This window comes from Watersipora subatra, chromosome 5 (assembly GCF_963576615.1).
Source record: "Watersipora subatra chromosome 5, tzWatSuba1.1, whole genome shotgun sequence".
NCBI classification, from domain to species: domain Eukaryota; kingdom Metazoa; phylum Bryozoa; class Gymnolaemata; order Cheilostomatida; family Watersiporidae; genus Watersipora; species Watersipora subatra.
The window spans coordinates 17,941,920-18,203,347 of NC_088712.1; the positions used below are offsets into that span (position 1 = coordinate 17,941,920).

At 34.7% G+C, this 261,428-nt stretch overlaps 10 protein-coding genes and 3 non-coding genes across 14 annotated transcripts; 6 read left to right on the forward strand and 7 right to left on the reverse strand.

Annotated features, from left to right (window-relative positions):
- The first annotated feature begins 3,942 nt into the window (after window positions 1-3,942).
- Window positions 3,943-36,592, forward strand: LOC137397011 (sec1 family domain-containing protein 1-like). The gene is made up of 20 exons (XM_068083291.1): window positions 3,943-4,090; window positions 4,834-4,993; window positions 7,254-7,344; window positions 8,426-8,548; window positions 9,912-9,999; window positions 12,245-12,334; window positions 13,141-13,252; window positions 15,621-15,753; window positions 18,447-18,572; window positions 19,057-19,161; window positions 20,242-20,318; window positions 23,038-23,179; window positions 26,174-26,278; window positions 27,733-27,812; window positions 28,156-28,218; window positions 28,453-28,528; window positions 30,692-30,798; window positions 32,814-32,910; window positions 35,885-35,947; window positions 36,082-36,592. The coding sequence occupies exons 1-20, from the start codon at window positions 4,060-4,062 to the stop codon at window positions 36,109-36,111; spliced, it is 1,899 nt and encodes a 632-aa protein (XP_067939392.1). The 5' UTR covers window positions 3,943-4,059; the 3' UTR covers window positions 36,112-36,592.
- On the reverse strand, window positions 23,884-23,955 carry Trnae-cuc (transfer RNA glutamic acid (anticodon CUC)). The gene has a single exon. It is a non-coding gene; the product is annotated as a tRNA-Glu (tRNA).
- On the forward strand, window positions 29,333-29,405 carry Trnar-acg (transfer RNA arginine (anticodon ACG)). Its single transcript has one exon. It is a non-coding gene; the product is annotated as a tRNA-Arg (tRNA).
- An 8,382-nt stretch (window positions 36,593-44,974) lies between the features above and the next one.
- On the forward strand, window positions 44,975-59,152 carry LOC137397156 (uncharacterized). Its single transcript, XM_068083446.1, has 7 exons — window positions 44,975-45,084; window positions 47,438-47,577; window positions 50,074-50,221; window positions 54,204-54,419; window positions 55,799-55,882; window positions 57,460-57,625; window positions 58,953-59,152. The coding sequence occupies exons 2-7, from the start codon at window positions 47,456-47,458 to the stop codon at window positions 59,150-59,152; spliced, it is 936 nt and encodes a 311-aa protein (XP_067939547.1). The 5' UTR covers window positions 44,975-45,084; window positions 47,438-47,455.
- A 454-nt stretch (window positions 59,153-59,606) lies between these two features.
- On the reverse strand, window positions 59,607-60,743 carry LOC137397157 (mucin-17-like). Its single transcript, XM_068083447.1, has one exon. The coding sequence runs from the start codon at window positions 60,741-60,743 to the stop codon at window positions 59,607-59,609; it is 1,137 nt and encodes a 378-aa protein (XP_067939548.1).
- Window positions 60,744-60,800: 57 nt separating this feature from the next.
- LOC137397158 (uncharacterized) lies at window positions 60,801-63,763 on the forward strand. The gene is made up of 5 exons (XM_068083448.1): window positions 60,801-60,806; window positions 60,969-61,128; window positions 61,683-61,856; window positions 63,242-63,503; window positions 63,562-63,763. Exons 1-4 carry the CDS (start codon window positions 60,801-60,803, stop codon window positions 63,358-63,360), a joined length of 459 nt encoding a protein of 152 aa, XP_067939549.1. The 3' UTR covers window positions 63,361-63,503; window positions 63,562-63,763.
- Window positions 63,764-64,985: 1,222 nt separating this feature from the next.
- On the reverse strand, window positions 64,986-95,797 carry LOC137396758 (beta-1,3-galactosyltransferase 4-like). The gene is made up of 11 exons (XM_068083067.1): window positions 95,744-95,797; window positions 85,030-85,223; window positions 83,615-83,766; window positions 80,753-80,836; window positions 76,595-76,767; window positions 73,364-73,494; window positions 71,160-71,253; window positions 69,723-69,909; window positions 68,301-68,396; window positions 66,104-66,245; window positions 64,986-65,640 (listed from the first exon to the last, which is right to left on the reverse strand). The coding sequence occupies exons 2-11, from the start codon at window positions 85,206-85,208 to the stop codon at window positions 65,505-65,507; spliced, it is 1,374 nt and encodes a 457-aa protein (XP_067939168.1). The 5' UTR covers window positions 85,209-85,223; window positions 95,744-95,797; the 3' UTR covers window positions 64,986-65,504.
- Trnae-cuc (transfer RNA glutamic acid (anticodon CUC)) lies at window positions 70,209-70,280 on the reverse strand. Its single transcript has one exon. It is a non-coding gene; the product is annotated as a tRNA-Glu (tRNA).
- A 3,187-nt stretch (window positions 95,798-98,984) lies between the features above and the next one.
- On the reverse strand, window positions 98,985-125,688 carry LOC137396126 (fibrillin-1-like). The gene is made up of 11 exons (XM_068082284.1): window positions 125,555-125,688; window positions 122,391-122,555; window positions 121,545-121,667; window positions 118,534-118,683; window positions 116,687-116,815; window positions 114,692-114,826; window positions 111,053-111,184; window positions 108,176-108,298; window positions 105,418-105,543; window positions 104,058-104,245; window positions 98,985-99,246 (listed from the first exon to the last, which is right to left on the reverse strand). Exons 1-11 carry the CDS (start codon window positions 125,652-125,654, stop codon window positions 99,130-99,132), a joined length of 1,488 nt encoding a protein of 495 aa, XP_067938385.1. The 5' UTR covers window positions 125,655-125,688; the 3' UTR covers window positions 98,985-99,129.
- A 90-nt stretch (window positions 125,689-125,778) lies between these two features.
- Window positions 125,779-150,780, reverse strand: LOC137396127 (EGF-containing fibulin-like extracellular matrix protein 2). 2 transcript variants are annotated; one of them, XM_068082286.1, is made up of 7 exons: window positions 150,667-150,780; window positions 149,914-150,078; window positions 142,986-143,108; window positions 141,404-141,553; window positions 140,915-141,040; window positions 136,491-136,666; window positions 125,779-125,800 (listed from the first exon to the last, which is right to left on the reverse strand). In XM_068082286.1, exons 1-7 carry the CDS (start codon window positions 150,770-150,772, stop codon window positions 125,795-125,797), a joined length of 852 nt encoding a protein of 283 aa, XP_067938387.1. In that variant the 5' UTR covers window positions 150,773-150,780; the 3' UTR covers window positions 125,779-125,794. The 2 variants fall into 2 exon arrangements, with proteins under 2 accessions (XP_067938387.1, XP_067938386.1); XM_068082285.1 differs by lacking the exon at window positions 125,779-125,800 and adding an exon at window positions 131,876-132,264.
- A 6,234-nt stretch (window positions 150,781-157,014) lies between these two features.
- On the reverse strand, window positions 157,015-195,651 carry LOC137396847 (cytosol aminopeptidase-like). Its single transcript, XM_068083157.1, has 11 exons — window positions 195,532-195,651; window positions 191,007-191,250; window positions 188,937-189,037; window positions 186,965-187,155; window positions 185,145-185,238; window positions 172,521-172,659; window positions 167,969-168,142; window positions 167,015-167,070; window positions 164,849-165,020; window positions 162,554-162,664; window positions 157,015-157,262 (listed from the first exon to the last, which is right to left on the reverse strand). The coding sequence occupies exons 1-11, from the start codon at window positions 195,580-195,582 to the stop codon at window positions 157,063-157,065; spliced, it is 1,533 nt and encodes a 510-aa protein (XP_067939258.1). The 5' UTR covers window positions 195,583-195,651; the 3' UTR covers window positions 157,015-157,062.
- Window positions 195,652-195,724: 73 nt separating this feature from the next.
- On the forward strand, window positions 195,725-255,348 carry LOC137396167 (ubiquitin carboxyl-terminal hydrolase 8-like). Its single transcript, XM_068082318.1, has 23 exons — window positions 195,725-195,808; window positions 209,015-209,148; window positions 211,324-211,433; window positions 214,703-214,823; window positions 217,855-218,012; window positions 222,309-222,477; window positions 226,023-226,200; window positions 228,713-228,845; window positions 232,996-233,372; window positions 233,554-233,651; window positions 235,096-235,279; window positions 235,527-236,244; window positions 236,823-236,945; window positions 241,829-242,009; window positions 243,628-243,755; window positions 243,943-244,066; window positions 244,261-244,366; window positions 248,905-249,135; window positions 252,339-252,583; window positions 253,876-253,996; window positions 254,110-254,140; window positions 254,432-254,523; window positions 254,693-255,348. Exons 2-23 carry the CDS (start codon window positions 209,051-209,053, stop codon window positions 254,744-254,746), a joined length of 3,780 nt encoding a protein of 1,259 aa, XP_067938419.1. The 5' UTR covers window positions 195,725-195,808; window positions 209,015-209,050; the 3' UTR covers window positions 254,747-255,348.
- Window positions 201,776-202,838, forward strand: LOC137397159 (tigger transposable element-derived protein 6-like). The gene is made up of 3 exons (XM_068083449.1): window positions 201,776-201,916; window positions 202,114-202,387; window positions 202,525-202,838. The coding sequence occupies exons 1-3, from the start codon at window positions 201,776-201,778 to the stop codon at window positions 202,836-202,838; spliced, it is 729 nt and encodes a 242-aa protein (XP_067939550.1).
- Window positions 255,349-261,428: the final 6,080 nt, after the last annotated feature.

Here is a 261,428-nt window from a genome sequence, read left to right on the forward strand (position 1 = left end):
ATACAAAACTCTTGGCTACGTTCCAAAGTTTCTGAATAATTATGCTAATCCGAAAAGAATTTGCAACTCATAAGGTTTGAACTCCCAATATTCTGCTTAACAGACTAGTTCTCTAAACAGTCACCTTCTAAATAGCATCATCTAAATCAGCATAATTACACAAATAGACATTCTTTGTGCTTTATGCCAGAAAAAGCTTACTGACAAACAATAACTAATCATAGTATAAATGAACTTTGAAAAAGGTAATTTCTATGGCACAATCTCTGACAGCAAACTAGTTGTAAATCACGGGCTTATGAACCATATTTCAGGAGAAGACAACCTGTAAAAGCAAACTTACCCAAATACCTAAAGTGTGCTGCTTTTTTAAATAACTGGGTTAGTTGACTTGATTAATGTGACTCAATAGGAAACAAATTATGGGGTGTATGGTTCAAACCCTGATAACCGTTTTTTTTGCATTTAGGTATTTCTTTATCTTTTAAGTTGAAAAAGGTTGATAAAACATCAATAAACAAACATAGTTGAAAAGCCTAACAGTTTCAGTTGAATTCCAGTATGATGGATTAGCTGCACAAAATGTAACAACAAATGAATGATTTTATTGAGGTAATCTTGGATTCACTGACAAAAAATTATTATTTTTAAAATTGTTTAAATTTAGTTATCCATTAAATTTATTTTTAAATTTAAATTGTGAGTCAGGCAATAACCAGGATTTCTTTTATTTCTAATCAGATAACCAGCAGGTAGGTGCTTAAGAGAATGGATTTCAGGAGCCAGATAGAGTTTTAAAACCAAATATGTTTTGCAAAAGGCACGGCATATATGCATGTAAAGTTTAAATGAAATTGGCCAAAAATTGTGAAACCGAATAGCTTATATGCAAACTGACACGCACACACGCACACACGCACAAGCATGCACGCACACACACATGCACGCACACAGACGCACACAAGCACGCACACACAAACATGCACGCACCACACGGACATGAAAACACAAAGTGAAATTTATTAATATCTATATATGAATTTATTTCTACAAGTGTATTTTTATTTCGATCAAACTCCCACGAAACTAACTTGAAAAATTGAATTTTGAATATGTGATGTGTAATTCAGCCGGCATACACAAGCATAAACTTTACTAAGGAGATGGTGGAACTGTGCTTTTGGGCAAAACTACTCTGATAAATTGAGTAGTTCTAAACTTGCACTCACTGAAAGATAAAAAGTATTTCATTTTAAACTTCATTATGCAACTTGCCTGGTCGTAAGTAGGGTCAGTAAGTAGGGTCAGCAAAGTTTGCACTGCCAGTTTTCTATGCAAGACTTTTTGCTTTTCTCTTTGTGCTTATTCTATGCTTGGTGACCTCTCTGCGGATTAGCTAAAGTTCTGCCTGCTCATTGGCTGTACCATATCAGCGCTGCCACCAGTCTATCCCTTTGATCAGATTTTTTAAAAGGACAGAAGAAATTCTACTTCGGTGTAGTAAACTTAAAAATCAAGCGAGATATTCTAAGGAGCAAACGTTATGAAAAGAGTGGTGGCCCTGAAAAAAGCTGTGAGAAGAATAACTCCGAAGAATTGGCCTATTTGGATGCTACCGGTCCCAAGGATGTCAGGCTTATCGAGGCACTTCGCACACTCCACACAGAAAAGCATAATAGACTGATCAAAGGAAAAGGTGACTTAGGCGATATATATATATATATATATATATATATATATATATATATATATATATATATATATATATATATATATATATATATATATATAGAGAAAGGACTTCTGGGACAGTAGTTGACCTAAAAAAGATAACAGATGCCAAGTCTTACGATTTTTACGCAATGAACATTCTTTTATAATTTATTTCTTAATGTTCGCTCGTTTGAAGAATTTTCTTATGTTCATGATTACGTGTCAGAATAATCTAGTTTCTGTTCCAATTAAGTAGTAGTTATTTAAGTTACTTATATAATATTGTTTCCGGTAATATTCATACTGTTTCTCGAGATAAGATTTGGTAATTAGCCCTTTTCATTATCAAAATATGTCTTCTGTTTTGTTACGATTACTATTCCCTATCCAGTATATGTAGAATTTTCTGGGCTTCATGTTAGTGTTTAGATTGTTACACTGCAATGGCTCGTTGTCTAGAAATAGTTTTTTATTGTTTTGAATGTGAATATTCTTAGAAACTCGGCAGTCAGCAAAATGATATGATTGGTCGGTTTGAACGATAACCGTCAATCTCAAGGCCACTCGCTTATGTAATATAAATACTGCCACAAATTTTTAGGCAGCTTAGCTTGTGTTTAGCTCTTGAAATAGACAGTTAATATTATTGTTATAAGAAAACTGTTTTATTTCTTGGAGAAATATTAATTCTAAGCATTACTACAGACTAGCAGTAAGCTCGGAAAAAAATTATAACAAGCAATTGGATAACTAAAGAGTTAATGTTCTTAAAAGAGTTGTGTTCTCTCCTGTTGGGTTCAGCAGGTTGAAGCGTTGGTTTCAGTGCACTCTGTTGATTTCAGCAGAGCACAAGTGAGTTGGATTCAGCTCCCTCCTGTTGGTTTCAGCAGGTTGTACTGTCAGAACTCAGAAGCGTTGGGTTCAGCGCACTCTGTTGATTTCAGCAGAACACAAGTGAGTTGGGTTCAGCTCCCTCCTGTTGATTTCAGCAGGTTGTACTGTCAGAAGCGTTGGGTTCAGCGCACTCTTTTGGGTTCAGCAGAACACAAGTGAGATGGTTTCAGCTCCCTCTTGTTGGTTTCAGCCCCAGGGTTGATACTCTCCCAAAAGGCTCATCAGGCTCAGCCCAAAATCAAATTTTACACGGGGTTTTCAGACCATGGGGCACTGTCAGTGAATTGCTTCTTTAGGGGGGAAGGGGTTTCCACAGCCAAGCCAGTGAAAAGGCCCGTGAAAATTACTTTTATAGCTTCTGAATCATATTGGATGTTTAGCGGGGTATAGAACCTGGGTGCCCCTAGGGAACTCCCAGTGTTTAGGGGGTGTATTTCAAATTGACCAACCAGGTGATTGGGGGTACAATATCCAAGTCTGGGCCTAGCCAGGTGGATGTTTCTTCAATGATATACAGCTGTATATCATAAGGGGGGCTGTATATCATTGGTTTCTTTCCGAGTATCAGCCCTTGGGTGCTCAGCAGGTTGCACCGTTGGCAGCTTTGGTTACAGCGCAGTGACTAGAAATAACGGTTGTCATCACCCACCTTTTACGAGTTTTCTTCATCACGAAGAAAATGATTGTTTAAATGGATTTGCAGACTAATCAAAGTGAAAACACAACAATATTTCAACTCTATCAGCGGATGTAAATAACACATTTAATTCGTTTTAGTATTAATTTGTGAGTCATCTCTACCAATGATAACAAATTCAAAGACAAAACACATAATATTATTCTGTCATTCATTCCATTAAGTTCCAGTCAAACGAGAGTTAGCTACCCAAAACTGACGAACTAATATTAATGAAAGAACAACTCTAAAATTGCTTCAACCCGCAAAAAGAAGCGATCTTGCCCCCGATCTGCTAGCCCACGTCGCCCTTTCTCCCTCACTTTTCCGTTTTCGAGCGAAAACGTCAGCGAGTTACTAACAATACAAGACACAAAAAACCTCCCTCGGTTCGGCTTGACTCTTTGCTTGGTTTGATTTGTCTGCAGCAAACGATCAGTTTTGACCGATAAACGCAGTTTTTGTATAGCGTATGGTACTAATAGCAATATCGGTGTCTATGAAAAAAATTGTTAGACTGTGCTCTCAAATTTGTTTTACTAAACCATATTTATTTTTATATATCAGCTCCTATATTAATCAGTTTGTTCAGTGCTAATCTGTATCGAATGAAACGCTAAAGCTAGTATCTCGTAGCATTAAAATTGATGCGCCACTTTGACAACTCATGAACAAGTTTTTTTCTCATAATTACATCTAATATGTATTTGCTGTACAAAATTCGGTTGTAGTCTGTTAAATTATTTTTGTTATTATTGGTATTTATAAATTGGAATATGAGTACTAGTGTGCGCCAAAGACAGACAGGTGAGACCTTGTTCCGAGCTAACAGGAAACCAACTTTAGCATAACATGAATGTCACAGAGTCAGAATTCGTAGTCATACATACCTGCCAACTCTCACGCAATCACCCCAAAGAAAAACTGAAAATGCGTGAGATTTTTGCCCCAATTTCCATAATTTTATATATACTATCATCGATACATCAATTGCCCCAAAACCAAATCTCACGCATTGCCCCACTCTTGGGTTGGCAAGTCTGTAGTCATATGATTATTTCCTAACACAATACCTAGTTTTACTAGACCGTTTTGTATTAGCTCATGTAAGTTGTGAATTTATACTGTATATCCCTGTTTAGACCTATCACTCTATGTCCCGAATCTATTGTTTTTGTTCCTTGCCAGTCATTCGGCGGGTGTAGCCTTCTCCTTTTTTGGATGATTAGTGGTAGTATACCTATTTTCAGTCTAGCCTAAGTTTTTAATCCAGACTGTTGTTAAATTTTCTAATTATTCTAGCCGACTGAAAGTATCATTGAGTTGTTAATCTCATTGGCATATAGCGTTAATTGAATTAAATCTCGGGTAAGGAGTAATAATGGTCAGTCATAACTGACGGTATTTGACAAGTATTAATATCTTACCACACTGATGCAACTAGCTAAAGTATTGAATTATTGCTTACAGATGACTTTTTCTTGCTTTTCTTTCACTCAATATGACCGGATATCATTTATGGTTTTGTTTAATCTTTATTGAATTTTCAGCTGCGATTAAACGCATGCTCAACTTCAATCAGCCACTGGGCAAATCAAGCAATGCAGAGCCTGAATGGAAAGTTTTGGTGTATGATCATTGTGGACAAGACATAATATCCCCATTATTCAGCGTTAAGGAACTGAGAGATGCTGGCATTACTCTTCACCAGTAAGTATTAACAGAATCCTCTCATTTTGGACAATTCTTGTTTTTTTTTTTGTAATAAGTTTTAAGTTATTTTTAAAATAAATATTTTAATTTCTGTGTTTTACACACATATTATGGTAACGAGTTGAAATCTCGTGAGATGAAATCTTTTTTTCAACCTTCAGCATGGCTTCGGACAGACGAACGAACACAGCTCTTATTATAGTAAGATGATGGCATTGTTGGTGCGACAAGGAAAAACTTAGCATTGGACTCATTCAACAAAAAGCTTTTTTAAGGATCAGAAATTTCATCAACTTAAACAATCTAGAGCTTAATTTAACATTTTAAGTTTAATTTAAATTTAATACTAACAATTTAAAGAACAATTTAAAATCGTTTCTCACGTTTGCCGATTATCAGTAGCACAGGTCAATAACAAACACCAATTATTGTTATAGGTAAGTAGCCAACTCTTTATTTGAGTCTTTATTGTAGTCTCTCTATTTGGCTAACTGAAAGAACTTAATGGTACAAGAACAACATATTACACAATATTTTATTTAGTCTACGAGTTTAGAACTAGAGTTGCCCCGATTTTAATATCGGAATCGGTATCGGTGCCGATATGGGTGTTAAGTATCTGAATCGGTATCGGCCGATCTTTTCTTAAAAAGTCGGAAACCAGATACTTTTTACAGATCAACTATTTAGCAGAAAACCGTATTTTAATCTGCTACACTAATAAAAAATCATCAGCTGCAAGTTCCTTATTTTTACCTAATGAATTTCGGGCCTGCCACACAATCTATTTCATGTCTATAGCCTAATAAACATCCACACAGCTGAGGAATCTTTTGGCTTTAGTCAGTACGTAATCACAAAGTGCGGTATTTCCCAATTACAGCGATATGATTTATTGCAGCCAATCACGAACAAGAGAAGCCTAATGAGAAACAAGAATGCGGTGTAATGTTTCTATTTACTAGCATTACGAAAGTAATTGGAGCAGTCGATGCATAAAGTTATCTATCTCTCTCTTGATCCTGCGATATGATGTATCGTTTGTATCACATAAAATAACCTCAGTGGTTTATCGGTATTTAGCCTGTCCTCCATCATCTGTGGCAAATGAGTGCTTCAGTACCACTGGCTACATTGATAGTGATAGAAGATAAAGACGTCTCACTGAGAAAATTGAATCACTAACGGTAATTAAAAGAAACATTTATTTGCTCTAAACTTGTACAGGTGCAGCAGTTTGTTCAGCAATTGAAGAGAGACTTCATTATCACAGAGAAAGCTGTACCACTAACATTAATTACCATTAATAATAACAGATTTTAAGAAACATTTTGAGACTGTTTTGTTATTAGATGCATGGTATATCAGTATGTGCATATATATACATGTATATCTTTTTCCATAAATACAAACAAATAAATGCATCAATGTTTATATGTTCTTTACATTATACAATGTATTTATATTTGCATAATAAAATTAACAATTATCCATGCAACACAAAAGATCTGAATTGGTATTTGAATCGGATTATTTTTCAATAGGAATCGGTATATCAAGTCGGTATCTGAATTGGCTGGTGAGATTAGAATCGGGGCATCTCTATTTAGAACTGTATAGAACTGCATTTAAGACGGGTTCATGTCTGTCTTGTATACAAATTTTACTACAAACTAATTATGAATTCATTCTTTTCACGCCAATTCATTTGGAAATTTATTGCTAAAGATGTTAGGTTGACCGCATGCTACTCTTTTTCATTGTGAGTAATATAATAATATGATATATAATAGTAATGTAATAATACACAAATAGTAATATGATATCACCATTTGTGTGTTTCATGGATACGACTTGAAATAGCTAATAGAAATGTATATGGTGTGATCATATCTGTACAGATTGTTATCTTCAATGATTAAACATATTACGTCCATAATTTAGCCTACATAATCATTAAAAAGCATAATTTTTCAGTTGTTTGGTTTAAAAATATTTGAAATCAGGACAAACTGATGATTAATTTAAAATATAATTTGTGGTTATTGACTAAATTTAGAACGGGTAACAATGTTGTGACTGAGAATTTTAATTTTCCAACAAGACGGTTCAGATTATTTCGTACAAATAAATTGATGGTGCATTCATGATCATTACTCATTGGATCTGCTGAAATTACTGCATATGCATAATTTCCATATGTGTATGTAGACACCTTCAATAGTTGCACCTTAAGGAAAACTTACCGTTTTTTTAGAAAGCTTCTCTCAAATCGGGAATCCATACCAGATGTTCCAGCTATTTATTTTGTTTTACCAACAGAAGAAAATGTTAAACGCCTATCAAAGGTTTGTTGCTTCTATCTTCAAAGTGACAGATTATCATAGTTCACTAGTGATTTGCATTTTTAGTTTTATGTTATATGTACAAAACACTTGCTGGAGAGTATTGAATATCTTACCTATAGAGCCAGGTCACAGCATTCTTTCATCCATACTAGCGCTGGTGTGCCGTGAAAGATAGTCAGGCGTAATAATTATACACACAATTATTCTGACATGCCGGAATGCGGCTGATTGGTGTAGGCTTTTAAGCGTCGGTATATCACACAAAATGTTGTGAGTTCGAATCTCATACGGTGCAATATTTTTTCAACCTCAGCTTTGAATAGACTGACAATGCTCTTATTATAGTAAAGATTGTGGAGAAACTGTGAAGAGACTGTAAAAAGCTAAGATTCCTTTGGACATAGACAAGCTAGGATAGCCTCAGTTTGAAGCGCGAGGTTGTTAGGGTGTAAGCGATGTGTAATCTGTCTCTTGTCTTGAGCTTGTCTCATGTTTAAAAAAAAACACGAAAACCGTGTTTTTTATATATAAAAGAATGCATAATTTCTGATTGTAATTTTCACTTCATGCTTGTTAGGAAATGAGTCTCTGCAGTAAGGCATTGATCAATAAATTAAAAAAAATTTGATGGCATTTTCACAACCATAAAATGAATTTTTCAACCCTATTAGTAATGCACTTTCTGACTTCCGTGATGGTAAGTTGGAAGTATGTATATGTATGTTTATAAGTTATGTTAGGATGCTGCAAAGTAAATTTGAAGCATTTAAAATAAGTAATATATTTTATATCCATTTAAAACTGGTGTCATATGCTATAAGCTGTGAATTTGCTTTGGTGATACGGTGCATTCTTTGCAACAAGAAGGTTAACTGATAATCCGGAATTCGACTCCAGGGTAAGGTAACTCTTGAGATATCATCCATTTCATCATTAAAGTCACTGACTTCAAGGTCACCCTTCCATCTCATTCTTAGCCACAGCAAGCTCTATGTGTCGCTCTGCACTTTAGAACAAAACTAGTAAAGGCTGGTTGATATTAACACATATGTGATACAGTACTGTATGCTACCTACTGTAGGATTTAAAGGACCAGCTCTACCAGTCCTACTGTTTCAACTTCATCACAGCCATCAATAGGTCTCTGCTTGAGGACTTGGCACAGGCAGCCATCGCTGCTCAGGCTGTCACTCAAGTCCATAAGGTGTGTTGAATCTCTATATTATTGTCCTTGTACGTAGTATGAACAGACAACTCCATGTATTAGCTACGCGATGTGTCTGTGCTTTGAGGCCTGCAGTTATTTGGTCAGCAAGACACCAAAAGCTAATGTACTCATTTACATGCGCTATCAAGCCTCTGCAGACGGAGTCTTATTTTGGTGTGTTAAATATGTACTTGCACAAAATTTTAGCTGGTTTTATAAGTATCGGTAATTTTCTATCATTTGCGATTGTCTTTTTTGTTTTTGTCTGTGTCTCTTTTGTAAATACAGTCTTATTCTGTATTATGGAAACATAGTGGGTATAAATAACTAAATTAATCGGCGTGAATCAGCAATGATAAAAAATTCCAATTTTTTTACTGATTCGGCCTGATTGATTGTTGATTCAGTTGGTAGCTTGAAATAGCCTCAAATAGCCTTTAAAGGTCAAAAGGTTAAAGATGAACTTGCACAAAATTGTAGTAAATTTTAGTAGATTTTATCAGAAAGTATCGGTAATTTTTCTATCATTTGTGATTGTTGTTGATGTTTGAAATGGTCTGACTGCCAGGATGTTTAGGTATTAAAATCGACAAAACTTGGTCGCAGTTAAAACGATCAGAAAAAAAATATGTGCATGATGACATCACCAGTTGCTATCGTTAGGATAGTTGATATCGGCTATTGCGTTCAAGTTGCAGCGTTACGCTTCTCTATTTTCTTAGTCTCTATCAATGTCATACTCGCTCATTCGCTTGAGTGGAGTGTTTTAGCCAATATCAAGTTTTGTTGATTTTAATCTTGAAACATCCTGGCAGTAAGATCATCTCAAACATTAAAAACTCACAATTAATAGAAAAATACCGATAATTTCTTAAAATATCTGCTAAAATTTAGTGCAGGTTTTTTTTAAACATGATATTCGCATGTTGGAGAAGAATGCTAAGAATGTACAGTAGGCGTTCCTATAGCATAAATAATTCATTCTGAGAATGTATATATTAAAGGCTACTATATTATTATACTATACAATACAATATCATTATATAGTAAAATTCGTGTGATTAGCCTACTCTGTTCCAAGATCTTCCCAAACTCCCCCCTTTAAATCTTCAAAATGAAATGAACAAATGACAAACCTTTTATTTTAATGGCTGTACAGTAACTGTGGTATCATTGGTTTGTATTGACCACTTTTCTCTTTTTTTTACATTCGGGTGCATGATTGCAGCACTTTTACGTTAAAGGGAGTGAACACCTTCATCAATTCTTTTTGCATTGCCTTGTTTCTATAAGGAGTACTTCTGTTATATTCAGAATTTCTGCTGTGTTTGGGTAGACATAATTGTGCTATACGCTGCAGGTGTTTGACCAGTACCTCAACTTTGTTAGTCTGGAGGAAGATATGTTCACCTTGAGACCAGCTGATACAGAATATTCTAGTTACTATGGTATGAATTTGGGATCTATTGCTTTTTAGCATGCAAATTAGTGCATATAATAGATAGAGTAAACAGTATCTTCAAGGACGGGCTGGCTAGTGTTTGTTTGCCTTGCTCTGTAGTCTTCGAACCTCAGACACAATGACATGTTCCACTGTCAAAGTCTGACTGTAATACGAAAATAGGATGTCTTCACTGCAGTCAGGAAAGCTTTTAGCTGAAGTTCTTTGGATCTAACTTGTCAAATATTAGGCAGCGCTAGGTTAGATCAATAGAAATCAAGCAACAAGCTTGTAGAAGCAAAGTCTTGATTTTCTTTTGTATAATATTTAAAATAGTTCTATTTTTATTGATTTACTCTTTATGATAACGTCGAAAAAGAGAAATAATTAAATAGAGTGCGTTGCGCTGGCTATAACATTAACCAATCACAGTGAAGCATCAAAATGGCTGACTATGGTGTCAACCAACCATAGTAATACCTCATAAATATTAAGTACTGTGTTAACCGATAACACTGTGGCATCAATGCACTGACTATAGCATTAGCCAATCACAGTCAAGTATCAAAATAATGGGCTATCATAATACTTAACAGCACCACGCTAATATTTTATGATCAAAGTACAGTGAGACCTCAGTTCTCGAACGTGATTCGTTCCAGAAGGTTGTTCGAAAACCAAGCTGTTCAAGTTCCGAAACAATTATTCCCATTAGAGTTAATGTATGTCAGTTTTAATTCGTTCCAAGCGAAGATAACAACTTCGGTAAGGTATTTTTTTAACATTTTACATCATAAACTGTACTGTATACTAAATACTGTAAATAAAAATGGGTAGATATAGATCGTGTTTATTTTCAATAAAAGATTTTCTATCTATGATGATGAAAACAGAAAACAAAAAGTAAACATTTCGTATGTTTTGCTCTTAAAAGATCGAAAACATTCTACGTTAAAATACAATACAAAAATTGCAGAAATTTATAACGAAACAGCGAAAAATACAACAGATCAGTTACATCAAAAATCGTGTGAAAAAGAAAATATAAACAGCAATGGCACCTTTACTTCACATCTTTGAAGGGGAATCCTACTCCAAAACAATTTAGGGTAACTCGACTGGAGGAGGTGTTTCTATAGAAAATTTCTTCGGTAAAAGAGGTGTCATCCCAGATGGTTCCTTCCTTTTTGTAAAGAATTTATGAAGCGTTACGTGCTTCTCACTTTGTTAACGAATGTTTCCATGCTGTTTCTGGAGCAGTTCTGAACGTTCAATTCTAATGCGCATGCTCCGGTTTAATCGAGAACCGAATTTATGTTCGAGATCCGAGACGAACAAATCTCAATTTTTTGATCGAGAACCGAAGCGTTTCACTGTGGTTCTTTGTTAAAACTCGGTCTGATAATTCAACGTATATCGTACTTTTTGGACTATAAACCGCACCCCTATATAACCCTACCCCTATCTGCTTTATTTTCAAAAAAATGATAATAAAACAATACATAGGCTGCACCTTTTTATAGGCTTCAAAACTCAGGACGGTGCTTTTTAATGCGGCAGCAACTTCGCTGTTTAAAACGGAACAGTGCCAAACGGCACGATTTCGTATTAACCGACGCTTTTTAACCTAGTAGTGCTTAACGGAACACTACCGTTAGGCATTGTTTTGTATTTTCTTTCACCGCTAGGGCGCACTAACTGGAGAATCCGGTTAATGCGCCCTAGCGGTTAAAGAAAAAGCCACAGAATAGCTGCACCCTTATATAAGCCGCATGGCTCAAATCATCAGAAAAAAGTAGCGGCTAATAGTCAGAAAAGTACAGTATTTAAAATGGTTTAGCGAAAATGCCGAGGCCGATTGCATTAATGTCGATTCATCCAAAGGAAGAGTGTAAAATATAGGGGACATTAGCATCTCTTAACCCATAAAAATTTTAAATTTATCGTTTCAAAAATCTGACAAACTAGTCGAAAAGCACATTATCTATTTGAGCATCACTTCTAATAAAACGCCACTATAGAACAAGGGTCGAAAAATAGTGTGCCCTGACATTCAAATAGAGATTTTACGGTTAGCTTTCACTTCTGAATCACTTATGATCTTAGATGATTAAACTTTTGTATGTTTTAAAAGTTTGGCCGTATTCTGTTTTATCTTTGATTTGAGTTTTGAGTAAAAGTTTATATAATTTATTTACAGGTTTTTATGATTTTCATTATGTTTCACAGTACCTTATTCTATTTCTCTTTAGAAATTAACAGATCCGATATGAAAGACACAGACATGGAGAAAACCGTCAACACTATTGTAGAAGGACTTTTCTCCTATTTTGTCACACTGGGTATGTCTATGGCTTGTCTTGAATATCGCTATTGCGGCTCTCGCTGTATTTTCTGGGTGAGAAATATCACGACATGAAGTGGGAGAGAAGTTTGAACACGTGATTGAGTTGTCATGGGATTGAATTAAAAATTGAGGGTTTAAAGACGATCTTGAATTGATGATCTTGCACCAAAATGCTTGACATAATAACCATTTTTATGTTAAAAAAATCCATAATGTCTGATATGGTTGTTAGCTTTTTGAAGAGCTGTCTAACTGGTCGAGCACAGAGGTTTCACTGCACAATACTATCGCCTTTTTTGTCGTCAGTATAATATTTAAGTTCTTTAAACCATGTCACGTACATCCTTTATTGTATTTACTAGGTAAATTAGACACGCTGATGGCGGTTTTGTACTCAAAATAAAGATTGGTCCACTAACTTTCAGAGTAATGAAGGCTTTTTTACAGCGATTTAATATCCGTCTCGAAAACAACACGATCGGCATAAGCTCTGCCCATAAATATGTGACGTAACTTAGCTTTTTAGGAACGGAAGTTAGGGATGTTTAGTCCGATTTAGAATGATAGAGATGGCTGTCTTAAAACCCTTTATTATCTAAATTCAGCCTTTAAAGTAATTTCAGTCGTTTCTGAAAGGTAGGTAAGCTATTTAACATTGCAACATTTAAGCAACTGCCAACAGAACTTGGCAGTTGCTGCCAAGTTCTGTTGTAATCATGTCAAGAAAATCTCTCATGTTTGTGATGTGGATAGCGCATTGAGGAGGCTGTCTCTTATTGTTGAAACGGTTTTATTCACAAGGGTCTGTCCCGATCATCAGATGTCCAAGAGGAAATGCTGCCGAAATGGTGGCTGAACGGCTTGATAAAAAACTGAGAGAAAATGTGAGAGACCCACGTAATTCCCTTTTCAAGTGAGTTCCTAACAGTTTACAAGGCAGTACATGTGGATGGCCAGTGTCATCAGTTCTTTTGCGTATAAAATAGGGTGGGCAGATGTAGCGTAGTGGTCTAGAGAGCCTTACTTGGGTATAACAGGCTGAGGTTCAATTCCTTACAAGGTCAGCAATGCCAGCAAGATAGGTGTCGTTTCTCTTTCTCTAATTTCTGTTGGTCTTATTTAATAATAAGCTTTTAAAAAGTGCATAGAATTTTAATTTATCTTTTGCAGGCGCGTGCAAACAAATGTTAGGCTACTATAGGCGGTAGATATTACATATTTTTACTTATTTTTTATGTTTACTTTCTTGGCATATCCCTTTTCATTTAGCCTTTTTATCTACTATAGGACTTTATCTATAATGCATAAGTACAGCAGATATTTATATAACAGATAATATAATATTATTTGTATTTATATATAAATAATTTATATTATTTATATTTATGTATATTATATACAGTGAAACATGGATAACTCGCCCACGGATAGCTCGAACACATGGTTAATTCGAACGGTTTCTTTGGTCCGTTCCCACGTAATGATAAATTGCTATAGATAACTCGAACTCAACACTGTTAACTCGAACTGTTTTTTCCCAACGGCTACCGAAACGGTTGTTATCGCTTTAGGAAATCACTTTATTCCAAGCCATAGAGGTAAACCTCAACTTTTCGTAACTCATAAGCGACTCATAACTCGTAACGACTTTTCTAAAGGTTTGGTGAAATTTGATTTATACCAAACATCCGCTTATATTAGCGATATTATATTAGCGATCGCCCTTCGGAAGCAAGGTAAAGTGAGGTAATCTTTGCATAAACTTCAAGAAAAATCGGCAAAATTGATTGTGGGTAAAATGCTCAAAAGAAAAAATGTCTTTTCTTTTGAGCATTTCAACAACGATCAAGTTTTGCCAATGTCAATCTAAAAAACGTCCTGGCAATAACATCACCTCAAACAACAAACCAATCTCAAGTGATAAAAAATCTCTATACTTTTTGATAAAAACGTTTTAAACTCTACATTAGAAGCATTTAATTTGAAACAAGCCATTTGTGCTTTTGATTTATATTATAGTTTGTATATGTACATGTATCTACTAATAAATAAGTAAATACATGGACTTGTGACAGTGCTCTGATAACTTGAACGCTCTGATAATTCAAACACTTTCGCTCAGTCCCATGAAGTTCGAGTTATCCATGTTTGACTGTATATTATAATTATATATATAATATAAATGTTATACAATTATATATACTAGAAATTCTCCTGTCATACAGCCCATGACCAAAGTGATAATCATGATAATCAAATGTTCTCGTCATAAAGGGGCATTGTAGTTCGACCCTAGCTTGTACATAAAATGTAAAGAAATTTGGCTAATGTTCTAGATAATTTAATGAAACCTCCGGCACTTGGATAATGCCATAGACTGGTGAAATGTGCACGGTTTTCTCGTGAAATGCGCACGGCTTTATGGTTAAACTATTTGTCGCACGGCTTTATGGGCGTTTTGTTGGCCGGTCTTAATTTTGATTAAAAAGGCTTGTCAGGTTTTAATGGCGCTTTTAGGTCAAATTAATCTTTCTAGTTATGTATAATCTGATCAGATAGGTAAGTTTTAGGCTATTGTCGACACTTCAAAGACTTGGTAACATATTTAATAGGTTTATAGGTGTTTTGTATCATTATTATACTTAAACGACTCGACAGAAAAATGGTTAAATTTTTTGATGGGATTTCGGTACAAAGGTTTGGATATGGCTGTTGGTGGATACTTTTCGGGAGTTGTGTGCACATGTGCATTTATCATAAAGCTCCCAAACACTCCCTTCGCTCGAGTTTTGTCGTGGGATAAATATATATATATATACATGTAATATATAATTATAAATAATACATATCCTTTATATCTATTATATATATATTTATGTATATTATATATATTGTATAATATACATAAATATACTCTGACTGATCTCATCCAGCTCGGTAAAAAGTGTTCAACAAAGATACAAGCAGTGGCAGAAAACAAACGATACTTACTTATTTTAAATAGCTTAGTTTTGTCAAATGATTGGAGATGGGGACGGGTCTGTGGATGCAACATGACTATTTTTCTAAAATTGAATGGAGGTTGGCGAATCGTATTTTCAAAAACATTTTTGTGATCGTTTGGAGATTTCACTTTTTTTTGTTAAAATAAGTATTATTTTTGAACTCTTTCATTGTTGATCTAGTAACACTGCGAGTCAGAATTTGACACATATGGGTTAGCAAAGGTGGAGTTAGTCACACAAAGCTGTAGACTATGTGAATTTATTATATGGTTGCAGTACATTGGATAGCAGTCAGCCACTCTTGGTTGGTCTTCAGAGACCTCTCCTCGTGCTACTTGACCGCAATATGGATCTAGCCACTCCCCTTCACCATACCTGGACTTACCAGGCATTGGCGCATGACGTACTGGTAAGTGTCGCCTTTCTTTTTTTAGTCTCATATCTGCTAGCTTGAAGGGTGCTTCTATTAGGTATTTGGGTAAGTTTGCTCTTACATGTTGTCTTCTGAAATCTGATTCATAAAAAAGTTTTTCGAATTTTATGTTATTAGTAACTGAATGCCCAACATTGCACGAGTATTAAAAAACAGCTTGTAAACATTGGCAGGTAATGCAGTTACCATTAGCGAATTTGAGCAAGCTAGTATCCGTATTGCAAAGCTTACTAATAAGAGCCGAGAGAACAAGCTTTAGTGACATTGGCGTAACGCAAAGTGCTATGCAAATTTTAAAACAGTGACTCATAATGCCCAATGAATCCATTGCATCTTGCATAGCTCAATAGGTTAGGTTATTGCCAGGTGAAAGGGAGATTTCGAGATCAATCGCTATAGTTGGACAGACCGAATGACAGACAGACGGCAAACTTTGAGATTTATATATAATGATTGACCATTGTCTGTGCGTCTGTTAGATTTTCTGTCATAAAGTAATAAGTATTTGCACAAATATTCTGCTGTGCCTGAAGGTGCCGATTAGCGCAGCAACTTTATTTTCTGCCCGCTCAGCTCAATGTCAAGAGTTCGAGCCCCATGCAAAGCAATTTTTTTCTCCCTTGTCCTCCCTAGACATTGCTGAGCCTAGACTTATCTTCGTATGTCTCTTAGGTAAATAACAAAAATTATCTCTTCATTTTAGAAGAACTCTTGACAAATGCATATACAAACCGGTATTAGTCCAGAGTCCCTTGAGTTTCTTCCCAAAATGAACAGCTAAAAATTTATACGAACTTCAATCAATTCATCTTTGATTGAGTTTTTTTTAAAGAGTTTTGACTTTAAAAGCAGCGATGCCAAATTACTGGGTATAAACCGGCCGCATGAAAAATCCATCAAGTGACTTATCCTTGTTTCCTATGGATAGTCTGTGGTATTTTGTATATAAAAGTGTTAACGCTCACTCCAGCCGATATACAGATCTAGTTAAAGTTTCATCTCACCTCACTATCAATGTTGGCGATGCTTTGGCATGTGTCATGCCAAAATGAACATCTAGGTCTACATTGTTAGAGACGAGACCGATGCATTTGTGATTGGCAGAATTAATTGATTACAACGAAAATAATCTCGATTTTACATATTTGTTACGCGAGCTAGTGTCATCTAAGTTTGTCTCTCAAATGCTGATGGCAACTTTTCACACAAACAATCTATATATTACTCAAAGTTGATAATTCTGATTGTCCAGCTATAGCTATTAAAATCTTGGAATAAAGAATCTGTGTCACAGAAGATTCGATCTCGGAACCTCCCATTCACCCGTCTGACACCTTACTAATTAGACCACGCGAGCTTGATAGATTTGCTAGACAATCTATGCCGCTATATGGAAGCAAATACGCTACTGCTTTCCGTCACAACGCAAAGGGATGGCGTAACGTCATGAGAAGCGGTAGCTCTTATTAGTAAGTTTACTAAAATTATTCATTGGCAATGTGCCAGGCTAATAGCAAGTGGCAGGCAACTCTCATTACCTCACATGGTTTATAAGCCGGTTTTCAATATTCGGGCAACGTCTGGCATCCAGCTAGTATTTCTATAATGACAAAGCTATTCTCACTTATAACAGATATGTAAAGGCTGCTAGTATGAGATGGTGTGTCTTTAAATAATCAACTGTATTCATCGTCAGTTTTATAATTCGATTCGTTTGAATAACCTAAAGCATTTTTCTACTTGCTGTTTCCACTGATAGTGTGCTACGGTTTATTGAGCAAAAATAAAACAATGCAAATAGTCGCACAAATGTTGCTGCTAGTACAAGTTGACGATGACCCGTATTAGATTATAACTATGCTGGCAATACTTCAATAATGTTAATGGAAATTCCAGCAAGGGAATCATGTGACTGATTTTTAACCAATGAGAGATGCTTAAAAGACAATCACATGATTTACTTTACAGACAATCATGTGACAATATCATTCATGAAAAAGTTTCAACCTGAACTGTTGTATTTTATGCGCCTCTGTTTCCTGTTTTTCTTAGTATAGATCACTTTTGTTAGAGATAAAGTTCTATTCCAAGATATTCATACGAAAAACCTGACATCATTTTTTATCTAGGCCAACTACCATAAACATGCCCCACAGAGTACTGCACAGAATGGCAGGATGTTAAGCAAGAACATCACACAACTGAGACAAATTCTTATTGGTCAATCTGTTTTTCAACGCTATACATTTTTTAAGCACGTCAAGATGTATAACCATAGAAAGCATCTATACTTTACGTTGGCTCTGCATTTTTGTTGGCGTTTGTGTCGTTGAAGAGATCGACAAGTTGTCAGCATTATTTCACCTTTCAATGAAACATGGCTTAATTTGTATGAATGTTGTTCTTGAATGTTGAATGTTTCATAAACTGAGGATATCTTCTTATCCAAAACGTAAGCACCATAAAAAATGTATGGGAGATGAGTGAAAAAGATATCCTCAGACCAGGAATCCAACCTCAGGCTCTGCAGTGAGAGTGCCAGCTCCTAACCACTAGACCACCTAGGACTACATTGATGGGATGACATTAATTAGATAGTAAAGCAAATAGAGCCAAATAGACCAATTGAAAAACTATTCTAGATATATTCTAATAATGATCTATTGCAGACACTGAAGTTGAACAACATAGAGGTAGAAGAAGGTGCACAGGCATCAACGCCTGGTGCTGGTGCTATTCCAAAACGTAAGAAAAAGTCATTTGATCTCAACAGTGCTACAGACAAGTTGTGGCAGGTGAGTTGTTTCCTATTGGTGTTAAGGATAACGGTTTTTAAATGTTATTTTTAGTGAGAGTTTTCATCTCTTTAGATAAGTGGGTACCGGTAAAGTGTTTAGTGAGCAAATAGTTGGAACATGTCACTTCAAGCAAGACTTGATAGTATGAATGACAGTCTGTCGCAGGTGTTTTAAGCTTTGGCAGTTGACCGACAGTAAAACGATATGTTATTTCAAATGACAGGCTGAGAAGTTTAAATGAGTGGCTGACAAGCTTTTGCAGGTGGTTGATTCTAATCAATTTTTATGAGCTCAAATGATTTTACAGCATACTGTAGCTAGGGCTATCGTAAAATAAACAAAAGGTTTATAAAACGCATGATTTAGAATCCATTATCTTTAGAGCCCTTTTTGCCCGTATTTCTGTTCAGCCTTTTAATTTATGAAATGATTATCTTCTGTAATACTCTGTTAGCGCAACACAAAAGCTCTATTCTGGCAGATTCACAGAGGGAGTCCATTTCCTACAGTTGCAGAGGCAATACAGGAGAATCTCGATGACTACAGGTCGAAGGAAGGAGAGGTGACCCGACTGAAGAATGCCATGGTGCGTCTGCTTATCTACCTTTTATACACATGACGTCTGCTGCAACTTCTTCAACGTCATTCTTCTAAGCTCATGCGGTCTTACGACAATTATTTTTCATGGTAGCTTTGTCAGGAATGAAAGCTGGTTCAAATCCAGTTTCGGAGAGGCATAGCCTGTATTGTGATATTTAATGCGGATATTACTGGATGTCTTACGCTGTGATTATCACAAGGATCATCTTGATAAAATCCTTGGCCAAGCACCTGTCATGTCTTAGTAGTTGTGTAGCGATGATAGCTTGCTTTACCTAATATTGCTTTTGTCGCGTGGTTTTCTTGGAGACGACCCAGATTGACATAATTTACTAAGCATGCGTCTAACAAAAACACTTCTTTGGAGCTTACCTGGATTGAGCCATTTTATGGGTTGATCTTTGAACGGGTGGACCATGAGTGGGCTGCTCCTTGTAAAAAAGATGGATGTCACCTCAATTTTCTCATTTTTATTTTAATCACAGTTTAAAGACTGAATTTCTGGTTGTCAAAAGAAATACGAAAAATAATTGAACTAAATTATTTTTATTTATTATTTTATTAGTGGCTTGCTTACTTAGTAAGTTTTCTTTGTATATCTGTGATTGATCACAGTCTCTTTTCTCATCTTTAATTGAAATTGAAAGTTTTCAAAACTCTGATCCGACTGCAGGCAGTGGAAAATAGTACAGGAATTTGATAAGTATCATAATAAACTGTTCATACTGTTGAGGTAGACAACTACTTATAGATTGAGAATTTAATCTTTGTTAAAACTGTGTGGGATCCCTCAAAGATTGAATATGCTGTCTGTGTACCTTACTACAAGTACACATTGAGTGTTTGTTTGAAAACATTGTTGGACAAACAATGACTCATACAAATCTTGGCCAGACATGTCCAGTGGCTAGGGAACCTTGACAACTGAAATCTTGCGTTTTTTGATTTATTTTTGTCAGCTTTTCTTGGGAATTGAACCCCAATTTGTAATCTGTGGGTCAGGCATTTTAGACCTCTAGGCCATGGCTGGTGGTGGCTAATCATGGTCTTCTTTTGATGTTTTTAGGGTCTGGAGGGAGGTGATGACGACGCAGCCATTTCCTTGCTGTCAGACAACACAGCAAAATTAACTTCCGCTATGAGGTGGGTGCCCTAACCTTGTCTGGTATTTGTATGGCCATGGTTTTGCCGACCAACTTTCACCATTTCTAATAAGGTTATCGCAGTTTGGTGCTGATGTCTTGAATCGTTTGACAAGTAGATAAACCGATATGATGGCATGGTGTACTGATGGAATGAGCTTTTCAAATATTCTGATGGCTGTATGCAACTATATGTCAGAATTGTTCCCTCGGCGATTATTCGTTGCCCATGTTCATCTTAATTGATTGCGGCACCATCAAGGCATCGTCCATCACGAGTACGTCAGGAAAGATTTCAGCTGTCAAACATTCCCAGTAGTTTGTCATGCCTGTTATCTCAGTGCAATGTGTTACTTCAGCGATGGTGATTGGCCGTCATGGATTGTTCCATAGAGTTATCTCCCCCTAGAGTGTTATCTCAGTGCAATGTGTTACTTCAGCGATGGTGATTGGCCGTCATGGATTGTTCCATAGAGTTATCTCCCCCTAGAGTGTTATCTCAGTGCAATGTGTGACTTCAGCGATGGTGATTGGCCGTCATGGATTGTTCCATAGAGTTATCTCCCCCTAGAGTGTTATCTCAGTGCAATGTGTTACTTCAGCGATGGTGATTGGCCGTCATGGATTGCTCAACCAATATTTTTTTTCATGACAGTTTCTGCGGGGCTAGTATTTCGTTGTTTCTGCTGACCACTTTGTACTGACTTACGGCGATATAGCGTGAACCAGTTTTAAGGGTTCACTTTGCAGTTTGGTTTTTGAAAGATGATGGATTTCTGCCATCATTATTCCTAGTACTGCCGCAGTTATAGTGAAATGGGCTGAATAGACTTTGGAGTTGTTCACTCGTTCATGTTTGCTTGTATGTAATTGGTAGAGAGCTTTATTTGATCCTAGCAGTAAGTCTGCCAATGCCTGGAATTTCTTTCATTTTTAATAAGATAGACGGCAGGTTTAAGAGGCTGGTTTTTAGGAACCAGATGGACTATCGGGACCAAATATTTTTAGCGACTTAGGGGAAAGGCACAGTGTGTGCGTGCGTGTGTGTGTGCGCGCGTGAAGTTAAGATAATATTGGCCAAAAAAAGTGTAAATACATAGCCTTTAAGTGGACTAACAGACAGACACAATGACATTGTGGGATTTACTAATATATAATATATTAATATTATGTATTAATACAGATTATTTACCTCTAGTTAGTGCCGATTGTCATGAAAATATTATGAGCGACCGCATTGGAACTTTTTTCTGTAAAGAATATATTTACAATTCTATTTATTTATAATTTAAATTTACAGGAGGAAGGCTGTTTTGCTGGTAGGTCTTTCTATTCATTTTTTTTCGAGTCACTCAAGCAGTAAATGTGTTTCTAAGTTTTGGTCTGAAAACGATTTTGTAAGATCATTAAATTTTGAAGATCCAGATTCAAGATAACAAAATAGTTAATCATCATTTTAAATGCTGTTCTGTGTCATAAAGCTGGCCTGGATCATGTGACCTTCTGTTAACAAACAAACTAAGGCTATTGTAGATAGTGTTGAAGATAGATATCAGGAGAAAGTAACTCTCTAGTAATTATAGTTATACAGTAACACCTCGCTACTTCCTGGTTTATCTTTCACAGCTTCAGCACTTCATTGGACAAAAATGTTCATTAAAAATTAATGGCGATGAGTAAAAATACAACATAAAAAATACATAATTCTTAATATTAATACATTTGGTAATACATAATACATGAATCTTTATCATACTCTGGCCCAGGGGGAGCTCTCAGCGAGCATCATTGTGCGAACAGCCTCTGCGGTTAACTATTTTCCTGTCAGGTTTTATGACGTGTAAAATTGCGAACTGGTTGTGACACATTCATCATGCCTTTTAAATACTACCGAGTCCCAAAATCATCTAATGAACCTGAGGAAAAGAGAAAAATGCTTACGATCAATGAACAAGGATTTTATTAGATATGGGAGTGCTAGTTCCTGTTTTGGGAAGTTGCATTTACCGCAGGGAGTGCTGGTTTGGATTAACTGCGAAAAATGAGGCATTACCGTATCAGCAACAGCTGCATATTACCCTAGGACACTTATATTTCGCTAGTATTTAGTTTCGTGAGTAGCATACAGAGTAAAATTTTGCTGCAACTTAATTTCGCAGATCTGATGAGTGCGAAAATATAGTGATGTGAAAATAAATGCAGTGGAACAGACATAATTAGATTCTTCAGGTTCAGTTCACCGGTAAGAAATTTTTTTTCAATTTCGGACTAGTTTGTAATTGTGAACCGCAGGTAGAATTGTGTGGCCGAGATCGATAATGCAATTTGATCGCTTGATGCCATTTGTTTCTTGGACTATCAATGAACAAAGCTATTTAATTTAGCTCGTTCACTATGATAGTTTAGTTTCGCACATGAAATTTTCGTGAGAGGATGATTCCGCAAAAACGCGAAAGTTAGATGAGGCGAATACATAAGTGTCCTAGGATACTAAACAATCATTAAAATTTGCTTTCCCATTGATTGTAATCATTACAAGACAGAAGTAGACATTCTCTGAAATAATATATCCAACAGTTGGATTGTATATCACACCCTGAGCATCGCACTTACTGAACAGTAAAATATCAGCACCCTGGAATGAAATGGTCATCACGTGGACATCTATTTGGATGTTCGTTGTGTTTTGCCCACCGCATTGACCTCTTCTCTGCTCATAGTTCTTTGCCAGAGCTGCTGCAGAAGAAGAGGTTCTTGGATATGCATACAACTATAGCCACTGCTCTCCTCGACTCTATCAAGGCCAGGAAACTTGATCTCTACTTTGAGACAGAAGAGAAGCTTATGTCTCGGAGCAATTTGGTAAGTAGCAGACATCATTGTCAATAACCATTGAGCTCTATTTATACTGTTATGTAGATAGGAGGATAGCTATATTTGTAATCAAACAAACGATTATTTTTTGGACCGTTTAAGTTTCATTTTTTGTTGTTTTGGGTCTCCTGTGACACGTTTCCTCTTATAATTTAATTTCATTTTAAATTATAAATTTAATCATTAGGTGTTGGCATTCCCAAATAGTCTTGCTTGTTATGATGAACTCCACCTTTTTATTTGCTTGATTTAAACAAAAATGCTTTAATCTTAATATGACTTTGTTTTTCAGGCTAATGATTAGCAATGATACAGAAATTTGATCTGAATTTTTTAGATACAGAAAAAAACAGTGCAACTGTTATGCGCATAGACTAAGCATGCTTTACTAGTAAACTTTTTGAAGTTGTTGGGTCTCATCAATCTTAGTGAAAGTCAAACTATTGGATATTGCACTTCCCTTACTGTCCCAGGAAGAATATAAATTCGCCAAATATTACATTAAGCTCATTGTTTTCTACAGTAGAACAACTTGATGCATACAAAGTTTTTTTTAGCAGCATGATACAAATCTTTTCCAACATCATTTATACCTATTGTACATGAATGTTTGGAACAATCAATCCTTGTTCATTTGAAGTTTGCCAACCAAAACTCGTAGTTTTTATAAATAAAACGGTTGTAAAAGTCTTTTCCCAGACGGGGAATCGAACCCCGGCCACGGCGGTGAGAGCGCCGGATCCTAACCACTAGACCACCTGGGAATGCATGAACTGCTAGCAAGCTCGATTAAACTCGTTGCTTGCTCCAATGCTGCTACATGAATAATTAACACGAACAATTACAGGATCTATTGAACGAGATGGCTTTCAAAGCTACAATGTTCATCATGAGCATGTGTAAGCATGTGCAGTTTTCAAGTCGAAGGTTAAATAAATTGCTGTTTGTCCAATACAGATATGTTCATAGTTCTAATGTTTAGGTAATGTTATGAGAATATTCACTCCCAAATACGACAATGAAAGTATGATGCTGATCTCACAATGAATCAACTTTGTATCTAAAAATTTGACTTGATTAAGTTGATCTGTTTGATAATTGCTTTCTATGTCAAAACGCATGTATGCTGGAGTTCCGATTCTTGTTATAATATGCTGTATTTTATTTGGTTTGCTTAACGGCTGAAAAATAATGAGAAATATTTAAGGTAAATTACATACAACAATAGAAAACATGTATTATACAAGTTTATTTAATAACCTGAACCCTGAGAAACTAGAAATACTGAAATTGTAAAAACCTAAAATATACTAATTACAGTGAAACATGGATAACTCGCCCTCGGATATAGCGAACACATGGTTAACTCGACTGGATTTGCTTGGTCCGTTCCCACGCAATGATAAATGGCTCTATATAACTCGAATTCAACACTGTTATAACGAACTGTTTTTTGCCCAACGGCTACCGAAACTGTTGCTATCGCTTTAGAAAATCACTTATTCCTAGCCATAGAGGTAAACCTCAACTTTTCGTAATTCATAAGCGTCGTTATTACCTCCATCGGCAAAATATTTTTGTCAACGACTGTTCTAAAGGTTTGGTGAAATTTGATTTATGCTATACGATGAATAGAACGGGCTAGCCGGGTCACAGGCGCAAAGATTTTCGCCACGCACATACAAAACAAAAACAGCATGTTGTTTTTGTTTTGTATTTGCGTGGCGAAAATCCTTGAGTGCGTGACCCGGCTAGCCCGTGATGAATAGTTTTCCGTGTTGAATTAACGTCGGAATGTTGAATGTTTTAAACGTCTTAAGAATTGTGGTAGTCAAACGTATACGTAGTCTTAGCTAAAAAAAACTATTCATCGTTTGACCTAAACACAAAATACGTGTGTACATTCAATAAGTATCCATTCAAAAAGCGTGAGTGATATACAATGTACCGTAAAACCTCGTAAAACTTTTAATTGAACTGCCTCGGAGTGTTGCTCTTAACGAATCCCAGGTAAAGTAAGGTAATCTTTCCATAAACTTCAAGAAAGATCGGCAAAATTGATCGTGGGTAAAACGCTCAAAAGAAAAAGATGTCTTTTCCTTTGAGCATTTCAGCAACGATCAAGTTTTGCCAATGTCAATCTAAAAAACGTCCTGGCAATAACATCACCTCAAACAACAAACCAATCTCAAGTGATAGAAAAATCTCTATACTTTTTGATAAAATCGTTTTAAACTTTACATTAGAAGCATTTAACTTGAAACAAGCCATTTGTGCTTTTGATTTATATTATAGTTTGTATATGTTCATGTATCTACTAATAAATAAGTAAATACATGGACTTGTGACAGTGCTCTGATAACTTGAACACTCTGATAATTCGAACACTTTTGCTCGGTCCCTTGAAGTTTGAGTTATCCGAGTTTCACTGTATATGCAAAAATTTAATTACAGCACACATAATAGAATATTTTTTAGAATAATTTTGCACACCACTGTACAGCAATTGTACATGTATGTAAATGATAATCATTAAAAAAAGGTTTTTATTGATATTTTACATCAGAGACATGCGAATAAAAGTTTTTTACAAATAGTTGCTAGAGTAAGTTATAGAAATATGAGGTGTAACTTACTCTAACTTACATTAGGTATAGTTTAAACTAAATTTATTTTTCATTTTTAACTAATTGTTTACTTTTAAAGTACAAAACTGTCATCTTTTGGCATATTTTGGATTTTTTAAGTTGTGAATTGCAAAACAATGCGGAGTAAAACATCTTATTAAAGCCTATGTTGTGTGTCACAAAATTTGTATGTAGCAGAGATCGTAAATCAAGGTTTGGTTATTTGCGATATTACCAGAGGAAGACGACTCTGAATTATTTTCATCTACATAGAATTCCATCTAATAATGGAGACTGGCTGCTGTAAAGAGTCAGTCCATTAGACACCTGCTCTTAGTGTCATCTGTCATTGTAGGAGACGTCTTTGCTGGAAATACTCAATGACCCTGAGGCTGGAACGTCTGAGGATAAGCTAAGACTTATTATAATTGCTATGATATGTGACGCTGCAATGTCGGAGGTATGTGTGTTACCTCATAGTGCGGGAGATGTGTTACCTTGCAATGTCGGAGGTATGTGTGTTACCTCATAGTGCAGGAGGTGTGTTACTTTGCAATGTCAGAGGTTTGTGTGTTACTTCATAGTGCAGGAAGTGTGTTACCTTGCAATGTCGGAGGTATATGTATTGCCTCATAGTGCGGGAAGTGTGTTACCTTGCAATGTCGGAGGTATGTGTGTTACCTCATAGTGGGGGAAGTGTGTTACCGTGCAATGTCAGAGGTTTGTGTGTTACTTCATAGTGCAGGAAGTGTGTTACCTTGCAATGTCGGAAGTATGTGTGTTACCTCATAGTGCGGGAGGTGTGTTACCTTGTAATGTCGGAGGTATGTGTGTTACCTCATAGTGCGGGAGGTGTGTTACCTTGCAATGTCGGAGGTATGTGTGTTACGTCATAGTGTCTGAGGTGTATTACCATGCAATGTGAGTGGCGTTACAATGCAGTCTCGGAGTTATGTTATCTATCATCGAGTGCTGGATATGTGTTACCAGACAATGTCAATAGTATTACCATGCAGTCTCGAAGGTACGTTATCTAGCGCATAATGTGGGAAGTGTATAACTATACAATGCCAGTTGTATTATTATTCAGTTTCAGCAGTATGTTACCTACCAGGTAATGTTGGAACTGTTACCATGTAGCATCAGAAGTATATTTTCTGCCATGCAATGGTAGAAACGTTTTGCCATGCAAATTTGGTGTTGCCAACTTATCAAGCCTCATTGGAAATGAGTTGTTATGTAAGGTTGTTCACCGCTATGCACTCTTGGAAGCACATATGTTGCTATTGGAATTACATACGTTGCTATTGGAAGTACATATGTTATTACTGGAAGTACATATGTTGCTATTGGAAGTACATATGCTGCTATTGGAAGTACATATGTTGCTCTTGGAAGTACATATGTTGCTATTGGAAGTACATATGTTATTACTGGAAGTACATATGTTGCTATTGGAAGTACATATGTTGCTATTGGAAGTACATATGTTACTATTGGAAGTACATATATTGCTATGCAGTTTCATAGGTATTCTGGCTATAGTATAATTTTCAAGCATGTTATCTCACACTCAAGTTTAAGTATTTTGTCACACAATTGCAATTTATATTAAATATGAATAAATTTATATTTTATGTACCAAACCTGTTTGCCCTATTGTGTGATGTAGATAGGTATATTTAGCCATTTCAAAGCCTGAGTACCTTCAAAACTGTTCCTTTGTTTGAATATGACAATTGAAGGTTTCGAATGGTTAGCTCACTTAAGCTGTAATAAGCTCACTGCCTCCAGAACATGGCTGCCCGTGTCAGCACCGTCAGCAGCTTGCTCGACGTGACTAGTGTTGCTATAGTAATTGTTTGTTTCATCAACTGTCCTATTGTGGATGCATTTATGGATTTTTGTTCATAGAGTGAGATGGATCAGTATGGAGAGGTATTGGGAAATTCAGGAGTTGATTTAGATGCTATCAAATATATTAGGAGGTGGAGGTATGTGAATTTGTCTTCTCTCTAGTTTATAGTGCTAAGTGTGTGTGTACTTTTAATTTATTATCTTAGAGAATTTTGATGTAAAAATTTTAACTAGTAGCAACTATTTTATCCGCTTACATAATGACTGTCGGTGTCTTTTGTTTGTTTGGTATGTTTAATTTCATAGAGTTATTCATTTCTACTACGGAATAGTTGGAGCTGTTTATTTTCTGCATCTATCCTGTGCATAGAATTATCTTTTTTTATCTGATCCATGCAATTTTCCATGTGTTAGATTTCTAGCTCATTTTCCCCAAAGCTTTATTCTCTTTTAGAACTAAAATGATTTACATTCTTGTAGAACGTACACCAACCTCCCAACCTCCTCGGTACACTCGAGTGGTGGAGGTACCAAAACAGTCAGGTTGGTCTCACCTACTACTTTATAACTAGTAACTAATATGAATCATGAACTACTCACTTTTTAACCAATCAGATTAGACCATTAGATATTAACCAATCAAATTAAGTGAGGCTAGTTACTGCCTGTTAGCTGCTGAGATTTTTTACTGTTTGAATTATTCACACATTCGCAAGCTTAAACTGTGAAACACCAACTATTCAGCTGTGTTCCCTTGAATACTGTTTGTATTTTCAGCATGTTCTCTAAACTCATGTCCCAAGCATCATCATTTGCCATGGAGGGTGTGAAGAACCTAGTTGTGAAAAAACATGTAAGTTACATACATTCTCGCACTCTAATAGCTAGTGTGTTTGGTTGTGAGTCAGGAACCTCTAGTTTTAATACCTGACCCTGTTATTGCTTCTTCTAGTCGAGTGTCTTTAACCACCATGTAAACACATACCCTAGTAGTCTAGTGTACCGTGAGAGATTGTCAGGTGTAACTAACTGCCCCATTATTCAGAAATGCCAGATGGTGCGGGTGATAAAGTGTCAGCCCATCAAGTTAAATGTTGCAAGTGCAAATCTTAATGAAAGAAATCTTTTTTCTTAATCTTAGACTTTAGCTTCTGACAGACCTGGCACTTATTATAATAGTAAAGGTTGTAGCTAGAAGAATCACTGTTATTTAGAAATAGCAGGGCTAAGTTCACTGGCTTTATACAAATCAATTATGTTTTGCCCTACCGTCATTCCTGTTATGAACCCATTTGACAAACAATCACATCTAGCTTGTTTTACCAATTTGGGTCCATCTCCAGTTCAGTCAGAAGTTCATATAAGGTCTCTCTTTCCCTTAGTAGATGCATTTATACCTGCATTTATACCTGCATTTATACCTGCATTTATACCTGCATTTATACCTGTCATCTGTTGCTAATACTTGACTCATTCACGGCCATATTTTATTATAGACATGGCAAACTGAGGCTTTTTTCAATGATGACAGTTTTGTTTGAACCATAAAACATTTGCATGAAAAATATCTCTAAACTATTGCTAAATTTATAGAGCAATGTTTCTGCAGTATTGGATGTAAGGGAATGATATAGCTATTGTACATCGTAGCCATGGAGGCCTCGTGGCCCAATGGATAAGGCGCCTGACTACGAATCAGGAGATTCCAGGTTCGAGTCCTGGCGGGGTCAAATATTTTTCGCAATTCCAAATCTTGCTACGTTAGTCCTTGCTTCTTAGTAGCAGGAGCCGAGCACGATATTGTAAACACAAATGCTTTGGACCCGCCAAACGATTTTAATTCGTTCCGGTGTTGGCATCGTAAGGCGAAAATGCCGTATAGAGGGGTATAGAAACCCATAGTATATATCTAATGCAAACAACCCTGGTAAAAATCATCAAAATTTTATATATGTACTGTACATATTAAAAACTAGCAACAAAATAGTATATTAACTGATAGGTAGCTATAGTTACCTTCCGTAACTTTACTAAACTATAGTTACCTACCGTAGGTAACTATACTTAACTATAATTACCTACGGTAGGTAACTATAGTTATCTACCGTAGGTAACTATAGTTATCTACGGTAGATAACTATAGTTACATACCGTAGGTAACTATACTTAATTATAGTTATCTACGGTAGGTAACTATAGTTATCTACGGTAGGTAACTATAGCTACCTACCGTAACTCTAATGTATTTAGTGGTTATGATTCTTACTTCTTTCTTTAATGTCATTATCAATCTTAGGACCTGTGGCTAGCGAATTAAAGTTGGATATGTAGTTATATACGAACAATGAATTAAATTTTATAGTAAATATTATACTAAACGCTAAATATACGATAAGTTTTCACTTTCGCTTACTTTTCAGTAATTTTCGTTTCATTCCGCTATACAAAGAATGCTGAACTAAGAGAGAGCAAGCATTGTATCTCTTTCACGCGCTGTGAGAGGATTTTGGCGAATAGCATTTTATCATCTTTGTTATTCCGACATATTCAGCACACCGACTGCCAAATTTGAATTTCGAGAGACATTTTGTTGATGGCGTATGGCGAAAAAATGCTATAATGAGGGGATGAAAAAACATCGTGTTTTACATCATAAGGCGAGTAAACCATAAAACGGGGACATCGTAACCTGGGTGTGCACTGTGTAATATTAATTTATTATAATTTTTACCCTTTTGTTTATCAACATAGTAGCTTTCCATGTAGCTTGTTGGTCTTCAAGACATGGGGCAAGGAATATCAAGTTCTGCTTGCTATAACACACTAGTGAGCAGGAAAATCGTATCCAGTAGAAAACTGATCTAAAAAAGTGTTAAAAAAGCTGATATTTTCGTTGTCTTGATTGGGGAGTTGTCTTCTGTCAGTGTTATAATGATCATTTTTGTGTGTTTTCTACTCTCCAGAGACATCCTATGGTTTCTATGCCTACTCTACTCTTTCACCTTATTACTTGTAGAAACTGCCAGCTACCCGTATAGTTGATGCTCTCATGGAGCAGAAGTCCTCACAGGAAGTTGAGAGTTATCGGTACTTTGACCCAAAACTCATGCGTCACTCTGAGAGGTGAGCCCACTTTTCACTGATTCTATTTCTTCATTTTTAAGTTCTAGTAAAGTGTAAAGTTCTAGTTATAGACCACTCGATGCCAGTTGAATGGCATCGAGTGGTCTATAAGAATCGGTCGAGTTGAGGCCTATTGATGTAACATATCGCAAGAGGAGACCCATACAGACATCTAGTGAGCTTCAAGGAAGGCTTTGTACGCACTATTCTTTCTTTGAAGAGGTTTAGTTATATTTCCTGGCAGTCAGAGACCTGTAGCCTACTTTTAGTAACACTCCGTATCACAGATACAATAGGATCACAGTCTAATTACTTGAGGCGCAGGTTACTGTACATTCTGAGCTGCAAGTCATGGTTTTTTGTTCATAATTTGGCCGGGAGTCTGCTTTACACTCCAGAGTGACGTATACGTATGTGTGAAATTATTGGAGCTGGTAAAAAGCACAGGTTTCTACTTACTGAAATGAAGCAAACAAAAACATCAATTGCTTGCCAAAACCAATATGGCCGATTCTTCCACCTCAAGTGTCAATTCAGTGTAGTTGAAAAGCAACGCCGTGAATGGAGATTTTATTGGATTCTAGCTACAGCTTCGTATTATGTTATTTATTCTTTAGTTATTGGAATAACTCTTAATGCCAGTAACGCTATCCGTTGTGTCTTGTACCGTAAGCATGCCGTTCAGCCTATCGTTGTCTCTATTGTATTCTAAATCGTTTGTCGTTTAATTTTTAAATTACCTGGCAGTTCTTGGCGTTGGAATCCATCAAATAAATTTTCCCAAAAATGCGACTTGTACTCAAGAGTGACTTATAGTCCGGAAAATACAGTATTTATTGCAGCCACAGCAGCCTCAGCTCTGTCCAACAGTTTCTTTTTCAATTAAAATTTTGTCAAATTAAAATTAATTTAACAAATTTTAAATTTAATAAAGTTTAAATTATTAAATTCTATTAAAATTTAGTTACATTAATTCAATAGAGGTGACTGTGTCAGCAGTTACAACATTCATGAATGCAAACTAAATATGTCTTTATAAATGAAAATATCCTGATGCCCCTGCAAGACATATGGTACGATGCCCCTGCAACGATACAGATATCTGTGCAACCAGCTGTTCATAGTGCTGAGGGCAGATAAATCCTTATTAACTGCTAAATACTTTGAGGAGCTCGTAACCCAGACATTAATCTTAGTGAAATCACATCTGTTTCTGTGTACATTATGGATCCAATGGCATCATCTGACTGCTACTCGTTGGAGTTGCGATTACCTTAACCTGGTTCACTTGATTTGATTATGATGGTGACATTTGTAGGCAGTTAAAATCCAAGAGCTTTTGTAGAATAGAATAGTCATATTGTTAGAGATAGGTAGATCGGATTGGTTAACTGATTCCTAACTCACCTCTGGATTGGCTAATTTCTTCTGAGCTTTCTTCTGAAATGGTTAATTCCTTCTGAACTTGCCTGTGGATTGGTTAATTCTTTCTGATCTTGCCTTTGGATTGGTTAATTCCCTCTGAACGTGCCTCTGGATTGCTTAGTTGCTTCTGACCACCCCTTTGTGTTAAACATTTGTGCCAAGCAAAAAATGATGAGTTTTTAGTTTTCTAATTCTTGTGTGGCAAAATCTCCAAATGAGTCACAAATGGGTGAGCTATTACATTATTACCCATCATGCATCAGGTGATATGTGAAGACTTGCTTTAGTGAGCGAACGCAGCAACTAATTTAAATATCTGTTTCAACCTTATCAGCGATCTTATTGGTCCACTCATCTGTTTAGTCACTGAGATGTGTCTTTCTATTGGTGCTATTACGAAGTAAAACCATTGCTTTGTCCAATCAAATAACTAGCTCGGCAAAACATGGAAAGTGTGTGAAATATTGCATCAAGCTAGTACAAAACTTGTTCCCATATCCATACCATATAGACACTGAAATTCTATGCAATCTCTACTCTATCTCGGCTTGTTATACACAAGCACACTCTTGTGTGTATTTCTTTTTTAGTGTTCCACGCAACAAAGCCCCAGCTACAGAAGCAGTTGTGTTTTTGGTAGGGGGAGGCAACTACATAGAATATCAGAATCTTCAAGACTACGCAAAGGCAAGCAATAACTAGGGGTAGTCACAGCTAGAGCGATTCAATTCTATTCATTGGCTGTGTTGTTCTAGTTCAGCTATGGCCAAATGGCGGATCTAGATCCGGATCTGGATCTTTTTAGTTTTTTTGTGGATCTTTCAAGTTGTCTGTTAAAAAAGATGGTTTAAGTATTTTTTTAAAATTTGGTTTTAAAAAGATTATTATAAACTTTTCTTAGAATTTCTTTGTAAATTCATTGTATTCAGCAATGAATTTTGTGAAAAATATCATGAAACATGACTAATAAATACCCATCTTCATGAACATAAAGAGTCGCTGCAAATAGCAGTAAACCACGTTTTGATAGTATATGTATTGTGAATTCAAAGTCTTCTCATCATTTTCTCACTGATATCAGACATATTTATTACATCACGTTCATTCACCGATTTTTAGTAAAATTAAATATATAAAAAGTTTTTTAAAATTGTATTTTACGCCTTGTTTTAGGATGTACACAAATAATTGCATGTTTATGTATAGTAAAAAAGAAAAATGCACATCTACAGCTTGTTGTGGATCTTTAATGTGTGTTGTGGATCTTTAATGTGTCAGATTTGGCTGTAACGGATCATGGCCAAAATCATTTGGCCATCCCTGTTCTAGTTAGTCATGTGTTGAGTGGACAGTAAAATCGTTTTGTCCTAAGATCACTTGGCCCATAGAGGTCATTTTGTCCTAAGATCACCTGGCCCATAGAGATCGTTTTGTTCAAAGATCATATGGTCCTTGGAGATCGTTTTGTCCTAAAATCACCTGGCCCTTAGAAATCATTTTGTCCTAAAATATTTTTGTCCTAAGATAGTCATATCCTAAAATAATCTTGTAATAAAATCATTTTGTCATAAGATTGTCTTGTCCTATGACAATGTGACCTTAATACATTCTAGCTTCAATACAATCTTGGCTCCAGTACATCTTATGCTAAAATAGGTCAGCTTCGTCCTATGATAATCTCGCCCTAAAATAAGCTAGTTATAAGGTAATTTAGACCTTCAGTACTTGTAATGTGAATACAAAAAATGAAAGTTTAAGTTCTTTCCTCTTCAGTGTGACTCATCGTACTTGTTCCATTGTTGATTACCCTAGGACACTTATGTATTCGCGGCATCTAACTTTCGCGTTTTCGCGGCAACAGCCTCTCGCGAAAATTTCATGAGCGAAACTAAACTATCATAACGAACGAGCGAAAACGCGAAAATAAATGGCTTTCTTCATTGATATTCACAATAAAATCGTCATATTAGAAATGCAGGCAATTTTCGTGTGTGGTTGGCTCATTGGGCAAGTTTTGCTAAACTCATTATAGCTAATACACCGACTGAGCAGCTTGGCAAAACAAATTAAGATAATAAGTTTTTTTTTGGAAAAGCCTAGACAAATGAAGAAAATGATGATATTAGTTTAGTCATTGAATTTCTAACTGATGAGGATGACAGTCTGGTAGGGAAAGTAATAAAATTGAATAATAATTATTGTGGTGATGAATTTTATTACCAACCAAAAGCAATAACAACCCAGGGCCACCGCGGCACCGCGTGCTATAAATACTTGAATTCTAATATTGGTACAACATCAGTCACTGCGGCAGGGACCTAGACGTCATTGATAGTCCAGGAGACAAACTGCAGCAAGCGATCAAATTGCATTATTGATCTCGCCTACACATTTCTACCTGCGGTTAACAAATACAAACTACCGTACTTTTCGGACGATTAGTTGCTACTTTTTTCTGATGATTTGAGCTATGCGGCTTATAGGTAGGCCTACAAGGGTGCGGCTAATCACTGTGGCTTATTCTGTGGCTTTTTCTTTCACCGCTAGGGCGCACTAACGGGAATCTCCAATTAGTGCACTTCTAGCTGTGAAAGAAAATGCGAAACAATGCCTCACGGTACTGTCCCGTTAGGCACTAAGTTAAAAAGCGTCGGATAATACGAAACTGTGCCGTTCTGCACTGTTCCGTTTTAAATGGCAAAGTTGCTGCCACGTTAAAAAAGCACAGTCCTTAGTTCTGCGGCCTATAGTAAGGTGCGGCTTATGTATTGTTTTATTATCGTTTTTGGAAAATAAAGCACATGCAGCTTATATAGAGGTGCGGTTTATAGTCCAAACAGTACGGTAGTCCCAAATTGAAAAATATGTCGTACCAGTGAACTGGACCTGAGGAATCTAATGTTTGTTCCACTGCATTTATTTTCACATCGCTATATTTTCGCACTCATTAGAGCTGTGAAATTGAGTTCCAGCGAAACTTTACTCTGTATGCTACTCACGAAACTAAATACTAGCGAAATATAAGTGTCCTAGGGTAGATTAACTTTTATATCATGTGGAGTTGTCTCCTTTTTTGTTGATCTCTTGTACAGGAAACTTAACTCATTTTATCCCTACTCAGTTGTTAAGAGAAACCTGTAGAGTAAAAATATCTTTCTGAGCATGTCTCCACCTACAAGCAGAACTTTGCAAGCATTGTCTTTAACAGGAACATAGAGTTCATTGTCATTTTTTTAACTTTAATATTCTTACAACCCACCTGACCTTATACTAATCTCTAAAATGCTTGCGATGCTCTTTAATTGCTATTTTAGTATTTAGCTTACAGAAAGTACTGAATTGTCAAGAGTTATGAATTAATGACGTTTAGCATATTTTCTATTGTGTGGTAGGAAGAGGTCTTAGCCGACCCATGAATTTGTTTATCACTTTCTTTGATGTTACAATAGTTAGCTATAATATTCATGAAGCATATTTTAAATGCAATGCATTGGAGCGAATTTCAGCTGTTCCATCTGAATTATTGTACAATTTTAAAGTTTACCAGCATTATTTTTGTTATTGTTATTAATTGTATACGTTATCCAGCCCCATGGACTGTAGGTAAATTTAGCTACAGTCACTAAATAATGTTACTCTCACTTGCGGCACTGATTTGCAGGGCACTAAGAAACTAACCTATGGATGTAGTCAACTGCTGAACGCTAAAGAGTTTGTGGCGCAGGTAAGTTACTCAAGGAATGACCTTTGTGAATAGGTCGTTGCCTCATACAAAAACCTTCCTATTTACACATTTTTATGTATCATTTTATGTCATTTTTTTAAATATAATATTGCATAGTCCTTATGCATTTTTAGTTGACAAGGCTTGGACAGGAAATACGGTGATAGATGATTCCATATTTGATCTATTTATACATCCAGTTGAAGGAGCAGTCGTCATTTGCTAACGATCGCATGACAAACGATTTTTATTGGCTGATCCGAGATCCGTGCTACTCTGCATCACATGGTGTCTTTGTATTCCAAAACATTTTAATGATATCCTATGGCATGCTGCAGAATTATGGATGTACATTAAATAATTTTTCTGTTACATTATCAATGGGTTATATATTTCACGACTTTGAATTTTTCTACTTTTCTGGGTAATAAGATTAAAACCAACTGAAGATCATTGTTGCTGTTATAATAGAATGTACGCGTAGGTTTTCTTCCATCCAATAGGGTAGATGTAGATCAGTACAGTCAAACCACTATGTACAATGGTAACACATTTTAAGGTCTGCTTTGTATGCCAAAACGTTCGTTCGTATTTTGCAGAAAGTGTTCATATAACAATACACTGTAATTTGTTTAATTGGTTCCAGAGCTAACAAATTTTTTGATCACTTCCTAACAAATTTTTACTATAATAAGCGCTGTGTCCATTCATCTATTCAAAGTCAGGCTAACGGGTTAGGAAAATAATTTACCACATCCAAGAGTTGAACTCAGGCTCCAAGCTTTGCAGCCTAACGCCTTAGCAACTTCTCCACTGAACCACCCTGCAGCATCATATGATAATTGTACACATAACGATTAATGATTACGCATGATGAGGATGATTGCGCACTGCGCATGTAACTGTCAAAGCAACAGACAATACATAGACCGATAAAATGAAGCTTTAATTTAAAATGCTAAATTTAATGCTACAAAAGCTAAGGGAATAAGTAGCATATATTGAGATTTGATATGTATATTTTTATGCCAAATAACATATCTTATTTAGTTTTATGATTATTATTTTTAGTTGAGTATTCATCAACTATGGTACATTTACTTACAAACTACATACAAACTTTTATGTTAGAAATAACTTAGTTTTTATTGCCAAATATTTGTTGCAATTACATGTCGTGTGTGGGAAACTTTACATGTGATGTGGTAATAAGTTAAGACTTGACTGTAGTTATAAGTAGAGATGTGGCTGTATTGTAAATAAAGGTTTGACTGTACTTGTATGTAGAGGTTTAACTGTACTTGTAGTTAGAGGTTTGACTGTACTTGTATGTAGAGGTTTAACTGTACATTACTTGTAAGTGAAGGTTTGAATGTACTTGTATGTAGAGGTTTGACTGTACTTGTATGTAGAGGTTTAACTGTACTTGTATGTAGCGGTTTGAATGTACTTGTATGTAGAGGTTTGACTGTACTTGTATGTAGAGGTTTAACTTTACTTGTATGTAGCGGTTTGAATGTACTTGTATGTAGAGGTTTGACTGTACTTGTATGTAGAGGTTTGACTGTACTTGTAAGCAGAAATTTGACTGTACTTGTAAGCAGATATTTGACTGTACTTGTAAGCAGATATTTGACTGTACTTGTAAGCAGAGATTTGACTGCACTTGTAAGCAGAGATTTGACTGTACTTGTATGTAGAAGTTTAACTGTACAGTACCTGTAAGTGAAGGTTTGACTGTACTTGTAGGTAGGGATTGACTGTACTTGTAAGCAGAGATTTGACTGTACTTGTATGTAGAGGTTTAACTGTATTTGTAAGCAGAGATTTGACTGTACTTGTATGTAGAATTATGACTGTATTTCAAGGAATCTCACATAACTTGCGCGTGCTGTGACCCAGGTTTTAGCGACACATAAAAATTTCAGGCTTCCGACAGAATACTTGCAGTTTACAAAATGTCGCAAGTTGATTTCATAACTACCTAACAGTAACTAATTAGGATACATGGTGCTTTATAACAGAAAACTGAGTAATATCTAGTAATACACATATGCTGAGTATCTGAGTATCTGAGAATGGTTTTGCTGAATGAGTACATGGGTTTTCCATTGTAAACCAAAGTACAATTGACCTCCTACTACTATGAACTACTATGAAATTTGCATCGAGCACCACTCAACGTATGACATCAAGCAGGCTACTATTAATAGACACAAGAAGAAGGTTTCTTGTATGGACGAGGAATATGATTATTATGCGTACGTAAGTTATCTCTGTTTACAATATTACCTACCGCTCTCCTACAAGATTATTGTGTACTAGTTGAATGCTCGGACTTGCACGAGCAACAAAAAACAGTTGGCACAGAAATTTTATTTTGTATCCACATATACAACACTTACCGCATACCTTAGATAAAAGTATTTATTTATTTCTGTGAAAGGTGAAATGAAAATATTTGTTTGTTTCTGTGTGCTTTTTTAAAGTTTGTTAAAACTATGCTATATGTACATATATGTATAGCCTATTTGGAAAGTATAAGCTGGTTTATTTTCAGTAGTTTAGGCATGCTAGGTGAAGCGTGCACATTTTAACCAATCACCATTAAAGTTTAGCCAGTGTAATAAATATGTATGTACTTGATTGTTCCATAGTATGGCAAGAAGGTCGTTTGGGCTGCAGGGATGTGTTAAGCCTTCAGCAAATTGCTCTACAAAAAACAAGTACCGAATATGGTAACACACACACACACACACATATATATATATATATATATATATATATATATATATATATATATGTATATAAATTTGGTAAGTCAAATTTTAATAAATTTCTTACCAAATTTATAGTAAGCTCTACTTTAGTATCGAGCACTTTATGCTGACTTTTAGCCTATACTTTATTGTATATATGTATATATATATATCATCGAAGAGGGTAAAATTTTATGAGCGCTTAAGTTTAATATTTGAATATACGTAGCTTTGAAAACTACCAACCGGAATGCTGCTGCAGTTTTTGAATTACCGCATAACAGCCCAATGAAACCAATCTGGTCATGGAGATGTCGCATGGCAGTGACCACGATTAATGACCTCACTACGTCAGTTCAGTAAAAGTGCTAAAAATTTCCTAACGTCTCATTGTTCAATAAATCAATTTTAGCATTTGCACGTTTTCACAGTTAATTAAAATTGTGTTAATAAGTATTACTATAAAAATTTTATTTAAATTTAGTAATATTTTGTATATATATTCTTTCTATATAAGAATTTGTATGTAAAGGTTTTACTGTAAAGGTTTTACTGTAGTTCAAATATTTACGCCTTTACATTTTCTTTTGGTTTAGAATGCTGAATATTCGTACATCAACCCAATCGATGAAATCTCTAGTGAGTCTAAGATAGTACTAGTTATGACACTAGTAGTACTGCTGACTCTGTCTTGCTGCTGCTTCTGTTGCTGTCGATTTCTCTCCGCATTCTGCCTTGATGCTCTCAGACGCCGTAAGAGGGCCTGTCTAGCCACAATAGATGAACTATGTGGAGATCGAGATCCAAGTAAGGTTTTTTAGATTTGGGGGATAACTACAAGCTGAAATAAAAGTATGTGTACATTCCACCAAGGGAGATAAATACAAACTGTTATAAAATATGTGTACATCGTACCAGGAGGAATCATTACAAACAAATATGAAAATGTGAGTATAATCAGTCAGGAGAGGTAAATACAAATAAGAATGCTAATACTTGTACAATCTACGAAGGGAGATAAATTAAAACAAAAATGAAAATACCATATGCACAATCCATGAGGAGGAAGAAATAAAAACAAAAATGAAAATATTTGTGTTATCCCATCAACACATTTAACTTGACATCCTCTAGCTTCCTGGCTTGCTCTGACTATTTGACAAGGTTTTTAGTTACTTTGCAATATACACCTGAGTATTGTGACAAATACTGGCATCGTTGTGAAAACTTGTTAGCCTATTGATATGAATGATTCAATTTCTAGGACAAACTATTATTGAACTAAAACATTAATAAGCTGTTTTTCTGTAGCTTGAACAATTATGGGTCATCTACTTTAGCACTTACTCAGTATAAAATAAAATATAGGCTCTCAGGCTATCCCTCCCTATTTAAATGGAGATAGTATGCTCAACCACAAAGTCTTTGTAGAGTTATTTTCCAAATGTTATTTTGATTGGAATTCTCTAACCACAAGGAACAGCCAGCTTGATCTAAATGAGGAACTTTATTTTGTGTTTTAGAGCGTTATGTTGCTCAGAATTTTACACAATTGACTGACGTATATCTCAAAGTGGCCAAATCATACAATTTAAATAAAATAACCTAATAAAACATTTTAGTAGTCGGACAACTAATATTTGCAACCATAAATATAATAAACCCATAATATAAAACCATAGATATATAAATAGATATATTAGATAGAAATGATAAACATAATAAATAAGGGTTTGTTATATCTATGTTCGCAACATATAAATATAAAAACAAATACATCAGTTTTGTTCGATTTATTTCTTTCAAGGTCAGTAACTTGATATTATCAAACAATTAAAGAAGCAAACTAATCAACAAGCAAGCGGACAAACAAGCGAATGAGCAACAAGCAAATGAACCGACAAGCAAATGAACGAACAAGCAATTGAACAAGCAAGCAAATGAATGAACAAGCAAATGAGCAACATGCAAATGCGTGAACAAGCAAATGAACAAACGAACAAGCACATGGATGAACATGCAAATGAGTGAACAAGCAAATGAATGAACAAGCAAATGGATGAACATGCAAATGAGTGAACAAGCAAATGGATGAACAAGCAAATGGATGAACATGCAAATGAGTGAACAAGCAAATGGATAAACAAGCAAATGAGCAAGCAAGAAAATGGATAAACAAGCAAATGACCAAACGAACAAGCACATGGATGAACATGCAGATGAGTGAACAAGCAAATGGATGAACATGCAAATGAGTGAACAAGCAAATGGATAAACAAGCAAATGAGCAAGCAAGAAAATGGATAAACAAGCAAATGACCAAACGAACAAGCACATGGATGAACATGCAGATGAGTGAACAAGCAAATGGATGAACAAGCAAATGGATAAACATGCAAATGAGTGAACAAGCAAATGAATGAACAAGCACATGGATGAACATGCAGATGAGTAAACAAGCAAATGGATAAACAAGCAAATGCATGAACAAGCACATGGATGAACATGCAGATGAGTAAACAAGCAAATGGATAAACAAGCAAATGAGCAAGCAAGAAAATGGATAAACAAGCAAATGACCAAACGAACAAGCACATGAATGAACATGCAGATGAGTGAACAAGCAAATGGATGAACAAGCAAATGGATGAACAAGCAAATGAGTGAACAAGCAAATGAGTGAACAAGTAAATGTATGAACATGCAAATGAACGAACGAACAAGCAAATGGATGAGCAAGCAAATGCATGAACAAGCAAATAGATGAACATGCAAATGAGTGAACAAGCAAATGAATGAACAAGCACATGGATGAACATGCAGATGAGTAAACAAGCAAATGGATAAACAAGCAAATGAGCAAGCAAGAAAATGGATAAACAAGCAAATGACCAAACGAACAAGCACATGGATGAACATGCAGATGAGTGAACAAGCAAATGGATGAACAAGCAAATGGATGAACAAGCAAATGAGTGAACAAGCAAATGAGTGAACAAGCAAATGTATGAACATGCAAATGAACGAACGAACAAGCAAATGAATGAGCAAGCAAATGGATGAGCAAGCAAATGCATGAACAAGCAAATGAACGAACAAGCACTACTGTTTACTCGTTTTTTTTTTCTACTTTGAAGGCTCGCAAAAGTTACTAAGTTAAAAATTATGCAAGAAAATAAAAAGCTCTCTAAAATCTCTGAGATGAGAGTACATGTTGTACCATTGTTTAAAGGAGTCATCTCCCTTGATATTAACGCTGCTGTCATGTTAACTAATATCCTATGATTTTTAGAATTTAGAACAATAATATACATAGCTGAAACAGCTAGAGTGGACCCTATACCTACCTATGCAGAGTACCTAATACTCAGGAAGGATCTCATGCAAGAACCAGAGTTTGAAGACTTATACAAAACTGTCTGATTTATCAATTCAAATCATTACATACAATATACAGTTATCAATTTAAATTTTTTTTAAAAGGTTCTTTCCAATTCTAATTTTAGGTTTAAAACTTACTATAGTTTTAAATCAAAACTTGACCTATTTGCCTTTAACCAAAATAGTAATTTAAATTATATAAATATATACATATTTTGGAACAATATATATCGAAATATAACTAAAATTGGACTACATTTTTAGATATGTAAATACTAAAAAAGAATTAATAGAAAGGGCCTATTAATAGTAATATTGCATGTCTTTACACATTTTATTTCTTCTTAGAAATAAAGCATTTTATTTTTAGCAAAAAAATTTGTATATTTTTTGAATAAACAACACAATCTTTTTAATTATACCCACTTATGCTAAAAATGCAGACTTTATTTCTTTGGTACCATCAGCTTTTGTGAATATAAGTTTACGCAAACTTGGACAAGAGAAGACAACTCTGTAGCAAGTAAACTTTGATGATCTTGAAAGTACTTTTGTTTATTCACACCGCCTTGTTTTAAAAAACTTGTTAATTTAAAGCTTATATTTTGGTTTTCATTGAGCGGGTGCTGTAACGTTCAGTGCAGCTATTTGATGTAAGTTTGGCTGTACTTGCAGTTGGAAATATCTTAACATATAGACATGGTGTAGCAAGCACTATGATGAACAGAAAGTACAGAGAGCTGCATAAAATTGGTTTTATACAAGTTTATTATTTAACTTGTATATGTAATTGCTTTGCATTTTGACATCAATAGCCAAGTAAAAGCTTCAACTATGAGCACAAGGTATGTACAGCTAACATTATAAACTGGTTTTAACACAACTGAGTAGTGTATACACAACTGAGTAGTGTATACACTACAGCAAATCAAAAGCTCCAACAGCAAATAAAGCTTCCATAAATAAAAAAGTTGTTGTTATAAAGCTCATGTGGCTAATCATCCGATTCATTTTTAAAAGTTGACTTGCAACAAAGCTCACATTACAATTATGTGGTATCAAAAGATTCACCATGTCTTACTCTGTTGTGTTGTAGGTGCAAAATATGTGGAAATGTGATTACAAGCTCTTAAAAGCTAAAAAATGAAGAGTTAATCGCAGGCATCACGAAAACGGCCGTAGGTTGGAATCCCTTTCCAAAACGGCTCAAATGGAATATAGTTGAGCATGATGTGCTTCTGTTTACACTTTCATGCAACCTCATTCGTCGAAATATCTTTACAAATAAATTAAGTAGTTGATTTACTTGTACAGTTATGACTGATCAGTCACCAAAATATTGTCAATAACAACTGAACTAAGATAACTTCAACTAAGCAGTGATACTGAGGCAGCAAACAGCAAACATATATATATATATATATATAATTTTCAGTGTTTGTTTGTCTGTCTGTTTTCTGCGTGTCGAGTTATAGCGATCAGATTATAGGAACAAAAAGTCCACTTCTCACTAAAATTGAGCTCAAAACCTCCAGTTCTGCAAACAGATGTACTATTCCTTATACTAAGCGTCCAACTTGCCATATATCATACTTATTACACCTGCCAATCTTTAATGCTGATTGGTTAAAAGCGCATGCTTCATACTTCAGCTAGTACGCTTGAAGATCGTGACACAATCCTTTTTCCTAACGCTGGCTTTGGAGAGATGGAAATGGCTCTTTTAACAGTAAATTTAAATTTAAGTTACCCAAATGCATTGGGTAAAGAAATTTAGCCAATTAAAAAAGATTTTTTATGCAACACCTTTTTATTGCCCGTGCGTTCGTGCGTTTTTGCAATGTCGAGCATTCACCTAGTTATGCATAAATCTAGCTATAAACACTAAGGTTATTCAATACCTAAAATATTGGTAATAATCATGGAGTTGTAGACACGCAGAAGACAAACATAGAGCTATTCAAATGTTACTTCCAGCAAAGATTAAACTGTTTTGTAACAAAAATCGTGAAGCAATGATTTGTTGCATATGGTTCTAATCTAGTAGAAAAACAATATATTAAATCACAGGAACAAAGTAAAAGTGCAAATACCTAAAAACAAACATTTAATTTAATAATCTTTACTATAATAAGAGCCATGTTTGTCCATTTAAAACCATGATTGAAAAAGATGCTTTCACCAGGATTTGAACTCACAACTTGGAGCCTGGTAGATTAACCCTCTACCACCTGCACTAAGTGACCACCTTATCATGATTCAGAATCATGCAGTTAATCATTACACCTGATGATTTTTCTCAGAGCTCCAGACTGTCAGTGTACTAGTAACAGTAAAACGAGGCAGCATGTCATCGAGTCTTGACTCTCTTGCAACTCCAAATTTAGGCCTACATATGATAAGACTCAGAAAGCTATCAGATTAGTAAAGGTACAGCTGACACCTTTACGAAAAACAAGGTGACATAACGGCAATTGCTTCTTTTTTAACAAAGCAGCTAATCAGTTTAACATGATTTGATTACGGAAACACAAATGCGCATTTTGTCATAACTTGCATGTTCACTTAAAGTCATTGTTTGGGGCTCAAATTCTTTGGGCTCTTAACACCCCTCCTTGATCTCACTCTAGTGCGTAGATTTGTGCTCAGTCAATTTAATTAACTGAATGCCCAAACGTTGTCACGCACAATGAACAATTCAACCTGCGTAGCTGCGCTACTCAAACAAGCCGATAGGGCAGATTTTTTAAACAAAGACAGTTGTAAAGAAAGTCGGTTTGTGTGTTTAGGGGGGAACTTATTGTTGTAATTATTAAGCTATCAACGTCATGATATTCATTAAAATTCAATGAATTTTGTTCAGTCAAAGTCCTGGTTACTATGATAGGCGTGAGGACCGTTAAAGCTAGCAGTTATTTAGATAAGCCATGTACGCTTTGAAGTAGCGGACCGCTTTTAAAGACCTCATAAACGGGTAACGGATTAAAGGTCTATCAGGTGAGTAACCCACTCGCTAAATATTGGTTCACATTATCTAAAGTTGGAATAGGAGGCAGCGCACTATTTCTAACATGCATACAGATGTGACAAATAGCTGCTCAACACTTCTGGGTAAGTCACCCCAAATATACGAAGGGGTGACTTACCCTTGTAACAATTACCTTTGAAAACTGGTAAGATACCAGTGTTCTTCAATCCAGAGCCTCCAACAGCAGCCTCTAAAGGTGAACATCTCTGGATGTTAGGAAAAAAAGATTGCATAGCAAAGGATTTGAACTCGTGCATTCAGTTTAGTTGCTAAGTACACTTCGCTACATTGAGGAACAATTGTTCCTTTAGTTATTATGCCAAATGATATCTCACGGTGCACCAGACTGCCAAGTATCAAAGACCAGTGCGCCATTTGCCATTTGCGATTTGCCAGGGGAAAAGTTATATTCTTCATTTTTTTTCTAAAGTGCCTATTCATTAACTTCTTTTTAATACTATTCTAGACATTCTTATCAATCTAAACCAATTTAAATTTCTATCATTCTCCTCCTCACTATTACTCTGAAATATACTTACCTCTGTCCATAAACACAGGACATAGACACAGGAGTTAATATGTGGATTATGATGATGAAATCGAGGGCGTTTATGGACAGAGGTAATTATATTTCAGAGTAATAGTGAGTAGGAGAATAATAGAAATTTAAATTGGTTCAGATTGATGAGAATGTCTAGAAAAGAATTAGAATGAATAAAATAAAAATGAGGAAATGAATGAATAAGCACTTCAGAAGGAAAACAAAGAATATAACTTATTCACTGGCAAACGGCAAATGGCGCACCGGTCTTTGATAGCCAAGGTACTAGTATCTACAGCAGAGGTTGCAGAAAGTCTAGCAGCCTCTTGCTATAGTCAATGGTCAATTATGTAAAACATTCCTAGGGTTTTGTATTTAGAGATGAGATATTAGAAGGTTATGATGTGGTAGGCCAATTGCAGAGGCTGCCGCAGCCTGGTTTACTCATCTCCTGCATAGAATTGCTGTCGCCGTCTGTTAAAAGTGCGAAGGTTTAGTAGCGCACTCATGCTTTACATGGGAAAAACTTGAAATGCTGGGCATGTTCAACAATGAGAATATGATACAAAACACCTTAGACTTATTACTTCTAGAAAATAAAACTATTAGGACAGAGACCGAAATATTTCATTTATACCCTTTAAAATTTTAGCCTTGCCAAAATAGATTGGATACAAAAAAATAACTCCCAACTTATTTGTTGCAATGCTTAAGTTAGTAAAGAAATTAAATTTTTACATAAAATGTATAAAGAAGTTAAATGAAAGTTGATTAGCCTGTTTGTCAAATTTAATTTTAATAATTGATGAGCCTATTTTCTACCGTTGTCATGAAAATCTGATATACATGTAAAACCAGAACCAATGTTTATTTGCTCTCAAATAAAAACTGATTTTTTGATGTATGGTTAAAATATTGTAGTTGTTAGCCCTTTCCGTTAGCAAAACCAGACAACATCACACTGGCCTTGATATTTTCAGATCTAAAGTGCAACTATAATTTGTCTTTAAAACTCTATGTAATGTATATCATCTAAGTTATAGCATAATACTCTACCTATGATTATTAGTATGTATATCATCTAAGTTATAGTATGATACTCTACCTATGATTACTAGTATGTATATCCTCTAAGTTATAGTATGATACTCTACCTATGATTACTGGTATGCATATCATCTAAGGTATAACATAATACTCTACCTATGATTACTGGTATGTATATCATCTAAGTTATAGTATGATACTCTACCTATGATTACTGGTATGTATATCATCTAAGTTATAGTATGATACTCTACCTATGATTACTGGTATGTATAACATCTAAGGTATAACATAATACTCTACCTATGATTACTAGTATGTATATCATCTAAGTTATAACATGATACTCTACCTATAAACACTAGTATGTATATTATCTAAGGTATAGTATGGTACTCTACCTATGATTACCAGCATGTACATGTATATCATCTAAGCTATAGTATGATACTTTACCTATGATTACTAGTATGTATATCATCTAAGCTCGAGTATGATACTCTACCTATGATTACTAGTTCGTATATCCCCTAAGCTATAGTATTTATGTTTTCAGGTGTGCATATAATAAAGTCAATAACAAATAAACTATGTTAGCTATCACTACTACAAGCCAATATAGCGCATAGTTTAGTTGATGAACAAATACAGAGAGTATCATTGAGCTTAAATTGTATTAGAAATGACTATGTATAGAGTTTAGTAGAAATCCAATTAGCTTTGTATGATTACAGTTCTAGCCTACCACTAAAATGCAGCAGGGGCCTCAGGCAGCTGTCATCAATCACAAAGGCAGAGCTTTACAAAAACCTAAGCTAAGCCTTGCAGCACGAGTGGCTAATAACAGCCAAAAAAAGATTGACACTTTAAACAGGTGAGTGACATTTTAAACAAGTTGGTGAAGGACACTTTAAACAAGTGAGGGAGGGAGGGACACTTTAAGCAGGTGAGTAAGGTGCACTTTAAACAGCTGAGTTAGTGACTCTTCAAGCAGGTGAGTGAAAAACACTATAAACAGATGAGGGACACTTTCAACAGATGAGTGACGAACACTTTAAACATGTGAGTGAGTGACAGTTTAAACAGGTGAGTGAAAAATATTTTAGACAGGTGAGTGAATGACAAGTTAACCAGGTAAATAAAAGAAACTTTATCACAGGTGAGTGAATGATGCCTTATTTGCAACAGTTTACATAAACATCGTATAGTGATTTTTGATAGTTTATAACTGGCCTTAAGTGCACTGCACTGTATACCCAGCATACATGCAAAAGAATGTGTAATGTGTATCACAAAATAGGATCTATATATAGCACAACTCACCATACACATGGTGCAGTATACAAAGCCAATAGTGCTGTTTACAATGCATATAGTAGGCCAAGTTGTGCATATGACATTACAGACATAGATATAGCACATAATGAAACATACAATGCATATAAATTATTGGAAAATGAAAATACTATTTACTTTATTTAATTTGTGTTATAGAATGCTGTAGCATTTTAATGGCTTTCAAATTTTAACTGCCAACATATTGTAGTGTTTGTACAAAAGAAAATAACTTTCTTTCTGACTGCGCACTGTTCCAGAAGCTGTAGGGGTATGTCAGTTCAGTTGGATTTACCCATTGATCAGGTATACTTGATGCTTGTTTCCTTGGATACCTATCCTGTGCTATTTATCACGTTTCCTGTTGAAATTGCTTCGTTCTCACCAAATTTTGGAGACAGAGGTTCTCTGTGTACAGCATTATTATGAAAACCACACAATGTGTAGATTCTTCACTACACTTTAAAATATAATACTTTTCCAAAATTCCTTGAATGCTATTTGTATTCTCAGAATCGCTAAAATTTCAAGTGTTACATAATATAACAACATAAAAATCCAACTTTGATAAAATAAAATGTATATCATAATACTTGTATATAAATATACTAGCGGAATGTCTGATGTTGCACGGGTATTAAAAATCAGTTTATAAACAATGAGAGGTAATGTAGTTGCTTGCCACTTGCTATTAGTCTGGCACATTGCCAATGGCTAAATTGAGTAAGCTTACTAATAAGAGCTAACTACTTGCTCTCATGATTGAGCATGCATAAGATTATGCTAGTTACCGCTCTCCATGACGTTGTGCCATCACGTTGCGCCGTAACAGAGAGCAGTAGCTCTTTGCACCCATATAAAGGCATATATCGCCTAAGAATTTATCAAGCACATGTGGTTTAATTGGTAAGGCATTGGACAGGCCAACGGCAGGATGGGAGATCAACTTTTAATACCTATAGCTGGACATACACAGACACACAGACACACAAACCTTGAGAAATATATATATAGTAGCTGTACAAGCCCGGGTAATAAAAATTCCTTTGGACAGAAAATGGATTTGTATTTGACATATAACAACATTTGCCATTCTAACTTTCAAACTGTATATCATGAGAAAAGTGTTTTGTGTTATTGAAATAAATTACCAGGTAAAATAAAAACAATTGTAAAGGTTGTCAAACTTTGTCAAACAACTTTTAAACTTCATATCATGAGGAAAATGTTTTGTGCAGGTCAAATAAATTAAAAAAGTAAAACAACTATAAAAAGGCTTAGATGTAAATGTGAAATAATTAGCAAGTAATAGCTAACTTAAGTCGGTTTTGCTACGATTACAATAAAAGATGATTTGGTAATGATACAATTAATACAAACTTAGAAAACAAAATAAAAACCCTGAATATGTTACTGGTATATTAATAATAACAATTCTTCCATAGAAGTGTGTCTCTATAAAAAAGGTAACCTCTTGATACCGGTACAAATGTAAAAATGATATATCATGTTGACTTTTTCTGGCTAAAAAAAAGAGATAATTTCAAGGCTCTTCCTACAGAAACAACATAATTATCTGCGTAAAAAAATTAGCTTTGACTCCAGATATAGTAATTTAACCCTACAAAAATATTTCTTAACAGGGGCATCGTAACGCGTGGCCGTATTGATAAAATAATCAGCGTGTGCTATAGCCGGAATGACACACAGATCCACATACTTTGAGAAATATATATATATACATATAGATACAGTCCATCTGACTATAATTATTTTACAATCTCCCGTGTCTGAAATAGTAGAGTAATTAATATAACATGGAAGACAAATCCAAAATATTCAAATACAATATATAAAACCTTGAAAAAAATTAATACCACAAAAATATTGCAGCATTAAAGATAAACTTATTTTGAAACCAGTGGGTGACATTTTTTATTTGTTCTATTTTATGTTTGCACTGTACTATCTGATACTATCCAAAGAGTCTTCAGATATTTATGGTACATTTTGGAATTGCCCTCTCTCTCTCCAGGATTGATGATGTGAGCCTGAAGACAGTGCACAGGTTTTTTGAGCTGGAAATGTGCGTGCGTGAGGCAGGACACAAGAAAACCAGTTATCTCCTGAAGAAACAGATATCCACCTATCAACGATTTTTGAGTGACTCCAAGGCAAGGCAGGTGAGGGCAGGTTATTGCTGATCTTGTATTTGACAGTGACCAAAATCAAAATAGCCCAATATTTAACAACTATGTTTTTGACTATAATCTTAATTAGGAATATAAAGATTGTGGTAACACAGGCTATTTTTAAAATTTTTACTATTCTGCAGCAGATTTTAAAAGATGGTTTCTTTTTATTACAAATACAAACAGTTTTTATGTTCAATTATTATTTAATTTCAAATGTTTAATCGGTTTTATATTGAAACTAGTAGAATAGCAGTCTCGAAAAATCTGTACAGTCCCTGTAAATCAGTACATACATAATTAGTTCATTGAGCAGTTCATAGTTCATGTACATGTACATTTACACTCACATCTACATCTACATGTAGTTTGAAGGTTATAGTTGTTTGACAAAGTTTAAAAACCTCTATATTTGTTTTATGTTTTCTCTTAATTTATTTAAATTGCTCAAAACAATTTTCTCATGATATGTAGTTTGAAAGTTAGAACGATAACTGTTGTTATAATTATGTTAAATAAAAATAAATTTTATGTGCAAAGACTTTTATTACCTAGGCAACGCCTGTCATTTAGCTAGTACACACACACACGCACGCGCACACGCACGCACGCACACACATGCACGCACACACGCGCGCACGCGCACACACACGCACACACACACGCACACACACGCACACACACACACGCACGCATGCATGCACGCACGCACACACACGCACACACACACGCACTCACACACACACATATATATATATATGTGTATATATATGTGTATATATATACATATATATATACATACATATATATATGTGTATATATATGTGTATATATATACATATATATATACATACATATATATATGTGTATATATATGTGTATATATATACATATATATATACATACATATATATATGTGTATATATATGTGTATATATATACATATATATATACATACATATATGTGTATATATATGTGTATATATATACATACATATATATATATATACATATATATATATGTATATATGTACATATATATATGTACAGTATATATAAAGTAGGTATATATATATGTATATATACATATATATATGTACAGTATATATAAAGTAGATATATATATTGTACATAAATATATACATATATATACATATATATAATATATATATATTTATATATATAGTGTGTATATATATGTATATATATACATATATACACTATATATACAGTCATTTGCAAAAGTTTAAGACCACTCTTGTAATTATCATTAAATCACACATTGTTGGTATTTTTTTACATTGCTTTATTTCCTGCTAATTGATTGATAATAATAATATTTTCTCAACTTTAAACATGTTACTAACAGAATATCAGTCTGTTTTATCTATTCCAGGTCAATATTTTGGTGTGACCACTGTGGTTTTTGATGACAGCCTCTAGACGCCTTGTCATACTATCAAGGCGCAGCAATACTGACGGCCGATTTCCTCCATGTAACCTTCATGGCTTCTTTCATGGCTTCCAGACTTCCTGGCTGCTTTGCTGCTATTTTATTCTTCAATATCATCTCCAAGTTTTCTATGGTGTTGATGTCAGGGCTGTTTCCTGGCCAGTCAAGTACTTTGACTTGGTTTTGTTTCTAAAACTCTGTCACTATCTTTGATCGATGGCATGGTGCACCATCATGCACGAAAAGTGTACAATAATGATTACCCACGTGCAAGACCAATTTATCCTCAAGGAGTTTCCTGTATTTTTTCCATTCATGGTAGTGTTTTTCTCTAGGAAGTACAGACCTGCAGTTCCGATCACAGTCATTGCACCCCCTACCATCTGACTTGGGGGTGCTTCATTGTCATGACAGTGTACCGATCATCATAGCGCTTGCCTGTAGGCTGCCTCACATGCTGCTTTTGGGAGTTGAACTGTAGCAATGTTGATTCATCTGAGAACAGAACCTTGGACCAATCATCTGCAGTCCAACTTTTGTACTTATTGGCAAGGTCCGGTCGCTTCTTCTTCATGGCTGGTGTCAACTTCGGTTTGGTGGCAGGTTTCCTCGATGAATGTTGGAAGTCCTTGCATAGTCTCCTTGATATGGTGCTTCTGAAGACTCTTGCACCTGTTGTTTTCAAAGCAGACTTAATTTTTATCAATGAGCTGCTTGGTGAGCGCACCACAATTCTCTTCACCATGCTCTCTGTTCCCCCAGTTGTTATTCAGGGTCGACTGCTCTGCTGTCTGCCCTTAAATGAAGCAGTCGCTTGACGTCTTGTGATGGCCTGGTGTACAGCTGTCTTGCTGCAGTGAAATCTTTCTGCTAGCTGTCACTCAGAGTACCCTTCTCCCTTCAAAACCACTATTTGAGGTTTTTTGGTTGGTGAGAGTGATGCTTTTTTGCCCATTTTTGTGTTGAAATTCCAAGCTAAAATTATCCGGGTGTTTGATCGCTCTGGGTAGTGTCATGCAACTGAGTAGTGTATGAGTTGTGCAAGACGTCATGTTATGACTCAAAGTCATCCCTAATCAGACCACAAATGTGCTTTGATGGTTTGAAAGCAGCATTTAGGCTGAAAAATATCATAGTATGAAAGCAATAATTGATAAGCCCAAAAAACTGTATGTAACTGGAAGTGGTCCTAAACTTTTGCAAATGACTGTATATATATGTACAGTATATATAAAGCAGATATATATATATACAGTGAAACTCGGATAACTCAAACTTCAAGGGACCGAGCAAAAGTGTTCGAATTATCAGAGTGTTCAAGTTATCAGAGCACTGTCACAAGTCCATGTATTTACTTATTTATTAGTAGATACATGAACATATACAAACTATAATATAAATCAAAAGCACAAATGGCTTGTTTCAAATTAAATGCTTTTAATGTAAAGTTTAAAACGTTTTTATCAAAAAGTATAGAGATTTTTCTATCACTTGAGATTGGTTTGTTGTTTGAGGTGATGTTATTGCCAGGACGTTTTTTAGATTGACATTGGCAAAACTTGATTGTTGCTGAAATGCTCAAAAGAAAAGACATCTTTTTCTTTTGAGCGTTTTACCCACGATCAATTTTGCCGATTTTTCTTGAAGTTTATGCAAAGATTAACTTACTTTACCTGGCATTCGTTAAGAGCAACACTCCGAGGCAGTTCAATTAAAAGTTTTACGAGGTTTTACGGTACATTGTATATCACTAACGTTTTTTGAATGGATACTTATTGAATGTACACACGTATTCTGTGTTTAGGTCAAACGATGAATAGTTTTTTTTAGCTAAGACAACGTATACGTTTAATTACCACAATTTTCAAAACGTTTTAAACATTCAACATTCCGACGTTGATTCAACACGGAATCCACGTCGGAAAACTATTCATCACGGGCTAGCCGGGTCACGCACTCAAGGATTTTCGCCACACAAATACAAAACAAAAACAACATGCTGTTTTTGTTTTGTATGTGCGTGGCGAAAATCCTTGCGCGCGTGACCCGGCTAGCCCGTGCTATTCATCGTGTAACAGTATAAATCAAATTTCACCAAACCTTTAGAGCAGTCGTTGACAAAAAATATTTTGCCGATGGAGGTAGTAACGACGCTTATGAATTACGAAAAGTTGAGGTTTACCTCTATGGCTTGGAATAAAGTGATTTTCTAAAGCGATAGCAACCGTTTCAGTAGCCGTTGGGCAAAAATATAGTTCGAATTAACAGTGTTGAGTTCGAGTTATATAGAGCCATTTATCATTGCGTGGGAACGGACCAAGCAAATCCAGTCGAGTTAACCATGTGTTCGCTATATCCGAGGGCGAGTTATCCATGTTTCACTGTATATATATATATATATATATATATATATATATATATATATATACTGTACATAAATATATATATATACATTCTACCTATCCACCCTTAATCATCTGAAACTGGTTTGTTCAAAATAAGAAATGGTGTTTGCTTTAGAGAACAGCGAAAATGACATTCATGACAGCACCTCCAGCATCACCAGTAAAACGGGAATCAGAAGATACAGCTTTGGTTCCAGAACCGCCACCGCGCCCCAAATATGGGGTATATCTTAACTGTGACCCCGAGGCTATAGGTTCTGTGAGACGTAAAACCAAAACTATACAGGCCAGCTCTCTCAGCAAATCTCTAATAGACCTTCACAAACTAAGAGTAGGTGATCATATCATATTTAAAACCTAGTTTTAATTTTACCAATAGGAATGGTTTATTTTAGTAAGTCTTTTATGGCTTGTTTTGTCAAACTGTTACCGTCCAGTTAGTTTTTAGCCCGCATTTGACGCAAGATTATGAAGGCCTTGAATGTGTAAAGTTAGGATGCTCAAAATAAGCTAAAAGCATTAATAATTATGTCACTAAATGCACAGTTTTGTTAAATTTATATTGATGAACCTTTCCTATAAAATAACGGTTTTGTATTTTTGTAAAACTGTTGGCATTTGCTGCTGTTTATAAATATTGTAATGTCGAAAGTGAGTATAAATATATTTGTTTTGTGACATTGTAAGGTATTTATTTTACAAACATTGATAGTATTGTTGTCTCGATTAGCCAAGCTATTGTGCACATGGACATGCACAAGCTATTGTGCAGCCTTCGTCAAAAAACTTTTATGATGTATTTTTTTGCAATTGTCTTGACTAAAAAAATAAAATATGATTTAAAACAAAACAAAATAAAATTTTTATAACCAGTGTTTTCAAAAGTTGAGAAATTTGTCTAAACCCAAGGTATATTTGTACTTGAATTCCGCCCTTGTCAGGTTTCAGACCTGACATTTAAAAATCTGGTTAAAGCTTTTAGATTATACTAGGTGAATGCCCGGGTAATTAAAGTATTTGAGAAGTATATATATAGTTGTATAGCTCCAGTAACTAACTTAAAGTTTATACCATGCATCTGTAAGCTGTAACAAAAAACAAATTGTCATGTTAAAAAAATAAATCTATAGTGAAAAGCTTATTTTGACAAAAAATATTTAAAACATGGACAAAAGTGATTATTGTGCATTTAAATAAATTGCAAGCAAAAATCTATTATGTAAAACTAAGTGTATATTATGTATAAACTTCATTTAATACAATTTAACCAATTTCAAAGGTTTCAGCTTAGACACTTTATAATATTGAGCTACTGTTACAAAAAAGTGTCTGCATATTTTAATTTTATTTTTAACATTTCAAAGTGGTAATAATAACAATTTCATTTAATCTTTTCATTAAATTTATGCAAAGTTTCCAACGTCTTCAATAAGACCACCACCCTCCTAGGTAAAAGCTGGTCAACTAGATCACACAAGTATGACAACTCCCAAATTATTTTTGGTCTCCAACGCTTAATTTAGCTGTGAAATTTGATATGGTTTCCAGTTTTGCAAAACAAGTTATGCAAGTAGCACAGCTTTATGCATAAGAATGTAGCCTGTGATTTATAAACTATGAACATATCACTTGTGGTTAATGCATTTAGGATAATAATGTAGCCTGTGATTTATGAACTATGAGCTTATCACTTGTGGTTAATACATTTAGGATAAGCACATTTCGGAGTACAAGCAGGCTGTAGAAGAATTGGAAAAGCTCAAAACAAAAGTTGGTCTACCATTTATCTTTGATGTAAGTTGTTCTCTATGACCAGTTATGTAGAGAATTTTTAGTAGATATAAATAGGCTTACAGGATATAAATAGATATAAATATGTTGAACTGATAAGCCGACCCACCACTGCTTTCCAAATTTGTTGCTAGAATCTGCTGCTAAATTGAAACACATTTCACTAAATATTTTGTGGTTCATTCAACAATTGTAAATAATGATTTAATAATCTCTTTACAACAATTTAAACTTAAATTGACCTTTACTTGACTAATAGCATAATTTTTATTTTAATAGAAGATACATACTTTCAGCTGTCTGAAGCCATGACTTGCGAAAAAGAAAATTGTATCATTTGAGATTTGAACTCACAACACTCAGTTTAGTAGACCGATACAGTCAAGCAACTGCACTAATCAGCCTCATTTGGCTTTTCATAATACTTAATTGTGCACATACTTATTCTGTGTGGTTTATCGAAACACCTGAAGATCTCTCACTACACACTATACTGCAAGGGTACTAGTATTATAAAGTAATTGTCATTGCAAAGGCCTGTATGTACTGTTAGTTTCAAATGGTAATCAAGAGCAAACAACTCCTAGACTGTAGCTATTCTAAAAAGTTATTGTTTAATAAAAGTAACTATTTAAAATGTTTCCAAAAAAGTGTTAAGAAGCTTTTAAGTAAAAAAGTGTAAATATTTCTCAGAGTTGAAGTAGAACATTAACTTTGCAGTAACCATAGTTACATAGTTGTCTGGTATGAACACCTGTGAATTTTCATGGTTGGACCACCCATAGCCAGCATTATAACATTTTATACCATTGTCTTAATTTCATTATTACTAGTGACATGCTGCCAGCTTGAAATAAATAATTTCAATGTTAACTTAACTGTTAACTCTATCTGTTGACTGTTAACTGTTAACTTGGCATGCTAACTTTGCTTAATTTAAAAGAGAATACTTTTTGAAAAACTATTTTTTTAATTAGGGCAAGTGCAGAGGGTGGCTAAAGCCCCATGCGGTTCAATTCATTTATAGAAAAAATATTTATTATTAGGTTGATGTGTGCCTTAGTTGCATACCTCACACCTCTATAGAACCTTAGCCATAACCACTAAACATTTGCCGAAAAACAAGTTACGGCGGTGTTGGCTACCTACCCAAAGCTCTTAAGCTTCTGGTTGTTGAAGAATTTAAACTTATTTATTTACAGCTATCATCTACCTGTTTAGTTTGCCATGGCAAATTATCAATTTTCTGTAGTTTATAAAATATTTCTGTATGAAACAATTGTTTGAACAGTGCGTCAGATAAAAAAATGCAAACATTTTTCGATTATTGAATTTTGCTTACAAACACAAGCATGGCAAGTTTTCAAGGTTTTTTTTAAATATGTAGGCTGCATGAAGTCTTTCTTTGGCAGCACTCAAATGTACTACCAAGACATCTGCTGACCAGACAACTTAAGTTCAAACTTAGTTGCGGGCTGTGTTGAAAAGGAAAATGCTTTCAGTTCATAAAAATTGTAAAGTTTGTTTCGTACCTGTATATTCATGTACCTGTATGTATCTGTATATTCATGTATATTCAGGTATCATGTCGGAGTTACACTCCCGGCAGTGCAGGGATAACTCCTTACTCTCCGATTATTGCGAGTCTCAGAAACAAAATTAAATACTCAGAAAATGAACTCTCCAAACTGCAAAAGCGACTTCATGAGATTTCAAACCGCAAGAACCCAAGAGCTAAAACAGCCGGTAAGAGCGGTACGAATACAGAGCAGCTTTAGTATGGATCTAGGGCTATACAAAAGGGTTCATTGAGAATTAGCTACATTGAGCCAGCAAGTAGATATCAGTTTAAAAAAGCTAAGGACTAGATGTATTTATCACATAGAAAAGAAATTTATATTTTCTGTGAGATGGTGGCTTCAGCTACCCACGATAGCCTAACATGTCTTTGTGTATAAATGTTTTGTCATACCTCAAATACCTGTGTTTTGCTCTCTCTGTGATAACTCCCATACTTTCTTTAATTTAGTTCAATATACCTTCTATTAATACTCTATCTGCTCTTTAAGTGATACTCTACATAGTCTGTGCCAGTTATCCTCTATAGTACTGAGTACATACTACTAGAGGGTTTATATACTACACGCATCGTACTAGCACAGGGTTTGTAGGCTATTATTAAAGAGCAGATAGAGTATGAGTAGAGAGTACTCTGATCAAAGCTAAAGAGAGTATGAGGATTTATCATAAAGTAAATAAAACACAGGTGTATGAGGTACAGCAAAAATATTTATACACAACGATATGTAAGGCTATCATGGGTAGCTGAAGCCACCATCTTACAGGAAAGACAACTCTCTTTTCTCATTGACAAAGACATCTAGTCTTTAGTTCTCCTAAAATAATATCTAATTGTTGGTTACATGTAGCAAAACTTAAATAACCTCTACCAATGAGATGTTCATACCACATTTTTAAAGCCTTTCACTGTCTGTCTTCTTGAGAGTTTCCTTCTCTTGTTAAATTAATAGACCTTAACTGGAAGAAGCTGTGGTTGTACTAATTATTAATTGATATTCTCAATGAGAAAACAGCCAGTAATTATTGAGTAAAGTTTGTTTACATGTCAACACTGTCGTATAGCTTTACGAGCTGCAAGCTCTCGTCTGTTAAGGAGATGCAAAGAGATTATGTGGCTACAATCGCAGAGCTTGTGCGCCGAAGGGTTCATTCAAATCTTCTTTATGTACTTAATATTTCAAATAACAACTGCAGACTATAAACTGCCGGATAAAGCTATTATTTTAATTGCAAATTGTAGCATCTTGTGCTTTTTGAAAATAACAAAAGTGTGCTCATTGCTAAATGAGAATTAGCCACTAAGATATGAGGGAAGCAAATCAATTTTGAGGAAATACCAAAAGGTTAAATTGAGCGGCATTCTATTAAAAATGTATAAAACCCCTGGGTGATGATTCTTATATTTTTTGTCAAACTTGGAGAGCTTTTTACTGATTAACAACAGCACTTTGAGCAAAAGAATTGGCGATGCAAATTCTGTTTGTTGTTTCAGCTCCTACACCATCAACAGCCGAACAAGAAACGCCTGGAAAGAAAGACAAAGAACTAACATTCAAACTATTTTGTGATAAGAAAGTAAATGACTTGCAGCTTGGAGAGAAAGAATTAAGTAGCCTGACATCCCGACCAATCACGACGGATGCTCCTCTGGTAACGGTCACAGCTGTAGCAACTGTTTGCTATATCTGGTAACAGTCACTGTTGTAGCAACTGTTTGCTATATCTGTTAACAGTCACGGCTGTAGCAACTGTTTGCTATATCTAGAGTAAACTTCTCAGTTGAATAGGCTAAGCACATAAGACTTAAAAAAGAGCAAGATTTGAAAGTGAACATCCTGAATGGGATACAAATCTTTACTATAATAAGAGTAGTGTCTGTTTGTCCATCTGTCCAGAGCAATGCTTAAAGCATTTTGGAAAAAGAATTGCATTGCGCAGGAGTTGAACTCAAGTATGATGTTTGGTTGACCGACGCACTAAACACTGAGGCATTCAGCCACCTTCCCATATGCTCAAATAATTATGCATATACTTAGTCTCTCACGACACAAGAGCTGCAAGACTGCTAGTGAAAATAATATTAATGCAAAACTAAGGCATTAAGCTTCAATTTGATGTAAATTTTGTCTTCGTAGACCTACTCAGATCAGAGATATAATAGTGCAAATGAGATCCCTTTTTTGGGGCGTTCAGATTGAAGAAAAAGTTTGCCTATGACATCTATAGTTGCAAAAAGATTGCCAGAGTAGAGACGTACAGCATTGCAATTTGAATGTGATATTGGTAGAGACAGGTAGAGACAGGCAGAGACAGGTAGAGACAAGTAGAGACATGGTAGAATGGTAGAGACAGGCAGAGACAGGTAGAGACAAGGTAGAATGGTAGAGACAGGCAGAGACAGGTAGAGACATGGTAGAATGGTAGAGACAGGCAGAGACAGGTAGAGACATGGTAGAATAGTAGAGACAGGCAGAGACAGGTAGAGACATGGTAGAATGGTAGAGACAGGCAGAGACAGGTAGAGACATGGTAGAATGGTAGAGACAGGTAGAGACAGGTAGAGACAGGCAGAGACAGGTAGAGACAAGTAGAGACAGGTAGAGACAAGTAGAGACAGGTAGAGACAGGTAGAGACAGGTAGAGACAGGTAGAGACAGGCAGAGACAGGTAGAGACAAGTAGAGACAGGTAGAGACAAGTAGAGACAGGTAGAGACAGGTAGAGACAGGTAGAGACAGGTAGAGACAGGTAGAGACAGGTAGAGACAGGTAGAGACAGGTAGAGACAGGTAGAGACAGGTAGAGACAGGTAGAGACAGGTAGAGACAAGTAGAGACAGGTAGAGGCAGGTAGAGACAAGTAGAGACAGGTAGAGACAGGTAGAGACAGGTAGAGACAGGTAGAGACAAGTAGAGACAGGTAGAGACAAGTAGAGACAGGCAGAGACAGGTAGAGACAGGTAGAGACAGGTAGAGACAAGTAGAGACAGGTAGAGACAAGTAGAGACAGGTAGAGACAGGTAGAGACAGGTAGAGACAGGTAGAGACAGGTAGAGACAGGTAGAGACAGGTAGAGACAGGTAGAGACAGGTAGAGACAGGTAGAGACAAGTAGAGACAGGTAGAGACAGGTAGAGACAGGTAGAGACAGGTAGAGACAGGTAGAGACAGGTAGAGACAAGTAGAGACAGGTAGAGACAAGTAGAGACAGGTAGAGACAGGTAGAGACAGGTAGAGACAGGTAGAGACAGGCAGCCTGTGCAACTAATGGCGTTATGTTGGCACATATTTCTCTTCTGAGCACTTTAACTGCTATCAATATTTGTCAATTCTAATCTTGAAACATGCTGGCAATCAGATCACCTCAAACATCACAAACAATCGCAAAGGATAAAAAATGCCGATACCTTTTCAAAAAATCTACTAGAATTTCATGTAACTTCATCTTTAACCATTTATTATACGTATAGACAAAGTTCATATTATTTGAAAGGGGGTTATATTTGTTTTAGCTTGCCAAAAGAAGAAATATTAGAAGAGATTCTAAGGCTATTAAGGTTGACTTAGAGAAACTCAAGTCAGGGGCTTCTGCATCTCAGCCCTTTCTCACCTTGCTTATCAACAACAGTAAAAATAACTATATTGATGTCATAGAAAACCCATTTGATACAGGTGAGCTTCACTTTGTCAATCAAAATTTTCTATTTTTGAAGAAAACAAATGTTAATTTAGAAATTAATATGTCTATTTCATCATGTCAGAAAATTTTCTGCCATTATATTGAGCTAGAAGTTAAAATATGTCTATGCTATATAAAGCTGAACTCGGTCACTTGAAGTTATTCTCCCTACTATTGAGTTGGCATTAGGCCTATCTAATAGTCTATGAATTATGTAAGCTATTAATGTTAGCCATCACAAATCAATCTACTTATTAAAAAAGCTTTTGATTAAAAAATTCTAATATTTGCCAATGTAATTGCAAATGTAATGTCAGTTTTCACTTCTTATAAATTTTGATAAAAGTAGCTATTCTCTCAAGAACAGACAACTCCCGCTCTTGCTATCAGTATCAATCAACACTGAAAACAGATTTTTAAGTAGCCAAATAAAACACTGTATTTTAATACAGCATAATTTTTTGGATAAGTTTTTTTTCCTGTTTACGGTAATAGCCAAATAGTCATCATTCTAACAACATCTCGTACACTATAAATTGGTTGACAGGAGTTATACCACCTCAGACAAGGTCAAGACTGTTATTAGAAGCAAAGACAGATGACACGATGTACAGGTGGCTAGGATTCACATCTAAAACACAGCTTGAAAAAGCTCTCAAGGAGAACCCGAGGAGTATCAAAAAGCTGCCAACAGCTCTCCTTGCCATGGTTGAGGAAGATGGTTAGTTGATCGCATCTAATCGTATCGAAACTAATTTTGTAAACAAGTTGGTAAAATTCAGTAAAGTTTGAAAAATCGAACTAGCAAATTAAGTTCAGATTAATAAAGTGGAGCAATATCTGAGAGAGTTTCAAAACAGGGGTTTTTAAAGTTTTAATAACAATTTTATTTCTAACAACAAACCAACAAAAGTTTTCCTTTTAAAAACTTGTTTACTGTCGACCAGACTTACACAACTCTATGTGAATTTCAGCGTCTTTAAAAAGCAAAAACTTTAACACTGTTCATATTATTTTCTGCAGTTTTTATAAAAACTGAAATAATTGCTATTAATGGCTCTGAAGTTACTATGATACTAAAATATATCAGTCTTCAATAAGATAGGCCAAAAGGATTTACTGCAAACGATTAATAATAAATCAGAAAATTAATTTTTAAAATACTAGTTGCTCTCTACTGATACATGAAGCTCAATAATTCGCTCTCACTCAAAACTGGACACTGTAACATTTTACTTCCAAATGGTATCACTATTGATGATATTATATTTTGTATTATTTGTAGTGTTATTTTATGTATTGTATAGATTTTTAATTTAAAAATTTCAAGTTTTTAAGAATCCTAACTACAACTCAAGAAGCAAGATTTTAATTTAGAAAAAAGATGAGCATTAAAGATGAGCTTACACGAAACTGTTGTAGATTTTATCAGAAAGTATCTGGTAAAAAATTTTGTATCAGTATTTTTCTATTATTTGTTATTGTTTTGGATGTTTGAGGTGATCTGACAGTCAAGATGTTACAGGATTAAAATAATAAAACTTTATCTCGGTTAAATTGCTTAGAAGAAAATATGCGCAACATGACGACACTAGTTGTTGTCATTGTGACAGTTGATATCTAATATTGCATCTAAGTTGAAGCGCTACGTGTCGCTACGTGTTGCTACGTGTCGCTATTCTGTCGGTCTCCTTGCAATTATAGTCGCCACTCTTGCATAAAAACGCATATAGCGTCATTATGAACGCTCTTAGATCAAAACACATTTTGTCCTGAGTGCTTTAATTGTGATAAATTTTGTGGATTTTAATCTTGAAAAATCTTGGCAATCGGATCAACTCATACATCAAGAACAATCGCCAATGATAGAAAAATGCCAATACTTTCGGATAACATCTGCAAAAAGTCTTGTGCAAGTTCGCTGATCGACGCCGATCGACGCTGATCGATTAGACGCTGATCGATTAGACGCTGATCGACACTGATTGACGCTGATTGACGCTGATTGCTTAGATGCTGATCGTAACTGTTAATTTTTTTGACAGCATTAGTGGTTAAAAAGCAGTTAGTTTCTGTCTAGCTTCAACAATTTACTGTTTCTTACAGAGGACCCAGTTGACCTTGACAAAGAGCAGTTCAGCGACTCCGACTCAGAGAAAGATGACGATGAAGACATACGATTCAAAATCTTTGATAAGAAAAAGTTCAAGCCCGATTCTCAGTAGAGCAGCTATTAACGGTAAACGGACCAATAGGAGCATGATATATTAAAGCAGCCCTTTAGAATCTTAGCTTTGTATTGTGGACCGATAGAAACTTGGTTCCACATAACTGACCAATTGGAACAGCTTTGTTAATCTGCGCCATGGTACTTGGTTTTGTATAGCTGACCAATAGAAGCTTAGCTCACTATAGCTGACCAATAGAAGCTTAGCTCACTATAGCTGACCAATAGAAGCTTAGCTCACTATAGCTGACCAATAAGTATTCAGCTTTGTAAATTTGTTCTTGATTTATACCATAGTTTAATAAACAGGTAATACACTCAACATTTTACAAAATACTTGAGATAAAGAATTATTGCGCTATTGTTTTTATTTTTTTATGGAACATTTTTTTTATACTTTTTGTGCTCAAATAATGTCATTGCAAATACAGTTTGTGAAAGTTTGCGAGTTAAAAATATATTATAATCTCAGCTATTTATTGTGTTACACTAAAAATTTTACATCCTGAAGTCTGCAAGTATTTGTTGAGTTGGCCATGACAGCTTTGAAAAAAATAAAGATATCACTACTGTTTGCTTTAGCAAATACCAGCTCAAAGATTACTTATGTTGAAACCAGAAATGGCTGGACTGAGCTTATGGGAAGTTTTCAACAATGCCTTTAATAAAATCACTATTTTGAAATGAGCAATCACTCAGCCCATGAAACTATCTCCATTCAGACTTACCAAATAGTTAGTGTTTGAAGATCACTGCATTCAGACAGGTAAACCTAAACCAGTTCAAACTGGATATGCGAGTGAATTTCAAAGATGTTAACCTTTCGGAACATTCTACTTAGCTATTGAACTGATGCTCAGTTGATCTCACTTACACACAAAATTTGATTTTCCATTAAATTTTAAATGAGGTGTGGCAAAAAAAACTTCCCGCTCGGGAATCTAAAACAGGCATGAAGTAATTCATGGAATAATTCTCTATATACTCATTTTTCATGACAATCTCTCACAGTGCACGAGACTGTTGAGCATGCTAGTCTATATATATAAATTTCATTGTTTGTCATTTATCGTCCGAATTTCCAAGACTAATGATAAAGTTTTAGAAACGAAAAATCTGTCTGGCACTGGATTTGAACTTGAAACCTCCAATTCTCCAAACAGGCTATCTACTTACTACCCTACGCGCCTAATTGATGATAGTAATAACTGTGCATATACTTATGCACATATGTTACACTTCACAACTCTTACTATAGTGAAAACTCAGACTAGCCTAAGTTACTAGCTAAAGTTACTAGCTTAAGTTACTCAAATTCATTGAGTAATTACTTTATTACTCATGCAACGCTGCATCCTCATCTAGTCTTTGCTATAAAGCCGTCTCTGCCTGTCTCTACAAAGCCACACTTAGAGGTTTAGAAAGAAGATGCGCCGTCCAGGATTCAAACTCATAAACTTACACCAATTTACTGTACACTCTGCTACTACATGAAATCATCAGATGTCATTATAACTGCTATCACTTAGATGCCAGCATCTATTTATTACTCAATGCTTTAGGCAAATATTAAAACAGGAAAACAGGAAAAACGAATTTCATAATACGATGCAATACATAAATATGTATATATTTGGGGTTTATTCTTTATTGATGTTTTAATACATGAGATCGACAATATCACTTGACTGAATTAGGAAAACAATATAGTGAGCAAAATTCAGAAAAATATTTCCTTGTCACTTTCAACTGTAAAGAATATTATGTAGTATTACAATAAAATAAGATAAACCTTTATTTAACTAGGTTGTCAAACACTATATTTTGTTACAGTAAAAAAGATGGAATAGTACTTGCGAGGAAGATTTACAAAGAGTAGAGGATAACTTCTCTTAATTATTTTTGGTTGAGGACGGAAATATCAGATCAAGGTTTAATTTTGAGAATTGCGACACCTTGTGGAAACTTGAGTAATTTGTTTTCGATTAATATCAAGCAAAGTCTGAATAAAGTTGGTTGTTATTATTATTATTGCCCAGCTATTATATTAACTTTAGATTGAAAAATAATTCGGCAGAAAAAATAATTCTGCAGTTAGCAATTAATATATAATTAGAACATGTTAGTGTATTATTATTATTATTACTCCTCACTATCCACATCATTATCATCTTTATCATTTTTCTCTTCTCTTTTTTTCTTTGCCTGTTCTTTTTCTAAATTTCTTATCCTCGTGTTTTCTCTTTGCTTGGCTAGTTGCCAAAATATTTCTACGTATCTAAAAATGAACAAATGGAATTGACAGTACGAAAAGGTAAAACAGCCAATCAGAAAAATGCCATTATTGAAAGAAAACCGCAAACTTGAAAACATTGAGTATTTGTTTAAAAAATAAATATACATGTATATAACAATGAAAGGATGGTTTTTTAAAACAATATAAAAATAATTTAATGCTCTGCAACATTTCTAAGGAATCATGTATTTATGAAACAGCTACAATAAAATACTTTATTTTGTTTTGCCATTAATCCAAGTAAAATAAACTGGAGTAGAATAATTGTCATGGATACAATTAATATGTATAACAATGCATAATAATGGGTTTCTAACTATAGTTTCCAAAACAAAACTTGCTCTAGAACATTCAAACAGTGGTTCAAGACATGCCAAAAACAAACTTTTTATCTCGTTGAAACTCACAGCTCTATCAAAACGAGCCAGCTAGTAAACATAGATACCTAGCCTCATGGACGTGTCCAACCATAAGTAACTCTGGTCTCGTTGTGATTCTTTCAAGAAAGATTTCAAACTTGTTGAAGGTCGTTGCGTAAAGAGCTGTGAGAGGGTGGAGCCTAAAACCGATTTGCTGACATGTCATCCCTGTAATCAGAAAAGAGACAACGTAATGCAGAGACCTAGACTTTGTAGTACATGTAGAAAATGTTAAAATTGTAGAAACTTTTAAATTATTCTAAAACAAAGCTGCTGACAAGGATTAGTGAGACCCAATAGACCAGGAATGGACGTGACCAATGAAATGGTTTAATCGTTTGGTTAAACAATTTGATTGTCTATATAGATATAGCATATATATTAATTATATATATTTATTTACATAATTAACAATATATAATATACTAGAAATTCCCCTGTCATACAACCCACGACCAAAGTGATATTGGAAAAAAGAAAGGGTACTGATGGTTGAGAAATGCAATATTAGCCGTCAAATGGCACTGCAGTGCAATAGGATAACTGCAATGGTAGCTGTAGTGTACTGGGTGTGGGTGTTATTATGTACAACAAACAGCAATAATGAAAGGAAAAGATTATATGTTTATATCTCTTCCCTGCAATAGGAGAAATGCAATATTAGAAGTAAATGCACTGATATTATTAGAATAGCCAATATTATTAATATAGTAATACAGTAATAATAGAAAACCAATGCACAATTTTGTTTACATTTCAAAACGTCATAGCTAACAATATCAAGAAGTTGTGATATTTATATAGATTTTTAGAAAATATATTTAATAAAACTATTTAGAAAAATTATTAACATATTGCTCATAACATATTGTCCATCATCGATGTTGTTAGTGTGACTATAACACTTCAATAGTCATCCAAACTTATAATTAAATATTTTAATAATCTCATAAGAATCGTTAGAAAAATAAATCATCGTCATTTCCTTTACTTTCACTGCTTTAGACATCAGTTAGAATACCAAAGTACTCAAAAGTGTCTAAAATGTCAGTTACTTTGAAATCGGCAAAAAAGAAATGATTATATTTCAGTACTTCTACGTTAAATACAGAAACCTTCGGCAATTCGACAATGCTATAGACTGGTAAAATGTGCACGTTATTTCTTCGTGAAATGCGCACGACTTAATCGTTCTATTCTCTGTCGCTCGGTGTTTCGTTAATTTTAATTTTGATAAAAATAAGGCTTGGCAAGTTTTAATAACGATTTTCGGCCAAATTAATCTGTCTACTTGTGTATAATCCGATCAGATGGGTAAGGTTTAAGATATTTTCGACAATTTACAAAGATTTAGTAACATATTTAAATAGGTTTTTATGTGTTTTGTATTGTTATTATACTTAAACGACTCCATTAAAAAATGTTTAAATTTGTTGGTTTTATTTCGGTACAAGGGTTTGCGACGTTGTTGATGAATAATTTTCAGTGAGTTGTGTGCACATGCATTTATCATAAAACTCTCAAACATTCGCTCCGCTCGTGTTTGGTCGTGGGGTTATTATGCAGTTATTACATATATAAAGATATATATTATATATTATTATATATATTATTATATAGTATTATCTATATATATATTTATACATATTTTAGTGAGACCTAATAGTCCAGGAATGGAAGTGACCAATAAAACAGTTTAATCATTTGGTTAGACAATTTGATTGGCTATATATATACTATATATATAGCATATATATTAGTTATATATGTTTATTTATATAATTAACAATATATAATATATTATAAATTAAATATATTAATTTATAATATATTGTATCTAATATACATTATATGTAATATATATTATATAATATATATTATTATGCATTTATTACATATATAAAGATATATATTATTATATATATTAATATATAGTATTATCTAAATATATATTTATACATATTTTAGTGATACCCAATAGACCAGGAATGAAAGTAATCAATGAAATGGTTTAATCATTTGGTTAAACGATCTGATTGGCTTAATATATTTTATGTGTTATTCTATTATTAGATTCATTTGGAGCTTGAATCCAATTTTATCGCTAGCCCAAATTTCCACGAATTAATGAAATAATTTTACTTTTTGTTTAAATAATATGTCGTCTGAGATACATCTACTAGACTATTACAAGGGACTAAGGCGCTCTAATAGAAAGTTTACCTGTAAAGAACACATCCTCCATGGCAATCAATGGATTTTGGTCAAATGCTTCGACCATCTTTGGTATCATATATGGAGGAAATATGTATCCATACCCTAAAATTAAAGCTATAATATACTCATCAAGTCATGTGCAATCTTTACTACAATGTTGGTTCATCTGTCCAAACTTGAAAAAAGATTGCATCGCGAGGGATTTGAACTCGCTACCATTTTATGTATGCAAAGCACAGCGCACAATGGAAGAGTTGGAAGGGTGAGAAAGAATCTCACTTACACTGAAACAGCTGCAAAACAATCCTTCGAGTATTAGCCTATCTTAAAAGCACATTTGTAGAAAAAAAATGTAATTGACCAATCAAATGACATAAACATACAATTGACCAATTTGGTTGGCCAATGTGAAAATCGGAACCCAAATAGTTGTGAAACATAAAAAAAATGTCAAATGTTTTAGACATACGATAAGAAGCGAGTATTTTAGCAGCTAGAAATGGAAGTGACCAATAAAAAGGCTGATCGTTTGGTGAAAAGATTTCAGGCAAAAATTTGACGAAAATGACATTTAATGACATTTGGTGTGTAGTGTTTAACACTTTTGGCAACGACAGCATATAATGGGTTAAATATGATGTTGCCGCTGACAGCGATAGCATATCTAACACTATGTTAAATATTCAGTTTTAAGCTCTAACACACATCTAGTGATAGTGTATAGATGTGTGTTAATATCAAACATCACATTATGTGATGTTTGATGTTATCAAACGTCTATAACATGTGTGATTGATGTTATAGACGTGTTATATTTATTTACATTTATTTAACTTAAACGTGTCTTGGTTTCTATTTGAAGCAGCGTTGTAGCACATCATAGACTTCATACAGTTTGAGAGAAAAGGACAACGCTAGAATACCGTAGCATATCAGCTTCAAGTCCTAATACATATGTCTTTCTACAACTTTTCCAAAATCGCTGGCAGCGTGTGTATAATTAACTGTCAGCACTGTGCAACCAGTTTTAACTCTTTGGGTGTTGACTGAATCTTCGCAACGATATTTACTATAATGGGAGCCAAATCCGCCTGAAGCCACGGTTGAAAAAACAGATTGCATCGTATAAGATTCGAACCCCGAACATTTGTATCGGTTGAACGAGGATCTAACAACTGCGGCAATTGACTGCCTTCCAGTTTTTCAGAAAAATTTCGCAGACATGGATTTTCTGTGCTTTATAAGGACACCTGTCAATCTCTCACAGAGCACTAGACTACTAGGGTACTAAGAATTAAAATATTTACTTTCTGTGTTTAATTATTTTTCATTATATTTTTCCTTATTATATACAGTTACTTATCCGCTACCCATCTGTCCATCCTATTCGATCACCGAGATATTCAAATTACTTTCCAACTAATGTACCTTGACAATATGGCGGATAATAGTCATCAGCATATTCTTCCTTTGAGACGTAGTATTTACTTTTCGGGTTTCTGATTGGTCCAACACCTTGAGTCACTTTACATATGAGCTCTCCCATTGTAATATCTGATTGGCCGTGAAGGAAATAGATCAGTGTATATGGGTTGATCATAGTGTCATCATCAATCTGTGAACATGTCAGCCTCATAAAAGAGCACCAGGTCAAAACGGCTTATACAACTATTTCGCTGGTCAATGTATAACATTTGCTTGGCCAGAGCGTTAGTATTGCTTATTTGGCAGTTGGAAGATAGGTATTTCCAATCGCAATAGAATTGTTGTAAACCCCCCACTCCCGAAACCCTTTCTTTAAGTTTCAAGTGACAATAAGCAATATGATAAAAAAATTGGCGTACACTTTGCTTGATTTGTAGACACGAGTTAGTGTGTATTGTAAACATCGCTGCAAAAGAAACCATAAAAGGTTTTCCAGACGGGGAATCGAACCCTGGCCACGGCGGTGAGAGCGCCGGATCCTAACCACTAGACCACCTGGGAACACGTTGAGATAATTTTTTTCAACATTACTTGAATTACTTGATTAATTTTGTGTAAGGCTAATTAGTAATTACTTCGCCACTAACGAAAACAGCCATATGAAAAGCAGCTTAGCCGGGTATTATAATATCGCTGTTTCGCTGTTGTTTCATTGTTTCATTCAAAGAAGGACAAAGTAGTTTTTCCTGCAGCCTCTCTAGCCTGTGAGTAGAAGAACTCACCTCTCTTAACAAACAGCCTGGTTAATGGACATGTCGACAAATCTAGCTTTTGCAAATATGCTGCTTACTTAAGCAAGAATTCTTTTAAGTTAAAGGACTAAAAATATGGAAAATTGCGGTGCTCCTACACTTTATCACAAATAGGTATTTTTCACAAATAATATTTACACCCGTTTCATTTTAAAAATCTCCAAATATTTCTGAGGCAAATATAAGGAAAGTACATTGCATTACTACGTATAGAAGTTATCTACCCACAGCAAGTTTGAAAACTGCATTGCGATGTTTAGCACAGACTAAAATCATACTGGTAGGTAACGTTTTTGTGAACTTACCCTTAGACATAGACATATTTATCAACAGAGAGAGACAACTCCTTTAATGTTTAGTAAGAGAATTAAGGAAATAGTTTTTGTTTGGACACTATGTATTCTAAACTTCTGTCAAAGAGATATTTAAAAATTCTTTTGTTAGATTAATTTTAGAATGATGAAACTTTTTAAATTTTTTCAAAAAAATTTAAGCATTAATTAGATTAATATTTCAAAGTTAACTATTATTCTATAACAAGTGACAATCACATCTTGTGACGTATTTGTTCTATAGCTTGAATTTCAAGCTTAAAAACAAAAACATCTGTTTATAGACTTAGGTTTACCTTCATTACTCTGTAGGTCACGGGGCAGTACTTGGCCACCCATCTCAACGCGCTGATTCCTTTCAAAGTCAGATTTCTGTATGCATCCGTGTAGCTAAAATCATGTACACTGCATCAGTTGCTGAGTTTACCTCATTGTACTATATACACTCAAACAACTAATGAGCTGAAAGCAATGTTAGAGGAAATGGTTCGGCACTGAAAAAGAAATAAGATGGATTCAATAGAAAAACTAGTAAAATGTGACTGTTACTAAGATTGTTTTCATAAAATTCCATAAAAGCAGTAGATGCACTTGTCTTTCAGCTGTCTTGAGTAAAGAGAACATAACTACTACATTGTGTGTTTAATAGGAAGCTCATAATCGTTGAAGTGTTTTTATACGCAACATACTATGCCCATTAACACCTCTAGACTCCACATATCCCATTGATAGTGGAAATGGAAGGTAAACTAAATGTTTTAAACTGAATGTGTTTTAAATTATGTGTGAATATTTGAACGATTTACTAACCATTACTAACCATTACTAAGCCTCTATTACTAACCATCAGAAGCAGTTGTACAAAGATAAAGTTTTATGAGAAATATCCGCCTCATGACATCACAGTTCTAGAAGATTCAATAGTGAAACCATTTACTGGTTTATAAGACAAAAAATTTGAGGTTTACAAAATGAAGATGCTTCAATTTTCTGACATTGCAATATAATAAATCATGTTTTGTGACACCAAAATATTACATCCACCACCGTATGTGTCAGTTTATGAACTTTCTGTTACTACAACCTTTCATTCAATATTCCGACTCCTCCACAATACTATTAGACTAACCAGATACCCGATGTTGTACGAGTATTAAAAACAGCTTATAAGCAGTGGCAGGCAGGTAGTGTAGTTGCTATTGGCTAATTTGGATATGCTAGTATTCGTATTGCTAATCTTACTAATAAGAGCCGTGAGACGAATCTTTAGTGACATTGCGTGTAACACCGAGTCGCAATGCGTATTTTAACTGAGATAATGACTCATATCGCCTATTGAATCCATTGCATCCTGTGTAGCTTAATGGGTTAGCTAGTCACCTTGTGAACGGGAGGTTTCAAGATCAAATCTTCTGCGGCATGAATTTTTCATGACTAGGTTTAAATCAGATAGAGCTGGACAGACACCGGATGACAGACTGAGGTTTATATATAGATTACCTACTCTTTTCAACTCACTCAATAATACCTGATGCCGCCTTTTTACTTTTTTTTAATGTAACGAAGAAAATCATTTTGTCATTGATTATCAAGCTCTTATTATTATTATTGTAAAAGTTTTTTTCACAGTCGTGTGGTGTTAGGTGACTGGTTGTAGTCCATGTTGAGTCCGGGTCTTAACAAAAGGCTAAAGGATCCAACATCTTCCCCAATTCCACTAAGAGAGGACCTTCCTCAAAATGTGAGGAAATTATTATTGTTATTATTATTATTATAATAAGAGCATTCTCTGTCAGTCAGTCTGTCCAAAAACATGCTAAGACTGTTAGGAAAAAATTGCCAAGCACAGGAATCACACCCAGGGTGTCAAATTCAAAGGCAAGCAAGTAACCACTACAACACTCAGCCACCTTATCACTTGGTTAGATAATTATCCTCGTATTGATCACTTATGATGGTCTCTCGCTGTATATAGGGTTGGCAAGTGTACTAGTGGCAATAAACAGTTCTGCATACACACATACATCTTACATCTATATATATATTTATCAAAGTATGTCATCCGTATGTCGTATGTCTGTCTACATTCCGGCTATAGCTATTATTAGAATAACTGCAGCTGGACAACAATGCTGACATAATGTCATGGAGTACCGTCGTTAGAAGCCTAGCAGTTTACTGCAATTTTCCATTTACAATGTGCCAGGCTAGTAGCTTGAAAGTTACAGTTGTTTGACAAAGTTTTAAAACCTTTACAGTTGTTTTCATTTTTCTCTAAATTTATTTCAACTACACAAAACACTTCTCTCATGATATGTAGTTAGAAAGTTAGAATGGTAAATGTTGTTTTATATTAAATACAAATCAATTTTGTGTCCAGGCTTTTTTATTACACGGGCTACGCCGGGTGGCACAGCTAGTATATACACTGTATATATTGTTCAGTATTAGATTCAGATATCAAGTTTTCAGAATGTAGAGCAAAGGTGCTACTTCCCACCTGGTATCCTGTACGAGATCTCCAAAGACTTTGCTTTCATTCAGCAGCTTTGTGTAGTGCTGACGATTGTCTATGGACAAGTCTCCGATGAAGAAGATGTACCTGAGGAGCTTCCCTTCTACTTCTTTAACCTGTTAAAACCAACATTGAGCTCAGCGGGAGCAAGATATTCATAGGTTAAAGGTCAGCTAAAAATAGATCACGATAACATCAACTAATGGAAACGTGTGACTATCTATGGCAGAGGTCAGGCAGAGATCAGGAACCTTTTTGACAGAAAGAGCCAAAAAAGCCACACATTTCCAAATTTAATTCTAAAAGAGCCATATGTATATTTTGAACTTCGAAAATATAAAATGGAAATGGAAGATCAACAAATTCAGCATGTTTGAGCAATTTTAGAGTATAAGAAATGTGGATTAACTTCGAAGAACAATGTTCAAATAACAATTTTTTCTTTTAGACATTTTTCAGTTTGAAGGGTTTACCTTTGGATCTAAAAATTACTTGTGTGGTCTCTGTGCAGCCAGCGTAGAGTGGTGTACAGAAAGCACTAAAAACTCTTTGCTGCACGCGCCACATTAAAAAGTTGCAAATGAAAATATATTTCTATTAAATGAGAGTTATTTTTCATTTTGTTCTCCTGATCTATGGTTAAGGATGGTACGCAGCATATTGTAGTATTTCAAGGTTGTCCTCTAGAGGGTTATTTATAGACCATTTTTACCCATGCCATTTGCCAGATATGTTAGGAAACAGCAGCTGCCAAACTTTTCCGACATATCAACACCCAACAATTTTCAAACTGTCTGTGCAATGTGCTTCACCATCATCAATTTGGAAACAATGACTGGCTGCGGCAGATTGCATGATTTATATTTTATGACAGCTGCTGATGGTCTAGTATTTCAGGGACTGCACTGTAAAATGAATACACTATGCAGCCGAGTATGGTTCGATGTAAACACAGATGGGTATATGATAGCCTGAAAGATGTTATCACAGACGTCACTGATGTATTGTGGGATTAGTGTTGATATACTCCGATATAGTGTGCACTAGCCTTAGTGAAGTTAAAAGGGGAGATTTTCTTCTTGACAACTTGAATGGTTGGTTTGTCACAAAGCTGATGGGCTGGACAATCAGTAGTCATAGTAGGAACTAAGAACTACAGCTCCCATTAAAAGGGCTATTAGCAATGCCGCTCTGACAACTCCAATTGGTTTATGTAGTTACTAGTTATTACTTTTATAAAAAACCTATTTGGTTACTCTAAAGTACATAATATCACTTAAATAAATAAATGTGTAATTATACACATAAATTAATACACATTTAATTACGTATTTATTTGAGAATTTATATATTTATTTATGTATTGTACACTGTAAATATACATATGTTTTTTTATAAAAATATATATTATATATATTTAAAATTTTTATATTTATATATAGTGTATAAAAAAGTAATGACATGTTTCTGTCATGTAGTGAAAATGCTTAGTAGTGTTCTCATGTTCTCTCGTAGAAAAACACACCACCAGAACTCGTTTTTTGTAAGCTACCTTGGGTTGTCCTAATACTTAAGGTAGGACAACCCAAGGTAGATGGTGACTAATCTTGATTAGTCACCATCTTGTTTATTTCAAAACAGCCTGATGAATGAGAATATCATGAAACTGACAGTAGCTGAGAAAAAAGATAAGTACTGCTTTTAAATAATTTATTAGTATATATATATACTGGTATAAATTTGGTAAGAAATTTATTAAAATTTGACTAAGCAAAAAATTACTAAAAGTTTCGTATTACACAAAAGGTGTGTAACACTCATCAGATAAAATGCTTAGTGAGGACTATACACAAGATTCTGCATTAGCTGGTAAGCTGACATAAAAGCTCAGGTATTAAAAGCTAGATGGATAAGATCTATTATGTAATGCTATTTCGTAAAAGGTGTTTCTTAGCATGTCTACATGTAGATATAAGTTCACTACGTTTGTTAAGAGTTGCCTTCTCAGGTCTGTAAATGATGAAATATTTTTCTAATGAACATAATCTGCACTTTCCGGTGCTTTTAGAGTATGGCTTGGCGTGTGATAAAATCTTCCAGGCTATGTTGTAGTCAGCGCCGCTTTCCTTGAGTTCCCATATGTGGCTGCTTAGCTCGGTAGAGTAGCGTTTAGAAATGTCCTTGAATGTGGATTTGTGAAGGTTATATCTAGTTTTGAAGCTGTTTTCGGTTAGCCCTACATATGTGGCTGCAGGTTTATTGTTGTCGGTGGTAGTTACGCTTGCCTGGTATATCACTGATTTTGCCAGGCAGTGATATACCAGGCAAGCGTAACTACCACCGACAACAATAAACCTGCAGCCACATATGTAGGGCTAACCGAAAACAGCTTCAAAACTAGATATAACCTTCACAAATCCACATTCAAGGACATTTCTAAACGCTACTCTACCGAGCTAAGCAGCCACATATGGGAACTCAAGGAAAGCGGCGCTGACTACAACATAGCCTGGAAGATTTTATCACACGCCAAGCCATACTCTAAAAGCACCGGAAAGTGCAGATTATGTACATTAGAAAAATATTTCATCATTTACAGACCTGAGAAGGCAACTCTTAACAAACGTAGTGAACTTATATCTACATGTAGACATGCTAAGAAACACCTTTTACGAAATAGCATTACATAATAGATCTAATCCATCTAGCTTTTAATACCTGAGCTTTTATGTCAGCTTACCAGCTAATGCAGAATCTTGTGTATAGTCCTCACTAAGCATTTTATCTGATGAGTGTTACACACCTTTTGTGTAATACGAAACTTTTAGTAATTTTTTGCTTAGTCAAATTTTAATAAATTTCTTACCAAATTTATAGTAAGCTCTACTTTAGTATCGAGCACTTTATGCTGACTTTTAGCCTATACTTTATTGTATATACTGGTATATGTATATCTATGTATATCATATATGTATGCATATATATGTATACATATATATATACATACATTTTTTATACATAAATACTTATATATATATACTTATATATATACTTATATATATACAAGTATACAAGTATATGTATATATACAAGTACATATACATATACTTATTTTTGCATTGTTTCATTTAAGTATTTATATATGTGTTTATTAAAATACTCATCTAGTCATGTATTTGTTTATGCATGCTCTATGTATGTCATTCTATTACATACCGAACCATAGGATTCTCGAATCCTGTTTCGAGCCTCAAAGTTTCCAGGAGCGGAGTAAATGTAGAAAAGGAGAAGATTGGTAGAGTTTGAGCTACAGTGGAGAGATGAAGCATTCATAAGTGGGTTCTCCTTCAATGGGCTAGAGACGAGCTTTTCAGTTTCATTCCTGATCACTACAATCCAAGCATAAAATATTTCTCATCTAGATGAAATGCACTAAAATTATTACTTCGGTAGGGGACAAAAACATTCAGAAATAAAAAACAAGTTTTAATAGTTTGATAAATATGCATAAGTAAAAAACTTGCTTGTCATTACTGATGTTATAAAACTAGATTGAAATAACAATTTCCACAAATTATCTAAAACTAAAACATATTTCTGAAGATCATTTTTTTTCTCAGCTAGTATTTTCCTCACAGACTTGGAGTAAAATTAAAATTCTACAATTTTTTGGTTTTTGTATGATGCAACTTTGTGATCAAATTTTATATAAATAGTATAGTTCTACCATTTGGCGATATTTAAAATATAGTCAACTGTTTCGAAAAAGAATTTATTAAATTTATATTTAAAAGGTGAGAAAAAATGCTTAAAAATTAAAAAAAACAAATTGAACCTAAATATGTTTCGTTTTCTGAACCAAATGATTTTTTCTAATAATTGTTTAATAAACCATTTCAGCCCTAGCAACTACATTTGCACAACCGGTTCAGCCCTAAGAGTTAGTTTCTTTAATTGTTTCAACCCTAAGGATTATTCTAACACAGCCTTCTCAACTCTAAAAGCCATTATTACTCAGATATTTTAACCTTAGCTGCCATCTACACACAACCCTAATCGCTAAGTTATAGTCATGAAACAATCATCACAAAACCATTAGGACAGACATGGTTCTGTTACCACTTCTGTTGTTATAGCATTTTCGTTTCAGCCCTAAAAGTTAGTTTCTTTAATCGTTTCAGCCCTAGCTGCTCCTTTTCAAGCCATTACGCCAGATACAATTTCATTTAGCATGCACTATAAAGCTGTTCCATAAACCAAAGACTCCTTATGTTCGGTGAAGTAGATTCTTTGGGCTTTGAGTGTTCGAAGTGAAACCAAGAATAAAGACATCTGATTGGTCAATTGTTCTGAATATGATTCAGCAATTTTGTAATTACATGGAAACATAGTATAAGATGGTAAGAATAGAAGATATACATATACATGTATATACTAATTGGGGGACAAAGAAGACAGAAAAAAACTAACTTGCACAAAATTTCTGTAGATTTTATCAGAAAATATCGACATTTTTCTACCATTTGCAACTGTTGTTGATGTTTGAGTTGATCCTGGCTGCCAAGATGTTTCTAGATTGAAATCAGCAAAACTTGATTGCAATAAAACGCTCAGAATGAAAACAATTAAAAAATGACGTCTTTAGTCGCTATCATTGCCATATTTAATATCGGCTATTCCATTTAAGTTGCAGCGTTACGCGTCTCTATTCTGTCGGTCTCTTTGCTGCTATAGACGTTATAATTGCACTTTTGATCTGAGCGTTTTAACCGCGATGAAGTTTTGTAAATTTTAATCTTGAAACATCCTGGCAGCCAGCTCACCACAAACATAGAAAAACAATCGCAAATGATAGAAAAATACTGATACTTCCTGATAAAATTTACTAAACCTTCGTGCAAGTTTATCTTTATCGTCGTAACATATATGTTAACATATATATAACATATGTTAATATCGTAACATATATGTTAACATATATATAACAAATGTTAATATCGTAACATATATGTTAACATATATATAACATATGTTAATATCGTAACATATATGTTAACATATATAAAACATATGTTAATATCGTAACATATATGTTAACATATATATAACATATGTTAATATCGTAACATATATGTTAACATATATATAACATATGTTAATATCGTAACATATATGTTAACATATATATAACATATGTTAATATCGTAACATATATGTTAGTTACACGAGCTGAATAGTTAATGCCACTATTTGTCGCTACCGACATCCACCACCATCAAGTCTATATCGCGAATGTTTCCCAAGAAAATGTTTCTGTGATTTTTGGAGTCCCACAACCGTGCTAGTCGGTGTCTGATAGACTACATGAGATAAGCAAAAGGTGGTTTGCAATGTAAAGGTAGAGAAAGTGCCATAATTGAGAGACCAACAATTATTGTCCTATCACGGTAGTACACTTCTTCTCCTAGTCGTACGTACCTTTAATTACAGTCTTGTTTGCTGCAGGGTACAATTAGCTGGGACATCAGACAACAGGTACAAGTGGAATGTGGTATACAACATAGCAGCTGAGATGCTGAATTAATTTTCAACTATTAATTGAATTGTTATAGCATTTTTATGGTCCCCTTTGTTGGCAGTTTGACAAAAATTTTCCCATGACAATTTTCTGAAATTTTACATAATTAAAAAATTATCGCGGCTTTAAAAAAAATGAAATAGTGAAATTTGGTATACTTAGAAAGCTTACCAAAAAACGAAATATTTCTGTGTAAATATAAAATTGGTTCAATAAAGAATTGTACTTTGTTAGGCAGGACTTGATAACAACTGTTTCACTATTAAAGTATAGTAATTTTTATTAGATTGATTTTCAATTTTGAATTCTTTACATCAATTAATACAAAGGAAGTTTTGCATCTCTAAAAGAGTAATAAATAAATCATGCAAACTAGTGTAGAGTTGAATAAGCTAATTTTTTGGATGTCAGAAAATCTATCTGAAAGTTGAAGACAAAAAATTTATGGTTAATTTAGTTAAAGAATTTAATAAATTATATTATTATTAATATTTATCCCCTCTCTGCTACATGTGTGGCACTTTATTAACTAGAATGATAACTTTGTGAGCTAGACAGATAATGACACTTCCACATATTTATAGAAGCAGGAAATGATACAAAACCTTTCTGCACATGAACATTTAACATTTAACCAGTAAAGGATTGAACATAGAGTGAGAAAACTTTTATAATTGTCTGCTATTGGTTGATGAAATTGAGATCAACCACAAAACACAAAGCGCAGTTTACATTTTTACAGTTTTTAGAAAATAGTACAGAAAAAATGACTCATAAAAATTCCAAAAAGTTCTGTGTGAATCCATTTCAAAATACATTCAGTTAGTCAGTAATTAGTAAGATTTTAACTAGGCCTCAACCGATAAACCTAAAAAGATTAAAGATTGATTAAATTGTTGCAGCTTCTGCGTTGCAGTAAGTATATAGCTTTTACTGCATGCAATGATGTGACGCCTTTTTAAATTTAGTCATTTAGACTTGTATCAAAATTAGTTAAAAATACATTTATTGAAACTTTCAGCGAAATTAAAAAAATTTTGTTGTCACAAAACAGATCAGTTCTGGCATCAAAATCAATAAGTTAAAACTGATCAGTAGTTTTTCCTTAAATCTAAAAGATGACTAACTTGAAAAAGCAATCTATGTATGACAGCTGATTGCTCTTCCTTGCAATTCGATCTCTTAGCTAGTTAATACATTGATTGTTGTCATTCGTAGTTTAGTTTTTATTAAAAACTGTCAACCCTGTCAACTCGACTGTAACACATTTTAAGTAGATATTAGCCTATACTTACTATAAAGTGATAAAATTTTCTGTTGTATATATATATACATGTATATGTTATATATTTGGAGTTGCTTTATTTTTTTGCTGACAAACTAATAAAGCCTTAATTGAAATGCAGACCTTTTAAATGCCAGCCCAAGTTTCCAAATAATTCTACACCTATAGTTTGGCTTTTATAGAATGTCATGCGGTTCCATATTTTCACACTTTTACTTTATATTTAAAACACCCAAAAAACCATAACATTTAGATAAAGCAGATGTTCATCAACAAAGCATGTAGTATTTGTAAAACAGGTTTTTCATGATGCGGTAAAATTTGACATCAATGAAAAAGATTATCCTTGACTGAGCATTGAACCTAAGCTTTTTTAAGTGACTGCTGGTGTTTCCAGTTCAATACTCTATACTTCCCAGATCACACTCTTCAACTTTTTGAACTAATCTAAGAAACTTAATTTATGCATGAAGAAAAGCAATCCTGATTCATGTATGGAGCAAGCTCTTACCTGCCCCACTCAGGCGTTCTGGTTGATACGGGCTCTTCTCTTCTGGGTCCTCTACAATCTCCTGTTTGCGCTTTGTCTGATTTGCTACAAATAACAAATGTCCTTTGAGTGCAGCATTTTATTGACTAATTTGTGGTACCACAAAAATAAACTCAAATGTAATAGACATTATATATGAAAAAATGGTTCAAACACTGACAATAGCCAACTTTGTTAACATTAATTGATGGCATTAGTAATTTTAATTGCAAAACAATTAAAATAAGCTTATAGCATTTTTCAAATAAACAAAATAGTTAAAAGTTTAATAGGTTTTAACAGCTTATTGTAAACAAAACGAGCTAACTTATTTCAACTTGTTATAAAAAGGGTCAGCGGTCAGCGTACAACATGGCATTCAGAAGACAGAATTTTTATCGAGCAACGCACCATCTTCTCAATATGTGAATTGGTTGAATTAAAAACAGTACAGCGGTTCAGTATTGCAGTGTTAATTGTTAGAGAGTTTCGGCAAATAGCATATCGGCATATCTATTATTTCGAAGTAATCAACACACCGACTGCCAAATTTGAAATGTGTAAGAAAGTTTTGTTGATTTTACATGGCGAAAAATATTTTGTATGAAAAGGGCAAAAAATCATCATGTTCTACACCGCAGGGCAAAAAATCGCATAATACGGTATCATTCTAACTCGAGGACACACTGTTTAATTTTATTGTTTTTATTTTCATTCAAGTTATATCAAATGCTTGCAATTTTTATAGATGTAAGCTATACTATTTCATTTTATCGTTTAATTTGAGTTATTACCTAACTTTAATGCAAGACTCTATATTAATAGATTCCCTGTTGTCATTGCGTGTCTGTTGGTCTGCGTAAAGGTTTCACATTTTTTTAACCAGTTTTATCCAAACTTTGAACAAATGTGCTGCTTGTCTTCAGCCAAGTCGTAAAGAATATTTGGTTTCAAAAGCTGGTCTGGTTTTTCAGAACCAGCCCCTTAAACACCAGCTGATTAGGAACTCAGAAATGTGTCTCTACATACATTAAGGACAATTGCCTTCAATGAATGCATTCATAGATTGTTGTCCAGAAAGCAGTGTAGCGATTTGCATTTGAAATCAAAACGAGTGCTGCGGGGAATTGAACAGGAATTGCACTGAATCTCTAGTTAAAATGTAATATTAATAATAAATTTACTTTATAATAAACTATCCAAAATATTAAAGAGCTTATAAACAACATCAAGCTGAATTATGCTCCATAAGAAACTTCCAGAATTTTTATAATTTAGCCGAACAAGAATTTGAATCAGGGCTGTATTGTCCAAAGAAAAGTGGTCAGGAGATTGTCAATTAGTAGTTGCCAGAGGGCTGAAGGCCCAACTCGACCATGTGGGAAGGGTCTGGGAGTGGAACTGAAACACCCTCCTAGAGAAGAGGGGTTCAGGGGCCCTCCCAGGAAAATTTTGAGAATTAAAAGCAAAATTAGAGCATTTTAAAGTGTATTTTGTATTATTTAAGGTGGATATTCAGGTCCTGCCAAGGTGAGTCATTTCAATTCTTGCAAAGAGAGCTAGCTACAGAGTTACATGGGTTTGAGTTGTAACCATATATATGTATATTTACATTTATATTCATAAATATACATACATGTACATTTGTACATAGAAGATTGATTGTTATAGCTTGACACTTGTTTTTTTTAAACTAAATTTAAGAGCACCTGTTTCAGTTACAAAATAAGTTTAAATAATATATTACATGCACCAGGGAAAGACAACAAGTAGATTACTTGGCCTGCTTAAAACTTACTGTTTAAATTATGGCCACCTAGGAATACAATGAGCAACAAACTTGTCCTGCAAACACAAATATACATGTGTACATAGAAGATTGATTGTTATAGCTTGACACTTGTCTTTTAAAGAGTTCTTCTTCTGCCAATGTATCCATGGCAGAAATCTTACACAATTGATTCTGTATCTATTTCAGCATCTTTATATATGTGTAATATTAGAAGATTATTTAGACAGCCTGCCCCAGTGTTCCTCATCGATGTTTGGATTGTTTGAAAAGTATCTCTCGCCCACTGCATTGGTGGCAGGCAAAACCAATACTAGATAATTAGTGAGCCTCTCCACTTCATTGCTAGTTGCGCTAGAGCACTAGGTAATTAGTTGTTGGAAATTCCAAGTGAATGAGCTTACACTGAAATTCTTACTAATTAGCTGTCGAAGATCACTAAAAAGTTGGGGCGACTCAGCTGTCCAGCTGCCTCAGGGAGTCCGGGCCTGTGAATTTTAGTGCCACGTAATGACTTCCACTATGTACACTATGCCAATTTCGCAATTTCCGAGATTTTGACAGAAGAAACGTGTTCCGGATGGTTCCGGAGTCTCCTAATAGGACAATACAGTACTGATTTAAATCCAATTTTAAAAGCATACAACTGCTTCTATTGTGTTAATGAGCTGGTGTTGATAGCTTTTTAACATATTAAAATGATTACAAATTTGTGATCTGTTTACCTAGCCATTAGCAAAATCGCTGTAAGCAAGTTCAGTGAGCAGTTTTGTGAATGTATTATTTTTAAAAGATTATCCAAAAATGTTTACTTCTGATGAAGAAACATAAATTAAGAGTTTCCTCCCCTATCTTTCCATTTTTGTTGAGAACAAGAGCAGAAAATTTCTAAAAGTGGCACAATGAGATTATTCACAAACTAAATTTGTGAATGAAAGCATATTTATGGAGTATACCTAGCATAAAAAAAATCATGAAAGCACCATGCCAGCAAAGTCCTCTTCAAAATACAGATTGCAAACAGCAATGATTTACCTGCTAAGAGAACAACTTACCTGCTATCTCTCTATCTAGAGCTTTGTCTTCTGCTTCGAGTATCTGCATACGATTTCTTTCCTCTACCGACTTTTTAGGAACGGCAGCTGGAGCCTTGACTATCACCTCTTTAGGTTCTTCCTGTCTCTGTTTCACATCTTCGATCTTCTCACTATGAAATATATATTGTACTTTTGTTACTTTGACCGCAAAGAAATTATTCCAACAGAGACATAAATTAATTTTACTTTTAAAATACACGTGTGTGTTTAACTTGACTAGCTCTTTGAAAAATTATAGACTGTGCTCCTAAAATGAAAGAAAACTAGCTCTCCTCCAGTTTCTCTTGTTGATGTTTAAAGATTTTTCTCTTTTTAAATTTAATAATCTATATTTTAATTTCTTACTATTAACACTCCTATAATGACTATTATATGATGAAATAATCATTATTACCCTTTTGATTATTATTTTCATTATTATCACTATTAATACTATTATTAGCAATATTATCACCATAATCATGATTCATAAGTAACTATAATTTTATTGCAATCATTTTTTATCATCATAGTATAATGTAATGTAATTGTCAACTAGTATTATTATTGTTTTATCATCGCTGTTATAATTATAATAATACAATTTGTTTTAAATAGTATTGGTTTATCTTAAGAGTTGCGAGTACTACTAGTTTTTTGTTAAGATATCACTGTTTTTATCATTATTTGCATTATCATTTCAATTGTTTTATTGTTATCGACATTTTTCTTGACTCCTTTTCTTCAACCATGACTGGTAAAAAAAATGATTGATTACGTACCATTTTGACAGCCCAGTATTATAGTATAATGTAATATGAAAATATAGTAAAATAAGACAAAGTGTGATATAATATACTGTAATATACAATATAATATAATATAATATAATGATGTGACTTAATAAAATATAGTGTATTATATTAATTTATAATAATATATTATATTGCATATGATAAATATAATATAATATATATTAATAATATTAATATTATGTATTATTAATATATAACACTAATAATAAATAAAATAACTATTATATAATGTATATTATATAATATACAATATAATATAATATTATGAATTATAATTTAGCAAAATAATTATATATAAAAAATTTATAATACAATAAACATAATACAACAATGATATGTTAATAGTTGATTATCGATATATATAATATAAAATAACAAAATATTAATAATATATTGTAATAATAATGATATGCAACAAAATAATACAAAGTGGTACACAAAAGTGTATCTAGATATAATACAGTGTGATATTATATAATAAAGTGTATCACGATATAATACGATTATCAACAGAAGACTCAGACAGCTAAATATAATGATAGATCCTTCAAATATAATAAGAAATAAGCTCAATGTGACCTGGAGTGTGTCTCGCTGTTGATATGCAACTGTTTTGTACACTGACAATCACATTGATTTGGTATCTGTCTCAGATTTGCTGAGTTGATCTGAAGAAATATCTGGAGTATAGCAAAGACTGTGATTGCCATAAGCAAAGTTGGCATAGACACCATTGCATCACCCTTTAGCCTCCCCATTGATTAATAGGAAACCTGGCAATAAAGACAACTTTTATAAAACAACTGGTAAAATTGGTGGCTAGTAAAATTGATTCTACCAAAAAAATTTTAATCTATAGATATAAATGTCAGTGTGCATTGTTCGTATGTCCATTTATAGCGGTAAAGTTCTAGAAACAAAAACCTGCTTCATACAGGAATCAAATTTAAATACACTGTTCCACTGACACTGTTCTGCTTGCCATACTATGAAATAATTGTGCACACAATCATTGCACCGGTTAAAACATGCAAGCTTGAAGTGCCAGTAATAATACAATTGGTCACTACCAGCGGTCTTGAAGATCATGATTAATGTAATGATTATAAGCGCAATGATATGCACAGCTTTTATTATAGTAAGGGTTTAAACTAACTCAAGTTACTAGCTTGAGATACTCAAATTCATTGGGTAAAGAAACTCAGCCAATGGTAAACCAGCTTATAAACAGTGACTGGTAATGTAACATTACCTGTAACTGTCTACAAGCTGTTTTTTTCCACGTGCAATGCTGGGTATTCATTAGTACAGTACTACAACTATGGTGGTGAGCTCACATCAAAGTATGTATATGTTTGAGCATATCACTGAGAGTGCTCAAACAGAAGCACCTCAATTCTAACGTGAACATCATATGGTCTGCGCAACAAGAACTTCAAATGCAAGGTGAACTGTTCAAAGAAGTGCTACGTTTAAATGGGATTTTCTATCACTTGCATTTGTTTTTGATGCTTGAGGTGATTCTGCTGGCAGGAAATTTTAAAATTAAATTTTAAGATTAAACTTAGTAATCGCAATTAAAATGCTCAGAAGAAAAATTTGTGTGAAATGATATCCCTAGTTGTTATCACTGTGATAGTTGGTATCGGCTATTGTGTTCAAGGTGCAAATCTCTATTCTGTCTGTCTCTTTGCTGCTATAGACATCATAATCTCACTTTCACTTGATCTGAGCATTTTAACCGCGATCAATTTTTGTCGATCTTGTTCTTGAAACATCCTGGCAGTCAGAACACCTCAAACATCTATATATACATTTCTCAAAGTATGTCTGTCGTATGTCGGTTTTCCGGCTATAGATTTTAAAATCTCGCTTAAAGATGTGGTTGCATCAAACTTGAGTTGATCTTAAAAGAAAGCATTTTTTTCTCTATCAGTTGATATGTTGTTTGTTGTGTTAGGCGATCTCATTGCCAAGATATTTGAAGATTAAAATCGAAGAAATCTGATCGCGGTAAAAACGCTCAGACCAAAAAAACATGCCCAGACTTGCCCAAAATGATATCACGCGTGATATACCTATCTGTCAATATATCTCGTCATAAACAATTATGACTGATAAAAAATACTGATACTTTCTGATAAAATCTACTAAAATTTGTGCAGGCTCATCTTTAACTTTGACAAGCAGCCATGGCATACTGGTCTAGAGCGTCTGACCTACAAACAACAGGAAGTTGTCTTCCCAGAACGCTAGTGGTGACAGGAACGACATCCAGAATTAAACTTCTCTCTGCAGTTAGGCACGTCTCCAGTTTTCGTCGAGGTTCACTTGCCACTGAACTCAGATTTGTAAAGCCAAGATTACCGAGCCACATTTTTGCAACCATGTTTGTTCAAACATGCTCAGCATCTGCTTGCAGTAAACTAAGCTGACATCACACTCAATTTTCCAAGATTTGCTGAGACACATATACTTGTATAATTGACTTTCATTGCCACATATCATCAAGCATATTGATTTGTCATAAGGTCTCTCACAAACCTTTTCTTTATGCTAATTATGTAGACATGAAGATCGGGTTCTATTTGAGGAAGACCAACAATGTTTGTGCATCCTTTGATAATGTCTGATGTGTTTAGCGATTATTTCTTCGCATCGTATTTCGGTTAGAGTTGATTGTAAAGCGGATGAAAGGTGCATTGATTTCTTTGGTGTTGACGTCAAGCTTTTGTATTAAAAATGTTATTTTAAGATATCGTAATTGGTTGAGTTCGATTCAATGCCACGTGGCCGTTTAAATGGATAAATAAAAGAACAAATAAGAAGGGGTACATTGGACTGAGAAGCACAGTTCTTGACCTCCAGATTAATAGTAAGTGTCAAAATTTTGAACAGTCATACCTCGGCGTATGAGTGTATCAACATACAAAATATTTAAGATATGAGGAACTTTTTGAGCAAAGTTTCAGTTTTCGATACGAGACAAATCGGAGACACATTTGGAACTAAGTTTAGTGTGAGATTAAAACAGCTTTAAGTGAGTGTTTAGCAAGCTAAGTTCATTAAATTTACAGTTTATATTATTTGATGAAACATCACAAGTGTATATTGTTGCCGTAAAACCTCTTTTGAACCACGGTCAGCCGCTACCATCTGTCTTGAAGATATAAGAACTTCATACAGTTCGGTACATAATATTGTTACATTTTACTGCAGACCATAACCTCTAGATAGTTGTTCGTTACTTTGCGAGTGTAACTAATAAATAAGAACAATGAAAAACATGTTTTCAATTGTGATATCCGATCTTAGGGAGTTTTTTTAGAGGTTGAGAACAGATTAATTTGTTTTTGGTTAATTTATAAAAGAAAAAATGGATTTGAGATATGAGAGAGTTAACATAGGAGCTCAATCCCAAAATACATGGAACTTGTATGTCGAAATTTGACTGCAAGCCTAGTTACTGACCTTTGTACAGATTTTGGGAGTAATAGGAGCAAAGAGATCTTGTACTCAAAACTCACAAACTAGTGTACAAGTTTTATACTCCTATCAACTGACCAGTGTACATATTTGGTATGCTTGACTTTTGGTTGGTAAACAAATATTGTATAACCAAACTACTGGTCCGGGAAAACCTCTTGTACGGCTGAACACTGACATCTGTACAAACCTTGTGCATTTAGGTACTGATCTGTGTACAGGTTTTGTACAGCTAAAAACGGTGTACAGATCTTATACATCTAACTACTGACCTCTGTACAGGTTTTTTACGGTAACTATTGGCCCGTGTACAGATTTTGTACAAGTAACTACTGACCCATGTACAGATTTTGTACCTCCAACTACTGAGCTGCCTAAATATCTTGTTCAAGTGATTACTGTTTCATGTATAGATCTTGTACACTTAATTAATAACCGAGGTACAAATCATGTATACCTAATTACTGGCCTGTGCAGACCTTGTACCCCCAACTACTGACCAGCTTACATATCTTGTACAACTGCATAATTACTAAGTCATGTACAGATGTTGTGCAAGTAAATACTGACCCGTGTACAGATTTTGTACCTCCAACTTCTGAGCTGCCTACATATCTTGTTCAAGCAATTACCGTTCTATATATAGATCTTGTATACTTAATTAATAACCTAGGTACAGATCATGTATACCTAGTTACTGGCCTGTGCAGATCTTATACACCCAACTACTGACCTGCTTACATATCTTGTACAACTAATTACTAAGACGTGTACAGATGTTGTACAGCTGACTACTGAGTTGTGTACAGATGTTGTGCAGCTGACAACTGGTACCTATACAGATCTTGTGCGATAAAGCGACTAACCCAGTTACTGATCTTAAACAGCTAACTACTGACAAAGATAAAAGTTGTGTACTTCTATTACTCACCAGAATACAAATTTTGTTTTTATTCTCTCTGATTGGTGTACGGAACACGCATTACTAAACACTGGCTAGTATATCGGTGTAAAACGCTTCTTTGTATTTCTTCTCATTATAATCACACATTGTTGCTATTTATTTTAAGAACTTTATACATTCAGAATTAGGTTAGGAAAAATCATTGTTTAACAAACTGTCATTCTCATACTGGGTAAAGTAGCATAGTTGGTAGGAAGGTGATTATATGGGGCTGATCAAATGCTTAGAGATACATGTACATAATTGATGAGAAACAATGTATCAAACTACAGCTTACATGATATATATACCATATATATCATATATATATATATATATATATATATATATATATATATATATATATATATATATATATATATATATATATATATATATATATATATATATATATATATATATATATATCTAACTAATAACATAAAACTATATGCTAGGCTAATAGCAAGCAACTCTCACTACTTCTCATTGTTTATAAGACAAAACACTTTTCTCATGATATGTAGTTTGAAAGTTAAAATGGCAAATGTTGTTATATGTTAAATACAAATCAATTTTCTGTCCAAAAAGGTTTTTTTATTACCTGGGCAACGCTGGGTAACACAGCTAGTAAATATATATATATATATATATATATATATATATATATATATATATATATATATATATATATATATAGATACTAGTAATCATAGGTAGAGTATCATGTTATACCTTAGATGATATACATACTAGTAACCGTAGGTACTGTACAGTATCATGTTGTACCTTAGTTGATATACATACCAGTAATCCTAGGTAGAATATCATGTTATAAATTAGATGATATACATGTACATACCAGTAATCATAGAATGTAGGTATTTAATATTGAAGCCTTGTATATATACATGTACATATATTTATAAATAAAAATGGATTTCTCACCATGGTTTACCCATGTGGGTGGTAATGTTTACTGAGAATTGAGTCTCCTATCAGAGACCTGGGAGTTTGAGCACTCGCCTCAAGGTCTTAGCTGTTCCCAATAATGAACTTTCTGCAAATAACTTATCTTGACCTTTTTCGGTATTTAGCCAAGCCACATTTGATGTGCAGGTAGTATATATGTGTTTAAATGGATGCCACCATTTTTGTGGCAATATACGGAGCAAGCTGTTTTGCGGTTAATACATTCTAGAATTGTGCTAAATGCTGAGGTGCAGAGTTCTTGACACGATTGTGAGATTTTGTCTATCACTTGAATATTTATTGATGATTATCGCTATCTAGATATTTATCTAGATAGCGATAAAAATATAAATAAATAAGAATGCAGTTTAAAGCTTTAATGATCTGGTCAGTTATTTGTGTGTTCAATCTTTCATTTATTCATTCATTCATTCATGTGGGTGTCGGTAATTATTGCCACTTTGCGCAAAATATAGCTAGTAGCTGTCGGTCCAACATATGACCATTTAAACTTAAGAATATACTGACCCCTGCATCTAGTTTTATGCTAATAGTTAGAATGAAGTTTTATGCCTTTATTAGCCGCTGAGAGCCAAGGTATGATGAAAATTGATTTCACCTTTTGATAAACATTATGGATTTCAAATGAACAGATTTTGCTAACAAAAGAATTCGTTCAGACAGTCAAGAGGCATTTTGAGTATGAGAATTTGCTAAGCTTATAGATTCCCTTGCAAATAGCTGAAGTCAAATCTTAAATATGTAGCTGTCAGTTGACTAGGTCACATGGCTGCCTTTTTTAGAGTCAGTTGTGATTACTCAGATTGCTACAAGCTAGTCTGAACCAATTTTGAAAATCCTACAATTTTACTTTTCAATTAAATTAGTTTTTGCAATGTTTGGTATTTTGTTAAATTGTTACAGTTAGGTTTGCGATTGGATAAGACTACATTAATTTCCAGTTAGGTTTGTGAGTAGACAACACTACCTTTCTTTCCATTTAGGTTTGCTCATGGACACTACCACTGCCCCTTCCTATTATGTTTACAACTAGACAGCGTCACATTCTCTTCCCATTATAGTTACAAGTAGACAACCCCCACCAACCCTCCAGTTAAGTCTGTTATTGGACAAGTTTGCCTTTCTTCCAGCTAGGCTTGCTATTGGACAACACCCTCTCCTCCCTTCAAGTTCTGTTTGTCATTGGACAACACCCTCTCATTCCTTCTAGTTCTGTTTGTCATTGGACAACACCCTCTCATTCCTTCTAGTTCTGTTTGTCATTGGACAACACCCTCTCATTCCTTCTAGTTCTGTTTGTCATTGGACAACACCCTCTCATTCCTTCTAGTTCTGTTTGTCATTGGACAACACCCTTTCATTCCTTCTAGTTCTGTTTGTCATTGGACAACACCCTCTCATTCCTTCTAGTTCTGTTTGTCATTGGACAACACCCGCTCATTCCTTCTAGTTCTGTTTGTCATTGGACAACACCCTATTCTCCGTTCCAGTTAGGTTTCCTATTAGACCATACCACCTTTTTTCTAGTTAGGTTTAGTACTCAACAATACCACCTGCTCTTCTAGCTAGATTTTCTATTACACAGCCCCTCAATTAATCATACAATTATAATTGCAGCTGTAAAAACTAGCTAAAACACCTCTAGACTAGTTAGATTGAATTGGAATAATTAACAAGCAAAAACATTAATAGGTAGCAAGCAATAAGCCATGAACAAGCAATAAGCTATGCAAACTTCCGCAGAAGGCTACTTGAGTGCGGAGTGAAGCTTTTGAACAACACAATTACATGTTTATTGCAAGAGTCCATTGAATGAATAACCACTGTCAATAGCCAACTTAATCCGTTGAAGAATGACCTTCTCTTGCTATTCTATCCGAGCGTTACCTTTGATTGCTGTATACTATATTTTATAATACAACGCTAGTCCATATAGATTTCAAGTTAATTTGTCTCACACATTGCTACAAGCTGTTGTTTCCAAAACAATAAATGCTAGAAAAATTCACATTTTGGAAATTGTTTAACATTGGCTGCCGTTACTAGTTTATCGTTCAGCTAGCCGCTACAGCAGATCAAATATGTCAGTATGTCTGGACCTGTTCTTGCTTGCTGGATAACATCTCTGTACTGCTGAGAAATGGGCTCTAGCAATGCAAAAGCTTGTACTCCTTAATACCTTTTGCATATAGTTTGATAGAAATGGCACAAATCAATAAGAATCATACCGGCTCGAATGACGCCCAGTCTAAAAAGGTTTGCCTTGTGGTGCTCCTGCTCTAGTAAAAAGTTCATCTTGATAATCACAGAATGGAATTTAAGGATAGAAATCTTTTTTGAATTTTTGATGGAGATCACCGAAATTGACCAAAGTGACATACCCCATATCTTGCAAAAGAACTTCAAATATGAGGAATAAGGGCAGAGATACCTGAGATACCAGACTGAGATACAAAGATGCAGCTAAATGCAAGATGACGCTGAGGGAACTAGACATAAGCAGATGGCAAAAGATAGTGAAAACAGAACTGCATAGAAATCAGTGATAGATCCTAAACCATAAAACAGTCATCGTCGAAATGACTGACTGGCAATGACTGAATGAGATAGAGACTAGTTTATAATTCAAGTAACAGCTTGCTTGTGTTGACTAGCCTATCAGGTGTAAAGAGTGTAATGTCACTGCAGAGTAATACCAGATGTGTGTAATGGAGAAACATTCAATGCCTTCTATATGTATATTTGCCTTTACCAAAGCTACCCGTGGCTGATAGCTTGCAATACATCTTAGTAGAAGTGTTAGGGAGCTGCGGTTGTATATATTACTGGTTGGGGTTTGATTGTTGGAAAGCTTACTGATGGTAACAAAAAGGGCTCTGGTGGTGACAGAAAGACACTGGTTGCAACATAAATGGCTCTGGTGACAAAAAAGCTCACTGATGGTAACATAAAGGCCATTGGTGGTGACAGAAAAAGACGGAATGTGATAGAAAAGAATCTGGTGGTGACAAAAAGGCTACTGGTGATGGCAGAAAAAACTCTGGCGACAAAAAATCGCTGATGGTAACAGAAAGGCCACTGGTGGTGACAGAAAGGCTACTGGTGATGGCAAAAATAGTGTCGCTAACAGAAAGGGCTCTTCTACCAAGTCAACAATTCAAATTATTCTGCTAAAGCGAGACTCATCATGAGATAAAAAAGATTTCTAGAACATTCTATGATCTGTTCTTGATGGGTTTGTGAATTTCTTTCAATATACAGATACTAAAGCATGAACGGACCTCATAGTTGTTTATATTGTTGATATTATAGGTTGATTCAATAAAATCAACCTAAATATAGCAAAGTTTATAATATTTCAGTTTTAAACATTTATTCTTTTGTTTATGAGTTCATATTTAATTCCTCCTTAATAAACACAATTGTTACACTAGCACCTACTCAGCCTTCTTGTGTTGATGAAAGAAAGTTATTTGTGTTAACTGTTCACTTTGAGGTACATGTATGTATACTGGTATGACTGTCATATTATTTAAAACTTCTATATACATGTATATAGAAGTTTTAAATAATTTTAAATACTTTTTATAAAATTATTTAAAATTTAAAATTCGGAAACTTTTCACGTTTTGAATAGCAAAACAAGTGAAGCTATTACTTTTGCTAACCTAGCAACCTTAATTATGATTTTAAAAACTTGCAAATAAAAAGGTAAATAAAAATAATCTTGGTTTTAAAATTTTATCAGAGTTTATAATGATTTTTTGTCTAAGACCGTTTCTAACAGATTATATTTAAAAAATACTACACTTTTGAAAATAGAACCATCTTTTTGTGCATGATGGTATCAATAAAAATATTGCAGCTACTAAATCTGACCTAATTTCACATACATACATGTGCATACATGCATTTATATTAAGTAACGTCATAACAAATCTGGTTTGATTTCAGTGACAAAGCTTGAAACACTTTCATTATGTTTTCCAATACCTCGGCAATCTCATGTGATGGGAGAGATCATTGGGTGATACGATAAAGTGCAGAGAGTAACTATCTGTGCAATTATTTGATTGGTGATTGGTTGATTGGTGCAGGTGTTGATTGGTGATTGGTTGATTAGTTCAGGTGTTGATTGGTGATTGGTTGATTGGTGCAGGTGTTGATTGGTGATTGGTTGATTAGTTCAGGTGTTGATTGGTGATTGGTTGATTAGTTCAGGTGTTGAAGTGAATTGATAAGCTACATGTTCTGAGTTCAAATCCAAAATGGAGTAATCTTTTTATGAGAACCTCCAGCCATGGCTTCAGACAGTTGAACAGACAGACAGACAGACAGACAGAAAAACACGGTTTTTATTAAAGTATAAACTATCCTTATATTCTGACACACATTTTTTATTTAGTAAAAATGATAAATACATAACTTAGTCGGTGCGCAGCTTTCATACCAATAATCAAGCAGCTTCCATATATAGCTAGAATTCTATATAGCTAGGATTCCATGTAGCTAAAATTTCTTATAGCTAGAATTCCATAAAGCTAGGATTCCATATAGTTAGGTTTCGATACAGCCAGGAATATATATAGCTAGGATTCCACATAGCTAGGATTCCATATAGCTAATATTCATACAGCCAGGAATATATATATATATAGCTAGGATTCCATATAGTTAGGTAGGATTCCATATAGCTAGGATTCGATATAGCCAGGAATATATAAATAGCTAGGATTCCATACAGCTAGAATTCTATATAGCTAGGATTCCATATAGCTAGACTTCCTTATAGCTAGGATTTCATATACCTAAAATTCCATATAGCTAGAATTTCATATAGCTATGATTCCATATAACTAGAATTTCATATAGCTAGAATTCTATTTAGCTAGAATTCTATATAGCTTGGATTCTATATAGCTAGGACTCCATTTAGCTAAAATTTCATATAGCTAAAATTTCATATAGCTAGGATTCCATAGAGCTAGGATTCCATATGGTTAGGTTTCGATACAGCCAGGAATCTATATAGCTAGGATTCCATATAGCTAGGATTCCATATAGCTAGGATTCCATATAGCTAGAATTCCATATAGCTAGTAGGTAATGGTTTCATCAAGCTAAGAACTTTCCAGTTTGTTTGAGTTGTATGAGAACTCAAGCCAGAATTCCTACCGCTTTACATACACTAAACAAAGGAGAAATAAAAAATGGTTACAAATATCCAACCCAGTGATCGAAAACCGCCACTTGATTTGAAGTTTTGCTGTGGTTGGAGATACTAACTGTTATGCTAATTGTGCTGCAATCATGGTCTCTAATTAAAAAATTAAACCAGATCTTTACAATTTTCTAGCCTAAAAACTAACACCAGATCAAGATCACCCTCTTTTAATGAGCAACACCATTGTTACACCAACCATCTACCATCACTCATAGCACTATCTAGCTAAGTCAAATAGGGTAAAAGAAAATAAATAAAAGTGGTGCACCTTGCGTTCTTTGGGCTTAAAGAAGATTGCTTTTGACACCCAGACACTTTTTCATCATTTAAAATCTTTCCAGAAACCACTTCCCAAACAGTTTTAAAAACAGCCCAGCTATCTGACAGCAATGGAAACAAAACCAGGAGATACCAGCTTTACGTATTCTTTGAGAAAAGCTCTATGCCACTTTTTTGGTATTTGTGCAGGCTCAAAATGAAAAAAAAACAATTTACTCAAGGAATGTAGTTTTTATTTATTGGTTCAGTCAGAAACCTAATATTTGATGAAGACGCTAGCATTTCACCATGGTTATATAGATAAACAAATTGTCTTCAAAACAACAGGAATGGGTAAGCTTGTTGTGGTTTATTCAAGAGAAACTTACCGCGAAGCTGAAGGAGTCCTGCGTGACTAACGACTGTGTTTAGTTATTTCTGCGTATTGACTAGCTAGTCCTACCTCAGGCTCGGATCAATACAATAGACAAGCGTATTCAATGTATGTATTTCTATGACACACTCAATGGAACAATAATCTCATATTTCCATTTGCCTATGACGAGGGGAGACGATGATAATACTATTTGCGCTACTAAGAAGTGCTCTATTCGGTTGATTTGTAATGGAATTTTAGCATTAAATTAAATAAAACTGGCGGCATTTTCAGCACACGTTATGGATTTCAGTCTATTGCTTCAATACAAAAGAAACGTTTCAAGTTCATGTATGGTTTTGAAAGTTTTCCTGTTGAAATATTCTGCTCACCAGCTTATGGTCAGAAATATATTTTTGTTATTTAAGGCGTTATATTCCATTGACTAACTTGCTACTTAATATTCCAAGTAATAATATCCCGTTTAATAACTTGCTTTAAAGTAAAACGCGTTTATAGGATGTGGTATGTTATAAGCTTTTCTCTAGTTTTCAGACTTAAAGATGTCATCTGCATGCATTACATGTAAGCAAATCTAACGAAACAGAAATCAAACCTTTGCTACAGATCATGGGTTTGATAAAATACACTTAAAAGGATACAAATACAACATGATAACGATATACACAATGAAAACAATAAACAAAATGTTTACAATAATAAAAGTGATAATCATTCATCTATCTAAAGCAATATTAAAAAATTGGAAAAAAGATCACATGATGCAGTTTAGAACCCATGACATTAAGCTTTGCCAACCAGCATCCCACTACCAGCACCAATTGTTAACCTTCGATGGTTATAGAATTATTGCGCACATAATTATTCTCTGTGCTTTTTAGGTACCAGGTGCCAATCTTTACTATAGTGAGATTAAGTTTATCTGCTTGTCCAAAACCTTGCCTATAGATTGGGAAAAAAGATAGCTTTCAACAGGTTTCGAACTCTCAACTCTCAGCTTGGTAAACCAAAACTCTACCACCTCAACCTATTGACCACCTTGCATGTTATTGTATTATTGTGCATGTGCTTATTTGCTGTGCTTTATTGCACACTTGACAATCTCTTACGACACCAGATAACCAAGTAGAAACTATTTTTAAAAATCTTCAGGCTATGGCTTTTGTTTATGCATCGCACAAACATCTGTTTAAGCGCTTATTCACAATCAATGAAGCATACAAGACTTCGTTATTGTTTATGATTGTGTACACAACTCAGAGTAAAATCTACCGTGTTTTTCGTAAAACTGTGAGTGGAATTTGAATGCCTGATCTTTCCCCATCACATCTCAAAGCATAGGGAATCGCCTACCCTTGCACATAAAGGATTGGACAACTCCCTTAAATTCAAGTGGTTGTATTATATAAAAACAGTGATGACTCAGAGGTTGTAAGGTTTGGCAAGTTTGAGCCACACTGTCACAGTAATCAGTCTGTAGCATACGATCTTATATTTTTCTGTTTTTAACTTTGCAGGGTGATCACTCTTTGCTTACTTTAAAATACGGTTTGGCTCCAGGCCTTCCGCAAGGTAAATAAAAATATTTTTGAAAACTCTGGCTAGTTTATGAAACCCGGCTTCTAAAACACTTTCTTGTGGGCTACCTGATTAAAAATGAACAAATATCTAGGCATAAAAAATTGTAAATAGTTGACTCTTACAGGATTTCAACTTTTTCAAAAGCACATTTTAATCTTTACCTGTTTGTTTTAATACAATCAATTTAATTAAAGGTAATTTTAATTTAAAACTAATGTAGAAGCTATTAAAAATAATGGTTAACCTACATATAGAAATTTATTTGGCTAAACAACTTGCTGGCTCAAGTTGATTTTTAAAACTTGTTGAAAAAAGAAAATAAAATTCCTAAAGAAATTTAACAACATCAGACAGCAGTAAACTGTTTTGACAAAATGAGCCCTGACTGCCTAACCTCTGAGGTAGTCATATCTTATCTGCAATCTTTACTCTAATAAAAGGCCACTGTCGGTATATTTGTCTGTCACAAGCCAGGGTTAGTTACTTCATTAGTAAAAAGTTGCATCATGCTAGAATAGAACATCAAACCTTTAACTTAGTGGACTGGCGTTCTATCACCTTCACCAATCAACCATTGCCTAAATACTTATAATAGTTGTTGAGATAGTTATTCGCTGTACTTTCGTGGTACACCTGACTATCTCTTTCAGGGCAATAGATAGCCAGGCTTTGGCTACCAACACTTCAACACCTGAACTAATCATCTGCCTTCCAGGTTTCCAGAATAACTTTGCACATATTTATTATCTCTGTACACCTTATGCTCTCTTAGCCAGGGTACTTGTTCTTATTAATGTATCATTTATAAATATATTAACTGCAGTTGTTGTTCTAGCTTACTAGCGACATTTGTAAAAAACCTGGCTTGCTACACACTAAATTATTAAATTCATCTGGGATCTATTTCAAAGCTATTTACTGCTATATGAAAACAATTTAAAATTTCTACGAGCTGTAGTTTGGAGACAGGCTGGGATGTAACAGTTTCTGACATTTAGAGCTATCGACAGCCTCCTTTTGAGTTACACATAGACTACAAATAACTGGAAGTGCTGCAAGCTAAAAGGTATTGTTACTCTATGACTGTTAGCATGCTTGCTGAACAAATAGCTATGCTGTCAAAGATTTGACAGTATAGCTATAGCTATATATATAACTATATTTAGCTATATATGTATACAGCTATTGCTATATATAATCACAATGGCATATAGCTATATATAGCTGTATATGGCAAATAGCTATATATAGCTATAGCTATATATAGCTATAGCTATATATAGCTATAGCTATATTTAGCTATATTCGCTATGATCTAATTTATATATAGTTTTTATGATTATATAAATTTTGAGTATTTACATTTGTTGAAGTCTATAATTTTTCAAGTTTGTAATTTTTGACATTTGTTACTTTTAATGTTTATTATTTTGTATATACTCAATTAAATAATTATTCATCTTCAAGGGTGCAGAGATCCGTAAACATCTCTCGAATGGCTGAAGGGGTTATCCCTTTTATGAAAAGACAACTTCACTTACAATATTGCATTGCCATATTACAATTTTTCATGATTAGATACACATGATCTAAAATATCCAAAAAGCTCTAAACTTTCTCAAGAAGAAGAAGAAGAAAAATCCATAAATGATTATAGCTTTTTATTTTTGTCGTAATTTGATTTCAAATGGGTATAAGATTAATTTCTTCATTCCTGTCAGAGCAGCAAACATTCCAGACCTTACATAATTGCCAGAGACTATGAGCTGACAGCGAGTTCTTTTGGCAGCAGTTCTACTATGGGCAAGTGATGCTTAATGCATGGTTTTCCACTTCTAGATCAGCATTTTGCTTCTTTAGCACAATAATCATTGTTTGCAAAGACTCGGCAGCCTTTGTGTCAACATCGATGACCTAAAAAGACAAACATTATCTGTTAAAGTTTGATACAAAAAAAGCGAAAACTAATTGTTACTCAGGGATTTTTGGAAGTAGTTCATTTGTAAAAAAACTACTAGCATTTGAATGCTTACCTAATATAAAAAATTTATACAATTTTTTATAGTATATATAAAGTTATAAAATAAAATGAAGGTATAAATAATATTATAAAAATAGATATTTACAAACAAAATTAGACGATTTTTGAATCAATTTTGCTCGCGGCAGCTGCATCATTGTTTTGCGCTTAGCGCGTTTTTGCACTTGGTGCTGATGAGCACCAAGTGCAAAACAATGTTGTAACTGCCATGAAAAGATTTTAGTCAAAAATCGTCTATTCTTAATAAACTCAACTAGCAGAGTGTAGAATGCTCTTTGTTAAATAAATTTCTTTGAATGAACATATATTTATAAATATATATATAAATAATTATGTAAATAAATATAAATAAAAACTTAAAAAAGGGAAAAAACTTTCAGGTTCATGACACTCAGCAGTTGAAGCAGAAATATCATTTGCAATGTTCAAGTAGAGTCAGATGTATATATAATCCAAGTTTGAAGGATTTTTTATTCCACTGTGAACAATGTTATTTTGAAAAAAATTAAAGCCACTTAAAAATTGATCCAATTTTTTCAAACATATCTTTTATTATTACTGACACGGCCTTCTGCTTTTATAAACATTTTAATAACCTTAATATTTCTGGCACAAGAGTTGTCTGCACTATTTTAGAATGTAAATAGATGTAATGCTAAATAAAGGATCAAATGCTAACCATTATTTCATTGTGAAATTATTTTTGAGAAATGTGTTTCGTCAAGTTCAATTCTATGAAAGACACCTTCTAAATGTTTTTAAAATTTTTAAAATTTAACTTTTTATTCTTTAAACAGCAATTTATAAAAACCAAGACAAATAAATAAAAAGATTGACAGACAGGCAAACAAACAATATAAATAATAAACTAATATAAATGCCAATGACCATTTGATACAACTTGTGAATTCTAAATTAATTTTTTTTTTTCGTTGTATAAAACTACTGTATATACTCACATGTAGGCCAACTCCTAAAACTACTGTATATACTCACATGTAGGCTAACTCCTAAAACTACTGTATATACTCACATGTAGGCTAACTCCTAAAACTACTGTATATACTCACATGTAGGCTAACTCCTAAAACTACTGTATATACTCACATGTAAGCCAACTCCTAAAACTACTGTATATACTCACATGTAGGCTAACTCCTAAAACTACTGTATATACTCACATGTAGGCTAACTCCTAAAACTACTGTATATACTCACATGTAAGCTAACTTTTAAAACAGCCGCAAGACAGAAAACTTTGCAAAAACATGCATATGAGCAGACCTTCAAAATACCATTAAAGTCAGCAAAAATTCAAACGGGTTAGCCAAATTACTGACACTCCTACAATGTAAATAATATGTTGCAAGAATACGTACATCATAGCGATTTTAAGTTATACAAGCAGTAAAACAATTTTAAATTGCCTATTCTGTTCAAAGATTTTCCCAAACACATTTCTTTCGCCCTTGAGAAAAACTAAACTTAAATTTTTAATTTAATGACTGTTAGTAACTATGGTATTATTGGTACTGTACAGTAGCTATGGTATTATTGGTTTGGCAACTTTTCTCCTTTTTCTTATCGCTTTCATTCAATTTAGAGTCCATGAGCATGGTAATTTTACAATAAGTCAATGTTAGCACACACCTTCAATGTCAATTTAAATTAGTTTATTCACTTTTTCACTTCTAGACAGCAAGATCTATGCTGCAAAAAATTAGTAAAAAATATTGTATGTTTACAATAAAACAAAACAAAAAAGCATCCTCTTTTTTTCTATACAGTAGACGTAAGCTCCAAATAATGTAAACAATTTATGTGAAGTTTTTGCTTTATACTACGTAAAAAAATCTATATAATGTTAAGTGTCACGTCGAGGGAGTTTTCAAAATTGATTTGAATGTTAGTTTAGTTTATTTTGCGGCACTTGCGAAGAAAAATTGCTGTGCGTATAACGTTATATATAATTTATATCTAACTTTCGTGACATTCTAGCTCGTCCTAATAGATCGTTAAATGTGTCGACAAAAGAGAGAATAGGATATCTGCGCAATTGTTTGTAAATACAAAGGCAATCGATTGATGCAGGTGTTACAGCGTCGGTCTACCAATCTGAATGTCATGAGTTAGAGTATTGTCGAATGTTTTCTTTTATTCTAACCTTGACCCCTAAATACAAATTGCATAAACGATGAACAGGTAGAACTGTTTTTTATAGTAAAAAGAATTTGTCATTTTGCCTTATTGTAGACGTACAAAGTTTTTGTTACTAGTTTTACTTTACTGAATAGACTTTGCTGTTTAGAAAAAATAAGCAAATCGTTGTAAATGAACATCGAAAATGTGCAGTTGCCATCGACTTGTTGTAAAATTACCGCAATCATTATTTATAAAACCAATGAGATTGATCATAAAAAGGAGAAAGTTGTCGATGCAAATCAATAATACTGCAGTTATGATACAGCTCACCAATTAAAAGAGTTAGGTTACTTATTCCCATTTTGCATGGCCAAAGGGGTGGGTCCGGAAAGATCTTTGATCAGATTAGGCAATTTACATGTATTTTACTGTTCCTTTAGCGTAAATGTTCCTGGAATGAATTATTTACATTGCATGAGCGCCTACTGTATATATAAATCTGAAAGTCTGTAGTGGGTTCTACATCCAGGTGTAGTGAATTAAAATCTAGTAAAAAAAATCTGCATGATACTGTATTTGAACTTCTGACATTCAGCTCACAAGTCTCACACTAGTTGCTTCTAGCCACTAAACTATGCCATCCTTATCATTGCTAACCATTTAAAGTATCTTTATTTCAACTGCAGGTTACAAGCTAACTATGTACTTTTATTATTAATTAACATTGCCTTTTGCGTTTTTTTCAAGTTTTAAAAACCATTTTAAAATCCAATGCCCATTTTTTAAAATTTTATAATGATCAAATGTATCGCTTCAATTTTAAATGTGCTGTTATACAATGCCTTAAATATCCATTTTTCCTAGGGGTTTCGCTAAAAACGTTAAAAACTAGACTTTTCACATGGACAGTTTTTGTTGTATCGTCTTCAATAGGAACTGCCTTTACATTCTTTAACCATTTGGTCAGACAAGGTACGCTCACGCGCTTCACTGCCATACATTTGTACCAGTATCAAAAAGCATCAGTATCGTCAATTTGATGGAGTTTTGATAGATAACATCTGCAGCAACAGTAACCTTTTTTATATACACACTTCTTTGTACTCTTTGTTATTATTAATTCAACATATTCATAGCTTTTATTTTGTTTTCTCAGTTCCTATTAATTGTATTAGTATTCAATCATTTTTCAGTGTAATCATTGTAGCAAAACATACTTTATCTAACCATTGCTTGCGAACTGTTTCACACTTAAACACCTTGACAGTTGTTTTATTTTTCTCGTAATTTATTTGAAGTTTTGAACCGCACAAAACACTTTTCTCATGATATGAGGTTTAAAAGTCAGAATTCTAAATGTTGTATTTGCTAATTAAAAATGTATTTTCTGTGCAAATGTTTTTTTATTATTCGGGCAATGCCGGGCATTCAGCTAGTCGTTACTATAATAAGAGCCGTGTCCAAATCTCCATCCGTCTATTTGTTGCCGAGGTTAGAAGTTAACATCACTTCCACTCTTAACATTTAGTTTGGTTAATCACTCTAACTCTAACCTGCACTCTAACACCTGCACTCTAACACCTGCACGCTAATACCTGCACTCTAACACCTGCACTCTAACACCTTTTCTAATCAACTGTCATTAGTATTTCTAAATAATTATACAGTTGCTTATTACCTGTGCTTTATCAACACACGAAGAACTTTTTTTCTGGCCCGCTAGAGAGCCATAGTATTAATATATATCATAAAGATACCACTGTACGTCATTTTCCATCCTCAAGTGCGGCAAGAGAGAAAACTATATATTTATGGCAAATGGTGAGATTCTCATTATACTTTATGTTACATAAAGATTTTAAAGTAATACAATGCAAAACTTTTACATAAATTGGTTACATTAAGTAAAATTGACACAAAAGAAAGGTTTACGTTATCTTTCGCTTTTTTCGTGACGTCATTCTATGAGTACGGGACTGTGAATTATCGTGGTCCGCCATTTTTGTAGACAGCTTTTACTGTTGAAAACACGAAGCTTCTGCAATTAATTTTTGCGAGCAACGCTGTTGTTCACAATTTTGTACAGTGACGCTAAATACTTTTTTCAAAAAATCTCAATATAAACCCGAAATAACACCAAAAACACTATTCAGTAGCGTAAAATGACCGAGAATTTGTTTGTCTACAAATATGGCGGTTATATATATATATATATATATATATATATATATATATATATATATATATATATATATATATATATATATATATATATATATATATATATATATATATATATATATAGTACAAACATCTTTCTGCGAATGAGTGCATGTGCAGATGAATTGATGGCATACAGAAGCGATGGATAGAAATGTCTGCTGTACTGACCAAGCACAGAGCATTATAATTAGGCGATGAAAAAGTTAGTGAGCACATGTTCCTTTACTGTAAGGGATTATTCAAAGCTGGCTAATATGCAAGTATATACAGTAACTTCGGAGTTATTAGTTGAAAATATAAAATGTTGCTTTTAACATACCTCTCGGCGAGCACGCTGACCCTGGAGTCTCTTTGCCTGCAGCTGATCGGCACAACGTCTGAGAAGTTTCTCATGTTCAAGTTCCAGCTGAAGACGCTCGTGGTCCAGCGATTGATACTGGAACAGCAGAGCTGAGCGGGAAATTCGATCACCCTCCTTCTCTATATCCCTGCCGTTGTAGGCCTTCACTACAAGAAGAAACCAGAGACCAATATGAGAACGCAAAGCTTTAAAATGTTCGGAATTTTGAACACACACAATTCAAGAATTATTCTCTTTTACATGGTAAACAAAAATTTGGAACTCAAAATTTTTGAAGATGAACCATAAAGACTTTTTGAGAAAATGGTCACAAAATCTGTTTTTATTGATTTTTATTACTTTACTTTTTATAAAAAATTTTACAAAAAAAACAAAGAACATAAAAGGAAGACAAATGGAAAGCAGACCCGGGCTGAAATACCGTAGCTAACCGTAACATAATATTGACATAATATTGACAGAGTAAGCCCAAACATGGCAAAACAAGGCAAAAAAAAGAGCTGCATGGAAATGATTGATAAAGGCTAAACCATAAGACAGTCATTGTTAAAATGACTGACTGCAAGGGAGAGAGAGGGAATTTAGTTTTTCCATATAGTTTTAAATAGTTCATTTATTTTAATGAGTAATTAATTACTTTTAGTATTTATCATATACTTTTAAGCTGCTTGGAATGTTTATGAATACATTTTTGAACCATATAGCTTAGCTCTGTGCAAATTAAATTTCTATGTGTAGTTAAAGCTGTACTAGAAATGCTGCAAAATTAAATGACAGGCCTCAACAGGTACTATCCAGGTATTCTAGGAAATTACAGCCATGATATCCTATAATTGATAAAAGCATGACACATGCGTTGTGGCAAATTTAAATATGTGAGCTAGTAGAATGCTATGAAAAAAGGTCTGTTTCCATTGACAAAATATAAAATTAAAAGTATTTTTAATTTCAAATCACCATTAAAGAAAGAGTAGGCAACTCTTTAAATTACACAATTAGATTGTACGGGTGAGCATGTGTGAGCGCAAAATTCAAAAAAATCATTAAGTGCAAAGATAACGTAAAAATTTTTTCAAGTGCAATTGTAAGGTAAAAAAACCATTAGGCTGAAAAAAATTGTTAACTGCACAGATAAAGTAAAAAAAGTGGTAAATGCAAAGATATGGCCAAAAAAATTGTTGAATGCAAAGTTAAGGTCCAAAAAATCGTTCAGGGCCAAGGTAAGGAATGTTTTGGCTACCGTAAGTTAGCTTGCTTTTATCAAAAATAACTAGAATAATCTGCGTGCGGGGCATAGACTGAGCAGCCTATGGCATACCTGAGCAGGATAATCCGTCTCCTTGGTATCCATAAATACAGGAACAGTTGTAAGTGCCGTCCATGTTGTTACAAATAGCATTTTTGTCGCATTTATTGTCTAAAGCGTTCAAGCACTCATTGATGTCTACAAATACAGTCAACATCTTTACCTTGACTTCCGTTGTGGCACAGCACACTGCAAACTGTTTTTTTGGCAAAAAAACATTAATTTATGAGCTCAGTCGATTGAAATCTCGTCAGAACAACTCATACTCTAACTCCTTTCTGCAATCAAATATCGTGACAACATAAAACATGGCAAGAAAGATAGAGAGTCTAACAAAGGTTAGAGAAAGGTTAAATGGCAAAATAACATTGGAGTTGTCTTCTACTTAGAATATTAAAATGAAAAATCATCAAAAGCCAATTCTTGTATATTAACAAGGATTTTATATGCTCGCGCATCACTTTTTCACCTAAAATAAGTTTTTTTCTAAAAAAATTCTTTTAAAAAACAGGTTAGTCATGTTTCCAAGTCTTTAAAATAAAAACATAAAGCGTTTGAATTATACACAAATACGACCTAATTTTTAAATTATTTTTTATTGCATATCTTTGGATACGAGAAGCTGTCTTTATGCTCTGGCAAAATACACAGAATATAAAGATTGCTTTGCATATCATGACAAAACTGATATGCAAACATTTTCATTTTACATGGCCTTCTAATAATATACTAATTTGACAAGGGCAGCTGTGGCCTTGTGGTTTAGATTGCCCGATGTGCAAACAACAGGTTGAGTGTTCAAATCCCATATAGCCCACTGGTTGTGACAGGAATAACATCCGATTTCAAATTACTCTTTGCAAGTGGGTATGTCTCCAATCATTCGGGCTCCTTTGCTACTGGACTCAAGCATGTCTGCCCAAGATAACACAGCTATTGTTTGTTCTTAAAAAACACTCACAGCCTCCGCTTGCATCAAACAAAGCCTGCATACTTTATCTTTGAGGAGTTGTTCCCAGAATTAATAATATAATTGCTACCACTAGTTTGTTACTCTTTCCGTCTACATTGCTGCCGATTTAAGACATAAAACTATGTTAAGTGGGCTATGCATAAATTATTGGTTCAACTCTGTTGACCACATTTCCCATTTTCTATCAATCTAGTCTAACATCTTCTCTGTTCACTTCTCTAATCAGACTAAAAACCATAAACCATTGCTAAAATAGTTTAACATAAAAGAAGTACTTTCTTTTAGGTTCAAGCCTAAAAGGTCTAGCCTGTGGTGCTTTCAAACCGTCAGAAAATGAATGTTGCAAAGGTCCAAAACAGTGTCAAGGTTAAACATTTTTCCCTATCAGCCAGCCAACATTGAAAAATGGTTAAGACTATTTTCTAGTCAGTATTAATTTGGAATTTTTACACACCAGAACATCAACTTTGGCTCTCAACATAGACTACCATAAAATAACTTTTGTACATTATTACTCCAGCAACAATATAATTATTACATATTTAATTAATGCAACATCTGCAGCACTTTATTGAATATAAAATCAAACCTGTTTCTCTATATTAACGTTTAAAATACAAATACAGTCATATATATTTTTTCAGCAATTAGCAACTATCTGTGGTGAAATGAATAAAAAAATACAAAAGCACAGTTATTTGTATGGCTCAATTTTTGAAAAAATACCAGCATAATAAAAATATTATTAAACAAGCATGTGACAGATTTTGATACAATAAAATATAGCCCAATAAATTACACAAAAATAAGTTGATGAAAATTTGCGAGCTATTTTTCAACCTTTTAAAATTTTACAAATAATTTTGTAAATTCATAATTTAAATTCAATTTGGCTATATATAATCATACTAACCAAGTTACTTGATTTTTGATGAAGCTCCAAGTTTTCATTTACAATACAACCATATCTTAACCTGTTAAGAACTCATTAAAATAATTAGCCTATTTATTGGCTAATTATTAATTGTTAATTATTAATTGGAACTCATTGGGCCTTTCAATGTGATCAAGTTTTGTTGATTTTAATAGAGTTTATCAGAAAGAATCGGTAATTTTTTATCACTTGCAATTGCTTTTGATGTTTGAGATTGCCTAATTGTTACGATGCTTCAAGATTAAAATTGAAAAAACTTGATCACGATTAAAACATTCAGTTCTAGCAAAAGTGTGATAATGACATCTATAGTTGGAAAGAGACCCACAGAATAGAAACCCGTAACACTTCAACTTGAACACAAGAGCCGATATCAACTATAGCAACGATAACAACTAGTGATGTCACTTTGCACATTTTTATTTTCTGAATGTTTTAACCGCAATAAAGTTTTGTAGATTTTAATCATGAAACATTCTGGCAATCAGATCACCTCAAACATTAAAAACAATCGCAAATGATAGAAACATACCGACACTTTCTGATAAAATCTACTAAAGATTTGTATAAGTCTATTTTTAAAAACCAATAAAATATACTATATAATATTTTATTCATCTGTGGTACCATTAATTTCATTTGTTTTATCGATGAATTTCACATAAACAGGGTTACGCAAATTATGTAAAAGTACAGTTGTGAATGTGAGTGTTTTTTATAAATTCATCGTTTTATCTTCTAAGTTGGTTTTTAGTCTATTGCAGCCTCTTTTGTTTGAATTTCACCTTGACACTGTTGATCACAACTACATTCATTAAAAAGTTACAGATCAAGCAATTATGTATACAAAAAACATGACTCACCTGTACAGTAGGTGCCATTGCCGGTAAAACCCTGTTTACATGTGCAGGTGTAGCTGCCTACATCGTCGTGGCAATCAGCATGAGGAGAACATTTTGAGCTGTTTTCATCACATTCGTTGATGTCTGCAAGTCAGAGAAAAAATTTAAAATGCTGAAACTCCGACCAATATTTAAGGAAAATGCAATACACAATATATTGTTTATGTTAGCAGAAGGTTAATCATGCTTCTCTTATAAATTTTTAACTATAATTTAATTAAAACCATCACATACTTAGTCTTAATTGATCAATACAGTTCAAACTAATAACATACTTTCCAAAAAAGTATCGACAGTATTTGCTAGTATAAAGTGTTGTTTCTCTGTATTTGATTGGCGTCTTAGAATTGTATGTGTTGGCAACTTTTATATAAAATCTGTTCATTTGAATCTTAATAGTTTTAGTATACAGTTAAAGGTTCATATATATACATTATATGTTTTTATATATATATACAAAATGCATATATATATATATGTATACTTTATATCTATATATATATTTTTCAAAGTATGTCCGTATGTATGCATTCCGGCTATAGCTATTAAAATCTTGGAATAAAAAATTCGTATTGAAGAAGATTTGATCTGAAACCTTACCATTAGTCAGTCCGACGCTCTACCCAATAGGCTACAGAGAATGAGTTGATAGCTTGCCAATAAAATTCGCTATATGGGAGCACATACCCAATGGCTCTGCATAGCACACGGGGTGATTGCATAAGTGATTGTCTTACTTAGCTTACTAAAACTTTCCACTGGCGATCTGCCAGGCTAATAGCAAGTGGCAGGCAACTCTCATTACTTCTCATTGTTTATAAGTTGATTTTTATTACTCGGGCAACACCAAATAGCACAGCTAGTATATTTATATATATGTATGTATAACAAATATATACATACCTGTATGTATATATACAAATATATACTGTATATATGCATATACATGTATATACAGTAATATCTAATGATATATATCTCATTTATACATTAGATATTTTATATTATATTATATGTACATGTATATATGCATACATAAAATGTATATTCATATATATATATATATAATATATACATACATGTATATTCAAATAGATGAACAGGACATAAATACATATAAATCTATATATATACATATATATATATATATATATCATATCATATAAATACTGGGTATATATGTATATATACAAAACATATAAAAAATATATATGTGTATATAAATATGTTATATACATATATAAACATATTTACATATATAATATGTATATGTATCACATATATTATGTATATATACACACATATCATTTTCATATATATGTATTTTTTTGTAAAAATGTGTATATATTTTATAAATATATACATAAATATTTTTTGTGAATATATATACATATTATATATACATGTAATATTATGTATATGTTGTATATATACAATACATGTATAATATACAACATTATTATACAGTCAATGTGCATAAAATATAGCGCAACAGAAAGTCAATGTGCTATATTTTCAATATATATATTGAAAACATAGCACATTGACTTTTTTAAAGTCTGTGAGGCAATTTAGTTGTTTCATGGCAGGAAGTCAACTCCCATTGGCAATGGGATTTATCTCCCTTGTCTGCTCTGAGCTGCACTGATGAGGATTCGATAGCCGAAACAGCATTGTCTGTTTTGGCTATTGAAACAGCCAGTACTGTTTCAATAGCCCAAACAGACTATTTCAATACTGTTTCAGTACTATTTGTATACATGTACACAAATAGTACATGTATACATGTATATATATATAGTATGTATATATGTAAGTATATAGTACATGTATATAGTATGTACAAATAGTATGTATACATGTACATGTATACAGTGTACATGTACATGTATACATATACATAAACATTTACATAAACATTTACATAAACATAAGCATGTACTTATACATTTAAGCCCCCGTACATAAACATGTACATATACATTTAAGCTCACGTACATAAACATGTACATATACATTTAAGCCCACATACATAAACATGTACATATACATTTAAGCCTACGTACATAAACATGTACATATACATTTAAGCCCACGTTCATAAACATATACATATACATTTAAGCCCACGCACATAAACATGTACATATACATTTAAGCCCACGCACATAAACATGTACATATACATTTAAGCCCACGTACATAAACATATACATATACATTTAAGCCCACGCACATAAACATGTACATATACATTTAAGTGCACGTACATAAACATATACATATACATTTAAGCCCACGTACATAAACATGTACATATACATTTAAGCCCACGTACATAAACATGTACATATACATTTAAGCCCACGTACATAAACATATACATATACATTTAAGCCCACGTACATAAACATATACATATACATTTAAGCCCACATACATAAACATGTACATATACATTTAAGCCCACGCACATAAACATGTACATATACATTTAAGCCCACGTACATAAACATGTACATATACATTTAAGCCCACGTACATAAACATGTACATATACATTTAAGCCCACGTACATAAACATATACATATACATTTAAGCCCACGTTCATAAACATACATATACATTTAAGCCCACGCACATAAACATGTACATATACATTTAAGCCCACGTACATAAACATATACATATACATTTAAGCCCACGTTCATAAACATACATATACATTTAAGCCCACGCACATAAACATATACATATACATTTAAGCCCACGCACATAAACATGTACGTGGGCTTAAATTTCTTTTGCAGATAAATGAGAAAACTAAGGAGACATACTTGTACAGTTTGTCTTGGGTCCTCTAAAACCTTCCTTACACGCGCATTCAGCGCTGCCATAGGTGTTGCGACATTCTGTGTTGAGATACACATTGCAAATCAATTTGGTCTCCAGTGCACACTCATCGATGTCTGCAATAAGAAATGTTAATAAGACTATATCAAATATAACACTAGAACAAGTTATGCGACTTTATTCTATTTTCACATTTTTAGTTGGAAGCTTGGACATTAACTGAGTCAGCTATCATAGAGGTTCACAACGCTATACGTATATAAGTTGAACACAATGAGCGATTAACTTTCCACGATTGTAGAAAAAACTTAGCACGAGTGAGGAGCTTGGATTATATTCGTGAATAATCTTTATATATAAATTTCAGTGTGTATCTTTTTGTTTTTTGATTAAATTTTGGGTCCGGTTATTATAGCTAAAATCTAGATATGAAAAATCTGCGCGGCGCTGTATTTGATCTCGAAACCTCTAGATCTAAAGGTGGCAAACTTAACCATTGAGCTGCAAGAAGAACAATGAATTTTGTTAGCAAATAGTCATTACATTGGTTAAGTTATGCATGCTCAAAGTGATTGTTTTGTGTTTAATAACTAGCACTGTTGACCATTACCCATAATGATTGTTAAGCTTGGCCAAAACCCTGGTATTGTTTTAGCAAAGATTTTAGTGAAAATCTAGCTTTCCAGGTAAGTTACTAAAACTCATGAAGTAATTATTCTATCACCCGCGCAACGCCGAGCCTTTGGCTTGTATTGTTATACTGATAACACTTCATTGGGTACATTTAGAGCTATTAGTACAATAGAACATTGACTAACGAAAGACCTGAATAGGAAATTTCCAACTTATAAAACATCTTTCTATAGAAATATTGCTTCAACTGACGAAAGCTGCTAGTAAACAGGAAAGGCCAAAACCTAAAGTATAGAAATGGACTGCTGGCTATTTGGAGGATGAGCAGCACAGTTCGAAAGTAGTACTTGAGATGCTTGGCCATTGGCTGCGGCATAGCAACTTTATTTAGCTTCCTAGTCGGCTAATACCAAAGATAAACAAACATACCGTTCGTAGTTTTTATTAGTTATTTCTCTGTTCTTTATTATTTCCTAGCATATTTATTTATTTATTATGTAGAAATATAAATCTAACTTGTATTCCTTGCAGGTTTTAACCATTACTTATAATTTACGCAAGTATTATGTGTGAGTTTTATAGGGGCTTGACATAGTTTAGGGCATTTTTATGGTAAAATCTGTTCCTTTTTATGAAATATTTTGCTTATGAAATGACTGCCGGAACAAACTAATTTCCTAAGGAGAGGTTCTATTGTATTTTTATTTTATGTGATTACTTATTACAATACACATTATTAATATATTTCTCATTTCGTCTGCAGGCCACACTGAGATATTAAAGATGAGCGATTCGGCTGACCTCAAGTTTAAAGTAATCACAATCTCTTTTAAACTGTACACTCTCAGGCACTAAGGCTTTAAAGTTGTGTATCTATGGCTGACCAAAAGTCATTAAACTAGTCAGCAGGGACCAAGATAGCCAAAAGAACTAGCCAACTACAGCTAAGGTTGGGTTGGTCTCTGAAGTTATTTGTCGCAAAGGTAAAAACATCAGAGGGTTTTATTGAGAAAACAGTTGCCTTTACAGTAAGAAAATACTTGAGCTATGCTCTCAAGGCTGGATGATCTGATAATATCTGAGCATGACAAACAATTTGCAGTCAATTGTACATCGGGAATTCTTTTTTGCAACAGTTAGCCAAAACGTCAAAGACTAATGTTTTTAAATCATTTCTACATGTAGTTTTATTTGAGTCACTTCCAATGCAGGCAAAAAATATTTTGTTTCCTGTTTATAGCAAAATCTTTTTTAAGATTTGATGCTGATAAACTTACAAAATAATGGATTGTTAGGCAAAAAGTGTGCATGCAATAAAACTCAAGTCAAACAATAATAAATTTGGTATTAATATGTACCTGTCAAAATTTCAATACTAATATGAAATCACCCTCTCTTTGTCTTTCCTGTTTTAATGTCAATTTTAAATGTTACAATTTTATTTTAAAAATTAAAAATTTTATTTTAATTTTAAGAGTTTCAATTTTAAATAGGCATGTTGCAAAGCTCAGGCTAAATTGAAGTAGACACTGGTTTCACTTTTTGCACCGAGTTCGATTGGCAACAGTTTATAAAAAAAACACAGTGCAGGGAAAATACATCTGACAATGTTTTGCTTTTACTCAAATCTGCTACAGCAGCTGTATCCAACAGTTCACAATTGTTAACTGTTGGATACATTGTTAACAATGTTAATACTGTTAACAATTCAGGATCAGAATTGTTAACAATGTTAATACAAAGTGTTAAAATTTTTAACAGTGTTAACATAATTAACAGTGTTAACATTGTTAATAATGTTAACTCTCAGTTATGAACATAATAAACAGACAAAACTAGAAAGCCTTTTAGAAAATTTGAAAACAATTTGCTTTTCCATTCATAATAATACACACTATCAAACTCGGTCTACATCAACATTTATGTTTCTTCAGTTACCTCTAATACATCACAACTTTAAAAGCGTGGGAAAACTATTAAATATATTTGCTTTCTGTTGCTTTCATTGAGTTTTACAAGCTTGGAGCTTTCATATAATATTCAGTTTACAAAGAATTGTGTTATCCCAAGTGCTTTCACAGTTACTTGAAAGTTGTTAATGAATTCTAGAAACAGGGAGGTGATTTGTGTATACAAGACTGATATGTTAAGACTGAGTATCCCTAAAAGCTGGTTCACAGGCTAATGCTGCAATACTTCGGTGATCATTGATGACAACAAAGTTTACATTATTCCATACCCATCCATGTTTGCATCAGCAAATACTTCGTAATGTAGTGTTCTCATTTACCTTTTTAATGTTTCGCAAAGAAGCATCTTTTTTGTCATGCACTCGAATCAAATACTAGTCCTGAAGCAACTATCATAAACAGAAATAAATAAATCAGGCTATCCGCGACCATGAATTACTATTGCCAAATTAGTTTCCACTGTGAATGCTCAGCGAAATATCAAGAGAGTTTGACAGCTGCAAACTTTCCCAAAATATTCATGTTGCTTCTTTGATGCTATCAGTCCTCAGTGCACATACATGTATCTAACAATAAACCACGAATGGGCAATGCTGACATATGACGATATAGCGCACCGGTGAATAATTTGCACCTGTGAGAAGTCTAAACCTGATTATAAAAGCAAAATAAAGCAGTGAAAATCAGGATTGTGTATGCTGATATAATGTTATCAAGAAGGCAGGCGCTCAAAAGTGTGCAGCAGACAGTATTGAAAGGACCGATCATGAAAGCCTATGCCGCCTCCATGGCCACCATAGACAAGTTACATACTGAATTTCACTTGGCTGCTTTGGCAATAGAACCACACACCATACTGGCATATCAAACCTGTTTACACTGCTTACCACTAACAAGAATATGAGGTTGGCGACTTCCACGAGACATATATTTGGCTGAACAAAGATGATCTAATGGCCAATGCAGAGTCAAGGTTTTAAGGTGTTCAAGCTGAGTTAGGTATAAAAGGTATAAACTAACCAACACAGTGTCTTATAAAGGGACCTTGTTCCCACTCGAAACCAGAGTCACATTCACAAGAGTAGTTGCCAACTCCATTAACACAATGAGAATTCCTTCCACAAGGTGCCTCTAGAGTCTCACACTCATTGATGTCTGTAAAACAAAACATTAGCACATGAGATGTCTCGACACCTGCTAGCAAGTTTCAACATGATTGAGAATCTTTGTAATGCACATATGAGCGTGCAATGATGTATGGGTAGACATACCAACACTTGCTAGTAACTGTCAGTCCTAAAATGCTGCTATTCCTGCTGATTATCAATGGTTTCTATACTTATCCGTAATTGGCTGGAGGCAACTTAAGTATACTTTTAAGCTGTTTTAAGATTTCATTGGTTCGTTTTCATGAATTTATTAGCAAAAGGGAAGCATGTTAAAGTATGTTTTATCTACACGATTTTTTGCTATGAAAGTCAATAGAATTTGAAACATCAGCTTTTGATATAAACAAATCTTTAAAAAATTAAGCAAGAAATTATTTAAAATATTCTCTTGTTAACATTGTACAAATAAATTGTTAAAAAAATCGTAGTTTTCTTAAATTAAAAAAGTTTGTTTGAAGTCATTATTGATTTTTGGTTGGTTTTCATTTAAATTTCAAGGTTTCGGATTTTCAATTCACTCAGTTATTAAGCTGAAAAATATCTTTTTTAAATCTATTTATACTAGAAGTCTCTGCTATGCCTTATATCGACTTTATCGCATAAGCATTCACAGTTACTATCCTACCAATTTAGGCATACCATTATCATCTCAAAGTGAAGAAATTGTAGGAATCTATCAAATTCAAATTTTAGTTTTTTAATATCTTTAGACAATACTGAATGAAAACTATAGAGTTCAGTAACTTAAATTATGAAAACATCTGTTAATTTAATATGTGTGAAAATTGTTGACAATTTGAAACATTTAATGTTATGATAAACTCAAGATGCTTTCAAAATGACCTTACACAAAAATTTAGTAGATTTTATCAGAATGTATCAGTATTTTTTATCATTTGCGATCATTTTTTATGTTTGAGATGATCTGACTGCCAGGATGTTTCAAGATTAAAATCGCGAAAAGTTGGTTGCTATTAAAAGGCTCGGACAGCATAGGTAAGAAAACTCCAAAGGAGTTTGAATTGACTCATTCTTTTCATTTCCAAACCAAGTATCCACATAGTAAAGTGATTTCGGCTGTTTTATTAACTATTTTACTTTCACAAAATTTTCTTAATTTAGTTGACAAATTTTTTTATCTAAACCCATTGTTTTACTTGCTAATTTTATTTATTAACTAAATTTTATTATTTTACCTGACTAGTTGTTTTTAGTTAGATCCATTGTCCTATTTGTTATAGAACATGAATTTTCTAAACAATCTGTCATACACTGTGTTTCCATGCTGTGAATGGTTCGGAGTTACCGCCTGCTGACGAAATTGTACCGTACCAATTTAATGATTTGGAGTTACATTATAAATCTTTCCGAAATAACCGATGTATCAAAATATAACATGTTAAAGTAGACTCGTTTCAGGTCATGGTCACTTTTTAATTCACTCTTAGTCAATTAGTTGCACGGAAAAGAAACTACTTTGTTATCTTCGTACAAGCAACACATCCTTGGAATTTAAGTGTTAATGAAAATGCAAAAAGTCAAGTAGAGACAGTAGCGAGTAACAGCAGAACGTCTTCATAGCAGAGACCCACGTGGTTGTATGCTGAAACCTTTGTACCTCCATCGGAGAGTATTATCCACTCAGATTCATCAGCAGTAAGCATTTCTATCATGTCAAAGTACTCTAACAGCAAATGGCTTTGAACAGATTTAGGGAAGCAAACGAGCATACAATGCATTAGAATTTTACTGTATCTATGGTTCAGAGTGGAAGCATCACCAAACCCATTTGAAGCTTGGATACTGATTAACAATCCATCCAGTTGGGCAAAAAGAGATCGCTTACCAACACAGTCTTTTCCAGGGGCAGAAGGGTTCTTTGGCTCAAATCCAGAGTAACAGGTACAGAAGTAGCTGCCGATGTTGTTCACACATTGCTGCTCACATGTATTGTCTCTGTCACACTCATTATTATCTGTAGAGAGAAAATACGTTACATTCCTTATTGTTACACATACATAAGCAAATTAACAAATTTTTACTGTAATAAGTGCTGACGCTGTCTGAAATCGCAGTTGGAGGTTAAAAAAAGAGTACATCATAGGGGATTTGAACCTATGACGATGAGCTTTACTGACCACTGTATAAGCGTAATATCCGATGTCCATTTTTAGGTTTATCGTGCATAAGTTATACTTACGTATGCTTGGCATTCGTGCAACAGATCGTACAGAGTAATCAATATGTGCATAATTATTTCGTGAATTATTTATTATAGTATAAATTGTATAATATATTTTAATGTATTTTAAGTTATATTTTAATGCATTACAAAATAATATTGTATATCAAATTATATTATAATATAATACACTATAATTATATAATGTTATATATTATACATAATATTAATATATTATATATAATGTCATTATGTACAATATAATAATATATATTATTATATTTTATACAATACTATTATAACATTATTAGGCTATAGGTTATATTTTAATATGTACTACATTATACTATAACGCATTACACAATAGTATGATATACTATACAATTTATAACATTAAATTATATTGTCATATTACGTTATGATAAGTTAAATATTATAACAAACCGTAAGATAATATAATACTATGTTCGCAAATCATAATATGTTATATTATATTGTGCTATAATAAATTAGGCAATAATTTAACGAAGTTTAGTATATTATATAACAACATATTATCATATTGTCAATTTATGAATTATATTAGATTAAAATATTAATAATATTAGTATTAATAATATTTAATTTTAGTATTATTAAATATTTAATATTAATATTAAAATTATGAATAGCAAATCATTCTTATATGAAGAAGGTCATATATGGTATTAAATAAAATATATGATTATATTACATTTAACGTAATATATTAAATTTTGTGTAATTATACTATTTTAATGTAACTTAATTATTATTTAGGTTATTTTAAATTAAAAATAATTAATCTAGTTATATTTCATTTAATATCATAGGTATATATTAAATGTATTATATATTTAATATTTTACTAAGATACAGTGTATAATTATTTTGTATTTTCTTGCATTATAGTATTCTAGATTTTTGTATCAAACTTTATTCACTATTTCTATTTAATATCTTGTTGTTTCAAGTTATGTACCAAAACGTTTTATTAGATTGAACTGTGAACTATTAACCCCCAATAATTTACGGAGTATTAAAAGTTCTGTGCTTTACTATACAGTATTACATTATTCGAATTAGGCATAATCATTTAGTATACATCAATATACTCAGTAAAATTATTGCTTAATATTATATTTTTTAAATATTTTATGTTTATGTATCTATTAGATTTCTGGCAATCTAGTGTGCTGTTAGAGATCATCAGGTGCACCGATGAAGCACACAGAGTAAGTATGTGCACAATTATTCTATGCGGTAATGATGAATGATCAGTACAGGTGGCGGTACATTGGACTGCAAAGCTGAATGATGCAAGTTCTATTCCTGTATGATACGATCTTTTTCCAAGCACCATCCGTGGCTACAGACACGGCTCTTATCATAGTATAGATTATATTTATATTACAGTTACTGCTGACAATTGTAAAATAAGTTTTGGCAAATTTTTTAAAATTTACCACAGTATATGATAAATCTGTACTTACCAACACAGCTGGTTCCATTTTCGCCCGCCACATACCCTTTATCACATTTACATTCATATGAACCATCAATGTTGTTACATATTCCTCGACCATTGCAGTAAGTATCACTAGCATTCTTTTCACTTCCTGCTTCTGCGCACTCATCAATATCTACAAATGCAGTATAGTAGCTCATATAAATTGACAAATACAAATGGTAGCAAACAGTGCGTTCTGATCATCTGTTTTGTTATATTTTGGCACAGGATCAAGCAAAAGCCACCTAAGGGAAACGATATAAAAAGTAAATCAAGAGAGGACAACTCTGCATAGAGGACCACTATCAATTATATTTCAAATAGTACTACAGTTAGGATTTGGGAGAAAACCAGCGTAATTAACTAGATGTTATCTTGCATTAGTTTTAAAGAGACATCAATGCTGTGAGTAAAATGGTGACAAACAAGCGTAAAAACAAATGGTTAAAATAATTGTCATGAATTAACAAATCCTTGAACGCAGTATTCCATTTCAGAATTCTCCATTTATTTGGACCAGCTGAATAGCAATCACTAGCTGTTATATAATGGTGACTAGTCAACTTTTGTGGTTTTGTTTTATAATATATTTATTTATTTTTATAGTGTAGTTATCTATTTTTATAAGGTATTATGCATTTTTATAATGTGTATCTATTTTTATATTGCGTTTATTTTTATGATGTATATATATTTTTTAAAACCAATGTATCTATTTTTGTAATTTGCCAGAATGCTAGACATTGCACGAGTAATGAAATAATTAGCCAATGAGTTTGAGTGACTTACTTAGTAAGCTAATAAAGGTAAGCTTACCTTTGCTAAAACAATTTCCTTGTTTGCAGAGGGCTTAATATTCATTATGTGACGTATAACTGTTAACTGTCATCTGTTAATAATGTATTTACCTATTTTTATGATGTATCTATCTTTTTTAAGATGCATTTATCTTTTTTATAATGTATTTACAAACCCAACAATCACTACTAATACTTCTGATTCCTTTTTAAAAATTAAAAATTGAATATTGTTAAACAGATTATTTTAATTCAAACAGCTTGTTAAATTTTTCAGTTCCATTTGTTCAAGTACTACAACAACTGAAAATAGTTGAACACAGAAATAGTTAATATTCTATTTGATCATGACATCACAATCTTGGAGATCTAGTGGTTTACTAGCTAATTCCCAACTTTTAGCGATCAAACATTCACAAGCACTTCACACAGTCTCACAAAATAGTAAATACACTTGGCCATAATGATTATAGAACATTACTATTGCTCCAGTCACCTAAGCTGAGTTCACTAGCGAAGAACTCAGTAACAAATTTAGCAGCTACTCCAACAAGATTTTGAGGAGTGTTTCATATTTTTGTTGGTATCAGAATATGAAACAGTAAGTAAATGAAAACATTAACTCGTATACTAAGTTTCCTTACAGCGATATGCTAGGTACACCAGAACCGAATCGCTACGCTAAGCCGAGAAGCAGAATATGTTTTCATAGGACACTATAGAGCGATGGTTGTATGGCGCATTATGTCAGGTTTGTATCTTCAAGGCTGGTTTCCATATGACAGCGCAATGATCGTGTGCGGCCCAGTGATAGTGTGCAATGCATTTCTCGGGCTGCGATGCAGTGTTTCTATAGCGCGCGTAGGCGTCATGCTTGCATTGGACAGTGTGGGTAATTTCCTTACTTTTTCGTACGGGAGACCGATTTCTTCGGAAAACATTCCTCTGTTGCGACCTTGCACTGTCTTATGAAAACCAGGTTTACTCTTTCGTACGGGAAACCGATTTTTTCGGAAAACACCCCTCTGTTTGAATTGTGGGATAGGTTGAAAAGGTCGAGTGGTGTATTGCGGGATACATTATCGTGCACACCTGTCGCAAGGATCCATTCTGTTAGATCCTTGCAATCAGCGTACACATGGCGCGCGATCGTTGTGCGTTGACGTTTCCACATCACAGTCGGCCTACGCACAACGTCGTGCGCCTTAATCCGCGCTTCGCACTATCATATAGAAACCAGGCTTTAAGGAAAGCAAGTTTGACATCCTTGATTGCTAAAGCCATTTCCATGACACAAAGATTACGCATCACACAGGTGTTTTGCTTCCAAACCCTGAGACCTCTGGCATTATAAAGTAACCTTTGTGTTCTCTATATACTAGGATAATTTCTTAACAAGTCTCATTTGCATGGTGAAGCTATTATTTGTATGTTAGAGCTATTATTTGTATGTTGGACTATTGCTTGAATGTTGGAACTATTGTTTGTATGCTGAAACGATTATTTGTATATTGGAGCCAGTATTTGCATGTTTGAGCTACTATTTGTATGTTAGAACTATTATTTGTATGTTGGAGCTATTATTTGTATGTTGGAGCTATTATTTGTATGTTGGAGCTATTATTTGTATGTTGGAGCTATTATTTGTATGTTGGAGCTATTATTTGTATGTTGGAGCTATTATTTGTATGTTGGAGCTATTATTCCTATGAGAATACTTTAAATTCGTTTAATTTGTCTCATCGCCAAAAAAATACAGTTGCTTATTAACATTTAATTGTAAATTTTTTACTAGCGACTCAATTAGAGGTTAACACGTTAACAGGTTAACTCGTTAACTCGTTAACACGTTAACTCGTTAACTCGTTAACAGGTTAGGCAAAATGAAAACGGCGTAATTGTACGCCGTTTTCTCGTACGTACGTTACTCTTAATCTGCAGACATTTAAATCATGACAGATTGAGCAGAAAAAAGCTGTTACATGATGGCATTGCTGTGACACATAGGGTAAAGGGTTGCTACAATGATACTGTCACAGCACCATGTTTTGCTACGCTATCGCTGTATGGAAATTTAATAGTTGAGAAATAACAGAGGCAAATGTAAAGGCTGAATTATGACTACACTATGAATTTAATATATAAATGATAAAATAAATAATTTTAATATAAATAGTATAATATGAAAACAACTTACCCCCACAAACAATTCCTGTTCCCCGATATCCTTGGTCGCAATAACACTCAAAGGAGCCAACAGTGTTCTTACAAATGGCATGCGAATCACAGTTGTCAATCCTATCTTCACATTCATCCACATCTACAGCAAATGTACACAGTTTTTGTCTCCAACTTTCATAATGAAAAAGTAGCAAAAATTTGGATAGATTGTACACAATACATATCTTATGCAGAGTAAGAGATATTTTTTCTCATTGTATAAACAATGATTTTATTATAAACTTTGTTGAAAACATAAAACATTAACACGCCATATTTTGGTAATTTGATTTCAAGCTTTCTGTATAAAAAACTGTGAGAAAATTCATAGTTACTATTAATAGTCACTATTAATAGTCACTATTAATAGCAAGCATGAACTTTCTTACAGTTTTTTATACAGAACAACATATAAGTATTCCATACAGAGTAAGAGATTTCCTTTTCTCATTGTACAAACAATAAAATTTTTATAAATTTTGTTGCAAGACATCAGACATCATCATATTATAGTTTGGTAATCTTGGTAATTTGATTTTCAGATTTCTGAATAATAAACTGCCATAACATTGCCATTTACTATTCATAGTTACTGTCTATGTCATGCTGCTGTTTGTCCATACTGGCCAGCAAAGTGTCCACACCACCAACATGTGGCGACCATATTTAACTTGAGAAAGTCTTTCCTTTAAAGTAGTTCAAAAGTAAAAGAAATAAGATAAAAACATAACCGCAATGAAAAAGGAATAAATAAACCAAAAAACAAACAGATAAACAGGCTTGTTTATCTTTATTGTCATGATAATGATGGAATAATACTCACCGTTGCATGTGATTCCATCTCCAACGAAGTGAGTACGACATTGGCATGCAAATATTGAGTTTTTGATATCTGTGGAATCAGCCTTTTCAAGCACACATTGACTGATGTTTGCTGCTGGCAAATCAGTGTCGGTTATATTGCCACATTTGTTGCAGTACGAAATACCTAAATAAAAACAAAAAGTTTATATGGTAAAACTGCAATAGTTAACTTTTGATCTTTTGGCCTAAATAGAAGCTGCTCAACATAAGAAATGATGAAAAAACAAAGAAATTAAAAATAGAAAAGAGAGTTGAAAATGAGGCAGTTAAACATATCTAGCAGAATAAAATAACATTACTATAAAAGTAAATCATTTAATGAAATTTAACATAATATCCTTAAAGTAAGAAAGCAAGAGTTTTTTTTGGACAATATATTTAGTAGAATGTTAAAATGGAGTAAATTTAGTTTCTGCACAAAAAATCTTATAGGTTTTATCTGCTACATTTCAAAAGTTTGTAATAATTCGCCAAAATCTTTTTTAGCAAATAAAGAGCCAAATCGTTTATATACAGCAACAATAATACCAAAATTATTATAAGCATGCTTTTGGAAAAAAGAGCAATTACTGCCAATTTCGTCGGCTTTGAGGAATGCTGACGTTTGAACATAGGCTTTTGAAAAAGAAAGCAGTACACCTCGGAAACAACAAGCTGCAATTAATCACCAACCGGAGAAGTCTCGTCTTATAAAAACCTAATTATATGACACCTAAAGGATCATTCTCATGGCTAAGAAATTATACACGCTGCAACTTCATGAAAGCCACCTGCATAACCTGCCAGAACCTGCAATTCCACTACCTCATATGCAGTTACAAGACCCGTCCCTCCAAACACCTGAGCTACCAGACCAAGGGTTAGGAGACAGACTAAATCTAGTAAATAAAGAATAGCCAGCAAAATACAGACCTGAGACGATGCCCAGGGACTACCTCCACTAAACGCCTGAGACGATGCCCAGGGACTACCTCCACTAAACGCCTGAGACGATGCCCAGGGACTACCTCCACTAAACGCCTGAGACGATGCCCAGGGACTACCTCCACTAAACGCCTGAGACGATGCCCAGGGACTACCTCCACTAAACGCCTGAGACGATGCCCAGGGACTACCTCCACTAAACGCCTGAGACGATGCCCAGGGACTACCTCCACTAAACGCCTGAGACGATGCCCAGGGACTACCTCCACTAAACGCCTGAGACGATGCCCAGGGACTACCTCCACTAAACGCCTGAGACGATGCCCAGGGACTACCTCCACTAAACGTCCAAACCAAGACCAGACCGAAACAAGAAATGACAAGCTAGAAATGACAATTTGATACCAGACACAGCCACAAAAGCAACTATTTTTGCAATTTTAAGACTAATAATTTTTCCGCAGGATCTTTCACAACATGATGTAATTTTTTGCATGTTAAAATTCTTTTAGCCAATGATGCCCTGACTTATTTTTATCTCCTATAAACAGTAAAAACAGAGTAAATACTGCAGCATTTCCCTAAGTTCAGCATTCAGTCACTAGATCTACACAGAGCAAGGCAAGTTGAGCTATTTTACAATATAATGTAAGGCAGTTGCAGAGTCCTACAATTTGGGAGTTATAGACTCATTTTAAACTTTATGTATTCAAGTCTTGGATCATATTTAATCTATTAACTTTTTTTCTATTTTATTGATTTTTATTTGATTCATTTTGTTCCAACAACTTAAATAGTGTCTTACACTTAATATTTTGTGACTGGTTGTTCTTTGACAAATTCTGTCTTTATTAAAAATAGGCCATTGCGGACTTTGCTGAAACGGTTTAATTATTGAACTACATGTAGGAAGTTACCCCACAAGTTTTGTCTTGGATATGATTTGCAAAGTCAATGAATTTTCATGCAACTATGTCAATGCATCAAATCATAACTGCATGAAATGAGTTCGGGTTGTTGATATTTAAAATCCAGACATTACGCAATAGAACTAGGGTTTGTTTTTGAATGTTGGTGGAGTAAATGACAATCAGCGCGGCCCCTCAAAACAACTTTACCAATGTAACAGAGTCAAATTCTTTACAATGTGATTTGGCAAAATTAGATTTGAACTATAACTGGTATCTGAAAAAGATGTTAACATTATAAACAACATCATACAAAAGTCCTATTTATGACCTTACCACTAATGGCATGCCTAATTGGTATGCATGCGATTGAAGCAATATATGGAAGCATAGACAAGTAGTTTTAGAATGCAGACACAGACCTAATGAAATATTATTAAAGCTACTGTATGGCTCGTACAGACTTTTACAAACTTGAGAATATAATGTAGTAAAATGGGTTCATTTTAGATTAAAAGATTTAAACTATAATCAATGATTTGTCAGGGTAAAGGTTTTTGACGCAAAGAGTCATGCACCTAACATGGCTGTTGAAATATAGTTTGAAAGTATGACTGCACAAATATTTTCACTAGTGCGTATATTAACATTTGTTATTTTATTGAGAGGTGAGAGGACATAACTTCCAAAAAGTTTTGCTCAATGAGAAAGTTCAATATTTTCTATGAGGAAGTCCAGTTGGCATCTCAACACCATTTTAATGAGGGCTAATGCTATCAGTGTCAAAAGTATTCCAGTAGATTTAAATGACTCACAAAAATCTAACAACCAATATATTAATATTCGCTATTATAGTGAGGTGTGAGAGGACATAACTCCTAGAAAGCATTACAGGTTGAGCAAGCCCAATATTAGTATGGGATGTTAAAAAATTACTTATAACAGTTTTTAAATTTAGTAACGTTCTATTTTATTCAAAGACCAAATCTTATCTGTCAGTAGAATTTACAGAACAGAGACATGCGAAACAGTAAGTGTCAACATGAGGTAAGTTTTTATCTTCCACCTATCAAGTCTTTTAAGTTCATGGCTGAAATCTAATGGCGATACATCTATGGGCAACTGGCAAACAATTTTCATTACAACACTATGCTTTAACATCTAATAGAGAGACATCTATGTGCCGCAGGATAAATAATTGCTATTTACAACACTATTATTTGAGATCTGGCCGTAATAATATCATAAAACTAAATGCATATGCTTAAAACCGAATGGAATTAACAGGTACCTCGCCCATCTGTGAAGTTCCCCGTCAGTTGAGCCAGAGTTGTCGTGAAGAGCAAAAGAACTGCAACAAGCTGTAGAAGGGTGTGACATGAAGCAGCCATCTTGATGGGAGTAGAGAGCAAAAGTGAGTTAGGGAAAGGTTGACCACAGAATAGATAAGAAACTAGCTTCCCTTATCTCCACGCCTCTTCAGCAAGCAGATTTTCCTATCATATATTTTCTCATCATCAAGTCAGCGTTGTCATGGCTGTGTCATTAAAAGCAAAGGAAGGATTAGGACGTAAATGGAGTCTTTTATCTTATCGGAGAGCTTCAGCGTCGGCGGGAGGGTTGGCTAAGAACAAATACTTAAAGAACAGATAAATAAAGGTTGGCGTCATTTCTCTGATATTATTCTCCCAAATCTTCACTGTCATGCTTCCTTTTGTAAGTGAGGAAATGACATCATGTTGTAAATTTAAAAATTTTTAGTCTTAAATTCAGATGCAACAAAACTGTACTTTTTAAAAAAACCTAGTCATTTTTCTTTTGCTATATTTTATTTGTGTCATTTGTAAAAGTTACAAGAAAATGTGCTGAAAAACAATAAATGAAGCATTACAGTAAAACATGAAAAGTTGAGTTCTTTTCAGATTTAGTTGCAGGTTAAACATCACATTTTAAAGCAACTATTACAAAAAGTGTACAAACCAATGTATTATATTTGTTTCCCACTATCAAAATTTTCCAAAACTCTTTGAAACTACATTATGCAACATTATGTAAAGTAATAAACATTAATTAATATTATATTAAATAATGTTAATTAACTGTTATACAAACTCATGTAACAAAATAAATACACAAAACTTGATGGTATGTAAAAAAACTAAAAAAGATTTTTGTGGTTTCTTCACTATTGAGATAGTTAAATAAAAATACAGACCAGGAATTGTGTAGGTACGCAGGTAAAGGTAGGGTAGAGATACACACTTGGCCTCATGTGAGTAGAGATGGTGAGAGAGACACACACTTGGCTTCATGTAGGTATGTACTTACCTATATGTAGGCATGTAGGTAGAGGTAGAAATACACACTCGACCTATATGTAATATATCTATATACAGATATGTTATATATAAGTCGAGTGTGTATCTCTACCTCTACCTACATGCTTACATATAGGTAGGCACGTGGTAGAGTAATTGTATATATATACAGTCACACACGTATAATTTTCCCACGGATAGCTGGAACACATGGTTAACTCGAACGGACTTGTTTGGTCCGTTCCCACGCAATGATAAATTGCTTTAGATATCTCGAACTTAGCATCTTTAACTCAAACAGTTTTTTTGCCCAACGGCTACAGAGACTGTTGTTATCACTTTAGAATATCACTTTATTCCAAGCCATAGAGATAAACATCAACTTTTAGTAGTTCTTAAGCGCAATTATTACCACTGTTGGCAAAATATTTTTGTTAACGACTTTTCTAAAGGTTTGCTAAAAGTCAAATTTTATCAGACATCCGCTTTGCGACGGCCTCTCGAAAGCAAGGAAAAGCCCGAACACCTTTGGACAAACTTAAAGTAAAATAGGCAAAAGTGATCTTGGTTAAAACGCTCAAAAGAAAAAGATGTCTTTTTTCTGAGCATTTTAACCGCGATCAAGTTATGCCAATTTTAACCTGAGAACGTCCTGGCAGTCACATCACCTAAAACAAAAACAAAACCTCAAGTGATAGAAAAATACCTATACTTTCTAATAAAATTTTTTTAAACTTTACATGAGAGACCCTTTAACTTGCAACAAGCAGTCTATGCTTTTGATTTATATATAGTTTGTATATGTACATGTATCTACTAATAAATACATGCACTTGTGACAGTGCTCTGATAACTTGAACGCTCTGATAACTCTAACACATTCGCTCGATCCTGTTAAGTTTGAGTTATCCATGCTTGGCTGTATATATAACGTTAAATTTAATATTTGATATCGTTTAATTTTATTCCTCAATAACAGAAGATCTACTTAGCAAAGCTTTAATGTTTGCATCTAAATACACAAATATGTCTGATTTAGCCAAATGAATAATACACTACTCAAAAAAATCTATACTCTACAGAAATAACAAAACATGTAGTAAGAGATCAGCTGCAAATTTGTACGACATAACGATGGACTCTTACAATGAAGCAGAGAGCTGCCAGTTTGTCGGAATTTTCATACTACACCTTATCACTGGAAAGCTTGGCAAAAACTTTGGTTATATTGTGACGATGGCCTAGGACTACTAATAGATAGTGCACAAAGCATTGAGCGCACAAGGAAAGAACTATGTGAGATCTTCCGTAAACACATCTTACGTATTACTATCGAAGCAAATAAGAAAGTAGTAAACTTCTTGGACGTAACTTTAGACCTTAACCACAACTTCAAACCCTACAGTAAACCCTGCAGCACAATCGCATATGTACACAAATACTCAAATCATCCACCATCAATCATAAGAAACATACCTGAATCCAGGAAGAACTTCTCTCTATACTACGAGAGCAACAACTCCAACAAAGAAATACAGAAATCAACACAGAAATAGAAAACGACAAAAAATACGGTAGAACCCCCATTCAACAAAGCTGTTACCACCAAGATCGGTAAAGAATTTTTTAAGATTCTGGAGAGTGAATTTCCACCAGAACACAAATTATGCAAAATCTTCAACAAAAACTTTGTAAAGTTAAGTTATAGCTGTACCTCAAACATCAACATCATAATTAACTGGCACAATAAGCAAGTACTATCATAAACACGCAACATCGGCAGGAAACACAACTGCAAAAATTGTGAAAACTGCCCACTGAATGGGAAAATGCCTTACAGACTGCATGTTATATCAGGCAACTGTAGAGTCTGGAGAATGCAACATGCAAGAAACACAAACGTATGCAGGCCTCACTGAAACAACTTTTAAAACGAGATTGGCCAACCACAAAACACCTTTTAAATATCCTCCCAAACGACTACAAACAGAATTGAGTAAATATATATGGGACTTAGAAGACAAGAACATTCACTACAATATAACCTGGAAGATCATCAAAAGAGCGGCATCATACAACACATCAACAAAATCTTGCCAGTTATGCCTATAGGAAAAGAACTTTATCATATTTGAGTCAAAGTTACCCAGCCTAAACACTAGAAGTGAGTTAATATCCACATGCCGGCATGCTAGAAAACACCTAATTAGCTCAATAACATAATCTTTTCTGTACACATGTACTATCAGTATATCAGATAGCACTAAGCCACCAGCTTTGTAAAATAATTTTATAGCTTGTACATTATACATTATAGTCATTTTACCTGAAAATTGCAATTCAATTGCATAAAACTATTAGTAGTAATGATTTTAACCTGTAGTTTTTAATAATCTTTATATGTATCTTATATATATATATATATCTCAAAGTCCGTCTGTTTTCCAACTATAGCTATTATTAGAACAGCTGAGCTGGAAAACAATGCAGACTCAAAGTCATGGCTTACCCTCATTGGAAGCCTAACCTTATTAACTAGCTTGGTGGAATTTTCTATTGGCAATATGCCAGGCTACTAGCTTGAAAGGTACAGTTGTTTGACAAAGTTTTAAAACCTTCACAGTTGTTTTTATTTTTCTCTTAATTTATTTAAACTACACAAAACACTTCTCTCATGATATGTAGTTTAAAAGTTAGAATGATAAATGTTGTTATATGTTAAATACAAATCAATTTTCTGCCCAAAGACTCTTTTATTACACACAATGGGTGACACAGCTAGTATATGTATATATCTCAAAGTGTGTTTTATGTACTTTTTATGTATGTCATGTGTCTGCATCCTGACTATAGGTATGAAACCTTGGAATCAAGAATCCGTATCGAAGAAGATTTCATCTTGGACCCTACCGTATGCCAGTCTGGCACCCTACCCAATAAGCCACAGAGAATGAATTGTTAGCACGCCGATATAAGTTGCTATATTGGAGCACATACCCAATAGCTTTGCATACTACCAGGGTGATTGCGTAAGTAAGTGATTATCATTAGAGATGCCCCGATTCTAAATTCACCAGCCGATTCAGATACCGATCCGATATACCGATCCTAATTGAAAAATAATCCGATTCAGATACCGATTCAGATCTTTTGTGTTGCATAGATAGTAGCTCATTTTATTATGCAAATACAAACATAATGCAAAGAAAACATGAATACTATTGTATTTATTTGTTTGCATTTATGGAAAAAAATATATACATATTCACATACTGACATACCGTGCATGTAGTAACAAAACAGTCCATGTTTCTTGTAATTTGTAAATAAAGGTAATTACTGTTAGTGGTACAGTTCTATCTGTGATAACGAAGTCCCTCTTCTATTGTTAGATGAACTGCTGTGCCTGTACAAGTTTACAGCAAATCAATGTTTCCTTTAAAAACCGTTAGTGATTCAATTATCTCAGTAAGACGTCTCTTTTCTTCCATCATTATCAATGTAGCCAAGCGTCCTGAAGGGGGATTCCCTTGCAACAGATGTTGGAGGACAGGCTACATACCGATACGCCACTGGGGTTACCGTTTTTTGTACAATACAAACGATCCATTGTATCGTCAGGATCAAGAGAGTGATAGATAACTTTATGCGTCGACTGTTTAAATTACTTTCGTAATGCTAGTAAATAGAAATATTACACTGTGTTCTTGTTTCCCATTTTTGTTATCTTGTTCGTGATTGCTTGCAATAAAACCTATCGCTGTAATTGGGAAATACCACACTTTTTGTTTACGTTCTGGCTAAAAAGTTTCCTTCGCTGTGTTGATCAGGCTATAGACATGAAATAAATTGTGTGGCAGGCCTGAAATTCATTAAGTAAAAGTAAGAAGCTTACAGCTGATGAATTTTTATTAGTATAGCAGGTTAAAATACAGTTTTCTGCTAAATGGTTGATCTGTAAAAAGTATCGGCAGGTTCAGATTTTTTAAGAAAAGATCGGCCGATACCGATTCAGATACTTGACACTCATATCGGCACCGATACCGATTCCGATACCAAAATCGGGGCAACTCTAATTATCATTAGTTAGCTTACTAAACTTTTCCATTGGCAATCTGCCAGGCATATAGCAAGTGGCAGGCAATTCTCATTACATCTCATTGTTTATAAGCTGATGTTTAATACTTGGGTAACACCGGATATCACAGCTAATATATATATAAATATATATATATATATTAACTGTGCTTAATATATATATTAAGCACAGCCAATCTAGACCCAAAAACCTAACGAGGCAACGCAACTGCGTCATGAGAACTGTGTTAGCCCCAAAACCCAGGCTAGCGCAATACTAACAGAGCTTAATTAATATATACATGTATATATATATTAATATATATGCATATAATATATATATATTAATATATATATAATATACATATATAGATTGTATGGAAAGTCAATCTGCTGACACCAGAGTGCTCAAATCACAAATGTGAAGAGCTTCGCACTAAGACAAATAGTGTTGCGCTTCTGACAGCATTCTCAACCAAACCAAAGTAAGAGAGCAAATCTTCTGTATATAAATCTCAAAGTTTGTGTGTACTTCAGTTTGTTCGGTTATAACCATTAAAATGTTAGAATGAAGAATCAGTATTGCAGAAGATTTGATCTTGTAATCTCCCATCCACCAGGCAAATATCTTACCAATTAAGCTAAGCGAAATATATTGAATTCTGAGGGGATATGAGCCGTTATGAGTAACGTTACGCAATGTAATGTGGCTAAAGCTTGCTCTCACGGCTCATATTAGTAAGTTTAACAATACAGATAGTAGTGTACTCAATGAGTCTTTGACAATGTGCCAAGCTAATGGCAAGTGGCAGGCAACTACATACATTACCTGTCACTGTTTATATGCTGCTTTTTAATACTCGTGCAGTGTTGAGCATTCCGCTAGTACATATATATATATATATATATATATATATATATATACATGAATGAATATATATATATATATTGAATACATATATATATTCATTCAATGATAAGAAATAAAGTTATTGCTGTGCGAATCATGGCTCTGAAGTGGGTAGTAGTTAACTTCAAGTTTATTGGACTAAATGAGTGCTTACTCCATTACACAACTGATATTGTGTTTAATATGTTGGCATGTGTACTCCTGTAGGGTAATGGGTGGGAAATCTGAGATTGCTCATAGAACTGAAGATAGTTGGCTGGAGATGATAAATGGGCAGCATCTTGATTTGCATTCTCAGATTGTTTTAATATTTATTTTATTCTACTATAACAAAAGATTATTTTGGCAGACAGTAAGTTGGCGCACACTTTTCAAGATACTGTTTTGAAAATATGCTCAAAAATGCAATGCAAAAATTCTGCCAAATAGAATGTCCATGCAATAATGCTACTCAGAGTTATATGTACCTCCTATAGGATGACAGAAACAGTCGTCTCAGCCTCTTATCTGAAAAGGATTATAGGCAAACCAAATGCAATGTCAATAAGTCACCATCGTTTGTGGACTGTACTCGTATTAGCCCGAGCAGTTGAGATCTAATCTATGGTTTTCTAGGGCTAACTCGGCATTCCTTCTTTCGAGGATGGCAATCATATGTTGCATAGAGCCTGAGCTTGTCATGTCACCATTGAGCACCTTAACCGACAAAAGAACATGTTACTTTAATGAAAAAAGTCAAACTGAAAATGAAAAATCAAAGCAAAACTGTATTGATGAGTGGAATATTGGATGTGCTGTTTTACAGAGCATGGGTAGTCTTTGTGTTAGTATCTGTCTCATTATATAATAGGTGAAACACCTGTTGTAGAGAAACGCTATAGTGTAAGTGACCATGCGCAGCGTGATACCAATGATACAAACCCCCCACAGGATAGCGTTTAATGATCGGGCTCTGTTGGGATGAACCCAAACATAGCACCAGAACAATGAAATATGCTCAATAAAGTCACTTGTAAATTTACAAATATTATCAGCAATAATGGTTATTTTACTGATCTGTTAGTTTTATTTTGTTGTCAAATAAGTATAGTTGCCCAACATTGTCACTGTTATGATTAGTCAGTTGCCATTCACAAGCATTTGCGATATTAATAGTCACCATCGTGACATAGCCCAAATTCGGTTTTAGATTTGGATTTTGAGTATGAAAACTACACTACACAGCTTTGCCTGCTGTACCATCTTATTGGCCAGGTCAAACAATGTGACAGCAATAAAAGACTTTGTCATTTTATATTAGGGGTGGCAAAATATTAATCAAAAACTAGGGAAAAAAGGACGTTGTTCGGGTGATTTTGGGTAAATTATATTTAACTTTAAGCATATACTATGACATCTACCAATCTCAGAATTGGTAAAAATAGGTAATTTGAAATGTTTTATTTTCCATGGATCTTAGTATATTGCTAAAATTAAAGAGGGAAAGAGAGAATTACGTGTTTGCAGGTTACGGGTTTTGTTGTTTTTGTACTGCTAACCGGAAATCAGGTAATATCCGCGATCGACGCATATAGGTGATAAAAATCTAGACCTAACAAAAAACCTAACAAGGCAATGCAACCACCCCGCAAGTACTGAGTTAGCCCCAAAACCCAGGCTAGCACAATACAAACAGAGCTCGATCATTAAACCCGCTCATATGATAGCCGTCGCCTATCCTGTGGGGGGTTTATATCATTGGCGATACGCTATGGTGTGAGTGAGCTGGAAAATTGCCAGGGCCTGTCCTGCGTTGAATAAGCCGCTTATCGGTTGCGATTACACTGCAGCTTTCACGCTTTTATTTTTAGAAAAGGAAATATTCAGAAAGAATGATTACAAAAAATTATAACATCCCGAATTGTGGTTATTAATAAAATGGTTTTTGTGAGAAGCTAATAGGTACGTTTTTTTCTTAATAATATTATATATTTCTTTGTTATAATTTAACTGCATGTACGTGCGCACAAAGCATATTGCAATTTAAAATCGCCGCAATTTGGATTATTTTTGTGGGGTTTATTTTTACATTTTTGAGTGTGTTTATTGTAGTTTTGACGGTTAGTTGGTTCATTGAGGAGTTAAACGTGTGAGTTATAACGATTGAGCACAGTAAACCAGTTAAGGTTCACACTAACAAACTTCTGTTCACTACCGTTGTCTTAATGCCAATTTATTATGTATGATTACTACGTGAATGCTCTACATTGCATGGATAATAGAATGAATTTGAGTAATGTAAGCAAGTCTAAATCTTTGCTGTACTAAGAGCCAGGAAGCGAGCTTGACGATGCGAGTAATGTCGTTATGCGTGATGTCAAGATTGCGACTTGTATTTTCACAAGGACTGCACAATTGTTCTATAGTACAGCAAGGACAATGTAGCGTTATGGATCAGCACACCTGCCTGCAGGCCTGGAGGTTCTGAGTTCAAATCCAGTAGGAATTGGTTTTTCTGTTCCTAGATTTGAGTCACTATATCTGGACACACAAACGACAGAAAACACTGAGATACATATCTAAATGTAGGAGGGGAACTTCTAGCTTGTAATATATATTCAGTCTTTGTTATATAATTCACTTTTGGAGTCGTTGTACCTACATAGTATAAATTAGTGGTCATACTCTGTGCTTTATCAGTACAATTGATGATTTCTCACATCACACTAGACTGACAGAAAACTAGCTATAATAATATAGGCATAGTGTCTGACGCTAAACCTAAGCACTGCTGCATTGTGGGATAGACACTATTTATATCATTGTATAGCTGAGTCTAATTAGCTCACTAGAGAGCAAGGTACCCATTAGATCTCAATACAATTAATCTGCAAGAAAACTTCTACAGAAATCTATTAATTTTTAGGAAAAAATACCCTTTCTAGTAGCTTATAACAAATGTATAAAGTTAGCATCTCATTCATTGAGACAATTATTAAAAACACTCAATTACGATAAAAAAGCTCAATATTAAAAAATGAATAATTATTAATAACACTTCTACATGTTGAAATATTTATTTTAAAACCGATTTATTTTTTGTACCATATAAATCAAAATTTGTATCAAAATTTGTACCAAAATTTATAAAAGTCTTTGTACGAAATAAATAAAAATTTAATAATAATTAATTATCGAAACTAAATCGCCATTAATAATAAATCTACATATTAAAATATTCATTTTAAAACTTATTTGTTGTAACACATAAATGAAAATAATTCATTATTAAAACTAAATCATTATTAATAATAGTTTTACATATTGAAATCTTTATTTAAAACCAATTTGTTGTACCACACAAATAAAAATAATTAACTATGCAACTAAGCCATTAATAACAATCTATATACATGTATATATGTATATATATACATATATATACATATATATATGTATATATTTATATATATATATGTATATATATACATATATATATATATATACATATATATATATATATATGTATAAATATATAAATCTCAATGTTTGTCTGTTGGTCTGTCTGTTTTTCGTGTGTTCAATTATAGCGACAAAGTTTTAGCAACAAGAAATGCACTTCGTACTGGATTTAAACGCGGCACCTCCAGTTTGTGAGGCGGGCAAGCTAACCTATTAAGTTACCCATGCTACATGAGTTACAATAAATTAATCATGCTCATTGTCATTACCTCCGTTAAAAAATGCATAGCGACGCTGTGTGATGCGTAGCGCCACTAAAGTTGGCTTTACAGCCTTCACAGCTCTTATTATAGTAAGTTATTAGTAAGTATTATAGTAAGTACATGTAGTAGTAGCAAGGGGTAGCTCACGTTACTCAAATGCAGCCCTAGGCAATCCCCTAGTACAGGGGTCGGCAACCTTTTCCACTAAAAGAGCCATTTGGACCCGATTTCCACAAAAAAACCCAATGGTAGCCACAAACCCCCTTTGAAATTTTTAATTAAAAAAAATACTACATGTAACTTTTTTGTTTAACTTTTAATGCTTTTATACCATGTTTACACCATAAAACGCAAAGGTGTGGCATGTATAATGATTTAACTGCTGAGAAAACCAAAATTATACTTTTGCAAAGAACAATAAAATGCCTTTGGCGGTTTTATTGGCGCATATAATTGTTATAAGGTGTACTACCTGTATTAGTGTTGTTGTTTGTCAGTAGTGTTGTTGAAATTATATCAGAAGGTATCTCGTAGCGATCTAGCCCTACGTGCAAATCTGGTAGTACATTTTTCTGTACTTTTATGTTTAAGTTAAAGCTGCGTGACGATCATGTGATAAGGAACTAATAATAATAGAACAAATGATGACGCATAACAAACGACAATGTTTGAATTATCACCATAATTACATTTTTTTAAATTATATTACAAAATCTAGTGATTAAACTTTTATAGTTTCATGAATTACTTGGCATACGGTAAAAAGGAAAAAAATCCAAAGACAGAAGGAGCCGTAGTGATCAGATGAAAGAGCCGCATGCGGCTCCGGAGCCGCAGGTTGCTGACCCCTGCCCTAGTATATGCCTATAACAAAAGATTTTTAATAATAAGAAGTTTTATCTCTGTGAACAATTTTTGGCAGCAGAACACTTTGGCGGCAGCAGAGCTCCTTGGCAGCACTAGAACACTTTAACAGCAGCCAAATCTACTATCAACAGTAGAGCTCAGGAAAACAGGAAATTTAAACTAGGACTTGAAGAGGTCACTAACTTTTAGTGAAGAGTGGCAAACAATAATATCAGAAACCATTACAAAATTTTAAATAAATATAATCTCATGGATTGTATTAAAAAAATATAAACTTTTTTTACTTTATATTATTATAAAAACTGTCATCAAAACGCTTGTTAAAACTGGCCAAGAAACATCACAGCATACCTCACGGCGAGCTCGTTTAGTTTGAAGTTGTCTTCCCTGAAGTTGGACAGCGCAGCGTTGCAGAATCTCATCATGCTTTAATACAAGTTGAAGACGCTCCTGGTTAAGTTTTCGGTACTTGGAGAGGAGTGCTGAAAGGTCAGATAATCCTTCCACCTTGTTCGAAATTGAGACCTCTGGAAGGATGAAAGAATTATATTATAAAATAGCCATAAACCTGGGATTTTTTAAATTTTTAGTTTGATACCCTGCAGTACATGTGTAGCTTCAGAACAAGTTGCTAAACAACTTCCATGGTAGCCTATGAATCCATCAATTTATAGCAATTGTCTTTCCATGGTAGCCTATGAATCCATCAATTTATAGCAATTGTCTTTAAATTTAAACTTGCACAAAACTGTAGTAGATTGTATCAGAAAGTATTGATTATTTTTTATGTTTGAGGTGATCTGATTGCAAGGATGTTTCAAGATTAAAATCGAAATAACTTGCTTCCGGTTAAAATGATCAGAAGGAAATTATGTGCAAAATAGCGTGACTAGTTGCTATCATTGCTATAGTTGATATCAGCTATTGTGTTCAAGTTACAGCTCTATATTCTGTCAGTCACTTTGCAGCAATATCAAAATTTATTAATTATTTTTTATGTTTATATTTTTTTAGGTGGTCTGACTGCCAGGGTGTTTCAAGATTAAAATCAACAAAACTTGACCGCAGTTAAAACGCTCAGAAGAAAAATATGTGTGTAATGACATCACTAGTTGTTAGCGGTTATTGTTAGTTGATATCAGCTATTGTGTTCAAGTTGCAGTGTTATGTGTCTCTATTCTGTCAATCTCTTTGCAGCTATAACCGTCATAATAGCACTTTTTCTCGATATGAGCGTTTTAATCGCGATCACATTTTATCGGTATTAATTTTGAACCATCCTGGTAATCAGACCATCCCAAACATCAAAAACAATCCCAAATGATAAAAACTACTGATACCTTCTGATAGAATATTTTATTTTTTTACTATTTACTATTGAATTTAATTTTTTGAGTTTCTAATTAGATGGGTGATTAGGAGGCAAAGTAATAAAGTTGGATTTATTATTCTCTATATGCAAATGTCAAAGTCTGTCTGTTTGTCCAGCTATAGCAATTAAAATCTAGCAATGAAACATCGCAAAAAAATTGATCTCAGAACCTACCATTCTCAAGGCAACAAGCTTACCCATTACGTTACGCTAAATGCATTTATATCATTGGGTGATCTGAGTCTTTATTTGAATTAAAATAATCACAGCGACTCTGTGTTACGCGCAACGTCACTAAACGTTGCTCTCCCAGCTCTTATTAGTAAGTTTAGTAATACGGATACTAGCTTACTCAAACTAGCCAATGGCAACTACATTACCTGCCACTGTTTATAAGTTGTCTTTTGTTACTTGTGCAACGCCGGACATTCATCTAGTCTCTACTATAATAAGCATACAATAAATTTCTACATGCTTGTCAGAAGCTAACTTTATAGGTGAAAAGAAAAGATTGCTTTCAATAGGATTCGAACTCGTAACCTTCAAGTTGATACACCGCCACTCCAACACTCAATCTAATGCGCATATACTGATTCTCTGTAGTTCATCAGCTCACCTGACAAGCATCCACGGCACACTAGACTACCAGGGCAGCAGTAGAAACTATTTCTAGCACTATTGACTGTGTTGAAACTACTAATGAAAGGAGATTGTGTCATTCAGCTATAGAATGATTATGACAGCGCTACAAAGCAGACTAGAGCTGATAGAATTGGGTTCGTTGTAAAGTGAACAAAAAAGGGTTAATAAAACCTTCATACCTCATGCGCGAGATGAGTAAGCAATACCTATGCGAGTACAAACGAAAAGAACTAGCTTGCTTTGTAATTTCAAGTTTGATTTGTCTTCCCTTAACTAATAAACTCCAATCGTGTCACACTGCATTTATTTCTTGCTAAAATGCTAAAAAATTGAAACATATTCCATAGATGGATATCATAAACATTCTAAAGATATATATTTTATAGAAGTCATTCGTTTATATTCCGTTCTCTGATGTGTCATCAAATTTGTAAAGGCTTATATTACAGTCTCTACTTAAAATTAAAAAGGTTGATTAGCTTGCAGGATGCAATGGCTGCCTGCTGACAATTTTTTAAATAAGGATAACCAATAGTATTAAAAAGCATTTACAAGTGAGGACAACTCCCTAGGTCAATGTATACTAACCAAGAAAGAATTATCGACTGAATTGATTAATGATAAATGTAAGTAACATGATTTGATAGTTTTGAACGTACAGTCATACTTTGACTTACGAGCTTAATGCGTTCCGAGACTGAGCTCATATGTTAATTTACTCGCATGTTGGTGCAATTTATTTATATATAGAACAATTAAATATATATTGATTGGTTTCCAAACTCTAAAAAAATGCAAATAAAACACTCAAAACAAGATATTGTACCAAAAAGAACATGTTGATTATTTTCCTAACTTACCATGAGCTTTTAAAAAGCAACAAATAAAAATAATGCAAGGAAATGTGATTAAATAAAATGTAAAATTAAATACATACAATAGCAGCTAACGCTATCATTTGCCAGAAAGGGAGATATCCTAAAAAGTTATAGAGAGTTATCCTTCATTACAACAGTTGACTTCGATAAATTTGGATTTTATCAAAGTCTTGAAAGACAAAATTAGAAGCAAACCTAAAAGCAAACTTTCATTTTTAACTTGAGGTAATTAAAATTTCTTCGGCGTTCATAGTTTGAAGTTTCTCGCTGGCTAGCTAATTTTTCCTTTGTTTCGCTTTCACAACTAGCCGGTCGTTTTAAGATAAACCTATCTGAGGACGTTTGCCTTTGTCGCCCTTTCAACATGTTCCGATTAGGACGAACACAAGTGTCGTCATAAACGCTTAATGTACGACCACTAGTCAACTTGTCCGAATGTTTATAGTTTTGATAGATAGCAACGGCCTTTTTACATTGCATCGTTCAATTACGCTGCACACCGGCCAATTGTTGATCTTTTAACCAATGCCTGAGCAGTCTCTCCATCAGCGGTCGTGAAGATCGCTGCGCCGTTTAGAAACTATAGTTAGTCCTTTTGCGAACTAAATAAATTCCCTGAATATAATCCTTCTGTTTGATAATTGTGGATGTATTTCTGTCATATTGCTGAGCTAGCTCAATCACGCATACACATTTGGCATATTTTTCAATAATTTTCTGTTTAATAATTGTTATCATTAGCTTTTTCTTTGCATTTCATCTTTCATTTTACTGGCAAACTTTTGGTCTACGCACAGTACTTTTAATTCACATAATATTGCACGCACAAAAAAAAACACGGTACAAAAGTATAACCTGAGCAGTTGAAAAATACGGAGTGATGCTGTTCTCATAAAACACCTCCAGCATACTTGGCGACTGACTCACGCGCTCGCATCTCAAACATAGCTCGTATGTTAGTGCTAAAACTTGCTTAAAAGCTGGCTCGTATCTCAAGTTTCTCATACGTTGGAGCATTCGTTAAGCTGAAGTATTACTGTACAAGGATAACCAATAATATCAAAAGGGTATTTAAAACTAAGGACAACTCCATAATTCAATGTGTATTAACCAATAACCAATAGATTTTAACATACCTTGAGAATTGATTATTTTGACTAGAAGATGAATGTATGAGTCAGCATGTCAGCGTTTGTCTTTTAATAAATAAATTATCTTATACTTTATGTATATACAAAGAAGTATCAACAACTAAGCAATGTTTTTCATGTTACAATTTAGTATCATTATAACTTACCGGACTAGCATATGCATGTAAAGTTTGAATGAGATTAGCAACAAATTGTGGAACACACACACACACACAAGCACGCAAGCACGCAAGCACGCGCACATACACCTGTAGTACATTCAAACAATATTGTGATTAGCTTGATTGTACTTATAGTGATACTCAACGCTTTAGTTACTAAATATTTGTGGTTTGTCATCAGTAGTGGGATAGGTCGAAGTCCATTCACATACATACAGTTATACGTATGTACATACATACGCTAGCTAATACACACTTAGCTAATAAGCCTATATGTGAATATTAAAAAATTTAAGCCGATTGGTCAAGGTTGTTGAGCACAGCTAGTGATTGGTGGAGATTATTGAAGGCATATGGTGATTGGTCAAAATTATTAAACACAACTAATGATTGATTGGTTAGGATTGTTTACCATGGCTAATGATTGGTCAACATTAACTTACCCTAAAGCATATTGACAATAAACAATATTATATATTGAAATAATAAAGACATTAACACTGATCAATTACTCTGAAGCAACTCTTAATCCTCATGTAGTACTGTAAAAAATGAGTATCACATGACCTACCTGAGCAGGTGTAGCCATTTCCTGTGTATCCATGGTTACAAGTACAGGTGTAACTACCAATCGTGTTATCACACCTGGCGTTTGGACTGCACCAGTTTGTTGATGTGCTCTCACACTCATCTATGTCTGCAATGTGAAAACAGAATTTCACATCAATTCAAGAATGAATAGATCTTGTTATTGTCCTAAAAAATTGCTATCATTATTTTAGTATTTCATACATTAAATTTTTAGACTTTGTTATGTAATTACTTTGAACCCAAAAATATGATGCTATGCTAACTAACCACTAACTAAAATATCTAACTACATAAACATCAATTTTTATTAACAAACCAGAATAAAAATCCATCTGAAAAAACTTCATGTTGACCAGAACAATTTAAAATAATGTCTCTACCTACAAATGTATTTAGTAGCTCCACACTCATTAATCCAAAGTACTTTACGCAGCCTTCCATACAGTGTATCTGATATATCTGTACTTACCAACACAAACCATCTCATTTATGGCCGGCACATGTCCTGTATCACATTTACATCTATATGAACCATCAGTGTCTTTACATTCTCCTCGACCATTACAGTAAATATCACTAGCATTCTTTTCACTTCTCGCTTCTGCACACTCATCAATATCTACAAAAACATAGTCAAGAGACCCCAACTCCGTATAAGGAAGCATGATTAGTTACTGACATTACATAGAGTAGGTGGATGATTATGGTTTAGAAATAAATCAGTGTAATTAAACAGATTTTATTTTGTATTGTATCTAGACAGAAACTGTTGCAGGTAATGAAATGTCTGCATAACCCTCACAAGGAAATGATTGGTGAACGAAGTAGTCATGTGGAAGCAACTTCACAAAATAGATCTACATTATATGGAGACACCGCTAATGGCGGTCTCTTGCCAGATTGACAGCGATCCAGTCTAGTAGCATAAATATTATTTTGTACTGTTGTTAGACAGAGTCAATCATGATAAGTAAATGAATGATATAAACCTACAATGAAGAAACTTGTCAAAGATTGATCAAGAAAGGACAACTCTTGAAAATCAATTTTAATTTGTTCTAGGGTTTGCATATGCTTAATTTTGCTCTATAATATAGTCATCTAAAATTTTATAATTATAAATTATTTAAGAGTAATTGGAAATAATCACTAATAAATAAATTATTATTGAAATTTCCTTTCTGTTCCTGAAACAATTTTATTGTGATAAGGGACTCTCTCTGGATACCAAACCTGCGTAAACCTGTGTGGATTCAGTCTTTGATAGACCTCTTTAAGCTCATTTTATTTGTTCGTAAATTTGTTATCTAGCAAGTAATTTTTGACTTGTGTAATTATGATAGAATTTGTACCACTATTTGAGGCTAAAATTTGTGTTTTGCACCCATGCTCAAGCTGGACATGTGGCTACAAGTTTCTCCTAGTTTACGCGAAGTGTTTTATTCCAAATGGCAATGCGTAAAGATTTTGCTCTTCTAGAAAAATTGTTTGAACTCGAATATCGACTAGTTCAGCAGTGCAGAAGAAGAGCTTAGGTCAGAAGGCACAGTGGAAGGTATTAAACAACTAGAAGACAATGAAATGAGTCCAAATAGAAGCAACAATCGGAACACATCTTGCCGACCGAACGATGCAAACAATATTGTTTAAAAAGTACTAATTTTTGCCAATTGTTTATTTTATTTATTTTTAAATATATATTTGTAGCATTTGATAGATTATTTTACCGAACACGGTTATTATCTTATTTGGCAATGATATTACAATCTTTGAAATCTGTCAATTATTAGTAAGTTTTCAATTTTTAGCAATCATACTTTCTCAAAGAGTAAGTTTAACAAACTGGTAAGTAAAACAGCCCTTTGTATCATAAAAATGGCTTTACTATTAAAGCCAAGCTTGCCAACCTTAAAATCCACAAGAAACTTTGGCAGCCATTTTTACAAAGATTCAAGATGGAATTCGTACTTTCGCTTGAGTCAGCATGTAATAGGGTTGGTAGAGATGAGCTTAGATGTTGTATAACAGTATGATAAGTGCGAACTACTTACTCCAGCAGTCAACTCCAGTTCCGCGGTATCCAATTAAACAAGAGCAGTCAAATGAACCTACAGTGTTTATGCAATAGGCATTTCTGTCGCAGTCGTCTGTCCCTTCTGCACATTCGTCAACATCTACAGAGATTGTACAGTTTTTGCTCAACATTTTCACAACAAGATGCTTTTGATAAAACTAAACTCGATGTTCTAATGTAAAGGATCGTAGCACACAACATGTTAATTGTGACAACACATCAACTTCTTGAGAATAAACATTAGCAGACAGCAGTCGATTACACCAGAAGTTATACAACATTATGTTATTACATATGCTGATTATATTGTTAGTGCTTAAAATAATATATGTTTAATACAAAGTATAAGTTTTTGATAAAGCTATCGATAAAACAAAAATTGACAATCAATGTGTACATTAATACTGTAATGTACTGGCCAAAATTACTAAACACAATTTTTCGTGGTCCCTTGACTATCATGACTAATGGCTGGTAAAAGTTATTAAACAAACCCGGTGATTGGAGCAGTTTGGTGAGCACAACTAATGATTGATCAAGATTAGGCTGATGCTTAGTCAAAATAATGAAGCGCAGCTGAGGATTGGTCTGGATTACTGAATTTTGCTAATGACTGGTAAGAATTATAACAGTAACTACTGTAAAACCTCAATTTGAGCGCCACCTCAATTTAAGCCCCACTTCTAATATAGCGCCACTATATGGGAGGGTTGAAAAATGCCACGCCATGGTGCTCGAAGAGGGGTTTTACAGTACTGACATCGATCAGAGTGCTAAGATATATTATGATGCTTCTACAAAACAATAATTATGTAATTATAACACAATCTCTTTTTGTGCCTTTGTTTGGTATGAGCTCATCAAAGTACTAAAATGGAACAACTCTACAGCGTTTAGAGCAAGAATTTGGCAAACACATGGTTGATGGTTGTTAGTCATAAATGTGTGTTGATGAATCGAAACAGCCTGAGTTGTCTGAAAACAGCCGCTACAGCGTATTGAAACACAGTAAAGTCTATCAGTCTTTGTTGTGTCCATCCATTCATCCAAAGCTATGATTAAAATTTAGAAAAAAATATTTCTTTTACCAAGATTCAAACATGCGACATTCGGCTTGATAGACTGACTACTACCTGCCCAATCGACCACCTAGCTGTACTTCAGAATAGCTGTTGGTAATTTAATACACCCGGCAAGCTCTTGCAGTACATGAGACTCTCAAAGTACCAACCATAACTAATCATAAAATTTGTAACAGAGCCGCACAGGGCAGAGTTGCCAGACCAATGGAAACATATATGGGAGCGCACTAGTTTCCAAATGAACAGGCCATGCCCACTATTTTTATATAAGCTATAATAAAAATACTGCAACATTAACAAACAAAAATACCTCCCATGGCAGTAGCTTTAAAACTGATTGTTGTAATAAACCATTTGAAAAAAGACAAAATTCCCAACAAGATGCTGCCAATAATCTTATGATTTGAAATAAAATAACTCTTTTAAAGCTCAAATGAAAGTACAGGTCTTACTTAGATTGGCATTTGGCTCAAATTATGATAGTTTTTGTATCTGCAACTAGTTTCTGGTTGGGATTTCCAGCGAAATTACATGTTTTGATGTTTGTATGAAAACTCTAAGTGCTATTAAACCGTCAACAGATATAACAGTATAGTGTCTAGCAGCAATATTCATTTGAATACTGTATGTGGACACCTTTCCACATCCTGTTTATCTCAAAAGCGCGAGATATATTTATTAACTACAACAAGAGCGCGGCAGCAATTGCAATAGTTAAAACGTTATCATAAAAAGGTTTGAGTATTGACTGCAATAGTCTTCAAAAAGAAAAAATACAAAGAATAGAAATGTACAGCTGAGAATTGAAACTGTAAATACAAAAAGTGGCTTCCTTTACATAGCTCCATTTTTCACCTGTCACCTAATTGAATTAATGAACTAAGTTCTGTGGAAACTAAATTATACATTTAATTTTTAAATCTGTACTAAAATACATAAAGTATATTGTGGTGGATCGTGTCCACGTACTAAACCAAACCCAGCCAATCTACATACTATAATAGTATGTAGATTTTACATTCTTTGCATGAGTTTTTCTACAATTTATATATTTTATATTTATATATTATATGTACAGTTGTATATTTGGCCGCTTTTGTTTACAACTTTAGAATGTGTACAAAATTTATTTATCGTTTGCAAAGTTTTTATTGTAGCTGGTGCCTTCAGAAACAGACAGTCAGGAGGTGAAGCTGTTAAGAGACTGCAGAAAGCTCTACCTAACAGTACTCGTAGATCTAGACAAGCTGTGCGGAAGCTGGCCCTTCATGTCGGAGTGCAGTTAGCTGAAAAAGCGGACACTGATGAGAGACGTGACAAGCAACCAATTGCTGATGATACTGTTTAGAAGGCTCAAACTATCTATTAAAGAGATGATACATTGCAACAAGCTCCAGCTATGAAAGATTGTAGATGCCTCAATGGAGGAATGGTTCAGAAACGGCATCTTTACCATAACATCAGTGAGACACACGAGCTCTACAAAGTTTAGTACAATGACACAAACCCTATAGGTGGAACCAAGTTTGCTAAGCTTAGACCTGCTCAAGTGCTGCATATCCTCATAATAGCCTATATAGTTATAATAACTCTATTATTAATAGCCTCATAATGTTTGTGTGTGTTCATCACATGAGAATATGTTGACGTGCATTTCTGTGCTAGCTAAAAACCGTAGTTTACCATCTAATGGTCGAGAGTTAGTGAATATCATTGTTTGTGATCGTACTAACCAAAGGTGTATGCACATGCTTGATACTCAGTGTAGTGATTGTAAGTCAGTAAAGAATTTCTATTTGGTTATCAGAGACAATGTGGACACGCGAGTAGTTTGGTTTCAGTAGGAAACAGCTGACAAAAAGGTTCAAAAGGTAAGGCATGAAGGTTCGTTTAATGAGCTCCTCGATTGTTTGGTGAAACGATGGGATACTTTTCTGACTCTCTGTTACATTAAAGATCCGCAAACCTCATATTATGAACAATTGGAAAGAAAATTGGGACCAAATGAAGCAGTTGTGCTATTGAAAGTTGAATTTAGGAAAACCTACCTAACATCTCATCAGGATGAAACACAAGCTGCTCATTGGGCATACAACCAGGTTACATTGTTTACCTGTTGCACAAAGACTCTAAATGGAATACATAGTGCTTGTTTTGTCAGTGACTACCTAAATCATGATAAGTATTCCGTTTATGTGTACATTGGCAAGCTGATATCAATGATAAAATCTGAAAATGAATGTTTAACTTCAGTCTGCATGTTTTCAGATGGCTCGGGGGCACAGTTCAAAAACCGTTCCATGTTCGCTAATCTTCACTGGTTTAAGGTGGCCCATGAACTTTAGCATTTTGAATGGAACTTTTTTGCTACCGGCCATGGAAAAGTGCCAGTCGATGGTTTGGAAGGTAGTTTGAAAATATTTGTGCGTCGCACAGTGTTAGGGCGTAAAGCTGTTGTGACCAATGCAGAGAGCTTTGCTCAATCATGTAAAAGCTCAACTGCTACAGTTGTTTTCGTGAAACCTGATGAAATTTTAGAGACAAAAGAATATCTGAACCAGCGGAGGGAAAATATAACAACTTTAAAAGGCACACAGCTTGTTCACCAACTTGTTCCAACAAGACCTTGTAACGCTGCATATGGTCCGGTAGGCTAAAATGTGAAATGAGTGTATCATAGTTTTTAAGATCTTTCCAAGTTTAAATAAACGGGAACATTATATTTTTAAACAGAAAACTTTAAACATGTTAAATAGCTTTACTACTATGTTTCTCCCAGTAAAACATACTGTTTTGTAAATACGTGCTGCATTTCTTCCTTTACGTGATAGTTTTAATAGAAACATGTATTTTCATTATTTTACTATCCCAGAAATTCCACTATCATACAACCCACGACCAAAGTGATATTGGAAAAAAGAAAGGGTACTGATGGTTGAGAAATGCAATATTAGCAGTCAAATGGCACTGCAGTGCAATAGAATAACTGCAATGGTAGCTGTAATGTACTGGGTGTGGGTGTTATTATATACAACAAACAGCAATAATGAAAGGAAAAGATTATATGTTTATATCTCTCTCCTGCAATAGGAGAAATGCAACATTGGCCAATATTAGAAGTAAAATGCACTGATATTATTAGAATAACCAATATTATTCATGTAGTAATACAGTAATAATAGAAAACCAATGCACAATTTTGTTTACATTTCAAAACGTCATAGCTAACAATATCAAGAAGTTGTGATATTTATATAGATTTTGAGAAAAATCTATTTAACAAAACTATTTAGAAAAAATAATAACAGTAACATATTGCCCATCATCGATGTTGTTAGTGTGACTATAACACTTCAATAGTCATCCAAACTTATAATTAAATATTGTAATAATCTCATAAGAATCGTTAGAAAAAAATATCATTGTCGTTTCCTTTACTTACACTGCGTTGGACATCAGTTAGAATACCAAAGTACTCCAAAGCGTCTAAAATATCAGTTACTTTGAAATCGGCAAAAATGAAACGATTTCAGTACTTCTACGTTAATTACAGAAACCTTTGGAAATTTGACAATGCTATAGACTGGTGAAATTTGCACATTATTTTTTCGTGAAAAGCACACAACTTAATGGTTCTATTCTCTGTCGCTCGGCGTTTCAATAGCCGGTCTTAATTTTGATAAAAGTAAAGCTTAACAAGTTTTAATAACGATTTTCAGCCAAATTAATCTGTCTATTTGTGTATAATCCGTTCAGATGGGTAAGTTTTAGGAATATGTCAACACTTTTCAAAGACTTGGTAACATATTTAAATAGGTTTATATGCATTTTGTATCATTATTATACTTAAACTACTACACACAAAAATGGTTAAATTTGTTGATGAGATTTCGGAACAAGGGTTTGCGACACTGTTGATGAGTAATTTTCGTAAGTTGTGTGCACATGCATTTATCATACAAACTCTCAAACATTCGCTCCGCTCGTTTGGTCGTGGGATAATGCCACTACAATGTATTACATAATCAATAGCAATAGTATTATGCTCTGTTTTTAGTATAATTATGATTGTTTTATGGACATAGTTCGTTAAGTAGCTTGATATTTGTGAATCATTTTCAGACATGTTCCACCATTCGTGGTTGTAGTGTCACATCATTCACATCTTCATGGATAGCTGCTTGAGACATTTAATTAGATAAAGTCAAATTCAAAGTTAATCAAACCACCTACATATGTGGTCAATGGTTTTCGAAAGTCTTACGCTCTAAAAATCGGCTAACTCACAAATTTTTTTCAAAATTGAATCCAAGACACAAAATCACATTTTTTTGATGCCCCATCATTTACGCATGTTGTACATCATAGCTCTGAAACTACTATTTTAAAAGCAGTAAAATTTATATAGTATTAAATCCAAGAAAATACTGCATCAATTAATTTAAACAATTGTATAATGCATGTGTAGTTGGCATCAAATAACTCTAAATGTACCATAATTATTTATGAACATGTCCATTGGCGTGTTCATAAATAATGATAAGACATTATTATTATATATATGTATATATGAATGCTCTTTTTGACAAATAACTTTGGTAATTTAATGCAAAATTTAATTTGAATATGAAGTAGTTTGTCATTTTTATTATAAAACTTATAATTCCTCAAAAAACATAAACCACAGAACAGTTGCATATACAAAAAACTATCAGAATTTGAGCTATATGACAATTTAAGTAAGACTTGTTCTTTTACTTGAGCTTCAAAAAGGTTGTCTTATCTTGCAGTAAATTATAATATTTTTGACCATCACCTTGTAGGGAATTTTGTCCTTTTTTAAAAGTTGTATAATGCAGCAATCAATTTTAGAGCTACTAAAACGGAAAGTTATTTTTGTTTATAATGTTGGGGTCTTCCAGTTAGATTTTATATAAAATAGTCTGTTTGTCTGGATGCCAGCATTTATGTTTGCGGTTTCGGTCCTGGGGCGTGCGCTAAACTGCTCTGCATTTGTGACATGCCAAAAAATGTGTTGCTAAGTTTACAAGCTGTCAGTTTTGTGCCATAGTAGAATAATATTTGTTATGTGAAACTAATAAATGACCACAAAACTTCAACTTCCTTTAGTTTTTAAGATTTTACTAAAAAACCTTGAAAATGAAACAAGGAACAAAATTTTGGTAAGATTGTGAAAGTTACAGGTGATATTATACAGAACAACACATAAGTAGTTCATCCAGAGTAAAAGATTACCTTTTTTGAGTGTATCAACTTCAGAAATCCGTTACAAACTTTGTTACGTGAAACATCATCCTACTATATCTTGGTAATTTCATTTTGAGCTTTCTATTTAAAAAGCTTTGAGAGAACGTTCATAGTTACTATTCATAGTTACTATTCAAAGTTACTATTTATAGTCACTATTCATAGTGACTATAAATAGTTACTATTCATAGTTGTTATTCATAGTCGCTGACTCACTATTCATAGTCACTATTTATAGATACTATTCATAGTTACTATTCATAGTCATCATTCATAGTCGCTATTCGTTGTCAATATTCATAGTCACTATTCATGGATACTATTCATAGTCACAGTTCACACTTACTATTCATAGTCACTATGTATAGTTACTGTTCAGCATCACCAACAAGTGGTGACAATATTTAACTTGAGAGAATTTTTCCTTTAAAATCGCTGTAGTTCTCGTTATAAGAAAAAGCATAAAACATAAATGCATTGAAATAGGAATAAATAAATCCAAAAAAAACAAGCAGGCTCTTTCTATTGTCATGACAATGGTAGAATAATACTCACCGTTGCATGTGATTCCATCTCCGGTGAAGTGAGTACGACATTGGCATGCAAATATTGAGTTCGAGATATCCTTTTGATCAGCCTTTTCAAGCACACATTGGCTGATGTTTGCTGCTGGTAATTTAGTGTCGGTTACATAGCCACATTTGTTGCAAAATGAGATACCTAAATTATAAAAAATCAGTCAAGTTATATACAAAAAACTGCAATAATTAGCTTTTGGTTGTTTGACCTGAATGAAACCTGCCCAACGCCAGAAATAATGAATAAAACCAAAATACTAAAAATAAAAAAGTGAGTCAAAAATAAGGCTGTTAAAAATATTTAGTAGAGTAACAACATTACAATAAAAAGTAAATCATTTTACAAAATTTACCATAATGTTTTCAAAGTACATGTAAATGTTTTAAAGGCAAAATATTTAGTGGCATGCTAGAATAAAGTAAATTGATTTTTTGCTAAAAAAAAACTTCGAAGTGGTTATCTGCTAGACTCCAACGTTTTTTTTCAAATTCAACAAAGTTTTATATTTATTGTATTTACAATTGTGATGCATCTATGTTCAACTAAATAAACAATTATTATTACAACACTATACGTTAATATCTAGCTATAACAGTTTTATGTAATTAAAAGTGTATGCTCACATGTACAAGATAAATGATATAAACAGATACCTAGCCCCTTTGTGAAGATGCTTTAAAAAACAGATACTTTGCCCCTCCGTAATGTTGTCCTGCAATAAACAGATACCTCGCCCATCTGTGTAGTTCCCCTTCAGTTGCAGTTGAGCCAGAGTTGTTGTAAAGAGCAAAAGCACAGCAACAAGCCTTAGAAGGGTGTGACATGAAGCAGCCATCTTGATGGGAGCAAAGAGCAAAAGTGAGTTAGGGAAAGAATGACCACAGAATAGATAACAAACTAGCTTCCCTTATCTCTATGTTTCCAGTACGCAGATTTTCCCAGGAAACATTCTCTCGCTGTCTAGCCTGTTTTTATATTGAGCAATATTTGGTTGAGAATGTATACAGTGATCTCCCCAAAACTTTATTTTTATCAAAAATTATTATGAGATGCTTTTAATAAAAAACTAGAAGAATGCCGGAAGTTACTCGGATATTAAAACAGCTTATAAACAGTGGCGGGTAATGTAGTTGCCTGCCACTTGCCATTAGCCAGGCACATTGACAATGGCTAATTTGATCAAGCTGGTATCTGAATTGCTAAGCTTACTAATAAGAGTTGTGACAGCAAGCTTTAGTGACGTTGCACCATAACGTTATGCTAAGTCGCTAAGCTATTTTAACTTAGCTAACTACCCATATCGCCCAATGATTTCAATGCATCTCGTGTAGCTCAATTGGTTAGCTTATTGTCTGGTGAAATAAGGTTCCGAGACCAAATCTTCTGCGCTACAGATTCTTCATTTCAAGATTTCAATAACTACAGCTGGTCAGATCAAATCTCAGGTAGACGCTGAGATTAATATATATATATAATATAATATATATATAATATATATATAATATTATATATATATATATATATATTGTTAAAGCTGCTCCGATAGCCACATGCTAATACGCATATACTAGAGTGACTGTGCTTAGAAAACTCTAATTAAATTCAAAGTAATCTGCTCTTGCTAGTGTTCTCTCCTGTGGTTAGCTTAGCAACCAATAATTAACATGTTTAACACAGGAATATAAACTTTCATCTATAATTGGCCAGAATTATCAAAAATACTTTTTTATTTTCGAAGATTATTAAACACAGCTGATAATTTGTCAAAATTATGCAACAGAGCTGATAATTGGTCAAAGTTATGCAGCACAGCTATTGATTGGTCAAGACTGTAATCATAACAGACGATTGCTACAATTTACTGAACAAAACTGAAGAATGGCAATGAAAATGCGATGTAGTTAAATCTTAGTCAGATTCATAGAAAGTACCTGATGATTGGTTAAATGTATTAAGATTAGTGAATATTTTGTTACAAAAAGATTGGCCAGAGTTATTTAATGCAGCTGGTGGCTTTTCAAGATTATGTATTGTTGATGATTAATCAAAATTACTGAGCACAGCTGACGATTGGTGAAAATTTTGGAGCACAGCCCAGGATTGCGTGAAATTTTTGAACACAGCTGATGATTGGTCCAAATTTTGGAGCACAGCCAATGATTGGGCAAAATTATTGAGCGCAGCTGATGATATTTTTTCAGATAAACTAGTTCAAACAAATGCAATTTTAAGATATTTATTCCATATAGAGTAGCAGTTGTTAAAAAATACTATTGAAGCCTCGATATGTAATGTTTTCTGATGTTGCCAGTCCAATTAAAATTATTGGCGTTAGTTAAACTTTACAGAAGGTCTATACATTGCATTTTGTGAACTGATTACTTGGTAGACAGCTTTGTCTAAATTCATAGAAATTTTTGCATTCATCCGCTCAAACAGTTGCAACCACAAAGTTTTTTGCTATCACTATATAGCTAACTACCAAATCATCTCACTGAGTGTGAAATGTACGAAATATAATTTTTAGAACCCTGAGAGCTGACTGTGTATGCTAGAACAGGTGTACCACTACTGAAAAAAGAAAAAAGCGGTGTACACTGGGGTTTTCCAATTCAAACATTATTTTGTCGATGACGATGCCAGTTTTTTATGATTGAAAGATCCATAGCCTGGTAATCAAAATAAACTGTAAAATAATGATGTTGATGCTCAACGCTTAAACGTAAAGTATTTTAGTAAACCTTTGCTATAATGAGAGCCGTGTTTGTCCGTCTGAAGCTACAGAAAGGGTTTGACCCCATGACCTTATTCCCACCACTCTTTCATGCACCAATCATTCGCCTTCCCTGTTTTAGAATAACTGCACGCATACCAATTCTCTGCTTTGTCTGCACACCTGATAATCACTCACAACTTTCTAGACTGCCAGGGCAGTAGTATGCTTTGTTTTTACTATAATAAGTACCCCGTCGGTCCAAAGCCATGGTAGATTGGAAAAAGACTGCATCATACTAGGTTCGAACTCACGACATTTAGCTTCACAGACTGTCAGTAACAAATGCCCCAAATTACTGCCTCCTGCAATTGGAGACTAGTGGTGGGCATACTTACTTTTTGGTACGCTAGATTGCCAGGCTACTAATATATATAAAAAGAACAGACTAGCTAAATATCTCATAGTGATTTATGGTGGAAAACTTTTCTGACATGGCTAGCAACCCGCTAGTTGACTCATTATTGAGGCTTTTGAGTAAAAACAGAAGATTTCCAAACCCACGATTTTCCATTTCGAAGATGAACTTACATGAAATTTTAATAGACTTTATGAGAAAGTATCGATATTTTCTATCATTTGCGGTGGTTTTTCATGTTTGAGGTGATCTGAATGCCAAGCAGGATGTTTCAAGATTAACTAAAACTCAATAGCGTTTATAATTTTTAGATCAGCGAAAGTGTGATTATAACGCCTATATAGTTGCAAAATGACAAAAATAGAGATTGACAGAATAAAGATGCGTATTGCTGCAACTTGAACACAATAGTTGATATCAACAATCGCAGCGATAGCGACTAATGACGTCGTATTGGCACTTTTTTTTCGGGATATTTTAATCGCGACCAACTTCACTTGATTTTAATCTTGAAACATATTGGCAGTCAGATCACCTCAAACATCAAGAACCATAACAAATGCTAGAAAAATACCAATATTTTCTAATAAAATGTACTAAAATTTTGTGCAAGCTCATCTTTAAAGTTGGTGTTTAATCAATTTAACTAATACTTTTCTGTTCAGACAAAAAAGTTTAAATTGAAAAATAGACCCCCATCCGAGTCATAATGGTGGTGGGAGACAATAGCGATGTAGAAAGTTGTAAAAAGGTGTTAGTTGATCCAACCGTCTTTGAAGAAACTGAATTAATGAGAAACTGAATCCTGAACAGATATGAAGCCAACTGCTCTACAACCCGCGATCTTGGTTCTGAGCACATTCTTTTATCAACGCTTGGCACGTTTGTTTGAGTAAATATTCTCTGAGCAAGAGAGATAAACACTGACAAACAAGGTTGATAAAGGCTATATCATAAGCAAATATAATGAGTATCAACCCATTTGGTTGATGAAGGAAGAAATGCCTTTGATGCCCCATCGAATCACCCAGCTGTTTATTCACTGCCCTAGTAACTTATACCTACAAGTGAGAAAGCAAGAAATCGCCTGCAGGAAACAAATTACAAAATACTCCCTAGGATATAGCTTTCCAAAGTTTTGCTTTTAAGTACCATTTAGAACTTATCTCTCCTCCTTCCAAGTTGGATATATATTTTCAGGACTGCATGGTAGAAAGAGACAATTTATGCTTGAACAACGACACATTCTACTTTGTAAAAAAAAACAAGAAAAAATCAGGAATATATTTTATGAACTGTGTACTGCTTGAGCGTGAGTGTCTGATCTATGAACAGCTAGTTAGGATTCCATGCCAAGTAAAGCACCGTCTGATTCCATTTTCTTTTCCTCTCCGCATCCCCCAAACCAAGAATGAAAACTGGCAAATAGGGCCTAACTTTATTTAAGCGGAGAGGAAAAAGGGTCTGGTTGGAGAAAACTAGGTTTTGCGGAAACGGTGATGATAAAGAAATATTTTTTAAAGCAACAAAACCCAAGAATTAAATAAAAGCTGAACTGAAGCACATCGGTATCAAAAATGCTGAAACTTATGTCAACATTAACAAAAATTTTGCAAAAAAGAGAATAAATTTTCCAATATGTAGCAAATGAATAGTATCAACATGTATAAGCTAACAAAAAATATTGATTTGGGGTAAAGCCAGTTGTCTATACGCAACTAGATTCATGCTTTTCTAAGCATGTGAACATAAAACTGCTCATTGAAAATGATCAGAGTTTAGTCTATTTATATAAAAATGTATAAATCTCAGTGTTTGTCATAATTATGTCCAGTTATAGCAATAAAGTTTTATAACTGAAAGATCCGCTTCTCACTGGATTTGAAATCGGAACCTCTAGTTTTGCAGACATACATACTATTCATTAGACTACGCGTCCAACTGGCTATACCTCCCGATGAGTAAATATGCGCATACTCATTACACCGGTTAAAATGCGTGAACGGCTTGCAAATATACTATCGGTTACTACTGGTATGCTTGAAGATTATGACTGGGTAGGAGATCATGACACGTAACGTAGTGACTATAAGCTCATTGTGTAATTCATTGCGACAGCTAACATTCATTCAATTACTCAAGATAATGATAGGAAAGTTATTTTATCACCTGTGCACAGTAAAGCATTCAGATAGTTTTATATATACTAGTAGACTGGCAGCCTGGTGTACCTTGAGAGATCATCATGTGTAATAACTAAATGCATAATTATTGTTAGATGTTGGAAGATGCTCAAGTAATGCAGTTGGTAGCACGCTTGGCTGGACATCAGAATACGTAAGGTTGATTCTCATGTCGTGAATTTTCTAGGAGCATGTTGCCCGTGAGAGACTGTCATGCGTTATACTCTACCACCTGCACCCGTTACAAGGCAGTTGATTGGTGCAGATCAGAGAGTTTTGAAAAGCCAAGCCTAAAGTTTTGAGCTTGAATCTTGCTGAATACATTCTTTTTTTCCTAACTTCTAATCATGTCTTTGGACAGATAAACAGTAAGTATATTACTCTTGGTGTTTGTTTGTCTTTTGCCTTCTGTCATCTCTGTGTCCAAGGATAGCAATTGAAATCTAGTAATGAAAAATCCGCATGGCACTGGATTTGATCTTCAGACTTCCAGATTTTTCCAGAGGCAGCAAATTTAACCATTAAGCTACACTGAATACAATACATTCATTGGGAAAATAGTCATTACATTGGTTACGATAATCTCACTTGAAGCGCTTGCTTAGGGTTAATAACTAGCATTGTTGACTGTTATGTGTAACGATTGTTAAGCTGACCCATACAGCAAGTACTGTTTTAGTAAAGACTTAAGTGAAGATCTATCTTTCCAGTCAAGTTACTCAAATTCATTAGGTATTTATTCATTAGGATATTTATCTAGTCTCAATGATGAGGAGTTTTTTATCGCAGCTGAACAATGGTCAGCTACGGAACATCAACACAAATGGGCTATACCATTTTCTGATATTTTTAATATTATACTACAATCATCTGCCACCATCCCAAATTGCTATTACTATTACTATTTGGTAATAATTACTATTATTACCAAATTGCTCCTAATGTTTGTGCTTCAATTACTGTAAGACTTTCTCACCTGTTATCTGCTGCTTCCACTTCGACTTTGTATACCAGGTTTTAAATAAACAGCCTTGAATCGCACCAATCAACCCAAAATCATTGATTGATGACGAGCAGTTGCAGAAGTGTTGCTGAGAACTACTACTATAAAGTGTCCGAACTTGGAGGCTACATTATAAACACGCACCAAGTCTGTGAGAATGAGAAATAAGCTAATTTAAACAAGAGTATTCATATCTGAACTTCTTACGGCGTCATCACTGCAATGACGCAAGGCAAATAGGGACATGTATACAAAGTTTAGCTTTTAACTTGACACGAAAGTCTAGTTTAAATTGGACAGCTTGTAACACCACACACTTGCTGTTGTGATGCACAGTAATCAAACAAGCTTCAATGAGCCAAGTATTTCCATTTCTACAGTTTTTTTTATTCGCATAGACCTTTTTTCAGTTTCGTGTCAGTCTTGTGAGTGATGAGTGACCAATATGCAACAAACACAAATGATACTTTTTTGAAATGTCCAATATAAATCAAAGCAGGATTAATTCTGAATGAAAAAATTTAATCAAAAGAAAACTCTACAATAACACAAAAATACACAAATTATGCAAAGCCTAGTGACACTATTGGCGTGCAACTGATATATAAAATATATTAGTTGCATAAATATAACATATATTTTATATGACATACATGTATAAATATATATGTTATATAAAATATAACATGTAGGCCCTATATAAGTTTTATATATCATATAGTGTCTAGCGACACTATATGATATATAAAACTAAGGTCAATAAAAGCAAATATCTAATGAGAAACAAAAGGCCTACAATAAACAACTATCAATATTTATTGAGATTGACTTTGCTTAAGAACTCTATAATGGTTCGGGTGGGACGTCCTGCCATTCCCTTACTCAAGTATGGAATTTGATCAGTGTTGCTCATCACACCGGCTATATCCAGATGAGCCCAATGATCGCATGACACAAACTCCTGGAGAAAGGCTGCCGCTGTACACGCCCCTCCTTTACCAGCAGAACCTACAGCATAACATAGAGGTTTATTATACTGTAAATTGTTTTATATTAAAAACATTTTTTTATCACAGATTTTGGATCTAAATTGAACACTTTTTTAATAATGGTGGTGAAAATTAGAGCGCATAAAAAATGTGAGCTGCAATAATAATATATTATTTTTGTATTGCTGTTATACAGACAGCATTGCCGGGACCACAAAAGTGACAAATAAGCTAAAAAATAACTAATTAAAATTTTTTTATCATCGAATAATGTAGATATCCATTTCATGACGTATTTATTTATTTTTATAATGTTTTCATCTACTTTCCCTACCTATGCTACAAGTATATGAAAATAATTCACTTTGCAGCAAACGACAAGAAAAATGTCCCAAAACTTCCTCCTAATCCAAAAGCATCACTTACACTATAGCCAACTAACAAACTTAGAAAAATCTTACATGGTACAGGCCACTATTAAATTTTTAGCAAACTGTATGAATAACCTTAAACTATTCTTATTATAATGGTTAAAATCTGCGGGTCGGTACACCTTAGCTTGTTTTCTATGACAATGATGTGAAGATGTTATTTCTGCTATTTTCTTCCGCTGTTGGGCATCTGGCATGCTGTTTTTGACAAAACCATCTCAATTTAACAAATACATCTATATAGACATACTAGCAGAATGCCTGGCGTTGCACAGGTATTAAAAACAGCTTATAAACAATTGCAGGTAATGTACATGTAGTTGCCTGCCACTTGCCATCAGCCTGCCACTTGCCATCAGCCTGCCACATTGCCAAAGACTAATTTGAGTATGGTGTGATTCGTGTTGTTAAACTTACTTATATGAGCCGTGAGAGCAAGCTTTAGTCAAGTTGCGTAAAGCCTGGTTCCCATATGCGCCAGAAAGCACCGGCGACAGCACCGCAAGCTATTAGCGGTGAAATGTGAACTTACGCGCCGGGTACCGGTGCCGCTGGCGGTGGTAGTGCCGCTGCCAGTACCGCTGCTGCTGCCACCGCTGGCGGTGGTAACGCAAGAGTTCTGCGCTGTTCAAATTTCGCGGAGAGCCGCAGGCAAAGCCTTCCCGAAATGAACTGCACAGGTGAAGGTCAGCATTATCAAAACTACACGGATTCGCGAACATTTTAATGCAGTTATTAGCAATGTAGCTTTATGTGAACAGAAGCCGCCGAGCCTAGCGTCGCAAGCGTTTTGCTGCGCAATATTACCACCGGGGTCTCGCAATAGATATGGGAACCAGGCTTTGCACAGAATGCTAGGCCTATTTTAACCGACATAGCGGCTTATATCGCCTCAGAATTCAATGCATCTCACAGAGCTTAATTGGTAAGATGTGTGCCTGGCCAGCGAGAAGTTCTGAGAACAATTCCAGCATAGAGCGGGTATTTCATTCCTAAATTTTAATAACAGGGCACACGGATTCACAAAATTACAGAAAAGACACAAACACTGATATTTATATACAGCCAAACATGGATAACTCGAACTTCACGGGACCGAGCAAAAGTGTTCGAGTTATCAGAGCACTGTCATAAGTCCATGTATTTATTTATTTATTAGTAGACACAAGGACATATAGAAATTATAATATAAATTAAAAGCATAAATGCCTTGTTTCAAACTGAATGCTTCTAATGTAAAGTTAAAAAAAAATTTTTATCAGAAAGTATAGAAATTCTTCTATCACTTGAGATTTGTTTGTTGTTTTCGGTGATGTGACTGCCAGGACGTTTGCAGATTAAAATTGGCAAAACTTGATCGCTGTTGAAATGCTCAGAAGAAAAGACATCTTTTTCCTCTGAGCGTTTTAACCAAGATCAATTTTGCCGATTTTTTTAAAAGTTTATGCGAAGGTTACCTCACTTTTCCTTGCTTCCGAAGGGCCATCGCTAAGTGGATGTTTGGTAAAAATCAAATTTCACCAAACCTTTAGAAAAGTCGTTGACAAAAATATTTTGCCTATGGTGGTAATAATGACGCCTATGAATTACGAAAAGTTGAGGTTTATCTCTATGGCTTGGAATAAAGTGATTTTCTATAGCGATAACAACCGTTTCGGTAGCCGTTGGGCAAAAAACTGTTGGAGTTAACAGAGTTGAGATCGAGTTATCTAAAGCAATTTATCATTATGTGGGAACGGACCAAAGAAACCGTTCGAGTTAACCATGTGTTCGAGCTATCCAAGAGCAAGTTATCCATGTTTGACTGTATATAGATTATAATTACTATTCATATTAGAACAGGTGGTAACAGGTGGTAACAGGTGCTAACAGGTGGTAATGCTAACAACTCTAGCTTTTGCCAACTATTGCAACTTGATCACAATCTTTGGCTAAATGAGAAATGATTGTGGTTGATTCCTCATTTACATGTACTTCTATAAATTTTTCATTAGAATTGTTCTTATTGGCTATTTACACCCTTTCTCAGCAAGTAAGAGCAGTTGTATGAAAACTAAACTAAATCTGTGTTATTATGGTTATTGGCACTCATTGTATTTAGACCAGATTTAGGTTTTTAGGTTTTTTAAGAAAAACCTAAAAAGCTCATGTATGTACACAGCAATAAACAGCTGTTACGTTCATTCTAGTGTCCACCAAATGGCGCAACACTCCAAAAACACTTCCTTTGTTTATTGATGTCGTGGCATATAAACAAAACAATCACAAACCTAACCTTCTCAAACAGCTATCCAAAACACATCCAAGCTCTGTTTACTGAAAAATTCAAACAAATAAACCAAACACCTGTACTAATGTTCGCAGGTGATACCATGGCTCAACCTGTTAAGATTGGTTCATAAAATTTTAGAAAGCTTTTAAAATTTAAAAAGCTTTTAAAATTTTAAAATTCAAAAATTAGTTTTAGCGCATTTATAAATAGTGTACAAACTCAGTTAACCTTTTTGGATATTATAACAGTACACTACCAATAGGGCTGCTAAAACATACATAACAAGACAAGTAATAAGACAACTCCAAAACAAAGGTGCTTCCTTGTTGTATTCACACATGTAAGTAACACACATTCCTGATTTTCAAACTAAGACAATAAGAATATCATATTGTTGTATTAACAGCATAGCGTCTTGCAACAGGTAAAAATTTTTCATGTAATTACTTAAGAATTAGGTACAACTATTAAGACGGCGGGGATTTCTTTCAATGTCAATCACATAGCGTGGTTTATGAAGGTGTTTATGAAGCTGGTCTTTGGGAACCAGATGGAATTATGACACCAAATAGTTTTAGTGACCTGGCAGAGGACACAGAGGGTATGCGAATGAAGTCTGCCAAAGAATGGAGAAAAGCAAAACATTTACATGGACTAACAGACACACACACAGAATGACAGTGTGGGACTTATTAATATATAATATTGTAGATAGACATAAATAATTCATAAATAAAAATAAACAATCACAAATACCGTAAAACCTCTAATTGAATGCCGCCTCTATTTGAACGCCACCTCCAATTGACCGCCAACCTAAGAGGGTTGAAAAATAGACCGCCACTCTCCAAGTGAATGTCACCTCCATTTGAAAACCACTTTGGCATTATTTGATCTTTACAAGTTCATAATATCAAATGATCAGTAGAAAAGTGTCCACGAAATCGTATTAATAATGAATCGTTACACCAATAACAATTGATTCTCTCGTTACCCAATTAAAAAGCTTTTAGTTTTTTTTTTCATTAAAACTTTGAAAGCGACACCATGGAAATAACCAATAACTGTCTCAGGCTAGTAGTAGTTCTCTGTTTAATGCGGTCTTTCTACTTTGATGAAGCCTACATAGAAAAAACGGTTTAAATTTACGATGGTCGATTGAACTTTGAAAGCAACGCCATAGAAATAACTTCTGTCTCAGGCTAATAGTCGTTTATTGTTTAACGCGGTCCTAATACTTCGAAGGCCATGCATATAAAAACCGGTTTGCAAGTTTTGGACCAAAGGTTACATTTACAAAGAACACTTTTACGCACTGCGTAGGTGCTAAATGCAGTCCGTGAAAGCCATGCTAAAATGTTTGGACGCAAATATCGACTAGTTCAGCAGTGCAAAAGAAGGGTTGAGGTTAGAAGATATTGTAGAAGGTATTGGACAACTAAAATATGTTCGTTCCATCGAAAGCAACAATTAGAACGCAGCTATACAAGCAAACGATAAAAATATTTTTGTGTTAAAAACGTTAATTTTGTTTCTGCATGTAATATAAGTATGATTCATTTATGTTACTCGTTCATAAATATAAATATTTGTATCATTTGATAGATTATTATTGTATAATTAATAAATAAGCAGATTCACAGCATGCTATTTAATTAATAGCGTCCTTGCAGCTACCTTAACATGGCTGATGATAGAGCGATGCTTATAACTCTACTTTTTTTGCACATAAAAAGCTAGTTTTGGCTGCAAATTGTAGCAAACATCAAAGAGTGCAATAAGCTTTTATTCAACAATGTCAAATACAGATATAAAATGAAAATTTGTCTCCAAATTTAGAATGAAATAAATATTAAAAACTTAAGCAAATTTCAAAGAAGAACACAGGCTATAATATCATCACAGGTCAACTGCAAGCAATAGATATCAACTAATAGAGATATTTCTAGGTTTCTCGATGCCCATTTATTAAGAGATCTTTGACAAGTTAGAGACATGTTAGCAGATTTATTGCATCCAAAAGGTTTAATATCGCTCCAGTGAAAAAAGAGCAAAATATAGGCGACATTCGTTTCGCCCGTAATAGTACTAAATTTGCCTCTCCAAAATTCTGATGAGCCAATTGAAAAATAGACCGCCAGTCTCTATTTGAATGCTGCCTCCAATGGACCGCCACTATAGAAAAAGGGTTGAAAAATAGAGCGCCATGGCATTCAATTAAAGGTTATACGGTAAATATATAAATAGTACATTGATAAATAATGTATATATTATTTATTAATGCATTAATAGTGTACTAATTATTGTTGATTGGCTATCATATTCTAATTAAACGAGCACGAGTCTTTAATCTCTTGGTGTCTTTGCAATTATAGACGTCATAATCCCACTTTCGCTTGATCTGAGCGTTTTAAGCGAGATCAAGTTTTGTGGGTTTTAATCTAGAAACATCCTGGCAGTCTGATCACCTCAATCACCTCAACATCGATAACAATTGTAAATGAAAGAAAAATACCCAGACTTTCTGATAAAATCTACTAAACTTAGTGTAAGTTCATCATTAACTCCGAGTACTGCGAGACCACGAACTAGATTAAATCGACTAACCGACGTTGCTGAGGTCAGCCAGTGGAGTTTTGTTGATCTGTGAAGTGTAGAGCTTGTAGAGGGGCATCCTCCATACCCTGTCTCCTGTGTGCTTAGCTGCCTCATGCATATCTACAACATTAGCAGCGATAGCTTAACACTAGACAGCTAATTAGTAATGGTCCAAATTAGTGCTGGGCACGGGTAGTAATACTCATTGAACTCGCGGGTTTATCTTCTCTCGAGTATCGGGTAATAGAGATTTTGGGTATTCCGGTCTTTCGGGTTCGGGTTTTGACTTTCGAGTTCGAGTTTTGGTACACAGATCTGTCGGGTACTGTGAACAAAAACTTGGTCTATTGCGCCCTGCGCTCTTAGTCTGGGGGCCACAGGGCATTTCGGTGTCATTTTTGCTAAGGAGGCACAACAATGGGGTATAACGAGTCTTTAATTTAATAGATATAATAAAGCATCTCATATCTTATTTACTATACCTACCGAAGATATTGTAGTCAAGCAGTGATTACTTGTCATTAAAAGGTGAGTAGAAATACATAAATCAAATTTTATTTGCGCAATTAGCCAAATCGGCTTCGTAAACAAATCTATGCTTTTGTTAATACGGCGCGTGTTCGCGTTCACTGATAACACATAGGTCCTTAGTCTATTTCCGCTATCACCTTGTTAGAAACTGTCATCAGTGTTGGTAGTAGCAGTGAAAATTTAATAACTGTTTAAATTGATTACCACAGCTAGCTATTGTGGATTACATAATTCATTATAACCAAGTTTCACTAAGCCAACAAGCCTTACTAACGGGGGAAAAAGCCGATAATGTAAAGTTTTTTATGAGATTTGGAGCACCATCTACAAAAAGTCAGAGATCCATAGAACATGCTTAAGTATTAAGTTACCATGGACCCTATCTTCTCCCACCTGTTGACACAAAAATGCCCTGTGGCCCCAGACTATTTTGACTGTTTAACAATCCGCTTGTTAACACTGCGAGTACGAATGTCAGTCGATAAAAACTGAAAAATGATAAATAAATTGAAAAGAAATATAATTGCTTTGTAAATTTGAAAATATGTCTGTTTAGAAAATTGAAACATAAAATCCATGTCAACAAACTTGATACCCGAAAAACCCGTAGGCAAAGAAATACCTGAGCCTAGCACTACTAGCTACCCGATACTCGAAAAACCCGAACAGAGGGGGGCGAAGTCTAAAGTCAGAAGTCTAAACCCGTTGGCCAAGAAGTACTCGTGCCCAGCACTAGTCCAAATCATAGCCAAATCAATGGCATCACGTCAACAAGAATAAATTGAACTAAAGCTGGACAATACCCAGATCACTTGATAACAAATATGCAAGAAAATATAGGAAGAAACAACATTATTTTCGTCTGGCTGGTCGTACCTCATTCAGAATTTCTCTGGCGATTCTATCCAACATACTAATTTAGTCAATAACGTAAGATGTATTCTGTACCACATATATACCACGTGTTCTATAACATACCAACAAACGAGTCGTATCAATTTTTTTCTCGATATCATCCCAGTACAATTGTTATTACAACGATGAAAGTAGAGAAAGATATTTGACAACGGTTAAAACTGGAAGTAAAATTTCTGGCCTAACTGCCTATGCAAGAACTAATTTGATTGGTTTACGATGTTACTTAGAAACAGCATTTGTAAACACAGTCATGTGGACGCCATTATACCATCAATTAAAATTTCTGACAAACCCTACGCAGTGCTGGAATACCGGCCGTCAGGATTCAAAAGGCTAAGGTTTTTATTAAAATTTCCATAGCCTCTTTAGTTTTGATAAAAAAACTACAACGTTTTGGAAAACTGCATTTTAAAAAGCATTATTCAGGTGGTATTCGGCGCTAAGTAAAATAAAGTAGAGAAAGGTATTTGACAACAGTTAAAAATGGAAGTATTTTTTGTTTAATAATTCTCAATTAATCTGACTGGTTTATGCTGTTACTTAGAAACAGCATTTGTAAACAGAGCCAGGGTCAGGGTTCAAAGGGTTACGATTTTTTGTTAGATTTTCAACAGCTTATTCAGTTTTGGCAACAAAACTACAGTGCTTTTAAAAACTTAAAGCATCGCATGTCAGGCGGCACTTTGGGCTAGAGTATTTACTGCAGCTTTATGTCGGAAAATCTTAGAATAAATAAACAAATATTTACAAAATAAATAAAATAATGCTTACTGACAACCGAATGAGTACCTGATATTCATAATACGTAAGTGACAACTGAAATGTGGGACATACCAAACACAGTGTTACCCTTACCGGTCCAGAGTTGACCAGAGTTGGAGAATGTGCCCGTAGCCCCAGCTCCCAACGCTACGTCAATAGCACCAGTAAGAGTGGCAAGATCAAGCATGCAGGTAGGCTTGAATGTAGAAGCATAGTCTAAGGCGTCTGCTAATATCAACCTGCCCTCAGCATCAGTGTTGTCTATCTAAAAAGAAGCAACAAGAAAAAAGTTCAACAACTTTCCAAACTCTCCTACCTTCTGCATGTAACCTGAACAAAATTAGTAGATTTAAAAATAGACGATCTTCTGAAAAAGTAGTATTTGTCAGTTTAGCCATAGCCCCTCATCTGGTCGACTTTTAACATAAATGCCGATATGAACGTTGAACACTAAGTTTCCTTACTGCGACACATAAGTGCGCAGTACCAAAACACTTCACTGGAGCGACAAGCAGATCATGTTTCCATCGGCCATTATAGTAGTATCTTTAAAAGGTTGTATCTTTAAAAGGTTGTATCTTTAAAAGGTTGTATCTTTAAAAGGTTGTATCTTTAAAAGGTTGTATCTTTAAAAGGTTGTATCTTTAAAAGGTTGTATCTTTAAAAGGTTGTATCTTTAAAAGGTTGTATCTTTAAAAGGTTGTATCTTTAAAAGGTTGTATCTTTAAAAGGTTTCAAGTGAAAACAGATAGATTAGAGCGTTTTAAAAAAACTTTTGCTAACTGAATCAACAGTAAAACAAGACCGACACATGTCCAAGCGCGACGCCGTTAGTCACTAAAGCCGTTTCCATGAGGCGAATATGGCGCATCATACAGGTGTTTCACTTCCGAACAGCGACACTGAACCACGACATAATGAGAGCGAGCCGGTTGTTTCCATTACGGCGTTGCAATGGCACACGGGGATACATCGCTACACTATCGCTGTATGGAGGAAACTTAGCCATATCGGAGCTGTGTTGAAGTTGATTGTAATAAACTTGAAATTACAAACAGTGAAAGGGATGTGTTAGGTCACAGACGTTAATAGCAACTGACACGGAAATTAGGGATCAAGTGTAGTCAGTGATTGGTAGACCAACAAGAAAATTATATTATTATTTCAATAGCAGTATGAGTCATCACTCATAGATAGCAAAATATGGTGATAATTCGTTATAATAGGTGATAAACTCGAAATTGAACAGCAACAAATCATGCAAATATTGATATCATGCGTTATCATGATTAAAACAAACTCTCTACAACAACTCTCATCTGCGTCAGCCCAGGAATATTTTTCTAAGTAAAAAAACATTATTGTTAATGCTGGTAAGTCTATGAATATCAGTAAATAGAGTGTGATGTGTATAGTGAGAGTTACTTGGGCTTGTGTTCGTGTGCTGTTAACTTGTAAACTTTTGGTGCGGATATAATATTTTAGTCGTGTGTTTGTTGCTGCAGCCGCCACAGCGATCGTTTGTCGATCCGTTTGTAATTTTACTTCATCAGAAGTAACTTCATTCGACTCGTTTACATTAAAGGTGATTTGGTTGTACAAAACGTTTAAATGCCACATTTACCGCTTTGCAACAGACCCGACTACTTTGTACTAGAAGTAAGATTTTCAGTCCACAGACGCAACTTGGATTTCAGGCTGGGTTAGGGCTAAATGTCTTGCGGACCGGTCGGTTCAATTTTTTAGACCCATTCTTATCTCTGCTATATAGCAACATTTTAAATCGCTATTTCAAAACACACTTTCTTCTATGAGTAGTAAAGTCTAATCTACCGATCCTTGCGGGCACGATGTCAGTCCATGGCTACACTTTTCCTGATATTCTAATAGAACGACCTTCTGTTATTCGAATTTTGCTATGAGCAGTAACAGCAAGATCTGATCTGATTTCACAGCTTCGTATTTGAAAACCTGAAAACTTCAAAGCATTTTATTAAATATCCGACTAAAACAAGGTGCAAAATATAGGCCACACTATCATCACTGAAAGGTGAAAAGTTTAATAATATTTTCCCAAATTTCTGAAGAGCTAGTTGAAAAATAAAGCGCCACCCTCTATTTAAACGTCACCTTTAATAAAACGCCACTATAGGGAAGGGTTGATAAATAGACTCAAAGAGCACAATATATAATTTCATGATTTTAAGTCATGGAGTATGCCTGGATCATTGACCGCCATGAAGTACTGAGAAAGCTCACCTGAATTGTCTTACCATTGCGACTTGTAACAACATCTCCAGGCTTGATTGCACTACCTGCAAATAAAGAATATACCGTCTGCTCACCATCCTGCTACATCATATACTATATACAGTAATGTCTTGAGATATGAGTCTCCTGACGTACAGAAATTTTGAGATATGAGGACAATTTTGAGCAAAATTTTGCTTTGAGATACAGACAAATTTGAGATACGAACATATGAGATGGGTTCTCAATCTGGCTGCTAAGTGGCCGAGTATGCGAGAGGCAACTTTCAAAGATAATATTGCTCAATCTTTTTTTATGTGAGTTTAAAAAAATTTCAACAAGGACCGGATAAAATGAAGGTGAACACGAGCCAAAAAGAACAGAGCTGGAAGAAAATCATAATCAACAAAAATTAATGAAAACATAATTAAAACTAAGTTTAGTGATAAAATAAAACTAATTTAATTTACTAAAATTGAAACTTACTTTTAAGTGAGTGCATAGTAAGCTAAATTCATTTGTTACATTTAAAGTTTATGTTATGTTACGTAGCGTCACAAAACTCTAGTGTACTAAACGTTTCGCTGTCAAGTCCCATCTGTCTCAAAAGTAAGAATATAAGAATCATAGAAATTGAATTAAAACAGTTAAAAATATGGGATTCCACTGTAATATCCTGCTTTTAGGTGTTTCTCCAGGGTCTGGGAACGGATTAATTTGTATTTAGTTATTTTATATATAAAATATTGACTTGAGAAATGAGAGAACTGATGCACAAGCTCAGTCACAGAACGGATTAAGCTCATTTGTCGAGGTATTACTGTACTATAGATAGTGATGACAGTAACACAAACAAATTAATAACTGGAAAAATATTTCGCATTGTTATAAAAGTTACCATGAACTTTCAGGACTATTGAAACCTGAAAATGAGACATCCAAATCGAAAAACTTCTAACTAACCTGAAGGCATATTATCAGTGAGCGGAATATACAAAGACACATTAACAGGAAGTGCTAACTTTGCCACACCCCAAAGGGCGGCTAAAGTACAAGCAGCTCCTCCCATGTCGGCTCTCATTGCATCCATATTCGCAGACGGTTTAATGGATATCCCACCAGAATCAAACGTGACGCCTACAATAGATGTTGGTAGCTGGACAAACAAACAAGCCAGTTTTACCCAAGTGCAATACATCAAAATGTTTGTTGGAAATGGACGACATTAAAACCATATAAAACAAGACTTGAACTTGGTGTTACAGAAGCCCCTACCGTAACACCTCTATTTAAATGCCACCTTTATTTAAACGCCATCTGTAATAGAACGTCACTATAGAAGGGTTGAAACGCCATTTGACCGCCATGTGACATTCTTTGATCTTTATGAACCCATAATAGAAAGTGATCGGCAGAAAAGTGTCCATAAAATGGTACTAATAATGACTCAGTTCCACCAATAACAATTAATTTTTTCGTTCTCGCTGTAGTGGGTGCAATAATTTTAGTGATTGTGTACCTAAGAAGATCGATTGTCACAATCATCAAAACTATACTCAAATTTTAAATCACTAAGGTCTAAATCTGATCCATTGTTTTCGTATTCCTCACTAATTTGGTTTACAATCTTACCTGACAACTTCAAAGCGTTTTGTTAAAAACTCTGGCTGACACAAAGAGCAAAAGATTGGCGACATTAGCATCAAGTCGCCTGTAAAAGGATTAAATTTATCTTCCCAAAATTCTGACAAGCTAGTGGAAAAATACGGCGCCACCCTCTATTTGAGCGTCACCTTTAATAAAACGCCACAAGAGGGGAAGGGTTGATAAATAGAGCGGCACGGCGTTCAAATACAGGTTTTACAGTGAGTGTCATTTCTTTTTTAATATTTATTATCATGTTGCAGCGTCCTAATATATTTATGCTCAATTATTGAATTCGATGCTGAACATTTTGAATTTTGTTTCATACGATTAAAAAGCTTGTTTCTGCTAGAAAGCTCTAGAACTTTCTAAAAGTATAAACTTTCTAAAAATAAACTAGAAAGTTCATAACCTGTTAATTCCAACTGTCTGTGGAATGCTGTGATCAATGACGTATGCATCATTGCAATTGCCTAATCACAGTAACATACTAAATATTAATAAATAGATCTTGGTGGAGCGCATTGTATCTTGTATTTATGTAGACTAATTATCCCCACAATAGAAATTTTGAAAAACAACATAAAATTTGAGCTAATATTGCTTTTGACATGACACATGATTAGCAACATATGACATTAAAATATTTCGAAAATATACATTTTTGCAAAAAACAATCAAAAGCTGAACAAAGTTAAAATAACCCATGAAAGTAATAAAAAATATATAAATAACTTCTATTACACTATATCTAGTGTATGCCAAAGTAAAATATGTCATGTGTTTTTATCACTTCAACACCGAACCTACTTGACCCAAAATGATAACATTGATCTGTCTGTACTGATTGCTATTTATTAATTTAGATTTTACGTGTAACCTTTATATTTTAACCATTCTATACAACGCATTTATCTTAATGCTAGGCCTACATATAATTTTTAAGAGTATTTATCATTGACTAAATAGTTATGAAACATATTAATCATACTAACATGTATTCCTATAGGAATATTTGCTCCAACATAAGACAGTTTCAACACACAAAGTAAATGTTAAAATGGATTAACTTCCAATGGTTTAATGTTATATAAACTGCTTGAAGTATTTATCTATGTTATTTGATGCTGGAACAAATTAAAAAAAATGATGTATACTTATTAAAGTATTTCAAAAACTATAATTATGAGAGTAATACGCAAAAAATTATACTAATAATATAATATGTAATACATAAAAACATGATAAATGTTTTATATTTTTAATAATGGTGTTACCATTGTATAGGACCAACCATAACCAGTAACAAATTTTCAAGCCTCATTCACTTCCTATTACTAACCTTGTTGAGTGGAATAACTTGACTGAAATCTATGAGTATTAAATAACAGCGAATTATCAAAACTCATTTTACTAAAATGATGACTAGGTGAGGTTATAATCATCACAAGCCAAAACTGATGACAAAAACACAGAATTTTTAACAGTTTGAAAATTAACATTTCCAGTAACTTTGAGTTTTACTAAACCCACCATCACATTTTATTGGTAATCTCTAGTAGAATAATACACTACGGTTGGAGGAAAAATTAATGCATCAAATGAGACTCCAACACTACTCACGTGCACCAATCAATCACCCACTGTCATTTCAGAATAACTGCGTACATACTTATTCTTTGTTATTTGTCAGCATACCTGACAATCTCTCATGCACACTAAACTGGCAGAATGTTAGTTTCTGCTATAATAAGAGTCGTGTCAGTCTAAAGCCGCGGTCAGATGTAAGAATAAAAGATTGCTTCACTTGGGATTTGAACTAGTGACTTCTAGCATAAGCAACCTGACACTCCAACACCTAAGCTGATCATCAACCTTCCATAATTTCAGAATAATTGTGAACACATAATTATTATGAATCAGTGGACAAATACTTATACTCCACGCTTTATCAGCACACCTAATGATTTCTCACGGCACACTTAACTGCCAGGGAACTAGTAATTGTTAATTTAGGAAGTATTCAAAATGTCCATATGATCAGTTTAGTGAAAAAGGCTGTGAAAAGTTTAGTGGCACAAACACTAATTTCACAACAACATAGTTTTCTAACTCACCAACCAAGTTAGTAAATTGTCAAGATGCAGTAATTTGCAGTAACATGTTTATAGTCCTTTATAATATTATTAGAGCTGCACAATGATCGGCGCTAATTAAACGATTAACGCAACTATTACAAATAAACGATTAACTGAGTTGGGCCAATTAATCTTCAATTAAAATGCAACCGCGGTGATGATCTTGATGTGGTTCCTTTCCTTTGTACTGTTTAGTACCATACGTTAGTAATACTAGCGTAGCAGGTTACTACCATTTAATTTACTAACAAATGTTATGACAAGCAACACTTTCTTACCAATAAACTAAACCACAATTATTTTGCACTCGACTATGAAAACACAGTGAGTCGCTAACATTAAACTTGTTTATACAATACAATGCACAAGCATCGTGCCGATCTAGCTGTAAGCGGCCATGTTGTTAGTTGTTTGAACATGTTTTTAGGTAACAGCAACAAAAGTGATTTCAGTATTATTTAATATCTTACAGTTTATTTTTGTTTATTTTTTAAATACTTCTTTAAGTAAATTATACATGTATTTTCATTTTTCAAAAAAGTCACAATCATATTTCAGCTTCAGAATATTAGTAATATAAGATTGACACTTTATTGGAACATGAAAGCAGAAATATGTCTTCCACCCAAGGTAGCGCATTTCTGTAAGTTGTTGGAAGCGTAAACAAAAAAGCGAAGTGCAGTATATGCCAGAAAGAATTTGCTTACCACCACAGCGCATCATCATTAAGATATATTTTAACTAATTCTCATCCTACCGCGCAGAAATCATCATCAGCTGTCGCAGACAATAACTAATACTACTGACTACCGGCACTGCTGTCCCATGTGAGCAGCTATTCTCTAAAGCTGGCAATATCGTATGTAGGAAGAGGGCATCTCTTTATTCAGATAATGTGAATAAACTGTGCTGTCTCAACTCTTGGCTCTAGACTTTCATAGACAGTTTTCATACTCATGTTAATTATTACATTTTAACTTATGTACATTGTACATAACATGTACTACTGCTAACAATTGTTTAAAATATAATTAATCTATATGTAGCTGTATTATTTGTTTTTGAATATGCAGGTTTTTGCAAGATTAATTCTAAGATTAATCGAAGATTAACTGGGTCAGACCAGTTATTAATCGCGATTAATTTTTTTTAAATCGTTGTGCAGCTCTAAATATTATATATAGTCCTTTATATACAGTCCTGTATATTCATTATTAAACACCAAATCTGTGTTTTGTACCAAAGTCTTTTATAATAACTGTCCTAGATCAAATTATATGAAAATTGATACAGGAAAAGCGAGGACAAAAAGTAACACAATCAAATTGTAGAGTCCAAATTTATTAAAAATATGTATATTTTTAACAAATATTCTGCATCTAAAAAGAAATAGATAGCTTGAATAAGAAAGTTATAGCTGTGATTTATATTTCTGCGAGTAGTAAGTATAAAGGCTGATAGAGGTTCAGACAAAGAGGTAGACTCACCATAACATGAACCTTGCAAACTGAAAGTGTAACACAAGAGAGTATTTCGGTTTCTTACCCAAAGTTGAAAGTTCTAATCTCGATCTACACCTGGTAGATTTTGTGTAAGACAAAAATCATGTTTTTTTTAAATAAATCTTTTTTCTGAATGTTTGTTCAAAGTCTAACAAAGTAAACACTCTTATAACCCTATATTACAAAAACATTGATAATATCGTTACTTCAAAGAGTGTAGAATATTCCAACCTTTCCCAACAAGAGCAATATGCTTTTCGTCTGATTTGTCTCCCCTGTACTGTACTTCTAGAAACACTGGCTTTTCAATGGAACCCTGAGCGACTGACAAAAATGAGTTCATCTTTTCTTGTTCTATCCATTCCTTTTCCTGAATAAACAGAAATATTGAGTGCCACTATGCAGTACCTCATCTATCATCTGTGTCGCTATGCAATATATTATCTATCATCTGTGTTGCTATGCAATATCTCATCTATCATCTATGTCACTATGCAATATCTCATCTTTCAACTATGTTCCTCGGAATGAAACCGATAGCCGCCGATCTACAGAGAAGTACCACAACTAAAAGAACACACGATAACACTTTCATTCTTATTGTTTCATTTATGTTAAGTTTTGTTTGTGTATTAACAGTAGTATGTGAATTATATTTAAATTGTACTTATGAAATTATATGAATTACTGTATATATTTTTATATTGAACTAACGATAATGTCATTGTTACCCGGAACATGGACTATGGTCGACACGGCCTTTAGTTCGTTTCTCTGTGTCCGGGCAAGTTTTACGCGCAGTTGGTTGTATATAAAAGAGGCCCGAATTTTATGAAGGGCAGTTGGTGTTTGGACACGATATGATAAAATACAGATATTTTACCCGCAACAGTCTTATTTATTAAACCGGATTATCCGGAGGGTAATTGGATTCGACCCGGTATCTGTTTTAAGGACACAGAACCGGACTACAATATATTAACAGGGCCGTTGTCCGGACTACATCATTGGATTCGGCGGCCAACATAGTCAATAACAACAGGTAGTAACGAACTGGGTACAACTTTAAAGGCAGTTGCCCGCAATCATTGCACCTTACACAATACCTATTCTAATTCCTACAACTCTGTGTCATGACAGTATTCGATCTATCATCAGCATGTATATTACCATACATTACCTCATATAACAACTTTATGGTCCAATATAAGGCCTTATCTATCAAGTATGTGTCATTATACAATGCGTCACCTATCATCTGTCCTATCGAACTATGTTTACTTATGCAATGAATCAGCAATCCTATCGGAGTTACCATGCAATACTTAACCTATCATCTGTTTCAATATATAATATATCACATGTCACTATAAAATATCTCATCTATCATCTGTGTCACAGTACAATATCTCAAAGATCAACCATAATATGCTCCTCCTCTTTAATGCCTTATCTATCAACCACGTGTCAATACACAATGCTTCACCTATCATATCACTATGCACTATCTAATGAAACATCTCAGTTTCACATACAATATTTCCATTTGTTATTCATGTTTCATTTAATACTTAGCATATCACACTGATGTCTCCTTTCAACGTGTTATATTCGCAAAAGATGAAAATTAAAAAAAAATTAACATAATTTGAAAACATCAAAAAAAATACACAAAAAACCTTTTTTTATCTTATTTTTAATGTTTCAAAAACTTTTCAAAAAGAAGAAATATTTTGTTTTTAAAAATTCCTACAAAAAGTCCAACTAAAACAGATAAAAGTCAAAGCGCTTTGCCAAACCAGCTCTTCGAGGGTTTTCAAAACTTCTGGTGTGACGAATGGTACAAGCACACTGAAGCGACGTTGGTGCGGTAAAAATATATACATGTATTAATAAATAAGATATTTAATGCAGCACAATGAGAGTATAACTCCATATATGTCATCACATGAGCGGAAAGACGGGAAAGCGCAATTCAAAAGATGCATGTCTAGACAGCACTTCAGTACATGTTCACAAACGGAACATGTACTGAAGTGCTGTCACTATCCTACATCACAATTATTACCAATACAGCCTGGTAGTTTTTACAGCATATCCATGTAGTGAAGACAACCAAGCAGCCATTTTTATCATTTACAGTAAAACCTCGACATAACGCTGTAGCTGCTCGTCTACTGAAATCGCTGCTCACTTATAGGCCTACTGGAATATATGTTTTCTAGAATACATTTTATTTTGCTCAATTATTTTCAGATCACAAAAAAATTAAATCGAAATGTAAATTATGTAAAACGAAATTAAAAAGTCTCAACTTAGCTACAACGGAGAGATAATAATAAGCAGCGAAAAGAGATTTATTGCTACTTGACATTAGATACACTTTACTGGAACTGCAGGCTTGACATTGTGTTGGTTTTAAAAATATAGTTTTACCTAATTATATTTGTCTTTAGTTATTTTGTACATGCTATTTATTAAAGATTGACTTGCAACAAAATTCACATTACAGTTATTTGGGATCAAAAGATTCACCATGTCTTACTCTGTTGTGTTGTAGGTGCCAAATATGTGGAAATGTGATTACAAGCTCTTAAAAGCTAAAAAACGAAAAGCCGCCGTAGATTGGAATCTCTTTGTTTCTCTGACGTAGACATAAAATTTGGTTATTGTCTTGTCACGTGATGTTCTCACGTGAATTGAAAGGTCAATAAAAAGCTCAATATAAAACGTATCGTAGCACTAGTTTATGACAAACACTTGGGGTTTTACCGAAGACCCCGTATCAAATATAGATACTCGCTACTTTACAGTTTTGTTTCGGTTTGGTCTAATCGGCAAGTCGTAATCTGATCATGTGACCTAATACTTCGCAAATAATTTTTGCAGCACTTTTCGATTATCACAAGTGACCAACAGGCTCGTCATGATTATCAGACAATGATATGTACTCCTTCAAGCTAAGGCTAAAAAATTAAACGAATTTTTATGGTAAGTTATAAGATATCAGTGCTAAAAGTGACAGCATTACAATGACGATAAAACAAACGCGTAAGAACAATAGACATAGTTTTATTGAATACGTGAAGTATATTTGTGAAAATATTTCGACGAATAAGGTTGCATGAAAGTGTAAACGAAAACCATCTACCGCAGCTACGTCGCATTTGAGCCGTTTTGAAAAGAGAATCCAAACTACGGCGGTCTCGTGTGGCTGCGATTAACTGTTCGTTTTTGAGCTTTTAAGAGCTTGTAATCACATTTCCACATATTTTGCACCTACAACACAACAGAGTAAGACATGGTGAAGCTTTTCATATCAAATAATTGTAATGTCAATTTTGTTGCAAGTCAACCTTTAAGGATATTATGATTAATTTCATTATCAAGATTTATTCCATCTCCGCAACATGCATGGAGAATGGGAAAATTAAAAAAAACTTTTCAATTAAAATTTAAAAAACTGCATGTTTGGTGTTTTATTCTGAAAACAAGATTTATACTGAAATTGAATATATATTGTGACCACATGGGATTTGGCATAGGAGCAAGTGTGGCCGGATGCACCCCCTGACTTCACCAATGGTCCTTCTGGGATTCGAACCACTGACCTACTGAATATATGTCAGCGCACTGCCTCAAACTTTGAGACAAATATTTATTCACATTTTATAACACTAATAATATTTAGCCTTGACTTTACCTCTTTCATTCTCGCCCCAATCACGTTTCTCCGCTCAGTTGTTTTTAATCTCTTACAGATTTCAATATTGTTTGTACAATGTACTATACAAGGATGTATACACATATTATACATACCATACATACTACAATGTACTATACAAGGATGTATACACATATTATACATACCATACATACTACAATGTACTATACAAGGATACCACATGTACATGAAAGGAAGGAAATGTACATGTACTTATATATAGAACAATTGTGAAAGTTTAGAAAGCAGGTAAGTGTTCTGAAGTGTTAAAATTATGGCTCGTATTTGAAAAGAATTAATTTCTATTTCGTAGAAATCCCATTTTGCGGTTGGGTCTAGAGAACACCTCTCACGAAGTAGGGAGGAATACTGTGCCTCTTATTTCATCTCCAAATTTCAACTTTGCAATGTTGATGCCCAATCAAATGAAGACCTCAACAGAAGAATGATCAACGTCACATTTTCTCAAAATACTAGATTTATCTTCTCTTAAATAGTTCTGGCCACAAAGTTTAGCATTTGTGACAAATTTTCAGCAAAAATGATCAAGGACCAGAGATATTCTTGCTTTAAATAAACTAGCTCTTCGCAAAACTGATCAATGTCCAAGGGCTACATAGCATCATTTTTCAGTCACGTGACTACTTTCAGCCAATAACAACGCATACTTGTTTGGGAATTTCCAACTTATAACGAACATTTTTTCTTTCTGACGTTCGAACAATTTTTTGTGTTATTATGGCTTTCGAAAGTACCTCTCAAGTTAAAAAACAGAGAATTATGTGTTGATTTTGTCAAATTTCTCTATAAAATTACCATAAAATAATGAAGCAACTTCAAATTTTTGTTTGGGAGTTTCCAACCAGAAAACGAACATTTTTTGTGTAAGTTTTTGTAAGTGCCTCCCGAGTTAGAAAACAGATAATTACTTATGTTGATGACGTTACTGCCAAATCAGATTCAGATTTTCGTGATCACACATGTAATTAAAGTAATAGCACTGACTCTGATGGTTTTGAAACTAATACAGTCATACTTCGACTTACGAGCTTAATGCGTTCCGAGACTAAGCTCGTATGTCAATTTACTCGCATGTTGGTGCAATTTATTTATATATAGAACAATTAAATATATATTGATTGGTTTCCATACTCTAAAAAATGCAAATAAAACACTCAAAACAAGATATTGTAACAGAAAAAACATGTTGGTTATTGTCCTAACTTACCATAAGCTTGTAAAAAGCAACAAATAAAAAATAATGCAAGAAAATGTGATTAATTAAAATGTAAAATTAAATACATACAATAGCAGCTAACGCTAGCATTTGCCAGAGAGGGAGGTATCCTAGAGAGTTATAGAGAGTTATCCTTCACTACAACAGTTGACTTAGATAAATTTGGATTTTATCAAAGTCTTAAAAGACAAACTTAGAAGCAAACCTAAAAGCAAACTTTCATTTTTAACTTTACGTAATTAAAATTTCTTCGGCGTTCATAAGGTAGTTGGAAGTTTCTCGCTGGTTAGCTAATTTTTCCTTTGTTTCGCTTTCACGACTAGTCGGCCGTTTTAAGATAAACCTATCTAAGGACGTTTGCCTTGTCGCCCTTTCAACATGTTGCGATTAGGGCGAACACAGGTGTCGTCACAAACGGCTAATGTACGACCACTAGCCAACTTGTCCGAATGTTTATAGTTTTGATAGATAGCACCGGCCTTTTCACAGAGCATCGTTCAGTTACGCTGTCACCGGCCAATTGTTGATCTTTTATCCAATGCCTGAGCAGTCTCGCCATCAGCGGTCATGAAGATCGCTGCGCCGTTTAGAAACTATGGTTAGTCCTTTTGCGAACTAAATAAATGCCCAGAATATAATCCTTCTGTTTGATAATTGTGAATGTATTTCTGTCATATTGCTGAGCTAGCTCAATCACGCATACACACTTCGCACATTTTTCAATAATTTTCCGTTTAATAATTGTTATCATTTGCTTTTTCTTTGCATTTCATCTTTCATTTTCCTGGCAAACTTTCGGTCTACGCACAGTACTCTTAATTCACATAATTCTGCACTGAAAAGCGTGCACAAAAACACGGTAAAAAAATATAACCTGTGCAGTTGAAAAATACAGATTGATGCTGTTCTCATAAAATACCTCCGGCATACTTGGCAACTGACTCACGTGCTCGTATCTCAAACATGGCTCGTATGTTAGTGCTAAAACTTGCTTAAAAGCTAGCTCGTATCTCAAGTTTCTCGTACGTTGGAGCACTCGTAAGTTGAAGTATTACTGTAGTTCTGTAAGAGTAAGGAACATTGTTGAGGATCGCTTTAGCGTCGTAGTGATCGTAGCTTCACATAGCTTTAACAATGCACAAAGTGTAGTTACATTGAATTTTTTGCATAACACTATTTGTTAACAAGTTAAAAAATAAAATATCTAACAAAAATGTTCTAGATAGAGGTTCAAGTTGAAAAAAATTGTATACATATGAAGCAAAATCGGCAATTTTCAGCAAAATGGCTGGCAGTAGGCCGATAGCTAAAGTTGTACATGGCTGGCAGAGTGGCAGTGAAAGGGTTAATAACTTGATACGATGGACAGAGGCAGTGGGGATAAAGGGAAATATCTCAAGAGTACTGATGAGCCAAAAAAGAAGTGTGTGCAAAAGTGTGTAGTGTAATGCCAAACAAAATATTGAAGTTTTTCTAGGACACAGTCAAAAAATTGTTGTAGTACTATTGTGACTTGTTCAGTTTTGTTTGGTTGAAATTTAGATACTAGAAACCCCATATTTTACTGCAATATAGCATTTAAAAACAGAATATTATAAAATTGTAACATTATCACCATTATCATAATAAAACATAATGCATAGAGAGTTGTCAATGACTTTCATCAATAAACGTAAATAAGTAAAACACCATAAACAACTTTCATCATAAATAAGTAAAACCATCAATGTCCGTGTAGTGGTTTTAAACTTAGGCCATGTTGTGCCACATCAAATTATGTCTACCGATTCTTTGTTGATCACATTCACAGGTAACATCCTTATTGACCACCAGCTAAAAGGTTTCTAAGATATAAGTTGTGATTCTCTCTAAAAAAGTTTGTAAACTTTAAATTGGCTACATCTCAAGTTTGAACAATTGTGATATTGATAATTCTTCCATTGAGGTCTTCAAATAGAATACAGTCATACCTCGACATATGAGAAAATCAAGATACAAGCAGAATTTTGAGCAAGTTTCTTCCTTGAAATATGAGAAACCTTTGAGATGTGAGCCGGTTATCGATGGCCACTATATGATCAAGTATGGCCACTATATGATCAAGTATGGCCACTATATGATCAAGTATGACCACTATATGATCAAGTATGGCCACTATATGATCAAGTATGGCCGCTATATGATCAAGTATGGCCACTATATGATCAAGTATTGCCACTATATGATCAAGTATGACCACTATATGATCAAGTATGGCCACTATATGATCAAGTATGGCCACTATATGATCAAGTATGACCACTATATGATCAAGTATGGCCACTATATGATCAAGTATGGCCACTATATGATCAAGTATAGCCACTATATGATCAAGTATGGCCGCTATATGATCAAGTATGGCCACTATATGATCAAGTATAGCCACTATATGATCAAGTATGACCACTATATGATCAAGTATGGCCGCTATATGATCAAGTATGGCCACTATATGATCAAGTATTGCCACTATATGATCAAGTATGGCCACTATATGATCAAGTATTGCCACTATATGATCAAGTATGACCACTATATGATCAAGTATGGCCACTATATGATCAAGTATGGCCACTATATGATCAAGTATGGCCGCTATATGATCAAGTATGGCCACTATATGATCAAGTATAGCCACTATATGATCAAGTATGGCCGCTATATGATCAAGTATGGCCACTATATGATCAAGTATTGCCACTATATGATCAAGTATGACCACTATATGATCAAGTATGGCCACTATATGATCAAGTATTGCCACTATATGATCAAGTATGACCACTATATGATCAAGTATGGCCACTATATGATCAAGTATGGCCACTATATGATCAAGTATGGCCGCTATATGATCAAGTATGGCCACTATATGATCAAGTATAGCCACTATATGATCAAGTATGACCACTATATGATCAAGTATGGCCGCTATATGATCAAGTATGGCCACTATATGATCAAGTATTGCCACTATATGATCAAGTATGGCCACTATATGATCAAGTATTGCCACTATATGATCAAGTATGACCACTATATGATCAAGTATGGCCACTATATGATCAAGTATGGCCACTATATGATCAAGTATGGCCGCTATATGATCAAGTATGGCCACTATATGATCAAGTATGGCCACTATATGATCAAGTATGGCCGCTATATGATCAAGTATGGCCACTATATGATCAAGTATTGCCACTATATGATCAAGTATGACCACTATATGATCAAGTATGGCCACTATATGATCAAGTATTGCCACTATATGATCAAGTATGACCACTATATGATCAAGTATGGCCACTATATGATCAAGTATGGCCACTATATGATCAAGTATGGCCGCTATATGATCAAGTATGGCCACTATATGATCAAGTATAGCCACTATATGATCAAGTATGACCACTATATGATCAAGTATGGCCGCTATATGATCAAGTATGGCCACTATATGATCAAGTATTGCCACTATATGATCAAGTATGGCCACTATATGATCAAGTATTGCCACTATATGATCAAGTATGACCACTATATGATCAAGTATGGCCACTATATGATCAAGTATGGCCACTATATGATCAAGTATGGCCGCTATATGATCAAGTATGGCCACTATATGATCAAGTATAGCCACTATATGATCAAGTATGACCACTATATGATCAAGTATGGCCACTATATGATCAAGTATGGCCACTATATGATCAAGTATGGCCACTATATGATCAAGTATGGCCGCTATATGATCAAGTATAGCCACTATATGATCAAGTATGGTCACTATATGATCAAGTATAGCCGCTATATGATCAAGTATAGCCACTATATGATCAAGTATAGCCACTATATGATCAAGTATAGCCACTATATGATCAAGTATAGCCACTATATGATCAACTATGGTCACTATATGATCAAGTATGGCCACTATATGATCAAGTATGGCCACTATATGATCAAGTATGGCCACTATATGATCAAGTATGACCACTATATGATCAAGTATGGCCACTATATGATCAAGTATGGTCACTATATGATCAAGTATAGCCACTATATGATCAAGAATGGCCACTATATGATCAAGTATGGCCACTATATGATCAAGTATGGCCACTATATGATCAAGTATGGCCACTATATGATCAAGTATGGCCGCTATATGATCAAGTATAGCCACTATATTATCAAGTATGGCCACTATATTATCAAGTATGGCCACTATATTATCAAGTATGGCCGCTATATGATCAAGTATGGCCACTATATGATCAAGTATAGCTACTATATGATCAAGTATGGCCACTATATTATCAAGTATGGCCACTATATGATCAAGTATGGCCACTATATTATCAAGTATAGCTACTATATGATCAAGTATGGCCACTATATTATCAAGTATGGCCGCTATATGATCAAGTATGGCCACTATATGATCAAGTATAGCTACTATATGATCAAGTATGGCCGCTATATGATCAAGTATGGCCGCTATATGATCAAGTATGGCCACTATATGGTCAAGTATGGCCGCTATATGATCAAGTATGGCCACTATATGATCAAGTATAGCTACTATATGATCAAGTATGGCCACTATATTATCAAGTATGGCCGCTATATGATCAAGTATGGCCACTATATGATCAAGTATGGCCACTATATTATCAAGTATGGCCGCTATATGATCAAGTATGGCCACTATATGATCAAGTATAGCTACTATATGATCAAGTATGGCCACTATATTATCAAGTATGGCCACTATATGATCAAGTATGGCCACTATATTATCAAGTATAGCTACTATATGATCAAGTATGGCCACTATATTATCAAGTATGGCCGCTATATGATCAAGTATGGCCACTATATGATCAAGTATAGCTACTATATGATCAAGTATGGCCGCTATATGATCAAGTATGGCCGCTATATGATCAAGTATGGCCACTATATGGTCAAGTATGGCCGCTATATGATCAAGTATGGCCACTATATGATCAAGTATAGCTACTATATGATCAAGTATGGCCACTATATGATCAAGTATGGCCACTATATGATCAAGTATGGCCACTATATGATCAAGTATAGCTACTATATGATCAAGTATGGCCACTATATTATCAAGTATGGCCGCTATATGATCAAGTATGGCCACTATATGATCAAGTATAGCTACTATATGATCAAGTATGGCCGCTATATGATCAAGTATGGCCGCTATATGATCAAGTATGGCCACTATATGATCAAGTATGGCCACTATATTATCAAGTATAGCCGCTATATGATCAAGTATGGCCACTATATGATCAAGTATAGCCACTATATTATCAAGTATGGCCGCTATATGATCAAGTATGGCCACTATATGATCAAGTATAGCCGCTATATTATCAAGTATGGCCACTATATGATCAAGTATGGCCGCTATATTATCAAGTATAGCCACTATATGATCAAGTATGGCCACTATATGATCAAGTATGGCCACTATATGATCAAGTATGGCCACTATATGATCAAGTATGACCGCTATATGATCAAGTATGGCCACTATATGATCAAGTATGGCCACTATATGATCAAGTATGGCCACTATATGATCAAGTATGGCCACTATATGATCAAGTATGGCCACTATATGATCAAGTATGGCCACTATATGATCAAGTATAGCCACTATATGATCAAGTATAGCCACTATATGATCAAGTATAGCCACTATATGATCAAGTATAGCTACTATATTATCAAGTATGGCCACTATATGATCAAGTATGGTCACTATATGATCAAGTATAGCCACTACATGATCAAGTATGACCACTATATTATCAAGTATAGCCACTATATGATCAAGTATGGCCACTATATTATCAAGTATGGCCACTATATGATCAAGTATGGCCACTATATTATCAAGTATAGCTACTATATGATCAAGTATGGCCACTATATTATCAAGTATGGCCACTATATTATCAAGTATGGCCACTATATGATCAAGTATGGTCACTATATGATCAAGTATAGCCACTATATGATCAAGTATGGCCACTATATGATCAAGTATAGCCACTATATGATCAAGTATAGCCACTATATGATCAAGTATGGCCACTATATGATCAAGTATGGCCACTATATGATCAAGTATAGCCACTATATGATCAAGTATGGCCACTATATGATCAAGTATGGCCACTACATGATCAAGTATGGCCACTATATGATCAAGTATGGCCACTATATGATCAAGTATAGCCACTATATGATCAAGTATAGCCACTATATGATCAAGTATAGCCACTATATGATCAAGTATGGCCACTATATGATCAAGTATGGCCACTATATGATCAAGTATGGTCACTATATGATCAAGTATAGCCACTATATGATCAAGTATAGCCACTATATGATCAAGTATAGCCACTATATGATCAAGTATAGCCACTATATGATCAAGTATGGCCACTATATGATCAAGTATGGCCACTACATGATCAAGTATGGCCACTATATGATCAAGTATGGCCACTATATGATCAAGTATAGCCACTATATGATCAAGTATAGCCACTATATGATCAAGTATAGCCACTATATGATCAAGTATAGCCACTATATGATCAAGTATGGCCACTATATGATCAAGTATAGCCACTATATGATCAAGTATGGCCACTATATGATCAAGTATGGCCACTATATGATCAAGTATGGCCACTATATGATCAAGTATAGCCACTATATGATCAAGTATGGCCACTATATGATCAAGTATAGCCACTATATGATCAAGTATAGCCACTATATGATCAAGTATAGCCACTATATGATCAAGTATAGCCACTATATGATCAAGTATGGCCACTATATGATCAAGTATAGCCACTATATGATCAAGTATGGCCACTATATGATCAAGTATAGCCACTATATGATCAAGTATAGCCACTATATGATCAAGTATAGCCACTATATGATCAAGTATAGCCACTATATGATCAAGTATAGCCACTATATGATCAAGTATGGCCACTATATGATCAAGTATAGCCACTATATGATCAAGTATGGCCACTATATGATCAAGTATAGCCACTATATGATCAAGTATGGCCGCTATATGATCAAGTATGGCCGCTATATGATCAAGTATGGCCGCTATATGATCAAGTATGGCCCCTATATGATCAAGAATGGCTACTTTTAATAACAGCATCACTCGATCCTTCTCCTCGAATTAGTTAAAAAGTTTTTGAAAAGTCAGCTAAAAGTTATAGAAAATGCGAAATAAAAGCGCCAAATAGGAAACTGATAATAAAATTAGGGCGAAGAAATTAAAGTAAGTTTTGTAAAAGATTAAAACTTAGCTTTAAGTGTGTGTTTAGTAAACTAAATTCATTGAAGTTAAATTCAAAGCTCCTATTATGTAGCATACAAAAGCTTAATTTACAGAATGCGTTGCTGTCCACTCTCTATCAGACTGCCATTAGTCACTACGACTGTCTTGAAGGTAAAAACTTACAGTAGTGTACATAGTAACGTTACATTTTATTGCAGATTTTAATAACTAAATAGGTCTTTGTTACTTTGTTAATGTAGGTACTGAAATACAACCATTTTTGTAATATAGCAACAGATTACTTTGTATTTAGTTATTTTATATAAGAAATAATGCCTTGTGACACGAGTAAATTGACATACGAGCACAGTTCTCAGAACGCATTAAGCTTCTACATTATGTCGAGATATGACTAAGGACTAGTATTAGGTTATTCATAGAAACCAGCAATGGGAAGACAACTCTTACAGTACCTACATGCACAACCACGTTACATGACTCGGGTAACCGATCCTGAGCAACTTGAGCAAACCTGCTTGGGGTCATGAAGTTAGATGGCGACTCCATCAGCCTAGAAAAAAACAGAAATCATTCAGTGATAGTGGACAGTGCAAAATTAAGCAGATAATTTATGATTAACAGAAATAATGGCCACTTTGTAAGCTGATATAATTAGTGACATCATTATCACCATCAATCTGCCGGAACAATAAAAATTGTTTTGATTTTGGTTTAATCACACATCAACAGCCTGCTCGATTTCCGTGGAGTCATCTAGTCTATACTAATCGACTACATATTTGTTAAAATACATGAGAAGAATTTTAAAGTCTCACAGACAAAAAACTCTTTCAAGCTGATGTTAAGAGTTATAGCAAGATGCTGAATTGCCATCCTTTACACTTCATATTACTTTTGTTCAAATGACAAAGTCATGTGAAAACCCAAAATAAAACAATTAAACCTTAAGTTTATAAAACATTCACAAATTATAAGCTATACAGGATGTTAAAAGGTATTCTGCATTAAAACTCGTTGTTTCAGGATGGTTAACAGAACACTTAACAGAAGCTGCAATGTTAATAAGGGTCAAGTTTTTATGTTAAAAATTGGATGCATATGAAGTTTATTATCAAAGGTCACACCAAGGAAGAATAGGTTTAACCTCAGGTTTTTTAACCCAGCATTGTCACGAAGCCCAAATAGTGGACATATATTAGAATAATGCTCAATTTGCTAATGTCACAATGTTTTGTAATCAAGTTTTTTCTAGTCTTAAAAGTAATTGCAGCGGATAGTGAAACAAGGAATGAAAAATTTCAATATTTGCCTCTCTTCTTTTTGTTCCAAATTTTATGATTTTTATGTTGTCCACTGGTTTGAGGTTTCCGTAAAAGTTAGATTTTTTAAAATTTTATAATCATCATTTCGTAATGTCTGCGTAATTTAAACTTTAAAAAAGTGTTAAAAACCTATTCAACAAACTGATATGTACAGAAAGAAACTGGGTAAATTTCAGACTAGCCATCAACAGCTTCGATCACACTAAGGAAAAATGGGCTTAAATATTTCATAGTGCCTTTTTATGTCTTCGGCTCTCGTTTGTACCTCCTGTGAGACTGTTAGTAGCTCTACTCTACTAACTTGCATGTGGTTTGCACATAGTTTTATATGTTGAATGCAATAAATATAAGATTTTGTCCAATCAAAGCATTTAATCACCGATAGTGAAAGGTTGGTTCACCAGCATTCTGATGTGCGACACAAAAAATTTGCAAAAATGAGCTAAAAACCAATTTATCAAAAAATCATAACAATCAAAAGATCGGTTTCAATCAGACAAATCCATTTGTCCAATTTTTTCGCAAAAAAATCATAATCTTTTCCAACCCTTTACAGGATCTATATTTGTCTTGCCAACAGAATGTAAACAAGGGAAGACAAATCCAACTATTGTTATTATCACCTACAGCCAGTTAATACACATTGTTACAACTAGCTGCGCTTATTGTAATAAGGCTCTAGTTGTATTAAGTTTTTACTATGTTATTTTATCTGTTTCATTATGGAGTCAGATGTTTATATCTTGCAGAGATAGTCTGCATCAAAACTCGTCATGTCAGAATGGTTAACGGAAAATCCAGATTTCGTTTTTAAAAGAATCATTGTATGCTCACAAATTTTGCCATCTAAAAAAAAATATTAGGCATGGTTGACGATGAGAAGACAACACTTGAAGCATGAAAGCCCATATAGCATGCTCACCAAAGAGGCAACTTGATAATGAATGGTCTTACCATCTGGCCAAGTTTTGAGAGTCGGCGAGGGTTTTGCCGCGGTTCCACTCGGTGAGAGCTCCGTCCTTTAAACTGTGAGGCAGGATTTCGAGTGGGTCTGCCTTGGATGACTTGAAGTCATCATACGAGTAGTGAGTGAGGGTAGCCCCCTCTGCGCTAGCCTCAGGATCTCCGCAACCATCAACTTCCACCTGCAACATATATGAAGCAGCTTGTTCATGCTGATGATGGACTTGATTGGCAGCACGAAGTTAACCGTTGTAGCGTACAAGGATTTGAGTGTTGGCTACAGCTGTTTAAAAACTACTGATCATATTTTATTTTTTACTTTATTTTTAATTGAAAATACGCAAAAATTTTAATTTTTCACAAAATTGTGAAGATGCTGAGATATGAGCTCATTTTAATATATTACTATATCCCATACCTTCTCTTTGAATTCATGAAAAACTCAATAAACTTCATATACTACCTTTTAAAACACAGTTTATTAAGTAAAAATGCGAAAAAAGTAGTTTATACGAAAATGTCAAGAAACGAGGCCGGGATATGAGCTCATACAGAGACTCATACAGCGCGCTTTACATATTATTACACTATTATATATTATTACTAGTATACAGGCATGTGCATGACTCATGTGCACCATGAGAGACTGTCATGTGTAATAAGTAAGCCCACAAAGTAACAAGGTAGTCAAGTAGCGCAGTCGATAGTGTACCTGGTTTCTAAGCAGAATATAAAAGTTTTAATTCCTGTGTGATGCATTCTTTTCCGAATCTAAAAGCGTGGCTTTGAAAGACAGATGGACAATGCTCTTATTAGTAGATTAAATCTAGTCTAGTCGTCTAAATCTTTACTATAACAATGGCCATGTTTGAAGCCAGCTTAATAATCCTTGCATTACGCATAATGATCAACAGTGCTTGCAATAACCAATAGAATATTCCAAAGCGCTTTCAGCATGGGTATTTTAAGAGATGTAAAGAATAAACAAATGTACACCTTTATTATCATTACATTTACCACCATTATTATTACCAGTATGAAAAAAACTTTTAGCAAAATTATTATTAACTAGCCACACACCGGCGTTTAACGGGTAATGAAATAATTACACAATGATTCGGAACAACTTACCTGGTAAGCTAATAAGGGTAAGCTTACCTTAGCTAAAACGATTGTTGCGTTTGCAGACGGCTTAATAATCGTTCCGTTATGTAACTGTCGACCATGCTAGTTAATGACCCCAAGCGGTTTAAGCGTGAGTATTTTGAGTAGTCTAATGGTTAAGTTCGCCTCCTCAAGATCTGGAGGTTCCCAGATCAAATACAGCGGTATGTAGATTTGTCATTGCTAGACTTTAACCCCTATAGCCTATAGCTGGACATACACACAACACATAGACTTCGAGATTTAGATAGATTAGCGTGTTGTAATTTCCTTTATGAAATCCAAACCATAAAGTCTTAAGGCTGGTTCACTATATCGGTTCTTCGTCGACTATGTGAACTGTAAACCGTCAACATCGAAGCAACGCAGATACGTCAGGAAAGTTTGCAGCTGTCAAATTTTCCCAATATTTCGCCGAGCATCGACAATTACCTGGACCATGTAAACCATTTCGGCGATAGTAATTCGAGACCAAGGATAGAGTGATTTATTTCCGTTTATGATAGTTGCTGCTGGACTAATATTTGATTTGATGCGACAATAAAGAGGTTTCTTTGCGAAAATTTAAAAAGAAAAATGAGAACACAACGTAATGGAGTACAAAACTGATGCAAACACGGATAGGTTTGTGATACCTGAACATTGTTATCACTGACGATCACTGAAGTATTGTAGCTTCAACGACAAAAACGGCCATAAAATGTGAACCAGCCTTTAAATTCAAAAGCGAAACAATACATACCATGCACGGAGAGCATTGAACATTGGTCAAAAATGAAAGTAAAGAATGTGCCCATACTTGCGTGACGCCTTCATTTATGAGTGCTTTGATCGACTTTGATATTGAGCCTCTGATGCTCTCCCTGTGGGTATACAGTTCCTCTAATTCATCATAAGCACCTACAAAACACCTGCAGTGTATGTATATAGAGGACATCAAGTCATTACAAATTAGCAACTGCAGGTCAAAAGGTCAAACAGTATGTTGGCAATAAAGATGAACTCACGCGAAATTTAGTAGACTTTATCAAAAAGTATTTTTCTATCATTTGTTTTTGATGTTTAAGGTGATCTGACTGCCAGGATGTTTAAAGATTAAAATCGAAAAAAAGTTGATCGCGGCTAAAATGTTTCGAAGAAAAATATGTCTTGAAATGACATCACTAGTAGTTATCCTTGCTATAGATGATGCCGGCTATTGTGTCAAGTGACAGCATTATTTATTCAATTGGTCTCTTTACAATGATACAATGCACTTTCGCTTGATCTGAGCGTTTCAATTAAGATCAGGTTTTTTGACTTCATTCTTGAAATATCATGACAGTCAGAGCACCTCAAACATCAAAAACAATCGCAAATGATAGAAAAATATCGATCATTTCTGATAAAATCTACTAAAATTTGGTGCACGCTCATCATTAAGATCAAATAACAAAAATGCCTAATAATAAAACAAGAAGTTTGAATGACAGAAAGGTTCAATAATAGGACAAATAGTATGAAGCTACAATATCAGCAAGTAGCAAAAAGGACCAATAATAAAAAAGTTCAATGGGATCTAACTCATTCCGGCATTTTTTGTCTCGCAGCGTATTTTGCTTTGAACAGCATCGCCCGATGATAATAAAGCTATATACTATAATAACTATATAATAAATACGATATAACTATAATAATAACTATAATACCAAAAAGGTTTATTTGTAGAAATGAATAATAACGAAATGGTCTGATAAAAAGAAAGATAAACTGTAGGAAAAGCTTTCCATCACAGCTGTACTATAATAAGGATACATTATTATAGAATCGTCCAACCATGAGATTACCCTGAGATATTCAGCCTATGACAAAGGGACTGATTAAACCTACCAATAGGCGAATCATTTATCAAAAAGAATAATCAAATTAAATGAGACCTGGCTAACAACAGAATAGCCAATCACGAGCATGGCCTAACACCTGCACCATCCAATAATGAAACCACCCCGCTTATTGAACTGTAGTCATTTACTGGTTCTACAAACAAGTGTAATTCTGTGATCTTGGGAAAAAGTGGTTGAGAAATCTCCTATAACAAAAAATACTTATATAATAGCTGTGGCTAGAGCTTCGCGATGTGACGATGGAATTGCTTGGCAGTGATTTTGAAGGTAAATGATTTGAAAACGCCACCATTTAAAGAGATGTCAACAATTGTATAAACGATGTAGTTATGTAATGGCGATTCATCTCAAACTTGAGGATTTTCAGAGTGAGCGATATGGGAATTGAAACGCATGGGCCTTCCAACACATGGGCATTGATGAAATAGATGTCTATAATTATCACAAACACTAAACAGTTTATTTTCAAGTCAAAATATACAAATAGATCTTTACTGAAATTTACAAGTATTTTATATGTAATAATAAAATTGCGATACATCGCGAAACGTCTATAAATGATTCATTGTATTGACGATTCACTCATATTGCAAGTTGGCAATATCGAATTGTTTGGTGAGTTTTGAAAATCACGAAGCTCTAGCTGTGGCTATACAAGCAATGTGTTAGGAATGTGATGTTCTTTCAAGTGAGCAGGTTGTTTCCCTCAGTTTTTATGCGAAATTGCAAGTTTTAATAACATCTGCACTAACATGATATTAGATATTATGATATTATTAAATATGGTTAAACGTTTAAAACTATTTTCAATTATCCTTTTTCACGTTGTTCATGAAAAAAGTATGATTTATTGTGAGTGATGTCCTATAATCTTTAAAAATCGGGCATGAACAATTTTTATGTTGAAACCATTGAAACCTGCAAGAAGCAGATAGTTGCTAAACCTTAGCGTGTGTAGCAAAAGCTACCGAATATCCCCTACTCACCCTTGTTGAGAGGCCCCAGATTGGTTAAACATACTACATCGTAATTTGACTGATTGTAAAGAAGTCGGGAAGATCCTTCCTTAAATTTGCCCCCCAGAATGTCATCTAAGTTGGCATTAAGTGTAGGATTAGAGTCTATATAGTGTTTGGTACTTCGGGTGTATGATACGGACTCCTCTGTTTTGAATAGACCAAGGACCAACGCTTTGCGAGTCAATGTACTAGCCGCAGCTGAAGAGTATACCTAAAACAGAAGTTGTTTGTAGGACTATGGTGAACCTAGTCAGGGCAGAAAATCTTTGGCATGTTTAGTATATAAATTGTGCATACAATGGCATTAAGATTACGTTAATGCATGATGCCTACATTTATTTGCTCAGCTAAAGTGGGATATGTAGTAGATACTACGTGATTTTTTTCTAGTTGATAAGAATTATTAAATGTATTATTTGTTTTATGTATAATTGCAATTATTAGATATATAATAAACCCAAAACAAGATCATATAACTGATGCTATAAACAGCAAAACATTAGAGATGATTACATGCTTTGTTGATGTTTTGGAAACATATTCTCAACGTATTTCATTAGGTAGAAAGGAATAAAGAAAAAACATATCTAAAATATATGGTGTATGAAATATATACGCAAATCAAATATACATATGGAATCTGAAAGCGCCCAATTCTCTGAATCTGAAGACTCTTTGATTACTTATCATCTTAATGTGCCGCAATTAGCCAAATATCAAGTGAAAACTATCCTGCAAGTTTCATTTTATTTGAAAGCTTTCAGTTCAGCTTTAAAATCTAACATAATAAACAAGTAAATAAGACAAGTGAACTTTAGAATACATCTGTCTAATGCATTTCAAATGTCTTATAATCTTCCTGCAGTATGGTTTAAAAATTGCAACTAGAATTTTAAAACTACATCACTGACTAAGTAGTTAACGTAGCCCATTATTTTATCATTTAATCCAATAAAGTTGGTTCAAATTGAGCGAAAATACAAAGCAAAGATTAGAGCTTTATTAGAGGAAGCGAAAGAGTTTAAAAATATACGATACTCAAAAAAGCACATATGAGAACAAAATCTAAAAAAACAAACAGTAAAATAGGGAAGCTAATATGATGGTAGATTTGACCAAACATCCGGGACTGTGAAAGTTATAATGCTGGTTTGTCATACTCTGAGAAACGTCTCAGCACAACAAAATTATATCGCAATGTTAGTCGGAAGGCGCAGAGGCAGTGGATTGGCAGCTCAGACAGGAAATTTTTAAACGATGCGAGTTACACATTTCAATAAAATGTAAGTGATGCATGTGAATGACAAAGCCATTCCTACCATACCGATTAGATTTTCTATTGCAATAATGCCGTTATTTTCGCTTTTACTTTTGGCAAAAAGAGATAGTCTTTTAATGGTGGTTATAAAAAGAGTATTCTGTGCGCATCGAAAAACTGTCTCACTGTCTTATAAAGATTAACAGAACACACTTATTTTCTGTATTACATGGAGAGAGCCACTCACACTTGCAATGATCCAACATTGGTAAAACATGATCCAACATGTAAAAGTTTCAATAAGTTTTAGTTGCAGTTTTGAAAACCACTGGCAATAGTATTGACATTCATTCAAACATAATTCTGTGTTGGCTCGCATCATTGCTTAATCTCCTTTTCATTAGCTCTAATCTTCTCTCAACTAATGCTAATGATCATTGTCAGCTGTTTCCATATCCGAAATTTACGTCAGCTTAAGTTCTTTGTAGAAGACTTAACTGAAGCCTGTCTGATGCATCTGACTTGTCAGTTTCTAGAAGTGAATGTCAACTTAGGAGTAGGCAATGAAGTTGAGATTGCTGCCAAGAGAGCCTCCCTGGGGTCAACGTCGGTTTACAGATCACAAGTTGTGAATGATGAGTAACTAAGGTCTCTTAAGATCAAGTTCAAAAGTCTTTTTGATGATAAAAACACATGAACTGATTGGAGTAAAAAAAGTCTCTACCATATAAGATCACTCAACTCAATGAAAGGTTATGATTAAAACCTAAAAGCGTGTAAAAACTCTGCAGTATTTATAGACCATCGGTGGGTGGCTTAGCAATACGGCTCAGAAAGTGGGTAAAATAAGCATTGAATACTCATGCTCAGGCTGTGTTGTAGGTGATACAGTTGAACTTGATTACTTTTATTTATCTGATATGATTCTTATGTAGCTATTTGTAACTGTCCAGCTTGACCTATCTTTGATCATAAAACAATTATTAGAGTACCATAGAGAACTTAGCTTTTCAGCAGGCCTGCTCTCGTTATGTGGTGTGCTATGATCAACAATGTTTGAGTTTGTAAAGTTGTACATACTGTTTTTGATTAATAAGTAGGAAAGTACTAAAGATACAAGGCTGGTGATACTTGATCTTTTCTAGCAAACTACAGTATAAGATGATAACGCTGGCATACCTAGACCAGCATATTATACGGATCAGCACAGCTGTACCCCTCCTAAACCCATTCTACCAGAAGTGATTACCAGTTTAAATAGTAAAAAGAATTTCCCATTTTCATATATCTCAATAAAAACTAAATAAGTGTAAAAGCGAAGACATGAAGTAACTTTACAATATCCACTATCTGGTTTGAACTCAAAACATTGACGCATTATTGTAAAGAGTTTCTAGCTTCATCAAGACTATCTATAATTGAGAACTTGTGTATCAAAGAGTCACAATGTAAATAGATATCTGAAATATGATAACAGTGTGACGGCAGCACACAGGGGGATGCAGAGTCGAGAAAGGCCAGCTCGGCAGAACCACCGAGCTGAGACCAGCCCAACCCTTCTGAGATGGAAGAAAAGCTGACTGAAGGAAAGACTGGGCCGGCCCTCAGCTGGAGGTGCGACCTTTGTCAGGGTTACCGGGTTGGCCACAAAGAGCCAGCCTAAAACCAAGTTGACCTCTGCGATCGAGAGGCAGAGCTTATCAAAAAGATACGTATAAAAGGAGCACGGATGAGTTCAGTCAAGCAGAGCACCTGAAAGCCTCATACTGCGTAGTTGACTGTTGCATACTCTGAACTGTATCATTTATTTATTTGAGAAATATGTATAGTGCCTGTTGTACTCAAGGGGTGTGGTTGCTTATGGAGGAGTATAGGCTAAAGGGTCACAGCGAATCCTTATAATAGGTTGCTTAGTGTGTAAACTAATGGATTTGAGGTGAACTGACAAGCGCCATTTTGATATAGCAATCATGTTTAGAAGATGATTGATTGAAGTTGGCAAATTACTTCCATATTGGCAATACATTACACTCTTTCATTATTGGTATTTATGTGTCTGCATAGTTATCTGCATCCGTACAGTCTCCAGCACCAACTGTGACTTAGGAAACACTGTCTCAGTATCGACTACATCGCTTTCGGTTGGCAACAAAGTTGGAGTTATAGTACAATACACGCTAACTAGGTGTCAGGCGGTACTAAAAGATTGCTATTGGATGGTAGTAAGTTCCAAGCTTTCGCTGCATGAATGAAGAATGAGCGCTGATGGTGTAGTGTGTTGGACTGTGGTATGAAGTACTGGTGCTGATGTTTACGTGACGAGCAGGAACTTAAACATTTGATGTATCTTTCTAACGCTACCGAGTTTGAGTGGTGATATTGACTAAAGTCGTCTCTCGGATCAGCGTTTGGATAGTAGTAGTAGCTGAAGTCACTGGAGGAGACTGGTGGTACTGGCCTTTCTATCAGTTGTCCTAGCACCACAGATTAGACGCACGGCTCGCCCCTGCACAGCCTCCAGTTTGTCAGAGGTATTGTCTGGGACAGAATCCCAACATGCTGAGGCATATTCCAGCACAGGATGCACAAGCTGTTTGTACGCAGTCACTTTAACCTTCTTTGATGTTGTGAGGATGTTGAATAGTGAATGTAGAACTTTTACCTTCACTTTAACTTTCTCTGATGCTATGTAGGTGTTGAATGTTGTGGTAGTATTGAACATTTCCACTAAGACCGCGCTTAGCAAGTGTGTAGCGCGTAAGAGTGTGAGAACACGACATCTTAGTATTTAGGAACAACAGTTCCAATAAGAACTTGGTTTAGATGGGTTTATGCTTTTCGTTGTCTCTAACTTTATCTGCATGCGTTAAATACTTTTCAAAATCTATCTTAGCTACCTTAGTGCACGAGGCCAAAAAGACTGATAAAACATATTGGTTTTTATATATGACGTTTGCTGTTTAACGAATAGTATTACCCATGCTATCACACTGTAACAGAGGCTTTGTCTTCAGCCACACACCTAACAAATAGCCAATGCCTTCCCTGCTTTTTTCCTCTCCCTCAGAGACTCAATACCCGTATCTTCGCTCATTTTTGTAAAGCTAATTCGTCCGTTGGTGATGAAAATATAGCGTAATACTTTGTTTTGTATCTCACTTTCTTGAAATCAGTTAGAAGATGACTTGAATTAATTACCAATTTATCTAATAACAAATATCTACAAATACCTACTGAAAAATTTCTAATCCGCCGCAAAAACATTGTATTAAATGGAGTTATCATCTTGCAGTAGCGTCATTTATTTGGGAATTTACAACGTGCTTAGTAGCTACCGCTTCGTAGCAGGCAGGATCGGGACTAAGCAATTACGCGCCTCAATACTCGCCTGCGCTAGGAAGAACAAGGGTCAGCTATCGCGAGAGACGAGATTTCCGATTAAAATTAGAGTAGCGTATCATGTAAACACCAAATTATTCACATTCGCATTTAGTTTCGACGCTTGGAAAAGGTATGCATGTTTATTGTCAAATAAATTATTAGACAGACAAATCACTGCTTTATAAACCGTTGATACCAAAGTAGTAAATAAAATAATAACTTACCCACGAAACTCTAGCTGGTTAAGCGCAACATTTGGCACACATCTCCGTAAAGGAACCTTACCTCTTGTCTTTTGAACACACTAGGGCAAATAAAAGGCGTGTGTCTCTTAAGTTGAGTTGTTAGCCAGCATTTGGTATTTTTATCGTACTGGAAATTACGACTAGACCAAAGTTTGTAGCAGTGTGTTCAAAGTGTTGGTTTATTGATTACATGCGTGATTAGTAGAAGATCTTTGATTTAAGTTCTATAACGGTTCATGGTAGGAAGCTGTTGTAGTAAGCAGATTTCTTTGCAGATATTGTCTTCGGGTTCTCTGTTGGTCATAGCTCTGGTGGAAACAAAGGATGCTGGTTGGTCTTGTATCAGTTCATCGTATGAACTTGACAGTGCAGTATGTTTCCCTTCCTTAGATAGAACACGAAGTGAGGGTGTGTGTCTTGTTTTCTTGCGTCTTATAGCAAGTGTGTCAATTCCAAGTCTTCAACGCTCAGCAGATACACTTTCTTTTCCTTTCATGTTAGATGTACATCTGATGGTCCTGTATTGTACCATTTCGATCTCATGGACGCGTTTGTTAATTGGTATGTCTCATACCGAAGCTTCATATTCAACATGTGGTCTACATAGTGTAGTAGTGGTCAGAAGTCGTGCATTTTCAGGAATTTTTGGTAAATAGTGTGTTTGATCATTCCTAGTTGTTGGTTGGCTTTTGAATATTTTACTTTGTTTATACAGTCAAACATGGATAACTCGGCCACGGATGTTCCGAACACATTGTTAATTTGAACGGATTTTTTTGGTCCGCTCCTACGCAATGATACATTGCTTTAGATAACTCGAACTTAGCATCATTAACTCGAACAGTTTTTTTGCCGAAGGGACAAACTTAAAACAAACCTGAGTTTGTTTTAATCCGAAGGAATTTACATTAGTCACGGAGCTATGACTACTCTGCCTTACTAGCGAAGAAAGTGCTCTCTATATGTATATAGTGTACATATATTTCCCCCATACCGTATAATGGAACCGATTAGGAAACCATATAAAACCTGATTAATGGGATTGCTAACGCGTCGGCTATGTTACGGCCAAACTAAAAACGTTAAAAAGTATTAGCGATAAAAATTTAATAAAAGATCGACACAACATGCATAATGCATATTGTAAGAGTGATTATATGCTGATATATAAGGATAAAATGTCAGAAATAGATTCGTGGCCTGGTGTCTGCTATACCAGACTTCCGCTTTGCAATGGCCTCACGAAAACAAGGAAAAGCGTGGAAACCTTTGGAAAAACTTAAAATAATCGAGCAAATTGAAGCAGGACAAAAGCCATCTGCAATATCGAAAAGAGAAAATCTTCCAAAAAGTACAGTGTCAACATGGATTAAACAGAAAGAAAGGATAAGATCGTTATGTGACCAAAGTTCATCAAGGCTAAGAGATCGTTCAACGTCGCACGATGATTTGGATGGTGTTATTGACTTGGTTTAGACAAATCCATGGTAAAGGCGTACCTCTCGATGAGCCAATTTTATTAAAAAAGGATAACAAGTTTCTACAGGACTTAGGGAAAGATACTATTGTTTCTCGAGGTTGGATCGACAAGTGGAAGAAAATACATTCTATTGGTGGTCAGAGAGTTGTTGGAGAGTCAGCTGCAGTTAATGTTGGAGAGGTGAAAAAGTGGAAGGAAAAAGTGCTAATTCCATTACTCCAAACGTACACATATGATAACATATTCAATATGGGCAATACCGGGTTGTTTAACAAGCTCATGGTTGACAAAATGTTGCACTTTAAAGATGCGGTTGCGTCAAATTTGAGTCGATTTTAAAAAAAAGTATTTTTCTTTGTCTATCAGTTGCTATGTTGTTTGTTGTGTTAGGCGATCTCATTGTCAAGATATTTGAAGATAGAAATCGAAAAAATTCGATCGCGGTAACAACGCTCAGGCCAAAAAAAACATGCCCAGACTTGCCCAAAATGATGTAACGCGTTATACAACCTGTCTCTATCTCTCGTATTCACATCGGCTATTCGCGATAAAAGTCTAGTCTTACGCGGCTCTATTGGCATATATCTTATTTTGTATTTGCTCATGTTGGCTAGAATAAAATTTTAAATCCAGCTACAGATGCATTATTATGAATGTTTCAAAGGCCTCAAATAACGAATATTGAAAATTTGTTCTACTCACTTTCTCCAAATGTTGTGTAAACATTTGGGTACCGACTACCAATTCTACCGGTCTACGGTAATTCTGTCAAGCTAACTATGTAGAACGAGGTCTTTGTATCGGCACAGTTTCGCAGCTACCCATACTAACGATATACAGCTTCCAATAAGTCCCGCCCACATTATGTCCGTCGCCTATCCTTGGGGCGGGGCTGTATATCATTGCCTACACCGTCTACTAGTTTCTTACTAGTAGTATTCTTACTGAATACTACCAAAGTATAATAAGCAAGCCGCGTCTGTAAAAAAGAATATAGATAGGGATAGAGTTTTAAGGATGAGAAGTCTGCTGCAAACTGGATTTGAACTCACATTCTCCAGTTCTGCGGACATCCATATACCATATCCAATTCACTACAATATTCTGCAAATCATGTTTTGCATTATCTTCAACAATATTATTTTATTATATACCCTACAGGATGAATTTATTCGCGGAGTTATATTTCGCGAAAATTGTCTTTTCATGCATATTCGCGGATGAATTTATTCGCGGCTGAAAACTGCCACTTTCTAGAAGTTAACTCTATTGCGGCTAGTAATAGTTATTCCTACGCATGCACACACCGCATGTTCCGGTTTATATTTAGCTTATAACTGCCAGGCGATCATGCTATTCTACGGTAAACAATTTTTGCTGCATCCAGAGGTTTTCACGAATATTCATCGCTTTGGAGGCCTTTGATAAGCCAACAACTTGTGGTAAGTAATGAGTTTTTTACCTTTACTAAATTAGTTGAATTTTACTTTGGTTCTTTGGTAAAACGCAATACTAATTTTTGCCATCCCTACTGCTTCATTATTTGTTTTAGTGTGAGAAAGAGATTTTTCATCATACACCGAAGAACAATGATTGCAAGGGTGGTAGATGTCATTCTTAGAAGATCACCAACCATTCAGGGAGGTCTGGAAATTGAGCTTGAAGTGACCGCAGCTACTTACGAGAAGAATATATATGTTTTTAAAAAACGAACAAAAACGCCTTTACGAGCACAAATCTTTGGCCAACCGGCAGAACTTTGCAATAGTAAGCCACGAGGAGAGTTCTGATGATAACTTCCTTACCAGCCATGTAGTAGCGAGAGAATCGCCTTCAACACCTATCCAAGACAGCGACAGAGCTGCTATTACCAAAATAACTAGTCAGAAAGCACCATTACACGCTAGTATTCACTTATCAAGAGTACCAGTTTAATTTTATTGCTAGACAACCGCCATATGGACTAAACTGTTTATATTTACTCCATTCATCGTTTGTAAAATTCTATTTGTATTTGAAATATTTTATTTGTAAACTCAAGTTTGTAATAAATTATAATACATCTATACATGAAATAAAATGTATAATTTAATCATGTTTGCTACAGCGATATCAAGGAGTTGTTGTCGATGAAGGGGTCTAGGTTGACTGGTTGCCTCTCTGCCAATATTCCTGCCTTGATGAATATTACTACTTGTCGCTAGTTTTCGTAATCGGAGTAGGTTGTTTCATTCTCAATCTGCAGTAAACACAAAAAAGAAAAAATATTAACGAGTGTTTAGGAAGTACAAAAACAATAGCTGAAGTATTTGATGAAAGCGATCAGTTTTTAAACAAAAGAATTATCTAATGCAGTTGATTATGGAAAAACGTATCTGCACTGCAAATCAAATACATACCATAATGTCCAGATCAGAATCATGATCGTCCTTGACTTCGGTATTAGAGATTGATGGAGTTGATTCTAATGTAAAAAGACTAGGAGAGCTTTTTTGCTATGCTGAAGCCATGCCGAATAACTTGTAAAAACCTTGAATAATTTTGTAAAGTTTGACGCGATGGCAATAAAGCTCGAAGCCTGGCGATGATTTTAAAGAAGTTTTGGAACTCGTCTACGTTTAGTACTTCTGCCTCGCGGCTATTTTCGCGATGACGCCATTATGCATATCTTGTGACGACCTCGAATAATTTTGTAAATAAATGTGATGCATTGCCAATGGTGTTAGCTCAAAGCTCAGGCAATGATTTTAAAAATGTTTTGGAACTCAATTACGTTTAGTATTTACATTAAAAACTAGGCTAGCGACTAGTTTTCAATTTGATGCAGTAGTTGTTCTCTCTTGGGATTAAAAATAGAACTAATTATTCACTGAAATTAATAATTCGCGGGATTGACTGTTCGCGAAATCGTGAATTTTTATGACTAACGAATATTTTCATCCTGTAGGGTAATTTTTACAAGCAAAAAAATTTCATCTCAACATAAAGCTTTTATTAAAAATATCCACCAAGTCGTGGCCACTCACATGGTTCCAGCTGATACAATAAGACAAATTCATCTACTGCAGCAAACTCAAACATAACATCATGGTTTATGCAGCACACATTCAAGTCTCTCCCATTTATAGCAGTTTCCACACTGACAAAGCTGCTTCGGCTGGTCGGACCACATAAACATCCTGTAATCAATAAAACAAATGCAATAAATATATGTCATTCATAGATATTTCATTGTAACGCGTATCTACTGAAAGCTTTCAAATTGGAAGTTAGATAGATTGCGAGTGTAATTTTAAAAATGAATAAATGTTTAACAAAAGCATAAGCATGCCAAGCCAACGATTCGAAGCTTTGGTTCTGAAAGTTGAAGATTTGCATTGATCAATCGATTTTCTTCATTTTCTACAAGTGAGAAGTAAACATCTAAAGTCAAATAATACTTTACTAGGTAAAACTGCCACAGAAAATTTGAAGCAAATATAGCTAGGTGAAACGATAAAAAATTATAAAACGATGATTGGTGATAGCAAAAAACTATAATTTTATTAATTAGTACCCGTATTAATGAGTACTAAAAATATTACCTTTAGTATATTCATCAATCTAAGCCATTGTATTGCTAGATGCTATGGATTAAAAAGAAGCCGTCAAGAACTCACTGTACATAAATATCTCACACACATAGGAAATTACATTATAACCTCAAACAGGGAAATATAACCTGAATGTAAACTCAACAGTATATCTATAGGAGACTCAAAGTAAAAGATAAATTTACCTCCATTCTCCTATCTGCCTCCGTAGCACTTTAACCACCTGATGCCCAGAAAACTCTGAGTCACCTTCGCAGTAACTTTACAGCAACTTTTACAATTCTGTTGTTTGTCAATAAAACGTGTCGATCGAGTAATTCATTGAAGTAACGATGTTAATTAATTTAGTAAATATTGATGTCCATGCGATTTAATAATAGAGTGAAATCCTTAAATTTGAGATCAGACAATGCGTTTTACGAGTGATAACATTTATTACGACCTATATAAAAAATTTCGTGCTGATGATTGGCTAATGAAGTGAACTTATATTTATCGCTCGTGGACTTTTTTCAGATGTATCACTAGTTACGTCACGAATGAAGCATCCGCTGGAACGTGAGCTTTTTAAAAGATGGCCTCATTCAAACGAATATATCTCTGGACAGGATTGGTCTACAAAGACAAAAATGGCATCTAATTGTAGCCGATGTTTTAGCCTCCTATTGGTCTTAATTTCATTAAATCGACCTTTTTGACACAACCACATCTTTAAAGGGGAGAAGTGTAGTGGAGGGAAGTTGTCAAAAGAAAGACTGACTGTGGCACTTTGCGCTAATATGTCGGGCACCGAGAAGGAAGTTCCTATTGTAATAGGAAAGTTTGGAAAACTCCGCTGTTTCATGAATGGTACTAACCTTCCATGTCAGTATTACCACAACAAGAAGGCATGGATGGTGATTGACATCTTTCAAGCATGGGTAAGAGCTTTTGATCGGCAGATGACCAGAAAAAAAACAGAAAAGTGCTTCTCATCATTGACAACTGTCCAGCACACTTTACTATGAATATGCTTATGTCAATCAGGCTTTTATTCACACCACCCAATACCACAAGTGTCCTGCAACCTATAATAGCCCAAGGAATTATTCGAAATTTCAAATCCTGCTATTGTCAGCAAGTTTTGCAATTCACTGTTGATTACATCGACACTCATGGAAAGAAGCCAGATACATCTATCAATGTCTTAAAAGCTATACGCTGGGTGCACAGAGCGTGGAACTGTGTCACGAAAGAAACCATAGCCCGCTGTTTTCACCACGGGCCTGGTCATACCAACCTTGATGAAACAGATGTGACTTCAACTGTTGATGATAATGAAGAAGGTGACACTGTGAGAAATCGAAATCTGCAGCTACATACCATAGATCCTACATCAAATGTGACAGCTAGTTAGTAATCTTAATTAATCTGTTAAATTATCATGAATTCGACTCAATAAAGGGCTACGTTTATGACCGCCAATGGTGCCTAACAAATGTTTTAAACAGAGTGTTACTTTCCCTTAAATCAGAGTTTTGTTTTGCAGATGAACTTTTAGCGGGTGATGTAGATGTCACTGTTGCTGAGCATTTGAGTGATGCAGAGATTGTGCAGTCTGTGACATCTTGGGGTACTCTGGATGATTCCGATAAAGAGGATAAGGCTGAGATTGTTGAACCTGATCCACCTACCATAGCTGATGCAAACAACGCCTTAGATGTCCTCAGACGTTTTATAGATACACAAGAGTGCAAGGACTATAATAACTGCTTAAAAGCTATATCTACACTCAGTTACACTGTTGATCTTTTTCAACAAAACATCTTTTCACAGACTACACTTGATAAGTTTTTTAAATGAAACAACTGATCAGGTGTAAAGCATGCGTTTTTGCATTGGTCATAAATGTGCACTCGTGTGAAGTTTTAAAAATCTGAAAATTTAGATATTTTGCTATCAGCTGAGATTTGTTTGCAGTTTTAGGTGATGTGACTGCCAAGATGTTTTAAGATTAAAATTGGCGAAATTGATCTCTGTTAAAACACTCAAAAGAAAAAGATGGGTCTTCTTTCTGAGTGTTTTAACGGCGATCAAGTTTTGCCAATTTTAATCTGAAAACGTCATGGTAGTACATCACCTAAAACAACAAACAAATCTCAAGTGATAGAGAAATATCTATACTTCTTGATAAATACTTTTTAAACTTCACATGAGAGGCCCTATAACTTGCAACAAGCAATCTATGATTTTGCTTTACACATAGTTTGTATATGTACATGTATCTTCTGTTAAATACATGCACTTGTGACAGTGCTCTGATAATTCGAACGCTCTGATAACTCAAACACTTTCGCTCGGTCTCGTGAAGTTTGAGTTATCCATGTGTGACTGTATATGGAATCGAACTTCATATCAGGTTGTAGTATTACTCCAAAATATTTGGTTTCTTGTACAATGCCCAGGGAGTACTATTTAGGTGGTAGTTTGGAGGTGGAGATGCTGCATTATGGTTTAATACCATTATCAAGTATATGGTAACATTAAATAACATGCGCCAGCTTGTCAACCAAGCTTCCAGCAAATCTATGTTGTTGAAAGTTGTTTTTGTCTTCAGTGGTGTTTACGGTTTAATATATTTCAGTATCACCAGCAAATAGGCTGGTGCTGCAAGAAACACAATTGGGTAGATAGTTTATGTATGCCAGGAATATAATTTAGCCATTGTAAATATTGGTTAAAATATGCACCCTTCAGCTAGCACCTAATTTACGTACTAGAAGAAAAATATATCCTTCAAGTACTCCTAATGTAACTAGTTAGTAGTATCTGGTATTGTGGCTAGCTTTTGCTTTAACAGTTTGTGTGCCTTTTTGTCAAACGCTTTTGCAAGGTCTAGAATCAGTGCATGAATGGTGCTTCCTTCATCGACTGGTTTGGCTATCTCGTGAAAGGGCCCACATAGATGTGTTTTACAGGAAAGTGTCATGTTGACGACTATGGGGCATGTTATCTAGAACAAAGTTTATCTAGAACACTCAAATTATAATTTTTGTATGAAGTAGCAGGTATGATAAGCAAACACACACTCATAGAAAATGATAATCTATTTTAAATAACTTGACTGAAAACCGAAAAACCATATCTTTTAAGAATAGTCTATCTATGTATATTTCTCAAAGTATGTCCGTCTTTCTGCATTCTGGCTATAGCTATCATTAGAATAACTGTAGCTGAACAACGATGCTGACGCAACGTCATGGAGTACAGTCATTAGAAGCCTAGCAGTTTACTGGAATTTTTCATTGGCTATGTGCCAGGCTAATAGCTTGAAAGTTACAGTTGTTTGACAAAGTTTTAAAACCTTTACTGTTGTTTTTATTTTCTTTCTTAATTTATTTCAAATATACTACTCTCATGAGATGTAGTTTGAAAGTTTGAATGGGAAATGTTGTTATATGTTAAATACAAACCAATTTTCTGTCCAGACTTTTTTATTACCCGGGCAACGCCGGGTAGCGCAGCTAGTCTAGATATATATATATATATATATAAATCTAAGTGTTTGTTTTTGAATTGACCTCAGAAAGCATGGTTCAGCAGACAGGCTTGCTTCCGCTATTTCACACAGCCTACTTGCTGACTATCAAATAATTATGCACCTTGTTGCACATGCTATAATGTGTATACCCTGATGCCTACTTATTTCACCTGTCAATCTTTAATGTCATTGGTTAAAATGTGCACCCTTCAGCTAGCACGATAAATTACCAGAAAAAAATTCATGCCCGAACCTACCCAAAATGCTATAAATATATACATATATAGCGTAAACTTAATTAAATTTACAGGACACACAGAAATAAACAAACATTTTCGTTAAAAAGTTGACTTGCAACAAAATTCACATTACAGTTAGTTGGTATCAAAAGATTCACCATTCTTACTCTGCTGTGTTGCAGGTGCAAAATATGTGGAAATGTGATCACAAGTTCTTAAAAGCTCTAAAGCGAACAGTTAATCAAATGGAACTACGTCCCATTTGAGCCATTTTAGAAAGGGATTCCAAACTACGGCATTTTTGTGATGGCTGCGATTAACTGTTTGTTTCTTTTAGCTTTTAAGAGCTTGTAATCACATTCCCACATATTTTGCACCTACAACACGGCGGAGTAAAACATGGTGAACCTTTTGATACCAAATAACTGAAATGTAAATTTTGTTGCAAGTCAGCCTTTAAAGTTAGATTGGTAGATGTTGTATATGGGTCTATCCATAATCACCATTGTTACAATTAGAGCAGAAATTTAATTATAAAAGATTGGTATTGCATTTAAGACGATTTTAAATCAGATATTTTCTTAGAGCTCGACAAGGTCTTTCGAATGATGTATAATATGTCACACTAAAGTTGATTTTTACTGAGAAATTTTGTAGATGGTGTGTCACTCGCGTTACATCAGAGAAATATGCATTTTGAAGAGCTAGTTGCTTATCCTTAAAACTCTCTGATTTGTTGGGAAGCACAATTATAAAAACTTGTTTATCTTATTTTAAAGAAGCTTGCTGACATATGCACTAAATTTTATCCAGATATTAGATGGTAGTTGTGAACTACCTGCTTGTAAACATATCACCGCTGTTACATTCGATTGTCACCATCGTTACGCTTCTTATATCCTGTAAACTTATAAGTATTTAAGTTAACTGTAATGAGATCAATAATGGTATTAAAGCTAATGATTACAATATATATATAGACAAGCCTTAACTTGAAATGTTTTTTATTGGTTTCAAAGTATAAAATATAATAATATAATAGTTGTAATACATGACAAACATGATTAAGCTTAAATAACGTAATATGACAAAATGAATATTGATCATGTAATTGTGAGAATGTACTAACAAACTGTTTTAGAGCATTCTGCATGCTCTAAATCTTCTGTAAAACATTACTGACCTCTTTTAGAGAGATTAGGACAAGACAGTGACTTGGCTATGTGATGAAATTCTACCCATGCTATATTTTTTGTATTAACAACAAGTGTTTTTTGGCTTCACTTTAAAAAAAAACTGCACTTTGGCTTTGAGGGCATCTACACTGTTTACCACTCCTACATAATGCCTAGAAGTTTTTTTCCAGGCAGCAATGTTAGCTCATGATCACCTTTCAATGTGCTTGCTAGTTGTTTGATGGGTTCGGAATTGCACTCACTTTTTGGATCACTGATTGCATGGTCATCAGGATCTATGTAAAAGTTAAAACTTTCCAATGGCATACTTTTACTTTTCTATTTCTTTGTTTTATTTTATCTTTTCTCATCTCTATTGCCATCTTCTGACAATGATAGTCCAACTGTCATTGCTAGTTTATGGACAGTCTGGCGACCTTTGCTTGAGCTGTTCAGAAGTGCTCGATCAATCTTTTTACAGCTTTAACTTCAGATTGTGGGTTGCCAAATTGGGAAGTGATTGCTACAAAAAATGAATATAAACTTTAATAACTTTTTTTTTACAAAATATTTGACACATTAACCTAAAACATCCATAATGTACGCAGATGTAGTAAAGCATTAAGTTTTTTAAAGAAAAAAAATGAATGTACATACCTGGTAATTTTACTTTCAAAAGTTTTTTCCCGATCTCTGTATTGCTTAACTCTAATTCTTGCTTTTTCTCGAGTTTCCTCCAATTGATCTTCTGTAAGTTGAGCTTCTTATTTTGTTCTACTCTTCTGATTTTGACTAGGGCAGTCAAATATTGAGTCTATTGTTTTGAATATTGACATATTTTTTACGATATTTACGCATCTGCTCTGCAGATGTTGTCTTACCCATGTTGAATGCAGAAATGACCAACAGACTTTCCACCTAACAATATTCTGTTTCAAGCGCTTGTTACAAGTTACTCACATGATTGGATCGGATTAAATTTTGAACCATCGGAGTCGCAAGTCTTAGTAATACATTTGTAAGGTAGCAACCGTTTGCTAACTTGCTAGAAGAAGTTCGTTAAATTCCCACAATGGCTTAAATTTACACTATAATGAGTAACTCATACATGAGAACATCAACAACACCACAAATTACTGTTAAATGTGAAATTCACTCAAATTAATCCTATAGTTAGATGAGTTGAGGGGTGTAACAATGGTGACAGTGTACCAGCGGTGACGCAAATTTTGGAAATATGTGCAATTTTGAGCAAAACTGAAATTAGTTAAAGGTAAAAGGTAACAGAAAGCTAAAAGGCATAAGATGAGGTATAAATTAAGTTTATCATATCCATACTTGGCAAATGCCATAACTTTGTCATGGCCCTTATTGGTTTCAGAGCATTATTGCGGAGGGGGTCAATGCTGGAACTGATAATTGATGGGTGCTTTCGTGTTCCGTATACATACCCTAGATTTTGTCATTGACATAAGTGTGTTAACCACTACTCGTGGTACAATGTTTACATCTTAAACCTGAACACTCGTTGTGTGAACACTATTTTGGAGCTCGTAAATCTTCAAAATACCGAAATTTCTGCAATATTAGCGATCCAATGCAAATTTATTCAATACCTAGAAATTTCTGGATGTTCAAGGCAAGCAATTTTTTCATCTCATGCAAAACCTAATATTTTTAAGGAAATTGTTCATGATAGTTATAAAATATGTGGTGAAATTACATCAACGAGTTGCACAGATACATATCTTTCTCGTTATTAATATCGGCTATTGGGTTCTTGTTACTGCGTTACATGTCTTTAGTCTGTCAGTCTCTTTGCCGAAGTGCAACCTATAGACATAATCATACCTTCCCTTGAATTTAAGTGTTTTAACCTCGATCAAATTTTGTGTTTTAAGATTAAAGATTGACTTGCAACAAAATTCACATTACAGTTATTTAATATCAAAAGATTCACCATGTCTTACTCTGTTGTGTTGTAAGTGCCAAATACGTGGAAATGTGATTACAAGCTCTTGAAAGCTCAAAAACGAAAAGCCGCCGTAGATTGGAATCTCTTTATTTCGATGACGTAACCACGAATTTTGGTTATCGTCTTGTCACGTATGTTCTCACGTTAATGGAAAGGCCAATACAGAGCTCAATATAAAACTTACCATAGTACTAGCTTATGACAAACACTTCGGGTTTCACCGAAGACCCCATATCAAATATAGATGCTCACTACTTTACAGTTTTGTTTCGGCATTATTCAATCATCAAGTCGTAATCTGATCATGTGGCCCAATACTTCGCAAATATTTTTTGCAGCACTTTTCGATTATCACAGGTGACCAACAGACGCGTCATGATTATCAGACAATGATATGTACTCCTTCGAGCTAAGGTTAAAAAGTTTAACGATTTTTTACGACAAGTTATAAGATATCAGTGCTAAAGGTGACAGCATTACAATGACGATAAAACAGACGCGTAAGAACAATAGACATAGTTTTATTGAATGCGTGAAGTATATTTGTGAAAATATTTCGACGAATAAGGTTGCAAGAAAGTGTAAACAGAAACCATCTCTCACAACTACATCACATTTGAGCCGTTTTGGAAAGGAAATCCAAACTACGGCGGTCTCGTGTGGCTGCGATTTTCTGTTCGTTTTTGAGCTTTTAAGAGCTTGTAATCACCTTTCCACATATTTTGCACCTACAACACAACAGAGTAAGACATAGTGAATCTTTTCATATCAAATAACGGTAATGTGAATTTTGTTGCAAGTCAACCTTTAAAGTTGATCACATTTTAATCTTTAAACATCCTGGGAGTCAGATCACCTCAAACATCAAAAACATTGCAAATGATAGAAAAATACTGATACTCTCTGATAAAGCCAGCTAAAATTTTGTGTATTTTCATCTTTAACAAGTTAGTAAAGGGGGTTTGCTTTTTCCCAAACCCTCTGCAGCTCATGAGAGTTGCAGAGGGTTGCCTTAGAGTTTTTACACTTGTCTTTTACTAGCATGAATGGGAATTGTAATGAATAAATTTGTCACGGATGAATTTAAAAATGTGTTGTTTTGTTAACAGATGCTAGTTATTAAGGAATAGAAACTGATTGACAAGATGCCAGGGATGGTCACCGACCTGTATGTGGCTGAGCGCATCTCGGACCTTACTAAGAAATCCGAGCTGACGCCTCAGCAAAAACTAAACCCTAAGCTGTGAGTAGTTGCTGAGTCCTTTATTTCCATTTGCTGATAACTGGTAAGGAGAATAAAAAGGATTTAAAGAATGGGACAATCCTTAGTAGCATTTAAGTTTTTTGTCTGGTCCTTTATTTTTTGGTTCGAACTATTTTAACTGTGCATAAAAAATTAAATGTTAATGCATAGGGGAGTCTTTCTTATGGGCTTATTAGTGTTTTTGTCGGGTTTTTATTGTCGGTTTATTGTAAACATCAGGTTTTTTAATCCAGCATATTCACAAAGGCCAAATAGTTGACATATATTAGAATAATTCTATATTTGCTAATGTCACAATGTTCGAAATCAATATTCTTTTTAGTCTTAAAATTAATTGCGGCAGATAGTGAAACAAGGAATGAAAAATTTTATGTATACCTTACTCCTTTCAGTCCCAATTTATACGATTTTTATGATGTCTCACTGGTTTGAGGTTTTCGTAAAAGTGAGATTTTATTTAAGTTTATAATCATCATTTCGCAATGTCTGCGTAATTTAAACTTTGAAAAAGTGTTAAAAATCTATTCAACAAACTGATGTGTACAGAAAGAAGCTGGGTAAGTTTCTTCATAGCCATCAATAGCTTCGATCACACTAAGGAAAAATGTGCTTAAATGTTTCATAGTGCCTTTTTATGTCTTTGGCTCTCGTTTGTACCTTGTGTGAAATTGCTAGTTAACTCTACTCCACTAACTTACATGTGGCTTGCACTATGTAGCTTCAAATGGCTGTTGAATAAAAGAAATATAAGATTTTGTCAATTTAAAGCAGGTAATCGCTACTACTGAAAAGTGCTTTCAGGATTTTTCTTATGTGAAATAGATACACAATTTACAAGAGCAAAGATTAACAAAAAACCATCTTTATCAAAAATCAATATAGTCAAAAATATCGATTTCAATCAACAAAATCCAAATATTCGATTGTTTGATCATGAAAATCATGATCTATTTATGATCTATATTTATCCTGTGGCTTCACCAGAAAGTGGCTTCATTCAATGTGACATTCTGATGTGCAATGCAATATACATTCAAACATGGATAACTCGAACTTCACGGGACCGAGCGAAAGTGTTCGAATTATCAGAGCGTTCAAGTTATCAGAGCACTGTCACAAGTCCATGTATTTACTTATTTATTAGTAGATACATGTACATATACAAACTATAATATAAATCAAAAGCACAAATGGCTTGTTTCAAATTAAATACTTCTAATGTAAAGTTTAAAACGTTTTTATCAAAAAGTATAGAGATTTTTCTATCACTTGAGATTGGTTTGTTGTTTGAGGTGATGTTATTGCCAGGACGTTTTTTAGATTGACATTGGCAAAATGTCGCAGAGCCACATTTTCTTCTTTTTAGGCTCTGCCCATTTTTGCTCTTACGCAAAAATGGGCAGAACCTAAAGAGAAAAAAAAATATATAAGCTATACGAGCACACTCTGTATATGTTTGAATGTGGTTCATTGCCTGTCATACATGTATACTTATGTATATTTTAAACATGAATCAGTACTTAGAAACATAAAAATGTGCAAGATCTGAGATGGAATCGTGATCGTTGTTGAAATGCTCAAAAGAAAAGACATCTTTTTCTTTTGAGCGTTTTACCCACGATCAATTTTGCCGATTTTTCTTGAAGTTCATGCAAAGATTACCTCACTTTACCTTGCTTCCGAAGGGCGATCGCTAAGCGGATGTTTGGTATAAATCAAATTTCACCAAACCTTTAGAAAAGTCGTTGACAAAAATATTTTGCCAATGGTGGTAATAACGACGCTTATGAATTACGAAAAGTTGAGGTTTACCTCTATGGCTTGGAATAAAGTGACTTTCTAAAGCGATAACAACCGTTTCGGTAGCCGTTGGGCAAAAAACAGTTCGAGTTAACAGTGTGGAGTTCGAGTTATCTATAGCAATTTATCATTATGTGGGAACGGACCAGAGAAACCGTTCGAGTTAACCATGTGTTCGAGCTATCCGTGGGCGAGTTATCCATGTTTGACTGTACACTAAATTTGCTTGAGCAGAAATGAGCAAAAAAATCAAATATTAAAAGGTCGAACATGTTATTAACAATTGTCGCACTCAGTATATCCTCATATACTGTATACTAATTAAACAATTAGCGTCTGTTCATGTATCTATAGGCTGGCAAAGGCTCTGGATAAACTATACAATGGTGGTAAAGATTTACAGAGGCAGGGAGATGAAGAGAAGGCATATATTCATTACATGAAGGTGCTAAATATGCATTCTGGTAGGTGAATCTACAATTACTGATGGTTATGGACTACTATCGATATAAAAATACAATAGATCCTCTTATAATGTAAATACAGTGAACGCTTCTATAACAAAAACCTTCTATAACGTTAATTGCACTTAGCGTAAAACATTTATAGAAAGTCTTTGCTTTGCATTACATGAGAAGTTCCATATAACATGAAGTTTTAAGTCGGTGCAAGCTCTAAAATTTGATTTGAATAACGAGAGTCCCATAGTTAGCCTTACAAATATCTCTTCTCTCATGACATATTTTGGTGAAAACGATGTATATCTCTGTTATATATACAAGTACCCTGGCAGTCTAGTGTGTCATGAGAGATCATCATGTGTGTCGATAAAGCACAGAGAAAGAGTAGCTGCACAATCCTTCAGGAATACTTAAAGGCAGTCGATCGGTTAGAGTGTCAATCAACCAACCTAATTTTCACGAGTTGGAGTTTCATTGAAATCAATCTTTTATCCAAACCTCTAATCCTGGCCCAGGAATAAGATACATACAGACACCCTCTTCCGATAGTAAATGTGTTTTACTTTATTTTAGAGATGTACAATATGTTGTTTTTATTTCTTCAAAATTAGCAGTAAAATTTATGCCCAAGTGCTGCTTGATTACTTAAAAATGGAAATACATTTTGTGCTTGTTCAATTTTATATTTTATATTGATCATCTTTTGGTACTCACTCTGTGCTTCGAGCAAATATCTATACTCTGGTGTAATTTTTAACATTTTATGCCTAGTTTGACGGTGAAACCTCTTTTGAGTGTTCATTAGGTATTCTAAAGATAAAATATTTGATTCATAATTAACCCTTTTGCAGGCATAGCGACATTATTGTCATTTTGCGATACTGACGATAATGGGTAGAGTGATTATTTTGTCGCCACACAAACGTTTTTTACGAATTGATTTCTGGTTGGCTTAGTGCCTTTTTTTGTTTAATCTTTCACCAATAGTAAACTTCAATAGATTGGTCTCTGTTAGCAACAAAAAAATAGGTCGTTTTTAGAAGAAAAAAACGATCGTTTTTGCTATGCTAAACGAACAAAAAGTCCGAAATAAAAACGTCTTTGAATAAAATTAGGAATTTTGTTCGTAGCTTATTTCTGCTTTTGTTTATGCTTTCTGAATGTTTTTCCAGAGTGCAACAACGTTCTTTTACTGTCCTAACATCCTCCAAAGGCTATAAGCAAAGGCAAGGCTATAGAGGAACAAGATTAAACACATGGTGTCAATACTGCGGTGTAGGCCTCTGCAAGGGCAAATGTTTCCAAAAGTACCATAGCTAGATAAACAGTTATATGAAGAATTGACTTGAAACATGTTTATTTGTATTACCTGTATCATAAAAACATAGTACGCGTATACAATATCATAAATAAAAGTATATCAATGATTTTTTTAAATCGATTTGTGAAAAATTAATGTTTCCAGGGGGTCTCAAATAGCCCAAAAAACTCGCCTGCAAAAGGATTAAATGAGTCAGCCTTCTGTCAATACTTTAATCTTTATCTTCGCATTCAAATTTATTTTTACTCTCAAACTGATTAGAATGTTTAATCTTTTTCTTAGTTTAGCAGTAAATGTTATGCCGAGTGCTACATGAGTGTTCTGAAATGAGTACAATTTTTAAAGCTAAATCAATTATTTGAGTTTTTGCTACAAAAATATATTGGTAGAATATTGATATTGGTAATAGGTTTTCACTGACAATAGGTGTATGAGGTGCCTAGCATTGTCGGTCACGTTCTTTTGTAATGTAATAAAATAGGTCCCTGAAAAGAGGATATACTCAGCTATTGGTTAATAGCGAATACGTTGAAACTGAAGACGAATGGGGAGCACAACTTCTCTTTTTTTTGCTCAAGTAGCTTCCCTGAGAAAAATTTCGCATGGGGAGCTACCTGTGCTATCCCGGGCGCTCCTTGTAACAAGGGTACATGCTGTCCTTTTGACACTGGTTTTGATAAGAACTGAGTGCCCATCATTTGCTTAGCTTTGCCACCAAACTTTTGGGGGCAGTTAAAATCTAACTGTTTTTGGCTGCTCTTTCGATGCGATGGCAAATGCTAGGTCAGTAGGACTGGAGTGAGCAGGTTCACGAATTCACACATAACTGCTGTTAGTTTTTAATCTCATGGGTTTCCAAGGCGCATCATGTGAAGATTGAACAAACCAAGTCTATAGAGCTACACACTTGCAATAAATTCGTACAGAAATCAAAATATTTACTGTTGAAATAATTAGCTAGCGCTCACAGAAATACTTGTAAGTTGTATGCTGAAGACGTCAAATTGGTTAGATTAGAGAAAGATACAACATGGTCCGGGTCTTTAATGGCATATGAAAGAATGTAGGGGGCAGCAAAGTTGTTAAAAATAAACTTACAACATTCAAGTGATGCAAATGAAAGTAATATAAAGCTAAGACATTAACCTTTAATTTGATGTAATTGTTGTCTTGGTAGACCAATTCAATCCAGAGACATATTAGTTTATATAATATAGGTATAATTCCGATTTCATTTTTGGTATGTATTTTTCTTCTGAGCATTTTAACTGCAATCAAGTTTTATCAATTTTAATATAGAAACATTTTGGCAATCAGATCACCTCGAACATCAAAAACAACCGCATGATAAAATCTACTAAAATTCTGAGTAGTCCAAGACAGAAGATCATTGCCATGCCACTGGTCAGAAAAGCCTTCCACCAAATAAGCCGCTGAAATATTTAGCAAGCCCGTTCTTTTTATATATACTAAAAACTTGGCAATCTGCTATGAGAGATAGCCAGTCTTGCTGATAATTTGCAAAACACAAGTATGTCTACAACTAATCTTCAATTGCAGAATGCAGTAAATTGGGGTATTTGTTAGTGAAAGTCTATGAAGATAAACATTGAGAGTTCGATCCTAGTACGATGCATTCTTTTTCCAACCTCCTACCATTGCTTTGAACAGACATGGTACTTATTATAGAAAAGCATATTAAGCATACTAATACCCTGACAGTCTAGAAAGCTGTGAGTGATCATCAGGTGTGCAGATAAAGTACAGAGAATATGTATGTACACAACTATTCTAAACATCAAAAACAATCGCAAATAATAGAAAAATCCTGATACATTCTGATAAAACCTACTAAACCTTCGTGCAAGCTCATCTTTAATTGACCGATGACTTAAGAACTGACATACCCTCTTGATCAACTTAAATAGGGCAAAACTGTTGTGTGTTGCAGCCATTAAGTCATCGAGAGAATATAAAAAAGACCCGAAGTACTTTAATGCCATGTTAAACAGCACAACCATTTTGGACTCCATGGATCAGGCTGAACATATCTCAGAGTCTCTTCAAAGCAGGTAGACTCGCTGCTCATTCTACATCTATTCATTAGGACACCTGTTGTTGCTGTCTGCTAAATCTATTGTTTTTGTGTCCAGTTAGATCTATTACTGCTGATGCTTGGACAGATCTATGGTTGTTGCTATTTTGGACAGATTTATGGTTGTTGCTATTTTGGGCAGATATATTGTTACTTTTGTCTAAATAAATCTATTGTTTTCGGTGCCCTGGTAGATAGTGTAAAACCTTTATTTGATCGCCATGGCATTGTATTTTTCAATCCTTCTTCTATAGTAGTGTTTTATTAGAGGTGGCGTTCAAATAAAAAGGGGCGCTGTTTTTTTTACTAGCTCGACAGAACTTTAGGAAGATAAATTAAAATAAAAAATGGGAGACGTGATGCTAATGTTGCCTACATTAATGCCCTTGGCCCCAGCATTTTTGCGAAACCATTTTTTTATACACGTCAAAGTATCAGACCCAGTTACACCCGAAACTACTTTGACTAAAAAATATTAGCCTGATACAGTTATTTATTATTTCCATAGTGTCATTTTCCAAGTTAAAGAAAAAACCATAAGCTTTAGAGTTAAAAATCAGACATTGATACGTCGTAACAATGTCATGCTATGACATTGTATGGCGTTCTTCGAGGGTATTTTCATCATTCATCAAAATGCTTAAAAGTCTTCAGGTCAGATTGTAAACCACATCATGTTAAAATGTGGCAAATGTTAAAAAAATATCGATACTTTGTAATAAAATTGACTTAAGTTTTGTGTAAATTCTTCTTTAAACCATAACTGCCACGAACCACTTTTATCGTATTTACTAGGTAAATCAAACACGCTGATTCCGATTTTGTAATCAAAATATAGATTAGGCCACTAACTTTCAGAGTAATGAAGGATTTTTTATAGCGTTTTAATATCGGTCTTGAAAACAACACAATCGGCATAACAAGCTCCGCCCATAAATACATGACGTAACCTAGCTTTTTAGGAACAGAAGTTACGTAGGGATGTTTAGACCGATTTAGAATAATAGAGATGGGTGTTTTAAAATCCATTAATATCTAAATTCAGCCTTAAAAATAATATCAGTCTTTTCTGAAAGGCAGATAAGCTATTTAGCATTGCATATTTAAAAAGCGCGATAACAACACTAGCTTGTGATAAAACCGCACTTTTTGAGCTCATTTTTCTCGACGTCCAGCCCATTTAAACGTCATGTAACAAGCTGCGAGCAATTTTAAATAGTTTATATCCCTTTCATAAAAAACTGAAATTATTTTACAGGCTGGATTTAGATAATAATGGGTTTTAAGACACCCATCTCTATTATTCTAAATCGGACTAAACATTCCTAACTTCCATTTCTGAAAAAGCTAGGTTTCGTCACATATTTATGGGCGGAGCTTGTAATGCCGATTGTATTGTTTTCGAAACGGATATTGAAACGCTTTAAAAAAGCCTAAATGACTTTGAAGGTTAGTGAACTAATCTTTATTTAGAGTACAAACTCGGAATCAGCGTGTCTGATTTACCTAGTAAATACGATAAAAGTTGTTCGTGATAGTTATGGTTTAACAAGTGAGTAAAGAGTCAACCACGATGTCAACAACAACAAAGGAATTAATGGATATTGATGTAATCTAATCAATATTAGTATCATTATACGGAGAGTTTTCTACTGATTACTTTTTACTGTGGCTTCATAATGATCAAACAAACTGTTTTTGAGTTATGATCACAATAGTCAACATAAAACATATCAATAATTTTTTTAGATTTGTTTCGTCTATGGTAGAGAGAAGCTCTGAAAATAAATTTGCCAACCAAAGGGTTAATGCATGAATCTTGTAATGAAATGATACAAGTACCGGAAGTCACCTCGTTGCATCAATTCTAACGAATCAGCATCTGAATCAGAATCCAAAAACATAATTTATCTACTTCGTGTGAACAACTGATCTACCCATACCACTGTAAGAGCTTCTACCACAACTCTACCTGCAATAGACTTCCATAAAAAACAACTACACTAAATTTAGGCTATATCTTAGATAACTGAACTTAAACAGCCATAGATCCCTTCACAATGTAACAATAATAGATCTGTCAAAAGAGCCTCATCAGTAGATGTGAAAATGAACAGCAATATATGTGGTCACACAAACAACAATAGATTTGTCCTGACAAAAATAACAATAGATCTGTCCAAAACATCAAAAATCACACAACTGTCCAAACATCAGCAGCAATATACTGTAAAACCTTTATTTGAACGTCATCTCTAGTAGTACGCCACTGTAGAAAAGCGTTGAAAATACAGTTCTACCCTTTAATCGAACATCATCTCTATTTGACCGCCACTTTGACATTTTTTGATCTTTATGAACCAGTAATAGAAAGTGATCAGTAGAAAAGTGTCCACAACATAGTACTAATAAATTAATAATGACTCAGCTACATCAATAACAATTAATCCTTTTATTGTTGCTGTAGTGGTTGCCATGGTTTTAGAGACAATGTATCTGAGAAGATCGATCGTCACAATCATCAGAACTACACCCTGATTCGAAGTCACTAATGTCTGCATCTGACCAACTGTCTATAAGTTGTGTGTAAAGTGGTTTACAACCTGATCTGAAGACTTTAAAACGTTTAAAAGAACAATTAGAATGTTCTTCTACAGCATTGTCTGGCGTACTAGCATCATTGTTACGCCGTATCAAAGTCCGTTTTTGAAATCCAAAGTTTTTCAGTTTTTTCTAAAAGCTTTAAAAGCAATAATTTTGAAATGAGTAACAATTTTATCAGTCTAGTATGATTAACTTAGATGTAGATTATTTGCAGTATTTACTAAAGTAGTCTCTTGTTCAACTCAGTTTGATGTTTGGAAGCATGTCAAAAACAGGTCTCATAAATGTCACTGCCCTTGGGAGAGTGCAAAATATAGGTGATGTCAAGGAGCTAACTCATGCATCAGCAAACACGGAAAGGCTCAAAGGTTATGATAGTTATTCTGGTGCCCTGTGCTTTCTAGGTACAAGGAAAGAGAGCAAAAGTTAGCTGCAGAAAGGCAGAAATCTCCCTCACCAGAAGAGCAAGTTGATAGCGGGTTTGACGATCCATTTGACCTCAACGCTCTATCGAAGACTACCAAGACGAAGGAGCCAATAAGCCGGAAGGATCCGGTCATAGGTAAGGTCTCTTTGTCTTTTCATGGCCACTTGCTATCGCCTGTCTATTCATGTTTCTAATCAGTTGGATGTTACTGGCACAGATGCTGGGAAGGCTGAAACTATTTCACACTATATCGTCGTATGTCAGTGTTGTTCTTTCGGCATTCATCGTCGACTGTGTGCATTGTAAACCGATGGCATCGATGAATGCGGATACGTCAGCTAAGTTTGCAGCTGTCAAACTTTCCGATAGTTCCCCAAGCATCAACGACAGCCTGTGCAGTGTACACCATTTTGGTAATTCGCTGTTGTGGATAGCATGATCTATTATATTCTTTTTATGGTAGTCGCTGCGGGACTAGTAAAAGATTAAAAAAGAGAAATGAGAACACTACGTTACAAAGTATTTGCTGATGCATAGGTTTGTGATAGTGTGAATATTGTTGTCATCAATGATCACCGAAGTATTGTGGAATCAATGTCAAAATATGGCGATATAGTATGAACCAGCCTTAACACTGAATTTTTGTTGGCTATGCTATTCTCTAAGTGTTAGAACATTTTCAATGTTTATAGTAAACTACAAAAAAATCTAAAACAGGGACTATTAAAATAGTAAAATTAAGTATAAATTACTAAATATTAAAGTATTTTGATGATTTACTATTAAAATAATTTGTTTTAATAGTAAAATATTAAAACAAATAAACTATTTTGTTGGTTTCAATGGTTTACTATAAAAACAAATGAAATAATTTGCTTTTATAGTAATCTCTAAACAGAAATCCAGAGCATACTGTCATTCACAATTACTTCCTTTTTGAGCTGCTGAATCATGGTTGTTGTAACAAGTCGGAGATGAAAAACAAGCATATCTTCTGCAATCCACTCAATCACTTGTTTACACTCATATAGGTGTTGCCATCTCTGTATTACTACTCAACTATACTCATATGTAACCAGTACACACAGGTTTCTCTGTTAGATAGAAGTACGTGTAATGGTTAAGTTGCTACCAACTTGTGAATGAAAACAACTTTTATATATGTGAGGTTAAAAACTTATAGTTATATTATTTATTATTAATATTATTATTATATATCTATATACAAATATAATTGTACTAGCAATTGTTTTTACTTAATTTTTGTCACATAAATATTAAGCAACATTTCCTGCAGGCACATAATACTGTGAGTTTTTCACATTCATATATTTAAGGGAAGGCTGCAAAGGTCACTCCTCTAGGGTGAAGATGTTGTACGTAAAGAGGGGGTAGACAGCATCATGCTTATGTTATAGTGATGATTTACCTAAGTTGAGCTTGATAACCTTCTCTTCATGAGGCTTTACACGCAATCAAAATATTTTAATGTTAATGTATTGTGCAGTAAAGTGAAGTGTTCAAGGATATTGTAATAATGATAGTATTTCATGTTTATAAGTTGCGAACATGGTCGTAATGCTAGTCTTATCTCTTGTGGCGACATTTCAATTTTCCGAATACAAGAAAGTGTTCATCCATAATGGAATTAGCCATTGGTGTGTAGGCGGCGATGCAAAAGGTTTTGTAAAAGACAAAAGCTGAACTTGATCCCAGAGATATTGGATAATTGATATAAATAGATCGCTGTACACATCCCTTAAGCTAGTTGAACTTGCGTTGAATATGAATAAAACAACTATTGACCATGTTTATATGCATTGGCCAACAATTTAATAAAAGTCAACTGGTATCTTTGAATGATTACCCGCTCTATTTAATCACCATTCTATTGAGGTCTAAATGTCAGGAATTAAATGCATGTTTCTGATTGGTTTCATGCTTAGAATAACATCTGTTGTTGATGTTCTGTCTGCGAATATACCAAGTCTATCGGAATGTCGGAGAGCAGCATCTCAAACAATCAAGTCATAAATGCGCTGTTGCTATAGCTATCCTCGCTGACTGTGTCTCTTAATCACGTTTCTATTGACAAATGTTGACAATACCAAACCTGAGCGATTATGGGAAAATAATTTTCTTTTACAATAATCTCTCACTTTTCACGGTTAATCGGGACTGCCGTTCCCTGCGATAAGTGAAAATTTAGGAAATAAAAACTAATAACTTTGTTGGTATAGCTAATAAAGTCGTTTTTTTTATTCACCGACCACCGTAGGCACTTTCCTCCTTTTCTTACGTTAATTAGACAATTTTGAGAGTCGATAGTGTTTAAGAGGCGTGATGAGGGTGTCACAATCAGTATGCACTTTAAACTTTACAAAACAGGACAGGAAAATAGTGAATTGCACCGGCTGCTGTAACAATGATGCTCAAGGATAACAAGACAGTATTAGACACGCTAGTACAAAAAACAGAAATGAGAAGGAAAAAGCTATTTTACTTTGATATACGTCAGTAAATAATTTATTTAAGGATACTACACCTTCTATCATATCATATCTTTTTATAAACCGATTAGAGAACAAGATCAATGTTATTGTCAAAAAATTTTTTTATTAAAATCTCTTTACTTCCAGACATGTTCTCATGTCAGTTCTAGTATGACTGAGCTGACACCAGTCATAATGAAATGAAGGAACAGATCATTATCATAGGAACAGAGAAATCTCACTGTGCTCCTGAGTACAAGTTTTTACTTATTTTCATCAATTTTTAATAAATCTTTTTTAACTTGCAAAGCGAAGTCGTGAAAGGTAAACCACGAAGTAGCGAGCGAACACTGTACACCAAAGTTAGTTTCTGCCTATGTGGACAGACCGAAAATGGTGGTTAAAAGCGTGAACACAGCTAACAAACTGTTGGTAGGTGGGTGACTTTTAGGTTGTGATCCGGTTGGTTAGGGTTCAAAACAAGACTAAACTATACTGACCTATTACAGTTGTTTTATCTGTACAGCCTATGATTACATTAGCCATGCTTGGCTAGCACGAGGAAGTTAGCACATAATGTCAGATAGAGTGATAAATTGTGCAATTGTTTTCTTGCCACTTTGTTATTATTCAAAACACTCATTAAAGAAAGTCAGTTGAAAAAACTCAATGTTAGTCGCAGTTGGTATGTTAGTCACAGTTAGTATGTTAGTCACAGTTGGTATGTTAGTCACAGTTAGTATGTTAGTCACAGTTGGTATGTTAGTCACAGTTAGTATGTTAGTCGCAGTTGGTATGTTAGTCGCAGTTGGTATGTTAGTCGCAGTTGGTATGTTAGTCGCAGTTGGTATGTTAGTCGCAGTTGGTATGTTAGTCGCAGTTGGTATGTTAGTCGCAGTTGGTATGTTAATCGCAGTTGGTATGTTAGTCGCAGTTGGTATGTTAGCCGCAGTTGGCATGTTAGTCGCAGTTGGTATGTTAGTCGCAGTTGGTATGTTAGTCGCAGTTGGTATGTTAGTCAAAATTGACTATTGTAACTCATAAGTTAATCAAAATTGTCATGTGCTATCGGATTGCAGAGCTTGTCGATGTCTAGATGATTAAACCATGCACAGCATCTGGTGCCTGTTTAACTAACAGCATCCATTATTTCCGATTCATAAGAGCCCTGTCTATCATCTTATGTATTGTGTCGCTTAATATCTGCCTCTTTAAAAATCCTATTGTCGTATATACTATATATATTTATAATCACAACTAGGGTTCTACTATATTATGCATGTAAGCTAATACATATATATATATATATAATTATATATAATATTTATAATTATGTTATATATATAATTACTATATGTATTATTTTATATTATAATTATATGTAATTACAACTAGGGCTCTATATTATAAGGTAATACATATCTACTATATTAAAAGAGAGAGATATATATACAGGTGGTGTATTATCCTACCTTTATGTTTAAAAGTAATTCCACAACTAAACATCAATAATATACAGCACAATGTAAAGCTGCTAAAGAAATCCACACTAATAGTAATAAGTGAAGTAATTGATTAAAGTATAAAAAGTATCTGGAAAGTTTGATTTTTCATTTCAATTTTATTTCACAGTGTCGCTTGTCAGATGTCTTTGTTGACCATATAGCTATGATAACCAACTATCTACACACTTATTAGTAGTTGCTATTGCCAGTTTACTGATATTGTTAAGTAACATCGTTCAAGCTACTCTCGGCACACTGCCTCAGTAGGCACAGGAAAAGTCAGAGCTCTTTTCCCTTTATAGTTACAGTAGCTATTACTCAATGTTTCTGCTATAGCGGTGAGATGTTATGACAAGGTTTCATGCGGTTTATTGATATTCCCTTACATAAAAATATTTGGCTCTAGTGGTCAACCGCCTGTCACGCTATTCTAGAGGCAAGCGCACCATCAGTGACTGTGCAGCAGGTGTACAATTGGCTCAAGACCCCTGACACCCAGCTGCTAGTGATAGACGCTCGTAGCAGTGATGAATTTGAGCAGTCCCACATGAAGTACCCATCACTTGAGCTACTTAACATCTCGGAGAAGGTCCTTACTCCAGGGTGAGTGGTGGTTGCTTGAGTGGAGGCGGAGCTTAGGGCTGAGCGAGAGGGTGGGCGGGACATGCTAATTAGGGTTTGTGTATGACAGCTGAATGTAATATGGAGATAGAGTCTACTGGCATGCTTTTGAGGCTGCCCTTATCACACTTAGGTTGTAAAATCGACTGACCCTCTTTGTTGGAAAACTAAAATTCTCATATACAACATTGTTATTTATTGTGAATTTAGTAAATAACGATAAATTATATAGGATATTGAGTTAATCCTCGTTTGGTTCTCATTTCAAATATATAAGCCAAACATCTGTAAAATTATTGGTTATGTCAAGTCGCATGCATGTACATTTATATGACTTGAAATAAGCAATTAAAGCGTATGTGGTGTATCAAATCTGTATATAGATTGTTATCTTCAACCATTAGAAAAGTGAAATGTTCAGAATTTTACATAATCATTCAAAAGCGTAATTTTACAGCTGTTTGGTTTACATAATTATTTGAAATCAGGACAAAATGGGGTCCAGTTTATTTCGCATACTACTGTAATAGCTGATAAAGTCAGAGCCATGACTGTATGTACTTGTGTTAGCCACTCAATTTTATGTTTTTGTATCTTTTGCTCTTCATGTATTCTTAATGATTTGTCAATCTGTAGAACTTAAAGAATGTTATATTAAATTACAGTGTATTAAAATACTTCAAAAGCTATTTTGCATTGTCATTCAGAGTAAAGCTGTGTATAGATCTCTATTTACCATAGTGTTGAGCAAGGTTATACGAAGGTGATTCCTGTTACTTGAGAGATGTTTGTTAGTTTTCGATATTGTGAGTTTATTTATGAATAATGAGCCATCGCTGCAATAAAGAAAGGCTGCCGATACTGAGAGAATCTCAACTCTGATGAGAATGTTTGTTCACCTCACCAGTAATCGATCATTATTGATCAGTAGCTTTTATCTAAAGCTGATCCCGGGGAATGTAAATAAGCTTTTGTGCAAATTCGCTCATCATTTTATCCTTGAGTATATATTTCTATCTGTGATCGCATTGAAATAGTTTGCCACTTGCAGACTTTGTTGATATCACCGTAATTACTTTGCTGTCAAGTCATTCATAGATAGTCACTGATACAGGGAAGAAAATATTGCCATAAAACGTTTCGCTAATAACTAATGATTTCAGATAATTCCTAGGTCAGGTAACATTTCCTTAAGTGATGTATTTGTCTTGCGAAATGTTACCCTGGTCCAAAGGTAAATCTACAAAGGTTTAATATGTGAGTTGTTCCTAGTTCCTGGTGGTGAGTGGCAGAGAAATAGGGATGAGTAGGTCAATCAGACACTGCCTAGTTGATGTCACAGTTGTGATAGTAATACAGTAGACATCCCTCTGACATAAATAATCTGTTCCAAGAATGTTTATATTATAGGGATTTTACGTTATATAAACTGTAAAATACAAATAGATTGCCTAATCGCTTCTGTGATCTTCCCAAACCCGTTCCTTCAAACAGAAAAAAACTAGCCTTGACTTTGTAATTTAATGGCTGTACAGTAACTGCAGTATTATTGGTTTGTATCAACTTTTGTAAGAACTTTCTCTTCTTTCCTATCACTTTCCCTCGGTTTAGGTTTCTTGATTACGGTAATTTTACGTCAAGTTAAGGGGCGTGCACACCTTCAATGTCAATTTAAATTGTGTTTTTTTTCATATTTTTCTGGACTTTATAGGGCTATAGTAGAAAGAAAAAGTATTGGATAGGTCTTAAATAAAGTAAAACTAAAATGTTTTTTATTACATTATAAGTGGTGTATGTCTGTACATCTATTTGTCCAAAGTTAACCCTTTCAGCCTTAATTATTTTCCAGTTGAGTGCCCCCTGGCCTAATTAATTTTTCACACTCGTTATTTAATAAAGTGAGGTGTGTTAGATGGAGCATAAATAAAGCTGCGTTCAAGATAAATGAAAATAGTTTTTTGTAACTTGTTGGTAACATTCTTAGCTACATTTTGAGTCAAAAGTCTAAGTTTGGTTGCTACTACCAGTCAGCTTTTTGGTTGATAACACTTCAGTAACATATTAGGATGACATGAAAATGTGTTATCAAGTTGCAAAAAAAATTTGGAGTGCTAACCAATAGCACTGAAGAAATGAGCCTATACGCAATATTTTGGCATAATATAGTTTCCGTTCCATAGTTCAATCAAATGGTATATAAGGTCTATATAGGCTATCATATTTACATTCTATAAGGACAAAATTTATTGCAGTTATGATAATAAACACGAGATGCAAACAACTGGAGTATAAAACTAATATAATTTATCGTTTTTATCTACTAAAATTGTGAAAAGATTTGTCAACTAAATTTTTTTTTTGAAAAATTTAAAAGTTACTACAATTTAGTAATTCTGACGTAGTGCAATTGAAACTTACCTTGTGCTGCTAATAAATGGTCATGTTGTTGTTGTAGATCGCTGTCACTGCTAAATTCTTCACTTGAACTAATTATTACGTTAGATTGACTCAAAGATTTAGCCTTTCGGCAAACGCATTCAATATGGCGACCTCCAGAGTTGAAAAGGTTGAAATCTATCACGGGATTTGCCTAGTATAATGTTTTTATCCAACTACATTTCTGGTATCAAAACAATCATCAAACTGTTATCTTTCGAAATAAAACTATAAAAAACGATAAAAATGAAATAAGTATCAATAAAGTTACTCAGAAAGTGTCCCGAAAGTGTTGGCTTCAGGCCCAAGTGAAAACAACTTCTCCCGAAATAGTTGGCATCAGGGGTGAAAGGGTTAAGGTTAGAGGTCAGGGATAAGGTTGCTTTCGTGACAACCAACCAGCTTGGTAGCCCAACTCTCTAACAACTGCACCAATAGCCCGTCTTTAAATAAATAGTTATGCACTTTTATTTATCTTTAGTTAAATAATTTGCTGAATAGTTATGCACCTATTTATTTTCTTTGCTTTATCGGCACAGCTGACAATCTGCAAGGGTAATAGCATATATAATAGAAATACCCTTACGCATCTGGTTTCTCTCCCAAGTGCGACAAGAGAGAAAACTATATTTTTTAGGCTAATTATGGGGCTCTCATTCAAATCAAATTTGAGAACCTGCACCAGCTTGTCTTTTCACGTTATATGGAATTTTTTATGTAATATGAAGCAGAAGTTTTATATAAATCACTTACTGTATGGAATTTCTTATCAAATGCGAAGCAAAAACTTTACATAAATTCTTTATGGTAAGTAGAATTTTCGCAAAAGGGGTTTCATGTTATATCAGGGCTACTACAGTTTGGCTAATCAGATAATATAAATTTTGTTATACAATTTTATTGGTTTGAAAATGTTTTTTATTACATCACTGCATTTTTGCAGCTTTCCCCTTAGGACCTGAACATGCTTCATAGGTGCATGACTCGACTCACCCATTGATTCGTATCATACCTTCTTTTGACGTTTTTAAAACCAAAATTTTGAAAAAACCATATGAAATAATCATGTTTATTAGAAGTTTGTCTTGCAGAATAATGCCTAGCCAGTTGAGAAGTAAAATCACTGCCCCCAACCTAACGTTATTTGATGCACGGGCTAACTACAAAAAGATACTGTTAATAGACTGGGATTCTACCGAAGATGACCTTAATCTCACAACCAATCCTCTCAGGATCTTAAAGGACGCCATCTATAAATGGGATCAGCAGGTACACAGGCTTAGTTACAATAGCTTTGATGTTAACATTCCTTTATCGATTGCGGTTATTAGAAACCAATCAATTTTTTCCAATTGATGAGTTTCTAATAACATTTGATTTTAATAGTGACTGAACACAGTTGTTTATGCTTAGCTCCTATTGGTTTCTTTTAATATTAAGATAGCTCAGTCTTTTAAACTTTCATGTTGTAAACTAGCTGTGTGGATGGGGTTAACACTTCATACATTTTGCCTCTATGATGCCTGTCAATATACCGAGAGCGCTTGAGATTTCCTCCAACAGAATCACACATGAAAGGTGCAATTGAAATAGATTACAGGTATGCTTAGTACAGCGTTTTCTTTCTACTGTGAGGTACAGCGTTTCCTCTCTACTTCGGGGTACAGCTTTTGCGGCTTCAGTACTTTGTGGGGTGAAGAATATTCAAAATTAATAAACGTTAAAAGTAAAAAGTGTTAAATATTAAAAAAAAAACAAGTACTATGAAAGTAAAATTACTAAAATATATAAATATCTCACTTACTCTGGCCCAGTGAGGTCCTTCCGTATGCATCATTATGATGGCAGTCGTAACACTTCATTGTTTTCCTGTTACGCTTTGTGAAGTGTAAAAGACTCAAGTGCTTGTGACCCCCCTCCTTCAGCATGCCTCTTAAGCACACTCGGTCCTTGAAACTGTCACATGAAACCGAGAAAAAGAAAAAAATGTTTTTGATTAATGAAAAAATAATTACTGATTAATGGCTTTATTAGATATGCTAGCTAAAGGAAGGCAATAGCAAGCAAGTTTAGTTTCCATTTCATGGATTCTCACTTTTCATGAAGGCATTACTCCCGATTGACCAGGAAAACTGAGGGATCAGGATATTATACAAAATTCAGCATTTGATAGCAAGCATGACAATGATAAACGTATTTTGCTTGTATATAAATTCAAAGCTTAAATAGATAATATTAGCATAATGTAGAACTACACCTTTCCAGTTGCATCATTGCAAACCTTGAATTCTTGATATCAGCACTTGTATGGACCATGACATTTAGTAGCTGTAAATGCGTTGTCAAGTTCAGTATATTATTTTGAAATGTTTTTGTAAACTTTTCCAGGTCATGTTTCTATTAAACACGCATACTTATGAGTGTGTGGATTTCACTTTACTGATGTTCTTATAGGGCTTAGTATGAAATAATAATATGATGCAATAGGTTGCATGCACACAGTCAAAATTTTCTGTGCCCTCATAATCGAGGAATGAGGAAACTTATAAATTTTATCACAGTGACTCATAATGGAAAACTACGTCCAATTTATGCCAAAGTAATGACTATAGTTGGTTATAATGAGGTATTTTGAATTAATCTATTTGATAACTGTCTGATAGTGTAAAACCTTTTGGTCGCTGCCTGTCCAGTACTCATTCAGGCTAATATATCATTTCATCGTCTATCTGTAAATACTCTACCGTAAATACTCTACTGTAAATACTCTACTGTAAATGTCTGTACTGTCTGTAAATAGTACACATCCTTTTCTTTCTGGCAAACATCAGCTCTCCATTTTTTGGCGAAGTGCCACTTCATTTTGGTAATCAGAGAATATTTAATCAAATATTTGATGAACAACTATTTTTTCACTAGTGCTTGTGTTATATTTTATTAGCTTAGTGCATGTTGTTTTTTTGTTCTGTTTGCTGCCAAAATTAAACGCAGTAGTTAACGTTTTGCTATAGGAAGCCTTTATAACGGTTTGCTTTAGTACCAATACAAAAACATTGTTCAAGAATCACCGAGTTAACAGATCCATCCAAAATTTTGCCACAATAAATTTAGGGTATAATGTTACCAAAAAATGAACCCGTTAGTTTTTTTACTCTTAGTTCACAGCATAAAATCGTGGTTTCAAAATTTTTGTATTTCTAGTTTAGGATGGATGAAAAATGAAATTGTAGACTGCGACCTAAATGTAGTTCTGCTAGCGAATATCTTTAACATTTGGCCTAAGGTTTTTCTGGCAGCTAGATGTTATATTATAGAATGGGGTCTGCATTTTCGTCAAACTGCAAAAATTATGGCGCTTTTTTTTCGCAACCGGTTTCACTAAATTACAAAAAATATTAAACTAGACTTTTGTTTGTCAAAATGCATTGGTTCTTGTGCAGAATCTTCTGCTGATTCCAAAAAATCTTTACATTGCAGCTCTATGGCAGAAAAAGCTCTATAGCAGCTCTAGCTTTTACAACAAAATAATACCGAGTATAGACCAGCAAAAAAAATTGGCATGAATTAATTATATTACAACTAGCAAAAATTCCATAGTGAAGGGGTTATAGTATGGTAACCTCTTGTATTAGTCATCTTTCGCTTATGCGATGTATTTAATAATTTATTAAATGTTAGATTATAGGTTTTTTGAAACTGAGAGCTTCTCTTCAATCTAACATACTTTCAAATGACACTCTTCCTGTATCATATCATTTTTCAAAACTCTCTCATTCTTTAGGTAAAGCTTGCCTCAGAACCACAGATATTGGAAGGGGGTTATAAGCAGTGGCTCACCTACTACCCGCAGTACACTACCAATGTTCAAGTGGCAGGAGTGGCACCACCCAAGGCTAAGATAGATATCCCTGATTGTGAGTTTTGTTCTCTATTGCCTATTATTGTATTTTATATAATATTATATACTATATATGTAATTATTTATATAATGTTATATAGAATATATATGATATTATATATATGTTATAATATAGATCATGTATATATTATTATAGTTTATACTCAGGAGTAACTCGTCGTGCTATAGATAATACTCTTACCGATCCATTGTTATTTTTACTATTGTATTTATGTTATAGTTGTGGTTGATATTCACCTAGCAGTTCAAGGAATCAGATGTGATTACATTGCGAACAGTTCTCGATTATTATTATTAAATTATGGTAGTAAGATTACTTCCTTATTCATTTTAAACAGATTTTCTGATGCGTGATATAAAATTTGAGCAGTGATTTTTACTCAACAAAAGTAATTCTAATACATGATCAAAAATAATATATATTTCAGATCATACATATTCATCTGATATATATATATATATATAAATATTTTGGATGTATATATTATTACATATACTTTATATATTACAAGTAGTAATATGTTATAATATATTTATATGTATAATTACTACTATATGAACCTTGCACTTCATAGCCAGTTCATCGAGACTAAGTGAAATCTTCCAAGCTAGCTTTTGTCTAGCTACCTCAGTAGGCAGAGAGGAAAGGATAAAGATGTTTGTGTATTATATTTACAGTAGCTATTTCTGAATGTTTGTACAATAGTATGAGATGTTATGACAAGGTTTCACGTGGTTTATTGATATTCCCGGAGATAAAAATAGTTTGCTATAGTGGTCAACCGCCTGTCACGCTATTCTAGAAGCAAGCACACAATCAGTAGTAGCATGAACAGTATTAGTGTACATAGGCTGCTTTTTATTTATATTTACGATATATACCTTAAAGGTTGACTTTTAAGTCAACCTTTAAGGTATATATCAGGGCAGTTTTATATTGAGCCTTTTATTGGCCTTTCAATTCACGTGAGAACATCACGTGTAAAAACAATATGGATTGACTACGTCAGAGAAATAAACTGATTGCGATCTACGGCGGTTTTGTGATGGCTGCGATTAACTCTTCATTTTTGAGCTTTTAAGAGCTTGTAATCACATTTCCACATATTTTGTACCTACAACACAACAGAGTAAGACATGGTGAATTATTTGATACCAAATAACTGTAATGTGAATTTTGTTGCAAGTCAACCTTTAACAATAGTTTGTCAGACATATTGGCGTAAACTATACCAGTTTACTGGTATTAACTCCAAATTATCCAGTTTACTGGTAGTAAGCTATATGCATAATTCATTGACCATCGGTAAACTGAAAAACAAAAAGAAGTTAATTTGGAAATTATTGGCAAATATTGCAAATATTTTTAAAACACCTGAAAAGTTACCACTAGACAAATGGAACGCAACTTCGTGTACACTGCCATGGTTTACATTGATCAAGCATTTGCCCAAGCCAGCCATTTTCATCCGCATCATATTACAGACGTGTATCTTTGACGTCAGTGCTCACTCTCATAGTCATGTCAGTTTTCTGTCTGTGTTGCGTGCTAAGAGTTGTCCACTTTCATCGAATTAGAAAGCAGTACTAGCGTTTCTGGTGTGTAAGCTTTCAGGTTCAGTACTCAGAGACTGCTATTCATTTTTCATGGTCAAGCTTAGCTGCGTGTTTTCTCATATCGGACAGCTATCAATTTAACCTTTCATTTTACAGTTAATTATCATATGTGGGTGCTAGCCTTAGATCAGCTCCAAATAATTACCCGCTAGACATTATGCTTCCCACTATGTCTATATTGAAATTGAGATTAAATTATTGAATGCCTATGTCCGCATGTAAAATTGTACATGCAATATATAAAAGGTCACTGGTAATTAAGATAATGTTTTTAATTTTCTACACATACACTGAAGGCACTTGAGGCGAAATGCCAAAGAAAAACATGTTGGTGAATGCACTAGACGAGTTGATCTTGTACAAATAGCTTTCACTGATATGTGACCAACTTGGGTAATAGTTACTTTTCCGACGACTCATGAACGAATCCAATGAAATCTTTTTAGCATATACTGCTTTTATCGTAGGGAGATCATTTGGTTATCATAGCTTACAAGCATAGAGTTATTTATAAAGATACATTGTCACGCACCCTCTTTGAACATTTTATAAATGGCTCAGTTTTCATGTACTAGTGTTTAGGCGGTTGTACTTTTATGGTGCTTTCAGATTCCTCATGCGTTCTCTAGAGTATGCATGGAAAGTATCATAAATCTATCTAATTAGGAGTAGCGTATCTTAGAAAGGTGCGCTGGACAATATCTAAAAGATATCTATCGTTGAATAGGGTATGTGATGAGTATTCGCTTAGTCCCAGGTTTATATGATTTTGGAGTTATCCTCTACTTGTCATTTTTAACTGTAAATGATTAATGAATTTCTCTTTTGATGATTTATCAACGAATCCGTAAAACATTTTTACTAGCACCGTGAGCATCAGTTATAAGGTCATCAATTGGTTAAGGCACCTTTAAAACACTAACCCTTTCGCTGTTATCCCACAAATGTAGCCTTCAGCCTACTGCCAGTCATTTTACTAAAAATTGCTAATTTTGCTGCATGATACGTATCCATTTTTCTAATTACAAACATTATCTAGAACGTTTCTGCTACATATTTTATGTTGCCAACACGTAAACGAACAGAACCATGCAAAAAAGGTTAATATAGCTATATATCATGCATAGCTAAAGCTGTGTGAAGCTACGATTGCTACCAAGTGACTACGATTGCTATGAAGTGACTATGATTGCTACGAAGTGACTACAATCCTCTATATTGCTCCTTACTTTTACAACACTAATGCTTTTACCACCATCAGAGTCAGTGCTGTCACTTTCATGATCTGAGTAATTGCTAAAGTCAGAATCTGAATTGGCTGTAATTTCATCAACAGAAGCTATTGTACTTTTTCTAACATGGGAGGTGCTTGCGGAAGCCATATTACAACTAAGAAGATGGAGCGTCAGAAAAAAATGTATGTTTTTGAGGTGGAAATATCTGGTCAAATATAATAAATTGATTCTCAAATATAAGGTAATTTTTGAGAGAATTATTTGGACATCACTGTCAATGCCATAGAAGTACCAAAGATCATTGGTTATGTTGTCACGAATCAATAATATTCAGTTACTACACATGCACTGTACAATTCGCAAAAAATGCATCCACGGCAGTCAATCATAGATTTCGCATAAACTCGCATGGGGTAGTGGAAGGGTTAAAATATTTATAAAGATCTCAGGCTAAAGGTTTTAATGATGCATGACTCTACATGTTATCAACTGGCTCAAACTTGTTCTGTTACTATAAGTCATCATGTACCTAATCAAGGGGAAAACTACTGTATTTTTTTAAGTTGTGAAGCGTATGTGACTGCAATCTGAACGCCTCACATTTTGCACACTTGACATACAGGCTTCAGTGCCAGCCAGTGACTAATCTATAAAACTCAAAGTTTGTCGTTCGGTGTCTGTCCAGCTGATCTAAATTTGGCAGCAAAGAAAAATCTGTATCACAGAAGATTTGATCTCGGAATCTCCCATTCACAAGGTGACAATCTAACCCATTAAGCTACATGGGATGCAATGGATTCATTGGGCGATAAGAGTCATGATCTTGGTTAAAATACGCATAGCATTCTGCGTTACGCGCAACGTCACTTAAGCTTGCTCTCATGGCTCATATTAGTAAGTTTTGTAATACGGATACAAGCTTACTCAAATTAGCCAATGGCAACTACATTACCTGCCACTGTTTATAAGCTTTTTCAATACCCGTGCAATGTTGGGGATTTGGCTAGTGTAAAGTGCTGTCTTTATATTTATGTAGCCAACTTTTTTGTGAATAACTAGGGTACTTGGTTGAGCTGCACTATTTTTCTAACTCTTATTTCTAGTTTGAATAAAATCAAGTTGTTCATTTTTTTAAATTTTTTGTTATGCATTTAACTCAGTGTCGTGTTGGGCAATCAATAACACAACTCAAAGCATGTTGGTTGATTTTTCATTCCAACTCTTCAAGGCAGTGTGGAAAGCGTAGATAGTAAGTCTCACCAATAGCAGTGACTTGTTGTTATTTACTTTTAGTGGACAGCATACATTATAACTTTGACTTCTCCGATGATGAGGAACCAGTTCCTGAGGTACGGCCAGCCCCTGCGCCACAACCAAAACTGGCACCGATGTCTCAGCCAACTCCTTCCCAGCCTGCCACCATGCCTGCGTTCTCTCGGGCTAACAAGCCTGTGATTCAGGGCAGACTCTCCACAGTTCAGCCAACTGATTTTTCAACCCCTCAAGCGAGCAAGCAACCTCCATCTGTTCCACCTACTATCGCATCGGCTGCCGCTCCAGCTCCTGTTGGTACTGTCAAACCAGTTGTACCAGCAGCAGTGCCGGTGCGCGGTTCTCCTTCATTTCCAAATATAGACCGCACTCTAAAGCCTGGTATGCACTCTACCAAAGTAAGTACCTTAGACTATCAGGCTAGACAAAGAAGTATCACATTGCTCTAGGAATTTAGGTAATTTGACAGTTTTAGGTAGGAACTGCGACTAGTTGTTTGGAGTTGTGTGCCGCTGATCATTTAATATAGCATTTTGAGTAAATATCATTTTGTTACTCTCGTATGCTCGCCTGCAATAGGCAGGCACTGGCCCATCTGGTGGTGAGCTCAGCCCTCAAGAACTACATGAGAAGCTTAGGGAGCAGAATAGCCGAATGATTATAGAGACAGCAGCCAGGTGAGTCTTTTACAGCCCGAGTCTCTTCACCTCTCTATTCAGCTCTTTTTTCTCTTCGCTCTTGTCTCTTTTTTTCTCTCTCCCCCCTCTCTCTTCCCCCCCCCCCTCTCTCCCCCTCGCCCTCTCCCCCATCGCTCTCTCTCTCCCACCCTCTCTCCCCCTCATCGCTCTCCCCCTCGCTCTCTCTCTCCCGCCCTCTCTTTCACACCCTCTCTCCCCCCTCTCTTTTCCCCCTCTATCTCTCCCACTCTCTCTCCCACCTTCTCTCTCCCACCCTCTTTCTCCCACCCTCTCTCTTCCCCTCGTCTCTATTCCCCCTTGTCTCTCTCCCCCCGTCTCTCTCCCTCTCGTCTCTCTCCCCATAAATAATCTATGCAAACCTTCAATGGGAATAGGTAACGTTGAGCTCTATCTGTTTAACTGAACTGAATTTGTAAACGGTTAGATTTAATTTAGTAACTCCATTTGTATGTTGTTACATGTTATATAAGCGGGTTTTATGAAAAGTATTTTGTAGTAATAAAATTTTGGTAGGTTACAAAGTTTTATAATATACAGTCAAACATGGATAACTTGAGATAACAGTGATAACAACTGTCTCGGTAGTCTTTGGGCAAAAACCTGTTCGAGTTAATGAAGTGAAGGTCGAGTTATCTGAATCAATTTATCATTGCGTGGGTACGGACCAAACAAATCCATTTGAGTTAACCATGCATTCGAACTATCTGAGGGCGAGTTATCCATGTTTGACTGTATGCCCAAACCTGGATATACTAAGTTTATCTAATCCAGTAGTTGCATTGTATGTTGAAATCATCGTATGTTGGAGCTGATATTTTTGTAAGATTACCTTATACTATGCCTATTTCATTCCAGAAGCCAAAAGCTTTAGAAATACGTATTTCAAATCATCACTTATAGCCATAAAACAAATACATGAAACAAAAATTATATCAAAGCTCAAATTGTTTGAAATTAATTCAATAATCATGAGCTTCGATAAATATTTTACTTTTGACACATGTAAAACAAGTGCAGGCTCTGCAATGCATAGGTTTAATAGCAGAGTGAGTGATAGACATATCCAGCGTAACTTACTCTAAGTAACAGAAGCACACCGCTATATTTAGTGGTAAGTAAGAGTAAGTAATATTTACCCAGCGCTACTCACTCGAATTGTCACTAGATATTGTTTGTATGTTGTAGTTATTTCTTTGCTTTGTGATTAACTTCTACCAGCATTCTTACTTATGGTTACAAAACTAAATGTTTGAAAGATTTTGGACTGTTTGTTGGAAATCACGCTGTATGTACAGATGGTCGCTAACGAGAGTTTGTCTGTTGATCGTTGTCAGCCACATCATCTGACCGCCTCATTGTACGCTTGTCTGATTCGGTACACTGCAAATGTTATGTTGACCGTTGAGAATGCATGCTTTGGCAGGCTGGAGAAAATGAGTGAAGAGAAAGCGAAATGGGCAGAGCTTATTAAGCAGACAGAGTCGGAGTCGGCTTCTCTCGAGGAGTTGAGGAAGAAGAAACGAGAGATGGAAGAGGAGGTGTTGGCGCAGGAGCATCGCCTGGCGCAAATGAAGAAAGTGCAAATGGAGCACAAAACTGTTCCTCAGGTACAAGTAATTCTATTGGCTGATAGATCTAGTCCTTGAGCGTGTTTATGTAAACAATTTCGGTTGAGCCTAAAATAGTTTGAATTGTGGTGTGTGAAGTGCTGATATGCCCAGACTGTCCTCTTAAAGGAAACCTAAGTCTACCGTTGTGCCTAAGAATTTTCATTCAGTTGATTCTGATTCCATAAATCTGTGATGTTCTAATTTTGTGAGCAAATACTAACCGCTGGAGGCTTTTTGTATGCAGGTAGACAGAAATCTCAAACCAGAGCTTCAAGACTGGGAGCAAAGGCTATCTGAGCTCGAAATCGATGACACCAAAACGCGAGGAAATAGCCATGGGGCATCATCTGAGACAAGAGTAGGCAACTCCGAAGCAAGGTTGCGCGCTGTGCAACAGTCGAAGCTTATTGAAGAACACAACCGAATGGCTAAACGAAGTCCTTCAAAAGTTTCTGATAGGAAGGCAATGGAGCTCTCTGATATGGCAAGAGCTGCAGAAGAAAGGCAGGCTGCACAAAAGGCCAAAGAAGCAGAAGAAAAGAAACAGGCTGAAGCAAAGGCAAAATTAGCAGAAGAACAGAGGTTAGCTGCAGAAAAGATCAAAGAAGCGGAAGAAAAGAGGCAGGCTGCAGCGAGAGCAGAAGAACAGAGATTGGCTGCTGTAAATGCCAGACATGAAGAAGAAAAGAGGAAAGCTGCAGAGAAGGCTAAATTGGAAGAAGAGCAGAGGTTAGCTGCAGAAAAGGTCAAATTGGAAGAGCGGAAGAAAGCTTCAGAGAAGGCTAAACTGGCGGAAGAAAAGAGGTTAGCTGCAGAAAGAGTCCAACTGGAAAAGAAGAGGAAAGCTACTGAGGAACACAAGCGAGAGCAAGCGAGATTGGAAGAGCAGCGTATGGCGGAAGAAAAAGCGCATGCAGCCGAGTTGCTCAGGAAGAAGTCAGAATCTGCCTCCTTGCCTTCAGGTTCGTGTTTTTATTTGTATAAATGTGGCATTCAGTGTTTGAAAGTTTTGACGATCGTTTAAAAAATTGGCTTAATGTTGAATTATTCTTTGAATTATGTTCAAAAAATTATTGGATTGTTCCGAGTAGCTTTATTGTGGTAACTCCATCTTTTCTGCTGTATTTCTAATCGCTTCTCTTTATCAATTAAAGGTTTGACACCAAAATTTCCAAATTTTGATAATATAATTAGGGGCGAGACCCAAGAGCAATTATCTCATACATAATGTTTTCTAATTAACAGTTATGAGACTGACAATGGACAGCTCTATGTTTTTACTGAATAGTTCTATAGGCAACGCTAGTCGATTTTGTAACACGTGTTGCATCTGTCCTATATTTCCAATGGTATAGCAGTTATACCTAATAGCTCTATGGTTTTCAAGGTCAGTGCTCATTTAATAACTCTCTATTTTGGCCATTCTTATTTAGACTATAATTATTAGCAAAATCAATAAAGTTACTGTGATTGAGTTTGTTGACCTTCACACGGATGCTGCCGTTGCTGCTGTCCATTGCCTATTCCTTTATGCCTCTAGGCCTGCATAGGAAGCTTGATTCGACTGGCGCACCTGTTTACAACGATACACTGGAGCCGACCATCCCACCATCTGTGACACCGAATCAAGCACCTGCCAAGGCTGTTAGTCGTCTTGGCCAAGGTATGCATCTATCATGAGGTTCTTCTTGTGTGGTCACAATAACAGTGTGTATGTATCTTCCTGCTAGTGGCTGGAAATTGGTCAACCCTCGAGCATGGTTTTACTGCTTTGGCAAGTACTGCTAAGCTATTGGTTGAGTTCCTGCTAATCACTGCTTATACAGCTTCAGCTCTTCATACAAGTACTGAACATATAAAAAATATTATAAAATTAATAAAAAGAAGGAAATTGGAAAAAATATAAATTTAAAAAGCTAAAATACATAAATCTGTCTCATATTCTGGCTCAGTGAGATCTTTCTTCGAGAACTAATGTGATAGCAGTCATCACGGTTCCCTGTTCTCTTGTTACGTTTTGTAACGCGTAAAAGTGTCAAGTGCTTGTGACGCTCTGCATCCTAACAATTAAAATACATAATACCTAAATCTCTATCATACTTTGGCCAGGTAAGATCCATCTGTGAGCGTCATTGTAAGAGCAGTCTCAGTGGTTCACTATTTTCCTTTACTTTTTTGTTAAGTTTTACGCGTAAAGTGCTTGTGACCCCCTTCATCATGCCTCTTAAATGCTCTCTACCCTTAATAATCACTATGTTTCCATGATGCGCAGTGCTTCGGAGTTGCGCTATCTCCGAATCATGGAAACGGCGTCTTCGCACTGAAATCACTGCGCACTGATCAGTGCGAAGCCAGTGCAAATTCGCAGCAAGGAAACAGCGACTGCGCAGTGGCTGCGCATAGCTCTCATGCCGTGGAGACGGATTCTTCGAGAGCCATAAACTAGTACAAAGGTTGTCCTGCTAATCTTGTTTTTTTACTATTCTTCCGATCTTCTTTCACCTAAATTTAATTATGGTCTGCATTCACGAGGATGATGAGGTGATTACTTTCCTGGACTTTGTTATCGATGCCAACACTTTTCGAAAAATAGGTGGCAAGTCCTAAATTAACGTTTAAATAATATATTACTTAAAAATACTTATTAAAAATATATTACTATGTAAAAAGTGTGTTAAGGTTTGTAAAACCTTGTGAATGTGTATTGTAAATAAAAGTATAATGACGACAGAATCATAAAAAGACCGTTTATGACGTTCTGTATCCGTGATCGATTCTATTTCTCCATCAGGCGATTCGATTTATACAATTTCTCTTCTCTGGCTAATTTGCGGTATTTGCTTAAAAACCACTGCGCAGCATGGAAACGTACAATCTCCTCGACTTCGAGGGGGCTGCTTCGCAGTACTGCGCACCATGGAAACATAGTGATTGTCTAATGAACTTGATAAAAACAGGAAAATGCTTATAATAAAGGAACATCTGACATTATTATATATGAGTTAATTACACTGTAGTTTCTATTTTGCAGTTTATAATTTTTTATAAAATTGTAAACTTTTAGCCCGGGTTAGTTTATAATCTATAAATATAAATCTCAAAGTTGCCCGTCGTCTGTTTGGATGTCAGTCTGTCCAGCTATTCCTATTAAAATCTTGGAGTTAAAAGATCGCCGCAAGCTGGAATTGTACTCACGGTGATTGCAACTGCAAGTTTCAAAACCACAAACTTAACCGCTGAGCTATGCAGTCCTTATCACTGGAAAGCTCTCATCATATACCGTATACCCTTTTCTCGATTGCACACGCTAAATGACATAATAATTGAAACTCTATGAACTTTAGTAACTCTATGAAACATGAGGCTTTTTAGTGTTTTTGTAAATTTTTATTTCCGGTTTTTCGTGAGGTTCAATTGCTAAATTGGGGTCAAAGCTAATGCATTTCAAGCGGACAACTGTAATACTTTGAGTAGGAATAGCCTCTACATTATCTCCGTTCAGTCAGACAAACTACTAAACAAAGACAGTCTGATATCTCATTTTTATCCAGTATCCAGAGGTGTCAGTATCGTCATATTCAGAGGCTTGATGGATAGCTCCTGGTGGAACAGCAACCTTTTTAATACACACACACTTCTATGCATGAATTGCTATCATTAGTTCAACGTATTCAGGATTTTTAGTTGGTTTTCTCAGTTGTAATTGTATTTCTACCAAATCATTTTTGTATTGTAATCGTGACAAAACAGACTTAATTTAGCTGTTACTTGCTAATTATTTCGCATTTACATTTAAACACTTATAGTTGATTTATGTTGTTTTTTAAGTTATTTGATCTGCATAAAACTTTTATCTCATGATATGAAGTGTGAAAGTTACAGTTGTTTGACAAAGTTAAAAAGCCTTCACAGCTGTGTTTTTTTTTCTTATTTTATTTAAACTGCACAAAACACTTTTCTCATTATATGAAGTTTGAAAGTTAGAATGGTGACTGTTATTAAATGTAATTAAAAATAAATTATATGTGCAGAATTTTATTACTCGGGCAGCGCCGGGCATTCATCTAGTTTTTTATAAAATTAAAAACTTTTAGCCCAGGATTAGGCCGGGCTGGTCTGGGAGTCACCCGTCCCGAGTAATCGCGAAATATGGAGGATCATCACCTAGTATCTGACTAAACTTGAATACAGACAGCAGTTCTTACTGCATCTCCTTTGTTTAGCTTGGTATTTGTCATCTCTCTCCACCAGCACTTCTATCAACTTCTCTTTTAGTAATTGAATTATCTCTTCATTTGTTGTTACAAATTAGTTTGGAAAACTTCAGGAGTTATTAATCAGAGCGTGTTGTATGTAGAACAATTTGCCTACGATTTGAGTTCAGCCTTTGTCCATTTTAATAACATATATTCGTAATAATAACAGCATAGATTATTTTGTTCCTGTACTCGGAATCGCATTTGGTTCTGTCCATGTTCATTAACTAGGTTGTAGTTAGCTTTGCTTATCTATCTTTAAAAGGTTAGTGGCCTTTGTATTGCATTAGGTGCTTCTATGCTATACCAAGTATTACTTGAATGGCTTTCATAAAGGTGATACAATGAGATTCTATACTGCTTCCCTGCTTGCAATCTTTTCAAAGCTGCAATAATATATATTGTGTGTGTATATATATATGTATATATATATATGCGCGTGTGTATACATACATATATGTATACGTGTATATATGCATATACGTGTATATATGTGTATACATGTGTACGTATGTATATACCTGTATATATGTATTTCTATGTGTATATATGTATGTATATATGTATATATACACATGTATGTGTAAATATACTTGTATATATATAAATCTGTGTATATATGTATGCATATATGTAGGCCTATATATATCTATATAATATACATATGCTATACATATAAAATATATATGTATAAGATCAAGCGTTTGTATCATTGTTGGTCTGTCTAGTTACTAGCGATTGTTTAAAATAAGCACACTCGCAGTCCAGTACGCTGTGAGAGATCACGGTGTGTAATGATTATATGCACAATTATTCCTAAGTATGGCAGGTTTGTGCATGGTTTAGTGGTAGTGCGCTTGGGTTCACATCCATCCGAATGTGCGAGTTCGATTAATTGACTCGTTACATCTCTTATTATAGTAAATATTATGACTAGCTTAAGTTACTCAAATTCATTGAGTAAAGAAACTTAGCCAATTTTAACCACATAACTTGCTACTGTTTATAAGCTATTTTAAATATTGAACGAATGTACATCATAAGAAGTAAGAAATGTTTTTCAACAATCTGTTTTAGTTATGCCTAGAGATTTCAAATATATGAGTATATGGGTATTCATATGTTTACCCAGCGTTTAGAGGAAAGCAATGGGGCAAATTCTAACCAACTTATTTTGAGGCTATATTTGAGACATCTATAGCAAGGTATCTGAGGCTACATTTGAAGTTATATCCCAACCGTCTCAAGCAAATACAAAATAGAATATAGTATGTGTCGATAGAAACACGTGACACTATGACTTGAACGCAATAGCCGATGTCATAATGAGAGGAACAAACAGGAAGTGCAATTATTGGCAACGTCTTTGGAGATGTCTTTCTTTTGAGTGTTTTAACTGTGATCAACTTTAGTCGCTTTCAATCTTGAAATATCCTGACAGTCAGGTCACCTGAAACAACAAACAAAATCCTAAATGATAGAAAAATGTCTATATTTTCTGAAAATAAACTTTTAAATGTTGACGCGAGTAAACCTTCAACTCTTTGAGCCTTAGCTGTCCTTGTCAATTCGTGTCAGTATATTTGGGAAATTTTTATAACAATAGGAAGTTTTGAAACCTTGATTAAATATATCTAAATATGCTGATAATCCAATGATATTTGGTAAAGCACAGGTAAAAAAAACTCCAGCAACACACAACAAATGTCAGCAAATATCAAAAAATGTCTTCCACGGTTTTTCTGGATGAAACCATGAAAGTTTGTACAATTTTAGAAACTTCTAAAGTCTTTACATTAGCATCATATTCATCGAGCACACGTCATCGTGGTTTTATGACTCAAATAATCCACCAAATTATGTCTAGTATTATATAATTCTTCATCTACTTCACAATCATCCATGACATACCAACAAACGAGTCCTTTCGATTTTTCTCCCGACATCATTGTAGTAAAATTGTTATTATAACTAAGTAAATAGATAAAATTATTTGAAAAAGGTTATAAATGGAAGTACAATTTCTGGTCTAATGTTCTGTGCTAGAATTAGTTTGATTGGTTACGCTGTTACTTGGAAACAGCATTTGTAAACAGAGCCATGTGGATGCCGGAATACCGGCAGTCAGGGATCAAAGGGTTAACGTATTAGCCAAAGATCCCTAACCCTGCAGTAAACATCAGAAAATAGTGATTATTCCATGTACCGCTAGGGTTTCATAGCTGCTACCTTTCATCATCCGAGTAGCTATGACTGGTTGGCTTTAGCTCATAGTGTTACTCTTCAACAGGCTATTCAGGTTCCATCAGATCAACCACCAGACTGAAATCCGATGAAACGACCTTCGCAGTCGATGGAGAAATATCGTCAACCATTCACTCGAAGAGTAAGATGAAGAAGTTCAGTTCTATTCCCAACTTGACCCAGTTGGATGATAGCCCGACGGAGAGTCCTCCAGCTACATTTGACAGGTATAGCTTGTATAGCGCTGTCTACGTGCAACAGGAAGTTATGTCTTGAAGGTCTTGAGGGTGCGCTATATCAAAAAAAATTCGTTTAAAAAGCGTATTTTATCCTGAAAGCAGAGCATAAATTAATAGGCTTTAAACATGACATTTGAGAATAGCTAATTTTTATAGACAATTCTTTTTAATTTTCTATTTGTGTGAAGGAAAATTTCATGCTAGTGCATTCCATGAGATGCACAGGCAAATATTTTTTTGTTTTTAACATAGGCGAAGACTTGGACATTAGTGGAATTAATTCATAATTAGAAAGTTTATCAGTAGTGTATAAGTTCAGTGCGCATTTGATGTGTTTTATACTAAGTTTTCACTGCAAAGTGGCTAAAGACCTTGAGTAAAGTGAGAGAGTTGTGATTGCGCACCTTTACCTGCAATGGATAGGCTACAAATCCACTGATAAATATACACAATATATTTTCAATGCATTCATGAAAGGAATCGTAACTCCTAACAGCCTTGACAAAGCTTCCTAATAGGTTATCCAAGTTTATATCAGCCTAGGCTTATCATTTAGGAAAATTTAGTTATTTGAGAGGAATTTTTTGTCTCATCAAACTTGAGATTTCTGTGGTTTGCTGATGTTAAAGTCTCGTTCCCTGAATCTTGAGGCCTCTTTTCATACTTTGAGGCATTTTAGCTTTCAAATTCTTTTTTCGTAAAATTTGTTATAAATCCAGCTTTTCATAAGTACAAGTTTTTGTCTTAATGTGTTCATATGCTGGTCTTTCCAATAGCAATGCGAGATTCAAGCTACTGCATCTGTTAATCCATTCACTGATACCTGAACTGTAGCCAAAGAACCACCAATCACTTGAAATGATTATAAGATGGCTTTTTTGACAACCTTATCACTTGTTTTAATTGGGTTTGTTCATGGTTGCTCGAGCTGTCTTCCCGTCAATTTCATGCCTCTATGGATACAATTTCATACCTCTATGGATACAATTTCATATTTCTATGGATACAATTTCATACCTCTATCGATACAATTTCATACCTCTATCGATACAATTTCATACCTCTATCGATACAATTTCATACCTCTATGGATACAATTTCATACCTCTATCGATACAATTTCATACCTCTCGATACAATTTCATACCTCTATCGATACAATTTCATACCTCTATCGATACAATTTCATACCTCTATCGATTCACACTGATTTTTCTCTGCTACATGTTAGATTATAACAAGCATCATCAGTCATGAATCAGTTAAGCTCTTGTGTTAAATTTTTTTGTTAAATATTCCGTTACATCTATAAAATGTATGAAAGATTTCTGTACAAAGAATGCAGGTCATGTCTGTGCTCTTGAAGAATATAGCCAGTGAGTATAACTAGCTCTCGCGGGGTCTTGTTGAACCGTCCTTAACTTCAACTAATTTTGCTATTCATCATTCAATAGCGTAAAACATTTTAGTTGTTTGTTGGAGTTGCGATCGAGCTCGCTCTTCGGCAAGACTTATGAAGGCTACACAGTATTTTAGCATCTTCAGTCACTAGCGGTTTATTGTAATGTTTGTGATAAAATTTTATTTTCTAAAGCTTTCCTGGTAGATCAAGCAAGCCTGTGAATGCGATTCAGGTTCCAGAGTCTCCAAGGGCTACCTCCCATCCTCCCTTTGTAAGGATGGACAGCCGCAGGCTAGCAAACTTTTCTCCAGAATATGGCAACACTCAGCCAGGCAAGAGCTACCAGTGATGGTATCCTATGTCTTGTAGCTACGTCTTGTTGCGTTGCTGTTTTCCTTTTTCATATAATCATTCTGTTTGGAAAAATAAGGCGCGCTAGTAAACGGCTTTCACACAATATTTTATAGCAAGCATTCTGAATGTTCAAAGATAACCTTAGATCATTTGTGGTGCTTACAGGTTTGACTGGGCTTTATAACATGGGGAACACATGCTATATGAACTCTGCCCTCCAGTGTCTCAGTCATACGACACCTCTGTGCAAGTACTTCAAAGAGGATTTATTTCCTGAAGACATCAACAGGTCGGTGCTCTATGTGTAAAACCGACTAGTTTGCCTAGTTGGTCACTCCGCGTTACAACTATCTTCCCTTTTTGACACTATTAAGAAAAAGCGATGTTATTAGTTGGTAAGCCTTTTAACTAGGTACTATGAACCTGTAAAGTCAAATTTGTGTCTCAATCACTCTCTGTCTCTGTAAGTGAGTGGTGTTGTAGGCGAAGTCAAAAGGGCACACAGGGAGCTGTAAGCACCGAGTTCGCTCTCCTTCTTCAGTGTCTCTGGAGTGGCTCATATCGCTACATCATCCCCAAGGATTTTAAGGTTGGTTTCTACACTCATCTCTACTCTACACATTTGATCTGTAAAAATAATTCTAATTGTATTCCCTTAATGTTTTCTATAGGGAAAGGATGCAGTCACGTATCAGCACAGCCGCAGGGCCTGTTTGTGTAATTGCCCCTAATTGCCCCAGATTCTGTGTTTGCACTGCGATTCAAAAGTACTAATTTTTAATACAATTAAAACGAACTGGAAAAGAAACAAAATAAAAATTACGAATATGTTGAACTAGCTGTGCTATCTGGCGTTGCCCGGGTATTAAAAATCAGCTTATAAACAATGAGAGGTATTGAGAGTTGCCAGCAACTTGCTATTAGCCTGGCACATTGCCAATGGATAATTTGAGTAAGCTTACTAATAAGAGCTGCTGCTTTTTATAACGTTACGCCATAACTTTGCGTCGTGAATGAAAGCGGTAGCCTATTTGCTCCCATATAGCGACATATATTGCCTAATGATTTCATCAAGCTTGTGTGACTGAATCGGTAAGGCGCCGGACTGACAAACTGGAGGGTCCTAGATCAAATCTTCTTCGATATGAATTCTTTATTCCAAGATTTTAATAGCTATAGCAAGAACGACACACATACCAACTTTGAGAAATATATATAGATTAATGATAACAAAGAGTACATAGAAGTGTGTCTGTAAAAAAGGTTGCTATTGCTGCAGAAGCTATCCATCAAAATTTTGAATAAGACTTGACTGGTACATCTCGATAGTCGATACTTAAACAAACATGAAAATGAGATACCGAAATATAATACATTATTGAATCACATGATGGTACTTTGTCAGACCGAACCGGGAGAGAATGTAAAGGCAATTCCTACTCGCGAATGTTCGTGTGAACAGTTTTTAGTTTTCCAATTTCTACTGATTGCCCTTTGCAGTAACTGAAATTGAAGATTGAAATTGTGCCATTACGGTTGCGCTGTAACGGAACATTTGAAATTGAAATGCCACAGTTGAAGATTACAAATAAAGAATAATGGATTTTAAAATGACTTTTTTAAAACATTTCAAAAGAAGACCAAATTCAAAAGGTAACATTAATTCGTAATAAAGTGTACATATTTAGCTTTAATCGCGATACCGCAGATGAGCTGAATCAGATATGAACGACTTAACCTTGTGGTTAGGTGTGTCTGTTTGCATACTTGCAATTGCAATGGTCGTGAGTTCAATCCTAGTTTGGTAGGCAATTTTCATTGCTAGATTCTAATGGCTATAGCTGGACACAGTGATGACAGAAAACAAAAGACCAACCAAAGACAAACATTTAGATTTATATACAATATATGTATAGACTGCTGAATGCCCAGTGTTGCACGAGTGTTGAAAAACCTTGCCACAGAAAGTTTAGCATTGGTTGCTAAATTTAGTTGCCATCGGCTAAGTTTCTTTACCCAATTAATTTGAGTAACTTAAGCTCATTCAAACTGAAGCGTGAAGCCATGAATGATTGGCAGGTGTAATAGCTATGTGCACAATTTATTCCATAGTGTAGCAACTTGGACGCGTAGTTATAGGCGTGCTTATCTGCAGAACTGGATGGAGTTCAAATACAATGTAAAGTGGATTTTTCATTCCTAAAACTTTCCCGCTCTAACTGGACACACTAACGACAGACTACAGACGAGCACTGATATTTATATCTATATGTATATTTCTCTAAGTTTGTGTGTATGTATGTGTGTATGCGTGTCCAGCTATAGCTATTATTTTAGCATTGCTCCCACGCTTTACGATGCCTCTGTTAAGAAATATTTTAGGAACTAAGTATATGCAACGCAATGCTTCGTTTTTTTTTTCGTTAGGGCAAATTTCTTCTGTAATCAACAATCTTCTGTGATATCAACAATACTTTATCTTGAACTTAAAATTTAGCAATTTGTGTACTGATCACTTACATTGAAAGATATACATCGCTGAACTCGCCATGGCGAGGTATCCGGTATATACGGTATCCGTTAAAAACGATTCGCAATATTCGCAAATGGATAAATATTAAAAATTTAGTTAAAAGTTTAAAGTTTACTAAAATACATACTAAAACTTCTTTCAATGTGTTTAGTAAGCTAAATTTATTTAAGTTAGATTCAGCGTTTATGTTACACGTCTGTCTCGAAGGTAAATTTCCACATAGTACATTGTTTTGTTATATTATCTTGCATTGGATAATGACTATGGGTTTCTATACCACTCTACGTACGTCTATAGCCTGCGATATTTTCACATGCCAACACTGGCATGCGAAAATTGGCATGTTGGCAGTGTTGGCATGTCAATTTTCACATGCCAACACTGAAATGAACTGAAATCATATAATTGTTTTTCTATTTTTTTATTGATTTTCCAAATAATTTTTCTTAGTAATGGTAGCGAAATAGAATATAATGATTTTACATTTAAACACCTTAATAGTTTTATTTTTCCTTCTAATTTATTTCAATGAAACACTTTCAAGTTATGAAATTTTAAACTTACAGTTGTTTGAAAACCTTTACAGTTGTTTTGTATATTTTTAATTTAGTTGTCCTGCACAAAACCTTTTTCGCATGATATAAAGTTTGAATGTTACAGTTGTTTGACAAAGTCTGAAAACCTTTACAGCTGTTTTTATTTTCTCTCTTAATTTATTTCAACTACACGAAACACTTCTCTCGTAATATTATGTAGATTGAAAGTTAGAGGGGCAAATGTTGTTATATGTTAAATACAAATAAATTTTCTGTCCAAAGACTCTTTATTAGCCGGGCAACGTCGGGTAGCACTATAATCTATATGTAATGAGATACAAACAACCTTGACATGGGAAGTTGACCTTTTTTAACAGTTGCTTCGTATGTCAAAGCTAGTGCTTCGTATGTCAAAGCTAGTGCTTCGTGTGTCAAAGTATGTTGTATGCTATCTAGAGCAAGTATTCCTGTGAGAATACATTGTCTTTTATTTTATTGCTTCCACAGCTCAAACGCTTACCTACAGACAGTGTAGATAATTACACCGAGGTGATTACCATACATATTATAAAACAGTAAAACCTAAAATATATAATTAACTAAATCAATAAAATAATGATTAATAAAGAAAGATTTTCATTGTTTTCTCATCATCGCCTTTACACTGAAGACAAACAAATTGAGGTGTAGCCTTGACAGTTGAGGTTTCGACAGACCATAGGTAAAGGTTGTGATAGAGAAACGTGTCTTGTCTATTTTAGACAACTAGAACTCTAAATCGGTAGTATTTATTTATATGTTTATCGCAGGGTTGTACTGGTAAAAAACGGAGCGGTAAAAACCGTCCCGGGAAAAACTGTTTTTTACCAGGTGATTCGGTCAAAACCGGAAAAATCTTTTTTTTGTTGCAGCCTGTTTTGTTTGGCCTTAATCTGGTATTACTTCATATTACAGCTCTATATAACATGTTTTAATCATTCTGTAATAGTTATTAGTTGTAGAGTAGGGCAAGCATTCCTTGCAGCAAATTGATGCATATTATATATGTATACATTATAACACTTTTTACGGATATAATATATTTTGTATTATGCACAAGTGTAGGGTGAGAAAAGCATAAGTATCACACGAGCTAAAGATACAGGTTTAAGACAAAGACAGACATAAGGATAGCAAAAACTATTGACAGACGGGGATGTGTTACATGTATGCGTATGATAACCAAGAATGACTCAGACCAGCAAGACCAAACTCAGACCTCTCATGCGATCAGCTTTAGCACTGACCTTTGCATTGCAAAACTTGCATTCAATGTATGAAAGTTTGTCGTTCACATATATTTTATCAAAATCAGCCCATATGGGGTTACTTGGTCTACCTGCTGGCATTGTGTAAAATGGAAATTACAAGCACTGTCCACAGTGGAATGAAAACTATGAAGATAGTTCTGCGAAGCTTCTAATCATATTTATATAAACCCAGTAGCCATTGGCTACTAGCCAGTGCCCTTGCAAACTGTTAGTAGGGATAGTTGACTCAAGTTAAATTCAACAGCAAACTTAAAAAGGTCTCAAAACCTGTGACAATGGACAGACAGACAGACACTAATGGTTTTAGATGAGTGTTCAAGATTAAACGAATTTTTACGGTAGGTTTTGAGATATCAGTGCTCAAAGTGACAGCATTACAATGATGATGAAACAGACGCGTAAGGACAATTAGACATGGTTTTATTGAATGCGTGAAGTATATTTGTGAAAATATTCTGACGGATGAGGTTACATGAAAGTTTAAACAGAAGCCATAGTGTTCAACTACGTGCTATTTGAGCCATTTTGGACAGGGATTCCAACCTACGGTGTTTTCGTGATGGCTGCGATTAACTGTTCATTTTTGAGCTTATAAGAGCTTGTAATCACATTTCCACATATTTTGCACCTACAACACAACAGAGTAAGACATGGTGAATCTTCTGATACTAAATAACTGTAATGTGAATTTTATTGCAAGTCAACCTTCAAGGTTTGACCATATGGTGTTTACTCTGGTACCTTACAGTACGTGTTTGGTGGAGAGAAACCTGATTTCAACCATTTCAAGCAAATGGACAGCCAGGAGTTTCTCAACACACTCCTTGATACTCTCCATGAAGACTTGAACAGGCAAGGGCATCTGGCAAAACGGACCCATCCAGAGATCTCTTCAAAGACACCTGAAAAAGAAGCAGCTGTCATTGCTTCTCAGCAGTATAGAGATGAAAATCACTCCATTATCATCTCCCTTTTTGCTGTGAGTCAGCCTTTTCCTAATTTTAAATTCAATGAAACAAGTCTTAAGACAATGCTACTTGAGGAATATTCTCAGATTTAGATTATGATGGTTGTGTACAGTTTTTAGAGATCAGTGGTAGAATGGTCTAGAAGACCTGACCTGCAAACAGTAGGTTGCAGTACAATTCTCAACACAAAATGCCACTGACGGTGACAGGAATGATATTCAACCTTAAATTACTCCCTGCACCTGGGCGTGTCGCTAGTCACTGAGGTTTCCTTGCCACTGGACTCAGATATGTCCAGCCAAAATCATAGAAAAATGGTTTGATCTACAGTGCTATTAAAAACATGCGCAGCCTCTGCTAAGCAGACATAATACGCGATCTGCATCGGATTTTTCACACACAAACATCCTTGAATGTCGGTTCAGTGAACAGTTCATCAACTTACCGGATCAATCATTTGTGCATGTGGAGCGAGAATGCGGCGCATCGCGCACATATCCAAAGAGTGTTCCATTTTGTACGTCTCGTATTAGTTTTCGAGTGCTGGTTAAAGAATCGGCTTTCGCGTCGTCATATCGGTCGCTGATAGCTTCCTACTTCACGGAAACTGAAAATAAAAAAACATTGTACATAAAAATCAGCTTTTCTGACGAGTCATATTTTAAAAACTTATCGATGCCTGCTCTGCTTTTTTGAATAAGATTTTTGGACGGACAATTTTTAAATAATCCAGTTTACAAACTGTATAAGTTTAGTGTAATTATATGGCAAGGCAGATGTTAAGGTCAATATTTTGTAGAAATGGACAGTCTTTCTGTCCATTTTCAAATTTACAAACAAATATTATTGGAACTCTTATTAGGAATGTTATATGCTAATATTGTGCACTGTCGGGTTACAGCGTTCCTGTTTTATGGTTTTTTGTCTTATGTGGAACACGATGTTGTTCATCCCCTTGTTACTGCATTTTTTTCGCCATGTAACATCAACGAAAATGTCCCTCGAAATTCAAATCTGATGTTTTGTGTGCTACATACGTCGGAATCACAATATTGCCAATATTCTATTCGCCGAAATCTCTCCCACAACACCTGAAAGAGATACGATGCTTGTGCTCTCACTTTCAGTTTAGCATTATTTGTGTTTCGTAAATGCTTGATATTGTCTGAGTGAAACAAAAATTAGTGAAAAATAATCGAAAGTGAAAATCTATTGTTCATTTTAGCGTTTAATAGAATATTTACTATAAACTTCAATTTCCTATTTGTATATAGCTACATATATAACTTTAATACATTAGCTGTGGGTCCTAATATTGATAACATTAAAAATGAATCATAATCAAAAGCAGATCATAACTACTAATTATACTGTACTAAGTTACTGTAGGTAACTATAGTTACTGTAGGTAACTATAGTTACTAAGGTTAGTATACTATTTGGTTACTAATTTTTAATATGCACAGTACTTGTATATAATATATACATGCACAGTACTTGTATATAATTTATACATGTACAATATGTATATAAAATTTGAAAGCTTTTATACCAGGGGTGTTTGCATTAAATAATCATTATGGGTTTCTATACCCCTCTCCAGCACCGGAACTAATCGATGTCGTATGGCGGGGTCCACTGTGTAATGTATTAATCTTTTAATCTGTCAGTTCACTTTTAAGTAATTAGCTCTTACCATGTGAATGTGTTTTCTGAGAAGTTTTCTGCCGCAAACCACCTGCTGCAACTCAAAGACATCTAAAATTAGGTTGTTTTTTATATGCTCGTATAGAAATACAATTAGTGTGAAACAGGGGAATTGAACTCGAAGAGTGTAGAAGTGAACTTAATTGATTTATCTATATGTATATATATATAAATTGCAGCGTTTGTTTGTCAGCCTGTTGTTTGTGTGTCCAGTTATAAATAAAGCAATAAAGTAATAAAAGCGAAAAATCTGTTTTGCTCTGGTATTGAACTCGGAATCTCCAGTTCTGTAGACAAGCGTGCTGTGGTATCCACTACAACACGCATCCAACTAACCATACTATGGAATAATTGTGCACGTCATACTTATTACACCTACTTTTTAATGCCAATTGGTTAAAATAGCACGCTTCAGCTAGCGCGCTTGGAGATCATGATTGCATAAGAGATCATGGCACTCTCTTTTTCCTGACTCTGGCTTCATATGGATGGACATGTATCTTATTATAGTAAAGATTTAGACTAGTCGAGTAACTCAAATTCATTGAGTGAAGAAACTTAGTCAGTTGAAAAAATATTTTGTATGCAAAAAACATTTTATTACCCGTGCAATGCCGGGTAATCATCTAGCGATTTATAAATAGGTTAGCATGTTGCAAAGACTGCTTACAAAGCAAGCATCAACAGTAGTTTGGTTATTATAATAAAGCCTGGTTTCCATATGATAGCGCAAGGCGCGCAACAAGGCACACGACGTCGTGCGTAGGCCAGCTGTGATATGGAAACGTCAGCGCACGACGATCGCGCGACGTGCGTACGCTGATCGCAAGGATCCAACAGAATGGATCCTTGCAATGGGTGCGCGCGATGATGTATCCCACAATACATCGCTAGACCTTTTCAACCTATCCCACAATTCAAACGGAGGGCTGTGGCTCCGAAGAAATCGGTCTCCCGTACGAATGAGTAAGCCTGGTTTTCATATGACAGCGCAGTTTCGCAACGGATGGCTGTTTTTTCTGAAGAAATGTGTCTCTCCTACGAAAAAGTGAGGAAATTATCCACCCTGTCCAATGAAAGCATGGCGCCTACGCGCGATATGGAAACACTGCATCGTGTTCCAAGAAATGCATTGCGCACGATCACTGGGCCGCGCACGATCATTGCGCTGTCATATGGAAACCAGACTTTACATGGAGCATCACAAATAAGTAGTGACCTTGACTTTGCCAGGAGTAGGATGAAATAGATTGTAGTCATTAAGGCTTCAAATTTTCATTGACTTCTAACTTTCAACTTCAAATTTTCATTGACTTCTAACTTTCAATTTCAAATTTTCATTGACACGACTGTTATTCCCTGTGTAGATATGAGAACAGCTTCAAACATTCGCAAAAGAATTTTATTATTGGAAATCTGATTGGACAAAGCGTTTTTGTTGTGTAAAGTCTTAATTATTGCTTGTTTGCTTTTTTACTGATGAATTTATGTATATATTGATGTATAGGGAATGCAGAGGTCGGTTGTACAATGCAGAGCATGTCACGAGAAGTCATACAAGTTTGACCACTTTACTTTCCTACCGCTGGAGATTCGTACTTCCTACAGCACATCTCTCAGCAAGTGTCTGGAGATGTATCAGAGGGTGGATGAGTTAGATGGATATAAGTGTGGTAAATGTCACAAGAAACATAGTGTACGCAAGTTGGAACTGTACACCCTGCCCAATGTTCTCATCATTTTCTTTAAACGGTTGGTACTGAGGCTAGTTACTCTATAGGACTAATGTCATCATATAACTTCAACTGCTCTACTCAAGCACTTTTAAAATTGAAACTAATGTTTGTCCCATATTATGGTATAACTCAAACTATTGTATAACTCAAACTATTACATAACTGATACTATTGTATAACTGATACTATTGTATAACTCAAACTACTGTATAACTCGAACTATTGTATAAATCAAACTATTGTATAACTCAAACTATTGTATAACTCAAACTATTACATAACTGATATTATTGTATAACTCAAATTATTGTACAACTGATACTATTGTATAACTCGAACTATTGTATAACTCAAACTACTGTATAACTCGAAATATTGTATAACTCGAACTATTGTATAACTCAAACTATTACATAACTGATACTATTGTATAACTGATACTATTGTATAACTCAAATTATTGTACAACTAATACTATTGTATAACTAATACTATTGTATAACTCGAACTATTGTATAACTCAAACTACTGTATAACTCGAACTATTGTATAACTCAAACTATTATATAACTCAAACTATTGTATAACTCAAACTATTGTATAACTCAAACTATTACATAACTGATACTATTGTATAACTGATACTATTGTATAACTCAAATTATTGTATAACTAATACTATTGTATAACTAATACTATTGTATAACTAATACTATTGTATAACTAATACTATTGTATAACTAATACTATTGTATAACTCAAACTATTATATATCTCAAACTATTGTATAACCCGAACTATTGTATAACTCAAACTATTGTATAACTCAAACTATTACATAACTGATACTATTGTATAACTGATACTCTTGTATAACTCAAATTATTGTATAACTAATACTATTGTATAACTCAAACTATTGTATAACTCAAACTATTATATAACTCAAACTATTATATAACTCAAGCTATTGTATAACTAAAACTATTATATAACTCAAACTATTATATAACTCAAGCTATTGTATAACTAAAACTATTATATAACTCAAACTATTATATAACTCAAACTATTATATAGCTCAAACTATTGCATAACTCAAACTGTTGTGTAATTCAAACTATTATATAACTCAAACTATTGTATAACTCTAACTACTGTATAACTCAAACTATTGTATAACTCAAACTATTATATAACTCAAACTATTGTATAACTCAAACTGTTGTATAACTCAAACTGTTGTATAACTCAAACTATTGTATAACTCAAACTATTGTATCACTTAATCTATTGCATATTGTACAGGTTCAACCAATTCAGCTCTCACTTCTCTAAGAAGACAAACATGATTGACTTTCCTGAGCATTTGCAACTAAAAGGTGTTGGAGAAGAGAAGCACAAAGATTATAAACTCTACGGAGTTGTGGTGAGTAACAGATTAACTGAGTTTCTGAAGTCGGTTGTTACAGTTGAGTTCCTATATTCCAGTGCATTCCATATCCATCAACCTTGCTAATATCTCACATTTCTATATTGTAGAACCACTATGGATCACTAGACTCAGGTCACTGTAAGTATGCAGTCCCGTGTAACGTGAGATATATTCATGTGTCATAAGTATGTGCACACTTATTCCTAGATACAAAAAGGTAATCAAATGGTGAGATGGTAGCGCGCTTGGCTGGGAAACCGGATATCTGGGTTCGACTCCTGTGCGATGTGATCTTTTTTCTAATGCTCTTTGTGTGTTTTCGAACAGACAGTCACGGCTCTTATTACAGTAAATATTCTTGTAGGATACATCTAAATGATAGATCATGCTGTCTGCTTCATCACTAGCGTTAAAAATATCTACTTGTAGACACTGCGTTCTGTCGGAGTATAGTTACCAACCAGTGGCACAAGTTTAACGATGAGACGGTTTCAACTGTAAGAAGTTTCAGCGATATCAAGGTAAGGCCATATTGACAAGGTAATTTATGTCTCTAGTTTCTTCCTGTGTACATCCTTCCTGCAGGTACTGCGCTTGCGCCTATTTCTTTTCATTTGCTCTTTGTCTCTACATGCTCTTTGCTGTAAATTAAACCTATACAGTAACTCAACCTGTTTATATATATTGTAGAGTTCAGCTGCTTACATCCTCTTCTACACATCTGTGCAAGCTCGGACCTCGTAGTGCAAGAGTGTTTATTATCTACCTACACAAATCCAACATGATTGGCTGGTGGTTTTGTAACATATACATTCTGGTGCTTATATAATACTATTTACTAACCTTATGAGCATGCATGCATGATTCTCAAGGGAACTGTGCATGTGCAGATACTTTAGGGGTAAGATGTGCATTTATCGGTATATTTATGAAATTATAAGTGATCATTTATTGATACCCTTCTATGAAGACTATCGGATATTATGAAAATCCGTGCATATATATAGCTCAAAGCAAGTTGTCTGCTCTATATTTAAGATAAGACAATTCCGGTTTTATAAGTCTTTTTTTCAAGTTACACATTGCATTGGTATAATATATTCTTGTGTATTTGAAGGAGTTGGTGTTACTTTAGTTCATCTGTGTCCCTACTTAACATTACTTGAGACTTCTATGCAGTGTCGGGTAAATCATCTGAAACAGTTTTATTACCTGATGTCATGCGGCATGATTTGCCAAACTTATTTATATTCTGTCATGTCCAAATATAGATGTATACTATACATTAGAGTCTATTTTGCTACGCTATATTTCTTATACATTATTGCAATAAATAATAAACTGTAGTCTTGATTTCTTTGGTTTATTTTAACTCTCCACACGATCATTGCTGATTAGTTGTCATCATAGAGGTTTTAAACTATTTTAGTTTTGGTTTTAGTATGACATTAAGAGAAGACTGTTTGCACATTCTTTATTTCGTTATTAGTGCAGTCTTGTTATCGTAACACAACAAATTTTATTAAAACCGCCAACAAAGAGATAGATCATTGATTTTTTAATGTCTGCATGATAACGGTATATAATAAAGAAAATTTGATGAAACATCAATTGTAGGTCATCTTGAAAATTTTCAAGCTTTTGTCGTGCTCTGCAGTACGTTTATGTTTTAGTTTGTATAGAGTGTCTAGATTTATAAGTCTCAAGTGTTTGTCTTTCTGTTAAACCCAGTGTCCAGTTATAGCAATTAATAATCTATGTGGCACTGGATTTGATCTCGGGACCTCCAGATCAAGAGGCAGTGAACATAATCATTAAGCTACTGTACATGAAATACAATGGATTCAGTGGTCGAATAGTAATTGCATTGGTTAAAATACGCCCGAAGCGCTTGCTTGGTGTTGATAACCAGCACTGTTGACCAGTTTTCTGCCAGCACGTGTAAGCTAGCCCAAAACGCGGGTATTGTTTTAGTAAAGATCTAGCTTTTCAGGTAAATTACTTGAATTCATTAAGTAATTATTCTATTACCCGTGCAATGTTAGGGATCCAGTAGTCTATATATAAATCTCGGATCTTTCTGAGAGTGATAGCGTTTTAAAAATGGAAGATCTACTTCACACTAGATGTGAACTTGGAACACCCAGTTCTGCAGACAGGCATGCTATCCAATACACATCACTGCCCAACTAGCTACACTACGGAATAAATTGTGCACATACTTACTGTACTTGCGAACCTTTTTTGGCTGTTTTTTAGCTAACATAGCGTGAACCCATACCAGAAGAAAAATATGTGCCATATGTGAAGAAAAATGTTTAAACTGACATGGCCAGCAAGACTATTGCAATCAGTATAGAGCTGTAGTAGGCACTGCTGTCAGAGCAGTATGAATTACATGAAATTAAGCACATTACACAAAAATAAACCTGCATTTAAAAGTTAGAATGGTAAATGTTAAGTAAAAATGAATTTTTTGTGCAAAGATTTTTTGTTATCCGAACAATGCCAGGCACTTATTTAGTGTATCAAAAATCATCAAAAAATGATCCTATTTGATAATTGCCTAAACAAAATTGAGAAGACAGATTTTACAAATATTCCCAATTAGTCGAAATTCATAAGCATTGGCCAGTCTCAAGTATTTATTGTCTCCTTTTTGTAAAAAGAGTACAGCTACCAATAAAGTTTTCAACAAAAAGGATAAATGAAAACTAAATATGTGGCAAATGAATAGAAGTCAAGACTTGTAACGAATGAATAAAAAGTAATGAAAAGGTTAAACAGTATTTAATACAATTTTGCAAAGCACAGGTGTAATCAATGAAATGAGCCAATCCAAAGTTTAAATTTCTGTTGGAAACAACAAACCAATGCATAACTGGCTTACTTACTTACGACTTCCTGTGAGTCTACTAAAGCTTTCGCTGATGTGAAAGCTTCCAAGCTTGATTAAACATGATAAAATTGCAGTATGTGGGAAATAAACAACCTCTCATAAGGTTATTAATAAGCACCAAAACATCGATTGATTTTCCAAACTGACAAAGGCAACGATGAACTGCTCAAGTTTGTTGCGGGCTGCCTGTGAATTAATTTAGCTAGTTGCATTAAGACCCCCAGCTGAAGCTAAATTTTTTAGATGGATACCGGAAAATTATTACTTTATTACTTAAGTTTTATTGATATTTAACTACTGGGCTTTTTACACTAATCCCAAAACACTTCTAAAAAATTCAGTAAAATAACTGCAATGCCATGTCATGTTGATATAGTAGAATGAAATAGAAATTAATCCATATACAAGTTGTAGCTTTAGTTGTTGTTGCAGTGGTCACAATTAGGAGTTATCCTTTTAGTTTGAACCATGCTTTTACTACTTCCTGCACTAAAAAGCGGCAGATCGCAGGGATGAAGTAGAAATAGGTAAGTAGTGTGGCTGCAGAAGTTAATGAGGCCCAGAAACAAAAAACAAACCTACATGGCCAAATGGCCCAGTCAAGCAAAGGAGACTAGCTTGACTCCTCCGAGATGGGAAAGACCCGAAACACCCGAAACAGTGAGGCCGAGCTTAGAGATCGAAGGCGGCCAGAAATGCAACATTTAGTAGGACAACCGAGTCGTCCACCGATTCAGCCGCAGAAGACCGGCCTACTACAAAAGTTGACCTCTGCGGTTGAGAGACATAGCTTCCTAAAACAATACGTATAAAAAAATGTTCACCAGTCCCCGTCAACAGCACCGGCGAAGGGCGATCCGCCACTTTCACAGAGAGTAGACCCACCTGGAAGGAGCTAGCCAAGAAAAGTTGCTCCTTGTTGAGTGAACTCTAGAGAAACCTAACAGTAGTCTCAGGAGTCACCAGGACCACGCGTGATACAACTGGTCGTATGGGCCAGTTGGTTGAGAATGTGCCAGATGCGAAGAATTGATCAAAGGCTAGCCAAACCGACCCTAGAACTTTGCGCACAGCTCAGATGAAGACTTGAGGTGACCTCGGCAAAGAACTGGCACAAATACAGATCACAGGCTAGGGACTCGTGGCCACCATGTACAGAAATTCCTTGGGTGATGAGGAGCTGACTAGACAGCAACTGAAGCTGGGGTCGAGAGCTTTGACATTTACACAAAATTTGACCTTTTCTCAGAATACGGCTGGACAGAGTGTCGGAAGCCAGGACATCATTCTAGAAACAGCCCAGGTGATGTGCAGTCTGTCCAGCAACTGTTAAAGAGTCTACCGTGTAGCGAACACTCTCTTTGGCCTTCTCTGGGATGAGCAGGACAACCAGTTGTTTTCTTTTGACCTAGTTTTGACCAAAACTGAAAGCTACTTTGAAGAGAGGTTGGCATGAAAGCCGGTTGTTGAGGAGAAGAGTTGCAAGGTGTGCAAGCCAAAAAGTATAGCGAGACGAGGACAGCCAGAAGCAGACAGAGACTGTATGCCAGTTGCCTCTGATAAAAGGTAGCAGTAGACTTGGTAAGGTCACTGGCGACAACACCAAAGGGCAGTAAGTGGATATTGGTGTTAACCAACTGCTTCACCCAGTGACAGGATGCTTTGATCCTTTGGAAGCCACGAAAGTTGTAGTGAGACTTCTGTTACATGGGTTTGGAAGAACAGTTTCACTCGAACCAGGGAGCACAGTTTGAGAGTTAGTGAATGAACAATTTTTGACAACTCTGGAATGTGAAAAATTCACGCACCACTTTGTACCATCCTCAGGCCAATGGCGTGGTGGAGGCCAAGAAGAATGGGACGTGTTGCTTCCCCAGCTAATGACAGCATATTGACATACGCCGCACTTGGCCATGGGGACAATGGCAAAGATGCTGATGTTTGGAAAAAAACTGAACCTGCTAGACCAGCTAGAGGACTACAGTTTGCCAACAGAGGCTCAATCAACATATGAGTATGTGGTAGAACTATTTCAAAGACTGAAAAAGGTGCATGCTGCCTTCAGACAGGCGCAAATAAAGATAAGATAGGTGGACAGGAACGAGCCAGCCTCATTTGCTCCTGAAAACTAGGTCTGGATGGTTAACAAGACAATCCCAAGCAACAGATTAGGTTTGTGGGACCATACCAAGCTATTAAGGTACGACCCAATCACACGTACCTAGTGATATGGCAGAGACCATTCTCATTCAAAAGCAAAGGCCGGCTGCAGCCTTACCAATCAAGCCTAAAGGAATTGGAACGAGATGAGCTGCAGCTACTGTAAAGCCTCGCAGAGGTTCAACATGAAATGGGCTAGAATAAAAGATGAGAGCCATGTCCTGGCCAGAAACATTTGGTTTTAGAGTGACCTATCCGAAACTTAATATCACAAGGATAGCTGAGCTGAGAAAAGAAGCCAGAGCTCCTTTAGAAATACTTTGAAAGAAACTATTAAAAGGATGAAAGTCTTGGCATTTTGGTACAACCAGTTAGGTCTTAGAGTCCCAAAAACCAGTCTCAGAGGTCACTAGACGTAATCTTTGACCGGCTTGGATAAAAAAAAAGCCTCCTTTATATGGTGAATGGGCAAGTCTTAACAAGGCGATAGGTAAGCCCATACAAATCCGGCAATGCGGCATCGAAACAAAGGAAAATCGCCCAGTTTAAAATTTGACTATGGAAAAGCTAATTCCACTTTAGAACGCTGATGAGCAAACACTGCCCAAAGCTTTTGTCGATATACTCCATATTACTATACATTCCTATGAACCTGTCACCACGGCATCTCAGCCAGGTAAAATTAACAACTCTTTAGAGAAGATTTTAAGCCAACTGCGGCTCATGGAGGCAAGTCAAAAAGTCTCCTAGACTCAGACGAGGAGCCTGTGGCCATGTGTCAGAGCGTGGATGCGGCGGCGAGTTCTCATCCGAAGAAAATAAGCGAGTTGAGGAGCATCTTGGCCAAACTGCCTCTACAAGCAATTCTGCTTTTAATTGCAGGAAAACTTGTGTTTAGTCACACCTGGTTGGCGCTTGAACTTTTACTGCAAGCCGACTGTCCCGGGAGTAGTGCTGCACGATATCTTTGCATGTACATTTGATTATTTGGTCTCTAAATATATTGAATATCGAAAAAATATCGAACATTGGAGTTGTCTTCTATCGATATATAGTGTTAGACTACCATGAATGATATAAAAAGATATTGGGTGATATCGATTGAAAAACAGGAGTTGTTCCCTCTTTACAATAAGGAGAGTAGACAACACCAGTAATAAATGAATGATAAATATTACGATAAAATATCGGCTTCGATATTTATATCGACTTGAAAACTGACCAAATATAAAATCATCCACTGAAATATTTCGTCACATCGAATGATACCGTTTTACCGTGCAGCACTATCCAAGAGGCAGAGGAACTGGCCGCTCCAGCCTCTTTCCCTTTACGACCGAAGCCCATAAGAACAGACTGGCTAGGATAATAGGATGCCAACCGGCTGACCAGTTGCTTTGAGACTGCCAAGAAACAAGTCAGACAGCTCCTCAAAGATAGTCGACACCCGGCACTATTCTCAAACTGGTCCAGCAGATCGCAGATCCCCTCCTGGCCAGGAGACCTAAGGACTCAAATTGGATGTTCGAAAAACAGGAAGTCTGCCAGCTCGAGTACCGCGCCCGGCAGCATCAGCTTTGCGCTCATTTGATATTTCTGCCCGGTTATGAGTTGAAGGCCCCACGCCTCTACTTGTGGGAAGAGTATGGTGGCAGGTGATAACGGAGCTCGGAGCTGAGAAAGACCAGCAGAAAGGCCAAGCCCCTGAGCCAGGAAGACCCACTCGACCTCTCCAAGATTGGAGAGACAATGTGTGAAATCAAAGGAGAGACCGAGCTGGCACTCAGCTCAGGCGGAGGTGTGACACCTGATAGGATGACTGAGTCGGCCGCAGAGTACTGACCTGCTAGTGAGTCGGTCTTCATGATCAAAGAGCAGAGCTTACCAAAACGATACATATACCGTAAATGGAGCTCGAACAAGCTAACTCAGGCAGAGGACCTTCAAATCTCATACCATTCAGTTGATTGTTGCATACTCTGAACTGTATTATTATATGTATTTGGAGTAAATAGATATTCATTGTCTGATGGACGCGAGTAGTTTGATTGCTTGTGAAAGGTTATGACGAAACCTTTACAGTTACACTATATGCTGTGATACAGATTGTAGTTGATTGGGAATTACCAGCTAATTAGGTAGATTAAAACAGCTAAAATACTAACTTATAAGTCGCTTTTTAAAACTTCGAAAAAGTCTTCGTCAACGAACAAGACATTTCTCTCAAGTTTTCATTTTTATTCTTAAAGACTACTACCTGTGTTTAATTTAGACTGCTGTCTTTGAGGAATTCACACAAGGGATCTCGAAATGACATTTGACATAATTGGCACACGATCAAACAATTTGCAATGATGTAAGCCACAA

Coding starts and splice junctions, on each gene's coding strand:
- LOC137396167 (XM_068082318.1), top strand. CDS start 209,051: ATGCCAGGGATGGTCACCGACCTGTATGTGGCTGAGCGCATCTCGGAC. Junction 242,010..243,627: donor CCTCCAGCTACATTTGACAG/GTATAGCTTGTA, acceptor CTTTCCTGGTAG/ATCAAGCAAGCCTGTGAATG. Junction 254,141..254,431: donor ATCACTAGACTCAGGTCACT/GTAAGTATGCAG, acceptor ATCTACTTGTAG/ACACTGCGTTCTGTCGGAGT.
- LOC137396127 (XM_068082285.1), bottom strand. CDS start 150,772: ATGGCTGCTTCATGTCACACCCTTCTAAGGCTTGTTGCTGTGCTTTTG. Junction 141,554..142,985: donor AACTGGAGTTGACTGCTGGA/GTAAGTAGTTCG, acceptor ATGTTTTTGTAG/ATATTGATGAGTGTGCAGAA. Junction 141,041..141,403: donor AAATGAGATGGTTTGTGTTG/GTAAGTACAGAT, acceptor TTCACATTGCAG/ACATAGATGAGTGTGAGAGC.
- LOC137397011 (XM_068083291.1), top strand. CDS start 4,060: ATGAGTACTAGTGTGCGCCAAAGACAGACAG. Junction 15,754..18,446: donor CATTGGCGCATGACGTACTG/GTAAGTGTCGCC, acceptor GATCTATTGCAG/ACACTGAAGTTGAACAACAT. Junction 23,180..26,173: donor TTATGTCTCGGAGCAATTTG/GTAAGTAGCAGA, acceptor CTGTCATTGTAG/GAGACGTCTTTGCTGGAAAT.
- LOC137397157 (XM_068083447.1), bottom strand. CDS start 60,743: ATGTGCCAACATAACGCCATTAGTTGCACAGGCTGCCTGTCTCTACCT.
- LOC137397158 (XM_068083448.1), top strand. Junction 61,129..61,682: donor AGAAAACCCATTTGATACAG/GTGAGCTTCACT, acceptor ATTGGTTGACAG/GAGTTATACCACCTCAGACA. Junction 61,857..63,241: donor TGCCATGGTTGAGGAAGATG/GTTAGTTGATCG, acceptor TGTTTCTTACAG/AGGACCCAGTTGACCTTGAC.
- LOC137396758 (XM_068083067.1), bottom strand. CDS start 85,208: ATGGGGAGGCTAAAGGGTGATGCAATGGTGTCTATGCCAACTTTGCTT. Junction 76,768..80,752: donor AGAACGCCTGAGTGGGGCAG/GTAAGAGCTTGC, acceptor CTTGGATTGTAG/TGATCAGGAATGAAACTGAA. Junction 65,641..66,103: donor GGACACGTCCATGAGGCTAG/GTATCTATGTTT, acceptor GTTCATTTTTAG/ATACGTAGAAATATTTTGGC.
- LOC137397156 (XM_068083446.1), top strand. CDS start 47,456: ATGCAGCAGGGGCCTCAGGCAGCTGTCATCAATCACAAAGGCAGAGCT. Junction 47,578..50,073: donor AAGATTGACACTTTAAACAG/GTGAGTGACATT, acceptor CTCTCTCTCCAG/GATTGATGATGTGAGCCTGA. Junction 54,420..55,798: donor TAGACCTTCACAAACTAAGA/GTAGGTGATCAT, acceptor TAATACATTTAG/GATAAGCACATTTCGGAGTA.
- LOC137396126 (XM_068082284.1), bottom strand. CDS start 125,654: ATGGCTGCTTCATGTCACACCCTTCTACAGCTTGTTGCAGTTCTTTTG. Junction 122,556..125,554: donor GAACTTCACAGATGGGCGAG/GTACCTGTTAAT, acceptor GTTTTTATTTAG/GTATTTCGTACTGCAACAAA. Junction 105,544..108,175: donor CAATGGCACCTACTGTACAG/GTGAGTCATGTT, acceptor CTGTATTTGTAG/ACATCAATGAGTGCTTGAAC.
- LOC137397159 (XM_068083449.1), top strand. CDS start 201,776: ATGTCGGGCACCGAGAAGGAAGTTCCTATTGTAATAGGAAAGTTTGGA. Junction 201,917..202,113: donor TTGACATCTTTCAAGCATGG/GTAAGAGCTTTT, acceptor TGCTATTGTCAG/CAAGTTTTGCAATTCACTGT. Junction 202,388..202,524: donor TACATCAAATGTGACAGCTA/GTTAGTAATCTT, acceptor TTTGTTTTGCAG/ATGAACTTTTAGCGGGTGAT.
- LOC137396847 (XM_068083157.1), bottom strand. CDS start 195,582: ATGATAACTCCATTTAATACAATGTTTTTGCGGCGGATTAGAAATTTT. Junction 172,660..185,144: donor CATGTAACGTGGTTGTGCAT/GTAGGTACTGTA, acceptor CTGTTTATTCAG/GAAAAGGAATGGATAGAACA. Junction 157,263..162,553: donor GGCTGACCTCAGCAACGTCG/GTTAGTCGATTT, acceptor GTTATGCTGTAG/GTTCTGCTGGTAAAGGAGGG.